Source organism: Pecten maximus, chromosome 8 (assembly GCF_902652985.1).
Source record: "Pecten maximus chromosome 8, xPecMax1.1, whole genome shotgun sequence".
NCBI classification, from domain to species: domain Eukaryota; kingdom Metazoa; phylum Mollusca; class Bivalvia; order Pectinida; family Pectinidae; genus Pecten; species Pecten maximus.
In genome coordinates, this window is record NC_047022.1 from 27,174,630 (window position 1) to 27,423,868 (window position 249,239).

A 249,239-nucleotide genomic window follows, 5' to 3' on the forward strand; every position below is an offset into this window, starting at 1 on the left:
ACAGAGAGAGAGACAGAGAGAGAGACAGAGATTATTACTTTCGAGGATGAAATTATGAACACCACGTTTGTATGATATGTATAACGAGAAATGTAAAAGTATGGTAATGAAATATGAATGAGAAGTTGGACTGTATACATATAATATTAAGATATATCTATGAGCCTATATCTGAGCATAAAGAAAAAGAAAAAAAAAGAAAATATATTTTAAGGACTAGCTTGAGTATAGTTTATGCTATGGATAAGCCAGTTTACTCAAAATGAAGCTGTTTATGATGAGAGGACACTTGGTGTGTTATGATATCCTTATAATTTAGTCCACTGTAAAATATATCAATGTCAATCCTTATAATTCAGTCCACTGTAAAATATATTAAAGTTTATTTTTATAATTTATTCTACTGTAAGATATATATCAAAGTCAATCCTTATAAATTAGTCTACTGTAAGATATATATCAAAGTCAATCCTTATAATTAAGTCTACTGTAAGATATATTCAAGTTAATCTTTACAATTTAGTCTACTGTGAAATATGTTCAAGTTAATCCTTATAATTTAGTCTGCTGTAAAATGTATTAAATTAAATCCTTATAATTGAGTCTGCTGTAAAATATATTAAATTAAATCCTTATAATTAAGTCTGCCTTAAGGTATGTTTAAGTTAATCCTTATAATTTAGTCTACTGTAAATACATTCAAGTTTATCCTTACAATTAATTCTACTGCAAAACATCTTCAAGTTAATCCTTACAATTAGGTCTACTGTAAAATATATTCAAGTCTATCCTTATAAATTTAGTCTACTGTAAAGTATGTTAAAGCTTATCCTTATAATTTAGTCTACTATAAAATATGTTCAAATTAATCCTCATAATTTAGTCTACTATAAAATATGTTCAAATTAATCCTTTTAATTTAATCTACTGTAAACAATCCCAGTGCAAATTCGCTTTAACAGATGGGCTCTTTCCGCTGAGAAATTATTACGCCAATTTATTTGTCAATAAAAATCGATATTATAAACTGTTGCATCATTTTTCACGTTATGTGCCGATTCCATTTAAACAATAAAAATACACCTTTTGAAAATAAGTCTCCGGTGAGAAAGCGAGAATAGATGTTATATTTACAATTAAACCGACTACCTACTTTGTACAGTATCAGATAATCACTACTGGGAGGAATCATTTTAAGGCACGATTTCCGTAATCTGTTCAGGGAAAGTATGTTATCTCAGGATTTCGAACGATGAAGATGATGATTATGAGAACGTTTTATTTTCGACTTCATCATCTCATCGATAATAATTCTATTTCCTTGTGCAATATAATTTAGACATGTGTGCGGCCCATTGATACACCTGGTGGTTCTGTTGCGAGGTTTACATGATGGATGTCGCTGATTTAGGATTACGATTATATCAACTTTATTAACACGTCATTTGTAAGAAGATTTGTATTAGTAAGCATTGGGGGTGTATAGGACCGGTAAGTGCTCACTCGAAAGCAGCATGTTACACCCGTCGATTTCAGCAACACAATTGAAGGATAATCGTGGGCACATGTTTATATAGTTGTATTTGTAAATACAGGTTTTATAGCTTTATTGTAATTATCATGTTCGAATCCAAGGTAATGTATGTCGACAATTTCATCAATGCCTGGCAGACATACAATAATGTAAACCCTTTACTTTCTGTTCGTGTAAACACATCTCTATAGGGCATGTAGCCCTTAAGCAATGAATCGGTGGATTAGTAGAGTCGGGAAGTCGAGGGTTTCTAACGACTAAATTCAAGGAGCGTCTCTCTATGACGGTATGACCCAAGATCTTCCTATTTTAGACTGTTAATCTGTTGAACTAAACGTGTTATTGTCAATCTTACCTGTCACTGTTATATTACATCATTGTATACCTTACGTCACATTGATATCCAGCAGCACTGTTCACGGGGATATAATAATATATATTGATTTAGAAGTCTGTCGCTAAGACAATGTATCACCAGTGATTAATTTGGTCAGTTTTAAACATATCTAAATCATGCGATTTACCTTAGATGGGGTTAAAACTGTGACCTCCATAGGTCTTATTGTGTCAAGTGTTCCATAGGATATAATTGAATTTATCATCAATGGTTTTATTGTTACGATAATAACATGTTATGATATCTAACAACACGTTATGATAACAACATGGTATGATAATAACAACATGTTATGATATCTAACAACATGTTATGATATCTAACAACATGTTATGATAATAACAACACGTTATGATATCTAACAACGTGTTATGATATCTAACAACATGTTATGATAATAACAACATGTTATGATAATACTAACATGTTATGATATCTAACATGTTATGATATCTAACAACATGTTATAATATCAAACATCATGTTATAATATCTAACAACATATTATGATATCTAACAACAAGTAAGGATATATCAAAACATGTTTTGATACTAACAACATGTTTTGATTATATGACAGAATTTATATGACACAACTAGTATATTTCAGAGTGTGACGTTTCGATACCTACACTGTCACCTTCATCAGACAAATGACCATTAGTCTGATGAAGGTGACAGTGCATTCATGTAAAGTCATAGTCTAAAATATCATATGTGTTGTGGCATATAACTTCTATCATATCTACGTTACCAATTTGAAGAAACATGTTTTGATACTAACAACATGTTATAATATTAACAACATGTTACTATATTAAGAACAAATATACCTTGTAACGTTTTGGCTTATCGCCTAAATAAAAGCAACATATACTATAATTTTATTGTTTAACAGGTCATCAATAAGTCATTTAGGACCAATCTTTTAACAAAAAGAGTGTATATTGTTGACAGCATTTCAACTGACAGCTTTATTCATTGGAGCAGATACATGTACGACACGTGCGCCCAGTCCAGCGCTTAAACAATATAGAGCATATCACAAAAGCCATTAATTCAGATACAATGCTTTAATTGTAATAAGTGTCGCCAGTCGTGTCATACAAATAACCCTCCGTTCTAAGGTGAGCCTCTTGTCGGATTGTTTCAAGTGTTTCTAATCTTTATCATTCCCCATCAATATTCTGTACCCGTTTAATCAATTTAGAGTTTCCTCTTCATGTCGGTATAACCTGTGTATTCAGTTAGTCTATGGTCAAGACACTAGATAGGTAAATTCAAATTATATAAACCACAGACATATTCCTTTAGGATTTCTCGTAATACCACATGTCAAAAAGACAATGCAAATATCAACAAAGAACACATTGCGAGAGCCAATTACTGTAGATACTGAGCGACATTCTACCTCAATCTTGTTTTTTAAATAAAGTAAAACTTACCGGATTTTATTACAAAGAAACCATCTTACTACTTACCTGTATGGCCAGTGTGATGACTTTTTATATTGTTACCAACATAATACCAGTAAAAACAAACACATCGTCGGCGTTGAACGAAATCATGATTTCCCTTTTCTTGATAGTAACAGCCTTGCCGACTATGACTGTTGTCGACTGCAACAGAAAAATGACAACAGAAAGGTTTTGAGAGACACATGTTGATGGAGACAAAGGGAGATTGAATGCATCATCATCTCGTTGGCAAATATTTGTATTCCCTTGTGCGATATTGACATTGGCATGTGTGGTGTTCGTTAATCAATATACCAGATGATTTGTAGATGAGATATATACGGTTAATGAAACGTACGTATACGCATTGTTTGTTTGTATGGGGTTCAACGTCACCGCAACAACTAGGTTGTGGACGGTTGTCAAGGAAATACAGAAAGAAAGGACAAACAAGACAAGAGAAAAATCTAAAAGTGTTGTAATGATAGTGTGAGGACTTTTTATTTCTCGTATGCCCTCTGAGCGAGCAGAAGACGCTACGGGAAACCCCCACTTTACGTCGCCTCAACAATGTCGGTCCTTTTCGTCCTGTAGTGAAATGTTTCCTGTCGTAGGTATTCACATAAACATGTGCTTGGGTTTGTTTCTTATCGTAGAATATAAATTGGTGTAAGTAAATAGTAAAGAATATCCAAGACTCCAATACATTTTTGATGCTTGTGGTTTATGTTTTCCGCTATCGTTTATACCATCTACATGTAATAACTTCAAACCACGGAGGGAACTACTCACAGACTGTTCGTGTGTTACCTAACCTGATCTAATATCTAAATAATGCGCAAACACTAATATATATAAAGGCTAAGGAGTATTACATCTTCACAGTTGATAAATACTTCAATGTTATAATCTTGAATCGTCACAGTTGATAAATACTTCAATGTTATAATCTTCAAACGTCACAGTTGATAAAGACTTCAATGTTATAATCTTAAATCTTCACAGTTGATAAAGACTTCAATGTTATAATCTGAAATCGTCCCAGTTGCTAAAGACTTCAATAAAGTATCTTAAATCGTCACAGTTGATAAAGACATCATTATATTACTACATCTTAAATCGTCACAGTTGATAAAGACTGCAAAATACAAATAAAGTATCTTAAATCGTCACAGTTGATAAAGACTTCAAAATACAAATAAAGTATCTTAAATCGTCACAGTTGATAAAGACTTCAAAATACAAATAAAGTATCTTAAATCGTCATAGTTGATAAGGACTTCAATATTATATCTTAAATCGTCATAGTTGATAAAGACTTCAATATTATATCTTAAATCGTCCCAGTTGCTAAAGACTTCAATATTTATCTCAAATCGTCACAGTTGATAAAGACTTCAAAATACAAATAAAGTATCTTAAATTGTCACAGTTGATAAAGACATCATTACATTACTACATCTTAAATTGTCACAGTTGATTATCTTTAATCGTCCCAGTTGCTAAAGACTTCAAAATACAAATAAAGTATCTTAACGTGTCACAGTTGATAAAGACATCATTATATTACTACATCTTAAATTGTCACAGTTGATCACCACGTTCTACCGTACATTTTATGATATATCCATATATACGGAGATAGATCTGTATTTAGTGTTGATGGAAGAGACAGACATGTATGATTCATGTCTGACAACCTCAGGTGACACATTCGTATTGTAAAGTGTGAATAGGGGGCGGGGGTGGTATATCATCACTCTGTCTGCTGCTGTCTAGCGGACCACTCCCACGCTCCCTATCTACGCTTTACATAACTTTACTGCACGGAAATGAAACGCAATAAGAAATTGTTCGGTTAAAGGGAAATAAAAAGATGTTATAATACCTGGTATGTAATAATGGTGTAATTGAAAGATAGTTAACCATTCTGTCGTCTGTGAAAAAATCATCTATTTACGTTTAGAACGGTATATCGATAAGTAGGGTCGATACCCTGATCAATTCAATGCACCAATGAGTCCGTGCAACCACTGCAGTTTATTTGAAATTTGTTGAAACTATATTGTAGTTGATGACGAGGATACTAAACATACATGGATGAAATGTTTATAGACGACGACAGAGTGGTTCTTTATCTTTCAATTAAACTATTATTACATTCTATTTATTTCCCGTAACATGGTAATTTATAATTGCGCTTCATTTTTCTTTCCGTATATCTTGCCTACATTTTACATCACTATACACACTTGCCACGGGTTTTATAATAATGAACTGCTCCTCATTTGTTTAATTTTTTCTTTGAGTCGGTTCACAAAGGTCCCCAAATATGATATACATTTACCAAAACAACTCGTTTAAACGTCATTCCGTCTTTGGCGTTAAACAAATATTTTACATAGATCTATGTGTCTTTTTCAACACAATTTGTATGACATTAGAAAATTCAAAAGTCGGGTGGAAATCTGTCGAATGCATCGCAGTATCGATTGGATGATATAAGATACAGGATCAAGTCACGTGACGAGTGACAATACGCCAAGCGAAGAGCGATAATATGTCATGCTATGAGCGACAATGACCTCAAACAAAACGGAGACAGCAAAACACAATATTTGAATTCCTTATGCGATATAAAGACGTGTTTGATATCTGTTGATACGTATAATGGTTTGTATGGTTGTCACCGCCCAAATTAATTGTTAAGATGTGACTTCACCCGTTTCTGTGCCGGATGCCGTCGATCAAGCAGAAAACGAAATGGGGTATGAGATTTAATGCGAAGAAATGCTATATCATGTCAATCAACCAGAAAACATCACGGTACTATGAATTAAACCAACATATACTACAAGAAGTCCGGGACAACCCATATTTAGGCTTACAATTTTCAAACGATCTGAAATGGAACATCCATATAAACAAGACCTACAGTAAAGCCAATACCACCCTAGGCTTCGTAAGGAGAAACCTAAGAAACGTACCCGAAAATTGTCGTAAAACAGCATACATATCCCTAGTAAGATCAATCATGGAGTATGGAGCTACAATCTGGAACCCATACTTACAAGGGGATATCGACAAACTGGAGCGGATACAGAACAGAGCAGTCCGCTTCATCAAAAAAGACTACAAAAATAGAGAACCAGGATTCATTGCATCAATGAAACAACAACTAGAACTGGAAAACCTAGAAGACAGAAGACTAAGCTTGAGATTAATATTAATGTACAAGGTGGTTGAGGGGTTGGTGCCGTCGTTGCCACCAGCCGAATACACAAAACAGACAAGACCCACTCGCCAGATAAAACCGAGGCAGTTCAAAGACCATATCACAAAAAACGTTGTAGAAAAAAGAGTCTGTAACAACTCAAGAGGACTGGTCATTCCACCGAGTAAGACACCACAGTACCAGTTCTCCTTCTTCGTAGACACTACAATACACTGGAACCACCTACCAGACAAAGTCGTGCATGCGAAATCCGTGGAGGAATTCAAAACCGCCCTCCGGAACCAGCACCAATAAAACCCAAGGCGCTCTCTCTCTACCGTTGTATAAAAACCTATATAGGGCACTACAACGTATTCATAAACGCTTACTTTTCCGGAGTACTTGGTTTCATTCTCTTTACATAAAGCAGTGTCTCTGTGTACTTTTCTCCATGAGTCACCATGCAAGTTTATATGTTTGTTTACAGTTTTCCCTCTTGTAATCGATTTTGAGTTTGAATTAATGTGTGGCTATTATGTCGGTAGTCTTCCTTGTTTTTACAGGAATTCACCCTCCATGCGTGAACTACATGATCCGATAAGCACTCCATTTTAAAGCGATTCTTTTGTTGAATGTATTCTGGAAGATTTTTACCTGGCCACTTTCGTTTATGGCTTGTTGTCAATGGGACAGACATAATTTCGTGGTTGACATGGTCCACTTTGTTTATGATTTTGTAGGTTTTTATCGTGTCTGTATTTCAGAGTTTGGAGACCCACAGTTTTTTTTCCTTGTTAAGGTGGGTTCTAAAGGTTTACGAGTTTCTTAGTTCCTCAGCTCTGTACATTTCCTATAATCTTGATCTTTATCCTCCAACGTTACCGTCGAGCAGTACATAGACAATACATTACTCCTAGGGTATGGTTGCCCTTGGCTTTCACTTTACTAATGTGCTAATTGGCAGATTGAGACCTATGTCCGTGTGTTTTCATGTTCCTTGTTTCATTAACCAGTTGTATGTCCTGTTTTTGATGTTGCCAATGCTTGATAGATGGCGTTGTTATTGTAGAGTATAGTTTTGTATCATCTGCAAATATTTCGCTACGCAAATCAGTCACTTCTGGAGTATCGTTGATATAAAATATATCATATACATTAACATTATTATCTACATATACCGGTAGGTAATATATATGCTCAACGCCAAATTAAAACCCTAGATTTAAGGGAAATCGCTAAATTTTAACCCGCCAAAATTTAACTTTCACTTTTCATGACCAAATCGCCAAATTTTTGACCGCTAAAATGTCCCGCTATACGGGATGCTTATGAGCAGTCATAATAGTCGTTCTTAGCAGTAATATCATGCTCTCGATATTCAGAAATTGTAACCGATGATTTTCATGTGAAATGGAAATCCATTCCATTGATGTATTTAAAACAAACTCAAATTTCCTATCTACCATATCTGCAAGTGAGTTGCTTATTGTTCTACTTTACCAGTCCGCCGTTCAATTAGAAAATCAAAGGCATTAACATTCAGAAGTTCAATAGAATCCCTTATCACAGATCAGCATGCAAAGACTAGATCTTATCTTAGTATCAAATAAAGCGGAGACATCTCAATCAAAACGGAGACATAAAAAAAACAAGAACCTATCAGGAACCACATATTGTACATGTCTTGGTGTTCTCTCGAAAACTACGAGAACCTCTTTAGTCACCACATGTGGCACCCGTAACGTTGTTCTTTCTAAAACTACAGGAACCTTTTAAAACACCACATGTGGCGATATTTTCTCGAAAACTACAAGAACCTTTTTAATCACCAAATGCGACACACGTCACGATGTTCCTCCTCAACCATCTTAGCCACTACACGTGGCATTTTATTATCGTGTCTTCCTTCAGATCGGAAATGGTGAGAATTTTAAAGCAATATCAGTGTGTATTGCTGTCTCTTAGGAATATTATTGACAAATGTAGCAATAGCGACAGGTTTAAAGTACGAATAAAAGATGTTAAAAGTTCCCTCGACAAATCTCTCTCACTTTGCGTTCAGATTCGAACATTAATACAGTATATCGTATCGGAGGCCAAGCTGTAGACCCTATCATTCCGTTATAATCTCTGATGACCTAAATCGCAGACATGTGGTCTGTTTAGTACAGATGACAGGATCGTCCGAATTAACAGTCTACCTGCTTACGTCAGTGGCAAGTTCCACTCGTGGCTGACACTACCAGCAATCAAGGACAATCAAGAAGCCTTCATACGTTTAACTGGGACAGTTTGAAAACCATAAAACCAATTGAACAGTGTCTATAAAATGTAGTTAGAGTGAGTTAGTTCCGTAACTGTCACAGTGAGTAATGGCCTCCCGTTTTATTACCAATTAATAATGGAGAAAGCGAACAGAAATAAACTGATAATAACTCCACAATTTCAGAACGATGGATGCTGTAAGAGATCTCTTTAGCATGTGACATTTCCCGCGCTAAACGCCAGCGCAGTAACAGCGCGTCTTCTGACGATGGTTCTACATAAGTCGGAGACAAACCCTATTGTAGTATTCATGCGACCATAGTCTGTACAATGTTCACTTTCTGCCGTCAGTAAAAGTGATTGATTTCGACTTCAAAGAATGCGTTTTATACATAGATACACAACTGGAATTCTTGCACAGACCGCCATAAAGTCAGCATTTTAGCAAGCAGTTATATAGCAATTTCATCAAAAATACCATTTCGTTGTTGTATATTTTTTCATGAAAGTGTGCGGATCCGGAGAAATAGTCAGCATGCATAGATGGTGCTGGATTTGGGAGATACTTCGAATAAGAACTACGAAATCATGTGAAACGTAATATTGAGAGTGTTCGTTACAAAGAATCAAAACTGGTCTATCTATAGTTTGACAATGTCGGAAGGCCAATGAATGTGACGATGAGTTCTCCCGTAGCCAACCCCGTGAACTCCATATGAAGGACAGATAATGGATTGGTCAGTGTCCTCGCTATTTGTGTGTGGATCGATTCTACTCCTCTCCAATCAGGGTAGGTAGTAAGTTTAAAAGTATGGAAAAGTTGAGTTTTTCTTCAATTAAATATTGCAGGAAACAAATTAAAGCTTTAAGAATATTTCTGTGCATGGAATTTGCCGCCGTTACACTAACCATGAATGCTCGCTTCCGACAATAGTATCGAGATTCTACCCATATTCACTTTTAGAATTCCGAACTTTTTAGACCTCGGGTTGTTGACCTTAATTCGCGTGACACGAAAGGAGTATCATTCAGTAGTCACAATCTCGGTCATTTAACACCACAGAAACACAAGGTGAATATGTCATACAACCTGGTACTCAGTTTGGTAGTATCGTTATGTCATCAGGCTATGGCGTTTCACTGATGGTTTGAGTCGAGTATATTCTAGATTATCCAACACGGTCCAACATGAGAATACCTTTTATTTCATATTTTAAGATATTCGACGTAGAGTCTTTATAATGATAAAACGAGACCATTTATGTAAGGTCGTTATGCTTAGATACCGTAAAACACGTATTTGAATAACACGAAATATTTATTTAAAACGTGGTTGTATGTGTAACATAATGTTACAAATAATGTATTTATTAACTTTATACCCAACTATTTCCTTGACATTATGGAAATTGTAAATGCAGCAATTTTCTTAAGTTTATCGATTGAACAAACCTGCCATTATGGAGTGTTAAACAAGTCTCTGGTCTGCAATTATTTACAGCCACAAGCACTCATAAACATGGCAGACACGTTCTGCGGGTCTGACTTTGTAAAGGCAATCGAATACAGGATACACACTGCGCGTGACGTTAATGCTTTATCTTTAAATGTAAAATATTGGGTGTTAGCTGTAATTACAAGGAATGTGTGATATAACGACCGGCCTAGTTTATTGACTGAGATAAATTTTGATACTAGTAACTTTGTCTAACGTAACACACTGCCTGTCGCTCTATCTCCAAAATGTAATTGTTTCTCGCTCCGAGACAAATTGATTTCCTTTTCAATTTCCGGTAACACTTGGAATCAACCTGTCGAGTAAATTTTATTTTATTAAAACACCAATAAATACCAAACGTCCAAAGCGCAGAAGAATATCGAACGGTGGAGCGACACGGAATTACTCGGCTTTCATTGATGAATTTATGGTTATAACTTATTGTTTCGTCTATATTATAGCTCAGCTTTGTGTAATATAGACATAAGACTGTCGGAAAGCATCACAAAATGTCACAAGAAACAACTTCCCTTGTCCGCAGCAGACATAATAAACTGGTATTGCTTAATATTGGAATAGTATCAAGGTCTGAAAATATTTTATTTTTTGCGATACAACTATCACTATCGATAGTTTGCGAGAGAAGAAATGAAGAACCCAAACTTCCAATCATGCAAAGAGGATAGCAGGTGCAATTTATACACCCTACCTGTAGGGACTGGTAGACAATTCCTACACCATACCTGTAGGGACTGGTAGGCAATTCCTACACCCTACCTGTAGGGAACGGTAAACAATTCCTACACCCTACCTGTAGGGACTGGTAGACAATTCCTACACCCTACCTGTAGGGACTGGTAGACAATTCCTACACCCTACCTGTAGGGACTGGTAGACAATTCCTACACCCTACCTGTAGGGAATGGTAGACAATTCCTACACCCTACCTGTAGGGAATGGTAAACAATTCCTATACCCTACCTGTAGGGACTGGTAGACAATTCATACACCCTACCTGTAGGGACTGGTAGACAATTCCTACACCCTACCTGTAGGGACTGGTAGACAATTCCTACACCTTACCTGTAGGGACTGGTAGAAAATTCCTACACCCTACCTGTAGGGAACGGTAAACAATTCCTACACCCTACCTGTAGGGACTGGTAGACAATTCCTACACCCTACCTGTAGGGACTGGTAGACAATTCCTACACCCTACCTGTAGGGACTGGTAGACAATTCCTACACCCTACCTGTAGGGAATGGTAGACAATTCCTACACCCTACCTGTAGGGAATGGTAAACAATTCCTATACCCTACCTGTAGGGACTGGTAGACAATTCATACACCCTACCTGTAGGGAATGGTAGACAATTCCTACACCCTACCTGTAGGAATGGTAACAATCCTACCCTACCTGTAGGGAATGGTAAACAATTCCTATACCCTACCTGTAGGGACTGGTAGACAATTCATACACCCTACCTGTAGGGAATGGTAGACAATTCCTACACCCTACCTGTAGGGAATGGTAAACAATTCCTATACCCTACCTGTAGGGACTGGTAGAGACTCATTCAAACGTTTATAGGTTTGAATGCTCGATTGTCCTAAAGGAAATTAGTCCGCGGCATAAAACGTTGTTAAAATTGGTGCGTTTTAACTTTTAATCACGATGTCCGAATTATAGTACAGCAGATAAGAGAAAAATACTGCATTTTGTAGTAAAAGCATGAAACTTGGTGTGAACAAAGTTAATAACCAAACAAAACATTTCAGATATGGATCCATCGCCAAAAAGCCCTTCTTCCGGTAAAATCCAAAATGGCCGCCGCGGTATCACAAAAACAAGATTTTAGGCAAAAACAATCGTTGGATATGTTGAATATGTAATAAAATACTGTTTATCAACAATCTATTAAGTGTGCAAACGAATCAACTTATACTTCATTATGTTTTGTTTTTTCTTTCAAAACCAGAACTTCCGGTTTCTTTTAAAATTGTCGCAATTTTCTCTTTTATTGGAACAAAAATATAATCAATTTAAAAAGGACATTGTTTGTACTAATAATGGAATGTATTGCTATGAAACAATATCAAATCTTATAAAAAAAAGCCACATTTTGTGAAACTAAATGCATTTCTACTTCCGGGTTTCCAGGGCGGATACATTTGCAGGTTAAAAAAAAATTGCACTTTGCTTACATACTATTATAACATGATTTGTACCATACATCAATAGTTGCTTATCAATTTTTTTACTGTTGTTTTTGTGGCAAGACGATGCACATGACTTGTTTTCATTTGGATTTCCTGTTCCAATAAGCTAATATGGAAAATTGTCATTCAACTTCCGTTTTTTTTTTTTAGTTAAAACCCAGGATCAAACTTCGACGCTATCAATTTGACTTACAAATGTATTTACTTTCGTCCTGTTTCACATTAGTTACATTGACCATTAAAGGTACAAAGAGCTGTGCACGGAAGTGAGGATTTTGCACATTTACATGCTCGTCTGCAACCTTTCTTGCAGCCACAGTGTATCAGTTCTTTAGAAAACGATGATTATTCCGGCAATGAAATCCAGAATGGCTATCACATGTATTCTGTATCCATCCAAGGATTTCCGGCTTAGGAACTAACTGTCTAGGATGTAGGGAATTCGCATCTATGTTTAATTCAAAATTACCTTCTCTGATCGCTTTAACAAAAAGCAAGATGGTAATTTCAAGTTGAAACGTTGATAGCCAGTACTTAAATTGTTGTCTTTCGTTTGCCATTCTTTGACACCATTCATCTGAACAGATTGGTTGTTCTTCGAAAGATTCTGCATAGTTGGCTTAGGCTGGGGTCATTAGTTTATACAAAGCAATTACAGTTAGCTGGTGTGCAGAAAGGAATCTGTTGTACCAAAAGAGGCTATGTTCGCCTGTGCTAATGCGAATGTCCATCCCGATCCTTCCAACCAGTCACCTACTTATTTAAATAGGCCCATCTCAATATGGAGGCCGCCAAACATTACAACGAACTGGTTGACGCCATATGAATCGGGCCAAATCCACTGTATCTGTTTCGCAAGCACATAGAGTGGTCGATAAATAGAGGTTACACAACAAGTGGTTGTTGGATATGGAATTTATTTCACACGAGTAAGTTATTTTTTAAAAGTTACAAAAGACACGAGCTTTAGCGAGTGTTTTTTGCAACTTTTAAAAAATAACTTACGAGTATGAAATAAATACCATATCCAACAATTTCGAGTCGTGTGACCTGTTTCTACCACAATAATATCGGCTTGAATCAAAGGGAAACGTGGCCAAGTATAATTTTGCGTATGCAAATAAAGTGTACCGGTGACGTCCGGGACCGGGTGATGTGACGTCATTAAATTATTGATGACGTCAACAACAATTGCAGCTTGGGTCAAAGTTCACCGTGTTAGCCAATCAAAATGCGTACAGAGTTTATACCACGTGTGGTATAAACATATTGTTAATCAACAGCTGTAATGATTAACTGATGGTCTGAGAGTTGAATAACACAGGGTATTGTGGTAGAAATAGAGGTTACACAACGAGTAATTGTTGGATATGGAATTTATTCCACACGAGCAAGTTATTTTTTAAAAGTTACAAAAGACACGAGCTTTAGCGAGTGTTTTTTGCAACTTTTAAAAAATAACTTACGAGTGTGAAATAAATTCCATATCCAACAATTTCGAGTCGTGTGACCTGTTTCTACCACAATAATATCGGCTTGAATCAAAGGGAAACGTGGCCAAGTATCATTTCGCGTATGCAAATAAAGTGTACCGGTGACGTCCGGGACCTGGTGATGTGACGTCATTAGATTATTGGTGACGTCATTAACAATTGCAGCTTGGGTCAAAGTTCACCGTGTTAGCCAATCGAAATGCGTACAGAGTTTATACCACGTGTGGTATAAACAGATTGTTAATCAACAGCTGTAATGATTAACTGATGGTCTGAGAGTTGAATAACACAGGGTATTGTGGTAGAAAGTGCGATAACCGCAGTTTGTTCTGGATTAAAGGACTGCACACATTTCCGGATAACAGAAAAAGCACTGACACATCAGGTTTACTATTGGATGAAGTTTCATGTGTTGCATGGAAAGCTCTTCATGACACAGCTGATGATTCTCCCTAATATTCAGTTCTTTCTCGTACTTTCTAAAGCCACCTGCATTCGTCTTGCAATGGAGTAGAGATATCGGCGATACCCGTCCTGAGGTCGTTTCTAAGAATAGCAGGTGGACCATTTGAATAAGACTGAGGAAGATCTGACGTGTTGCGAACAGATATGCAAGCATCGGGAACAGGGGATCTGCCGTGCCCTGGTCTGGCCTCAGATGTATGCTGGCAAAGTGATATCCCTGTCCCAAGAAAAGAATCATCAGCTGTTGTTGCACTCGGATTGTGGTGGATGTTTTCAACCGCAGCTGTGGTAAAAACGTCAGTTTTCAAACTAGGAGGACAAACCAAGTAATCCTCCTGATTTTTCTGGCATAGGAAGTTTGTTATCTTTTTTGGCATATATAGAACTCTGTCGTATGAAATGCATATTCCAAAATGAAGCAAGCTGTCAATAAATGAACGACTACTAGTTTGGCAATGCATAAGAATACCAACATATGCAGGTAGAGGTGTAGTTCTGAAATGTCGCTTTAGTTTAAAAAAGACAAATATTTTTATACTTATCCCAAGTAATGTTGTACCACATTAATCTACTAGCACGATACGAGAACCGTACTTAAGATAAGTATTATATCATTGGGTTACTTTTCGATCACTTAAAAAGTTTTTAGGTGCATTGAGTGCAGGGAGAAATGATAAAGAATGGATAACTTAATATGAAACAAGAGGCCCATGGGTCTTAACGGTCACCAGAGTTTTTGAATAGTTTCTGTCAATTCAGCCCATCAGCCCATGGGGCGGTAAATGCCATCAAACTGTCATACAAACCTGCTAATTTGAACCAAATTAGAATGAATTCCAATAGAAATTCAGCAAATGATAGTCAAAAATGTGATTCCCCGATATATACTAAAGTTTACCCCCTCCCCAGTGGCATACGAGAGACCATACGGCCATTAAATTCACAATTTCGGTAAAGGACCATTAGACCTTTCTATCAAAGAAGAGTATTTGATTTTACCATATCTGGGAGTTGAGAAGAAGATTTTTGAAGTTTTAGTCAATTTGACCCTTTTTGGCCCCGCCCCTCAGGCCCCTCGGGGTGGGGATCATATAATTCATAATTTTGGTTGAGCTTTCCGCAAAATTAAATTTAATTTGGTTCAGCGGTGTACGACACACGACGATGGACAAAAAGGCGGCAGGCTAGAATAGGTCACTCGAGACTTAGCCGCAGGTGAACTAAAAATTTCTGAAACTTTGACAGATAGCTCACCACCACAAACATAACATTTGAGATTGTTGATAATGGGGTTCCAGTTACGCGCGGGTATTTAGACTTTGTCATTTTATAACTAGCAAAGAGCGAGGATGTAATTCTTTTCGGGCAAAAAAAGTGTCAAGGCTTAAAGTTAAAACCCTGTTTGTTCTACAAAATAGGAATATGATCGAAGATATATACCCAATCTAATTAGTGAATTGGTTGTGTTGGAAATTAAAAATATACAAAAGTGCATTGATGAATAAACTCCATTAGATTAAACAATATCATTGGGAGTACTCGTAGGATCGTCCATAGCTATTGAGGTACTAGGTTCCGGGGGTATGCTGACTACTGGATAACGGGTGCATCTACCATACTTGTTTGGGAGTCTGTGTAGTACGTTTCTATTTCACACTGGAGTACACGCCATATATATATATTTCCGAGTGTTGGCGACGTGTCTCTGTAATGTCAGTATAGCGGAGTTATGTCAAATACCGGAGGTCTTAATACATAAAAATCGACTCGGTAGAGATGTTGGATTAAATCCTCTTTGTAAATCCTCAATGGGGAGGATGTCAATTGAGGATTCCTTAATTTTCAGTTTCACTACTGCTCCCTAGGATAGACAACACGAGGTGTGTAATATATATATATGTAGCTTGTGGGCAGTGTCTGGTCTTCATTGCTCTCATGACAAAATCAGGATCGCCATCAATTTTATTGGACACCCGATACCTAGTGATAAAATGTCATTGAAAATGTTTCTGGTTTACATTAACGTGCGCTCTGCGGCATGACCTTCTCTCTGATAATTGTGTATACAACGTTACTATAATAAGTAACTGTTCATTTCTTTGACGTGATCGGAATGGTTCTTATATTTCTACATTATGGCTGTGCTCTCCAACAAGCTTTGCGGTTTTTCTTCACATCTTGTTTCCTCATGGCCATTTTTATAGCTCCATCATATTGATTTCCGGAATAAAACTGCAGGAAAATGCACGTTATCCGCAACAACAATCGTGCTAATTGAATCTTTTGTTATGTTCAGATGTCCTAAATTGTTGTGGTATCTAGCTGATTGTACAGTACGTATGGATAACGCAATAGTTAGCATTCAGTAACCTTCCGACATTATAGACAAACGGAAGTAAAGGGTCCTCCGAATAGTCTTAAAAAACGGACGTAATTTCTTTCCAGCAACATACATTTACCACTGCGAGTTCCAGCGTTACATAGATGACATGCATTTTCTGCCGTCTCCGATAGCATGTCACCACCAATTATACAGTTTACATTGCGTTGACGTCAGCGTTTGTGTGAATCGGATATACTGCAAATTGTAGTTATTTTATATCACTAATTCAAAAAAAGTAGTCCCGGTCTGATGATGCATGCAAATCTGTTACATTATTATCGATTATTTAAAACGAAGCTCAGGTTTAATCCAAAGTAACAAAACGATTTACCAGCATTGTATTTAATCATCCAGTATCTTAATGTATATCCTCGTAATAAGTGAAACTCGAAGCTCTTAAAATTAACACCCGACTCGTTTACATCCATTAAAGTCTCGCGATAATTTACGGGAGCGTATTGTCGGTGTTGGGTGTTGACAGAAGCTCGACACTCCGCACTTTAGGTTGAACGTCCCAAAACACATAACGAGGCAATGACATTGTGTCTGATGGCATGAAGCATTTAATGCACAGATAATGGCCACCGGAATGGCTCCCGTTTCCTAGCCAAACAGCACTTGCGATTATATGCAATGACCGACGCGTAATCTCGATGTGATTAAATATCTGTATATAAGATACCTATTGACGCACCAGAATGTTCATATTAATGTTTTGATTGATGGGAGGGAATCTAAGTCCGAATACGATTCCGTCCCATAATGTAAATTACTCTTTCTTCTTTGCGGTGTTCACCGCCATCAGCTGTGATGATTATGGTGGATGTGAAGAGATATATTTGTTTTGCATCGTCTTTTGTACAGGTTATACCTCTGTTTACATGTTTCCCCACTATTTATACATTACAGGAAGGACTTGTGATAGCGAGGCTACGTTTGTAACAGCCCTGTACGATATCGGGCGCGGTAACTGGACGGGTTGGGCCCGAGGTTTCGAGACATATCTTCACCACTTTTCAGTCCTGTTAAAATCAAACATTACCTTGTATATTTTCTGTGATGTTAAGGTAGCAGATTTTGTCAGAAGTTTCCGGACTCGTGCCCAACAAACATTCGTCCATGTACTTCCTTTTGATGACTTGGAGTTCCAGGTTTACAGACAACATATCAAGCAAGTTATGCGGACAGACGAGTTCCGGAAAGACAATGACATGTTGCATCATCCGGAATGTTTCTCCTCTGACTATATCATTTTAATGAACAATAAAATATCGTTTTTGAACATAGCGAGGGCCTGGAATCCATTCCGGACTTCCCATTTTTACTGGATAGATGCCGGATATGGCCACGGCTCGACCGTGTTTCCAGGAAACGAAGCCTCGCCATGGAAACCGCAAAAACTACTAAGAATGGTCCGAACAATAACATATATACAACTGGCCAATCTGACGTCGTATCACAACAAAACTGACCTACATAAGGTCAGACAAGGTCCCGCTCTGAGTGGCGGATTCTTCGGCGGAGACTGGTCCGCCATCAGGGAGTACTACCACCTATACCGGAAGGTATTTCAAGCATGTCTAGTAGAGAACATTGTGGATGACGACCAAAGTATGGCGTTGTACACGTATTTTGAATATCCCACACTGTTTAAATTTGAACACGGGCAATGGTTTGATGCTGTCGAGTTATTTTCCTGATTTCAATGAACATTTATGTTTAAAACGTTCTTTTTATGACACACCTTTTATGATTGTTTATATTGTACTGCTTTAATAATATTGTAATGATCTCGAATACAAATATGATTAAAAAAACTTACCGGAATTGTCGCAGGTGACTTAATTTATTACATTGAAACTTGTGAGCATAATTAAAACGAACCCATCGAGCCTTTTGTTAATTGATTTGAAGATGTGTTTGTATTTAAACAGAAACCTGGCGCGTAAATTGCGCAATCGATAGCAGCACGACACACCGATCGTATTGCGCAAATTGACCCTGATTACAATTTAATTTTAATGTCAAATGTTCCTGTTTACGGAATATTCTGCGAGGATTTTACAGCTCCCAGTCCTCACGTTTAACCCGCTCTAGTACGACATTGATGTTGCGACTGTCCATTAGGAACGCATTTCCAGAAGGTCCAGCATTGTAGCGATGAAATGGATGCCAGTGAGACGTAACATGTGCGACAACTTGATAGTGTCGCTAATGTCAAAACCAGAGACAGCATATGCGTTCAAACATACATCCGTAATTACATAATTGTGTGTTTATTGTTAAAAACAAGTAATATTTCAAACTTATAAAAAGTATGAATTAAAGCGAATAAGATTGATAATAGAAACTCTATCGCGATGTGTTCGATGTTAATTATTTTTTGCCTAAATTAACTAGCTATAGACTAGTGATTCATGACCTTTTGGCTCACATTGATCAAACAAAACCGACACAAAATGTTGATGGAAATGACCTTGCAATACTGATGTAAGCTAATTTGCAGCGTCAGCGCAGCAACTAGGCTCATCTCTTTGGAGGAACTGTACACGAACCCAGTACTAAGTTGGTGATTGATGACTCCCAACTCCTAACGTTTTTACTACAGACTATAATTAACTATCAGATCGGTACACAGCCTTCCCTGCTATAATTTCAGCATCTCACGGAAGGATCTTCTGAAGATTGTGTCGACGGTATCTCAATGCCCCTCTCCCGAGAGTAGTGTCTTCGTGACAGACGTATGCATGTCGATATAGTAGTTTTGTTTACAGAGTACAATAGCACAACCAAACTTATATATGTCTACCATTATAAAGGTAATATTCGCCCTTAGAATAGCAATGTGATGTGATATCATAACATACACGTGCGTGCATAACATTATTTCTTTCAAAAATAAACAAGTAAATTCTTCATGTATTCTGCAGCGATTGCGAAACAATTTAACCGATCTTATATTTAGCGCGCGATGGGTCTTACTGTGAGGAAACCGTAAAAAAAAAGCACGTGGTCGCGCAGGTGATCCAAAAATTAACAATAAGGGTGCAGGTATTCACCGACACAAGTTGGTATTTCCCCAGAAAAGTCAGGGATTAGGTATTCGTAAATTTGGTCAAGCATTGACATCATATACGAAATCGTCGGATGAAATTGCGAAACACGGTATTTCGTTAGTGTTTACCAAAAACTAAGAGCAGTCCGTTTTTAAAATACCCATATGGTAGTAACGACTATGTGATATTCTGTTCGATATCAATCCTGTTCTTAATAACGGGTAAAGCCTCTAAAACACAAAGCCATCAGTAACGATTGGTCAGTCAACATCACATGATCCTAGCTCAAGTTCTGGTCAATATCTCTCGCGATAAATAAAACTAAAGTATGGTTTATTCTCCTGGGTTTATCGCCCATGAACAGCCATGGTCATTTGAAGCAGTCTCTTTGTAGTAGCTTGTGGCTACCTAACTTACATACGGTATGGAAGCATGTTATCCAGAGCAATGCAAATCTAATAATGCTGAGTGTTCATCACTGATTTTGCTATAGTACCGTAGAATTAGCTAGCTATTGGTATGCTGACTCTTTTGAAGGAAAATAGAATGAATATCTCAATATAATCAGAAAAATATTTTGCTATTTAAAATAAGCTATCCTTTTTGCCTCTTAGTCACATTTTTAGAATTTGCCTTCCATCGTATTGTGATAATTACGTATATATAAATCATTAGAAGATAGCTACCTTTATGAGTTCAATATTCAAATGGAATCATTCATCCTTAATGTAAAAAACAAGACAGAAATATGTGTCCATTGCTTTTTTATTGTTTATAAAGCGACTAGGTTTCATATTCATTAACAAATATAGTTAAACCTCAACAACTCATTAACATTGCATAATCCCAACATGAATAAATATGTGTACATCAACACTACATGTACATCAAATATACAAAACATATACATCAAATATACACAACATGTACATCAAATATACACAACATGTACATCAAATATACAAAACATGTACATCAAATATACACAACATGTACATCAAATATACAAAACATGTACATCAAATATACACATGTACATCAAATATACACAACATGTACATCAAATATACACATGTACATCAAATATACAAAACATGTACATCAAATATACAACATGTACATCAAATATACAAAACATGTACATCAAATATACAAAACATGAACATCAAATATACAACATGTACATCAAATATACACAACATGTACATCAAATATACACAACATGTACATCAAATATACACATGTACATCAAATATACACAACATGTACATCAAATATACACAACATGTACATTGTACATCAAATATACACATGTACATCAAACATACACAACATGTACATCAAACATACACAACATGTACATCAAATATACAAAACATGTACATCAAATATACACAACATGTACATCAAATATACACAACATATACATCAAATATACACTACATGTACATCAAATATACACAACATGTACATTGTACATCAAATATACACATGTACATCAAATATACACAACATGTACATCAAATATACACAACATGTACATCAAATATACACATGTACATCAAATATACACATGTACATCAATATACACAACATGTACAATCAACATGTACATCAAATATAACAACATATACATCATGTACATCAAATATACACATGTACATCAAATATACACAATGTAACATCAAATATACACAACATGTCAATCCAACAGACTCAATACACATGTACATCAAATATACACAAACATGTACATCAACAAATTACAACTACATGTATCAATAACAAACATTACATCAAATAACACATGTACATCAAATATACAAAACATGTACATCAAATATACACAACATGTACATCAAATATACACAACATGTACATCAAATATACACATGTACATCAAATATACACAACATGTACATCAAATATACACAACATGTACATCAAACATACACAACATGTACATCAAATATACACATGTACATCATATATACACATGTACATCAAATATACACAACATGTACATCAAATATACACAACATATACATCAAATATACACTACATGTACATCAAATATACAAAACATGTACATCAAATATACAAAACATGTACATCAAATATACACATGTACATCAAATATACACAACATGTACATCAAATATACACTACATGTACATCAAATATACAAAACATGTACATCAAATATACAAAACATGTACATCAAATATACACATGTACATCAAATATACACAACATGTACATCAAATATACACAACATGTACATCAATATACACATGTACATCAAATATACACAACATGTACATCAAATATACAAAACATGTACACCAAATATACAAAACATACATCAAATATACACTACATGTACATCAAATATACACATGTACATCAAATATACACAACATACATCAAATATACACAACAATGTATCAAATACACAATGTACATCAAAACAACATGTACATCAAATATACACATGTACATCAAAATACATTACATCACAACATATACATACAAAACGTACAAAACATGTACATCAAATATACAACATGTACATCAAATATACACATGTACATCAAATATACACAACATGTACATCAAATACAAAACATGTACATCAAATATACACATGTACATCAAATATACACAACATGTACATCAAATATACACAACATGTACATCAAATATACAAAACATGTACATCAAATATACAAAACATGTACATCAAATATACACAACATGTACATCAAATATACACAACATGTACATCAAATGTACAAAACATGTACATCAAATATACACATGTACATCAAATATACACAACATATACATCAAATGTACAAAACATGTACATCAAATATACACAACATGTACATCAAATATACACAACATGTACATCAAAATATACAAAACATGTACATCAATATACACATGTACATCAAATATACACAACATATACATCAATAGTACAAACATGTACATCAAATACTACACATGTACATCAAATATACAAAACATGTACATCAAAAGTACAAACATGTACATCAAATATACACAATAGTACATCAAATATACACACATGTACATCAAATATACACAACATGTACATCAAATATACAAAACATGTACACCAAATATACAAAACATACATCAAATATACACTACATGTACATCAAATATACACATGTACATCAAATATACACAACATATACATCAAATATACAAAACATGTACATCAAATATACACAACATGTACATCAAATATACAACATGTACATCAAATATACACATGTACATCAAACATACAAAACATGTACATCAAATATACACAACATGTACATCAAATATACACATGTACATCAAATATACAAAACATGTACATCAAATATACACACATGTACATCAAATATACAAAACATGTACATCAAATATACACATGTACATCAAATATACACAACATGTACATCAAATATACACATGTACATCAAATATACAACATGTACATCAAACATACAAAACATGTACATCAAATATACACAACATGTACATCAAATATACAAAACATGTACATCAAATATACACATGTACATCAAATATACAAAACATGTACATCAAATATACACAACATGTACATCAAATATACAAAACATGTACATCAAATATACACATGTACATCAAATATACAAAACATGTACATCAAACATACACAACATGTACATCAAACATACACAACATGTACATCAAACATACACAACATGTACATTGTACATCAAATATACACAACATGTACATCAAATATACACAACATGTACATCAAATATACACAACATGTACATCATATATACACATGTACACCAAATATACACATGTACATCAAATATACAAAACATGTACATCAAATATACAACATGTACATTAAATATACACAACACAACATGTACATCAAATATACAAAACATATACATTGTACATCAAATATACACAACATATACATCAAATATACAAAACATGTACATCAAATATACACATGTCCGTCATATACACAACATGTACATCAAAAAAACAATGTATTGATTAACAATAAATATAATATCTAATAATTTATTTTTTCTATCATAACATTAATAAATATACTAAATCATCACATGAACTATACAGAAAATTATAACATAATCAATTAATTATACAATGCATGAGAAACATGATCCACAATCATTAATGGTGTATTACACTACAAAACATATTCAAATAAAGACTTATACATTGCATTATAATGCAGATCATTATAACAATCAAATAATTAGTAATACAATGTATTACACTGCAGAGCATTATAACAATCAAATAATTAGTAATACAATGTATTACACTGCAGAGCATTATAACAATCAAATAATTAGTAATACAATGTATTACACTGCAGAGCATTATAACAATCAAATAATTAGTAATACAATGTATTACACTGCAGAGCATTATAACAATCAAATGATTTGTAATACAATGTATTACACTTCAGAGCATTATAACAATCAAATGATTAGTAATACAATGCATTACACTGCAGAGCATTATAACAATCAAATGATTTGTAATACAATGTATTATAATGCAGATCATTATAACAATCAAATGATTAGTAATAAAGTGTATTAACACTGCAGAGCATTATAACAATCAAATAATTAGTAATACAATGCATTACACTGAAGAGCATTATAACAATCAAATGATTTGTAATACAATGTATTATAATGCAGATTATTATAACAATCAAATAATTAGTAATAAAGTGTATTAACACTGCAGAGCATTAAAACATATCAACAAGTAGTTATACAATTGTAATAAAGAATAACTATCAAATGGACTCGAAAACATGTCAAATAAATTTGTCATGCCATCAACAGGTAAAGAATACTAATTAAATGAAGAGAAGTCAAAGGGCCTAAGATATCATATGAAAAACATGGGTGTAGTTTTCAGGGAAATAAATCTCCAGATGAATAAATAAAAAATACCTTGTTTTCTTCTCTTTTATAATCTTACTTGATTAAAGAGATATTGACAATGTTTTTGCCAACTTATTATCATCACACCGATAACAATTACCTACTGATGTTCAACATACCTAAATTACATTTTTCATGTAATATTCACAGTGAAAGAAACTTTCATAGGTTTTTTGTTACAAATTATATAGTTAAATCAAATAATCAAAGTTTTTGTGAGGATATTTCTTAGAAGCATATGATCAAAGATATGGTTTTATTTACTAGGCACTGGGAGTTGGAAATTAATCTTTAAGTGGAATTCATACTTGTTCGGTTTTCATTCTAAGTCAGAACTTGGAAATCATCACTCCACTGAATGTGCAACATAAATCTATACTTTTTTTAATTCAAGTTTTTCAGATAATTACATATCATTTAAGGCAAAGATACAGTCTATCCTTTTATTCAACATACATCTGTGGGGCTTTGAAGCTAACAACCAAACTTTAAAGAAACCTGTAGAATATAATGATTATCATATAAAACCAATTCAATATTGACTAATTATAAAACTAAATTTTGAGTCAGTATAAAGAGAGTACAGCAGAAAAATAGCACATATCACATTTGACACTATATATACAAATCTGTATCACAGTTGGAGGACATATTATATGGGACATTCACAAGGCTATACCCTAATTGGTATATATAATGTACTAATTTAAGGTTTGTTTGTAGTTATGACACCTAATGTTTGTAACATATTTCAATATTTCTTATATTTTCTTTCTTTCAGAAATAGAAATACAGTACCTGGAATTTACCATATACCAATTAAATGTGCAAGCTGGAATTTTATTTTATTTTAGTTTTAAACTATCAACAAGAGGCCCATGGGCCTTAACAGTCACCTGAGTTTTGATATATTTTAGCATATTTGACCCCTGTGACCTTGAATGTAGGTCAAGGTCATTCATTTGAACAGTCTTTATAACCTTTTACACGATAATGCTACAAACCCAATATCAGGTCTCTGGACCTCTTGGTTGTCAAGAACTTTTTAAAAAAGATTTAATCATATTTGCCACTGTGACCTTGAATATAGGTTAAGGTCATCCATTTCAACAAACTTTGTAGTCCTTCATCCCAGTATGCTACAGACCCAATATCAAGTCCCTAGGCCTCTTGGTTATTGAGAAGTTGTTTAAAAGATGTTAGGCTATCTGACCTCTATGACCTTGAGTGTAGGTCAAGGTCATTATTTGAACAAATTTACCTTGTAGTAGCCTTCAACCTAGCATGCTACAGACCAAATATCAAGCCCCTGTGCCTATTCATGATCCAGAAGAAGTTGTTTCAAGATTTTAGCCTATTTGACCCCTGTGACCTTGAATGTACAAATGTAGATCAAGGTAATTCATTTAAAGAAACTTGGTAGTCCTTCACTCTAGCATGCTACAGACTCAATATCAAGTCCCTGGACCTCTGGGTTATTGAAAAGAAGTCATTCAAAGATTTAGCCTTTTGGACCTCTGTGACCTTGAATGGAGGTCAAGGTCATTTTTTAATAAACTTGGTAGCACTTCATCCTAGCATGCTACAGACCTAATATTAGTGTATCGTTTATATCTCTCATATGTGTCACATTTTTTTCTCTATCTCTCAAACCTCAGTAGTGTCATCTAATGAAATATATCCAAATTTGATATCAAATATAAACATATTTCACGGGTTTCTGAGATTTGTTTAGGTATCTGTGGCAGTATGGTGATAAATTACCAGACACCGCTAATGATTGTAACTCTGAAATGACAGGATGTGGTGACAGCCCATCACAGAAAATTATCATAATTAATATCCATATATTTAATATCCATATAGTTGGTTTGAAAAAAAATATCATAATTTATCATTTACATACCTTAGGTGGTTATTAACAAAACAGAATTAACAGTAATATTGTAAAGCCATATCAGAACCGTACGTTTTTCAACAGAACACATCTTTATGAAAAATATATAGACATTAAAATAAATTCCATTCCCCTAAACACATGTGTCTAAGTTACGTTATGAACACCACAAAAAAGGTAAAAACAGTTACAAAATACAGTCAATAGATAGAGATAAGAAAACAATACATTTTCTAACATTCACTCATTATGTTATAAATTGTTTCAAAATTTAGTTTATTTGTGGTCTTAAATCTTTGATCCGTCAATATAACATACTCCATGTCTGGTCAACCCACTGGGGTATACTGTGGTTTCAGTTAAAATGCTATCAAATACAGCATTTTATTATATCAGTGTTCTACAATAAATCCATCCTCTATTTAGAGTCACAGTGTACATGTTGGCACCAAGGGCTTGTTACTGACAAATAGACCACATCAAATCAGTTGTGAAAACTATCACATATAAAAAGAATATATAGTATACTGGGCAACAAATGAATACAAAATTCTATTTAAGGTGATTGTTTCCTTTAAAACCACAACATACAAACAATAAAAAGTAGGAAGAGTCAGAAGTTAGCACCGACAAAATTTTAATCTGATTCCTCACCAGTACCATACAGTTGAATACATTGCTGACTCCTTCCTGCTATTTCTGCATCACTGACAACAAGCTGGATTGTTAACTAAAAGAATGTATGTCTTCATGTAGCAATGTGCTATCACTGTTTTGGTGTTTTTCCAAATATAGTTTTCTTCACAGGCTTATCTTTTCCAGACTGAAAAAGAGTAGTTTGTCATTAAATCATGAGAAATATTCAACAATAATCCATAATCTGAAATAGTCTATTACCAGGGTACACTCTTTACAACTTCGTAAGATATTTAAGTATTTTAATAGGCGATACCCCGGTCTGGTCATGCATTTTCCCACTCCTCTTACAACAGACGTAAAAAATAAAACATTAATGCATCAATTTTTAACAGCCTTTACTCTTAACAGGATTTAGCTTGAATTTGGTCAATTTACTTACAAGAAGCTTAGCACCAAGAAGCATTTTCATCTTATCCTCCTCTTGCTGTACGTCTGTAAGTGGAGTTTCCTCCCCTACCCGAGCTCTCATGTGAAGTTTCTGTTTGATTGCCTGAATTGGAGAGGATGAAAGAATGTCATTACAGCGCTGCGCGCTGAAGTGTGTACGGTCAAAGTGTAACACAAGTACGACAGGTATTGGTACTACATTACTGTGTATCGACAGTACTCTAACAAAGTCGATCGCGCTGAGTAAGCGTTGATTTGATTGGTCGAACTGAATGCACACACCTTTCTCAGCACTCGTGTGCACATGAGTAAACTTGCGAGAATGGCGGGTTATGAAAATGTTCTTCGAGTGAAATATTCAGTGACAAGTTTATAAATGAAGGTCCATATATGAATTTATCCTGCAACTGCCACCGCATTGTCGGAATACACCCACCGTATATATATTTTTGCTGTATATACGGCAGTGACGGAAAACAGCTGTATTTTGGAATCTTAGCACGTGCGTCAGTTTGACTGACCTACTTCAAAGTGAAACTACGTTTAAAAGACGAACATATTTCTGTGATATTTGACACCGTTTCACATAAAAATGATTATTTTTGATGATTATTTTCATGACTGTTGGAGGATAAATAGAATTCATAGTCAGTGTTTTAAAATATAAGCTGTATTTCTGGCTCGGGACAGAAAGACAAAAGTGGCGATTTCTTTACCCTCGCCAAAATACAGCTTATATTTTAAGACACTGACCATGTATTCTTTATGTATATACATAAATGTACTATACATACATATATGGAACGTCATCACCATCGTGCCAAGCCCCTGTGCTCCGGAACCCAGTTTTGTCTGATGTTTGACCCTTCCAAATTACATGTAAACTGAATCGCTATCGTGACCCAGATAGTTTAGCTTGTACACGAGGTGTGAAAGGAAGTGCAAATGCTATCTACCCTATACAATGGACTTTCCCACTCTCAAATCAGTGTATTGGGAAAATATATCCCCGAACTGAAGGGTCGACCTGGTCAGCTGGTGACAAAGTTCGAAGGGCTGGTTAGCTTGACGATCATCAATCAATACGTGCGTAATTTTCAAAATACACTGACTGTGTTGTCCATATTGAAAGAACATCTGCATAATAAACATTTAAATGTATAAATATTAGATATATTGTAAATTTAGCTGGTTAAACCTTGCAAGTTGCAGTTATACACATGTAGTTGTGAGCTTATACATGTAATGCAAATCACCTTGGTTACTTACATGTCTGACAAAAAAACAGGGAAACTATAGGTCTAGACGGTGTACACGACGGTACGCATATAACGTATTACTTCAAACATGTAAAATTCCAAGGGCCGTGTTTACACCAGAGGGAAAAGTGAAGATAAAAAAACGAGAAAAAACTGTTTATAATCTACATTCAGAAGGACTCTCATATTCAGCCATCAGTGATAAGACCGGTTTGTCTAATCAGGATGTCGCAAAATTATGAAGATTTTTTATGCGACTAAGTCTTTAGCGCCCATCGTCAAACGGAAACCACTGAAAAGTAAAAAGGTGACTCAAGATGTTATGGAATTCATCGAATTCAAAAAGAAATGTAAGCCAAGTATTTAAGATGCTCTGGATTTCCCTGCTTCGTTCATGTCTGGATTTTTGCGACAGTGTGGATATGTATAATCACGGAAGGTATCATATAAGTTGTTCATAACAACATGGCATATATATGTGTGTAACAACCCATGTGTTCAACGAGTACCAGATCTTTATTAAATGCTTAAAACTTAACGTAAAAGTTGTCGTTGTTTTGCATAGTCATGTAATTATATATAATCGCACACGTGTGTATACACAGCCACGGTCCTGGTACAGTACATACTCCGTGTTCGCCCCGCCCCTTTCGGCACAGAACCAATCAGGAAGGTCGATACATTGTTTCAAGCTTATCGGTTGGCGATTCAATACAATCAACAGTTGCTGTACTACTATTGAAAAAGTACCGTACACACTTCAGCGCGCAGCGCTGTAAATAACTGCAAATTGTAAATGAAGGGTTGCAAATTACAAAATTAGGGAGAGAATTTTAGATACTTGGCTATAAACATATCAGTATTTAGTGTACATATTGACATATATACATTATGATGTATAACCAATATAGAAGAAATCCTTGTTCAGAAATTTATGTGAATACAGACTGTTTCTTTATTGAGACTGCATTTAAGACTTAATATTATGATTGTGTGTTGAAACCAAATTCCCATTATCTCTAAATGCCTATTGGAAGAAATCATAATTTTCATTATCATATTAATGGTATTTTGTGGTTTGTTCAACAAACCGCTTGAATTATGATGTGTAGTTGTACAAACAAAATTATGTAATGTTATGCAACTTCTATACTTTGAAAGTTGATTCCAGTTTGTTCAGGTTGATCAGCTTGGTATCAAACACTTTGGTCATATGGAAAGAGTGCAAAGAGACACGAACAGAATCAAAGCACAGAAAGAAACAGCAGGCAAGAAAGAAAGGAAAAACATGACAGAAAGGTAGGATGAACACCCGAAATGTTGCCACGGGGGAGTAGGCCAATATAAGTCTCTTCATAGTCCACGAAAGTAGGAAGCACAGAAGGAAATCAATAAGAGAGACCAGCCCTGATCACACATGGTGGCCCTACAATTATATAGACGTCTCTTAAAACATTCAGTCAGATATAGCAGTCTTACACTTTCCCTGATCCTTCAATGGTTAGTTCCCACAGAAACATTATTAAATTCAAGACATTAAATAAATTTGTACCTGAGATAGCACCACCTTCTTGCTGTCACCTTGCATCTGCATCAGAAGATCATACCATGTCCATATTTGGTTGTGGTATTCCAGAGTGGGCAGTACCAGGTTAAAATCATGGATGTCCTTCAGGTTCTTTTCCTTCATACCCTGTGTATGGTAAAACTCAATTTAAGCACAATACACCAGATAATCAAACAATGTACGAAATGTAATTGTTACAGACGTGTGCTATACATGAAGAACAAAAACACGGAAGAACAAAAACACGGGAGAAGAAATTTGTGAACAATGGAAAATATGATAGAGTAGTTACTGAAATTTAGTAATGTATTGGTAGACAATATGACTTACCTTGTAGCTGACTCGTAAAGACTTACCTTGTAGCTGACTCGTAAAGACTTACCTTGTAGCTGACTATGTATCGGTAGACAATGACTTACCTTGTAGCTGACTCGTAATGACTTACCTTGTAGCTGACTATGTATCGGTAGGCAATGACTTACCTTGTAGCTGACTCGTAATGACTTACCTTGTAGCTGACTATGTATCGGTAGACAATGACTTACCTTGTAGCTGACTCTGTATCGGTAGACAATGACTTACCTTGTAGCTGACTATGTATCGGTAGACAATGACTTACCTTGTAGCTGACTCGTAATGACTTACCTTGTAGCTGACTCTGTATCGGTAGACAATGACTTACCTTGTAGCTGACTCTGTATCGGTAGACAATGACTTACCTTGTAGCTGACTATGTATCGGTAGACAATGACTTACCTTGTAGCTGACTCGTAATGACTTACCTTGTAGCTGACTCTGTATCGGTAGACAATGACTTACCTTGTAGCTGACTCTGTATCGGTAGACAATGACTTACCTTGTAGCTGACTCGTAAAGACTTACCTTGTAGCTGACTATGTATCGGTAGGCAATGACTTACCTTGTAGCTGACTATGTATCGGTAGACAATGACTTACCTTGTAGCTGACTATGTATCGGTAGACAATGACTTACCTTGTAGCTGACTATGTATCGGTAGACAATGACTTACCTTGTAGCTGACTATGTATCGGTAGACAATGACTTACCTTGTAGCTGACTCGTAATGACTTACCTTGTAGCTGACTATGCATCGGTAGACAATGACTTACCTTGTAGCTGACTCGTAATGACTTACCTTGTAGCTGACTCGTAAAGACACTTCTGGTATCTTGATATATAAAAATGTATTGTTCTTCGCTGCTCGCTCCTATTAAAAAAACAAGAAATTTAAACAATTACTCTAATATTAAAAAAAATAAACATACTTTCAATATGAAATTAAATACTTCAGCAATCTGAAGTTTTTTTTCTCAAAGATATTAACTCATAGGGAAAGATAATAAAGTGTAGTTTTGTTAACTCTGTAATGAAAACCTAGGAGTCATTCTTTTAGAACTTTTTTTCTACTTTCATTTTTACTTTTCTTTGATTTTATCAAGCTCTGGTCGCCTAGGTGAAAGGCGAGTGTTACCATTACACCACATGACCACACTGAAAAGCTGATAATAAACCAATGATTAGGTAACTTAACATACCTTCATTTTGTCAATATCATTCTCCGAGCTAAATGAAGCAGACTTTTTGAGCGAATCCTTTTCCTTCCTCCCTGAAGGTTTACGGTCTAGCTTCTTCTTCTGAGATGAAGTTGCTCCTCCGTCAGATACATCATCTACCGATACAAAGTCAATCTTACCATCACAATCAGATCTGATTACTTATTTCTGGTCGTTAATGAATCATAATTATATCAGGCAGCTATCTAGCAAAGTGGATTCAAACTTTTACAATATTGAAGTTTGGAATATCCCATCTTTAAATACCTGGGCCTTTTTTTACCATTTATCAGGGTCAAAACAGTTGGACAAGAGTTGTTTGCGAGTAAAATAACAACGAACAAAGTGATTTTATGTTGCTTTCAAACAATTAAGCCTTGACAAACACTTCCAATGCCTGTATCAACATATGCAGGTCCATTAATATTTATGCCTAAAATGTTCAGTTGAAAACCACTTTGTACACAAACAAATAGGCCCCATAACTAGAAAGATATAGATAATTCAAATATCAATTTCATAAATATGTGGATATTCCTTCATTAACAGAGTATTTTATGATTTGTTTATGTCAGACATGTTAGGCTACATTAATTTTCAGTTACAGCTCTGTTATTGGTCTCACACCATGCTTGAATCAATCTCAATCTGAATGGGTAAAATCACCAGTTGCTATAGCAACAGTTACATCCTGTCTCTACAACTGACCATGGACATCCTCCTCAATGTCTTTATCAGGGAAGAAAAATGCCATCATTGTTTTGAAGAAGTGGTGGGTGAGTTGGATCTGCATTGGTACAACATTGACCTCGAAGTGTTCCTTCACTGCTATTCCTCCCACTGTAACAGTCAACATACACAGTTTAGGGCTGAAAACATGGGTCAATATATATGACTATAGTTCTTTGCTGATTCCATCTCATATACTGTAAGTCAACATACACAATTTAGGACTGAAAACATGGATCAACATGACTATAATTCTTCGCTGATTCCATTTCATATACTGTAACAGTCAACATACACAGTTTAGGACTGAAAACATCTAGTCAACATGACTATAATTCTTCACTGATTCCATTTCACATAACTCAGTACTAGCAAATAATTTTGTCCCCAACGAAATAACACCAATTAACAAGCATTATATAGGAGCTGCTCACCTCATTCGTAGCTTGTTAATAGACAACATTACTGGAAGATTTCCTTTATTCCACTTTCAAAGATGACTCAGATATAGTTCTCAATTTAATTCCCTTTCCTTTTTCATATTACACATCAAATATTATGACTGAATGATTCTTGGTTATTCAGAAGAAATTATTTGAAAATTACAGCATGTTTGACACTTGGGACCTATAAGGTCATAAGCATTCAATAGAACAAGTTGGATGCCCTTCATATCAATATTGCACTGAATCGGACACAACATTTTGACCTTGGGCTGCTTGGTTATTGAGATGTTGTTTAAAAAAGATTTTAACAAATCTGATCCCATGATCTTAAAATCGGTCAGTATATATACCTGGTGGTCTTTCACTGCACAAGATCCTGATGGCCATTTGACGGTTGTCACCTTCATTTCCAATCGGGATGTAAGGGCACAATCACGTCCTGCAGAAAATCAACCAGAAACAACTAACTCAAAATTCTACATCATAAGCTTAATAAAACCAATCTTTGACAATAACTAACCAATCAAATCACTTTATCGTAGCCAATCAAATCATTATCCTATAGCCGAACAGCCAATTCTCTATATCAAATCATCATCCTATAATCTACCAATCAAATCACAATATCAGAGCCAATCCAGTCATTCTCTTATTACCTACCAATCAAATCACAATCTCACAGCCAATCAAATCATTTCCCTACAATTACTGGCCTGTATGATCTCTGCATACATGATTCTTAAACAATGGCTAACTGACATACCTTGTATATAGCATTGGGGAGGAGGTTGGTCATCTTTATCCAGCCTAACTCCAGCTGATGAGTCCATGTGTCATTGTCTCTGTTCACTTTAGTGTACCTGTTATAACATGGGAATGTTCATGTAAATCATTCATCTAAATAACTTTTGACTAAACATAAAAAAATATTCTAAATCATGATACATAATAATTATTTAAATCCTATGAAAAGCACCAAATTAAATTATTAAACAATAAGTATGCTGAACTTATCAGTGTTTCCTATTTCATTATTTTTCTACTACATGCACTGAACCCCTGAGAGTTTGAACATCTTATAAACAAACACATACAAATCATAACTAAGGTAGGGGAGAATACTCTTGTTGGAAAGTAAAGATTTAAACTTCACAATGTTGTGAAATTGACAAACTGAAACTTTAGCAGATTGTAATTTGAATAAAATATAAAATTCCAGTAAAAGCAAAGTGTCACTGAATACTTGGAATAGATCTGACTACCTACACAAAATTTCGGAGAGCAAGGTCTGTGACCCCTAACTGACCATCAGCCTCGGTCAGTCTCCAGTGGGCGAACTTAAAACACACTTCATGTCTCTTGTCTACTCTTGCCTGGTGGGCTGTGTAACAAGGATTCATAATCAATTAAGCAAAATACTTCATCTGATGTATATGTTTTAAAGATTTTTCTTGTGAAGATGATAATGAGTAACACAATGGGTATTTGTTTACACTTAGCAGGAAACACACTGGGTGAAATAAATGTAGCTGTAGCTATAAGTGCAGCTATTACAGTCATTCAAATATTATATATTTCTACATTACAAATTCCCTCGATTTTCTAAGTAAATTGCCGAGTATAAATAGACACTTTTATGTAATATGTTACCATGGAGTGGGAAATTTCAATAGGATTTGTCATATGTAAATCATGGCATTAAAGAAGTTTTATTATAATGATATTATTGTATCTTACTTTTAGTTTTATTATAATGATATTATTGTATCTTACTTTTAGTTGTTTTCATCTGTGATTTCACCTGGAGCTGACTCTCCTTCAAACAACTGAGAATATTTAAGAAAACAAAGAATTAGTCTACAATACTGTACAGAGTGAACCTTCATCAATCTGGACTCTCCACAAACAAATGTATGTAATCCCACTCTTACGTGAAAATAGAACTTGGCTGAAAAATTAATGAAAACTGACTCCACATTTCTAAGCAAAATATAAATGTTCTCTCACTATAAATGTGTAAATGACAAAATTTGGCTATTACAAAATTTATAGCCAAATTTTGAGGACAGATGGTTAAAGAGCAACACTATTTAAGCATTGATGTCATTTGTTCTCTCACTATAAATGTGTAAATGACAAAATTTGGCTATTACAAAATTTATAGCCAAATTTTGAGGACAGATGGTTAAAGAGCAACACTATTTAAGCATTGATGTCATTTGTTTTTAGTTTCATTGGGGTATAATCGCGTAGCGGATTCTTACAGAAGTTTGCAAACAAAATTTGTTTCATACCCCGATGAAGCTAAAAAATAATTGACATCAACGCTTATTATTAATTTTTGAAAATGATTTTCTTATTTAAAACATGTTTTATGTACAATTTTACTGGTTTTAAATGGGATTCTTTTTTCTGAAATCAATACACAACGTCAATTGTCGTATTGTGACGTCACATTTTTCGCGCCATTCTCGGAATTTCTTTCAAAGAAGAATGAAAAGAATTTTTTGACCAATCACATTTGAGTATTTACCATGAAAACAAAGAAAAATTAATTATATGCCTTTGACCATATAACTAATGTCAAACTCGACCAACCTAATCCTGAGGGAAAGTTCTTCGTTTGAGGAGTTGATCTTTTCCTTACAATCATACAGCATCATCTCCAGCTTCTCTGATTGCTCCATCAGACTACAACATAATAATTAGTTCCAATACTATAATAATTGATTAATGATTGATAATGATTGATCTACACTTCTCGCTAGAGCAAGGTGTTAACTTAGCTCATATTTATGGATTTACAGTAGAAGACAGAAACATCCTATGATAAGCCTAGGGGACCAACACAGTAACATTTGACTGAAGTAAAGAGTAGGCTTAGTGCAAGACAATGAATGCATTTGTTAGCATTTTTACTGAACAGTGGATGTAAAACCAGCAACATAAGAACCATAGATGGTTAGATATACCGTTACTCTCATCAAGGACTTCATTATTATTGGTATCAAGCTATTGAGAAGATATTTACCTGGAATCATCACTATCCTCCAGCTCCTTCTCTATCAAGTACAGTTCTCTTTCTAGTCTCCGCAATGTTAGTACATTCTCTCTGGAAAATATTACAAGGGTTAAATATATCAATTTCTAGACACCATTTTCTGGCTGTTCCAAATGCATTTAAATGTGAAGTACATAATATCCAGCCTTTAACAAAGTTAATATTCAGAATAAATACACATACAAAAGAAAGCGGGGGCCTCGGATAAATATACCTCCTAATCCTGCATGAGGAAGGAGGGGACATAAAAACTGTAAAGTCTCCATGGGAATTGTGACTTCTTGCATACCTGACATACTCCTGTAGCTGCTGTATGGGAGTTTTCTGGTCCTCCTCCCTTGACAGCTGTAGCTGGAACCTCATACTCTGCAGTTTCTCGGTCGTCTCCTGTATACACAAAATTAGCTTATTATGATAAACACCTACCTTTTGCACTTAATTTGTTTGTAAATTAACCAATAACACCATGTCACAATCTTCAAGATAAATGTGAAACAGGCAATTTAAAGTTATTGTTTGTATGCTAGTAATCGTGATTTTTATTTAGACAATATTTAATCAAAATATTGTATCTTCACAAAAATGATAAAATACCAGCAATACATACATACAAATTCCAGAATGTGTTATATATATATATAGGTGAATACAATGTTATCCATTTTGAGTTGTTGTTATAAACAGGTACTTGCCTTTTTTGTTTTCTCCACATGTAGAAGGAGATTGTTCACTATATCAAGAATCATGGCATACTGCAGCTGAAATAAAAGCCAGGGGAGATAATCCAATGTCTATATTGAATGTTCTTCAATTGATCTTGATAAGGCTCTAATGCTATTTTCAATCAGCAATAGCCTTGATTTTATTCTACTGAAAAACAGGTTCTGCAACGCCTTTACATTGACTGATCACAGTTACAACTGATCATGACTTGAAAATTAATAATCAATAAACTGTTAATGCTTGTGTCATTAAAGAATTACATTTTATTTGATATAGCAGAAAAGAAAATACATTATTTTTACATTTGATGTGAGTGGAATATCATTGACCTTTAGATTATACTTACAGAGTTTGTACTCGACCTTCAGATTATACTTACAGAGTTTGTACTCGACCTTTAGATTATACTTACAGAGTTTGTACTCGACCTTCATATTATACTTACAGAGTTTGTACTCGACCTTCATATTATACTTACAGAGTTTGTACTCGACCTTCATATTATACTTACAGAGTTTGTACTCGACCTTCATATTATACTTACAGAGTTTGTACTCGACCTTCAGATTATATACTTACAGAGTTTGTACTCGACCTTCATATTATACTTATAGAGTTTGTACTCGACCTTCAGATTATACTTACAGAGTTTGTACTCGACCTTCAGATTATACTTACAGAGTTTGTACTTGACCTTCATATTATACTTACAGAGTTTGTACTCGACCTTCAGATTATATACTTACAGAGTTTGTACTCGACCTTCATATTATACTTAAGAGTTTGTACTCGACCTTCAGATTATACTTACAGACTTTGTACTCGACCTTCAGATTATACTTACAGACTTTGTACTCGACCTTCATATTATACTTACAGAGTTTGTACTCGACCTTCAGATTATATACTTACAGAGTTTGTACTCGACCTTCAGATTATACTTACAGAGTTTGTACTCGACCTTCATATTATACTTACAGAGTTTGTACTCAACCTTCATATTATACTTACAGAGTTTGTACTCGACCTTCATATTATACTTACAGAGTTTGTACTCGACCTTCATATTATACTTACAGAGTTTGTACTCGACCTTCAGATTATACTTACAGAGTTTGTACTCGACCTTCATATTATACTTACAGAGTTTGTACTCGACCTTCATATTATACTTACAGAGTTTGTACTCGACCTTCATATTATACTTACAGAGTTAGTACTGGACCTTCATATTATACCTACAGAGTTTGTACTCGACCTTCATATTATACTTACAGAGTTTGTACTCGACCTTCATATTATACTTACAGAGTTTGTACTCGACCTTCAGATTATACTTACAGAGTTTGTACTCGACCTTCATATTATACTTACAGAGTTTGTACTCGACCTTCAGATTATACTTACAGAGTTTGTACTCGACCTTCATATTATACTTACAGAGTTTGTACTCGACCTTCAGATTATACCTATAGAGTTTGTACTCGACCTTCAGATTATATACTTACAGAGTTTGTACTCGACCTTCAGATTATATTTAGAGTTTGTACTCGACCTTCAGATTATATACTTACAGAGTTTGTACTCGACCTTCATATTATACTTACAGAGTTTGTACTCGACCTTCAGATTATACTTACAGAGTTTGTACTCGACCTTCAGATTATACTTACAGAGTTTGTACTCGACCTTCAGATTATACTTACAGAGTTTGTACTCGACCTTCATATTATATACTTACAGAGTTTGTACTCGACCTTCAGACTATACCTATAGAGTTTGTACTCGACCTTCATATTACACTTACAGAGATTGTACTTGACCTTCATATTATACTTACAACAGAGTTTGTACTCGACTTTCATATTATATACTTACAGAGTTTGTACTCAGCCTTTAGATTATACTTACAGAGTTTGTACTCAACCTTCATATTATACTTACAGAGTTTGTACTCAACCTTCATATTATACTTACAGAGTTTGTACTCGACCTTCACATTATACTTACAGAGTTTGTACTCGACCTTCATATTATACTTACAGAGTTTGTACTCGACCTTCAGATTATATACTTACAGAGTTTGTACTCGACCTTCATATTATATACTTAGAGTTTGTACCTGACCTTCAGACTATACTTACAGATTTTGTACTCGACCTTCATATTATACTTACAGACTTTGTACTCGACCTTCATATTATATACTTACAGAGTTTGTACTCTACCTTCATATTATATACTTAGAGTTTGTACTCGACCTTCATATTATACTTACAGAGTTTGTACTCTACCTTCATATTATATACTTACAGAGTTTGTACTCAACCTTCAGATTATATACTTACAGAGTTTGTACTCGACCTTCATATTATATACTTACAGAGTTTGTACCTGACCTTCAGACTATACTTACAGATTTTGTACTCGACCTTCATATTATACTTACAGACTTTGTACTCGACCTTCATATTATATACTTACAGAGTTTGTACTCGACTTTCATATTATATACTTACAGAGTTTGTACTCGACCTTCATATTATACTTACAGAGTTTGTACTCTACCTTCATATTATATACTTACAGAGTTTGTACTCAACCTTCAGATTATATACTTACAGAGTTTGTACTCGACCTTCATATTATATACTTACAGAGTTTGTACCTGACCTTCAGACTATACTTACAGATTTTGTACTCGACCTTCATATTATACTTACAGACTTTGTACTCGACCTTCATATTATATACTTACAGAGTTTGTACTCGACCTTCATATTATATACTTACAGAGTTTGTACTCGACTTTCAGATTATACTTACAGAGTTTGTACTCGACCTTCATATTATACTTACAGAGTTTGTACTTGACCTTCATATTATACTTACAGAGTTTGTACACACGTTAAGGTCATGGTGAAGCAGTGTGAAGCTGTCCACTCCTTCTTCCCTGGACATCATGTCTGAGGAATCCTCTGATGGCTAGATGTGAAAATAACAGGGTTTGAAATAATGTGAGTTAATTCAAATCTGTACTGTCATTAATTTTTTTTTTTTTTTTGGAAATTTTCAATAAAATAATTCTTACCTTAGGACTATTGTGTCATAAATGTGTGTATGTCTATCCTATTGTATCTTCTGGTATTAATCTAATTATCATAGAGATATCAGAATGACACCAACAAGCATTGTATCTCCTTGTGTAATAGACACGAAGAGCAGACTTGTTATGTAATCACTATCAGGATTTTAAAATGGGATTTTTACTTTCAATAAATTCTCAGTAACTGTAACTTTTAAAAGAAATTCCTGGATTGTTTATCATTTTCAAAAGATTCTTCTTTTTAATGTTTTGACCTAGGAGCTTGATAAAGCCTCTTTCAAATGAAAATTTGAAACTAATTTGAAAATAATGCGAGTAAATGAAAGGATCAAGAGAAAGTGCTTCCCTCTCATAGTTTACCTCCATAATCTGGACAGTGGATCAAAGTCATTTCCTCGAACATAATTATCAGTAAATAAAAAGGTTCTGTTTTAACTAAAGTGCAGGCTAACTGTATTTGATTAGTGTCGATATGTCACAATGATATACTCACTGGAGGAGGTATTTCTGGCAGAGTTTCGTCGTCCACCTCACCGTAGCTGGCAAAGAACACCTGACATTTACACCTGGAGATGATTCTCTGTAGCTGCACTGATGTCTTTGGGAACTTCGGTGACTGCCAGACATTGAGGAACCCCGGGATAGATAAATGTGGATTATATTTAATGGATATATATCAGAATTCTATTTAATTATTTCTTTTAAATATATATGCTATTCAATCATTTGTTTTAAATTACCATAGATATTATAATGAAATCACGCCCCTTATTACATAGACAAGCTTATATCCCTTGGCTTTTAACCTCCATCAAATTCTGGGCACACCATATTATTTTGTCAAATCAAAAGTGCTGTGGACACTCTTGCTGTGGACACTCTTAAGTTTGATCCCTCAATGTGCTGTAGACCTACCTACGTCTGTAATCCTGCCTGATGTGCTGTAGACACCGACCTGTTCGCTTTAGTCCCACCCACTATACTGTAGTGATACCCACCTGTTTAGCACTGCCCACTGTACTGTAGACGACACCTCCAACACTGCTGCCGCTCCCTACCATCTCTGACACTCCGGACAGTTCTGGCTCAGAGCGATCTTCCACATTCTCTGGTTGCAGCCAGGGCCATGGTGTCATCATCAAGGTTGTTGTCAGGGTCAACCGTAGCATAGTACTGTAAAAGTTATATCAGTTATCTATATATAATTGTGGAATTCAAAATGATCAACTTATCTCAATATAAATAGTACAAGAGGGCCTGTATCACTCATCTGCTTTTACAGCAACTTTGAAGTTGGTCTAGGTAATTTATGTAGATACTAAGCTGATTACCACTTTATTCAAATATCAGAGGTTTATTCACGTTAATAAATTTTGTAGTCCTACATTCCAGCATACTACTCGCCCAATATCAGGTCTCGGAGTCTCTTGGCTATTGAGAAGTCATTGTTTCATGATTATAGCCTATTTTTGTCTTGTGACCTTGAATGTAGGTCAATTAAGGTCATCCTTATAATATTGTTTGCAATTGTTTTTATATTTGACCAATACAGGATTTATAGAACTGATAACCTACATCTTTTAAGTTTACACAATATTTTCATATATGAAGCCTTTTTCTCCAAACACAAAAACTAGATATAAAGACTTAGTTTAGAACAGAATAGTGACACACTGACTTGCATACACTCGACAGAGGTGACCCAGGAGGTTTTACTACGGAGCTGGTTGTCCTGCCAGACTGGATGGTGTGTACAGGACACAATCTGGGCCTTAGCGGCACTCACGATCACATACCCAGACGTCTCGCACCCCTTCACCATCATCTGGCTGTTGTGCAGCTCAACTGTTACAGTAAGAATTCAAATTAGATATACCTCCATCCACTCAGTAAACATATGTGATTATATATACTTACTTCAAATTATCTTTTAAAATGGACAAAGTGTGACCTTTGACCCTTTAACCCAAAATCTAAACACAAGTAGATATTGATGATTTTACTATGGTGTGAATTTGAACTAAATTTGGTGAGTAATTTAGGAGATATAGTGTACAAATTAGCTCTTTATTTCTAGAGTGGCCAAATGCTACATTTGATCCCTTTAGATTTTGGTACCTGAGCTAAGCTATAGAGAGTTTTTTATCAAATATTGGGAAGCATCTTCATAACCAAAATCGGTAGAAGAAATTTGCTTTGATTTTGAGCAATATCCATAAATTGTTATCAAATTCAAATACTTTTCCAGGACTTTGCGTCATTAAATTCAAAGATTATTCAGGGACAATGACCAATTAATGATTAGTGAATTTCTGATACATAGTCAAGCTTAGTCTGATTTCCAATAGTACAATAAATATTGCATCAGCTGCATATAATGTTTTCAACAAATCAAATTAATAAAGCTACCAATTTTGTCACAACACTGACTGAAGATTTTTAATTGATAATTTTCAGGAAAACACAAATATATATTAGGCGAAAGGAGTGATATTCAAGGACTTTTCACATCTGTATGAATTATCAGAGACTTGCTCATGTATCATGCAATATATCATACAAAGAAATACATTCATTTGCATAATTTTCTACAATTAAGAAAATTGAAACATTAAATTCAATAATAAACGTTATAATTCCTGATATAGGGTTTCATTTTCTTCAAGTCAAACTAAAGGTGTACACCATATGGAACAGGGAAACACCACATGCATATTATCAATGATAGCCCTGTTCCAGGGGAGATAACTCACTGAGCCAGTTTTTGCAGTAGACATCATCTGTCTGACAGGCAGCCACACCATGTAACTGGTCCATATTCATATTTGATGGCTGAAATTACAATTAACATTGCTAAATAGTTCCAGGATCAAGTACTTTGAAATATTTTCAAACAATGAAATTTTCAGCTCTATCATTTGAACATCCCAGAAATCACACAGCTATTTACAAAATTCCTCATGACCAGCTGTTTTTTTCTTAAAACAAGTGATTAGTTCAATTGACTTCATGCATTAAATGTACAATGTAATCCCATTATCAAAGAGTGTAGGAAACATTGTTTAAAGTAAAGCTGATGGTAGTGGCTTGACTTGTTGATGTCTCTAAATGGCAGATTATCACTACAATTGCTATTTACGCTGAAAGGATAATTTTCTGGCTTAAAAAAGCATGTACAGAAATTTGGATGGTTCAATACAATATCAAATTAGAATAATAAAATATTTTATAACAAATTATGATATAGTTAATACATGTCTTTAATAATGTCTGAAAGGAGGTATATTTTTTACTTACCAATTTGAAAGATTTTAGTATATCATAGCTGACATAATATGATTTTACAATTCAGGCTTCTCAAAGAAGGAAATTAAAAAAAAAAACAGTTAAGAATACATGTTTTAGGAAGCTCAAATTAAGTTATCTGAGAAAGTTACAGAAATCAGGACTAGATTTCAGCGTACTTACCTCCTCTGTGAATGCGACAGATTTCAGCGTACTTACCTCCTCTGTGAATGCGACAGATTTCAGCGTACTTACCTCCTCTGTGAATGCGACAGATTTCAGCGTACTTACCTCCTCTGTGAATGCGACAGATTTCAGCGTACTTACCTCCTCTGTGAATGCGATAGATTTCAGCATACTTACCTCCTCTGTGAATAAGATAGATTTCAGCATACTTACCTCCTCTGTGAATGCGACAGATTTCAGCATACTTACCTCCTCTGTGAGTGCGATAGATTTCAGCGTACATACCTCCTCTTTGAATGCGATAGATTTCAGCATACTTAACTCCTCTGTGAATGCGATAGATTTCAGCGTACTTACCTCCTCTGTGAATGCGATAGATTTCAGCATACTTACCTCCTCTGTGAATGCGATAGATTTCAGCGTGCATACCTCCTCTGTGAATGTGATAAATTTCAGCGTACTTACCTCCTCTGTGAATGTGATAGATTTCAGCATACTTACCTCCTCTGTGAATGCGACAGATTTCAGCATACTTACCTCCTCTGTGAGTGCGATAGATTTCAGCGTACATACCTCCTCTTTGAATGCGATAGATTTCAGCATACTTAACTCCTCTGTGAATGCGATAGATTTCAGCGTACTTACCTCCTCTGTGAATGCGATAGATTTCAGCATACTTACCTCCTCTGTGAATGCGATAGATTTCAGCGTGCATACCTCCTCTGTGAATGTGATAAATTTCAGCGTACTTACCTCCTCTGTGAATGTGACAGATTTCAGCACACTTACCTCCTCTGTGAATGCGATAGATTTCAGTGTACATACCTCCTCTGTGAATGTGATAAATTTCAGCGTACTTACCTCCTCTGTGAATGCGACAGACTTGCTATCTGACTCTGACACCAGCTTCATTAGAAGCGAGTGGGTGTGGACACTGCTGAGTTTAGTCCCAGGGCTGGGGTTAGGAGTGGTAGGGGAGCCAGGGGCACCTGTTGTTAGGGACATAGACCTTGTCTTCTGTAAATACAAAACTCATAACTGGGAGTAAATCACAAATTAATTGTTATTCTATAACCAACTAAAACTGCCATCCTCAGGATAACTAATACCCCTGTCAGATGCTGTTTATATAGCAACTATATAAGTTTCAGTTCCAGTGAATTCAATATTAATATGCGACCAAGGCTGAATAAATTTGGTCAAATGACTGAAGAGTTATGGCCCCTTATCGGAAAACATGTTTATAGCAACCAGTTATCATGGAACCACAACTTTGAAGAAAAAGTCACATGCATACCTGCATACAATTCTTTTTTTTGTGTGTACCGGTAGTTTCATTGAAATTGGTTCACAAGTTTCAAGTTTAGGAGGAGTTTTCTGAACAATGTTTGTAGATGACATAGACAGAGTGATTCCAGTATACCCCCAACTTTGTTGTGGGGGGTATAATAAGGGCAAAAAATCACTTGATGTTAAGCAGACAGTAATCATTTGAAATTATCAGAAGTATGACTTTAACACTGTAAACTGCCAACTAGTACTGATTTCTTAATTCTAAAGTAAATTGCCAATTTGACTCAGTAGAACAACATTGTGATTCTGGGTAATTTGATTTCCTTCATGAACTTTTGAAAGTGTATCAAATGAAATTGAAGATCACTACAAAAAAAGCCTTTTTTTTTTCAATTAAGGAAAGCCATACATTTGGACCTTGACCTCCATCAACCTTGAACTTTTTGAGTGCATCGGCAGATAGGTTTCGCTTGAGTGACTGTGCCTTGGTGTAGCTGTCAAGCACGCCCAGTAACACTGTACGATTGTGTTTGGTCCACGCTCCCTTTAGATCTTGGACTTGTACATTGTGGGTTGCCTGTAAATATTTCAATTTGAGAGAAAAACTTGTTACTGAATATTCAATTGATGGTGAATTTATAACAGCAATAAAGGGATAATTTTTCATCTTTGGTGGATTTCAATGTTCTCTTTATAAAACTCAGTTTATAAGATAAAGATTTAACTTTTAATTCATCGGATATTATCAGATATCTTTTGCCTGCATTTGCCTGCTGAGCTGCCCCAATATCTCAAACTAAATTTGGATTGTCATCGAGCAATGTAATAAAGGATCATTATAAATACAAAATTTTAATGTACTATTCTATAGTTTAAACCTAACTTCAGACTCTGTGGTGGCAGAAGTACCTAAAGAAAGGCAGACATAGCAGCTACAAACCTTATCAAACCGTTTGTCAGCTTCCTCATCATCCTCCTCATCCTCCTCGTATGATGTACTGGTGTTGTCTCCTCTCTGATAAGACACTCTACAGACAGTAACATTAATCAGTGATCCTTTGCAGAATAAAATGTACCTTTAACCAGGTCAAGAAATGTCTACGAGATACAGGAGTGATGTCATGAATCTACCTATACAGTGGACCCTCGATAATCCGAACACCTTCGTTCCCAGCCCAAACCGTCCGGATTACGAGTTTTCCGGACTGCCGAATTTCGTCTACCAGGTCAAAAAAAAATTGTTGTGTAAGAGTTATCTCCCTTGACTATATACAATGTCAATTGTATTGACTTTCTACCCAATATCTTGATAGGCTCTTCTCATTGATTCACCTTCAGCCTCCTTTACTCTGTGAAGCAACCATCATATTTATCTGCCAATAAGCCCATGCCTAGTAACAGGTCCAACCATGACTGTTGCAGATCAGAGAAAATGGTAACAATGACTATTTCATTGTCAACTTTAATATAAATCCTGCCTGTTTCCTTTTTGTGAAAGATTGTGTTGGCCCCATAGACTTATCAACATAATAAATATGACACTGTATGTCATAATCCCTCTTACTATGTCTCTAGATAATTCATCACAAATTCAGGGCTTATTATATACTTTGATAGATATACAGTTGTAATCTCAATAATGATCTGTAAATAGAAGCATGCCTGTTATCATTACCAAGAAACCATTATTCTAAGTGTCAGGAGTGTCTATTTGATTGTAATCAGAGAAAGGTGATAAAATGATGATTCTTTCAAGTCACAACTCTAAAGTTCTATATGTCTTACCTGCCGACACTCAGGAAGAAGTTCTTATCAACAGGGTTACGGAGAGACACATTCAACTGAAGAAAACAAGATACATGTATATGAAAATCAATACTTATAATTAAAACAGTCTCATAAATCTAGGAAATGGGTAAAATATTAATTCTACTGGTCCTAGGGTAACCTTTAGCAAATATTATTACAAACTTTTAATCAGTTCTATTCGAGATATTACTACTGTTTGATTTGAAGACTGTCTGGACCAGTCAACCATTGAAGGTTGTCACGATAATCGTAAACTCCAGTCAACCATTGACCATAAACTCCAGAAAACCCAGAAAGGCTATCACGATTACGGTATAATCCATTTAACTATTGAAGGCTGTGGTGATTACTGTAAACTCCAGTCAACCATTGATCGAAGTCTGTCATGATTATCGTAAAGTCCAGTTAACCATTTAATTACTGTTAAGTGTTATTATGTCAATGATAACTGTGATGACAAGGAAACTGTGATCAAGTATGTCTAAAATTACCAAAAAAAGCTAAACTTCAAGCAGCAGAGTCCTCAACCCATTCAAAGGTTCTGACATAGGCTTTACAGACAGGCTTTTAATTATAATATCAAACCAAACTTGAGGTTTGGTTTGTTTTTGTTTAACATCCTATTAACAGCCCGGGTCATTTAAGGACGTGCTTGGTTTTGGAAGTGGAGGAAAGCCCGAGTGCCTGGAGAAAAACCACCGGCCTACAGTCAGTACCTGGCAACTGCCCCACGTAGGTTTCGAACTCGCAACCCAGAGGTGGAGGGCTAGTGATAAAGTGTCGGGACACCTTAACCACTCGGCCACCACGGCCCCCCAAACTTAAGGTCAAGAAAGCATATCAACATAAAAATATATAACTTGATATCTAAAACTAACATTTTCTAACCCTTAATCCTGAAATACAAAGTGATCTAGCAGAGGACCAGGTTGAGGTCAATATTACCCAAGGGGTAAAATTGATGTAAAACAGATTATAGAATTTCCTTTTGCCATGAAACCGACTCATGCAAACAGATATTAACAGGTTTTGTAAAGATTTTGTATGAAACAGTGATAAATCTCATAAAACTTTCTTCAATCCATAAAAGCATAAAGTGAAGCAATGCTCTAGACTAGCCAACAGTTATAGCTCTGTAAGGTAAACACAATAGATATTAACCATTTTCAATCTTAGACTAATTTCTTTGCATTGTTGTCTAGTTAACGTCACTTAAGTTGCTGAAAGACGATTTGAACCTAGCATTTAGCCCAAAGACAAGACATTTCTCTAATGACAATTTGATGTGTCATTACAGGTACAATTGTATTTACCCATAAAGTATTACCAGGTACTGTCACATGATGCCAATATTATCTACATACAAGAAACACAATATTTGTGATTTTTTGATAAAATGAGCTCTGTTCCACTATGACCTGCAGTTTTGATGGAGTATTTTAAGTCGTAGCTGTATCACTATACTGTAACTACAGAGTTCTCTCTAAACATTGGGCAATATATTAAAGGCCCAAGAGAACAGCCAATGATGTAGTAAATGAGAAATTTTATTCTCTCATCCTTGTCGGAACAAGAATGAACAAGAGGTTCATGGGTCTTAACGACCACCTGTGTTCTGATATATTTTAGCATATTTGACCCCTGTGACATTGAATGAAGGTCAAAGTCCATCATGTGAACAATCTTTATGGCCCTTCGCCCAAGCTTGCTATAGGCCCAATAGCAGGTCTCTGGGCCTCTTGCATAATGAGAAGAAGTTGTTTTGAGATTTCAGCATATATGACCCCTGTAATTTTGAATGAAGCTGAATGGCATTAAAGGGCATGACAAAAGACCAAGAGAACTCAGCATTTGAAATTTGAGAAAGATCCATCCAGTACTAATGTACTAATCAAGAATTAGTGATAACAAGAACTGTTTAAGGACCGAGGTAGACAGACAAAGGACCATGGAAGCAGGGCAACAGGAATTTTTTTGTGAGTGTTGTCTGGAATGTTAATATACAAATTGGAGTAGGCATTAAGAATTGTAATACATATAATCACTTAAAGAGATATTTAGCCAACTAACAAATTTGAAATTGGTCAAGTATTGAAACAAGAGGCCAAGAGGGCCTGTATCGCTCACCTGGAGTGGATATGTCAGTGCATATGGGAAAATAGTAAACATTCCTGCGGGACCAGGACCCATTGTTGACTGTATAAAAAATTGGTTCCATTCACCCGAGGATGCTTCAGACTAAATATGGACTGAACCCTTTCATTCATACAGAAGAAGGATTTTAACCAATTTGGTGCATATTTTCTGTTTGGCCAAACCCCTCAGCCCACTGTTTTTACAAAATTGGTTCACCTTCACCCAAGAAGGCTACGGACCAAATATTGACCAAATCCTTTCATTTCTACAGAAGAAGTATTTCAAAGTAATTGCTATATTTCTCCTATTGAGCTCTGCCTTGGGGGCCAGACTTATTATTTATACATTTGTCCCCATTTACCCAAGGACTCTTCAGACCAAGTGTGGACCGAATCATTCCAATCATACAGAAGAAGGATTTTAACTAATTTCCTACATATTTTCCTTGTTTGGACCTGCCTGTCAGGTCCCCAGAGGGCCAGGCACACCATTCATACAAAATTGTTTTTCCTCACCAAATTGGGTTGAAATCTGCTCAGTGGCTCATGACTAGTAGTGAAAATTGACAGACGGCGGACACCTCACCATAACATAGGCTCACAGGTCCTTTGGACCAGGTGAGATAAATATACCACTCTTAATGAAAGTTTACATTAGCTTAGAAAAAACATCTATCATTTATTTGATTCAATTCAACAGACCCAAGGGTCCAATTACAGAATTGATAACATAAGTATAAAAAGCAAATTATGATGTTTTGATTTTGTGCAATCCAAACAAGAAAGACCAAGATGACTAATGCCCGATTCCCACATAGCTTTGGCTGCAACATACACATACACGACCATAAAGAAAAAATGTTGGTTGTATACTTAGTGTGCCCTGCAATTAATGATTAAAAACACATGAAACCAATGATTTCTGTCAATATATCTACATCAATATAGTTCATATATAGGAGCATCAATGATCAAACTACAATTTCATGAAAGATTTTGACACCACATAAAACAAACTTGGCTTTATTGTCGCATTTGATTTACAGAATCGTGTACAAAAGAATTCAGATCCAAAATTCATTGGAAGAGGCAAACTTAATGACAATGTGTTTAAATACAGAATGGGGCATTATAAGGAGGATTCTATTTATAGAGGGAGGTCTTGTAAAGAATCTAATTGACAAAATCGCTCAGATGTGAAAGACTTTATTAAATAATTTTGCAAGTTGTCATGAATTAATTGAAATTTTATATGCATGTAGTTATATATCCTACTTTGACTAGATACTACTTGCATGATTGTTTGTATTACGTCAATAGTCCTGGAGGATAGTTGTGCAAAATATAAAACAATATCACTCCTACAGAAATCACCATGGTTATGATCAATTTTTCATATCAAATTATGTATACAAAATACATTGATTCTTTCTGCAAGGGATCAATGATCTTTGTAGAATCAGAACATGTTTATATGGTTTTGGAAGCACCACCTGTACTGATAACATCGGACATGATACAAAATACACTTAGTCTTTGTAGGCCTATTGATTAACAACCTCAATATTCTAGCTAATAGTACAATAGAGATGTTGAAAGCATTGTCTTTGTTGAATCACTACGTTCACACTTAAGAGAAATGAAGCTACAGTAACTATACCGCAGACAACTCACAACTTTGCGCTGGAACACATAGATTTTTTCCTGAAATTTTTTTAAAAAAGATAGCAAAATCTTGGGGACAATATCAACACAACTCATGAAAGAAGAAATCTTGAATGTGAACAGGTACAAATGATACTAGAATACAATTACAACTGAAATCATCTGTGTTCATTTTTAGGGTATCAAGCAAATTTTTTTAATATCTATAATTGATTTCCGACATTAATATGATACAGTGGAAATCTTACTTGGATGGATTGTTCAGCATTTGTCATACAAACAATTTAATGAAACAGAAAACCATACAATCTATGATGAATAAAGTTTGTGCTCAGGTTTCACTGAATGATGACAACAAGATATCTTTTTCGTATAGGAACATCTATATATATACAGTTCAAATACAAGGCATGAACACAGATACATGTGCATTTTAAAATTAATAGCAAGAAAACATGCTGTTTATAGTTCCATCAGAATTGTATCTTATACAGGTGTTCAGACAGGTTCTACATTTAGATTTATACAAACAGAGTGTTCTATTTCATTGACCTTAAGACACAGAACTACAGATATCACTGAAGCCTTGACAATGTCTTCCTTACTGACACTGGACGACACTCAGCTAGTATCTTCAACACCCACCAGAACAATGGCCAGTTCAAACAGGTATCTAAACTTACCTGGTCCTCTGTTTGTCTCCGGGCGCTGCATAGCCATGTCTTAGCTCCAGTCAGCTGGCAATGAAGGTAACGAACACTCCACGAGGCAAGAGGTCGATGGAACAGTCCGTCCTCCACCGGGGTTAGAGTTAGGTCATTACAGAGTGACAACACAAAAGAGTCGGCTAGGAGCTCCGAACCTAGTTGTTTATTGAACGACATCCAGTAACAGATGTTGAACCGATGAAGGTTCACAGATGTCTTGATTGTTCTGTAATGTGGAGAAAACATAATATTATGCAGTAACACATTAAAAGATATTATCTAATTTTGCTTAATATTTGTAATTTCCGATAGTGAATTTAAATTGTAAAATTTCAAGGAATAAGTATTAATTCCTTGAAATTTTACAATTTTTTTGTTTAAGTGAAATAAAATTTTTGCACTAATTTTCCCCTTTTAATATTCATTACTGTTAAAAAATATTGCATCAACTTAAAACTGAAAATTGAGCTAAATATTTACAATGTATTAGTCTTACTTGTAGTGCACTAAAATTACAATGTAATTATTAATCTCACTTGTAGTGACCTAAATTTACAATGCATGAAGTGTACTAAAATTACGGTGTAAAAGCCTTACTTGTAGTGCCGGGTCAGCTGTGGTTTACGAGGCCTTATCACATTGAAGTAGGATCCTCGACGGATGGGGCGAGTGACACTCGCAAAACACATCTTGATTTTGTCGAGAAATCTGAGGGTACTGGCGTAGAACAGACAACTGGGAACATTCAGTGTGTTCTCTCTCAAGGGTTTTGTGTCCAAAGAAATTGTCAGATTTAGATTCTTTGATCGGAATGCTCGGAATGAGTCATGCTCCTGTGAAGAAGTAATTTAAAACAGAATCTCATTAAACATTTCTTCAGGGTAGTATATTTCGATAGATTGTAGTGAAGTTAGAACCTGTCTTGAGGTGGTCAGGTTGCCTAACGGATATTACTTTCGCCTTATGATACCCAGCTGTATGCCTCCATCTGTGCTATCAAGAGTGATTACTGGTAATATAAGTTAATAATTCATTTCATTAATGTTGTTAAATACATGAAGTTTAACTTTAGAAACAGTCAAAACTTTATATGTGATGTTTTGACTGATAAGTCCTTTTGACTACCATATCACTTTCATCAGAAAAATGAGCAGCAAAGTGCATGTGTATGGATAAAATTGTGTACAAGTGTACAGGATAACAATCAACTCAACAGGAAGACTCAGCTTCACTGCAAATATTACAAAAAGACAAAATATTCATTGTAAAAAGCAAACAGTCTTGTCATATTTTATAGATTATTTTGTAATTGTAAACATCTAAGAGTGTAAATGCTGTAGTGTAACTGAATTTGTACTATTCTCATTGTGATAAGTCACCTTCTTTGAAAAATGGACAGATATATCTTATTTTGTCTGAGATTAGACTGGGTCATTACAATTTACTTTGTGTGAGAAGTCAGAGATATTGCCCAAAGTAAGGCTGACTCATTGTAACTTACTTCATGGGAGAAGTCCGGCACTTTGTCAGGGGCACATGGCATCACAGCATGGTGGTCATTGGGATCGCCGTGACATAACCATTCCAGCTTGTAACTATCCAACACAGACAATCACACAGTTAAACATTATAAACCAGTAAAATTACGTATTCATATCATACACACTGACACTACTTAACATAGATATATATGTATGCTGTTTCACCTTATATATTTATAATCGGGCATTTGAATCCATTGACTACACTTTAATACATAACACTCCATCTCTGTATCATTATTAATGAGTAGATCTGGAGAACTGTTGATATTAATATCTATTTATCTAGAATTCAGCTCATGACTAATATAAGCCCACACATATATACTGCTGTTCATTAGAATACCAACAAATGTAATTTCATTCTCCTGTTATGCCTACGAAGGAGTTAAAAGCTATACGGTGGCCCCTTGGGCTTACTGCATGACAATTGGGTATACATGTACAAATACCTAGCATATTTTTTATTTACACTTGTCCATATAACTAAAATTTATAAAATCAACCCAATAAAATAACAAAACTTTTGACTAAACTAACTGAAACTTCAATTTTATCAACTGCAAAAAAACTCATATTTCAGATGAAAATTTTTGAAAATTCATTTGGAATTACATAACAATAATAAATCATTGATATCGGACAAACTGGTCCAGATGAGTTATGAGTACACATGGTACAATGGAGTAGCAGTAAGGTTGACTTACACAAGTTTGAGGTTAGGAAGATGTAGTAATTTACAGTCATCATACTTGGATGTAGTTCTTGCAGAAATGTCAAAGTCTCCCAGTAGGACAAAATTAGCTGAAATTGTTATATTTCCAACAAAATAAATAATATCTAAGATTCTAAAACATGCTACATCTTAGACAAAGAATAATTATGATAATTAACTTGAAATCAAGGATAGGCAGTTGTATAATCCTGAGGAATTTTTACCATACTCTGCCTCTACATTTGATAATATTATGTAAAGTTTCTTCTTATAAGTGATCATGTTTATTTATTAAATAATTAAATATATTTCTATACCTTGGGAGACATTTTTGTGACAAGCAAACTTCATATAGTGCACTGTTGACACTATAGCATCTTTAAGGTAAGTTATATGACTCCTCAGCTGAGGTAGATTAGATATTATTAAGAATATAAGGGAATAACCCAAATGTGTTTTGAAATCCAAATCAAAAGTTTTCTTCCAGGGCAATCATATGCAAATTTGTGGATGGTATATGGTGATTACATTGGTTATTTCTAATTGACCTATCAAATGCGGTGTTACATCTCAAATGAATTAAGAGTGTTTGTTGTTCCATCCTATAGCTCATAGTTGTTTCTTGTGTAAAAGTGGAGAGTATAAGGTACATATATCACCTTACTAGCTCAGACAAGTAGGCATTTCCCTTTAGCCTATAGTGTTAGGATGTCCGCAGAGAGAGCAAAGGTCGCTAGTTTTAGCCCAAGCATGGACAGGTATTTTTCATTACTTCATTTTATTACAGATTTGGGGCCATTTACTATTCCAAGTGTAAGCTATAGGAGATTGAGAGGTTTCCTAGGGGCTTAAAAAAAATGTGGGTTGTAGTTGTCTTTGGCAGTGGAGGGTTTGTAAATTTTGAGATTATAGGTCACCTTTCTAAGTGAGGTTAGCAGGAATTTCCATTCAGCCTAGAGGTAGGATGTCTGCTCGGAGGGGGGAGAGGTCACTAGTTCGAGGCGCAACGTGAACTGGATATTACTCTCCCTATTACACTTGTCTTACAGCCATGAACTATCAGAGGTGGTTACAGAAATATTACGTTATGACATATTTTTAGTAATCATATTCAATAATAAGTATTCATAATTACCATTGGTCCAGTCAAGGCAGACTTTAGACCAGGACCAGTCCATGAACTCGGTGGTATTGTAGGGATCAAAGGAGGCATGGTACAGCCAGCTCATTTGTTCTACTGACATGAAAAATCGCCCATGCATCAGGAGACGGATTTTGTCCCAGATTGGCAGAGGTCGGCTGGGGTCAATCGAGGGTTTGTTGATGAGATCAAGGCTTATGTTGTACTGAGCTACAGCAGGTTCCCAGCATGCCCCATAGGCCATCACCCAGCTCTTCACATCTGGACAGCACAGAAATATATACCTAACTGGTACTCTGGACAATTTAGCTGGAGTAGGGGCAGTACATTGAGATATACCCTGGACAATCTGACAAACTAATGGACAAACCATACTGTCCTCTCTGGTAATATCAGTAAGAGACTCTAAGGCATTTTAACACAGCATTATTGTGTATATACATTATACATACAGCCAAATACATTCAATGTGAAATGCCAGAACTTTTAGAAATATTCAGAAAGTATTGTGATACCTACCACAGCTGAAGTCATGGTAGAACTTGAGGGTGGGTAAATTCCTCTCCACTTCCATGTTACCCCAGGGGTCCTCTACTTCTACTACACACTTCCTCTTGGCTGAAATAACATATGTAGCAGACATATTTTGATATGTTTGATAGTTTAATTTTATAGGATTTCCCCATCCGTCCAACGTAATATGTAAAGCGTCCGTAACTTTGTTGGTCCGATATAGTATCGTCCGCATTATTGTAGTTATGTATACGTTTTGTGTGCATTCGTTTCGTGTGTTTTACCCCGTAATTGTAGTGTCCTGTTTTACCCCTTAATTGTAGTGTCCGAGTGGTCAGTCTGTGTGATGTTACATCATGTAGAGTCTTGTTATTTCATTGGCAGGATATATTCTTTATAAGGGGCCGACATACAATTTCCTCTGACTGGACAGGACTTTCACCAACTTGTCTGTGACCCGACCTATTCGCTTTGCAAGTCTTTCACTATATTACTATTCTAATATTCTCTTATTATCTTATACATATGTGGAATAAGTATCATGCAGATTTGGTATGTTAGTATAGAATTAATTATTACATGAATTATGTAAGACAAAATATAAATAAGGTCTCGTTATAATAACTTTTAAGAACTATCTATATAGATACAGTTACTTTATATTCGAAGTAATTATCATAAGTATTGTTACAGGTTTATTAGTTTATTTCATAAACTAATATTTTGTGAAATGTATATTTTTGGTATAAGTCATATATAGTTTTATGTGTGTAATTTGTGTGATAGTATAGAAGGGCTTTGTTTGTGTTTTTAGTGTTACGTAATACCTGTAGAGATACTTGTAATGCACAGGTGCTCTCTGTACATGGAAGTTTGGAGCTTTCTGTACCTGGACGTTTGGAGTTTTGAGCCATACTCAGGTATTATTATTACTCTAGACTTGTAGAATCTATTTATTTGAAATGTAAGGATGAATATATTCTTTACTTGTATTTTAGTAGCATAACATATTGTTTCAGTCATTTTGTCATTGTAAGAGTTATTTCCCTTTGTGTATGCGAGTTGTGAATGTATGGTTAGCTTGATAGTGTATTTATTAATTGTTTCATTATTTGTTACAGAGCTTTATTTTTAAGATGACATCTTGCAGGAATAAACCCTCGAACACAACCCATGGACTTGTTGTATTTTGGTAATAAAATCACCACAATTACACATATATCTCTAGGTATAACAAAATAATCGTCTGTTTTGTTGTCAGGATAGATATAACCAAAGGTGTGTCAGGGAAAATATTACTGTAAAGTAACATACTTTATTTGGTGCACTCAAATTTAAGGACATTTCTGAATCTTAACAGATTAGCGCATTGATGAATTGGCACACCAAAATCAATTCATATAGAAAAAGTTTTAAGAATGTGCAATTAGCAAAATCATAATTTAACGTAATGCTTCTAGCGCCAAAAAACGCTAAAATAAGATTACCGCTAAAATAAGATTACCGTTTAATATGTAAGTTTATCGTAATTTCATTACTATATCAATAATATAGAAATGTATTTAGCAAAAAAGGTGTGAAAACTCTTTCCAGGTAAAGGGAAGGTCCTATAATATTGGAAACTTCTAGTTTTTGTTTGTACATTAGAGAACCTAGTACATTGAGAGAATACAAACATCTGGGGGCTGTTTGTTTATGTGGACAAACTGGTTTGTCTGTTTTTAAATGTAATAATTCAAACATATATCTTGATGGACCTGCAGATGTTAATGCAGGCCTTGAAAGCAACCAATTGTCAAGGCTCGTCTGAAAACAACAAAGAAATCAACAGGCCCATCCTTATTTCACAAAGGAACAACTCTGGTCCAACACGACCCGCGATAAACAAAAATGGCCCAGTTACCTCTCTTACTGCCATCCTGTTCCGCCCCAATCAATCGACCCCACAGCCCCATGTCCTTGACCTCAAGCATCGGGTGAGGATAATCACGCATCACCACCTTCCACAGACTCAGGTTGAAGTTTACATAACGACACCAAAGTGTCAAAAACTCTAGGCCCTCTTCAGGATAGGGACTGTGAAAAGTGTGATGAGGTTAAAATTTGAGTTTAAAATAGAATTTAAAGCTTAAGAGTACTTGCACATCTCAACACATTGCCATGCTGCATTTTATCTGGTATTCAAAAAATTAACGTTATAGCATACATGGTATATATATATGTATGTGTAAAAGCATTGTACATCATGCAAGTTTATAACAGCCCTTGATGGCATTTTAGCAATATGCTAATACATGTACATGACTTTGTATGGTTATATTTCAAAAACTTATTTCATCTTTAAAAATACATTGGAATGAAATAATTGATGAAGTAAATGATATATAAAGAAAACAATGACAGAAATGACATATTCAGTAACTTATCTTTGTTCTCACAACCTTCATTATACATATATGATGTGTTGTTATTATTATAGTGAACACTTACTATTATATAGTGACATAAATACATACCATGCGATTATATCATATAGAGATTTGTATCATCCAAGTCAAAATTTATGTGTTATACAGAGAAACCAATTTCTCATGAATTTGAACCATCTGATCAAAAGAGTCTTACACACATATTAATATAATGCTGAATTAAGGAAACTTTTTTAATATGATACAAAGCACATGTCAAAGGCACATCACATAAACATGGATGAAAGTGTCAGAATCTCAAAATACTGAAATACATGTACCTGTTTTCACACATTTATAAATTCTATATTACAATGACATGAGATACTTTCTACATGCCTATAACATTATACTCTACCTCTGATTGTCAATGTCTCTCATTTGTTTGACGATATTCTCCTTCCCATGGAATGACTTGTCGGCGTAGGAGAGGATCTCAACGTCTTCCATCAACCAGGTGAACAGCTTGGTTCTCATAGGTGTTGTTTTATACAGCAGGCGAGATCGCTGGAGGTAGATGTCACTACTTTTCTTATCCAAAGAATCAAACAATTCCTGTACACGGTCCGCTGTAATGTAATGTCATTAATAGATAACATAATAGCAATAGTTCTTCATCACATAGAGTTTTTAATCCTTGATTAGTATCACATATTCTAAGAGAAAAGAAAGAAAACAAAAATTAACAGTTTAAATATCATGAAGAAATTTCAATATTTCTATACCCAAAATCGAATAAATGCCGACATGTAACTCTTTCAAAAGGAGAAATAGAACTAAAAACAATCAAATCCTTGACCAACTCTTACAATAATCCATTTGTAAGAATTTTGCAGTATTTCCCAATGAGAAATCAATACCTGGAATGAAGCCATGGTTACGTCTCAGGTTATGGACCTTCTGTTCCATAACAGCCTTTCTCTTGAAGTATTCGTAACACTCATCTTTCATCAGCTCAAAGTTGTCACCAAGCTTCACCTCAAACGGGTCATCACTAAGCTGTACCTGGAACTTCTGAGGACAGAGTAAGATCAGGCTGTTCAGTAAACAGTTCTTAATGAGACAGTTTAACCCCGAACAATCACAATTAACCCCCCAGTAATTGTTTTAGGTCAGTTAAAGAAAGCTATATAAACATTTACTACTACTTTGTAATAATAAAAATCTTCAGAATTACCGATATATAGTGAAGCGCTATACTAGTTGTTGTTGACTAAATGTTCATATTTTGTAATCTGTATTATAATAATCAAATATTTTTTTGAAGATGGTCACATAGAAAATGAGTTACAAAACAACCTACGAAAGACCTGAAGTATAAAATTGAAAACATTTTACTCCTATCCTATAACTAATAACAATCTTAATGTTTATAAAAAGGACCTGTTCACTTAAAAACTGTTCTTTAGTTTCTGTCACCATGGTTACTGGTACTCACCTTGACTTTGATCTGAAGATCAGGAGGTAACAAACTGTCCTCTGTGAATGGCTTCTTCTTCACTTTGTGTACCAACTTCCACCACTTCCATAAATTCACAAACTTTTCAAAACAAAATGGAGATGCAAACATTACAGAGACTACCTTGTATCTATATTCAATTTCTGACATGTTAGTCACTTTGAGGTGTAACCGTGTTTAGTCTACTTTCTTGACATATGTGTGTAAAATCATAAAACATCAAAATATTGAAAATCAGCAGGACATTTAGTATCAAATATTGAGAAACAAAAGATTTCTTATTACATATGTACTTATATTGTATTCTAGTAGGAAACATTGACTCTGAAATAACTCACCTCCTCAAAGCATTTTGCAAAGTTGTATTTGTAGGGGAAAACAATTTCAAAGCTGTTGAACAAAATATGCCTGAAAAAACAAATTCCAAAATTTCAGATCTCTATTTATTAAACCTCATTGATACATGATTCACCAACTTGATTCTATTTGTGTTACTTTCCTGCTTTCTATCATATTTGTGTTACTTTCCTGCTTTCTATAATATTTGTGTTACTTTCCTGCTTTCCCAATATAAATAAAACAAAATTTGTTTTGAAGACAACATGTCACTTGGTTAACTATGAAGTAATAAGCAATGACATGGTAAAAATTAGGCTAACTTCATTTGCACTATGAATGCAATTGATGGCTGACAATTAACAATGGCAGTCTGCCTCATACAACAATAAACATACTTTAATCAATCACTGAAATTGAGTCAGATTGTTGGTTTGATCTCATCATTAACACTTTGTCAACCTCCAAATGACCATAGCTTTATACATGGATTTAATTTTGATAGAATACAATTTGGGTTCATTTCCTGATAATACAACCTGAGGAAGGATCCCAGGAAATTAAAGCTTTAAACACAACATTATTCATACAAATGTCCTAATTCTACTAACATTTGATAAATCTTGAGCCCTTTGTTTGATATCACCACAGATTTACCGTTACTTACCATGCCCTATTAGTGGGACATTTGAGGTTTCCCACACTCTGCCTGCCCTCTCGAAGGTGGTACTTGGACAGTGTTCCCATCATTGTTCCCTACAGCGAAAACAAGAGCCTGATTGGTATTCAATGTTTCTCATAAACATGTTTCATATCGGTGACCTTGAAAGTGGATTAGTCAAATGAACTTACATTTGATAGCTAGAATGTAAACTCCAAGCATTTGGTGACAACAAGCAATTACCAAAACATTGTTGTTAAGTTATTTTGGTAAATCAGTAAATTTTCTCAAGCATTTAAACAATACTGTCAAGCCTTATACAAATAACTACCACTTATTATGTTCTTCCAATACTCAAAGTTTTAAGGGAACATAGCAGCTTTTCTCCAAAATTTAACTACAATGTTAATTTTAACTAACTCGCCAACCTCAGCCATTTTTAAGAGAGCACACTAAAAGGTGGTTTTGTTTGTGTCACAGTAAAGTTGTAGTGATCATTGAATCCTCATACCTCTAGCACAAAGATTTGATGCTCGTCACAGTTGACTGTGAATCTCTCGATTTCCATCAATGTCTCCTCCTCAGACTGAGTCATGATGAAGCCCAGCAGTACAAAGGTCACACTGTCAACCACAGGGGTAACAATCAGGTTTTCATAGAAGATAAAAACAGGATCTGCTTTAGGATGATAAGGTCTCAATGACATCAATAAAGTAAAATATTGCAGGGCCATCCATAATTCCCTTGCAACTGAAATTCAAATTGCACAATGACAGAAATTTCTTCTAAGTTTCTTCAATGACTATAGATAATTACCTGTGCTCCTTAGACAGAGGGGAAATGGTGTAGCTGATTACTTACTTATTTAGACAATTGTTAGTTACTTACCTGTGTTCCTTAGACAGACAGAGGGGGAATGAGGTGGCTGATTATTTACTTATTTAGACAATAGGTATTTACTTACCTGCAGTCCTTAGACAGAGGGTATATATTCAGACATTAAGTAGTTACCTATCAGTGCTTCTTAGAAATAAGGTAAATGACGTGACTGCTCAATATTTACTTACTTAGACAATAGGTAGTTACTTACCTGTGCTCCTTAGATAGACAGAGGGTAAATGATGTGGTTGCCTTCACTATGAGATTGACCTTGAGTCTTTGTTCAGGGGAGTAATTGTCCTTCTGTCTATCCACCACATCAGGATGGTAGGCTGGAATTACATAGTAGAACAAGGTATAAACAATGCCTGATTAAAGACTGGTAACAATGGTTACGTCACTTACGTGTACTGTTTGTGTTAAGATAAACCTTCTATATATACTGGTAACAATGTATTTCAAATAATCAATGTGGATGATAAGACTTTTTTTTTTTTTTTTTTTTTTTTACACACAAACATTTAATAATATGACTTAATTGAATACAAGGACAGGATTTGGTTGGGTAAGTCATGAGTTTGACATTGCAGACTGTGTACCATGTAATTAGGGTATAACAAGAACTAGCATTGTCAACAATATAAATCTGTACAGAGCGATAAGGTGCAATATTACTGGGAGTGTAGAAAGGTGAATTGAATAGGTTACTAGGTGAACCCTTCCTTCTCAGTCTGAACACTACCAATGGGAGGATATATATATAACTGAGCCCAGAGCATTACATGTCTATCTGACAGCTTGTGATGTCACTTGTAAGGGGATGATTATCCACCTAAGTTTACCTTGGTAACGAGCTTTGATCTCCTTGACATCTTCCAGTCCCTGTATCAGACACATGTGGTGACAGGTCTTCCACTCACAGGACAGAATCTTCAGAATGCGCACATGCATTTCCTGTCAAAACAAGATATAAGCAAAGGTTATACATCCCGTAAGAACTAAAATGTCAATATTAACAAGAATTTAGTTTCAATTGCCTAATATTTCATCTGTGACAAATATTGTGTTCAAATTCTACTAATATTTTCTGGGCCTAATCAAATTCTAATACAGGACAAAAAGTTAAGATATAAATGTTAGTTAAAATTAAAATTGGACATTTCAAACATCATAACCTAGATCATACACTGAAATCATCCTCGGACCTTTATCTTATTTGACCTTGATCTCATATATCACTTACTCAGTGACCCTTTCATGTATTGGTCCTGACCTCAATTGTTTGATCATTCTCTGAACTTTATTTTGGATCACCTTGACCAATGACCCTATCATGTGGACCTGACCCCATTTGTTGACTTATTCTCTGTCCCCTAATTAGATGTGACTTTAACCCAACCTCTTACTTACATTCTGATCCCGACTGTGTGTAACCCTTACTTCCTGGACATGGATAGCTGGATTGTGTAGTTGGTTGGCAGATACTAGCACCATGGACTGGAACACAAACCATTTCAACTGTTACCTTAGAGGTACACAATTCCACCATCACAGCTACACAAAACATTAAACTTTTACCAGTAATACCTACGAGAAACCTCCATCATCGCAGCTCTGGTAGTTTTGACCTTTCCTGTGTAGATAGTCAGGTTTCTACTTTCTAAGGGAGTAATGCTGGTTTCTCCTTCGTTATTTCTAAGCGAGTAATGCTGGTTTCTCCTTCGTTATCTCTAAGGGAGAAATGCTGGTTTCTCCTTCGTTATTTCTAAGGGAGTAATGCTGGTTTCTCCTTCGTTATCTCTAAGGGAGAAATACTGGTTTCTCCGTTATTTTTAGGGAGCAATGCTATTTCATGAATCAACAAGAACTTACCAAATTGCAATTCAGTAATTCATAAATTATTTAAATACATTTGAATAAGAACCAGTTCAAAATAAATACATCTTCGCTAGCCAAGGTTTCTGATTACGTTACACTCCACAATCCCTTGGCAGATATAGTCGTTTTAAAACCGTCGCGCCCTCGAATACCAGGGCACCCAATTTAATCGCGTTTCACATTCAGGCTTGGTTTTGCATTAAGCAAAAGTTTTGTGTTAATAAACATCACCGATGAAGTACATCGGTAAGCACATTTTGATTGGTCAAAAATTTCCTGTGTAAATGGTGGTAATTTCGAATCTCTGCTAGAGGGCCAGAACTGAAGACTATATCTGCTAAGGCTTTGTGGAGTGTTGGCTAGCAAAGATGAGATAAATATTTCTGACTAAAGCCTAAATATATGAACATATGATACAAATGTAAATTTATTATTTCAGATAAAACTGTAGTGATGCCATGCCCACTGACCTTGTCTACTTGAGAGATATACATAACTTTACAGCCTTCTACAGTTACACAGTTGGTTTGTCTGTTGAGATCAATGTCCACTGCATCGATTCTTGACATAAGACACACTGCAATAAAATCATTGACTATAAAACACTGCACGAACAAAAATACTAAAAACCATCTAATCAAACACACTATATAATATTAAATATCAAACGACCAATTACACAGTGTAACATAATATCAAACAACCAATCACACACACTGTTACATAAATATCAAACAACCAATTACACAGTGTAACATAATATCAAACAACCAATCACACACACAGTTACATAAATATGAAAACAACCAATTACACAGTGTAACATAATAATCCTAACAAAATATACAATTAAATGAGTATTGATGACACACATGCCATCTAAATGTCCAAATAAGGAGATATAATTATGACTTACCTTTGTGGTTATTACATAAAAACAAGTTCACGTTGGACACACACATTTTCATGGATATATTGCTCCCAGCTGGCTGAAGATTGGATGGTGGTATATTTAAAGTTCTGTCCATTTCAGTAGGTATGGTAACAGAAGTAGCACCAGACTGTTGTTTCCATAACAACGCCCCCAGAAAGTATAGGGCAGTGTTAACAGTCAGAGTAGACCATTCTATATGAGTATTGCACAAATCAACATCCAACTCCAGGTCTCCACACCGTTTCTCACCCTAAAGATTGTTTCATTAAAAATAAACAAAAGAAACAATCAGTAAATGTGCATAAAATTTTGAAAGCCATCATTTATTATTACAACAGGCCCAATGGGCCTGCACCACTCACCTGGTCTTCATATTTTAAATGATTCTCTGCCTTTCATTTAATCAAAAGAATTTCATTCCAGGCCTTCCAGGTAATCAGGAGGGGTTCTTCTTATTCATATGCTTGAACGATTAAACCTCTGTGGCGTTGAATATGGTTCGAAGTCATTTCTTTTAACAAACTTTGTTGTGTTCCATCATAGGAACCTACCAATAAAATATCATGACTCTAGGAGTCTTGGTTGGTCAGAAAAGTCATTCAAAGGTTTAATCTATTTGACTCCTGTGACATTCATTTTCAGTCAAGGTAATTTCTTTTCGCAAACTTTGTCAGACCTCACCCAAGTTAGCTATCAGCCAAATATCATAACTCTGGGAGTCTTGGTTAATGAGAAGAATTCATTTAAATGGAAAAGTTGATGGTGAACGGATGATGGACACCACAGCACAGGTGAGTTTAAAATGTCAATATGGAAACACAGCATACATCACTACCTGCCCCGTTATAAGCAAAACACTCATTTGATAGATTCCGTTATGAACACACATGTAATAACAGTCTGACAAAATTCTGTACACGATGACAACAATACAAATTCAATGTAATCTTTCTATTATTGTTGTTTATTGTAAATGTTGAGAATTGATATATAATAAATTGTTTAATGATTTTATTATCTTAATCAGCAGGTAGACCAAAACACATACCTTAAGATAGAAAGTACCGATGTATAAAGCATGGTCCCAGAAGTGAATGTTGTCACACAGACGATCCATCGTTACACGAGCGACCATGTGCTGACAGCTGACAGTTTGAACCTCAACTTTACACGATACATTGTCCAGCCAGGGCAGGTCAGAGGATTCAGCTGTAACAAATACCTTTACTATGTTACAGGGTACATCTCAGAGGACTCAACTGTAACAAATACCTTCACTATGTTAGAGTAGATCACAGGGGACTCAACTGTAACAAATATCTTCAATGTGTCACAGGGTACATCTCAGAGGGTTCAGCTGTAACAAATACCTTCACTATGTTACAGGGTACATCTCAGAGGACTCAACTGTAACAAATACCTTCACTATGTTACAGGGTACATCTCAGAGGACTCAGTTGTAACAAATACCTTCACTATGTTACAGGGTACATCTCAGAGGACCCAGCTGTAACAAATACCTTCACTATGTTACAGGGTACATCTCAGAGGACTCAACTGTAACAAATACCTTCACCATGTTACAGGGTACATCTCAGAGGACTCAACTGTAACAAATACCTTCACCATGTTACAGGGTACATCTCAGAGGACTCAACTGTAACAAATACCTTCACTATGTTACAGGGTACATCTCAGAGGGTTCAGCTGTAACAAATACCTTCACTATGTTACAGGTAAGGTCTGAAGACTCAGCTGTAACACATACCGGCATACATGTCAACCTTTGAAACCTCCAATGAGGGAGATCTCCCTCATTCCACATCCAAAATGAGGGGAAAAGTGCGTGAAAAAAATCGCGACATTTTTTGTTGCATTTAGGGGATGTTCCACATGAGCTTGCGCAGGTGTAAATTACTTCAGGCTATTTATAAGTACATTTTGATGTTAAAATTTGACAACAATGGTTAATTTTAATGAATAATAATAAAAAAAAAATTTTTAAATGATTGATTCTTTAAAAAATGTATAAGAAATTCATAGACAGGAACTGCATTTAGTGAATTATTAATGATATAGTCACTTGGAATCTCCAGCCAATATACAAAGTAACTACTTATCTATATTTTGTCCTGAAATATTTCTAAATGTATTTATCAAATTATCTCCCTTTCTTTCTCAAATAAAAAAAACCCTGGTACCAGGGCGCTCAGTTTGAGAGCAGGTTATTTGCAGAGATGTCCCAACTCCTTGGTACGAGAAAAACTCGTACTTCACCGTATCATCCCCAGAGTTAGGGCCAGTAATTTATTAATTTATCTTTGTATAACTACTAGTTCTGTTGTTATATAAAACAAATTTCTTAATAGTTTGTTTTTTCTGACCCAAATTGAAATCCGGATTTTTGTGACAGTTTACGACTGTTTATTAGTATCGTCCAATTAAAGATGGCGGCAGTACAAACACTAGTACTGACAGCTACGATTAAGAAAGGCATTATTGGCTTTCATGTGAGTAAATCTTGTTGGCAGACATGACCAGTGTTTGCTCTTGAAGTGATGTATCCTAATTGTAATCACAAAATTAACTGACTGTGTCAAATGAAGCCACCTAGCTATGCACAGTTGTAATGTATATCTGGGCACTTCCCGAGTAATCTGGGATGGTTGACACCTATGCATACCGGCAATATGTTACACTATCTAATTGTCAGTGTTCTAATTCTACTCTTCTTCAGTATCACATGTATAAAATTTTACACAATTTTAACATGGACTATATTATTATTCACACAGTTTATACAAGGTATAATGTTAAGCCAAATGTCCTTAAAGATCATTAAAGGTCACATGGCATGACAGTCGAAAGGAATCTCATTTTGACAGCCCTGGGTACAAACTTAATGAACCCCTGGCACAACTCCGAGTACAGCCACATGTGCAGCCAAGTCTTACCTGTTATAGAGGGACTGACAGAGGATATCACCTTGGCTGACTGGACCACCAAATGTAGCCCTGAATAGGCTGCCGAGGATAGAGAGGTTGACATTTCAGTGAGTGCTACTGACAGGCACACATGGCGTCTCCGACAGTAGTCAATCACGAGCGATCTACAATCAAGAAAAGCAAACTTCAAATGGAGTCAGACAGGTACTTTTCAGATAAATATCACATCAAACAGGTAGGTAAAGGTCAGAGTCAGATATGCATTATTGTACCCTTAGATATATCAATAACCAATTATCATATATAATCGTTAATGTAATAATACTTGAGCATGGTAAATTTTCTTGAAAATAAATGAAATGATTTCTAACTACTCCAGCACTTACTTGAGAGGTGAGGATGATGACATTCTACTTGACTGGATTTGGGTGTTAGTACCAGTGTGAGTGTCGGACACTCGTGTGACTACAGATGACCAGTACTGGATCTCTTCGTGATGGTAGTTGAAGAATGCCCCCTGGACAGCCACATCTGACACAACCTTGTTCTTATCAAGCTAGAAAAAGGGCACAAATACAGAATATTTCTTACACCAGATTATTTTTTCACAAAATACAATGTATTTGGCCAAAATTATCGAAGTACGTCGTGTATTAACTAAAGTAGCAAACAAACTGGAAGTATGTAAAATTTAAAAATTGGAAAATGTTCAAAAATTGAATTAACAAGAATTACATAATAATAAGTATGTTTCGCCATCCCATTTTTTCAGGATAGTAAGATAGCAAACTACAATTCTTGTATTTTTTCCAAAAAATCCCAAAGAAACTGTCACATCAATATAGTGGTAGTATTCAATACTCCTATATGCATAACAGACATGTGTAAATATTGATGAATCGCAAATTAAATAAATTGCAAATTTAAAAAAAAATTACCAATTCTCACAAGGCACCAAAGTATGACATACACACCCTCCCTTCTCAAAAACAAAAACAACCAAACAAATCCTTTTCGCACTAGTGAAAAAATATTTCGGGATTAATTTTAAATCTCCATATTTGACTATCAATTAATTTTAAAGTCAATTCGAGAAGCAATAAAGATTTTATATCAATTTTCAAAATCCGAGGTTTTTAATTCCTAATCACATGAAAAAAATAACATTCACATGTACTCTACAGTATGTGGTCAGTACTTTTAAAATCAAGTTTCCCAGCAATCCTAGTTTCCAGAGTCACTGAACTATAAAATCTTTGATATTTCACAAATGATGGGTATGCTGAGATTGTCTACTATGTGATCTAACTATATACCAAGATTAGTTTAAGTTGGACTTATTCTTCATGAGCAACAGATCTTAACACAAAACTTTAAGAGGAATGTTGACGAAAACACAGTTGCCCCCCAGAATTGACGAAAACAGTTGCCCCCCCAGAATAAGTAAACCCAGTCTTGCTTTGTGACTTTTTGTTGCAGGCGAGGACAGATCATCATTTCTCTGCACTTACTTGCTAATCATATTTCTGACATATAGAATCTCCTCACTGATGTGTTAAAATATCAAGCAGTTTCCGATGAACAAATGAACTTTTACAGGGAACTGTTATTTATAATTGTGTAGCAAAGTTATGCAAATACATGATGTAAATAAATAATAATTGAATATATGGAAGTAAGTTTTGAAAACAATCTGACATACAAACCATCAGCACATCCTTACAAATCAGCTGTTCCACTTACCTCCACCTTAACGTTAGCCTTCAGTAAGGCAGCAAACTTAGCTTGTGGGGACTCTGTATGGAAATCTGTCAAATAAAAATCATTGTAATTATTGTAACAAAAAACAAACTTCCCAGTTCAAAGTGGCATTTGTCTGACATCATGGCTAAATATTTATTACTTGTTTTTCAATTGTTGTTACTTGTATAAATAGATAAAGTTTAAAGCTATGTAAACAAATAATGAATGAAAACAGCTGAAACTGATCCTTTGATACAATTACTGTTACAGTAGGAATCTCTTCATGACATGAAATAAATTATCATGATACCCTAGCTGAATAATTTTGATTAATTGACAGCAACTCACCCTCCACCAATAGACCACAAATGCTTTGTTCCTCCTCTGAAGTGTTGGTGTTGTTCTGAAACTCCATATGGAAGTTTCTCAATCCAACTGACAATGTCCTGGAACAAAAAAGTGCATGCAGTTTTCAGTTCAACTGTCAGTGTTTGTTCTGGAACAAATGAAAGGTTCACCCATACCTGTCAAGGAGCAAATGTTGACAAACTGGAGATCTCGAGTTTGAGGACTTTCCTCAAACTGGAGATAGCGTGCGGCGACATTTTTACTAAATATATTACATTCATCAACAAAACACAACACAAATTAATTGATTAATAGTATTCAATCTAATAACAAGTGAATGCAGCTGAGTTATTATAACTTGTACTGAATGAAACTACTGATTCTGACAGTTAATGAAAGTAGGATCAAAATCTCAGGAGTCGGTCACTCAAAGCCGCGGTGGCCGAGTGGTTAAGGTGTCCCGACACTTTATCATTAGCCCTCCACCTCTGGGTTGCGAGTTCGAAACCTACGTGGGGCTGTTGCCAGGTACTGACCGTAGGCCGATGGTTTTTCTCCAGGTACTCCGGCTTTCCTCCACCTTCAAAACCTGGCACGTCCTTAAATGACCCTGGCTGTTAATAGGACGTTAAGCAAAAATAAACCAAACAAACCTACCTCTCAGCTGTAAACCTTGAGAGTCAAAAAAAAAAAACCTGAGTCAAAATATAAAATGCACACAAACTTGACTGTCAATGATGAATTGTTTTCAAATGTATACTGATATATATTAGTTCAATTGAATTTACCTTCCAATGTTTCCATATATTGAATCAATAATGACAATTTTTTATTTTACTTTTATCTGAAAAAAAAAAATATCTTTCTTTTTTTTTAATTATGTTATTTCCCAGAAAACATTTGGAGAGAGAAAAAAATATCCTGAAAAATTGTCCATTTCCGGATACCGGATCCATTTATAGAATATTCATCACAACAATCATGGCCGCCACCAACAGCACGGTGCCGATTTTTTTGAGAGTCTGACTGCAGTTCTTTGCCAACATTCTTAAATCAATAAAAAGTATACTGATTTGTTAGCAATTGTGGCTAGTTTGGGGTTTGTATAACTTCTTTGGGAAAATCTACCTTGCAAATAGCTTATTTCATTACAGGTATGTTGATTATTGGAAACTTCACCCGGTACCCAATTTGGTGACTTTCGGGGTTTGTCACAGTTGACTGACTATTTGTCACTGACCATAGTTAATATGCCCTTTGTTGAGTCTGTATATTGGCCAATGTTTAAGACTTACAGTGGAACTTCGTTAACTCGAAGTCGACGGGACCACGAAAAAACTTGGGAGTTATCCGAGTGTTCGAATTAAGCGAGTTATCGTTTTTGGTGAAAAGTTTGGTCAATATTTGTCAACATTATATAATCATTATAACTTCGCTCTGTCGCTCATCAGTTTAGTGTGAAGACTGGTCAATACATGTAAATATATATGTAATGTTTCGTTATGTCACTTGTTATTTGGTGTAGTTTTGCCGATATACAGTCACGATAAAGTTTCTTTCACTTAGTCATTTCAATAACGATCTGATGTGCAAGTCATGTTTGCAAAAGGTAAACGATAAAACGGAATTCGACAAAATAACAAGTTATTAATGTCAAAACAAATAACCGTTTAAGTTTAACACAGATTGCATACAAAACGTAACAGAAACATTACCTTTTATTGGACATATATAAAATACTGTTTGATCGGCCTACTTACTTTTTATTGATAACCACGCCATTTCCATGTGTATTAGCACCGGAAGTTGGGCTGCGCATGTGCGTATAAAATGTTACTGTAACTGAGTTGGCGTTTTATCCGATTTAATAGACAGCACTGACTGTTACAGTTGTACTCTGAACACCTCGGCAGTAATTACACTATTGTTTCAGCAGTTTAAAGATTTAATAGGCGCCGGTGACTGTGTCATTTCTACACCTGTAAAAACATCAGCCGGGTAGATCTACCGGTGTGTCAGAGATTAGTTCCGCTTGAGCGAACGGGTAGATGAGTTGTTGACTATCGTGTGTACTGATATCGGCGACCGCCTTGGGAAATTACCTGATGTAAGTAAAGCAGTACTTTTTATCACCAAGACTTGTTGTTATAAGATTCAACCAACAATTTCTTTTATGAATTTATGAAACACTTATAATAGCATGTAGGTTAGTAGTGCCGATATGTTCAGTATTACAAACGGAATTTAGCTCTTAAAAAATGTCGGCGTTTGCCACCGATCAACGAAAATTATACTTCGAGTTATTCGAACATTTCAAGTAGGATTTTTATTGTTGGGACCAAATTTTTACTTCGTATTATCCGAGTTTTTCGAGTTATCCGAATTCAAATTATCCGATTTTTTTTTACTAAGATAAAGAGAGAATTCGGCCGGGACCGGCGAGGTACTTCGAGTTAAGCGGGGTATTCTAGTTATCCGAGTTCGAGTTAACGAAGTTCCACTGTATATTAAGTGCAATAGCGTTAGTCAGAATTTGAAGCATCAAATTGATGCACGTCATGCAAAAATCGCGAGTCAAATTAAATTTTGCTGCGTCAATGACCCAAGGTCTTGGGGTTAATGGATGCCATTTTGGCCAAGCTGGAGAAAACTGAAGAATTTGATAAAATTCGGGACCCGCGCGGGTCATTAATTTCAAACTGGAGAATTTGATTTCTGTATTGATTATTTGGAAGTCTCCAGTCCAATGCGGGAAACTTGACAGGTATGGGTTCACCTCTCTCTCCAAATGAGATAAGACCCGTCGGCCACATATTACTCTGAATGTTTTGTGTGGTAATGTTTATCATCTTACCTTCTTGTATTGTGCTATTTATCATCATACCTTTGAATATTTTGTCTCACAATCTTCACATCCAAATCTGTGACATCTAGACCGATCTCCTGTAAACAAGCACAACTCTGAGTTATTGTCCCTTACTAAACAAGCACAATTCAAGAGTTATCGTCCCTTACTAAACAAGCACAACTCGGAGTTATTGTCCCTTACTAAAAAGCACAATTCAGAGGTATCCTCCCTTACTAAACAAGCACAACTCTGGAGTTATTGTCCCTTACTAAACAAGCACAACTCAGAGTTATCCTCCCTTACTAAACAAGCACAATTCAAGAGTTATCCTCCCTTACTAAACAAGCACAACTCTGGAGTTATCGTCCCTTTCTAACCAATCACAACTCTGGAGGTATCCTCCCTTACTAAACAAGCACAACTCAGACTTATCCTCCCTTACTAAACAAGCACAAATCAAGAGTTATCCTCCCTTACTAAACAAGCACAGCTCTGGAGTTACCGTCCCTTTCTAACCAAGCACAGCTCTGGAGTTATCCTCCCTTACTAAACAAGCACAATTCAAGTGTTATCGTCCCTTACTAAACAAGCACAACTCTGAGTTATTGTCCCTTACTAAACAAGCACAACTCAGAGCTATCCCCCCTTACTAAACAAGCACAACTAGAGTTATCCTCCCTTACTAAACAAGCACAACTCAGAGTTACCGTCCCTTTCTAAACAATCATAACTCTGGAGTTATCCTCCCTTACTAAACAAGCACAACTCAAATCGTCCCTTACTAAACAAGCACAACTCAGAGTTATCACCCCTTACTAAACAAGCACAACTCAAGAGTTATCGTCCCATTCTAAACAAGCACAAATCAAGAGTTATCCTCCCTTACTAAACAAGCACAACTCTGAGTTATGGTCCCTTACTAAACAAGCACAACTTAGAGTTATCCTCCCTTACTAAACAAGCACAACTCAGAGTTATCCTCCCTTACTAAACAAACACAACTCAGAGTTATCGCCCCTTATTTAACAAGCATAACTCTGAGTTATCGTCCCTTACTAAACAAGCACATTCAAGATCTGTGTTGATGACGAACACAAGATTAAAATATTATTTCTGATATGAAATACTGATTATCAGTTGGGACATCCTTAGCTGAAAAAAAAAACCTTTAAAATGATAATGTGATGTAATTTAACAATATCAAAAAACAAATAGACAGCATATCCTCAATCAGTACCATTTTCCTCAAATTGACTAAAACTGTACCTCATGTAATAACATTAGAATTAAACATATTATTAGTAATCATAAAGGAACATTACAATGTTTCTACAAGATAAATCTCCTCATATTCTCTTCAGCACAGCCAAGCCCTACCCCTCCCTTCCCATTTAGCTGCGTAATCACACATGATGCAGATATGAGGCATACGATCTACAAGTCTATTTAAGAACGCTATATTGATCCTTACTTACCTGTGGGATTAAATTTAAGTTTAGAGTTGACCTAGTATTTGTGATGTTATCTGAAAGTAAATTTAACAATTCACTATATATACTAATTAAAACTTGTTTTAATGTAATTTATGCAGGCAAACTAATAGTATTATAAATCAAGTTGATCATATTGATATGGAAGGAGGCATGTTTGAGGGATGTGTGAAGAGGTCAAGCTTCATCAGTGTCGCGCATTAATTTGTCGCTATTTTTAGACTGCTATATATATAAACCGATGACGCAGTTGTTTACACACAGAAGCTGAAGAAAACATGGCGGAACAAGGTGCGTACGGTCAAGGCCAACCTATTTTATTGTACTTTTGCACCAAGTATTTTAACTACTTTGACTAAGTTCTATTTTGCCCACCACCTTCCCCTTACTGCCTCCTTTCCGAAGTTGTCAATACCATATTATGATTTTAATAGGTATTTAACGAACATCAATTATCATTTTAAACCTATGTTAGTATGTGTCGTATGATTGTAAATTGTGAATTCTGCAGAGATAATCTCTGTAGAATCTCTTGTATATCTGTATGATAACTATAAAATTGTATGTATACATGTACTTGATGAAGCGGGTTTTGACCCATTTTAGACTTTTTAACTCATATGTCTATATCCATATGAGAACTTAATCTTTAAGTATACTTGTACTTGATGGGGTTTTGACCCCCATCTAAGACTTTTAAGGAAAGAATTGTTATCTATGATGTTATATTCTTAACATCCGTCGTTTAATATAATAAACGGCCATTTTCAATTCAACATTAATTGTCTTTGTTCTTATTTAATTTGCTTGTAAAAGTCTTACAAGCTTGCCTTGATGGTTGCCCTGTATAAATATGACATTAGAACATCAATGTTAATTATACTGCTTTCAATGTTTTAATTCCAAGCATACAGCATTTCCACTTTTGATCGTATTAATGATATATCTCGGTACCATATAACAGCTTATTTTCACAGGTTTAAATGTTTTAATTTTAATTTGAATTGAAACATATAAATCCAGGGCTTTTACTCACTGGTTTGGGATTGGGCCTTTTTGTGTCATTTTAGGAAGAAAATTGATGAATTGGGTAAGATTTTTTCAGGAGTAAACGACAAACTTTGGGAATTCGGCTTAAATATGAAATAATTTTAATTGGGAATGGGGCCCATTTACAGCCCCAAAAAGCCCCCAGAAAAAGCCCTGTAAACTTACTTTTTTTTAACATTCTGGAAGATGTAGAGTAAGCAAATATATATGGTTAACATGGGGATATCATTTTTTCAAATAACCAGGATATAGCTTTGGATGGCCAAATATTTCTTATTCTTTTTCTTATTCTCATGTATAACATTTACATATTGATAAATCAAAGAAACCAATAAACTAATACTAGCATTAATGTTGTGTTCATTATGAATTATCAATCATTTATTACAAATCATTAGCCTGGTTAACATTATCAGTTTTTTCACGGCCCAATGACTCTAAAATGTTAAGGCCTGATTTTACCTGTGCTGTCATGATTGTTTTCCATCTGGGCGGCTGACGCTGTCCTCATGGCCTGAATACTGGAGAATAAAGCTGAAATCGGAAAAATCACAGTTAAATGACCAAGTATTCATGGTAACATTTACAGTCTATTCATGGTAACATTTACAGTCTAACAAATTGTAATGGCAATAGATGCTGATATACAAGTCAACCAAGTTTCCATGAGATCATCACAAAGCTGAACAAGTGTTGTTAGAAACATAGACTGTGCTCGCATTCCTTGAAACCTTACTCATGCTAAAATCAAAATAGTTTTAGTGATAAATCTGATGTCAGAACTGATATTTTTTTCAACGATTTGAAGGAATCTCGCAAAGACTTCTAGGAAGATATTATTTTCATGTTTAGGTTTTTCTTTTAAACTGCCATTTCATTATACAGTGAACTTGTATATAGTTAGAGATTACACAAATTGATATCAAAATAATTAGCATGGTGGATTTTCTTGACCAAAAGGACTCTGCATAATTAGCATAAATATACCCCTCACGTAAATTTCCACCTTTACAGTATAAGCTGCAAGCAAGTTTAAAGGAAGTTGTGTTGAGCATGGATTTCATCCTTGTGCCTTACAAACGACCCACAACTTGTAAAGAATGCATCAGAGAATTTGTCAGGAGCTGTCTGTAACGTAATTGTAAACCATAATAGATATCTATCAGAGCATTATCCCTACCTTCTGTCATCTTGGCTTGAGGCTTACTCATCAGAAGTCGTATCATCTGCAATATTAGAAACAGTGTTAAGTGATAAGTAACCTATACAGTACACTGGCTGAATCTTCACTAAGTATTTGTATTAAATGTCAGCCCAGTGGTTCACAGACAGTGGAATCACCAAGGGAACAATGACTCAAAGCTGATTTTCGTTATGTTTTAATACAACATTGGGTTTAATTCAGCACTGGATATTAATGAAGTGTAATAATTTGGCTGAAATGAAAACATAAGAATTATTTTCTTTGGGTTGATAGGTGTGTTTGATTTTACATAGAACAACAACCAGTCCACAGATTATATGTGATGTTTCCATGGTCACCAGTATCAGACTGAGTTACAGTACAATATGGTATTACTGACTAATAGTGATTGTGAACAAACTTGTATGTCTCCACTTTTCCTTTACCAGGCATTGAATATATTTGCTCTAAACATCACATTGCCTGTGGGTGATGCATATACAAATGATGTTTTAAGTTTCATCAAAGATATCTTTGAGTGTTTAGAAGTTATGGCTCAGACAAAATTTAACTAAGTTGGGGTCAAGGTCATAGTGATCTTATGACAGAGCACTGTAATCTGTCAGTGTGTGATAAAAGTACAGTTTAAGTTTCATACAGATATCTTTAAAAGTTATCACCTAAATAAGGATAATTGGAAAAATTTGCACACATCTGACGTTTGACTTTGAGGTCAATGTCACATAAACGCAGTGCAGTGTACATCGGCTTTAGGTGATGCAAGTAATTTTCATTTAAAGGGGAGACATAATAACCAAAGTTCACGTAAACCAAATTTACATTATTTGGGTTGGACAATACTATCTTGCCCTGGGTAGTGACCATGATTCTGATTTCTAAAAGTACAATGACCTTGGCCACCAGTAACACTAACCTTGAATTGTTTGATGTTGTCCTTGTGAGCCTGTAGATGTACAAATGTACTACATGACATCTCGGCAAGGCATGGTTCTATCTGCTGCTGCTCCTGTTACCAAGGACACAAAGAGTATTATGATTATTACTAAAATCATCTTTCAAAAACCTGAAGTACAATACATTTTGATTGAAATAGAGAAGTCAGTGATGTGAGTATACTACAAAAGATCCCAGAGGGATCTTGGAATCCACCATTGAATTATCTCTATTGGTTCTATGTCAGACTGATCCTTTCTTTACTTTTCCCTTTTTCTTTTCCTTTTATGACATTCTTATAGCAAGTGGAACCTATAGGTGAAGTTTTAGAAACATCCTTTGATTCTTTCCAAGATCAAAAATCTAATTTTATTTGGCACAACTATGGACTAAGTGGAACCAACACATCAAGTTTGAGAAATATTTGTCTTAAAAGTTCAAATTGGCAGACACTTCTTTTTACAAAAATTAATAGAAATAAGTTTTTAACGTTAGGAAATAGATATATTGAATATAATATCAAAAATGTACTTCATAACAAATTTTGGATTGATGTTTTTAATGCGTGGAATATATTAAGAGGGAAAATTGAAATATTTATGCCAGAACAAATATTATCTCTACCAATTTGGTATAATGATTTAATAAAAATAGGTAATAATACTGTATATTATAAGCAATGGTTTGATAAAGGTGTGATTTTTATAAATGATTTACTTAAAGAAGATGGCAGCTATCTTCAACAGAATGAATTTAATGAAGCTTTTAATTTAAATACTAACTTCCTTGATTATAATGGTATTATATTGGCAGTCAAACGATTAGGATGGAATTTTGAAAAAAAACTTACATTACCATTGATACCACTGTATATTGATATTGTTATTAAAAGTAAAAAAGGTACAAGAGATATGTATAATGTATTGAATAAAAATAATGTATTGCCTACAGGCCAAGCAAAGTGGGACACCATATTTGGAAATATACCTATTGAAGAATGGAAAAAAATATACAGATTGCCTTTTGACACAAATAAAAATTCAAAACTACAATGGATGCAATTTAGAATTAATCATCATGTCTTAGCTACAAACACTTATTTGAAAAAGATTCATTTTGTTCAGTCTGATTTGTGTAATTTCTGCTTCATAGAAAAAGAAACAATACAGCATGTACTTTGGGAATGTAATAAAGTCCAAAATTTAATTATGGCTTTCCAAATTTGGTTGCAAGCTACTTGTAATGAGACATTTAATGTATGTAAAAAAGATTTCATTTTTGGTAAAATAGCACAAAACCCACACCAAAATAACAGAGCAGAAAATATTATAATACTAAATATGAAGCACTATATTTATTGTCAAAAGTGTTTAGGTAATGCTCTGTACTTACCCACTCTAATTAGTAACCTTAAAACTTCATATAACATCGAGAGATACTTAGCAAAAAAATGTGACAAGGAAGCTACTTTTATTGAGGATTTCAGTGCTTACCATTCAGCTTTTAGAAAATAAATATAACCATTACATTAAGGTAGTGTCTTTCATTATGAAATAGATTTCAATTTACCAACGTAATTAATTTTTATATTTTTTCAATTTGCTTGTGTTTTTGTTGGACTAGTTTCTTTTCCATTAAATGTTTTTATTAGCAATAGTCAGTTATTTTTTTGTCACCCTTTCAGAAATTGCCTTTGCTTTCGTCGGAAATCTCGTTCCCTCTTCTCTTCTTCCTTTTATGTTTCCTTTCTCTCTTATCTTTGTATTTCCTTTTCAAAATCAGCTTCTACTTTTTATCCAAACTATCCCCCAATCCCATTTTTCAATTAGCTCCAGGCAATATATTCATTGGTTGATTGTTTTCAATTCTACATACACTATACTGCCCAATAATTAAGAATGTAATAGTAGATTATAATAGATTTAAAATACACCAAAAATGTAGGAGTATTCATAAAAATTGATTACATGTACATAATTAAGAGAGTATTGATGTATATGTTTGTCTGGAACTAATAAAAAAAAAAAAAAAAAAAAAAATTAAAAAAAAAAAAAAAAAAAAGTTTGAGAAATATCCCTTAAGAACTTTTCAAGAAAAAGCGATAACAAGAATTGTTTATGGACGTACGACAGACAACGGATGACGGACCAGGGACATAGGGCGATTTGAATAGCCCACCATCTGATAAAGGTGGACTTATAAACATTGAAATTAACACGAGAGGAAAATTTCGGCTGTGAAAATATCTTCCATTATATTGTTTTTGTAATGTATGTGTTATTAATGGAACATAAGCAAAAGAATACTTCGGTACATTGATCATGGAAATAACCTGCATACATTTAGTTTACCTATCAAAATCGTGAAAACCCATTGGAAATAATATTCAAAGCAGATCTTTAATACATTTACACAGCTTTTACCTTCATCACCTACTACATATTGTAAATATACAAATTCATAGGTCAAAATTTCCCAAACATACCTCTGAAACACTTCTGAGTGCACGACAGCTGATTCCGACAACATCCATGGTCAACTCGTAACTGAAAAACAAAACCTAAATATCTGTATGTTCCTTCTTTTCCATGGATGGGTTTTTTTTTTTTTTGCCTCTGGCCAAAAACCCAACGAAGGGACAATTACTATAGATTCCCCCACTTCTTAATCAGTGAAAGTTACAAAAGTTCTATAACAACACAAATGTGACAGCAACTTGTGTTTAAATGTAGCTGAAGTTCGATAAGGCATCATGATATTATCAAGTAGCAATCATAAATACTTAAATTTATATGTTAATTTCAGATAAACTCATCCCTATATCAGGAATGCATGAAGCCTTTTACACTACCTACCAATTGTCGACCATGGATATATCTAGGGAGAGACTCTGTCCTTCGGCGTGGACTAGGCAGTCAGGGATCATGGTGTTCAGTAACATCAGAGTCAGATTGTTCATTCTCAGGCCCATGTACTGTAAATTGGTACAGTAATACATTTCACAGCTTACTGCTCTTAGGTGTAATTAACAGAAAATTTGTAATGAAATAATCATGCTTACATTAAATCATATGGTATTTTAGGTATTATATAAGTGAAATATCATATACTAGGCACTATTTAAATCTTTAAAAAGAATTCATCAAATCAAAGTTAGACTGGAAAACATTAACACTTTTTCACAAAAACCCATTGTCCAAAAATCACATGGTAAAATGCCACGCTGAAGTTTACTTTTCATGGTCACATTCACCATCACACTTGCATAATGCAGTGCACTTGAGGTTGTTCCTTGCACATTTACAATGTCCTCTGCAGCCCCTGTCTGGGTTACATGCACATCGAATTAACTGGTGACAGGACTTCGATGCTTCAGGAAGTGTGGTCCATACAGGTTCCCATTCATGATCACGGTTTCTTGTCCATCCCCACTCACTAGGGCAGGGTAGGTCAGGCGAAGGTTTTAATGCTTGTCCCCAAACATATCCTGCTTGGTACACAGCTCTCTTTGTATGCTCCATCAGAGCTGCAGATGTTGGAGGCAAAACTTCCATTGTCCTGGCTTTCTTCGTAAATAAATCCTTGCGTGCTTCATTGATACACTGGCAGTTACTTGTGCGGTCATACATGAGGATAACAAACCGTTCGAGTACCTGTATGTTATCAGCTATTGCATGCTCTGCTGGTGTGTCGCTTAATGCTAAAAATGTTGATGTTGCCTCGTCAAACGCATTCCATATGTCCCATGCAGTTTTCTTTCCACAACCCAGCAGGAATGATGTTTGGTCACAACCTGTGAATGCATGGAAAACTGGTAATGCTGCTGATTTCTCCGGGCCCAATGATGAAGCTATCTGGTGTACTGGAATGTATCTGTAGTGTTTTCCTACCCCAAATGCTATCCAAAATTGCGTCAATTGTGGCATCTTTTGACACAAAGCAATGGCTATTGCTACTATATCAGTGTCAACAGTCCTCAAGAGCAGTCGTGTGTATCCTGCATGAACACAATCCGCTGCATGAAGCATCAAGCGGGTATCAGCTTCCTCTTGTGTGCAGGGAGAGAGCATTGTATTGTCATACTCAGTTGAGGACAACACATCTTCGTCACATGAAGTGATGATTATTTTATCACCATAGGATTTTTCAACTGACCGGTGAACGAGGTATCGAAATAGCTCAGTTTTGTTGTCATCAATTCGAAGAAATGCCTCCCAATTGTTTGGTACCTTCGCTGAAGCTTCAACACGCCGTCTCACTCCTTTCCCTCTTTTACTCCTAGTACTCGATTTCAGACTGTCATTGAGATACTTGTCCCACACGATGTCAATCCTATCTACACCGTCAAGTTGCTCTTGCATGTACTTCAAAAACACATCTCATGAATATTCTTGAAATGTTGTTGCTACCCCAGGTTTTAGGATATTCACAATTGCAGCTCCATCGAACAACTTGGCATCAACATTTGGAAAGGTGACATTTGATTTTCCATGCTTTTCAAGGCAATCAGTATTATCACTTCAACTTTGTGTGTACTTTATTCTCTAATGTATCCAGTGATGATACCATTCTGTTCTTATATAATTTCATTTACCTTTTTACTGTGATCAACAGACAAATGGTTCGTGTAATTTTCTCAAAAATCAATTTTCATGCAAAATCTATCACAATTTGAAAAAAATATAAATTGTTTTTGTTGATGAAAGAAATTCAATTTAACATACGAAAGGCCAATGTATCAATGTTTGACAAATACATTGTATCTATGAATCTATGAAATACATGTAGTAGTATGATTAAAATTTGTAACAAAATGAAATTTCTAGAGTGACATTGATAATTTTCTATATATAGTACAAGTGAACTTGACCTTGAATCCTGAAAAACGAACACATTAATGATACCGTATTTGACCTAATAAGGGCGCCCCTACCTTTTTTCAAGGAAATAAATCTTTGACTGATCATGAGTGTCAAAATGGTGTTCAAAAGTAATAATTCATGTGAAATGTTTTGCTACTATATGTGTTCAATTTTCTTCAGCAAATTAAGTAACTTGAACACAAGTTTTTGCCACATTTTGTCTATTCCTACAGATGACGTGTCAGTGCAAAGAGCACCCGAAACTAAACACAAACAAATAATAACTTACCATCTTTATTTGAAGATAAAGTAAAAGACTTCATTCTTGTGGATAAATAACTTTTGTTTAGAACAGAAAGCTAGTAAAAGACATTGTAAGTCAATAATTAGGTCAAAGAAAACGATGTCTAATATGATCTGGGAAATCACCTGTGTCTATAAATAGAACACAAAAGAGTTTGATTTGAACATAAATGGTGGAACACACATTCTCTGGTCTAAAGATCAGCTGGCATGGTTTACAAGTTTACAGGAATATTCAAGTGATTTTTAAGCTTAATATAATATGATAATGAATAGATATCTTCATCTGGAATACCGTATTTTATGACTGAATATTTTACCGTTTCCACAGCCTTGGGTATTCTGTTATAAGGTATAGCCTGTTTCATAAAACTTCAGAATAACTAATCTTAATAAGGGCGCCCCCACTGTCAATAACCTGCGCCCTGCGACCTTATTATGTCAAATACGGTATGTATTACCAAATATTATGTTGTTTGATCAAAATTGTAAAGGACACAATAATCATAATAAGGGACAGGACGAAGTGTGATGGGACACAGCAATCAGTATTTACCCTCCCCCAATAAAATGTACAAGAAGTAAAAGACCATAAACATTTCCATTTGACATTTAATTTTGACCTGTCTATAAAGGCAACCTGTCTATAGTGACTGTTTTTCTTCATCCCCTTGGGCGGTCTTTATAGACAGGTTTGACTGTACATGATTATGGTTTATTTTTGTTAAGCATCCTATTAACAGCCAGGGTCATTTAAGGATGTGCCTGGTTTTGGAGGTGGAGGAAAGCCAGAGTACCCGGAGAATAACCACCGGCCTACGTTCAGTACCAGGCAACTGCCCCACTAGGTGGAGGGTTAGCGATTAAGTGTCGGGACATGTACCTGTAAGTAGTAGGCTATTTTTGGAAGAGTAACTTTCTTTGTATTTTCTTGCTGATTTGAGTGTTGTTGGTTGGAATCAGTGGAGCCTGGAAAGGCAGCATTGTCTGTAGGAAATTGTCCATCCTTTCGTACATCTGCCTGGATTCTGATATCACTGATACAGATCACAAGGGGCTTTCTGTTGAAATACAGAAATATTCATTTGCAAAACGAACGAGATACATAATCAAGTCCACAATATGTATAACAATAGTTTTATTATCAGCATTTTACATCCTCATTATACTATTAACTGTGTTTTAATTTACAAAGATATAAACTAATACAGATGGTACCCATTGGTATAAAGAACAATAAAAAAATAAGAGCACTGTGAAAGATTCAAGATCTTTATTATACTCCGACACACTTTAAGTGAAATAATGCATTATAAATACTCCCATCTGACCGTATTCAATGACTTATCCAGGTTTTTTTACTCACTGGTTTGGGAAGGGGCCTTTTTGTCTCATTTTGAGAAGAAAATTGACAAATTGGGAAAGATTTTTTCAGGAGTAAACTGCAAATTTTGGGAATTTGGCTTAAATTTCAAATAATTTCAATTGGGAAGGTGGCCCATTAATCACCCCAAAAAGCCCTCAGAAAAATCACTGTTATCGTACATGTATACTTGGTAGCCACTGTCATGTCTACACAATAAACAAGAACTGTTGTACAACAGCATAGCTCATCTTGCAAATATTTGTCAATAAATAATTAAGATATATAAATTGGTATTGTTTTGCATACTTAACCCTTGTGATGTGATATTGCCTTTCAACATTTACACCAAAAACTTAAAAAAAAAATTTCGCATAAAAAGTCCAAAATATGTCCAAAAAATCTTTTATTTTGACTCCAGGAGGGGGACAGTAAAACCATTCTTCAAAGAGAAAAGCTTAAAACCATACACTGATGCTTTAGTTACCAACAGTGATAGTCAACATTTCGATATGTAAACGTCCATTTGTGTAGTTTATGTTTGGTGCACGTTACTATACCCTCATTCTCGGCTCCGTGACAAATCATGCGATAAAAATAAATGCGGCGAGTTATTTTCATACACTGATATCGCAAGGACTCACCCGGTCAAGCGTCCAGTCCAATGGTCAATTTAATGTTAGAAGAACGTGAATGAGCATCTTGGATTGCCATTAATACATGTGTGCAACTAGAATTTTAGGTTATTTGGGAATATGCGGTTTTAATACTATCATTTGATTTAATTGTTTCTTAGCAATATAATGCCAAATACCTCTTTAATAAATATTGCTCCAAAATATTTCAATCATAAAAAAGGAAACTTTTAATAGTTAATAATAATAAAATTAATGTACCCAGGGCTTTTTCTCACTGGTTTGGGATGGGGTCTTTTTGTCTCTTTTTGGGAAGAAAATTGATGAATTGGGAAAGATTTTTTCAGGAGTAAACATAAAATTTTGGGAATTTGGCTTAAAAATCAAATAATTCTAATTGGGAATGGGGCCAATTAACGGCCCCAAAAAGCCCTCAGAAAAAGCCCTGGTACCTGGTACCCAATATTTATCATAAGTGTAAGTCAAATTCAGCATCTGCAAATCTGATTTGTTTGTATCACACATGTTTATCATAATTGGTTGCCATGGTGACCCTTTTTTTTTTTTTACTGGCAATCAGCTTTTGTGCCAAATGGCACCAGCCTGGCAACTGACAAAATTGCCCGAAATTCAGATCATTTTTCCAGTCATCCTAATCCCTTGTAAATCTTTTAGACACACCAATAATCTTCTTCCAAACATCAAGTTGCCTTGGGAGAAACTAACAAAGGAGGATGTTTAGACAGAAAGAGGCCAATACATACATTCCAGCCCTGATGGAAGCATGTTTTCTTGGTTGGTTTCCAATGTTGAGGTGATGACATAAAAATATTGTTTGACACCTTCCTCAGATAAAGACCAAGTTCAAGTTCAAGTGAATTTACAATGAAGTGTACAACATTTAAAATGAAACTCTGAGGAAAGCAAAAGACACAAACAGGAGATAGAATACTAAGTCAAAATAAACGAAAACAAATTTCAATTCCAGCATAAACTAGAACTGTCGTCCAGAGGGCCAACTCATATCCCCCACCCCTCCACCGCCCCTCTGGTGAAGATGTTCAAACAAAAACCTGTTTTTAGTGAACAGGGTTACCACAGCAACCTAAATTTGTGGGGAAAAAACCTGCATGCATATGTACACATTATGAGTCCCTAACATTCCTGTGTATTTCAAATGAATTGGTTGAGAACTATATAGGAGTTGTCGAAGTTGTCTTGACAAAGTTTTCCACAAGAATATGGGTATCGAAACCTGGTAACCATGGAAACCAAAGATTCTGTAGAGAAATATCATGCAACCACATTTACACATGATCCCTATCACTCCTGTGTAGTTTAACTTGAAGCAGTTCACAGGTTTTGAGGAGTTGACTGGACAAAATTCCCCCTCGCCCAAAAAACGAAGTATAATGACCTGGTTACCCAAAATTACAACATGATATAGATTACGCACATCTACAATGTATAAGGGTTATTGCCATAAAGTTTCGTTGAAATTCCCTCAGTAGTTTAGGAAGAGTAGCCGGAACATCGTTGTGTCTAGACTCGTCCAAAAAACGAAGTATAGTGACCTGGTTACCATGGTAACCACAAAATTACAACATGATATAGATCACGCACATCTACAATGTATAAGGGTTATTGCCATAAAGTTTTGTTGAAATTCCCTCCGTAGTTTAGGAGGAGTAGTCAGTACATCATTGTGTCTACAGAGGGACAGACAGATGGACAACCATTTCATGGCTGGGGCATAAAAATTGAATGTATAGTATCACGAATAGACTGTGCCCCCACAACCCCTAACAATAAAACTGTAGGTCATCATTATGGTCATCAGGTACATAAATATTATAAGTGGTACTTTCTAATGTGTATTAGTGACATGTTATACTGGCAATGGCATTTGTGTATGAATTACAATTAACCAATAATACTATTTGGACATACTCATATTACTTGTGAGTGATATGACACTCGGTTGATTGCATCAAGTTACACTTTTCTCTTCATTACTCTAAATATTATCAGAATTTAATCAGACACCATAATATACCATTTCAACACCTCACTATTAGCAAATGACATGCTGGGATTTAGATAATATCACACAGTATCTTTCAAACTAAAGGATAATACATAATTATTCAGAAGTTAAAGGTTAGGTAAACATGCCACAGCAAGGAAAAGAGTGTTGGATTGGTGTCAAAACAAAGTAAAAATAAAAAAATCATAAAATCATAAATCATTCTTCTTTTTAGGGTTACACATAATGCATAGGATTCTGTTGCATTAATTGACATCCCTGTCAACAGTTTTTCTTTAATTCAAATGAAGCGATTAGGGAGACTGGAGTAAAGTGCATGTAATAAATAACCAAAACACCTAAATCTGAACATCAGGAAAAATTAAAGTAGATAATGATTAAAAACTTAAATTTTATGATTTTGTTGTGATTAATTTCTCATTTTTAAGGAATCTGAAAAAGCATGTTTTCAGTAAGTAAGTATGAACTCCAATACTTTTCAGTACTTGTGAGCGAATTCTAGCACTTTTCCAGCACCGACCCCATATTCCAGCACTTTTCCAGCACCGACCCCCAAATTCCAGCACTTTTCCAGCACCGACCCCAAATTCCAGCACTTTTCCAGCACCGACCCCCAAATTCCAGCACTTTTCCAGCACCGACCCCAAATTTAAGCACTTTTCCAGCACCGACCCCAAATTCTAGCACTTTTCCAGCACCGACCCCCAAATTCCAGCACTTTTCCAGCACCGACCCCAAATTTAAGCACTTTTCCAGCACCGACCCCAAATTCCAGCACTTTTCCAACACCGATCCGAATTCCAGCACTTTTTACCTTGTGTATGAACCATGACACATATTGAATCTTTCTTTATTTTACAAACAATACTTAGTCTGATAGGAAACTTAATTAATTCAAACTTACCGCTGTTCTTGGTTTACAAAACAACTTGACAACCATGCCTTTTCTATTTCCTGTTGAAAAAAAAATATACATAAAAGCATGTGGAACAAGTTACCTTACTATCATTATACAATTTTAAAATACCCCGGTACTTAACTTGTGAAAACTTAATATAGTCAATGAAATAGGCCAAAACCAATTAAGCCATTTTGTGCATGTTTGCAGTGGGCTTGTTACTTAATGAAATTCTTTGTTTCTGTAAACTTTGTTGGTCATCATTGCAGGTCCCTACCAGTCAAATATCTTAATTTTAGGCTTTGTGGTTAATGATAATCAGAAGGTGCTTTTTTGAGTGTTTTAACTAATCTGACCTCTGCGAGCCCAAATATGGGTCAAGGTCATTTCTATACAACAAGAGGCCCACTGGCATTAACTATCATCAGACTGTAAACTTAAGACTTACATACGTAATTATAAGGGTGAATGGCAACTTTCATACTTGCACTACTTTCATTAAAATCCCACAAAGAATTTATTCAGTATGGTAGTTTCTGTCAGCAGTAGGAAACTACTTGTCAGTATAGTCATCAAAATCATTTAAAGCCAAATTTGAGCTAATGTCCCCATTTTGGGCCTCTTTCTTAGTCTCTAGGGGTCAAACGAACCTTAATTATTTTCGAAGTGATTGCCCCTCTTCCAAATTCATTCCAAATTTGGTTGAAACAGCTAATTAAGTAATTCCCCTTCGAGACCCCACCTCTCTGTCACAAGTGGTCAAACTAGCTTGATTCATATATTATATGAATGTCCTTCACCACTGATGTTTCAGGCTAAATTTGGCTGTAATCCAATCAGGCATTAAGGAGTAGTGTTTTAAAGAAAATTTCAGCTGAGTTCACCTTTAGGAGTGCTGCTCCTCTGTCCCCTGGGGTTGAACACTCCTCATATAAGTTATAATTGCCCTCTCTTTTTGGGGCCCCATCCCTCTAAAAACATGTCTTCCCTTCTCCCTTAATATGTATTGATTTGTTTTGGACCTATAGGTGAAAGTAACACTGCACTTTGTCGGAAGGGTGATAGAAGTTAACAATTTCATTAGAATATCTCTAATCGTTAAAATGTTAATGTATCCTAAATTAGCAGAAAAATATGCACATTGAGATTAAGGTCAAACTGACTGTACACTAATGCTTTGCCCATCGGCATCAGGTAATGCAAGTATACTGCAAGTTTTGTCTGGATACCCTCAACAGTTAAGAAGTTATGGCCAGGACAAAATTTGAAATTACTTTACCTTTGACCTTGTTGAATTCGCACTTATTTGACCTTTGACATTGACCTTGAGGTCAAAGCCACATTGACCCAGCAGCAGTGCACTGCACACTGGCTTTAGGTGATGCAAGACCCTCCGAGTCGCATCAACATATTTTCAACGGTTCAGTTCAGAAATAATGATTGCCCTCCCTAATAATGTTTCAGGCCAAATTTCAGCGAAGTTCCCCATTTAAGACCCCATTTCTCTGTCCCAATGGGTCAAATCAACCTCATATATATAAATAATGATTGCCCTCCCCAAATGATGTTTCAGACCAAATTTTGTTGTAAGCCATTCAGACATTAAGGAGGATCTACTAGTAGTGTTCTAAATCAAATTTTCAGCTAAGTTCCCTTTCGGGGCCCTATCCCTCTGTCCAAAGGGGTCAAAACTATCAGCCTCATTTATATAATAAATGATTGCCCTCCCCCAAGGATGTTCAGACAATCTGGCTCAATCTGCTTTGGTGTTATAGAAGAATAGTGTTTTGAAAGAAAAAGTTTATGCACAGTGTGATCTTTATATACTGCATTATATCATTCATGTCTGTGAGTTTGTACTGGAAAAGCACGAGATCAACTTTTTTTAATAAATTATTTTAAGCAGAAGTGAACATGTTACACAATTTTTCAGTTTTCATTTATTTCTATAAATTGTAGAGAGGTTTCGTATTTCCCAAAAAAATAGCCTTCAACATCTTCATTTATTTCCTAAATAACTTCAGGATCATCAATGCTGCTAATTATGACCTACCAACTTAAGGCCCTTCTTCACCAATATTTGTACTTTTCTGCAGCTGAATATTCCAGTGCGTCCAATCTTGACAGAAACTCCAGCATATCGCTGAAGCAGCCATTGGATCAGATATGCGAGAGTACTGCAGAAAAAAAAAACAATCATTAAATTAGGCTATTCAACCAAACACAAAAGAACAATTGTTTTTTTTCTTTTTTTGCCTTCTCAACTGCCCTCATATATTACCACTGCCAAAACAAAAAAATAACAAGAGGCCCATGGGGCCTGTATCGCTCACATGGTTGGATTTGACCAAATGTCAAAATAATGTTCATGTTCAATTCATTTGTTTGTCCCCCAACTGCTTTAAAGAAATAATTAAGTCCAGACTCTCCAAGTTTCAATATGCCTTGATAACTTTCCATCAAATCCATTCATAACTTTATGACTAGTAGTGATTTAAAGGAATTATCTCTATTTCCCCTATTGGGCCCCACCCCTTTGGTCCCTTGGGGATCAGAGTCATCATTAATGCAAAATCTATTTTGCTTTCTCCAATGATGTTTCTGACCAAATTGGGTTCAAATTCATTCATAACTTTATGACTAGTAGCGATTTAAAGGAATTGCCTCAATTTCCCCTATTTGGCCCTGCCTCTCCGGCCCCTTGGGGGTCAGAGTCACCATTTATGCAAAATCTGATCCCTTTCCGCCAAGGATGTTTCTGACCAAGTTTGGTCAAAATCCAATAAGAACTTTTTGACGAGTAGCTATTTGAAGCAAATGTTGACGGACGGATGACGGACGCCGCTCCATGACATAAGCTCACCGGACCTTTGGCTACATGCCTCCACACGGAGGTAATGAATATGTTTCAATCAATAAATGATGGTAAGAACAATATTGACTATTTTGTTTCATTTATTCAACAAAATACATTCCATTTGGTATTGTACATTCTGTTCATGTGTCTGCATTATAATGCTTCAGTGACGACTCATTACGGTGATCTGAAATTTCGCTAAGAGGCAACCTTCATGCCATATTGTTTTGATTAGAAACGGAGCTTGGGTAAAGCGTGATGGGCGGGGCTTAACATGATGGATCATGGTTCTTTTGCAGATTAGAACATGGTCCGTATCCAATCAAAACATGCGTTGCAAACGAGTTGCGTTAGAATTACAAGAGGTCCAATTGGCCTGTTTTGCTCACCTGGTTCTACAGCAACTTCTATGTCAGTTATACAGATACTATGCTGATTACTACTTAAATATCAGAGTAAGCTAGGTATATTCAAGTCAATAAATTTTCTAGTCCTTCATTCTAGAATAACATTGGCCTAATATCGGGTCTCAGAGTCCCTTGGCTATTGAGAAATCATTCTTTGAAGATTTAAAGCCACATACTCCCAAAGAAATATACATAAATGTTTACATTTTGACCTCTTTACAGCTTTCAGACTTAATATATATACCTAACAAATTGTCCTGAATCAAAAACTGGAGGAAAATGTATATCTATGAAAGAATCTAGGGAAAATTCCGAAAAATTATAACTGGATCCGATGGACCAAGTTTCTATCTAAATTAGTCCCGCAATGCAAAGGGCGGGTTATCAGTCAACAACAACAATGGCGGAACGCTGAAAGCATGTGCCTGCCAAAACGCGGACAGATTCTGCCAAAAAGAAACATATAAGGTACTGGAATCGGCAAAGCTTCAGGATTTCCTTAGGAGAATTGATTCGTCAGAACTCATCAAGAGAAGAAAAGGGAATAGACTCAAATTCTGATTTTGACGAATGTCTATTTGATTGCTGGTTAGCTTTTCCAGTAGTCCTCGTACATTGTCAACTTTACCAATTTGATTTTATCCATGTTTTGTTGAATTGATATTGCTATATTTTAAATAAGTATTAAGTTGTATATTTGTTTATATTAATCAGTTATTACAAGAATATTTTGCTAATAAGTTCAAATGAAAGCATTTATATAAACAACGGCCATGTGTGTAGTTTATGTGTAGTAGTTGTTGTAGCCTTGTTCTTGGCTCCATGACAAATCCTGTGATAAAAATAAATGCGGCGAGTTATTTTTATACACTGATGTTGCAAGGATTCCCCCAGTAAAGCATCCAGTCGAACGGCCATTTTAATGTTAGGAGACTAAGGAGAGCATGAATGAGCATCTGGGGTTGCCATTAATACATGTCTATAATTAGAATTTTAGGTTATTTGGGAGTATGAGGATTTAAGCATCTTGGTTTTTGAGAAGTTGTTTCAAGAGTTTAGCTTATTTCACCCCTGTTAATTTGAATATAGGCCCAGGTAATTTATTTCTACAACTACATTTGTAGATAGCCCTTCACCCTAGCATACCACAGGTGTAATATAAAGTCCCTAGGCCTCTTGGTTATTTAGAAGTTGTTAAAATATTTTAGTATTTTTTACCTCTATGACCTTGAATGTAGGTCAAGGTCATTCATTTGAACAAACTCCATAGCCCTTCACCTAAGCATGCTACAGGCCTAACATCAACTCCCTGCGCCTCAGGGTTATTGAGAAGAAGTTGTTTAAATATTTTAGTCTATTTGACCCCAATAACCTTGAATGTAAGTCAAGATTATTCAGTTGAACAAACTTGGTAGCCCTTCACCTCAGCATACAACAGGACCAATATCAGGTTGTTTAAAGGCAAAAGTTGACACTGGACGCGGATGGATGACGGACGCTGCACCACGGCATAAGCTCACTTACCCTTTGGGCAGGTGTCAGAGCTAAAAATTAGAATTGTAATTTCTGTTCCTCTATGATGCACTGCAATACAAGATCTAACAATACTCTGTAGGAGGTCATCTCAGCATAACCTTTGAGCTCAGCAAATCAGCGCGTCACCTATGAAATTGTCTGTGTGATTTCATTCTTCTGAAGTGTTAATACTAAGTTATGTAACGTTTCTGAGGTATACCGGAAATGTCTCAACAAATTTATAGCTTGACGAATTTATAGTTAAACAAACGTGTGCTGCCTGTGTGATTTTCCTTTATTGTACAAGAGGTAAACAGTGAAAATAACAGCATCATGAAAAAAATATTTACTTTGAAAAGATTAACATGTACAATGGCTATCTTCCAAATCCAGTTGGCCACTGCTATACAATCCGTCCTGTCAACAAGACATTTTATAATCGTTTTCTGTTCTTCTTTCAATGTAACACCCAGTGGTCACTAGATATAGCAACTTCTTTTTTTACCATGGCCATTAAGACAGTACACCAATAATGTTGGTGAAATGTTGTGCATTTCAAATCGAGCTCTGAATTAAGTTGTAAATACTAAGGAGATGCAACTGAAGGCTTGTATAACACTGTTTGTCATTGGTTGACTAATGATCACATTGTTGACCAGTTTTCATTGGTTTATATAAATTTGAAGTTCAAAAGTTATGCTGAGATGACCTCCAGCGGGATAATTAACAGATCTTGTATTGCAGTGTATCGTGGGGTATCGTAGATGAGTTGAAATTACAAGACTAGTTTTAACTAGATTTTCACAAAGGGTGATTTGAATATAGCCACCATCTGATGATGGTGGGCTAAACATTGAAGGTAGTTGCCTGTGATCGGATGGCTCAGTAGTAAAACACTCGCCTTTCACCTTGGCAGTCGGGTGTCGATTCTCTGATCTGACATGAAAAAGTATGGGGGTCACCTGCCTGACCACAAGGGTTTTCCCCAAGTTACTCTTGTTTACATCCACATTAGACCCCTTGCACATTTCCATCTGGACCAAGGAGTGTAGTTAATATTGTTGATATAATTTGTTTTGCAACTGTTGTAATATGAATAAAGTTTATATCATTGATATTATGGTTGCCTGTATGTCCTTTTGTTTTCCTGATCAGACTCAAAATTGAATGGGCACAACTAGGGATCAAGGGGGTCACATTGAGAAATATCCTTCCAGTACATCTCAAGAATTAGTGATAATAAGGATTATTTGAACACAAATGGCCGACATAGGACAAAGGGCAACTTTGAACTTTGAATAGCCAACCTTCTGATGATGGTGGGTTACCCTAGTTATAAGACATCCACTTATACAGCAAGAGGTTGTTAGTTAGAATCCCAGTGTGGGCATCATATTCTACTACTTCCTGTTAGATTTTGTGGTTCTAACCACCGAGGTCAGTACATATATATATATAAGGCATGTGTATAGGAAATTGAGATAATTTATATGAGTGAGATAGTAAAAAAAAGGGAGTTTTGATTTCTTTGGGGCAGATGACTTTATGAATAAAGAATCAAATTGTGGGTAAATGTGGAAAGTGTAGGCAGGTCACAAAGCTGTAACTGTTGTAGCAGAAAAGAATTACAATTTACAACTGTCATTTTGGACTACTTTTCTGATGTAGCTACTAGCTAAAGGTCACCTTACTATAGCTGGGGCTGGTATTAATTTCTATTTAGCCAATAGTTATAGAACATTCTATTCAAAGAATGAGAAGTAACTAATTGAGTCCAAGTGTAGGCAGGATATCTTCATTAATATACTGTATATATAAACCACAAATAACATTCTGTAATCTGTCTAAAACTATATATAACTAATTGGTCGACTACATAATAATAACCCATCCGTGTTTGCCTTCACAAGACAAGTCTGTGGGAATTAAAATAACAGAATTATTCAAATGACCACAGTAGATATATATGTCACATGAAATTTCATTGTAATTTAATTGGCATGAATTTCAGTTCATATTAATTAGCATAACACAAAGGTTTGGTATGTTGACTATAAAATTAAAATATGTAATTACTTGATTTAGCCAAACCACTTGTTTTGAGTGACTGATTACATAGGCTATAGAATCTATAATTAGCTAACTTAATTGTTAAATGAACAGTCATGACCATGAGCAGACAGCCCGTTTCATTAATACCAACTTGTGATTTTCTATTCTATTTTACTCTTTTTGACTATTTTATAAATAATATTTAGTAAAGCGTTCAATATCATTTACACTCGTGTATGAAAAACAAACTGTCATTTTGAACTTTTGAGACAAATTGGGGAAAAAACAAATTTATAATGCTAGGTTCGGTTGACGTACTCCTGTTCACGTGCATTATCGTGCTTATAAAAACACTTCCTTTGAGTTAATACCTTGTAATCAGCCATATTATGATAATTATATAGAGAATTGTCCATAAGTAGGATGGCATAATCGTTCGATTTCGGTCACTCGTTCACTAAATCGAAATGTCGAACACCAGTTCATCTCTACATTCCCGGCATAAACTGTCTCTCAGCTGTGTACCATAGACGGCAGGACTTCCATGTTACTTGTCTAATGTAGGTCAACTCCCATGTGACCCTATTCAACCAATCAAAACAGCTGGCCTTGCCGCCTTGTTGTTCCCAGCAAGTCGCCATTACGGCTGTCGCCATTTATGCGAAGTACTTGTGAATTCGGAATTTTTTCTCAATATATGGCCGAATTGAGGTTTATGGGTTGAGGTTTTATCTTCAATTTTATTTCAAGAACATGGAGTGACAATGAATCACCCAAATCCATCAGGCAACGGCTGTTCTCTGGAGGATTGTTACGCCAACATATTTGCATTGGTAAGATCACATTTAAATACACATGAACTTATCATCTTCGGCTTTACATCGATTGTTTTCCGATACGATGAGGAGAAATTTGATGATAATTGTTATATAAGCGTAAATATCAGCATATTAAGTAATACGCTGTCTGTTTTATCGTTCACTGATTTGAAACTGTACTGTTAATTTGACGACAGAACACCTGCTTAGTGAAAATAGTTGATTGTTCGCGATCGGTGGTATTGACTTTTTGTATGTAACAGTAATCACAGTGTAATGTGACGACAATCACATTGCTGTCATTCATAAAAGACACTTCCGGTTAATGTTTTCTGCAAAACCAACAGTTATGTAATGGGTTATGCATTTTTTTACATTGTTTACAGACGGATATTTGCGGGATAAAATGGAGGAAATTGACAGCCAAAGCTGATTATAGCCCAAATACGGTTGATCATTTGGAGGACCCCGTGCTCGAGTCCTATTCCAGATGCATTCAGGCCGATATTCTCTGTGTTTGGAGAAGGGTACAAAGGTATTCGGACCAACCACAGAGGGTTATAGATCAGCTGTCCCACCATAAGGAGTTGTGGATATTTTGGTATGGTGATGAACCGTCTGTCCTTGGTAACCTCCTGTCTCCATATTTAGATGGTAAGTATTGTTATGTCGACAGTTCAAGCGATGAAAAACACAATCATTAAAATAGCTTGTTTTATTTTGTACTTTGCTTTGCATCAGACTGATTTTTATGTTTAATGCAAAAAAATAAATTAAATATGTGATTATATTTTTGTCATCATTCTTCATGTCTCTTTATTTTTAAAAACTCTCCCTTGGTAAATTATTGTCTTGGTTATAATTCCTGTGCCCCTAGTATCATGACCAGTTATCTTTTTCCTTATTTATGCTGGATGTGCGTTAATTGCTTTTGGGTGTATTAGAAATGGCTTTCCTCTACCTCCAAAACCTGGCACGTCCTTAAATGATCCTTGCTGTTAATCGGACGTTAAACAAAAAAGAACAAACAAATTTCAAAAATTTCATAATCTGTATTGATGCTTATTATTTTCCAAAAAATTGATGCACAGAACTCTCCTGTTCAATATCTATGCCCTCAATTCATTTGTAAATAAGTGAGTCCATGATATGCGTGCATACATTTCAAATTTACCAATGAAATGGAATAAAAGCCATCGATTTCATCTAGAAATCTTTTTTTTAAATAACCATGTTGGCTGTAACCATCCTCTGATATCAACTTGTTATTCAGATGAAATGAAAATGAGTTGTGGATATGACATGAACAGTCAGATTAAATACTTGCAGAATTAGGCTGTGTTGCCTTATAGAAATACTGAAAAATAATGGATGTATACATTGATTGTTTCTTATGTCGTGCAGATCTGGAATGAAAACAAATTGCTTGATATTTTTGTTTCAGAATCTGAACATGGATCATGGGATAAAGACAAAGATAAAGACAAGGATAACTCTCTCTCTTATGAGTGCCGTACATTACTCTTTAAAGCCCTTCATAACCTCATAGAAAAGTGAGTATTAACTGAGTATGATAGCAAGAATTAATTAGGAGTGATAATTGTGCATTTATATTTTATATGAACATGGTCCTAACACTTCACAACAAATAATAAATCAAGTTTTTTGGCAAATTTATCATTTGGTATTTTCCATTTACCGATTTGACCTAATAAGGGCGCCTGCCACAAGGGCGCCCCTACCTTTTTTCAAGAAAATAAATCTTTGACTGAGTGTCAAAATGGTGTTCAAAAGTAATAATTCATGTGAAATATTTTGCTACTTTATGTGTTCAATTTTCTTCAGCAAATTAAGTAACTGGAACACATGTTTTCGCCACATTCTGTGTATTCCTACAGGCTACAGATGACATGTCGGTGCAAAGAGCACCCAAAACTAAACACACAAACAAATAATAACTTACCATCTTTATTTGAAGATAAAGTAAAGACTTCATTCTTGTTGATAAATAACTTTTGTTCAGAACAGAAAGCTAGTAAAAGACATTGTAAATCAATTATTAGGTCAAAGAAAACGATGTCTGATATGATCTGGGAAATCACCTGTTTCCATAAATAGAACACAAAAGAGTTCCATTTGAACATAAATGGTGGAACACACGTTCTCTGGTCTAAAGATCAGCTGGCATGGTTTACAAGTTTACAGGAGTATTCAAGTGATGTTTAAGCTTAATATATGATAATGAATAGATATCTTCATCTGGAATATTTTATGACTGAATATTTTACCGTTTCCACAGCCTTGGGTATTCTGCTATAAGGTATAGTCTGTTTCATAAAACTTCAGAATAACTAATCTTAACAAGGGCGCCCCCACTGTCAATTACCAGCGCCCTGCGCCCTTATTAGGTCAAATACAGGTAATTATTTTAGTAATAAGATTAAGTCATTTTGTTTAAAAACTGCCATACTCCTATTTTGAACCTGAATTTGTCATTTTAAAGCATTTGATAAGTCTTGAACAAATGTTTTGCAGATGTCTGTTAAGTAAAGGTTTTGCCAGGCTCGGAAGATGGTTTGTGCAACCTTTTGACTCCACTCAAGCCAACACAGAAAGAGGGTAAGTGAAGATGGCTTGAAATTAAATATGTTATAACCTAGTTATGTATCATAGCTTGATCAGAAAAGCATCAGACAATACAACCTCAAATGATAATTTCTGCCCTGGCGGTTTGTGTTTCTAAGGAAGATGGAATCAAAGACTCGTATCATAATGTCATTGGTATAAAGCCCCAATTGTTCTTTCTCGATGGTATGCAATGATTAAACATTTTTGGAAACTGGAGTTGATTGAAAAAATGTGGTCAGTAAGATTATTTCTTTGATCATCAGTCTAAATTACCTTTAAAATTGACTGGAATCTTTCTCTTGCCTTTATTTATGCTAATTTTTTCTAATTTCTTCATTTTCAGAACTCATCTGTCCTTCAGTTTCAACTTTTTCCTGCATGGAGAAAGCTCTGTGTGTGGCAGTATTGATGTTAAACAACACCCACCTGTATGGAATCTAACTCCACAGCACTTGACATTGGCACAAGAAAATCAGGCCAATTTCCAAGGTAAATACTTTAACCAATATTATAAATGATGCCATATGACAAGATGGTGAGGCTGGTGACTTGCTTAATGTTTTCTTAATCTCAGGTCAGCAGTACACAAACTTTGGGATATTATTTTGTGTGTAGATAAAGAGCTGACTCCAATGAACGATGTCAGTTTGGTTTGACTTGTCTATTGGTAATTTCGAACAATGGTGACCACAATGGGCTGTCTACACCTGGTAAGCCCTATATGCAAACATGTTAATGTACTGTTCTGGTGTGATCATAAACTAAACTTACCATTGTCAGCATGTACCAGCTGCCATATGAACAGAATTTTCATTGAAGAAATAGAATTGTTTCTTTCTGGGTATGTTAGGAACGTCTTTTCCATTTGAGATAGTTATCAAAAAAAAAATGATCCTATTCTTTTTTTCATGTTAAAATTTGTGTATCATATTGGTGTGGATTAACTTGACTAGAGGCAATATTTTCTTTGCAGTCATCCTTGCACCCTATGGATTAAATGGAACCCTGACTGGAAATTCCTACAGAGAAACCGACCAATCGGCCCACAAAATTCTGGAGGAATGGGGACGATTTTACCCCCTTAATGCTGATGATCTGAAAGATGATGCAAGTCGCCCACCTCCTCTGGTGGAAGTAATTGTTGGTAAGTTTTGTCATTGGTCCAGTAAGAAAACACATCATAAGTGTTAGTTTTAATTCTGAATTTTGATGGAGTGTATTTGTAGCATCTGTCTGTCTGTGTACTCCCTTTATTTAAAATTCTTCAAAAAAATGATTGCTTCAGTATCATTTGCTTTTAGTAAGATTTTGTGAGCTTTGAAATTTAATACATGTCTCCAAGGCTTTTGTGATTTAATGAGTCAATAGTTTCTTTGCAGTGGTTCAAATTTTTGCAAATCCCATGCATAACTTTAACTGGCATTCTGCTCCGGTGGTGGCAGTTTCTGACTGTGACATTTTGTGTGGTCAATTCATGCTATTCACCAAGACACCTTTGTTGCATTCATGATTTCCATGCATTTGGAAGCAGTATTATTTGAATAATATTTTATTTGTGCAAATACATGCTGGAACCAAAGTAAATGAAATTGTTCTTGAAATGCGATATGAAGATACCTAGTCCCTGTATTGGTGTGATGAACATTCCTTTGAGAGAAACCTTTTTCCAGTGTCGTTTGCCTTTTAATGTTTCTGAAGTTTATGCTTAGTAGCATAGCGTTGAACAAGTGAATTACATTTTTGAAGGGTTCATGTCAACACTTCTGCATATATATAGGCATAAGTAGAAAAATGTGAACAGTTAAACTGTGGTTAATGTTTAAGCAGGAATGTGGCTAAAACAATTTTAAGTGTTTACTTTAGCTATGATAGGATTTCAGTACCCTAAGGGAAGTAACTCCAACTCTAGAACAAGAACTAGCATTATTTAAAAATGGTTCAAAGTAGCTGATAAGGCAGTCTGTGGTTGTACCGTTGAAATTTGTGACCATATTTTAGTTGAGCAAAAATATTAACATTTTAGTGTTGTACCTTCCATTGATTTGACAATATGAAATGTTAAGCTGAGGAAAATAATTTTACACTTAATCATAAAGTTGTATGTTTGTTGCTGGTGTGTCTAAAAACAAATTCACAAATATGTAAGTGGTGAATCTACAATTTCCCATACAATACCTATAATTCTATCAAATTAAAAACACCGGTAAATTGATGATTCTGGTATCTATTATCAATATTCAGTCCACAAACCTGCATGTACATCATTTCTTCTACAATAAATGGTAAAATTCAAAACGAACAAGAGACACAGCAAAAAAAAACTTTCAAATATACCATCTTTGTTACAAATGTAAAGGTGAATTTCCTTATAAGGCAATCAAACTAGATTGGTGCATTTTTCCCAAGATTTCAACAGATCAACAGATCCGGAGTTATATACCTTGGTGTGTAAGGTCAAACGTCCTGAGTAGCTTCATCCATAAATGGTAACAGATAGAAATTTGGATCAGCGTCCTCGCATGAATTATTATGACAGATTTATTGTCATGAGACAAATCAGAGTTGTATAATATTGGAGTGTGTGAATTTAAGATTTTCAGACATGATTGTAGGCTGATCAATTGCATTTGAAACGTTAAATTATACCAAATATAATTGCAAAGGCTACATAACGTCTGCTATTTGTATCATTTTTTAAGTGTTTTGCAACATTACCGTCAGTGGCTCTGACAATGACCATCTGTCAGAAATCAGCCATCATCCAGATGTCTACATAATCATAGCTAGCTTCTGGGTACTTGGGTTTGACTTTGAGTTGTGGAGTTAAACAGTGATATTTCAGACATGGTAAAAATCACTCAAAAATTAACATCATTTTTTTTTCAGCTGGAGTCCGAATGAAGTACCCATCTTGTTATGTGTTCTTATGTGACTCTGAAGAATCTCCAGCTCGTGTGCAGCCCCACTCTGTTACTCCACATCTCGTGGTCAATCAGGTGGTCAAATGACTCCGCCAGTCTCACCAGAAAATCTAGTTGGGGGTGAAACTGGTATCAAAATACTACCTTCCCTCCACTACTCTGGCAATCCAAGTGAACTCAACACAGATATAGTAGCTAATACTGCAAATGCATTCAGTATCCAGATACGCAACAGAGTCAGTCAGGATAACTGTGTCACATCAGGCATAGTCAAAAGGTAAGTAATAGACTTTCAAATTGCAGCCGATTCTTACTTATTTAACATTAACCAATTTCAATATTAGCTTATATGGTTATTCTGCTGCTTATTCTGCCGCTTCTTGGTGCATTTAAGAATGCTATAAGACACCCAAAACAATAGTTCAAATTAAAATTCTTAATAATGACTTCCTGGCCCCACATAGCTTTTAATATATGTTATGATAACAGGAAGTACATTATTTGTTATGAAATTATAATGTTTTCATGAAAGAACTATGTGGAGATAAAAGCAATAGTAAGCTTATAACTGGAGAACAATGAATTATTTACAAGTTTTGTGTAGATTTTGATGAATGAAAGATCTGTCAATGTAACATTACATATCTGTACTCACAGAACATTATACAACCTTGCTTAAATTTCATTTTATTTTCAGATATATTTTCTTGGCATTAAGATTTCATTTTTACATTTTTCTTCAGATCAACTGAAACCTACAATGACAGCAATGTTGCAGGGGTATGGGAATTCAACGATCCCACTGCTAAAACAAACTGCAACTGTCTAAGGTATCTATAACATTTCAAACTTTCAGCTGACTTTGAGGAGTTTTGTATCAACCTCAGATTTTTTTTGTGTGAATATTTGCAGCATATAAATTTTCAATTTAAACCTAGTTAGTTGCCTTTCATGACAGGAAGTAAATAGCAACCAGTATTTTATCGACCTTGCTATGAATGCAATATTGTAAGTAAACATCAGTTTTAAGGATATGTAAAATTTAGACATGCATCATATGAAGTTTATATATTATAATCCTGATTGGTGTATTTATTTCAGACACAGAGCAAACAAAGCAAAGCAGAGTCTGGCGAGTCATGGGAAAGGTCCCAATACCGCTGGTACCAAGCATCAGAAGGGGGAGAACCCAGAGAAACTTGATCGTCAGCAATCACGTGTGAATCGAAGTTTAACTTCTTTCCACAGACGAGCACCCTTGACTGACGATTTGCTTCAGTTTGACATGATGGGGATGATGCCACAAGTTCAACCTCTTCCTCCACCTACTGCCAACTTCAGCTCTACGGCAAGTGCCAATGTGTTGCCCCAGCTTAATGAGGGAGTTGGAGTGGAGTCTCCATCTCCAGCAGCCCCCTCACCATTGGACGAGCCCCACAGTCAGACTGTTGTCAACCCCAGCGTTGACCCCACCATGCCTAAACTTAGCCCCCACCCTCCAGCTGAGGAAACAGCTGAAAAGGAAGTGGGTGCAGCAGTTGGAAAGCCTGCTGCAGAAAGTGTTATCAATGGAGGAGTGGACAATGTTGCCAAACCGACAGAAAATGCCTCCTCAGTCTCCCAAAAGGCTTTGACAGACAGTGTATTTTCACCTAACTCATGGCCAACAAGCCAAGGAGACATTGTTAAGAATTCTAATGTAAATAGCTGGATTTCGTCTCAGCAACGCCAGATTGATTCTATGAACCTGAAAAGGCCTGTTTTACCTTCAAAGGACTGTGAACAAGATGAACTAGTCACAAATGCTTTATACAGCTTTGAACAAGTCAATGTATGGTGAGTACAAGATAATTCTTAGAGTATGCATGTACTGTAGAAAGCCAAATGATTATCTCGGATGGCTATTTTGTTATCTAAATGTTTGTGCTTTCATTTATAAATAACACAGACATTAGGGATTTCAGCTAAAAATTTTACTTCAGTCTTGTTTGTTGTAATGTGAACTTTAAATTTCTTTCAGAAACTGCTTTAAAGAAAGTGTAATTTCAGACTTTTTTTTACTCTTAACTGACCTCAACCCTGCTAATAACTTCGGTTAGATTGGAAATCTATATAGGAATTTGATATCTCTTGTTGTATGAAATATCTTTTATTAATATTGTTAATAATGTTTCAGGAATAACTTTCCTGTGAAAAAGGCCAGAGTTGAGGGTCTGTATCTGGCCAACTTAATGGGATCACAGGTTCCTCATGATCCACGTCAGAATAGTATGCCAAGCCCGGCCCAGAAAAATCACAAGCCCTCAACACCCCAGCCCTCAGCTCCAGACATATATGAGTTCTCTGACGAAGCCTCTATCAACCCATCCCCAATCTCAACACGAAGCTTTCGAAGCAGTCGTGATGATCGTTCTTCATTTAGTAAAATGGTAGGTATCAACTATAAACCTATTGGGTCTAAAAAATAACTTTCACTAACCCTACTGACCCTGCATATTTTTCCTACTCTGAAGGGGCTTTTTTTTTGCCATTTTCAAGGAAGGACTATTACTTGTCTATGTTACCTTAGTAAAAACTATTTAAAAACAAAAACATTTCCTCCACCTACCTATCTGGTATGCTTATCTACAAGTATTATTTTTATAGGCCGTAAATTTGTAAGATTTAGATAGTATTACTTTTAGACTTTAAAATATTTCAAAAATGCAGTCTGAATAAATGCTCCTGAAAAATTGATAAGTGCTCTCAAGTCATAGATTTGTCAACAGGGGGGATATTTCAGACTTTTTTTATTCAGAATACAGAATTTTTGTCCGGAGCAATAATCCAGGAAAAGAGTATTTTATATTCATTGTGTGACCAAATCATATCGTATTAATGATTGCTTGTGATATATATTACCCCTTCACTACCATGTGAATTCTCATTGTAATTGTAGGAAGACGACAAGGACCCCAGTAGACACAATAGTGATTCTTTTATGTTTCCTGATCGTGCATCGCATGGAGGAGGTAAGTCAAGGAATTAAAAGTGCTCCACAGCCCAGGGCAGGTAAAATATAGGTCCAGACTTCTACTTGTTGGCTTGGAAACCTAAATCAATCTCCACTGTACAAGGTTAATTGATTAACCTAATACCACGGTGTACCACACAAAATAAATGTTTTCATAATTAGCATTGTTTAAAACAATGCAGATTTTTTGGATTTTTTTTAATGCAAATTGTCAGTTTTATAAGCTTGCCTCATTATCATAATATTTGACGATGTCACAATTTCTTGACCGTAAGTCATACCTATTAAAAGAGTAGTTGATAGAGACCAAATGGTGGCAAGCTGTATGATTCCGGGTTTTTTTGTATATTAAAAAACTATTTCAAGAAAACAATAAAAGAATCTGTTGGCTGTGAGAATCAAAACACAGTTTTGAAAAGAATGTCTGAAAGGGAGATGTGTGTTAATATGCTTTACTGTACTAAAAGAATTACAAAAAATATTATGATAGAAAGTTAAAAGTAATTAAAAAAAAAAATCTTTACATTAATTTTGTCTATATTTTATATATGTTGTTCTGTATTAACATTTCATAAAGTGAATAAAAAGCTTATGAGGATCACTATATGAGATCTAAGAAACCATTTTTAACTTCCCTTGAGTTGTCTCTTAATACAGATTCTACTGTATTTAGCTGAAAATCATCTAAAAAAAAAAAACGTGCTTTATACATAATTATATGTTCCTTCAGGTTGCTTTAGCTTATTTACATGTTTTCTAACAGCTGGCCATATCTAAAATCTTTTACATAATTATATGCTCTTTTAGACAATCAGCAGGGAAAGCAGTTTTTAAACGATAGATTTTCATGCCATGAAGTGAAAATTAAACGCTAATGAAAAAAAATATGAACTGTACAGCTTTAATAACTGGTCAGCAGTAGGCATTTCACAAATTGAACCCGTCTTTGTTGCAGAATCGTTGGGTTCACCACCTGAGACACCAAATCCTGTCCCGACACCTAGCCTGACACATGAGTATGATCTCCGACCAACTCAGAGTGATCTGGATCACATCTTTGATGACTCGGATAACGAGGATCCTGTAAGTTTGCAGGGACTGGTGTATTGATAAAATGTGTCTTAAAATAGCATATGGTCTAACAAAATGATAAATTGAAAAATTTAAAGTGATATAAGTTTGCAATGATTACCATGTATGCCATATATGTACCACACAACAGAGATAGAATATAACCTGTCTGGATTATTAGTCTCTACCAGTGTAACTGGGGGAACAATAGTTTATCTCCTGTCTGTCTGTCAGTCTATCCACTCAGTTTCTGCACTTTTCTCCGACAAGCTTCAAAGTATGTTTGTGAAAGTTGGTATGTAATTTCAGTATGAGTAACTACAGATCAAATTTGAGTTTCAGGGTTTTTGGGGGTCAAGGTCACCATTATTACTTTTAGTGGGGACAGGTAGGGGACTTTTATTGCTTTAGCAATTCTCTCAGAATGCTGGTTTGATAACATGTTGCATTTAATACTTTCAGTTTACTAGTCCAAGTGTAGTTGCAGAAAAGGCAACAGAGGAAAAGAAGTTTCCAGCATCCCTTGCAAGTGCTGTGATAAGTGATGGATCAATAGGTAAGTGAAATGTCTGACCTAGTCGAAAATATTATCAAATAATTTCATTGGCCATAGCTGAAGAAATTGGACTTGATATAGACTATGTATCTGGTGTACTAGGTAATTAATGGATCTTGTGATGTGGTAGTCTATTTCTGTGTGACTTAATCTGATGAATATATTTTTTGAAAACTTTTACAGCAATATTGAATCTGTCAACTGGTAAGGAATTCAGAATCTATTGGGTGTTCTTTTCTTATTTAAATGTAATCACTATTTCATTTAATATGTACAGCTCTTGTAAGGTTCTTTGCACTTTCACATATTTCATGTAAAGATATGAAATACTATGAAAATATATTCAGATTTGTGAAAGAATTGAAATATTTTCATTAACATAAAAAATAAAATATTTTCTTCAATATTGAAATGGGTAGTGTTTGTTTTTTGGTTGTTTTACTAAAATCCTATTTGAATGTTGCAGCTGCTTCAGAGTTGATGAGGATGTATCCCACTCCACCGTCTAACCCAGAGTCCTGTCATGACACGGCCATGGAGGTGTCCTGTGTTGAAATAAAGCCAGTAATCAAATCAGAGATCTTCCAGTGTGGCAGTAACCCAGTGGAAGACTTTTCTAGGGTAATTATATTGTTATTCTTCTCACTTCATTTAAGCAACAATGGCTTTTACTCCCATCCTACTATATCCAAATTACTGAGTTTATATTTTAATTTTCCTATTACAAATACATATCATAAATAATACATTTCAGGTGATTACACTGGATGATGTTATTCAGTAAATGCCCAGTGTGTAACCATTCAAATAGTTAACAAAACTTTTTAACTCTTTACGTACTCATTCAAATTTCATGGTCGCTACCTGAAGTGAATGCTGGGTATACCTTTGTGTATTGGAACATATCGCTATCACATCAGACGTTGATAAAACGATCTTTTACTGTTGTGTGATGCTTAATATTAAATGAAATTTATCGTATGGAACGAGTGCCGAGTACGAAAACCCCTTTACCCAATTTTTCCTTTGAAATATGGCGAAATCACAGGCAGAATCGCGGGAAATGACATGTTGATCGTCACATGTGCGAAAACCACACAGCCACATCGTTTTTTTTAATTGTGCAAAAATATTTTACAAATTTCTTACTTATATGATAAACATTACTCAATTATATATATTCTATCGTTTTTAATAGCTTTATTGTGTTTAACACCTCCACAATGTATTCGTCGTGGGTACGGAAAGAGTTAAATATGTATGTTATTCATAGAAGTTCATATTGAAAGCAAAATCAGAACTGAACTTCAGCAGAATTGCTCAAAATTAGTTGATCCTAAACCACTAAGCACTTGTTTGAAAAATATTGAGATTGATTTAAAGTGATTTACAATTTTAATAGTTGTTTTCCATGTGTTTCAGGATTGGTCTTATGTGTACAATCAGCCAACTGCGGCTCGGTTTGACATGTCAAGTAAATACTCGCCAGTCGATCTTCCTAGTGCTAATGGTCAGTTGTCTCCTATCCAACAACCACCTGACTACAAAGCATCATGGCAGTTCCAGATGCCCATCATGGAAAAACCGAACCCAACAAGGTAAGTCACACTTTAAGTGTAATATAGGGATAATTATAATTCCAGCTTTCTTGAGAATTGAAGAAAAAAAGATAACCTATTGAAAAATTTCATTCATACTGACATGGATGAAAATTATGTAGCTAAAATATTTTGATATTATTGAATACAAATTTCTTTGTGAAATGCAATTTGGTACTAGATAGAAGATTAAAAGAAGTGATCGATGGTGCCTGTTAATTGTAATGGTGAGAAGGATTCTTCTATAGTCATGGATTTGTGTTCATGATTTAGTATACTGTTGAACTTCCGACCATCAGCCTGTATTTAATATCTTGTGTTGTTTAATTTGTAGTTATATAAATGTGCCGTCCATAGAGAACATCCCCAGTCTCTCTTCACGCATGCCCTCTAGTGCTGTGGCGGCGTCGCCAGCCCCGTTCCAGAACAGTGTTGGCCAGCAGCGCACTCCCATGTCATATGAGCTTCAGTCTCCAGCATCTAATGCATCGTCTTATCTTAACAAGACTCTCAACTCTATAGACAATTCAGGCACAAACAATCAGATGCCAGAGGTACACAGTCTCATCGTTAACATAACATTGTCTGACTCGAGACTCAACTTATTCCGTGATTATAACTTTGATAGCTGCAATATTTGTGTGTGTCAGATGAGCATTAAGGGTGTGGACGTGGGACTTTACATGCCCGACCCAAGTGGTGCTCCTCCCGAGCCACCAGAACGGTGCTCGTGTGGCTTCAGTGCTGTTGTGAATCGTCGAGTTGGACACAATGCTGGCCTGTTTTATGAGGATGAGGTAGAGATTACAGGCATACGCGATGATCGTTACGACCAAAGGAAACCTAGTTTGTTAGCTATGGAATACCAACAAAAAGACAATAATAAGTCCGAAGACTTCAATCAAATGGAAATGGAGTTACTTTTAGGACAGTTTACAATGCCCTACTCTTCATTCGCTGCTACAGATCACATGTTCAAACTATGGCTCTCCAACTCTTCACATTATTCAGGATCAGTCTTTGATCTTCTGCAGCTACAGGGTAAGTGGTAGTTTTGTGTGAAAATGGTCGATGCATTGTCAGGTCGGGTGTAAGCAAACAAAATTATTAGTTTTAATTTGAGATAGGGGATGAAGTAATATTTGTTTGGTTTTCCACTGATTTGCAAAAGATATTTCTGTGTGACTTGGTCCAAGACATGTCTTGTTACCTTAAGTTAGGGTTATCTGTTTCTTTGTCAAAGCACATCTCTTTTTTTCTGTGTGAGTATGTTAGGATGGGAGAATATTGTATACTAAAATTAGATTTCATATTTCATTATAGCATTAGTTTGGAAAACCATTGTTAATGTTTATGCCACATCTAAAGAGAGTATATCCAAGTAATTCCAAGTAGTGCGTAGGTAAATTATAAAGAAATGTACTTTATATACATAATCTCAAAACTAAAAATCAGAGCAAGAAATGGAGGTAGATACAAAAGAACAATTGATAAAAAGAGTTAAACTGTCTCATATGAACAGGTCTTGTTTAATACAGGTGTTTGGAATATGTCAAAAAAGATGCAGTGCACATAAAAACAGTGCAGGGACATGCCCCCAAAACAGATATTTCACGTCCCATTTTGGCCAATGCTTGCCCTTTTCAAATTCTAGCTGGAACACTATATAGCTGGCTCATCTGTCATGTCATCTAAAGTTATTGAAATTTCACATATATATTGACATCCATAATCTGTGTAAACCATTACATACATGTAGTATGCAGGGATCGACACTAACAGTAGCCCGGAAGCCCTGGGCTGCCTCTTCCTCATTTCAAAACCTGGCAGTCTGTCAAGGCAACTAAGTTAGTGTCAACCCCTGGTATAGGTGTCCAGTTCTATACACTTTAGCTAAAATTTGACCAGAGTTGGGAAATAATGTAGATTAGCGATATAAAATACCAATACCAGTACTCATGATCAATACATGGTCATTGTCTCTGAAACTGAATGTTATGCATGCAGAATCTTATAATCTAACAAATGGTAACATGCATGGCTGTTGACATTATTTGTGTTTTGATTGAGTGGAGTAATAACCAATACATTTTGTAATAGATGATTAATCATTAGTGGTGGGCCGATTATCGATTATAATCGAAAATTAATCGAAATTACCAAAAATACAGCGACAATCGATCAAGTGACTTGTTTCAGTTTCAATTTGAATTTCAACGTTTGCCGGTGATATTCTTGCTAAAGTAAACGAAATCAAAAGTTACATACTGACTGGTCTGTTATGTTACAACTTTAAACAATGGCTTTAGTTTTGGATTACGTTGACATGTTTCAAATACTGGATTTCTGTACCAATTATTGAGAGTATTATACAGATTGTGGATGGGAAATATATAATAACAACAACGTCTCGTATGACTTCTTTTATTTCTATTAATCTGGTATGTTCATTGGAAACTTGTTAATATTGTTTTAAACTTTTAATCATGAATTCACAATACATTTTTTCAAATATTCATAATACATTTGATAAATTACTCTGATTTTCATACTATCCGATTATAATCGATAATCGATAGGAAGGGGCTATCCGATTATGCTGATTAATCAATTATGAAATCACATCCGATTCCCAACACTATTAATCATACAAGCAGATACATTTGATATACAATTTTCTCACTGTTATGTCATTAGTTAACTTGTGGTAATTAATGACTGTTAAGATCTAAAAATTAATCTTCTATTGATAATAATGACATGGCTGGCAAATGCAGTATAAATTCTGTGTGAAATATTAAGACATGAAAGCATTTTTGTCATGTGGTCTTGAAAAGGAATAAATTTTACCAGTGAAGATAAAAACAGTGACTCATGCCACTATTGTTGGGAATCACTTTAAAATTCATGAGCAATCATCACAATTTCTTAAACAATCAGTAATTAATGGATTATTGATGGATCATGAGCAGAAAGAGAAATATCTGTAAAAACATTAACCGAAATGGAGGGGGAAATGCTGTTTTTTTAATGCATTTCGAATTAAATTTACCATTGATTTTTGTTCATTTATTAAATTTTGAAGTTTGCTGTAAATCTCAATAACTCTCAAATTTCCATGTTATAGATAACGATTTCCATGATCGATCATAAACAAATCACCGCTTAGTCATAGTCAGAGAGGTTAAAGACTAATCAGTGATTAAACTGATTTAGCATAACAAAACTGCACATAACTAAGGAAATGCCTCTGATATAAATATGTTACTTCATTTGGTCCAGCTGGCTGTTAATACGACGTTAAACAAAATAAACCAAACCAAACCAGCTGGATTATTACCTTGAATGCTGATGGTCAATGCTTCATATTGCGACTGCAGGAATTTGGGATTATACACAACTGTTTGATATCAAACAGATAAGCAGTATTACTTCAAGGTTACACTGTCAGTGTAGCCTTTCCTTGCAATAAGTGATGAAATAAAAAAAAAAAACAGAAAGGGGGAGGGTGTTACTGTTAATGTAGGTGTGGGTTGAAAATAGCAGGTGTGCAAGGACAGCGATAACTTCTTTGAAGAGATATTTTGATAATGTTTTATCCTAATTAAAAAGGCTTGATGCAGTGTTCTTCAGTCAATGGCCACACTACATATGGGTTTCTGCACAGTTAGTCTCTGATAGACCAATATGCCACCAAACTTGTGCAGGAGGGAATCATGTTGCATGTGCTAATCATAAAATCAATGCCATTAAAGCCGGCTCTTGAATGCGTGTAAATCGGGCCAATATGCTAATATTGCTGTGACTTGAATACAAAATGACAGCTATTGACTGATTTTATGGTGTTGGCAGATAAACCTGAGGAAGGAAATGTAGTAAAATATGTTACAGGTACAATTACTTGTATCCCTTTCTGTAGTTTGGGGGAGGAATCTGATGATAATGATAACTAAATTAAGTCTAGGTGCTAAAAGCAGGATATAATTTAAGGTTTGTGACTCGCTATGCCTTGTTGGATGAGTTGTTCAGCTGAAACACGTTCCAAACAAATAATCCTTCACTGGTAAACAAAGAAAGTGTAGAGGAATATTAAATAAGAGGATTTGATAATAAGTCTTTTGAGGAATTTACAGAAGTGAAAATTTGAATAAATGTTCAAAAAAACTCCAGTGTCCATTAAGTTCAACAAGAAACAGCAGAAATTCACAAAAACTGATTCTGTCTTATTATAGAATCAGAAACAACTCAAGTGTTCATAACTTCAACAGGGAACAGCATATACAGTAAAACACGGTTATAACGAATCCGAGGGGACCAACCGAATCAGTTCGTTGTATTGATAGTTCGTGTTACGTGTATTACGAATTTTATTGTTTTTTCCTAAAAATTCGCTGTATGAAAATATCAAAATAAAATTACAAGCAAGTACAAATTAAAAGCGATTCAAAATTACAAGCTAGTACAAATTAAAAGCGATTCAATTTTTTTTAAGTCAGTTATAATTTTCTGCCGAAACTTTTCGTGTGAGGCAAGTGTGTACAAAGTACTAAAAATATCTGACATATCATTTTGGGACTCCAGAAAATGGCTTATCTCGTGTAAATAATCACTCGCCGTAGCACCACTGATTACAGAATGTTCCTCCTCTGTCTCTATTTTCTCCTCGTCTTCACTGTCCAAAACGTTCATAATGTCTTTTACAACACCTGCATCAATACTGACGAAATCGGTCGCGGTGACCTTTACCCCGGAAGTCTCGTTTTCACTAGCTCTCAATCGCTTGATGATAAAGCCATTGTACTGTGTACACACTAATTAGACATCTAAGAATGGATTAACAACTTGACATAAACATCGACAAAACAACTCACTTTATTCAGAGGTCATCGAAAACCTAACTCACCGATTCAATAGCCGTACAAATATATACCCTGAAACATGCCCTCGGGTGCCTATCGATAACACGGTCGTGATCACCAGGGCATGACTCCGACTTCGGAGATGAGTTCGTACTATAGTGTTAAAATAACATGGAATTTCAGCCGACGGGACCGCTAAATTGGTTCGTTATAGACAATATTTTGCTATGTGAAATTCGCAATATAATTACAGAATTACATAGAAGTAAGAGGGAGAATAGCTGGGGAATCGGGATCAGTTCGCAATATCCATAAAATCGCTATAAGCGTGTTCGTACTAAACGTGTTTAACTGTAAATCCACACGTTAATCGTCATTGTACAGCCTTCTGAAACGAGTAACGAGTGCTTGCTTTTCTTTGAACGCTTGAAAGACAGGCGATACTAAGCCAGAACAGGATGTGGAACCAAATTTCCGGATTTCTTTTTTTTCTGGACGCATATAGACAATTTTATTTAATCATTTTTTGCGATAAAATCGGTTGTGCGGCTAGTTTTTTTGGATGCAGGCGGGCCTGAGAAACAATTACTTATTTTTTGATGGCCTTACTGGTATTGTGCACTATTGAAATAAGGATATAGCCACGTGCACACTTGTGAAATATAATATATATAGAAACACTTGTGAATTATGACTTTAGCTGTTAATAGGACGTAAAACAAAATAAACCAAATAAACCAAGAATTATGGATTTGTTTTTATCAAATACTCTGCTTATTTGTGTATGATAACATTATGTAGTATCGTGTATAGAGGGAAGTGTCTAAATGTTGATTAGTGGAAGCATTAATTTTAATTAGTAGTTTTGTGTTATAGATGGAAATGAGGTGTCATATCAGGCACTGGACCAGGGACGTCAGGCCATGGAACACTGCCCACCATGTAAACTAGATGATCCACATATGAAGAAGAGCTGCCTTCACAAGTGGCAGTTTCTACAAGGTGCTGGAAGGATTCCACAGAACTCTCAAGACAGCGTTCGTCTTCTGAAGACCCTCCAGCCCTTACTGCAGGATGCCATACAGAACAGTCGAGTAACAAGGTTGTGGGAACACACTTACAAACTGTCAGGTCCTCTCACCTGGAAAGAGTTTCACCAGCTGGCTGGCAGAGGTATTTACATGATAGTTTGTTACCTTATTATGGATATTCTTTGGAAGGATATGGGAAATCTATTTGCAAACCGTGAAAAATATGTAGGAAGTTATTGTTAGTTTCATGGATCTAGATTACATGGCTTTTGTGTTGCCTACGGTGAATGTCAGGAAGACGGCACATAGGTGTTGCTTTTCCAATGGCGGCAATATCCACAATGTTAAGGTTTTTGCGTTAAGTTCTATTTCTGACAAGCTAGACTAACAAAACCTCAAACACAGGTGTAGCATGGGTAGAAGAGCCTACTACACTAAAAATATTTCATGGATTTCTGCATCTTTGAACCATCCTGTGCCATCTATGATGTGCCCTTGGGGAAAAACACTTTACCCTAATGCTCTGAACAGCATATAACTACCCTAATGCTCTAAACAGCATATAACGAGCCTCCCTAGTCATTGTGTGAGGTAGCCACCAACTACTACAAGGAGGATTCATCCTAATATGACCCTGGCTGTTCACAGGGTAGTAAAACCATCACACACACTTTAAATATAAATATCTTTTATTGCTTTCTAATCATGAATGTTTATTATTTGTATTAAAGGTGCAGATGAGAATTCAGCTCCTCAGCCGATCCCTTCATTCCTTGTTGGTTACGACCGAGACTGGCTCTCTGTCTCACCACATGCTTTGCATTTTTGGGTAAGTGCAGAATTAATGTTTCATGCTTTTTTAGCATATTGCCACTTCAGTAAAAATGTGAAAATAATTTTTCAACATACACAGTGTAATAAATGCAACTTTTTTGGGGGAGTAATAATGAAATTTTCTCATGATATCCTAATAATTTTTAACAATCTTATTAGCCATTACAAAAGACATCAATGAATCATGATCTACCAATAAACTGTCAAAATATATCTGGACCTACTTTAAAAACACTAAAATCCAGATATCCATAAAGACATTGAATTATCTTTCCAAATTATACAGTCCAAATTCATTTTAATCTTGATTAATCTTACTATAGAAATTATAATTGTAATTTCAGGATAAGCAGTTCCTGGAACCCTATGGTAAACCTCGTGATATTGCCTATGTGGTGTTATCTCCGGAAAATGATTATATTGTCAATGCTGTGAAGCTGTTCTTCAAAGAGCTCAGCACTGTGTATGGTATGTCTAAGATGGGAAGGCACTGTCCAGCTTCCAAGGTTCTCCGTGATGGCATTATGAGGGTCGGCAGGAAGGCTGCAGAGACTGTAGTGAATGAGTCTGTGGATGAATGGTTCACACAAATTGGTAAGAACAATTAGTTCAAGTAAAGCAGACTTATTCTGAGCTAAAAATAAAGACTTTATCTATCTTTTAGATTATATTCAAACCACATAGTGGCAGTGTTATGGTATTTAAAACAATTAAATCATGCTTATATTTTCAATTTTGATGCATGAAAAATCTTCTTTTTTCTTTCAGGTTTGCTAATTAGAACCTCTAAAACTTACAAAATCAAATGTTTAAAATCAAATGAAAGATTATTTCATTGTTTAATGATTTATCAAATTGGAGATATTTATACCTTTTTAATCACCATTTATGATGAAATCACTGTTAATGGCAAAAGATCTTAATTTAACTTTTCTTTGTTCAGGAGATTCACCTGTAGCTGAAAAACTGAGACTCTACGCAAAAGTTTGCTTGCATCGTTTATGTAAGTAGTAATGATTTATACATTTAGTATTAATTTAAATAGAAAAAAAAGACTGTTCATATTTTTAGATCAAGTATTAGCTTTACAGTTGAGACTGTTCGTTTCCAAAAATGTTTTTTTTTTATATATATTAAACTAAAAATTTGCATTAGTAGTTTAATTTTGATACCTAAAATACAACTGTGCCCAAATTTTTAGTTGGACAAAGAGATATTCTAGGTATTAATGCTTTCGCTGATATTGTACCATATAGCACCAGTAGTGAAAAACTATATATGCCCAAACTTACTGAATCTTAAACAATACTGGCATAACTACAAAACTATAATTATTGATGAAACGAGAACAAAATATGAGCAAAAATAATAATTTGCATGGAGACCTTTCTTTGAAAAAGTACGAGAATAAGAACAGGTTCTCTGGGAGAGTGTCTTCAGCTTCATCAACAACCTAAAAAATAAGTAACAAATTTTCAATTTCCCTTTTGGAGTCAAATACCGTTTGCTATTCTTAATTTGAATACTATAAGTATATACCCAAACTTGCCTATCTTGAAATTAATATATGTACTTATATAATTTTCAGCACCATATCTGTCACAAAATATGGACATGAAGTCTTTGTTTGAACCAACGACAACACACAGACCTGGCTACAAGACACCAGACTCTTCAGCACCCATCCCTACGCCTGCCTCTTCTGTTCCCAACTTGCAATCAGATCACTCCACATTCAATGTACCTACATCACAGGCAAACTCCTCCGAGGACAAAGGTATATAATGTTATAAACTTGACTGCCATTTACAAATACCAGGAAGATTGGACTAGGTTTGACCTCCCTAGGTCAGCAATAGTTCTGTCAGAGTGTGGGCCTAAGTGGTTTGACACTCCCTACACATGATGGTTTGTTTGGGAAGCTGAGAAACAAACCAGTCTGCTGACATGGTTGTGACCTTTAGCAAGATGCTACCTTAATTGTTTTGGATAGCATGGGAGGGGCCTCCAGTATGTTGGTCAATTGGTTTGTCACCAGCTACTACAAGCATTTCTAAATAACTGCGGCTGTTCACAGGGCGATAGACCCCACAATATATAACACCTCCATGGGTCCTAAAGGGCACCTTCGGTATTGTCAAAGGGACCCCTACACCCATCATTAGAAATCTTGCATTGGGCTTCTGTGTCGTGAAATTGATAACAATCCATCAGCTCTGACTATCCCACTATCCCTATCTACATGTATTTAACATACTGGTGCAACTAATGCTTATGTGATATTGTAAAAATGAAGGGTGTGACACACTTTCCCTCTCTCCCCTTAAGTGTATAGATAAATGGGTATGACTGCATGGGGCATGGTCCATTAAAAATGTTCAGCAAAATTTTGCCTATTCCCAAATACAGTCTTTGAACATAATCAAATAAAAATACTTGGCAGTATATAAATTTGTATTTTGGATTCTTTTTTTCTTCAGAAAATTCCACTCAGGAGAATGGGGAACCACAGAAGGACATGAGTTTTGGTAGACAAGACGATGAAGACGAAAACACAAACTGTCCAGCATTGGTCATTTACATTGTCAATCCCTTCACCTATGGCCATGAGTGGGATAGCAGTCTTGACAGGCTTGTCCACACAGGGCTTCTCAAATGTTATCAGGCCCTTGTCAAAACACTACCTCCTCAACTACAACAGAATATTAATCTACAGGTAGGTGGAGTCTATCAGAAATAATGCCATTTCATTTGGCATTATACTTCATCGAGTTCATGTATCATAATAAATCCACGGCAATGACATAAGAGATATCTATCCTGTGGCTTTTTAGGTCACCTATTCTAATCGCCTTTTATCTGTCGTCTGTCGTCCATCTGTAAACAATTTACATGTTCAACTTCTTCTCCAAAACCGCTGAACCAAATTCAATGGAATTTGGGAGGACGCTTCTAGGGCTAAAGGTCAACCAAAATTGTGAATTATATGGTCCCCAACCCCCAGGGACCTGAGGGGCGGGGCCAAAAAGGGTCAAATTGACTAAAACTTATCTTCTTCTCTACTCTCAGATATGGTGGAATCAAACACTCTTTCATACATGGAAGGGTCTTAAGGTGCTTTACCAAAATTGTGAATTTCATGACCCTGGGGTCTCAGGTTTGCCTCTGGAGAGGGGGTAAACTTTACTATAGTTTGTATAGGGAAATCACATTTTTGACTATGATTTGTTGGATTTCCATTGGAATTCATTCTAATTTGGTTAACATTATCAGCTTGTGATGGCAGTTTGATGGTATGCACATGTTGGCCCTGACTGACCCCCAGGGGCTGATGGGCAGGGCTAAAAAGGGTCAAATTGACTAAAAATTTTAAAATCTTCTCTACTCTCAGATATGGTGGAATCAAACACTCTTCATAGATGGAAGGGTCTTAAGGTGCTTTACCAAAATTGTGAATTTCATGACCCTGGAGTATCACATTTTTGACTGATTTGTTGGATTTCTATTGGAATTCATTCTAATTTTGTTAACATTATCAGCTTGGGATGGCAGTCTGATGGTATGCACATGTTGGCCCTGACTGACCCCCAGGGGCTGATTGGCAGGGCCAAAAAAGGGTCAAATTGACTGAAATTTCGAAATCTTCTTCTCATGACCTAAATAAGGTAGAATCAAACACTTTTCATAGCTGGAAGGATCTTAAGGTGCTTTACTCAAATTGTGAATTTCATGACTCTTGGGTCACATGTTTGCCCCTGGGGAGGGGGTAAACTTTACTATAGTTTATATAGGGAAATCACATTTTTGGCTATGATTTGTTGGATTTCTATTGGAATTCATTTTAACTTTGTTAACATTATCACTATGGAATGACATCTTGATGGTATGCACATGTTGGCCCTGCCCGACATCTTGGACTGATGGGTGGGGCCAAAAAGTATTTCAAATATCAGGTGACCGTTAAGGCCCATCGGCCTCTTGTCTGAAAAGTACTTTGTCTGCAGAGCCTACTGTAAGAAAATATTGCATGTAAACATTTACCACATTGTAATAGCTATTTGAATAGTATATTTATTTTTCCTCGCAGATGGTTCCCCTTAAGACAATCCTGGAGAATACTGAAAAAGGTAGTAACACACAGCTGTTGAAGTCCATGTCATTTTCTGTGTTCAATATGTGTGGCTGGAACCTAGTACACACGGTTATGGGCAGGTCCCTTACCGGGTTTGGTCCTGCTGCTGCAGCCGACCGCCTTCTCAAGAAAAAAGAGGTATGTGTAGTTAGCTTATAATGTCATTGTCATTGGCAAAGTGATCAGAACTATGGAAAAAAATATTAATGTGACTAGTTATTTATTAGCATCGTATCTAATATTGAAATAAGCTTGTAATGCCTTGGCTCTTTTCATTCATCAGAGTTGTTTTTTGAGGAAATATACACAACTCATGTGATCTTATTTTGCCTTCTGGTGAGCCTCGGCTATTAAGGCTTTCTAGGTCTATTGATATTCTGTAGGTTTGTCAAGATTTCCATTTTTAGCTTACCGGTTACGAGTAACCGAGAGCTAATGCTATCGCCCTGGCGTCAGCGTCGGTGTCCCACCCCAAAACTTTAAAGTTTTTGGGATCAGTTTTTGGAAAGCTTCTAAGTCCAAAAGTATACAACTCACACCCTTCTAATTTGGTTTATACATTCATTAGAGGTCTAGGAGTAATGTTATGGCAAAATCATGCGGGGAAAAAATTTGTGATTTTTTTCGCATTTTACCATTTTGTGAACTTAACTTTTTTAGCACCAAAATCCACTTTTAAAGTTTTTGGGGTAATTCCAAAATTATGCTCTCACACCCTTCTAATTTGGTTTATGCATTCATTAGATGTCCAGGAGTGATGTTATATCAAAACCATGCAAAAAAAAATTATTTTTTTTTTGGCATTTTACCATTTAGTGGACTTATTTTTTGACACAAAAAGCCTCTTTAATGATTTTTGGGTTAAGTTTTGGAAAGCTTGTAAGTCCACACCCTTCTTATTTAGTTTATACATCCATTAGAGGTCTAGGAGCGAGATTATGTGACGTACAATTTCAAAATGACATGCTTATACATACATAAAAAATGAATGCATAGTGTGATTGCTGCCGTCGGTTAGCTTTCGCAATCATTGATTGCACTTGTTTAGATATCGGGACACATATAAACTTAGTGGATTATCTCCCTTTACCCCTGGTTCTACAGTGTTTACTTGTATGCTCGGAAGGACAAGAAGTACATGCATGATTACAGAAACCAAAATATGTAATGCTATGTACATTGTAATCAGTTGTGATAAAATAAAGTAAAGTTTTATTTTGTAAATCATGACAGAGTAACTAAGCATTTTGTAGTCAAAGTAGTCCATACTTAAAAAACAATATAAAATGTGTATGTTTTTTATATATAGTGGACAATGGGTAAAAACGTTTTATACAAAGGATAATAGCCCATTTAAAGTAAAGAAAATAACTAAAAAATATGTAAATTATGAAAATTTTTAGAGTTGGTTGATAACATGTTTGTTATCATTTTCAGGTTGAAAAGAACCGTTTGTACAGTCCTCCATTTATTCTGGCCCCCACCAAGGACAAGCAGGCCATACTAGCTGAGTCAACATGTGGGGAGAAGATTGAGAAGAGTAATGTCCTGTTCTGTGTGTACTGTCTGTCGGAGGACCAGCGCTGGCTGCTGGGCGTCTGTACTGACGAATGTGGTGAACTCATGGAGACTTGTACAATTAACATCGAAATTCCTAATAGGTATGTCTTATACTGGTCATCCATTGTCAATGTGAGCAAAGCTTAGCATTAAATAAATACCAAATGTGTGTGACCACATTTTCTTAATCGTCTTGGTAGCATATCAAAATATGAAACAGGTGTGCATTTTGGCAGTCAGTCAACTCCTATATCGTATTGATGTAGCATGATATTTGACTCTTTAAATAGCTGCAGATGCAGATACTTCTTCTACATCAACAAATTATCTGTAATATTGAACTAGAAAGTCAATGACAACTCTATAATACTATGCAAGTATTTGACCACATGCTGAAAGTGTAATGCAGTATAGCAGCTTTTGTGGTCTTACCCATTGTAACATCACAAGGAACCATGTGATGATGCAAAGCAAAAATAGTGTTCTCACAGTTAAAAGTACTTCTGGTTGAATGCCTACAGAATGTTAGTTGTCTAATTTTGTGACTTGTAGAAAAAAAGCTCCCTTTGTAATTCATGTGATACCAACAGTAACGAGTAATGACAATATAAGATTTTCTGTCTTTATTATTCTTCCCTTCCTCAGAAATATTCCCCTGAACACTTGTGACATGTTTTATATTTAAAGAGATTTATCGGCTACATCTTTTGATATATATGTGGTGTGTTTTATTTACAGAAATAGACGTCGGAAAGCATCTGCAAGGAAGATAGGTCTGAAGAAATACTGGGACTTCATACTTGGAGTTGTATCAGTTGTGGCTAGCCCTTGTCGTCTGGTTATAAGTCGATTTGGGCGGATTGGTCATGGAGAAATGAAAGGTATGTGTATCCAATGTATAGCTTTCTGCCAAAAAACTGTTAGGAGTCTTATCTACTTCAATAGAAAGGGTATACATGTATAAGGGTTCAAAATGAAAAACAGTAAAGAGTGTTTCATGTTTAGTAATTAAAATTAATTATGCTCAACAGGGGATTTACTTTTTAAATTAACAAATTCAATATAAAGGTTTTTAACTAAGACTTTATTGACTAATCAGAATAGGCATGTGTAATTTTTGGTCTTTTATGTAGAAGTCCTAATGTTCACTGTACTTGTTTATTGAAACATTAATTGTCTGTACTTAGGTTGGTCTGGCCTCCTGAGCAAGAAAAACATTATGAGGGTAAGCAAGCAGGTGAAGGAATCTTGTGTGCAGTGTTCCCTTCTCAGTAGTACAGACGTACCTGGAGTAGTTAGCGCCTGTCTTGTCTCCCTTGAAGCTCAACCCTCCTTCCATATCATGGCTGACGCTGTTAAACTGGAGGAAAAGATGTCTTCTAAGTGTCCTCTACAGACTCCACGCGACACCTCTGTCACTCACATACTCGTCTTCCCAACCTCGGCTAAAGCTCAGGTACTAAGACTAATGCCAAGTTCAAATTTGAATGAAATCCATGCGTAATAAACGTTTAAAGCATGCTGTGCACTGATTGCTTGACATTTTCTGCACAACCCTTAATTAGATATAGCAAGATACCTTTGAAACAATAAATTTTTATAGCATACAAAATGCCTAGTTCAATTTTCAGTGTAACAATACGCTTTATTTTGTCATTAGTCTTTTAAAGGAAACAATAAAATCTTAATAGGTTGTTTTTAATGATAAAAAGGACAAAAGATGAAGAAAACAGGGTGTGCACATATGCCTGTAAGAAAACCTTTCCTGTCTAATGAGTTGATTATTTTGCAGGCTAATTCCAGTGCGAGTGAGCCTTCAGGAGGAATGGACATTGTCAATCATAATTTAATGGAGGATAACATCCTTGAGTGTTTAGAAACAGATTTCAATGCTGACACAGACGAGGACTTGTCCTTCCTCAACTTGTTTGAATCACTGAAAAGTGACCCCCTCCCTAACATCCCTGGATCTCCAACTGGAATGGACACTGGTCATCACCCTTCAATTGGCATGAACGACCACTCATCTGTAAGTTGTACAAAATAAGTATGAACATGCTTTTTCTTTTCATTGGCTAAGTTAGTACAGCATCGGACAATACTATGCTCAGATGACGTTTGAGGTTTAATCTTTACACAGGACATTTTGTTTCTCAGGAAGCTGAGATGAAGAACCATCCTGTTTTGTCATGATTGTATCCTTGGGCAAACATTTTACCTGAATTGGTCTGAATAGCATGTAACACATCTTCCTAATGTTGTTAAGTGAGGAAGCCACCAACTATTACAAGGGAACCTGCAAATTAACTTGGAGATAAACCAAGCAACCAACCTTTAGCTCATCCTCCAGTGTTAGAAGAATTTTATCAGTGGTAGGGGCTCAACTTGCAAAGTTGAGATTTTTGACGGTGGTAGTGAAAATAATAGTATCTACCAGGAAAATACAGGATATTTGAAATTTATCAGGCTCACACTTGCAACTGTGGAGAAGGATATTCTGTTTGTTAGTCTTGCTTGTTTTCTGGACTTATATACCTCTGTAAACAGCCAGGGTCATTTTGAGGTGAGCTTTCATTGTAGTAGTTGGTGACTACTACACTGAACAACATACAGGAGGCCCGGCCCATCACATCACATCCAGAGCAAGTAGGCTTAAGTGTCTTGCCCAAGGACACAAAGACAACAGCACAGAACAACCTGTTTTTCAGCTTAAAGAGAAACACAAACCAAGCTTGATAGTTGAGTCTTTTTGTTATTGTAGATGGATGTATTAAATAGATTGTACATCCCATCTTTAAGAAAACAATTTGAAAATTTCCATGAGGAGAATTTCAATGTCATGTTATAGTTTAAGAAATATCAATTTGATTTGAACAGATTGGACAGAATATGTCTGGATCGGATCCCCAGGATGAGCCTACAAACCTCCTACAGCAGCCCTTGGCTATGGGGTACTACTTATCCACAGCACGTCATGGTCCACTCCCACGCTGGTTCTGGTCATCTGCTCCTGAGAATGAAAACCACACCCTCTCCTGCTTCAAGGCAAGTCAATCAAACTTTAAATATATCTTTAGGTTTGGTTCATTATTACTGTTGCACTTAAATGCTATGTAAGTTAAAAACAAAACTTGTTTACTTTGAGGCTATTGTCAAACATCTTCTGTCTACTTAATCGCTCTTGTTGATCTGGGTGAGGGTGGTCTTTATGGGAGGAAGGTGAAAGGCTAGAGCTACTCCCTTTAATGCCCTACAATGGATAATTAAAATTAACCTTAAATTATACAGTGGCCTATGGAAGTAAGCCTTAATTGTTTATCTGAATAATAAGATATTGGGGATTACGTCTTTACTGGTTTGATTCCTTGATGAGTCTGAAAGCTCTGCATCTTATTTATTAAATCAAAAAAAAGGGGGGGGGGGGGGGGGGAGTAGAGCCAACGCCGGTCATCAAGGTAAGTAAGATCCAATAGTAGTGGGTTCGCTGAGAAACTCTCATTCCTGATGTCTTTGTTATTTATTAAATGTTGCAATATTTTTACAGGCTGCACTCCATGTACATAATTCACAAAAACATGACGACTTCATGCAGTCAACACAGAATAGGAATTCTCATCCATTGGACTCTGGCCTTACTTGTGATGTGCTGAGGTGAGTTTGCGGTGATGTGTAAATCAACACCAACCTCATACTGTGTGTTGGCAAATTAAGACCTGTCAAGTAGTCACATGGTGATAACGATTCAAGTTTGCTATGAACCCATATTGGAACCAGGAAATCAAATTGTCCCCGTGTTACTATAAAAAGGCAGAGCCAGAAAATGGTGAAATATTTGTACTTTTATAATGGTGAAATATTTTGTTATGATTATTGTGATAGGCTTATTAATGCAATACTGTTCTGTTTTAGGTATGTTTTGGAGAACTTCAACTCGTTGTCATGGTTAACGTATGATGTGGTGGAGAATGATCGTCAGTCCTGTCTGCCCATACACTTTGTAGTGTTGCTACAGATGTACCATGCATTGAATGCATTTGTGTGATAGAAATTCTGAAAACTAAACGGACAGATGAGGCAGAGTGGAAAAGATAACACATGAACAAGTTATGTGTGGTGCTATAGGTGAGAGCAACAGCTCCGATGCCTGTTAGGTTTGTGAGCTACAAAGAATTCAAAAGAATGCATCTGTCTCAAAAAATCAGATAATGGACTGATCAACAGATAAGAATAAAAGATGTGATACTGTTGAAAGTTGTGTGAGTTCACAAAGGACAGACAGGAGCGACAGAAGTGGTGCTATATGCATTTGTCTTGAGATGGAACTAGTAGAATACAGGACGATTAGACCTATGTTCTTACCGGTACGAGTGGTGCTACTGACAGAAATCATTCATGGACTACAGGGAGGGATAATAAAGATGTCCACAAAGCATTGTTAACAGTAGTGGTGCAGTTAACGGCTGGTGTCCTGGAGAGAAAAAAAGGTTGTGGTGCTACTTCGAGATGAGTAGTACAGGACAGACATTTAAATTATACATAGATGTGCTATAAAGTATGTACTATGTCAACAAGCGCAAAATACAAAAGGAGGTAAATATTGGATAGGGTCTAACCATAGTATAAGAATCTCTGTACAGGATCAGATGGACTATTGATCTCGTTTCTTTTTACACTGTACAAGCATTGTGTTTGAGAGAAATCTATAGGTGATATGCATGTTAATGTCAGATTATGTGTCAAGTCATGAATGTATCCCACTAAAATCTGTCTGTTGGCAAAATATTCTAAATGAAATGAATGGAAAACCTCAGGGAGGAAATTATTAGTTTAAATTTATTGAGTATTTGTTAATATTATGAACAGAAAACTGGCAATATAAAGCCAGAAACAAAATGGATTAATTTATTTGTTAGAGCTTGCTTGTTTTCTTTGACCTAGATGTGTGACATTTTGTATTCACAAATTATAATGAAACAACACCCAACCCCTCTATTTATTTTTGATGAAGATCAAAGTGGATTTCAATATGTGATAGAAAACTGACTTGCTGTGTTATTTAAGTTAAATATTATTGCTACAGTCAAACTACAAAACATGAAAAGGGTATTTAAGAAATCTTTTTCTGTCTGATTTTTTTTTTAGATGGTAGGATATACTGGATCATAGAAAGAATACTCCATGTTATATCCCATTATGTCCCTGCATCTCGGCCCCATTTCCCATGCCTTATATTATCCTGCATGTAGAAGTGTCAAGTCATCTGGACTCAATGGTGAAATGTCTATTTATCCTTACTTAACTATGGTACATTCTTGTTGAAATGCAAAAGAAAATGATATGGATAAAAACAATGATATTTATAAGTCGCAATAACACAAAGGCTGCTAATCCAATCTCATTCGAACATGATACAAGTTTGTGTTGCACCAAATAAACAACAGTTATTTGATACAAATGTTGGAATATGTTGTCAAGAGGCAGAAAATTCAATAAGAGGCAGCTGCAGGTGATTTGTTACCTGTTCGAATTGTAGCTACTACATATACTTGCTTGGTTAATAGTATATCCAAACAGCTGCTTCAAGTATATCAAACACTACTTGTTGACATTTAGTGAATTGAAATCTCGTTAAGAATCAGCCTTTGAAATCATGGTTAACTTTGTCAAAATTTTGACAAGTTCATGGGTCAAAATTCTAATTTGTGATATATGTGTTTCCATCACTATTTCTTATTTAAGTAAAGCATCATGCAATTGTCAGGTATATATATATGTACCATAAGACAAAACTGAAAAAAAGTGGGGGGGGGGGGGGGAGCAAATTTCTAAACTCTCTTGAAGCAAATTACTAAACTCTCTTGAAGTAATGTTGTATGTTTACATACATGGATTTAGACACATGTACATAAAAAAGATGGATCTGTTATAATGATGAGGACCGTAGTATTCCGATGGCACGTGAGGGATTTTGTGTAGTTTCCGATGCCACAGCACAATTAAATCAGCTAAAACAGTTTGATTGCATCTTTGCTTTTAATGCATTAAGTACCATGCATATTCTTATTCAGTTGATGAACAAGTTATCAGCATGCTTTTTCCCAAGGGATATTGATTAGGACCATCTCAAATCTCTAAGATCTAAATGCTCAAAAAGTAGCCAACCATAATATTATTTTGTGCAATCTCATAATACAGTCACCCTGGCACAATACTCTGGCAATTTGTATTAAAAGTTTTGAAGAATTTAGTGTTTTGTTTGCCAGTGCTATTAAACCTGACAGTGTAAATTATTTTATATCAATGAAATGATTGTGTAATGAAAATTTGTTAACTGTTGATACGTTTATATACATAAATTTTTATACATGAATGTAAAGTGCTGAAAGCTAAGCTTTAGGATGATAATACCGCTGATGCAATATGGCATCTAAAAACCAGTTTCTGGTTTCCAGAACGTCATATGTCGATGAATAAGCATGTTAAAATCATTCCTGTGGTTCAAGATAACAAAGAGGCACAGAAAGGGTGACTTATGACCTTGAGTTTTTGTTTTTCATGATAACCTGAAATTGCTGTCTCAATTCATAGCAATATCGATATCGATCCTTTGCTTCAGATTCCTGTTGAAATGCTATTGCTGAATTGCCATTGATGAAAGTCAGTTGTTTGTTATCTATTGTTTGAAGATATTTAGTATAAATTATTCAACATTCCATTAGATTTTACAGCTATACCAAACAAAACCACATAGATTATATATCAGACAGTTAGAAAATCTACATAATAGATATACTTAGCTGCTAGCTGATGCTTATGTAACACTTGTAACATAGTACTCAAAGTACAGAGATTAACCATACCAAGGACAGGTAATCCCTTACATAAGAGTGAAGTATGTTAGAACTATAAAGGAAAATAGAATCTAGTCACAATTTCTACGGACAGATATTAGATTGGCAAGTGTTTGCGGAATTAGACATTTAACTACAGTATTTTTTTGTAGTACATTGTAGTACCGAGGACCCCTTCACAATGTTACTAGTCGGATGTTGGCTGAAGGTAATATCCTCAGTACTATATATTTAATGGCTATACATAGGTGGCATCAAAACTTTATAATGCAATGAAATTCAGAAAATATTATTTTGACAATCATGATCAGCACTGAATATTTATCTACAGGCATAACAAAAATCTCCGTGATTCATATTCACAAGCAGTGATAGAGTAAGGCCATTCAAAAGCAGGGTCCAAAGATAGCAATTAATTTGGTTGCACATTAGGGTGAGAAGAAAACTAAATTGATTTATGTCTCTGAACATTTTCCTCTTATTTTGATACAAAAACATGGTTAACACAGTCATTGACTAGGACTGGTCTATGTTGATGTCAAACCATAGTTAACAATTAACATCAATATAGATGTGCTTACTTGAGAAAGAAAACTGACATAATCATCTGGATGAGATACAAATGATCATCTCTACTAGTCTGTACTATATATAGATACAGTAAATATATACAGATCAACATTTTGATAGTATATTTACTACAACAAATTTATAATCAGTAATTTTTTTCATATACAGTGCAACTTCCGAAAACCGAACCTTCTAAAAACGAATACCGAACGAATTGTCATCGTACGGAATTGGTCCTTCTTTATTATAGTATTAAAAAACTTTCAAATACTGATCCCTCTGAATTCCGAACACCAGACTGATTTTGTGTCCGGTTCCTGTTAAAATATACCAAAAATTACTTCTGAAAACCAGCCTTACCTGAGCGATTATGACATGAGGTCAGGCCAGTCAACCGTGAAACAACAACTGTGACGGGTATTGTGTGAAGCCTTATTGTCTCGGGACCTATGTATACATGTAGGTTATTTGTACAGGTATCCAATATATACCCCAAGGAGGCATTATGACGTTAGGCCTAGTGTATAATCAACATGACAATTATGAAACAATGCCACACTTCATTGAAACATTCATGGCGGTTCTTTTATTTTCTCAATGCAAGTAGAGCTAGAAGCCCGAGTTTCGCATCTAATTTAAATGAGGCCCAAAGGGGGTTGTTTTCGTGAATGAAGCCCATAATGTTTTTTTTTGGACAATAGCAATGTCGATGTCGGAAATACAACCAGTATCAACTGATCAATTGTAATTGATTGTGAAACAAAACATCTTCACACCCTTTAATATTATTCGATGTGTAAAATATTCCGCATCGGCCCCATCCACTTGACAAAGCTTCACTGGATGTAACAAAATGTAAGTCGATCGTAAAGTGCAGTTGTACATGTGAAATACTGTTTAAAACTACAGTTATAGCCATTTGCCTTATATAATCTGCAATATATACATTGATTAACTTTAACTTAACTTTGATTTATGTACATACGTGCCGGTTTGTAATCGGGTACATTCTAACAAAACATCGTCCGACCAATTATATCCGGAATTCGACCAGTCATTTTTCTATCAACTTCTCCAAACCGAACCCTCTGTAAACCAAACAAATAGTCATGTCCCATGCATGTTCGGTTTATAGAGGTTACACTGTATGTACAAAAATGCACAATAGCTTTTAATCTTCGATGAGATGTATGACAATTTGTACTGTAAGCAAATCCCATCTTGGATTGAAGTGAGGTATGAGTAATTTTCACACTTATAACTGTCTAATCCTACATTATATCCTGTAAGATATTTCAACCCTAAGGGTGGGTATTAAAAACATTTAATGAAGTGAGCTAAGACTGATATTTAAGCAATATACTTATCTGAAAAACGATGAGTTACTTTGTGATGTAGAACTCACATCATGCTTTGAATTAAGTTATCTTTTTCCCATTCAGATGTTAAACATTTCAAGGCATATAAGACATCTTTTCTTCTCTCTTGTGGGTGCAATATTATTTATGAGCATTTCTTTGGACCTTGTTAAAGCTTTGCTATTTAAAGCTTTTCACATACAGCTAAGCATTTTGATTTTACGAATTAGTTTAAACTGGATAATTTATCTGTTTGAAAAGCCACAATAGCAGGTTGAGCATGAAGATATTATAATTATGATTAATGAGATATTGTTATGTAAATTATAGGTTGTAAATAAAGGTCAATTCACCATTACAATCTGTTTAATGGTGGCAGTGTCAAAGGTCCCCGTGACCGTGAACATTACCTACTCACTATAAATGTTGGCAGCTAAGATGTATACAAATTCTATAGGGTCATACTGTAGGTGACTGTTAAATGCATATCCTTTGACAATATTAAACACTAATTAATACATCTCACTTTAATATTACGCTTTCCTGTTCTAGCAATACCAAATGTGGTTACACCAAGGGTCAATAAGCATTATGTAGATGGGCTTACACCAAGGGTCAATAAGCATTATGTAGATGGGCTTACACCAAGGGTCAATATGTGATTACACCAAGGGTCAATAAGCATTGTGTAGATGTTATTACACCAAGGGCCAATAACCATTGTGTGGGTACACTAGAGGTACAGAAAGTAAATAATTGTCAGACAGAGATACATAAAGATAGATTTAGGATTTTTAGCCCACCATCGTCAGACACTTAAGTGTTAAAAGCATCAGTTAATATCTTATATGATAAAAAGATAATAAAAGTGTTAAAAGCATCAGTTAATATCTTGTATGATAAAAAGATAATAATTCTTGTGGATCTTTGTCAAATAAGGGATAGATTCCCCTCAAAATTAAGGGTTACATTCTTCTCAAATTTAGTGGGTTGGCTCCTGTCAAATGATGGGAAGATTCAGTGAAATGTGATGGGTAGATTCCTGTTCTTTAGTTGTTAAAACAAGCAAAAAAGGTTGGTAGCCATGGAACTATCGTTTGAATACAAGATAAATATGACAATGAAAATCATTGATGGTGGGCAACAGGATAATTTAGGCCTTAACAACATCTGTATGGTTCTAAATGAGGTTTATGATTTATTTGTAGCTTACCTAACAAAATTGTTAGTAAGATGTGCTATTATATAATTATCTTCAGCTTACATTTTGTCTTGCTAGAAGTGGAGAGTATCAAACCAGCTCAGATCTACAGAATTATTAGATTGACATTTACTACAAGTCTTACAAGGTCACCAGGAAATAGAAAGTTGTAGGTTGCATATTATTTATTGAACAAAATAATTTGTTGTGTTGAAGTTTTGCTATGAGGAAACATTCAAACTCAAATTAATTTTTATATATGTCAAAATTATATGGAGTCACAAGGTGTATATATTTATATGTTATTGAATAATGTTGTCATGGTAACTTGCCAAAGATTTGTAATCTTATTGGAGCATGTATGACAGTAGCTTTGAGGATGTGATCGTGTATATATATTGGATCCTACTATCAGATCCATGTCAATGACAGGCATGTGAGGTGCAAATGGATGGGAAATCATCATCCAAAATTTACAAATATATATATATTGTTTTGTGTAATTTTTGTATAGCAAAATATTTGTATATGCATACATGAATGTACTATTTTATGTTTGGGGCCTCAGTGAGGGGGATGGTCAACATGACATTTTATTGAGGATGTTAACAGTATTAATGCTATGACAAAATTACAGTGTCCTCCCCACTGGAGCCCTAACTTCGCTAAGTTGTCTCCCTTATTTGTATTGACAAAAAAGACAGCCTTAGCCACCATCATGTTGCTGTGGCAACGAACAAAACGAGCCATTTAGCATCTCCATTGGATACCATGACAAGGTCATGGATTTTCATGAATTACATTGGTCGTTATGTTTTATTACATAATACAGCAATGAACAGTGTTTGTGTACAACTCATTGTGTACATACGATTAGTGTAGATGAACTGTGATGTCATTTTTATTATTAATAATATAATTCATCAAATCATGATTACATGAATTGTGTCATTTCTTTATTCATTACTTGTCAATTTGATATATTATGATCATGACTGAAATATGTGTTATTGAAAACAAGTACATTCAGCGATTATTTTTTCATCGCTAGAAAATCAAGAATGGTACTAGCTCATGAAAAAATAAAATTCAGACTCATGTTATTTCTCTGTTTGTTGTACTTTTGGATCATACACTCCATTATAAAAAGGTTTTTGTCCATTGACACCACTTCAATATGTATTGTACTGAAGGCAGTAGGCTATATGCCAAATAATTAATGTAGATCTGGAGTGGTCAATGAAGCTTGGGAGTCAAAAGTGAGTAAATCTAGAAGGGAAGTTAGGACAGACATCACAGATTGTAGAAGTGCACATGTCGGTAAAGTCGGTCTTAATCAAGCCATCAATTTAGGATATCTAGGAAATTGAGCTCTAAATTCATAAATTATTGAAACCACCCACTACAGGCGCTGATCTTTATTTCAAGGTTGAAGGTTGATTGCATGCTCTACCCACAGGCCCAAGTACTGAGTACTACAATCGGGCTGCAACATTTAATGTCAAAGGTCAATACTAAGTCCCCGTACATTAAATGCGGTGTTGATATGTAACCGCGGAATGTAATAAAAGACTGTTGGGTGACCGGCAGGTGATTGAGGGAGGGGACAACAAAGCGATGTAGACCGTTCACAAGGATATTGTTTGTTTTCTCCTGTAAAAGATATCGGGCATTTCATGCAATAGCATGTTTAGTATGACTTAGATGTGCGACACTTCGAAATTCAAGAGCCCCACCAGGGTACAATTTTAGGAAGGGTTTCGGAGATATATTTAAAACTAAAATAAAAACTGATCAAATGTAAAGGCTAAATGGTAAGGCCATACGGAAAACTTCTGAAAGGAGTATATAGACATAGGTTTGGACACGTCAATACGTTAAGACTCCAAGAGTATTATCTAGACAAGTTTGCACACAATTCCATATGCAAAAAGCTTCCGGTTGCGTCCGGATGCAATGTAGCTAGATAATGTCAGGAACTGCTTAGGGTTTCAAGTGGCAGCGGGGGTATTTGTCTTTAAACATTTTCTAGTTTTTCTGGGGTTTTTTATTTTTGGTGGGGTTTTTTCAACATCGCACAAATTTTAAATCCTGTTAAGAATTCCTCATTCAAAACTGACCTCATTTTAACAACCAAATTAATATTTTCTATGACGCACACTAACTAGATTATAGCTAGTTTCCATTGAGATATGACTTGCGCTCAGCTCTTTGTTCATTTGTTTAACTTTACTCTCGTCCCCAACGAAATTATTAGTAATATATTGGAACCGTGTTGGGCGTCCGTTTAGTTTGGACGGATGGAAAGTTTTACTCGGCTCTAGCGTATACGAGTAAGTCGTCCAATGTTTTCTTCGGAGTTACGCCCCTTCTGTTATCCTGGTTTAAAAAAAAAACTGGCATCTCAAGCGATACGATACCCTCGCTATTAAACATTGACCAACGCGAAACAAAAGATAGAAAGAATTGTCTAATCACAATGTTGCTCCGGAATAGAGTATGGTATTCAGACTGATACAAATTTGGGAGCGATTATGAATACCGAATTGTTCTCATTCTTTGGATTGTTAATATTATGAGAATTTTCCGTTACTCAGAAAATGTTTGTGCGACACAGTCGAATTATTCCAATAGGTAAAATGTTTTCTCTGGGTAATGTAAATTTCTCATACAAAGAGTTTGAAATAACAGAACTATTCTATATCCAATAACTGACGAAGTTGGTAGAGCGAGAACCATGAGTAAAAATCTATTTATAGTAATAGTGAACTCATTTGATCCCAGGGCCCAATTGTTCAAAAGTGATTAGCTTAATCACTTGTTAGTGAAATTTTCATATCCTCTTTACATTAAGACCTTTGTGTATGTATTCCGTAAAATAGGCAGACAGGAAGAGTCTGATTAGTATTGTTGTTTCATAAAACTTGTCAAGCCAGTTTTATCACAAATTATCTTATTGGGATTTTGAAATTGTTGAATCACCTTTTGAAGTACTGGACCCTGGAGATTGAAATTCAACATTCAACAGATCATATTTATGAGTAAGTGTATGAAGGATAACCACATATAAATAATGAAGTTGGTATAGTGAGGACGTTGAACATCTAATTTATCCCTACGTCATAAGTATTCCACAAACTGTGTATACAATATAACCAAAGTAGAACTATTGGACTATCAGTTAACCGATAAATGTATACAGTCGTAACGTCTACCTTTCTCAGTAGGACATACCCCAGTTTTTTATGACCAACTTCGATAATATACTCTGAGTATACATTATGTTTTTTGGACCTTTTTAAGTGTATATACAATTTTGTGATTATTAAGTGTGTGTGCAACCGGAACGAAGTCGTGAAGGACAATCATTAGTTTTGGGAAAACGTCAAGATACATCAAAGAAGTCAAATAAGACTTATATCGATGTCTTCCAGTGATTCCAGTGAGTCCAGTGATACCAGCAGAGTTCCAGGACTATGAGGAAATGTATCAAGTTGGTAGAGCAAGGATATGGGATATATTATATTTAAATGGGATTTATATATCAATTTGACCCCAGGTTGTTGAAATGCAATTTCGTACAAGAGATGATAGTTGTAACTAGTAAGTGCATGAAGTTTCAGAAAAAATGGATCATAAATGAAATTGGTAGAACGAGGACCTAAAAATCTATTTTTAGTAACGGCGACCTCGCTTTTGACCTCCAGTGGTTGATACGCGAACTTTTTCAATAGATGATGGTTGTAAGTAAATGAAGTTTCATGACAATTTGACCATTACTGAGGTCGCTAAAACAAGGACACGGAGATTCTATTTATAGTAACAGTGACCTCATTTTGACCCCAGGTGATTGAAAACCAAACTCGTACAAGGGATGATGGCTTTGAGTAACTGCATGAAGTTTCAGGAAAATCGGAGCCAGGACGTCGAAAACATATTCATTTTATAGTGACCTCATTTTTAACCCGACGTGGTTAAAACGTGAATTCTTGCAAGAGATGATAGATCTGAGCACGTGATAATTAGATCATTAATAAAGTCAGTAGAGCGAGAAGGTCGAAAGTATATTTATAGCTACATTTTTGAGCCCATGTGGTTGAAACGTGAACTTGTACAAGAGATGATGGTTGTGAGAAAGTGCATGAAGTTTTCGGACAACTGGACCAATGAAGTTGGTAGCTCAAGGACGTCTCGTGCTGGACGAGTGTATTCGAAGACAGGCCACTACTTAATTTCTGAAATCCAAGAGTCCAGCGGCATTCACGGAATACGTCATCCTAGTTGCATGTAATATCCGTATACATGTGGTCTTTCAGTTTTCAATTTCAGTATTATCATCTAAAACCCCGTTCAAGATAACTCCACCGAACTTTCTACAGTAACACACATCAATACGGTGGCTTCTGCTACTGAAAAGTTTCCAGGTTTTATATTTCTTATCAAAGTTATTGATATCAGGTATTTCCATAGCTTATCTCAATTAACCTTTCAAATAAATCAATGAATCAATCGAGCGGTCTCGTAATGATATCTGGTACGGAGGAGTTTTCAGTTTTGATTTGTCTTTGGTTATCATGGAATGGAGTGGTCACTGTTTTCAGAGTTTTGGAACCGTTAATTTAAACTTAATCAACACACTATCTGAGAGGACTGTGCACTAGGGCTCCAATGTGTTTATCATACTTCGATCATCTGTTCTTCTGTTCCATCCTTCGTATTGACTATTGCCTCTAAATATCCTTAATTAAATCACCCTAGCAAGCTATATAAAGCCATTGACCGAGCCCCTTGGTGGTGGTGGGAAAGGGGGGGGGGGGGGGGGGGGGGGGGGGGGGGGGGGGGTCTGAACGATCAGTTGATACGTTTTTGAAGAGAAATGTATTGAGAGTGGAACACGAAAGTGCCAACTTACATTCTTGGTCGTAACATAGGACTAACACCATTTGATACGGATATATCTTCATAATTAAGTGATGCTACCAAAGCTTTTGGAATAAAGGTAGTTAAAGATTCAGTCCTCCTAATAAACAAACCTTTATTTGCTGACAAAGTTTTTATCTCTTATGAAAATGATTAACTATTTATGTAAAGAAATTGAATTGAAATATCAACTGGAATTATATTTATATAATATTAGCGACGCAAATCTAAGACGACTATATACTAAGTTCAGACTGTTTAGTTCAAAATCTATATCGATAGATCTCAATTGAAATTAAATATGTCAAAAGATAAAAAAAAAAAAAAAAAAAAAAATCCATTTCCATTTTTCCAGTTAATAGAACCGAGGAGAGTTGAGTCCAGTACAATTTAAAACTCTTCTTATATTGTTAAATCGTATTGTATGGTTGTACGCATAACCATCAAATTACTTACGTAGTTAGAATTGTTAAATAAATATTTAAATTTGAATAAGACTCATTTTCGACGGCTACTTATCTTCGAATTTAGAGATATGTCCCCTTTTCTGATTTTTGGAAACATAAATACATTCTGGACTGGTGACCGCAATGCGTAGTTTTGTTACCTAGAGTTTTATGCGTTGTGGAATGTCCGTGGCTCCAGCTGACCTTCCCATCTCGATACTTGATATCAAATATATACCGTGGGGACCGCCATTACCAAGTCGGACATAACGTACTGTATCTATCAATCAAGAAAAAAACTACCGAAAATGTTTTATTTCGTTACGTTGACAAATGCAGGCAATGTATACTGTACTTCGATACATCGGTAGTGTCCGCCACAGTGAAACTACAATCCAGAACAGTAAATAATTTACCACTGTTTAAATTTATACTTGTATTACAGCTTCCAGTATGGTCTACTGTCTAACGTGATGATTTATCATAACATATTAAGGCTGGACTTCCTGTTACCGTTGTCGTAGTTTAACCTAGCAACATAATACAGCATATCCTCAGTGAAAATTAATGTTTGATGTGGGATCAATTCATGCATGTCCCAGTTCACCTTTACGACGGAAGTCACTCTACATTATACACAGACCCTACACGGCTGATATCGTTCGCAAGGTCGCCTTCCATAAATATTCTCAGCTGCATAGGTAAACGGAAACGCCTTCCCTCCAGGTAGGCTATCGGGCAACAGAACAGGTAAGTTGTACGAGAGTTTGTTTGTTACGAACTTTTACAGGTGACAACATTGCAGGTGTTGTTTACCAGCATCATTTGACAAATTGTCGACTCAGTTTCACTAGGGGATGATCAGCTCCATGTCTTGTTTTAGATAAGGATGAGAGTCTATGTTGTATACCGCTGTATTTGTTGTAACTTCCTATCGATAGAGGGCTGTGATCTAGGTATAGTAACGGCGAATACGGCCAACAGACGTGAAAGATGTAAATAATCTTGAACCAGAACTGGTTTCTTAGGCCTGTGGTATGTATGTGGACGGTTACACGTAAAATCAATGTGCACACGTAATTGAGTGAGTAGATAAACAGAGATCTATGCAGGATGGTGCACATTAATATGTAGATATAGCATAGACTAACATGAACAGTCAACACCTAATTATGTCCCTGTGAATGTCGCTGGAAATCTAACGACACTCGGATCTCCTATTATTTCAACTAATTGAATCAACTCGCATTTTAATCTTGATATGATACATATAAACAAATTGTATGGAAAATGCTTTCTTCAGCTTTTAAAGGTAGCAATTATCTAAAAAAAATCATCGATATCTTTAAGTGTAGCGTAGCGTGTAGTGCAGTCAACCGTGGGTACCGCCGATGACCTACCACACGCCGGACACACTCCGGACATAGGTGATGATTCATATACCAGACCTATAAACATGTAGTATACATTGGGTTGTCGATGCACAGGTGCCTGACTCGTTTGATAAAATAATAACATATAAGAGTACATATCATAATTCTCATTTATATGTACTCTTATATGTTATTATTTTATAAAACGAGTCAGGCACCTGTGGTCGATGTTACTTCTAAAGGCGACCATATCTCCCCCCCCCCCCCCCCCCCCCCCCCCCCCCTGCCAATTAGCTTCATCCGTTTCCGTTCCAACCTTTGGTTCGCATTCAGCGTTTTAAATTATAACAGGGTACAGAGAGACTAATTGATGGTTCAAACGAAGTCAATACTGTCATTGTGTGTTTGTGTATCGGGGTTTTAAAAAAGATTTATTGATTGATTGATTGATCGGTCGATTGATCGGTCGATTGATTGATTGATTGATTGATTGATTGATTGATTGATTGATTGATTGATTGATTGATTGATTGATTGATTGATTCGATCAGTGTTTTATTGACATGATGGTTTGACTCAAGTTAAAACTGTTGTATTGATTTGATTCTATATGATCCTAATACAGACTGTACAGACGAAGTAGTAAATTACCGATAACCTTATCTGCACAAAGGTCTGCCTCTTTGACAATTCTCTTTTGGTTAGTTGACATTTATATGAACTTTCTCTCAAGCTGAGGTAGAAGTCACGTCCTCTCCCCTAACGCGTGCCTTGATTATTTAACACTATCTACACGCAAATGTTTTACTTAAAAGGGTTACGGTTTGATAGGGATCGAATTTAATTCAATTGGTTAGTTAAATTGAAGATTCTGAGACCGCTAGCTTATAACTTTGAACTTTGTGTTTAAACGCCATCAGTATATTTGGATGGTTGGATGGCCGACGCTAGTTCGAATATTTGGGTGGTTGAGTGGCCGACGCTTTTCCGTATATTTGGATGTTTAATTGGCCGACGCTAGTCCGTGTATTTGGATGGTTAAGTGGCCGACGCTTTTCCGTGTATTTGGATGGTTAAGTTGTCGACGCTAGGGATGGTTAAGTTGTCGACGCCAGTCCGTGTATTTGGATGGGTAAGTGGCCAACGTCATTTGTGTATCTTGACGGTTTGTTGGCGGTTGAAAGGCCAGACATCACCATTGTATTTTGGCGGTTGAGCGGGCATCTGCAGTCTATATATTTTGGTGGTTAATAAGTCAGACACTGCAATCGTGTTTGCGCGATTGTGTGGCCGTCTGCAGTCTGTGTATTTGGGCGGCTGTGTGGCCGTCTGCAGTCTGTGTATTTGGGCGACTGTGTGGCCGTCTGCAGTCTGTGATTTGGGCGGCTGTGTGGCCGTCTGCAGTCTGTGATTCGGGCGGCTGTGTCGCCGTCTGCAGTCTGTGTATTTGGGCGGCTGTGTGGCCGCCGTCTGCAGTCTGCGTATTTCGACGGTTGATAAGTCAGACACCACAATTGTCTTTGGGCAGGTGGATGACCGACGCCATTCCATGTGTTTGGGTGGTTAGTCGCCGATGTTAGCCTAGCCAGGAGCATGGGCACTGCCAATAAAACAAGGGGTTATCTCAAAAGCACTTTACGTACCTGCACGTGCTCACCTCCATGCTAAAATCACAGGTACTTGGTTAGATTTCCAAACCAACCAACGTTCCATGTACATATGCATTGCATGTACAGATTGTATATCATATAGTGCATGTATGGGCTGTGGGCATTTATGTCAAGTCATTGTGGCTAAAACATAACAATAAGAAGCTTTCTCTGATTTATTTTTTTCTGACATGTACGGTGGCTGATTTGTGCCATTTCGTCTTTTCGCCCCGAAAAAACGAAAATTAACAAAACTTTAATTTCGTCTTTTCTCCTCGAAAAGACGAAAAGATGAAACATCATACGCGAAAAGACGAAATAAATGCACGCAAATTAGCGACTTTAATTCTCGTCTTTTCGGGTTCATTATTTTCGTCTTTCGGCGTTTTGCGGATAATTAATTGTGAACCTCTTTGAGACAGCTATGTTGTGATACAGCGGTATATAAAACTCCAAACTATTATTGAATTATTACTACTTTATATAATACCGCGTGTCCGGATGACCCCTTTTAGTGGACGTTGTAGGTCTCTGTCTCCGTGCTCTGCACCAGGTCTACATCGAAATGAGAAATGTCTATACCAGAGAAAGCCACAGACCCTTTAAACATACACACATATCGGATAGATTGCGGCTGATATTTGTGTATGTTGAGAGTTCACGAAACGGACCTGAGCGACAAGTAACAGTGACTATATCTGTGGACTGTACCAGTAAGTTAGTTCTGAGTAACTAGGCTATAAACCGGACACGTGGTGGGGTAAGTAATTAAAGTGACTGGATTACTACATGTAAGTTACTCGACTACCTGTATATACCGGACACGTGGTGGGGTAGGTAATTAAAGTGACTGGTTTACTACAAAAATGTACATGTAAGTTACTCGACTACCTGTATATACCGGACACGTGGTAGGGTAAGTAATTAAAGAGACTGGTTTACTACATGTAAGTTACTCGACTACCTGTATATACCGGACACGTGATAGGGTAAGTAATTAAAGAGATTGGTTTACTACATGTAAGTTACTCGACTACCTGTATATACCGGACACGTGATGGGGTCAGTAATTAAAGAGACTGGTTTACTACATGTAAGTTACTCGACTACCTGTATATACCGGGCACGTGATGGGGTCAGTAATTAAAGAGACTGGTTTACTACATGTAAGTTACTCGACTACCTGTATATACCGGACACGTGATGGGGTAAGTAATTAAAGAGACTGGTTTACTACATGTAAGTTACTCGACTACCTGTATATACCGGACACGTGGTGGGGTAAGTAATTAAAGAGACTGGTTTACTACATGTAAGTTACTCGACTACCTGTATATACCGGACACGTGGTGGGGTAAGTAATTAAAGAGACTGGTTTACTACATGTAAGTTACTCGACTACCTGTATATACCGGACACGTGATGGGGTAAGTAATTAAAGAGACTGGTTTACTACATGTAAGTTACTCGACTACCTGTATATACCGGACACGTGGTGGGGTAAGTAATTAAAGAGACTGGTTTACTACATGTAAGTTACTCGACTACCTGTATATACCGGACACGTGGTGGGGTCAGTAATTAAAGAGACTGGTTTACTACATGTAAGTAACTCGACTACCTGTATATACCGGACACGTGATGGGGTCAGTAATTAAAGAGACTGGTTTACTACATGTAAGTTACTCGACTACCTGTATATACCGGACACGTGGTGGGGTAGGTAATTAAAGTGACTGGTTTACTACATGTAAGTTACTCGACTACCTGTATATACCGGACACGTGGTGGGGTAAGTAATTAAAGAGACTGGTTTACTACATGTAAGTTACTCGACTACCTGTATAAACCGGACACGTGATGGGGTAAGTAATTAAAGAGACTGGTTTACTACATGTAAGTTACTCGACTACCTGTATATACCGGACACGTGATGGGGTAAGTAATTAAAGAGACTGGTTTACTACATTTAAGTTACTCGACTACCTGTATATACCGGACACGTGGTGGGGTAAGTAATTAAAGAGACTGGTTTACTACATTTAAGTTACTCGACTACCTGTATATACCGGACACGTGATGGGGTAAGTAATTAAAGAGACTGGTTTACTACATGTAAGTTACTCGACTACCTGTATATACCGGACACGTGATGGGGTCAGTAATTAAAGAGACTGGTTTACTACATGTAAGTTACTCGACTACCTGTATATACCGGACACGTGGTGGGGTAGGTAATTAAAGTGACTGGTTTACTACATGTAAGTTACTCGACTACCTGTATATACCGGACACGTGGTGGGGTAAGTAATTAAAGAGACTGGTTTACTACATGTAAGTTACTCGACTACCTGTATATACCGGACACGTGATGGGGTAAGTAATTAAAGAGACTGGTTTACTACATGTAAGTTACTCGACTACCTGTATATACCGGACACGTGATGGGGTAAGTAATTAAAGAGACTGGTTTACTACATTTAAGTTACTCGACTACCTGTATATACCGGACACGTGATGGGGTAAGTAATTAAAGAGACTGGTTTACTACATGTAAGTTACTCGACTACCTGTATATACCGGACACGTGATGGGGTAAGTAATTAAAGATACTGGTTTACTACATGTAAGTTACTCGACTACCTGTATATACCGGACACGTGATGGGGTCAGTAATTAAAGAGACTGGTTTACTACATGTAAGTTACTCGACTACCTGTATATACCAGACACGTGGTGGGGTAAGTAATTAAAGATACTGGTTTACAATGTACCCCGAATACCTGTATATACCGGACAGGTAGTGAGGTAAATAACTACAGGGACTGGTTTACAATGTAGCTCGGCTACCAGTTTATAAGTACATAACGTCGATGTTTGACCGTAAATGCCTGTGTAGGCACCACTTTCCCTCCAAAAGGCTTTCTGCTGATATTGGACTGATGAAATAGAGTGGAAATTTCCGGGATAACTTTGTTGTCATTATAGTTAGACTGGGTGACAGTCTATTAGTTTGGCTGGGTGACAGTTTATTAGTTTGGCTGGGTGACAGTCTATTAGTTTGGCTGGGAGAGAGTCTATTAGTTTGGCTGGGTGACAGTCTATTAGTTTGGCTGGGTGACAGTCTACTAGTTAGACTGGGTGACAGTCTATTAGTTTGGCTGGGTGTCAGTCTATTAGTTTGGCTGGGTGACAGTCTATTAGTTTGGCTGGGAGACCGTCTACTAGTTAGACTGGGTGACAGTCTATTAGTTTGGCTGGGTGACAGTCTATTAGTTTGGCTGGGTGACAGTCTATTAGTTTGGCTGGGAGAGAGTCTATTAGTTTGGCTGGGTGACAGTCTACTAGTTAGACTGGGTGACAGTCTATTAGTTTGGCTGGGTGTCAGTCTATTAGTTTGGCTGGGTGACAGTCTATTAGTTTGGCTGGGAGACCGTCTACTAGTTAGACTGGGTGACAGTCTATTAGATTGGCTGGGTGTCAGTCTATTAGTTTGGCTGGGTGACAGTCTATTAGTTTGGCTGGGTGACAGTCTACTAGTTAGACTGGGTGACAGTCTATTAGTTTGGCTGGGTGACAGTCTACTAGTTAGACTGGGTGACAGTCTATTAGTTTGACTGGGTGACAGTCTATTAGTTTGGCTGGGTGACAGTTTATTAGTTTGGCTGGGTGACAGTCTATTAGTTTGGCTGGGTGACAGTCTATTAGTTTGGCTGGGTGACAGTCTATTAGTTTGGCTGGATGACAGTCTATTAGTTTGGCTGGGAGAGAGTCTATTAGTTTGGCTGGGTGACAGTCTATTAGTTTGGCTGGGTGACAGTCTATTAGTTAGACTGGGTGACATTCTGTTAGTTTGGCTGGGAGAGAGTCTATTAGTTTGGCTGGGTGACAGTCTATTAGTTTGGCTGGGTGACAGTCTGTTAGTTTGGCTGGGTGATAGTCTATTAGTTTGGCTGGGAGAGAGTCTATTAGTTTGGCTGGGTGACAGTTTATTAGGTAGACTGGGTGACAGTTTATTAGTTTGGCTGGGTGTCAGTCTATTAGTTTAGCTGGGTGACAGTCTATTAGTTTGGCTGGGAGAGAGTCTATTAGTTTGGCTGGGAGAGAGTCTATTAGCATCCTAGATGTATTGATCTGAACCCCCATTCTAACCCATCCTATCGCCACCCCATCCTCCTCCATCCTCCTATAACATCCTAGATGTATTGATCTGACCCCCAGGCCCTCCATCCTCCTATAACATCCTAGATGTATTGATCTGAACCCCCATTCTAACCCACCCTATCCCCCTCCATCCTCCTATAACATCCTAGATGTATTGATCTGAACCCCCATTCTAACCCACCCCATCCCCCTCCATCCTCCTATAACATCCTAGATGTATTGATCTGAACCCCCATTCTAACCCACCCTATCCCCCTCCATCCTCCTATAACATCCTAGATGTATTGATCTGAACCCCCATTCTAACCCACCCTATCCCCTCTCCATCCTCCTATAACATCCTAGATGTATTGATCTGAACCCCCATTCTAACCCACCCTATCCCCCTCCATCCTCCTATAACATCCTAGATGTATTGATCTGAACCCCCATTCTAACCCACCCTATCCCCCTCCATCCTCCTATAACATCCTAGATGTATTGATCTGAACCCCCATTCTAACCCACCCCATCCCCCTCCATCCTCCTATAACATCCTAGATGTATTGATCTGAACCCCCATTCTAACCCACCCCATCCCCCTCCATCCTCCTATAACATCCTAGATGTATTGATCTGAACCCCCATTCTAACCCACCCCATCCCCCTCCATCCTCCTATAACATCCTAGATGTATTGATCTGAACCCCCATTCTAACCCACCCCATCCTCCTCCATCCTCCTATAACATCCTAGATGTATTGATCTGAACCCCCATTCTAACCCACCCTATCCCCCTCCATCCTCCTATAACATCCTAGATGTATTGATCTGAACCCCCATTCTAACCCACCCTATCCCCTCTCCATCCTCCTATACCATTCTAGATTTACCTAATATTGATCTGAACTGTAAACAAACTATCAGGCCCCTGTGTTATCTACTGTAAACAAACTATCAGGCCCCTGTGTTATCTACTGTAAACAAACTATCAGGCCCCTGTGTTATCTACTGTAAACAAACTATCAGGCCCCTGTGTTATCTACCGTTCACTCCTCAGATGATAAAGTCAGACTTATGTTAACCCCAAGTGAAACAACACCACATAGTAGGAATGTTATCAGATAAGGTACTCGTATGTACACCGCCATTTCTTTAAATTATGTTTATTTTTTTTCAGATGTTTTGAAAAATCGATATTATTAAATCGCCCTGTGATATATACTTGCAGTAAATACTGTATAAAATGGCTTTCATTACCAGACTGTCTAGTTAATTATTTAGGTTGTATCACCTGAGAAGGCCTACCTACGGAAGCCCGTATAAGCCACCAAGTCTCAAAGTCTGGGTTTCATTACTTACCTCAGATCACAGGGGTTTGTAATGAAAGTTTATGAAAAAAATCGCATTACACAGCGGCGATGGATTCTGTGATCATATTGACAACTCAGCTCTGAGGAAAATGCAATTTTTTCTATTAAACAATGAGCACAAACTCATGAAAACTCTGGTATCTGTGGTTTTGAATAAGAATAGTTTCTAAGGCGCTCACAATCTCTTAGAGATAAGATACAGTGCTATGTTTAGGCATGCTTCCTATTAAGTAATCAGTCCGAACGTGTATTGCACGTCCTCAGCACCAGAGACTGTTAGTGTAAAGTAAGCGTCCCGGTCTGTCTAATCGTTCGTCCGTCCGTCCGTACTCACTACGATATACGTTTGGGATGAATTAACGATTCATTCCATGCAAATATCTTCGTCGCCTATAGGAGATGAAATTTAATGTGATTTTCATCATCAAATCTCACTGTGCATGTGCTTTTTAGCGACGGAATGAACGGAAATTAAATGTGATGTCCATAGCTAATTAAAACTTGTACGTTGCACTCACAAGTTCACAAACAAAAGACGGCGTTGTGTACGGGTCGCAACATTTACCGTTGAGTATAAAGGTCGTTAGAACGTGTCCCGACGCTCAAATGTTAGCTACGTTGTCTGTTTTAACATCCTATTAACAGCCAGGGTCATTTAAGGACGTGCCAGGTTTTGGAGGTGGAGGAAAGCCAGAGTACCCGGAGAAATACCTGGCTACTGCCCACATAGGTTTCGAACTCGCAACCGAGAGGTGGAGGGCTAGTGATAAAGTGTCGGGACAACTTAACCACTCGGTCACCGCGGCCCCTACAATATCAGACTGACTGAATGTTAATTATCATCGTGTTATGGTTTGTCTCGTAACACACAAACACCAACAAAGGTCAAGGGCACAACGAGTGAAATGACAACTTACAGTATTTTTATCGGCTAATTAATGTCCAGACTCTATCAATTATTTGGCTATGAGCCTTTTAGTGGAATTTCCCAAATGCATTTAATACCCAAATACCAGATGTGGTGTCCTTCTGTCCTCGTTGTAAGAGGCGACTAAATTTGGGATCTTATCATTCCATTCTTTCTACACAACGTTGTTCTTCCAAAGATATCTCCCTTGACACTGCCTCACTTTTCGTCTAGTTGCGCGCACTATTGGACGTTTGGTAACTGGTTCTTCTGTTGCTAGTATAATATGACCGGATGTGTTCAGTCGTATACTTCAGTGAGGTAGCACTATAAAGTCAGTTCTGCGATTACAGCAGCCCACCTCCCCCCTCCCCAACCCAGCCCAACCCAAGTAGGTCGTCCTTAAATGACCATATAGCCTATACCATGCAAAACTAAACCAAACACTGGAATCATAAACCGATTACAGTTGTGACGTTGAAATACATTAGTGACATACATTAGCTCTATAATTACCTTTCAGTTCCTGTTTATCTGCTGACCAATTGAGATACATTATTCTAAGTTCTCACTGTTCTTGGAAAGGGTTTTGAAAAACACTGGGTATAACCAGTCCGACTGTCTGTCGTTAGAAGTTTCTCGGAGTAATGTTGTTCACTAATTCTCTCTTTAATGTCGACCCTTGTCTATCAGTACCAGTCTTATTAAAAGATCATATATGTGTGGTTTTATAACCATGTAGCCTACTGTTATACAAAAAGAAGAAATCTTTTGATAAACCTTTTGGTGGAATTCGTAAACAAGAAACCCTTTATTAGTACATGTAGTCCCTTTTGTGAATGGTTACATTTATCGACCGTGAAGAACAGCTGTTTAGCATGCGGCATGTGTGAAGACTGTCGTACATAGCAGTTCTCGTCCCGCAGAACGCTTTTCATGATCGTAATCTGTCTGTGATCGCCGTGATGTGCTGCTGTACATGTTAAAGAAATGCCCGCGAAACGGTCACGTGTTTTAAACACTGATGCATCTGACAGGCTGTAAAATACATGCCGATAACTAAACATTATTCTGGGTCATCATGTTGTTTACGACTGTTTGGTTCTGATCGCATGCCAGTATCATTTCTTGTCAATAGCATTTCGTTTTTTGTAACATTGCCTCAAGGAAACCAAATTGTCTGTATTTTATCAACATTGCCTCAAGGAAACCAAATCGTCTGTATTTTATCAATGAAAAGTGTGTTTAGTTACATTTTCACCAAAATATACTATAAACTCTTCAGTAATTTTAAATTCAAATTTCAACCATGTTTTTTAAGTAAAATAAAAAAAATATTTATATTTGTATCCAGATAAAAAAAACGTACATGAAATCTGTACGGCAGCCTCTGGTTGTCTATCTCCAAAAATCCATGCCCTGCAGCGACCGTGACATATATGTGACCAATAAAGTGTGTGGCCGTGGGAAGGCGGCCGTATAATGACTGTTAACCGTAGGTATGTTAGACCGCACGGCCACCGCGGCAAATGTGTAACACACGTGTTGCGACACTGTTTTGGTTGACTTTTTCATGTCACCTGAAAAGTCGGCATCTGTCTTTTGTCGGCTTCATATTTGGGTGTCTTCGTAGTACACATCTTGCACACAGGGGGTCATATGTTGGTAGGACGTTAAACAACATTAAAACCAAACCAAACCGTCGTTTGAACATAGATTTGCGTGCGATAACTTGAGACCCCTGGGCTACTTCACACGTTTGACGATACATTGAGCACCATTGGTTCATGAAACTGAAATGTCATAAAGAACGTTTTAGAAGGTCAAACGCTAACATCACAGTAGTTTTTAAACAATTTTCGTGTGTTGACTTGACCTCCATTGGGTCAGTCAAACGTCATTGATAAATTGAGCTTCCTCTGCAATTTACATACGTAGCATGGTCGCCATTTGGTCTAAAGCACTGTCTGTTGTCACGAAAAAGCATAATGAGCGACTCGTTAATAAGCTGCCGCAGAAGGCGTCATTCAAAGAAAAATGACGTTTTAAGAAAACAAGCACTTGATGATGATTACCGGCCACCATACATTTGACTTTAGTTTTAAATCATTAAAACTGCTTGGTGCTGTAAATAGTTATTTTTAAACACTCAGTGTTGTTAATTCCGCATCCGGGCCCCGCGTCGTTTAGCGCGCGCACCCCTACCTCGATCGCCATGCGATTTAATTATAAAATCAGAGTCACATCGTTATGTAGTGGCCAAAATCAAATTTTGTCTGTAGGAAATTTCCTACAATTATGTCATCAGATACAACCATGTTGTTGCCATGGTAATTCACACATCCATAGCAATTATGTGTTGCAGAAGTTGCAGATGGCCTAAAAATAATTCACGAATCCCAGGAAGACACCGTGAATGTGAGTAATTAGTTTGGTAGAACGAGACAGAGCAAGTCACGACGCTTTCAAAGGGAAACACGAAGCCAGTTTTATGAAACTACTTCAAGATAATTGCTATTTACTTGTTAGCCATATTGTCTATACGAGTGTTTGCGTCCTGTTGGATCGATGTAGTAGATTCAGCTTTAAATTTGTCTGGTGTTTTGCTCATTAGTATGAATGTCTTTGGCCTTTTGATGTTGGCTATCTGATAACCTAGAGATGTAAGGAAGCAGTATGATTTGTGTATAGATACTCGAGAAAAAAAGGATAATCGGTGTATGGGCTAGAAGTGACAAAATCAATTTACGGAATAGCGATATCGAGCGGGATATGTTTAATGCGGTATCTAGGGTGGTTGTACGCGTTCGGTCGTGATGTCATAGCCGAGATTGATCATGGTCGTAAAGGTATGACGACCGTGATTCGACTGTATGATGGCCGATATTGGTGATGGTCGTAAATACTAAGTATGCGACGACCGTGACTCGACTGTATGATGGCCGATATTGGTGATGGTCGTAAATGTATCCCGACCGTGACTCGACTGTATGATGGCCAATATTGGTGATGGTCGTAAATGTATCCCGACCGTTGCTCGACTGTATGATGGCCGATATTGGTGATGGTCGTAAATGAAGGACGACCGTGACTCGACTGTATGATGGCCGAAATTGGTGATCGTCGTAAATGTATGGCGACCGTGACTAACTGTATGATGACCGTGATGCGACTGTGTGATAACCGAAATTGGTGATGGTCGTAAATGTATCTCGATCGTCACTCAGCTGTATGATGGCCGATATTGTTGATGGTCGTAAAAGTATATCGACCGTGACTCGACTGTATGATGGCCTATATTGGTGACTCGACTGTATGATGGCCGATATTGGTGAGGGTCGTAAATGAAGGACGACCGTGACTCGACTGTATGATAGCCGAAATTGGTGATCGTCGTAAATGAAGGACGACCGTGACTCGACTGTATGATGGCCGAAATTGGTGATCGTCGTAAATGTATGGCGACCGTGACTAACTGTATGATGACCGTGATGCGACTGTGTGATAACCGAAATTGGTGATGGTCGTAAATGTATCTCGATCGTCACTCAGCTGTATGATGGCCGATATTGTTGATGGTCGTAAAAGTATATCGACCGTGACTCGACTGTATGATGGCCTATATTGGTGACTCGACTGTATGATGGCCTATTTTGGTGATGGTCGTAAAAGTATATCGACCGTGACTCGACTGTATGATGGCCTATATTGGTGACTCGACTGTATGATGGCCTATTTTGGTGATGGTCGTAAAAGTATATCGACCGTGACTCGACTGTATGATGGCCTATATTGGTGACTCGACTGTATGATGGCCTATTTTGGTGATGGTCGTAAAAGTATATCGACCGTGACTCGACTGTATGATGGCCTATATTGGTGACTCGACTATATGATGGCCTGTATTGGTGACTCGACTGTATGATGGCCTATATTGGTGATGGTCGTAAAAGTATATCGACCGTGACTCGACTGTATGATGGCCTATATTGGTGACTCGACTGTATGATAGCCTATATTGGTGATGGTCGTAAATGTATAATAACCGTGACTCGACTTTATAATAACCGAGGTTGATGATGGTCGTAAAGGCATGATGCGACAATAAAGTGGTCGAGACTGTATGATGACCGAGATTGCTAATTGTCCCCACTGGGTGATGACCGAGATTGCTAATTGTCTCCACTGAGTGATGACCGAGATTGCTAATTGTCCCCACTGGGTGATGACCGAGATTGCTAATTGTCCCCACTGGGTGATGACTGAGATTGCTAATTGTCCCCACTGGGTGATGACTGAGATTGCTAATTGTCCCCACTGGGTGATGACCGAGATTGCTAATTGTCCCCACTGGGTGATGACTGAGATTGCTAATTGTCCCCACTGGGTGATGACTGAGATTGCTAATTGTCCCCACTGGGTGATGACTGAGATTGCTAATTGTCCCCACTGGGTGATGACTGAGATTGCTAATTGTCCCCACTGGGTGATGACCGAGATTGCTAATTGTCTCCACTGAGTGATGACCGAGATTGCTAATTGTCCCCATTGGGTGATGACCGAGATTGCTAATTGTCTCCACTGAGTGATGACCGAGATTGCTAATTGTCCCCACTGGGTGATGACTGAGATTGCTAATTGTCCCCACTGGGTGATGACCGGAAGTGTACAGTTATACCCACTAATCATTTTAAATGTCCTCATTTTGCGGACATTGGTTTACCAACAGACTATGAAGTACCCCACATTACCGCCAAGGCTGCTGCTGCCGTACACTCCCTAACAACATTAGTAACGATTTAACCAGGATAGTTGGTCCATCGCCTCAGTAACATAGCCGTTCAGGGTAATTAAACACCGACTTAATTGTATAGAACAAGTAACATGAGATAGACTGACCGCTTGTTTTACCAATATCACGAACCCGGCTGACCTTTCCTGGTAGAATGGATTAGATCAATGGTTCTCGGTTGTTTTGAGATAATATGTCCACTGTTGATAAAATGGACCTTCTGAACATGTCTGGGCGATATATCAGTAGATGCTGACGTCCCAGGATACAAAGGTTTATTCAAGATTGTACAGATGACCAAGGCGTTCCTAGTTGCATACCACAAACATACGTATGCGAAAATGGCTATGTTGCGACATCGGAGTCTAATGATGGAATGTCGAAAGAGCATTTCTGGAATATTTACAAATGTTTCAATTGTTTATTTGTAATGATGAAAAGCGTATTCTGGTGCGGAAAATGAATATAGCAAATTTGCAATTCCCTATTGAGGTTTATACCCCCATACACCTCAACAGTAACTTTATTCAATCCTTATATTTATATTTTTTTGATATTTTGTACAATATTTTGTCTTTGACAAATAGAGACTTGTGCAAGTCTACCACAGAACTTACCGAAATGTACGTCATCACTCTTCGTCTACATATGGTTAATACTTTCAGGATTTCTTTCGTGAACAAACTTAATATCGAATTAAAACAAATATTAGTTTTAAAGGAATTTATTTCATATAAATATGATCACTTTTGAAAAGGAATTAAAAAAATATAGTCCAAGCTCGACAAATGTATTCCTACGCCGGACTTGATATAGTTCATTGAAAAATGACGAGTTAACTGTGGTAGGTTCATTGAGTCTGAATTGAGTGGAAATATAAATATTTGTCTGTGTGTCTTGGACAATGCATGACGTCAGGATCACATGTGCCTCATTAGCAGAAGACATTGGTATCGATAAAATGCGTCCCTCTATTACCAGTATTTTGTGATAGTGACCTCATTTTGGCCTCAGAATCATGCATGTCCTTCAACTTTCGTGCCCGATGACACTTATAACAGGTGACCCAATTCTGCCGTGCGCTCAGCAAGTCACCAACATTGTTCCATGTCGGACAGATACTGGTCCATTTCAGTTTATTGCTGTTGCGCATTCTTTGTGGTTTTGTTTGGAACATGAATTAGCCTCGACACGCCATCCAATGTGTTTGTGACCCCCGGCTAATATAAATAAAAACTAACATGCTATCATTGGGCTTCGGCGTGTTACAATCTTTTGCTGTAAATCATCATTATCAACTGATGTGGTTTGGTATTTTACGATACTGCCTATCCGATATCACTCTCAAAACTTAGCATACACTGTGGCAGGACATGGTATCCTGAGGTTCTCAGGACAAAACGTTTGTGGCATCTGTTTGCTCTAGTTTACATATCGCTCTTTTATTTTGTTCTAAATTTTACGTTATCGCAGAAAAAGTTCAGCAGTAGGGAAGGAATGGTGGCGACAGATCAATTTTGGTCTCTCCTAAACACACACAACAAACTTAGTCCCTGGTCTCCAGGAGCGGAGGGGGTTCAGTTAGTGGCCTGATTCTGGTGCATTAAGATACATGTAGAGGCGACATGCTACCGACTACTCTACGCGTACTTGTTTATGTGTAATTAAGACCCGTGTATTACGTTAGATTTACCATCACAGAAGATGAGGCGGAACCGTTATATATAGCTAGAACCTTCGGAGATCTCGGAAACGAGCAGATAAATTGATGAATGACGGTCCGAACAGCCTCGGTAATTCTGTAGAAGATTTCTTATGGATTCACATTACAGACAGAGGCAGTGATTGATGTGTAAGGACTGATGACGTAAGAGTCGTGTCTACAAGTTATAGGGTTAGCCGACTGTGTTGATTGGGTACGGGAAAGGGGAACCGTGTACATAGTCAGGAAGGAGAGGAGAGTGAGTTTGTGTGTGGGATGGGGAGTAGGGGTGGGGGTGGGGGTGGGGGATCGGGGTTGGGGTTAGGAGGTTGTGACGTCAAGGGGATTATATAAGGATCAAATGCTATTATATGATAAATGGGTACGAACTTAAGGAACCATGCAGTTTAGTCAGCAATATCATTCTGATAAAAGTATTTTAACTTTACGGTTCTTAATACATTATCTTCCGTACTTTTACTTGATTGTGTCACACTTTGTTTCAGGTAAGGCTATTCAATGAGTTCACCCTAAATCTCCATTAACCGGGCCTCCTTATGTGTTGGAAAAAGCGTCCGAGGCGGTCAGTGTTAGCAGTAATCACGTGCGCCGTAACGTACGTGGGTGTGGTCAATCTTTTGGCATTTTATTCCATGGTCCGGTCCTACGACAGTCCAGTGTCCTGGGTACAACGTTACGGCCACATGTACATCGGGAAGACAGAGACCAACAACTGGATATGTAAAGGTCTTCGTTATTCTACTATCCCACTCCCTCCCACTGCGCTGGTCAGCTTCCCCGGGTCGGGCAATACCTGGCTACGTCACGTTATACAGCAGGCAACAGGTAAGACTGTAATACCCATGTAAATAATATTTCTTTAATGTATACGCACTGCTGTGTGGTCGGTGGCACAGTGGTAACACACTTGCCTTTCACCTAGGCGGCCGGTGTTCGATTCCCCGATCAGTCTTGAAAAGGTATGGGGTCACCTGCCCGAACACGTGGGTTTTTCCCGGGTACTCCGGTTTCCCCCCACAGTAAGACCCCTCGCGCGCTTCCATCCGGGCCAACAAGCGTGATTAATATAAGTTAATATAACTTGTTTCGCAAATGTTGTAAAGAATAAAGATTATATTTTATAGGCACTGCTGTGCGATCCCGTTGAATTTCATCTCTGATATCATAAACCAAGAAAATCCGGAGACTGAATAAAACAGTAATAATTTTAGAGGGAGCTGTGCGTATTGTACGGGAGACAATCGAATAACTAGAACTATTAGATGTTAATTTAGTAACAGATGTTGTACTTGTCGAATGTTGAAAATAAAATTGTACCATGCATACTTAGAACTTCACTTCATCATATGAATCATTGATATAACGTATACAGTACTTCCACAAGCTTTGTGATTTACAATTTTATTTTACAGGTGTGGCAACCGGGAGCGCTTATACTGACGTAAGTCTGAAAAGGGACGGCTTCCCTGGAGAGGGTCAGACCAACGGATCAGTAATAGTTGTAAAGACACACTTCCGGGGCCAGGAGGAGCGAGCTCGGTACGTCCGGGCTATCCTCCTTATAAGGGATCCATTCAACGCCCTCCTGTCCGAGTTCAACCGTCGACACGGAGGACACAGGGGCCATGCACCCAACGTAAACTTTGAGAAAAGTAAGGGTATAAGGTATACACGTTGTGAAATGTAATGTCATAGGAGGGAACACGTTGTGAAATGTAAGGTCATGGGAGGGAACACGTTGTGAAATGTAAGGCCATGGGAGGAACACGTTGTGAAATGTAAGGTCATGGGAGGGTACACGTCGTGAAATGTAAGGTCATGGAAGGTACACGTCGTGAAAAGTAAGATCATGGGAGGGTACACGTCGTGAAAAGTAAGATCACGGGAGGGTACACGTCGTGAAATGTAAGGTCATAGGAGGGTACACGTCGTGAACAATAAGGTCATGGGAGGGAACACGTTGTGAAATGTAAGGTCATGGGAGGGTACACGTCGTGAAATGTAAGATCATGGGAGGGTACACGTTGTGAAATGTAAGGTCATGGGAGGGAACACGTCGTGAAATGTAAGGTCATGGAAGGGTACACGTCGTGAAATGTAAGGTCATAGGAGGGTACACGTCGTGAAATGTAAGGTCATAGGAGGGTACACGTCGTGAACAATAAGGTCATGGGAGGGTACACGTCGTGAACAATAAGGTCATGGGAGGGTACACGTCGTGAAATGTAAGATCATGGGAGGGTACACGTTGTGAAATGTAAGGTCATGGGAGGCTACACGTCGTGAAATGTAAGGTCATGGAAGGGTACACGTCGTGAAATGTAAGGTCATAGGAGGGTACACGTCGTGAAATGTAAGGTCATAGGAGGGTACACGTCGTGAACAATAAGGTCATGGGAGGGTACACGTCGTGAACAATAAGGTCATGGGAGGGTACACGTCGTGAAATGTAAGATCATGGGAGGGTACACGTTGTGAAATGTAAGGTCATGGGAGGATACACGTCGTGAAATGTAAGGTCATGGGAGGGTACACGTCGTGAAATGTAAAGTCATAGGAGGGTACACGTCGTGAAATGTAAGGTCATGGGAGGGTACACGTTGTGAAATGTAAGGTCATGGGAGGGTACACGTCGTGAAATGTAAAGTCACAGTAGAATTCACGTCGTGATCAGACAGGTCATTGAGGAGTAACCGTCGCGTTCATTGCGAACTGTGCTGGTCCGTTGGATGAGAGGGATCTACAGTCCTCGGCGTTTGACATTTCTAGTTCAGAGACATCAGTTTCGTAGCTCGTCCTATTTATTAGGTTTAATAGTATCATTGTACAGTGACAGTACGTCCTATGTAGATGTGAATGAAGGATACAAATAATTGGACCAATCCTGCTGTAGTTATGGCCCTTGTTAACAGATAGATTAGCTTTAGTGTATAGTAATGGAAGTTGAAATAAATATGAACAAGGCACGTTCAGCTTGCCTATTGTAAAAAACAACATAACAATAGCCTGGTTAGGACATGTCTAGTTGACGTTCAGTATATTCGTTTTATTGGAGACTATTCTGTACCAATTTCAAGATTTACATTTTGATATTGCAGATTGGTACGACTACATTCTTGGAACAGCCGGAGAATGGTACGATCTTTACCATGATTGGTTGACATTTGATGGTCCAATTCACGTGATCATGTATGGGGATCTGAGATCCAACCCGTTGGCGGAACTAGACCGATTGATGAAATTTCTCGGGGTAACCCTTACTCACAAGGAGAAATTCTGCGTAATGAGCAACTATGAGGGTAATTTCAAAAGAAAGGAAAGGCGTGTTTCTGTGTCCGATATATATACAGAGTATATGACTTACATGATAAACAATTACAAACGAAAACTCGCCACAGAGCTCGGCCATTTTCTCAACAAGTCAACAATTCGAATCAGCTGACATCGTTTAATAAAATTGTATGTATGCGTGTAGTCCAGTGGAGTGGTACGTGAAGTGCGTGTTAACTGAGCAGTTTTCGTTTTTAACACAGACAACAGTTTGTTAAATGTCCGGAGAAGATATTTTCATGTAATTCATGTTTCTTGTAGAACTTTGCATCCAGAATTCGCGAACAGTTTCCGGTACCTAACTGGAAAATGTTAAAACAACTAACATTAACACTTCCGTGATTCGTCCCAGTACCGAAATAAAACTAGTCATATCAAGTAGAGTTACCTCCCATTGATAGACATTTTTAAGAGTTCGAAAGAATTGCAAGATATGCAATTGGCATTTTTTACGTTTGATTTCCTGTGTATAGACAAGACACTTTAGGACTTCAAATTTCTCGCACACTTATTTTGCGACAAAGCCTTTATATGCTTTGGAGACTTTTAAATAATGATAATATAAAGTCGTCCTTTTGAGTTCGCGTATTAGAGAAATGTTGTACGTATTTAAAAATAATTCAATTCTGGTTAATATGAGCTCAACATTGTTTATAAATGTAGTTGACATTGTATATCTATTTCTTGTATCAGTATACAACCAAATGCACATTTTTCGTTATCTCGGGCGTGTTATCAGAAGTTTGAGCATATCTGTTTAAATGGATGTTACAACATTATTTTTTAAGTGGAGAAACATGGAGAAATGATTCTCTTCCTTCCTATTTTTATAATGTGTTTTGAAGTTGGAGCAAAAATTATGTTTTGTCCGAGGACATTGAGGTCAATGACAAATTTATATAACTACAACAATGTGTTGTCAGTGTCTCATAGTATTCAGCCATCGACGTTTATAACAACGATCTATAATATGTTATTATCTTAGCTGTATATGTCGATTTTGTTAGGAAATCTAAAAGTACCATTTCTAGAGTAAAAAGCCTTTATATATGTGTAAGTCGCACTAAGTAAACAGTTGTATGGAAGCAGTACAATTTCTCCTGTGCGCAACTAGTTAGTTCGTTCGACATTTTAACTCATTAATACGACTTTCACCTGAAATAACACGTTGAGCTGTCGTAATCTACAACAAACAATGCTGTGCATTAACAAAACATTAAAAGTGCATTTTTATGTATATTCCATGTGTTTGTTAAAGGTCGTAACTAACAGATTACGGATACCAGATATGAATGTCCGGAATGTGTACCAGACAAACCCAACTCCAGTAATATAGAAATATATGAATACGAATTTACAATTGTAGCAGGGTTCTTATATTTGGCTTGTGGGTTGCTGTGAGGGTTAACTATTACTTACTGGACAACGAATGAATATGTTTCCGAAAAAAAATGTTTTTCAAAGACATTTTCTTTTTATGTTAAATGCGATGTAAATGTTTTGGTGCAAGTGTTGAAAGGCATTAGTAGACTCCTTTATAAGTGTACTAGGGTTCTAAGGTTTGGTTTCAGTGTGGCCAAGGGCATTGGGTCAAAAGTCAAGGTAACATTTTTTGTATCTTTTTTGCTGATTAACAGTTTGTTATGACACGATAAAGAAAGTTGTTGAGGATTAAACAAGGCGTCAGCTGACCAACAGTCACGGTCACTGGGTCAAATGTCAAGGTCATATTTTGTACCCTCTAGCTAATAAACATTTTGTCCTGACAAGATGAAGCAAAAATCAGAATTCTAATAAGACGTCTAATGACCAAATGTCAAATGAGTAGATCACTGGGCTAAAGGTCAATGTTCAAATTTCACTAATGAACATTCTGCGAAACATTATGAAGCAAATTTGGTCGGAATTAAACAAGGAATCAACTGTCCGAAGATCAAGGTCCCTTGCTCAAATGTAAAGGATGTTTGGTTCATAAGGCCAAGGAGAAAATGGATCTCTGAGTATGACCTTGGTTCTCAGTTGGAAATTATTTAGGATTAAAACGAAACAAACCCAATCTAACAGAAGAGTTTTATACAGGTATTTCTGTTAGCCATTTGATATGGAGGCCGATACGTGTGATATATAGTTTGTTAACTTATCACAATACTTACTAGACTGTAAAAACTATGTCTTTCTTACTTTTTATAATTTAATATTTTTGTTACAATATCAGTATAGTGGTATACAGATTCCAGTTAGCGAACTCGCTACTTTATGCTTGTGTGAGATTTAGTGATAGATGACGGTTCTCTTACTTGCAGGAGTTATGACCCTTGACACATAGATCCTCGCGATTACCTGGTTTCCGGACTTTATTTGCTATGTAAGTGGCTTTATCATATTAGATAACAGATTGAGTTTGAATCTCATGTCAAAATGCCCTTTTTTGCTAAAGTTTGCGGACAGGTAGTTATCACAATGAACTTGGATGGTCGGGTGGCACAGTGTTAACACACTTGCCTTTCACCTGGGCGGCCGGGGTTTGATTCCCCGATCGGACGTGAAAAGGTATGGGGTCACCTGCCCGACCACGTGGGGTTTTCCTGGTATTCCGGATTCCTCCCAAAGTGAGACCCCTCGCGCGCTTCCATCCGGGTCAACAAGAGTGATTGATATCAGTTGATATTACTTGTTTCGCAATTGTTGTAAAATAAATAAAGTTTACATTTACCCAATGAACAGTATTTTCAGCTTTTTTTTTGCTACTTCGTATGTGGCTTATTCATAATGAATGATATATCAAGTTTGGACCCTTCATTACTATTCCTTATTTTGCTTGAGTTGTATGCCTTTTGCAAATAGGAAATTAAGTGCTTTCTGTATTTTGTTATCGAACAGCTTGTCATACCAATTTCTAACTTTGTAAGTAACTTACCACTAAAGTAATAATGGATTAACAGAATTGATATCCTGTGTCAGTATTGTTTTTATTCCGGAGTTATAGTCCTTTGTAAATATGGAATTATTATTATCAACTATATTTTGCTATAGTACTTTGTAAATATAGATTTTTTTTATCAATTATAAGTTTAATCCTGGTGTCAAATTCCATCTATTGCTGAAGTTATGACACCCACAATATTATCACGATAACATCAACATATGACCTCCGACGTTAGACTCAATCAAACAACGAAGAAGCAACAGAAAGCATGGTGATATTCATGAAACCAAACATTTTTAAAATGGCACCCTTTTAGTTAAGTGGACAAAGGAGACACATTACTTTTGTGTCAGAAGCCTGTAGTATATCCAGTACTGGATTTAATGCGTGACGTGACGGCGCCCTTGTCACCTGCAGCAGGCCCTAAACTCCACATACCATCCAACTTCAAGAAAATGCTTCGTGATACCATTCATTGTCTGAAAAATGCGTACCACAGATAACAATCAATGATTGGCGTATACACATCATATATCGTAAATCCTCCATAAAACTACCATTATGGAAGGTCTTTATCTTCAAAGTGTAATGCTCATCAAGTCAGAGTAATGGTGTTATCGGCATGTTTGTACAGCATGGCTAAAGATGAACGACAGGCACTACATGATTCTGTCAAAATCATATCACATACTACAGCAAAACACTCGCACACCTTCTCACACATCCTTTCACACACCACTCAAACCCTCTCACACACCACGCAAACCCTCTAACACACAACACAAACCCTCTAACACACAACACAAACCCTCTCACACACCATGCAACCTCCCACACACACCACATTCTCTCACACCCTCTCACACACAACACACCCTCTTACACCACTCGAATCCTCTCACACACCACAAAAACCAACTCACACACCACACCCTCTCACAACCTCACATCATCTCATACACCCTCTCACACACCGCACATCTTCTCACACAACCTCTCACACACCATACATGCTTTCACACATCCTCTTACACAATCACACACACTCTTACACACCACACACTCTCACACACCCTCTCACACACCACACACCCTCTCACTCACCACATACCCTCTAAAACACCCACATATCCTCGCACACCACACCCTCTCACAACCTCACATCTTCTAACACAACCTCTCACACACCATATACCCTCTCACACACCATACATGCTTTCACACATTCTCTTACACAATCGCACACACTCTTACACACCACACGCTCTCTCCCACACCCTCTCACTCACCACATACCTTCTAAAACACCCACATATCCTCGCACACCACACACTCTCCTACACACTCACACTCCCTCTCATACCCTCTCGTGCACCACACACCCTCTCACACGCTCACACACCCTCTCATACCCTCTCGTACACCACACACCCTCTCACACACCCAGCCACATACATGCTTTGACCAAAGCTGTTGATAGGACGATAAACAGTACAATACAAATCCAGTGGCGGAGAAAATCATCATATCGGATAGAAGAATAAAGAAACCTTACATGTTTGTTATAGGAGAGTGTTGGCTTGGTTTAAAATGTGCATTAGCAACAGGAAAACTGGACAATCTGCCAACTTTGATTTTAAACAATATTGTACCATTGGCGTACACAACAGAGAAGATAATTTCAGAAAATTACAGTAGAAAATAACGGAAGCAACAATTTTATTTCGGCATTTTGAACACTTCAAGTGGATGAAAGAATGACATCATATACGGATGTAGTACAGTGATTAAAACTCTAAGGATACAGTAATGACAACAAAGTTATTTGATGTGAAAAAATGGGAAGGTGGAAACAGACACATTCTTGTAACTCGGACTCATAAAAAACCTATCCTCGATACTCCACTTTCACTTAATGTAGAAATTCTATGATCTTTATCTTCAGTTTTACCAGGTAGAAATTCTATGATCTTTATCTTCAGTTTTACCAGGTAGAAATTCTATGATCTTTATCTTCAGTTTTACCAGGTAGAAATTCTATGATCTTTATCTTCAGTTTTACCCTGTAGAAATTCTATGATCTTTATCGTCAGTTTTACCCTGTAGAAATTCTATGATCTTTATCTTCAGTTTTACCCTGTAGAAATTCTATGATCTTTATCTTCAGTTTTACCCCCTAGAAATTCCATGATCTTTATCTTCAGTTTTACCCCGTAGAAATTCTATGATCTTTATCTTCAGTTTTATCCTGTAGAAATTCGATGATCTTTATCTTCAGTTTTACCCTGTGGAAATTCCTAGCTGGTGATGGCAATATTTTTATTGTAAATCGTATAAAGAAACCTTATTAACTCACCTGCCCGAATAACCAAGATGCCCAGGGACTTGATATTAGGCCTATAGCAGGCTGGGATGAAGGGCTACCAAGCTTGTTTAAATGAATGACCTTGACCTTCATGCAAGGTCACACGATTCAAATAGTCTAAAATCTTCAAACGACTTCTTCTCAAATACCAAGAGGCCTATGGACTTGAAATTTGGCGTGTATCATACTGGGGTAAAGGGCTACCAACTTTATTCGAATGATTGACCTTGACCTTCATTCAAGGTCACATGGGTCAAATAAGATAAAATCTTCGAACAATTTCTTCTCAATAACCAAAAAGCATAGGGACTTGATATTGGGCCTGTAGCATGCTGGGATGAAGGGCTACCAAGTCTGTCCAAAAGAATATCATTGGTCAAATAGGCTTAAATCTTATAACATTGATTTCTTAATAACCAAGAGACTCCGAGACCTGATATTAGGCCAATAGTATGCTGGAATGAAGGACTAGAAAAATTATTGACATAAACAATCTTGCTTTCTCTTATATTTGAATATAGTGGTAAGCAACATAGTATCTACAAAAATGACCGAGATACACTTCGAAGTTGCTGTAGAGCCAGGTGAGCGAAACAGGCCCTAGCGTCACTAACGAGAATTAAATGTCGGAAACCGTTGTTTGACGTAGCACTATATGATAAGTATTTGTTATAGCTGCCGTACAATCTCTCTCCTTGTATCGCGCACTTCCTTGAATTATTTTAAACAGAGTGTGATGATTCATGAAAATAATTGGAAGTCATTTGCTTAGATTTTTTTGTATCTTTATGTAAAATTTAGGGGTTTTATTTCCTCAGTTAAATATGCTGTTTGCCAAAGCTTACTGTAAATTTAGAGCAGTTAATACAACAATACCTATCGAAAGTGGTAGATTGTCTAATATATCACGTGGAAATAGAGTATGCACTTTATGTAATTCAAGAGAAAAAGGGCGACCAATTTCATTATTCATTTAACTGTGATCAACAACTTATACTCAATAGCAGACGTAAATATATGTCTAGACATTATAATGATAGATCAAATACATTTGAATTTCAAACATTACTCAATTACGTAACTCGAAATGAGCTTATTTCATTGGCTCAATTCATTATTGATATAAATGAGATAACTAATTCACAATACTTATGTCCATCTTGTTTTACCATGTATCATTGTTATCCATTTGTTGATGTTCATATCCTCTGCACTGTACTGTTGATGATAATAAACAATTGCATTTGTCATTGCGTTGCCTTACAACAGGTTGATTGTTAGGGCCTTAGTAATAGTATTTGTTTTTATTAAAAAAAATGTCTAATTGTATGTCCATAAGCCTGGGGGTCCCAAGGGATGTTACATCGTAGCTTGTCCATTGGTTTGTGAACTGGTGTTCATTACTACGATCCAATCAGTACCTTACTCGAAGATTAGTCTCGGGCTAGGTCGAGTGAGCGCATTGTTTTGACATTCAGAAAAAAAATCTCACCTGTAAAGTCTTTTTGCAATTGCCTTGCTGGAGCAAAAGTTGTAAACGGCAAACATGAGTAATGTCCTGAATGACAGGAAGACGGGATGACCTGCAGAGACAATAAGCAGAATGTCAGCAGGAACACGCGGTATCAGCGGGTTCAGGTATGCCATGTGACATTGATTTAGCGAAACTAAGAAAAATGGACCAGTTGGTCAGCAGATCCAACAAATATATGTTTTGTGATACCCTGGCGTCCGGCAGTGACACGGACTCCGATTCGGTGTCTATCACCTCATCAGTGTATAATAACCATTCGAGACCTACATATAGTGAAAACAAAAAACTTCGATCGGTTTAAAATGTAAGACCGGAGATATAGTGAATTACCATCAAAAGCAAAAATCCACAATTTAAGGATCTCACTTTTAAATTATTTGTGGGTGGAGAGCTTGATATTATTTCCAAAACGTACTTGGCATCGGAGAAAGAGGGAAGGACAGTCTTCCTTCAAAAGATTTCTATTACAGTAATATATATGAATGGAAAGCTTTGCTCGCATGGTATGCGGTCTGGCTCCGAAAAATAGAATTAGGTGAGAGATCCTGGGCAGAAGACCCCCTCAAGTATTGAAGTACTAATATTGGCTCAGCATGATGATGCCTAAAATGAAAAACCAAGAAGTAATGTTGTACAGAATCAGTCTGAATCTGGGAGATTATGGTTTTGTATAATGTATCAATAGAACCGATGCAGTGAGAGAGGTGACCATGATGGCGACATACGGGGTCCAGAAGACATTTGCTACATATCTTTGCCACTTGTTAGAAAAAAGATGGGCTTAAATGACAACACCCAGAATCAGCAGAGACATATCCAAATGCCTTATTACTAACCGTACCCTCCATTGGTTTAGTGGCAGGTCCAAATAGTGTCTCAGGGTAGGACAGGATTAACCCAGTTTTAATTACAAAACCCAAACGACTCTTGTTAAGTCAAACTTTAACATCAAATATATGAAGGACAGGTTAGAGAGATCAGGAGGTTGTCAATTTTTTAGAGTTTCGTTTCCCTATAGGGTTGGACTATTACATTTTTTCCTATGCCAGGAACCAGACCCAGAGGTAAGCCCTTTGGTAAAGTTAAAAAAAATCACAAAGGAACTGCAGATTTCCCTCGGGAAATAGGCGAGTACATAAAGGGTGAGCTGACTAGCAAGTCAGTTTTAAGTCAATTTGATAAAAACCCATTTTCCTTACCCATGCTCATTTCCCCTTTGACCTCTGTTCCAAAAAGGGGCTCAGAAGAAAGGGGTATCATTTTAGATATGTGTTTTCCAGACTCAAAGTCGGTCAACGGCTGTATATCGAAAGTTTACTATCTGGGGGGGGAACCTGTATCCCTGTCTTATACGAGAGAGGATGACCTGGTAGAGATAATCAAGAAAAAGGGAGAGGCTGTCTTCTGTTTAAAAGAGACTTAAGGAAGGTTTACATTACAGACAAATCCTCATGGACCCTGAAGATATTCGTTTTCTAGGTTTCACTTGAAATGGTCATATATATTTTGCGGGAGCCGAGTGCCCTCACCTAGCAGATGTTGCATTCTTGAGGCTTGGGTTGCTTCTCTCAGAGTACGGTTTCATCGAATCTGAAAAGAAAGCTGAACCTCCATACACACGTATAGTGTTCTCATGTGTCTTGTTTGACACTAATAGGTATGGTACTAGAGCTCCCTGAGTTAAGATTACAAGAGATAGGTCTATTAACCCATTGAGTGGTTAGGTAAAAAGCATGCTACTTTGAAGGAAATGCAATCCCTGCATTTCATAACAGCCTGTGTTTGACCAGGTAGGGTTTTTCGTCAGTCGCATCTTAAATTGGCTCCGGTCCATCGATCAGGTTACCCGCCCTTGTCGTCGTTCCTGAAGAGTATCAGCTGAGGTCAGAAAGGATATTTTGTGGTGGCATGGCACTCTGAATCAATACAACGGTGCGTCAATTATATTTTTGGAGTAATGATCAAATCCTGATGCCGAGTTTGCCTCTGATGCAGGTCTTACTGGTTTAGGAGGATCGGTTTATGAGAGCTATCAAAACAATATTACTGCAATTTTTGACGAGTGTTCGGGAACTAGAAAATGAACAAACAATTCCGATTTTTCCTTAATAAATTGACTGAATTTGGATACCAGTTTTTGAGTCGTTGTTTACATCTAAGTTACAAATTCCAAAGGAAGAATCTTGAATGTATGTGTATAGTTAACATTTCGGCAATTTATACCGGCTGATAAGCCATATTCTTTTACCCACTGCAGTTTGTGGAACATTATTGACAAATAATTATCTAATTAATGAAACGGATGACTGATGCGTAGTAATTGTGTCGTAAACAGATCATGTGATCACATCTCATTTAGTCGATTGGCTGAACCTCGCAATGCATTATGGACAACAGGCCGATGACGCAAATCTATGTTTATGTCCTTACATAGCGATCGACTCGACCTGATACATGTGTGTACACAATTACATGAACACGAATCCCCGTTCGGTGCCTCTGGAATAAACCTGTGTTTGGTCGATTTGAATTGTCGAAACAATAAATCATTATTGAATCTATTAATCATGATACATGTAACAACTGTTTGCCACGCATGTTGTTAAATCAAAATCCAAAGAAATAAGTATACGTGATATCTACCGTGTCGTCACTTACAACCAACTCTGTTCCCGCAAGAGGGCGCAACATGGTGCACTATATTTGACGTGTGCTTTGCCAAACTTAAACGGACCATAATGGACATTGGCTACTTAGCAGATAATTATTGACCGCAAATCTTGTTGTCTGGATATATGTTTTGTCGATTCTGCAAGAATTATAAAAAGCATGCTTGACTAAAATGTCCCTTAAATAGAGACATTCCAGGTGAGGTTGATCATTGCACCCCTATTATATTTATAATGTTCTTCTATCGATGTTGTGTAATCGAATGAATTATTACGGGCATGTATTTTGTCATGTTGTCTATCTTTGACCAGGCAGATTAAAATTTTGATATTATATTGGTTTTCGCTGTGTATCACGATAAAAGGTAAAAATACCATTAAATCCACTTGATTGTAGTCTTGGTGAGATGTTAGATAGTGTCTTATACATTGTGATTTTCCTAGCTCAGTTTCTAATAAACTGATCGGGTTTGACAAAGTATTATACCAATAATTCTATCTATAACCTCTATTTCTTTTAGTAAGATTGCTGAGACTGTACCGAAATAGGCGACACCTAGCGGTCGTTTTCTAGAAGGTCTTGGCTATTGCTGCAAAATAACATACGATGAAAAATAATAAATAAAATAAACCAGAAAATGTATTTTTCTATCAATTTTATTAGAACATATGTGTCATAATACAAAATAAGTAATGTAAATTGGTTATTACAAAAACAACTAAACGAGTTGACAATTATCAAGCAATATAGCCTTATGTTTTACGATATAAAAAAACGTAAGTGAAAAAAAACATCAATACGACATCACCAGAAAATATGGATAGGATATATTGCTGAATGTCCGACACTGAAAATATTATGCATATCTATATCATCATACAGACAAGTTGCCCGACACATATAATATCAACTTTCAAATATGTAAAATCGAGTGGAGTGACTATGACATCGTATCTGCAAAATAGTCTGTGTTGCTCCGAGGGTTATAACTCTGGTATAATGTACGAGGCCTTCCGGAAGATAACTACTCGGAACCGTTCGTGCAACAATGAAGTAACTATAGTTCAATGTTTGTATGATGTTCACATTATCCTGCTGGACTTATTTCCCGCCAGTCAGCCTCCTACACGCCGATGTACAATACTGTTCAGCTGGACAGTGGCCTCTTCTACACTGTACCGCACAGTACTGGTCGGCGTACTGATATATTGCTCGGTATCGAGGGGTAGCTTTACAAGGTTCTGGATGACTTCCTCCGGAAAACAAGGTACCGGATATGACGTGATATGTGTTCTGTGGTACATACCCGGCTGGCTTATGGCTGTGAATGGATTGTCCTTGTTGTGCTGGAAGCAAAAAGTGAATCCCAGATGACTGAGGACGACTATGAGGTATGAAATTGATCGGACGGTAGACAGACGAAGAGATCTGTCCTGATGACTGAGGGTGACCCTGAGGTATGAAATTGATCGGACGGTAGACAGACGAAGATATCTGTCCTGATGACTGAGGGTGACCCTGAGGTATTACATTGATCGGACGGTAGACAGACGAAGTGATCTGTCCTGATGACTGAGGGTGACCCTGAGGTATTACATTGATCGGACGGTAGACAGACGAAGGAAGATGTACTCCTGAAGGTTGTGTTTGTCCCTGAGGCATAACGTTGACCGGATGATGGACAGACGAGGGCATCTGTCCGGATGAATATGACGAACTGCCAGCAGATCCTACACTGACGTCAGCGCAGCCGTAAAACTGTTCTTGTTCTCCACATCCGATACAGCAATGGCTTCCGTCACAGCCATACGAGTTTCCTGTTAGGAGAGACGAGTCAGAATAAAATGTCTTTATTCTATGGATAGAGTGTTCTCATATCATCACAATGTAATGGTATATGATGCAATAACACATAATAAAGTTACCAGGAATTACGATTTAATTATTCTAAATAACAACCCGAAAATATGCAATGTATTGTCTGTAAACATGTTTGCTATCCAAGCAGCGGAAGTTATAGCTACATATTTTTTTCCAGTCTTCTGCAATCTTTTACAAGGTAGAACCTTATGATTAACAGTATATTTAGGTGGAATTGGTATGACAAATACTCACATTAAAGCGTAAAAGAAACTGACCTGCATTATATTTCCACTGGAGAAGACATTGTGAGCACGTGACACCTGCCGGAAGTTTGAGGTGGATCGTGTAGTTGGTGGGATGACCAGCCTCGTTCACTCGAGTGCTGCCGTCAGTCTGTTGTAGGACGTGTTGGTCTAGACACGCCTGGGACACACGGGTACTGGGGTTGTTGTGAGGACACAGACGGAACTCAAAGTAGCCCTTGTGTGACGCCGTTATCTGAACATTGACACTGATTGTCTGTCCCTCACTGTAATGGCGGACAATCGTTCCAGTAGCGTATTTCCCGCCAGCTTCATGAACACGAGCTCCGTCCCAGGGATCACCACAAACTCCACATTTCCCTCCATTGATTTTCCACTGACGCTGTAAGATAAACGTTATAGTGCTACAACAATTAAGGAATATCTCAACAGACGTAATGTTACTTGAGTTTTGTGTGGATATTCCATGTGTTTAAGTGGTTTAATACTGAATAATTACGTACGTTAAATCCTCCACAGAAAAGTTGATTGTCGTCGTAGTTTGGGGGAGAGTTGTAGCCAAACCTCCACATACTGGCCCTACCCGGGGGTTCCAATAGTCGGCCATGACCTCTAACCTCTAATATCCACACACACATGGCCAGGCAAATTGAGAACATCACCATGGTTAAAGTGTTTATGCTAGAAATATATATATAGATACAAATCAATATATTTTACATGTCTAAAAGTGCCATTTATCATTGTATAAAACTATAACACTGATCTTTTAATATATGAACCCCCCACCCCCCACCCAAATAAAATAAAATAAAATGCAGGAACCAGTGACAGATGGCATACATTAATGCCGATACACGGATACAGTAAGTCAAGACTAAAGTTTCAGTTATAGCTAATAGCCCACAAAACAAACTTGTCTAAAATACATGACTGGTTTCCTCCGTGAACACATACCTGTTAGTCGTCCACGGTCCTCTACACGTATTCTGTAGCAGTTGTTACTGTGTGTGGCCGTAAGATTTGTTGGTATACAAAGATCCATGTGTTCCTCGTATTTATAGTAAAATTATCGGAAGTATATCACACAAACAAGTGTATTTATTACGTTACAATATTTGTCCTGTAAAGATAACATTTCTCTGGGACATGGATACGGCGACACTCCAGACCATACTTATCCATTCCTAGTGAGTGTCCCTTAGGTCAAAATGTCAACGGACCTGGCGATAATCCTTTAACACACGATAATGGTGTGATGACGCCAGGACTTTTGTGTAGGCTTTAAACATTGATAGATTCAAAATTATCGATACAAGAAACAACAGTGTTTGTAAAAATAACTGACGCACATATAATCTGATATTGAACACTTTATTTAGAGAAAATGATAAAAGTAGTTGCAATGCAAAAGACTTTATATGAACAAACATTTCCCTCTGACGTAGGCCTAAAGACAGAAAACAATGTAAATAAGAGGACTGAATCAACCATTTCAAGAAATAATGGATATATCATGCATCATTTTCTACCCAAGCAACAAATGAAGTGGAAATATCTGGTATATTAATACTGGAGTAATATAATAACGTTTTACTAAGCATATCTACCTTGATGGACTTAAACATATTATACAGTTAAGCAACATGGGAGGTAGAATATCAATACTCTGTACTGTATCATTTAAGGGACATTAAATATGTTATGCGCAAAAATATTCTTGTAATATACCAAATTATGATTGTTTGGACATGTAGTTTCACCAATAATCACCAATAATTTGCTGTAGATGCTGTCAGTTTCTTCTATAGAGTTATTTTGTGGTTAGATGTAGCATGGAATAATTCCAAGTCACACAAATAATCGAACCTGACAAATAGCCATGCTGTTATCTCACGAGTGACTATAGAACATGATAGGAGCATTTGTTTGACCAGATTTTACTTCATATATGTATTAACACGTATTTTGTTTTGAGCTTCAAATGCAAATGGCGGCTATGAACAATATTATAGTAATATTAAGGGAGACGTTTCAATCAATAAAACTGTTCATACATTATACTTTTAAGACATCTGATAGAATTGTTAAACTAGTGTGTTTGGGGCCATTTTCAGAAATATGCATCTTTTACCCCAAACTCAGCGATTGAATAGTTCTCCCTTAAAACAGTCCCATTGCCATGTCTAGAGTTCTTTATACTGTCTAATAAGAGCTTTTTATGTTTGAAAAGCCTCCTTATATGCCATATTTGTGCGATATTATTCAAAACCAAAATCTGCATTTCAAGGTCAAAATAGAACCAGTGTTTATAGATATTATTGAGTCATATTGGTTAAACCAATGCTCCTATTGTGTGCAAAATATGTGACACAAATGAGCTAATGGTGATCCCCTGAGACATGCATATTTCGCTTGTTTTGTTGAAATTTACAAACAAATTGCATGTGAATAGCAAGGCACAAGGTTTGCCATGATGCATACTAAAGGTTGATCAAGTTACTTCTGTTAAATTGCATCATGGTAGGAATTTATTGGCTTGTAAAATATCACTGTTTTCACTGGATTTGCATTTTCAAATGATTCATTCCTCAAACCGGAACAACAACCTCACAGAGCTAGATAGGCCAAAACACCTTTGTTGATGTAAATGTTAAATATGATTGGTTTGTTTGCTAGGTAATTTTTGCGTACTATTCACCCAATGAGGACATTAAAAAAAAACCAGTTCATATTTGTTACTGGTTGATTGACTAAACAGGCGTTTAATATACCTCAAAATTTAGATATAAGTTCAGAAGATTTTTTTTTTAATAACCATGGATAGGAAATACACGATAACTGTTTTTTTGTTTGTTTTTGTTTTGCTATAAAATGATGATTGGTTTCTATTTTTAATGTAATAATTCTTTAATTATGAAGTGAATATGTTTGACTCCTGTTTACTCCAGGCCTGTGTATTGTTCATTCCTTTGTGATTCACTACCCTATTTATACATACCTGCCTTTCTAACAATGATACGACCCAGTATCTAAGAATACAGTAAGGCTTTCTTCCTACCTGGATACGTTTGACTCATTATTTGATGAGAAACCACTGTGATGTCTTTGCTTTTATGTCTAACCGAGTTTGTACACTTAGGTGGGCCCCCTTCTGTTGTCTAGATTTCGTGTCACAGAGTTATTCTGGTATCCCCCAAGTATTCCATTTTTTAATTGTGTAGTAATATGTAACAGAACAACAAGAACATCTTTACGAGAACGTCCAGAAGAAACTTGTCTATTAGACATGAGTACCTGGGACTTCCCTCTAGGTGTCTACATAAACGCTCCTCAGTCGATGACGAAACGATTGAATCTCTAGTTAATGACTATGGAGTAACATATAAAGTCCTTTCCACAATCCTCTTACTGCCATAACATAAAATCCCGGCAGTCAATTATTTCCGATACACACAACATTTCGTTACGCCATGTTTATAGCATATCATATAAACGCATTGTGTACAGAAAACTCGTGACAAATCATTGTATTTACAATCTGATCGAGACAAGGCGAATTAAAAAAATATTGACGCATACCTTAATGTTACTACACTAAAAAGAAGCTTCGCATTATTGCCATTTTTGGTCAGTTGTTAGGATTCTTAAAGTCGAAGAAACAATTGTTAGTATTAATCCATTAATCCAAGACTTCATGTAGGGACTGACTAATGAATTAAACAAAATCGACAAAACACATAACATGGACATATTTCCTACTATCTGATTTATTTTACACTTTTGGCTAACAACAAGGAACACTAACAGAACTGAACAACCAGCTTTTATATTAAGTTATCGAAATACAATGCATTTATTAATAAATTCATATTTAAGGATTTTTTTCGCTTGCGTCACTTTTGCTATGTTTGGTATATTGCATTCGTCAGAATAATGATATACCATTGCGACCTCTCCAAAACAGAGTTAGGAATGATAATGATGTTTGATCACAATACAGATACCATAAGGCAAAGTACCATTACGATAGTAAGTCCTGTTCTTTTTCCACTTATTATGACGTGTAAATATCATAGCTGATAATGTTGAGACACAGTTGAGCCATATTTACTATCTTACATGAACGAAGGTAAAATACCTTAACAACGCAAATACATAAGGCAAATGATCTTTACGATAGTAAGCTTTGTTCAAATTCTACTTAATATGATGAATATGTAGCTTATATGTTGAATTAGATGCTGAACATATCAACTACCTCTCATCTGTTTCATTCTTTGCCTAACATTAAACACCGTTGATTGTAAAATGACGCAAGTCCTAACACAAATGGCGTGTTGCATTCATTCAAGTGTATACCCTTTGATAAATCCTTCTGTCAGTTTAACCCCTAACACGTTCATTGATAAGTCAATTTGTAGGGGTACCACGTCACATCTGTATTTACCCGGATTTCATTGACTGACAGCGTCATTCCTAAATGTCTGTGTATCTTATCGTTATTGTACAAACATTGTACCGTTATGACCTCTGTTGTTTGTGTACTACACTTCCGATATTTTACTATAAATACGAGGATCACATGGGTCTCTGTATACCAACAAACCAAGAGGAAGGCAACTGTACGGGCGCCACAGAGAGAACAACTCCGAAGTTCTGAATACTAAGAAACACAAGAGGAACAAACTTTGCAGAAGGAGAAACTCCGAAGACCTGCAGCATACAGAAATTACATTTACCAAATCTCAAAACAAGTATGTAAATTCTTTTTATTAACATACTTGCATTACTCAAGTGTCAAGTGAATACATTTCTTTTTCTCATTTATTAGTTTCTTTAATTTTATCATGAAATGTATTATCCTTCTTTAATAATGCCCATTTATATGCCAAAATGTCCATTCTGTGGATTTTAAGAAGAAAGAAGCAATATCCCTTATACTAGTAATATTCTACAACGGGCTGTTTGAGGTATACTTCCACCAGGATTTAATGCTCTAAGGGATATCTATACACATGTTCCGAGTATAAATTAACTTAATTATAGCATCATTACAACTGACCATACATATGTCGATCTGATGTTGTAACTATTCTGATGGTCTCGGACACAGCATTAATTGAGCATTTCAATACATTTGCCTTGAAACGGACTGAAATCGACAAAAGGAAGATTAAAATTTGCATCGAACTGCAATGTTTTTAAGAATAAACGAAACATATTTAAGTTATCATTAAAAATAACTTACCTAATTATCATATTTCTTTTTTACCAGATACTCAACACATCAACATGAATATTGAGACTATAATAACGCTTGTCATATATGTGGCGTGCGTAGGGATATCTGAGGTTAGGGGTCATGGCCGACTATTGGAACCCCCGGGTAGGGCCAGCATGTGGAGGTTTGGCTACAACTCTCCCCCAAACTACGACGACAATCAACTTTTCTGTGGAGGATTTAACGTAAGTATAAACCAAAATTACATCATGTACATTATGAATTTCTGAAATAAAATAAAAAATAATGATAATAATAAACAAAAACAAACAAAACTATTCTAATGAAAAAGACGATCAAACACTATATGCATACACGACATATCTATTATACAGCGTCAGTGGAAAATCAATGGCGGGAAATGTGGAGTTTGTGGTGATCCCTGGGACGGAGCTCGTGTTCATGAAGCTGGCGGGAAATACGCTACTGGAACTATTGTCCGCCATTACAGTGAGGGACAGACAATTAGTGTCAATGTTCAGATAACGGCGTCACACAAGGGCTACTTTGAGTTCCGTCTGTGTCCTCACAACAACCCCAGTACCCGTGTGTCCCAGGCGTGTCTGGACCAACACGTCCTACAACAGACTGACGGCAGCACTCGAGTGTACGAGGCTGGTCATCCCACCAACTACACGATCCACCTCAAACTTCCGGCAGGTGTCACGTGCTCACAATGTCTTCTTCAGTGGAAATATAATGCAGGTCAGTTTCTTTTTACGCTTTATCTATAATCTTTTGTATTACCCCTCTCGTGTCTTACTACTAGTTTTCGATTATGTATCATTGATTTAAATGGGTTTAAGTGACATGAATACGTGAACAATTGCTTGTAATTTCAAATCAGTATTTATTTTTGAAGAAATGCTTATATACCTGACTATTTGATCACAGGGAACTCGTATGGCTGTGACGGAAGCCATTGCTGTGTCGGATGTGGAGAACAAGAACAGTTTTACGGCTGCGCTGACGTCAGTGTAGGATCTACTGGCAGTTCGTCATATTCATCCGGACAGATGCCCTCGTCTGTCCATCATCCGGTCAACGTTATACCTCAAGGACAAACACAACCTTCGGGATTTCATTTCCAGCTTCAGTCCTCTGCCCAACTACAGGGACAATACATACAGAACCATCAGCCCATTAGCTATGTTCCAAAGAACACCTATCACGTCATATCCGGCAACCTGTTTTCCGGTGGAAGCGGAAGTCATCAGGAGCCGTGTAAGGCTACCCCTCGATACCGAGCAATATATCAGTACGCCGACCAGTACTGTGCGGTACAGTGTAGTAGAGGCAACTGTCCAGCTGAACAGTATTGTACATCGGCTTGTAGGAGTATGACTGGTGGAATATAATAGGCACATGTACATTAGTAGTAATAATGTTTAACACTTTGATAACGTTTTGTTTATGTCCAATGTGTTGTTTTTTGTGTTCGTGTTACGTGTGTAAGAAGTTATCGATGTAATACAATATTTTGTCATTTTTGTAGATGAATATGCTTATTTTGCATAATACAATGTCTTTGCCAAATTATGATACACTGTCGTTGTTGTATAACACTATATGTATTGTCGTTCTAGTGGATTCTTCTAGTTATTACACCCATAAGTGTTTTGTGGTGTATCATGAGTTTGCCATGTCATCTTTACAATGAACCATTCCAATTCTGACATGACAGTGTATGTTTTACAGATTATGTGATTTTACACTTTTGTAATAAAATTTAAAACCAAACTACCATTTTGTTTGTTGTTCAATATTTATTCACTTTAAATATATCATATATATGTATAGAGGGGTATATTTCGCATCGCTAATTGGAAATAATCACACGTTATGTGGCGAATTTTGATATCGGATTATTTCAAAAGATCACAACATGCATACCTTTGAACCGTTGACACTATTCATTAGAGTTTGCATGTTGAATTGATTGACAATAACATTGCCGGGAGATATTTGAAATTTTGATTGTCCAGCCATATTTGCAATTGTTTTACTATTGGTTTGCTATTCCATAAGTTATAATATCAATTATCTAATATAACAATTGTTTAGATAACTGGTTAAGGGTGTGAGTGTAAAGCGACGAGGATACGCTGATGTGATCTCAGCTAATCGTGTATCTGTTAGTAATTATGATACAGCTAATCGTGTATCTGTTAGTAATTATGATACAGCTAATCGTGTATCTGTTAGTAATTATGATACAGCTAATCGTGTATCTGTTAGTAATTATGATACAGCTAATCGTGTATCTGTTAGTAATTATGATACAGCTAATCGTGTATCTGTTAGTTATTATGATACAGCTAATCGTGTATCTGTTAGTAATTATGATACAGCTAATCGTGTATCTGTTAGTTATTATGATACAGCTAATCGTGTATCTGTTAGTAATTATGATACAGCTAATCGTGTATCTGTTAGTTATTATGATACAGCTAATCGTGTATCTGTTAGTTATTATGATACAGCTAATCGTGTATCTGTTAGTAATTATGATACAGCTAATCGTGTATCTGTTAGTAATTATGATACAGCTAATCCAAGGATATCCTACGCCAAAAAAGTTGTTATTAATGTTGATTTAAATGAAGAAAAATCAATAAATACTGCGCCTTCCTACATCGGATGTACTAACTGAAGAGTTGACAATCAGCGGCGAGGCAGATTATTTTCGAACACTTTAGTACTGTTGTAAGCTCGTACATAAATGGCGATGCATTACAAGCTTCATAGTAACAACTATCTTTCTTTTCACAAAAGCACTTTCCTTCTGCAGACCTATCTAATAATTACTACTATTTGTCAACCTGTTTGATGATTTAATTTGTATAATGTCTGACTGGCTACCTTGCACGTGATTGTGTTTATTCATTCATCTTATGTTGCCTTATATAGACGCGATATGAATTACAATTACATTCACACAGTTATATTTCCCACAATTTAGGATTGAAGTACTGAATTCGCATGCCTCCATTAACCATATAAACAAACAAATGATATATATTTTGTGGGAATTCTTTAAAGATCCAGCTTTATCGACGTGGCGCGGAAATTTATGACATATTTGTGTGCATTAAAAAAAGCAGAACCGAACGAAACACCGTTCACAGGTGTGTACTATTTACCCAATGATTTATAATGTATAAAATATACGATCCAGAAACGGTAGATGGTCTAATTTTACAATATTTCGCTTGTCCAAACATACCAAAGGAAAGATATTTTGATACAGACACTAGCTTTAAATGTCATTAGGACGTGCTCTGGAAAGTTAAAAAGCTAAACAGACATTTGTAACTTGTGCGGTATATCATTTTGATACCCAAACAACACACAAACAACACATTCTGTCAGTTGTTCTAAGGATTATACAAAAGACCAAGCGTGAATATCACATACAACTATGAATTTGGTCATTATACAGGGTATACTTAAGCATTGAACGGCTTTCAGTTGGCATTCATATTGACTATGAATGTCAACTGAAAGCCGTTCAATGCTTATATTTACCATCTGCGATTTTTTATTTGTCGTGCGATTTTTTTTTGAAATTTTCAAATTCAAATTTCAGTTGGCAGTTCATAAGCTGGTGAACTCGCAACTGAATTGGTAGGGTTATATATAGTGGCAGTGCCATACAATGGTAAATATTGAATAATGAATAATCAAACATCACCTACGACTGAATTTAGTGATTCATACTGTCACTACTGAATGATAAATAATCAAATATCACATACAACTATGAATTTAGTCATTTCATCAAATATCACATTCAACTAAGGATTTAGTCATTTCATCAAATATCACATACAACTAAGGATTTAGTCATATCATCAAATATCACCTACAACTATGAATTTAGTCATTTCATCAAATATCACATACAACTTTGCATTTAGTTATTGATACAGTCTCTTCTGAATGATAAATAATCAAATATTGAACTTTATTGTGTAAAGACAAAACGTTGTTTGGCATGTAATGTATATAATGTATCATACTGGAACTTCTTATCTTTCTGTTGTTCAGGTGTTGATGGAAAACATGGTACCACTGGAAATCATGGCTAAATGTAAATAAACACGTTACGATTGACAAAGGGAGGGATACATAACTTAAGCATTGTGGTAAATATTGATATCAGATTACTTCTAGAGATAATAATATGTGTACAAATGAACCGTTGTCACTATTCATAAGAGTTTGCACGTAACCTGTAGGATAACGACAAGCGTCTGAGGATTTGACGTGATTTTTCTGTTTATCTCATTTTTTGTTTTTAAGATCCGTACAGTAAGCTATTTTGAAAACGAAAAAATAGGGGATTACAATTTCACCAGGGAGCTAACCATGCAGTATTCTGAAAGTTAAAAAACTTTTTCTGCTATATGAAGTTCATGCTCGTAAAAATGTTGCATTATCCAAAATCGGTGTCTAATTTCGATAGCGTGGCTTAATTTAGATTTGACCATGCAGACCCTTCACGAACGTCTTGGTATTGTTATTTTAAATGTCAGCTTATACATCTTTCCATCATACTTTGCCATTTGCTCAGATATCTGATTTGTTTTCGTGTTGTATACTCTTGTTAAGCATATTCTTTTTTGAACAATGTCCTTTAACATTGAAAAAAACTTATCAAATCCCATATACAACAATATGAAATAAATATGTTGATTGATGTACTACTTTATGTTTTAAATCTTTATTCAACGCAACAAAAACATTTTTTAGAGCCTCTTTTATATTGGATTTCTAAACTTCATCAGAATCTTTATAGACAATTTTATATTGCTGAATCGAGTTATTGTTCAAGTGAAGTCTTATCGGAATACTGTTTATCCTAGAGGTGGAATTAATGGTAAATAAATACGGATTTGAAAAAATGCAAAGATCTTTTTATTTATCTTAAACACCAGCTACTAACGAACGTTTCTTCAATCAAATTGTTTTTCTAATCTTTTCATTACCATTTGTTTTATTCCAAATTTAAGGAACGCATTCGTTCTCTTGTAATTAGAGGTTTCATTTCCAAGAAAGTCAAACGGTGTTATAAGTACATAGTTGTGGACTACACGGGAGCATCTTTCGTAAAACATTCGACTAGGGCCGTGAGAATGATAGAATTTCTGTTTTTTTGTCGACTTAATCTTTCAACAGAATACTGGTATATCCACAGGAATAAATTGTGACCCTCTGTCGACAGACATGATTTTGTTTTCATACGAAGTTGACTTTTTGAGGACTTAATCGGAACAAAAAACTTTCCTCTAATTTTACCAATAAGTATACTGACCACGTCGATCCGATAAACCCCGTAGAGCGTGAAATCAAGGACACAACACTGCTTACCTTGATCGTTACTTACAACGCAAGCAACAGGCGTGATTATTTCAATTTCCAAACTGTTAATTTTCCATTCCTAGAAAGCAATATCCCTGCATTCCCTAACAACGGTGATTGCATGTCCTAACTGATTCGATATTCAAGGGTTCTGTTTCCATTACATGACTTCCCCGACATATGTCAACTCCTGAAGAAGAAATTGACTTAACCAGTATTTGACCTACATTTGGGGAGCCTGAAATTGGTTCCGAGTTCCGAGTTCCGTTAAGTAAAACGTTTTACTTAAACGGAACTCGCAACTCGGAACTCGGAACCAACTTCAGGCTCCCCTAGATTTGTACATGGCGGTTGTCGTCGATAATCATTCTCCTCCAGAGCACTTGGTCTTTGTCTCCTATTACTTATATTTAGCCATCTTGTGATCGATTTGGAGTTTAAAACACGGTTTGGTTGTTATGTTGGGATACTTTGTTGTTTCTGTAGTCAAAGCAATTATATGAATAAACATTAATGCTGGTTCAGGATTCGTTCCATTTGACTTCCTTGTAATATGATTTTGTTACCGCATTAGTTTTGTGTTAAGCAATAAGCTATACAAAAACATAGCATTTCATAGTTTTATTATCAAAAAGGTGTGAATATATAAATGTGCATACAAGTAATAAATAACACTTTATAAAAGAAATAGGAATATGAAAATGACGCTACCGTAGCTTTCTTGTAAAGTTTAAATAAAAATATTAGGTCAATGAATGAGATGAACACACATGCAAACTTAACAACCATAACAACATACAGGAGACACCTATCTTACATTCACATTATTACCTCAATGTCACAATATCACTTTAATCAGTTATCTGCCACCTGTCAGCCTCCTACAAGCCGATGTACAATACTGTTCAGCTGGACAGTTGCCTCTACTACACTGTATCGCACAGTACTGGTCGGCGTACTGATAGATTGCTCGGTATCGAGGGGTAGCCTTACACGGCTCCTGATGACTTCCGCTTCCATGGGAAAAAAGATTACCGGGTATGACGTGATAGGTGTTCTGTGGAACATAGCTAATGGGCTGATGGTTTTGTATGTATTGTCCCTGTAGTTGAGCAGATGACTGAAGCTGGAAATGAATTCCCGATGGTTGTGTTTGTCCTTGAGATATAACGTTGACCGGATGATGGACAGACGAGGGCATCTGTCTGGGATGAATATGACGAACTGCCAGTAGATCCTACACTGACGTCAGCGCAGCCGTAAAACTGTTCTTGTTCTCCACATCCGATACAGCAATGGCTTCCGTCACAGCCATACGAGTTTCCTATGAAGAAAAAGTCATAGATAAAATAATAAGGCACATCAGAGATTATATAAAGAAGACTACTGATAGATGAACGCACTCACTACAGACTAGTGTGAAGATACATGGCTTATTAGGTGATAGACTTGCGTTCTATCTGATTTTGTATTAAAGCGTAAGTACAGCGTATCAAGAAACTGACCTGCATTATATTTCCACTGGAGAAGACATTGTGAGCACGTGACACCTGCCGGAGTTTGAGGTGGATCGTGTAGTTGGTGGGATGACCAGCCTCGTACACTCGAGTGCTGCCGTCAGTCTGTTGTAGGACGTGTTGGTCCAGACACGCCTGGGACACACGGGTACTGGGGTTGTTGTGAGGACACAGACGGAACTCAAAGTAGCCCTTGTGTGACGCCGTTATCTGAACATTGACACTGATTGTCTGTCCCTCACTGTAATGGCGGACAATCGTTCCAGTAGCGTATTTCCCGCCAGCTTCATGATCACGAGCTCCGTTCCAGGGATCACCACAAACTCCACATTTCCCTCCATTGATTTTCCACTGACGCTGAACAACAGATATATCATGAATTATCTTCTGTCGTAATATAAAGTGTTTCCTTTACTTTACTTCAGTCAGATTTTTCAGTCATTGTTTATTATATTTTCATTACATTGAAAAAGAATTCGCAATCTTTCTTAACTGAGTACAACAGTTTTATACTTACGTTAAATCCTCCACAGAAAAGTTGATTGTCGTCGTAGTTTGGGGGAGAGTTGTAGCCAAACCTCCACATACTGGCCCTGCCTGGTGGTTCCAATAGTCGGCCATGGCCGCTGACCTCAGATATCGACACGCACGTCACATATATGGCAAGCGTTATTATAGCCTCAAAATTCATGTTGAATTGTTGATGACCTGTGATAAAGAAGAGAAATGGCATAATTAACAATTGTTATACATAATTAAAGCATTGCAGTTCTTTTAGAAAATGAATCTTGATTTTGTCTATTTCCGTGGATGATTAATTGGGATGGTCTCGAGACTTAATTATTGATGTGCGCAATCCATGCTGAATGTGTCCAAGACCAATTCAATCGTCGCAACTTGAGATCGACATAGGTAATGTTCATTTCAGATATTCCTATGAAGATATTTATCGATAGTAAGAACGTGTATATAAAACTTCCATTAAGTACTATGACCTGTGAAAGTCTACATAAACAGAAAGTCCGTAATAGACTTTTACTATTATAAGCGATGTTGTAAAATGAGTTTTTGTTATCATATCCAATGCATACTTTTTGTATCTACACAATATATATATTACTATAAAATCTTTTTTTTCTGATATTGCACATGATGGTAACATTGATTTATATAGTCGGCATTCACTATCATTAAGGTATCATATTTCATGATAAAAAGAAAGTGATAAAGAAGAAGACGCATATACACTTAATTTGTGTACAAAGTATTGCCACAACTATATTCAAATACACAATTTAAATACCTGTTTTGAAACTTTAAATCTTTGTGCTACAGAACTTTGAGTTGTTCTCTCTGTGGCGCCCGTATAGCTGTCTTCCTCTTGGTTCGTTGGTATACAGAATCTTAAAGTTGGTCTCCCTGTGGCGACCGTACAGTTGTCTTCCTCTTGGTTTGTTGGTATACAGAATCTAAAAGTTGGTCTCCCTGTGGCGCCCGTACAGTTGTCTTCCTCTTGGTTTGTTGGTATACAGAATCTAAAAGTTGGTCTCCCTGTGGCGCCCGTACAGTTGTCTTCCTCTTGGTTTGTTGGTATACAGAATCTAAAAGTTGGTCTCCCTGTGGCGCCCGTACAGTTGTCTTCCTCTTGGCTTGTTGGTATACAGAGACCCATGTGATCCTCGTATTTATAGTAAAATATCGGAAGTGTAGTACACAATCAACAGAGGTCATACCGGTACAATGTTTGTAAAATAACGATAAGATACACAGACATTTAGGAATGACGGTGTCAGTCAATGAAATCCGGGTGTGACGTGGTATACCTACACATGGACTTATCAATGAACGTGTTAGGGGTTAAACTGTCCGAAGTGAACTTATCTTAAAGGCGTTTGTAAGTCTATGCAATCCAATCATCCACGTGATAGTCACATAATACATACATTTGTATTAAGACCTCAGTCATTTCTGTGTCATTTCCAAAGCGTTGTCTTCGTGCGGAAAGCCAGCGTGCTTGTATTGTAATTTGATATCATGGAACTTACAAGACAAAAGACATGATAAATTGCGGTGTTTTCCAACGAAAATTCATTGATAGGAATTGTGATCACTGCTGTATAAATTTGCTTTATACTGTAAATTCCCCTGATCAATATATCTGTTGTATGTGAAATATTTTGTAATACATTGTATGCAGTTCCTGCAGTTATGCATTTCGCACCAGGTACCAAATCATGAGTAGACGATATATCACAAAGTGATATGGTAAATTTCAGGCTTGTGAGCTTCAAAAACACGTGTTAGTGTATCTTGATTTGACGGCAAAAAGCACATGCACTGAGACTACGAACAACATAAGAATTCAAATAAAGTAGATGCAAAATTAACATGGGAATACAAATAAATAATAAGATGAACACCCGTCAAAGATCACAACAGGGACTATTAGCTGTCACAAGTTTTGAAACAATGTGTATATACTGCCATCAACGTGTCCCTCGATAAGTTAAGTATGAAATACTTACCAATATTGACTTTGTAATTTCTCTAAAATAAAATAATATTCGACTGATTTTGTAATCATACATTAATTTGAAACTCACTATAAATATCGTGTGTTACCATTGCTAATTAAGTATGAATAAAATTTGATTTAAAAATGAAAATAACTCAGAAACGGAATTAATCAACAATTATTGAAAATGGCAATCGTTGAAACATTTACGTTTGGTTATGGCTTTAGCAAAATATAATACCCGAGAAATTAGTTCAACTTAGACAACCAACCACGAAATATACACCCCGTAAGATCTACTATTCTGGAAATATATAGGGCCGTGTACCTAAGGACTGGTCAAATTTGGTTAGTTTATATCGACGAGGTAGCACTCATAAGTAAAGAAGACAAGCGGCTTTTGCGAAATGGACAAAATCGGTTAGGGTAAGGGTGAAAGAGTCTGTCATTATAATGGCTGCCATACACGATTGTGGCTTTAAATTGATTGAACATCCGCCTTATTCACCTGATCTCGCTCCATCAGGCTTTCATCTATTTCCAAAACTGAAAACAGCTATTTCAGGCACCCTAACCCTAACCCTAACATGCAGTGGATGAATTTCTGAACAGCCATTAAAAGGATGCATATAAAAGTAGCATTGAGGCCCTTAAACACCGCTGGCAAAAGTGTCTAGATAATGGAGGGGATTATGTTGAAAAATAATACATGCCCGGTAAAATTCAAATCCTTCAATACCAGGCTCACAACTTATCAATCAGCCCTCATAATAATTATGCAGTATCCATTTCGTCAAAATCCTGATTCGTAAATTGGTCTTAGGGGTGTCCTGCTGTGGTAGGATACAGCGTGGTCATTGTGCCAGGCAACATATCATTTACCTGACAGAGATACCATATTTGAGTAAACATGTATGACAGTGATTCACAATCGGAAGTTACCGATATATACATTCCATGGTATCCCTAACAGTAACGGTAGTGATAATAACGACATCTTAACATTATCTACTCGAGTGGTAGCGATCCGGGAATACATGTCAATAGAATGCTACTTTTAACCGTTTAATTAATTTTGTATCACAAGTGTTAGTTATAATCTACAAGGTACTCTTAATTTAGCCACTTTTAACCTGTTTAATTAGATTTGTATCCTCAGTATTAGTTATATTCTACAAGGTACTCTTAATTAGCCACTTTTAACCTGTTTAATTAGTTTTTTTTAATCCTCAGTATTAGTTATATTCTACAAGGTACTCTTAATTAGCCACTTTTAACGTGTTTAATTAGTTTTGTATCCTCAGTGTTAGTTATAACTCTACAAGGTACGCTTAATTCGCCACTTTTAACCTGTTTAATTAGTTTTTTTTAATCCTCAGTATTAGTTATACTCTAAAAGGTACTCTTAATTAAAATAATACCCCCAAATTAATTGAACGTAGACGGTTTCTTTGGGTTGTATTATGCAGACATAGTCCTCAACTGCTGCTGGATCGCTAAATGGTTAACTCTAAAGATGTGGTTATTAGTATAAACACTTTGTGAGTAACAAACAGAATAACAATGAATTGTGTTTTATGAGATATCTTGGTTTTACTCGTGCCTCGTACCTACACACCTAATACAGCGATTCATAATAAATAATACTTAGTATAGTTAATGTTAACATATAGCATATTATTTATATAATTTTATTTATTTACTTCATTATTTATTTATTTAAATCATCTATTTATCTATTCAACTGTTATAAATGTATTTGCTTTATTTGATATCATCTTTCAAATATCTATTCTAATTGTTCACCAAACACAATTTTGAAATGTGACCCGTATACGACATAGATTTTTATGGCGGATGTCATCGAGGAAGCAGATAGGCTTACTCTTCTGAAACACCTGGTCGCTTTTTTATATTTAATGGTCTCGATACAAATCTACATTGTGATGGGTTTTGTCCTCGTTTTATTAAACTTAACATTACGGTTTCGTGCGTATGTCGATATTCTCTGTTTGCTTCAGGAACAAACATTTTTGTTCTGCCAACATTCGTTACTTATACTAGTATTTTTCTAAATATCAAATGTAAATCTGCTGAAAAATTCGATACAGTAGTTGGGAATTATCATAGCGTATATATTTTAAACGGTATACTCTCTTAATGCTAGACGTTGGTTAATACTAAACTTGAACAGTGTTATTTCAAAACCTTTGCCACCCATACTTCAAATATAATCACTTGTGATGAAATAGTTAAAGAAATGTATTGTTGATTAACAGTTTATCTAAACATTGAAAGATAGACGTAAATGTCGTGTGTAAGGAGGGGAGATTATATGTCATGATTGACATTATGTATGCTTATCCGTTACAGTGACGTCATTCTCAGTCAATTGTTAGTTCTAAACCATGTCTATCGTATCGCCAGTAAGAATCATATCCGAAAAGTCCCGAAAGGACATATGATGTCTTTAAATACAAGTCTAAGTTGCTGTTCAAAAGAGACGATTATCATCAATGCATTGAAACTCTGGAAACTTTGAGAGCTGGCATGAATGGTATCAGAGTTATTCAGTACAATACGTTGTTTCGCACCTCCTTACAACATTTACGTCTTTTAATTTACAGATACACTGCTTATCAATAAATATATTTCATTATGTAATATATATATACGCTATACGTAATTTTTATAAGGTTTTTCAGAAGTCTGCATTTGAATTTTTTTTCCAAAGTGTCGAAATAAAAATCAAAAGTGTACTAATAAAAGTGATGTCTGTTGGTCACTGCATCCGTGTCCTACAGAAATGTTATTAATGTTGAATAATGGAGTTGTTTGTGTGATATACTTTCGAAAAATGTACTGTAAATTTATTATACCAGTTGTCTAAGACTTGCTAATATATAAAATGAAATTTCGATACAAAATAAGGGTGGGCTTGGAAAAAATCTACGACCGTTTTCAATTTCGGTATTTAACAAGAGGAATCCAACGGCTACATCAAATACCACAGGCTGCTTGTAAAGGACAAACTATGTTAGATCTAAAAAGATATAATAACATTCTCTATCAACCATTCTAGATGTAGCTTTTATGTTGTGTTATGTAAATGATTGAAAATGGTGAACTACAATGTACTGGTTGTAGCATGGATGCTATATTTATATATACTGTACAAGAGTATCTTATCTCCGTCAGACACAAATAACCTCAACATACATATCTTATGAATAAAGCCTCCGGAGAGTAGCCTTTTAAAGAGAATACATCTGAGGTGCTGCTTTCGATTTTTTCACGTAAAATACTCAAAGATGACTTACAATCGCTACCTGTCTGTCAGAGCGCTTCATAAAAGTGGCGATAATTGTGTAATTCTGAACCTACAGATACGGTGCTAGTAAGTTTTTACATAACCAAACAAAGTCTTAGAATTACAAACAAAAGTAGAATTATCGGACACATATTCTCTCTTTTATACATGACGCCTTTTTATTTTTCGACTATGAATTGGAACGCGTTAGAAAAAAATGGAAGTCACACTTTTAATTAATTCCGTTTTACAACATCAATAAAACAGTTGATTGGATATAATAAAACATGACTACAAAACCTTATGTCGACAACATACAACATGCTGACTGATACGTTAATGACCCCTTGTCAGAGACGCCGTACCGTCGTGCATCGAGCGCGTTATTAGGCGAAAAAAGGATGATGCATGCGGGTTACTAGATAATAGTGGTGCCCGTTTCTCACATTGATGGAATTGTAGCAAAAGCTAGCTTAGTTGTTTGAAACTGTCAGTAAAGCAGAAAAAAAATTTGGAAAAAAATGAGAATACCTACCCAATATCCCACACCTCAGCATATCGATTAGAAATATTCACCCTTTCATTAACATAAATAATCAGACATATAGTATTGACTATTGATCCATCAGCTAATTAAACGCAAAACAAAGTATTAAAACGTTTTCAGTGTATCAGCAGCCCAAACGTTGCTTCTACCCACCCAAACTGAACGCGACAAATATATGGAGATTTTTTTATATACAAACAATATATAACATATATCAACCTATATTAGCTATTTTAGTTACATTGCGTGTAAACTATTTTAGTTATATTAGTATAAAGCTTTTTTTAGTGATATTGTGTATAAAACTATTTTAGTTATATTAGTATATAGCTATTTTTTGGGATTTTGTGTATAAAACTATTTTAGTTATATTAGTATATAGCTTTTTTTTAGTGATATTGTGTATAAAACTATTTTAGTTATATTGTGTATCAAGCTATTTCAGTTATATTGTGTATCAAGCTATTTCAGTTATATTGTGTATCAAGCTATTTTAGTTATATTGTGTATCAAGCTATTTAAGTTATATTGTGTATCAAGCTATTTTATTCATATTGTGTATCAAGCCATTTTAATTACATTGTGTGCAAAATGTGGAAAAAAATCAGAATGATTTAACGGATTACAAACCTTGTCTACATGGTTGGAAGCATTTTCTTCCTGCCGGTAAAAAGAGAGTAATGTATGTGTGACGTCTTAACGTATTTATCAGTCACCAAAACGTCAAATAAAAACATCATGTTCTGACACAAAGACATTTCACGATACATGTATACCAAGTTACAAAAATAAAAACAGACTTATAACTCAGTTATTTTTATTTCACAAAACTCATTGCACTTGAATGAAAATACATTGTGTATAGAAAAAACGGATTAATGTTTGAAATCAAATGGACAGTGATTTATCGTACATATTTACAAAGCTTTGTCCTCCACTGCCAAAACCACACGTGGTTTGGTCAAGGTCAATTCTGGGTTTGGATGGTAACCGTATGGTCTGTTACACGTTCTGTGACCTTGTCCATAAATGTCACGTAACATGATTTACTAAACTAAAACGCTTCCTTTGTATAAAGCAAAACAATGAACGAAATTACATACCCGAGCATAGTATTTACACGTATTGCACTGGGCATTTAATTCCAACAATGCTAGTATAGCATTGTAATATTGAACAACAAACTAAACATCTAGTCATATCGACTCGAAAGTTTAATTCCGAATTTGATTTGATTATTAGACTTTACATATTTCCTAGTCAATTACCCAAGGTAATCAATGTTCGACACGATTTTATGTGCAGTATCTCATACGTTATTTGTATAGTGTTGATAGGGACACCCAACCGTGAATCCAGGTAGATAAATAATTATATATACATTATGAGACAACACAAACATATTGGCTATTCATTGTGCGACAACACAAATGTTTTATATAACAATCATGAAGTAACTTTTGACATAGCAAAAATATTTGGCTATGTATTTTGGGACGTATCATGCATGTATTGGTATGAAATGTTGGTCTTAATAAACTTGGTGGCTATGTATCGTATAGTGGTGTTTCAAAAACGCATTTGCTACAAGGGGGACAATCACAAATATTGGATAGGCTGGATTGAATTATATAGATGTTGTATCGATGTAACGTAATCCAGTGACTTTAAGTGTTGTGAGGGAGGTGTATCTATAATTACAATGTAACGCAATCCAGTGGGTTAAGTGTTGTGAGGGAGGTGTATCCATTACTACGATGCAACGTAATCCAGTGACTTTAAGTGTTGTGAGGGAGGTGTATCTATAATTACAATGTAACGCAATCCAGTGGGTTAAGTGTTGTGAAGGAGGTGTATCCATTACTACGATGCAACGTAATCCAGTGACTTTAAGTGTTGTGAGGGAGGTGTATCCATTACTACGATGTAACATAATCCGGTGACTTTAAGTGTTGTGAGGGAGGTGTATCTATAATTACAATGTAACGCAATCCAGTGGGTTAAGTGTTGTGAAGGAGGTGTATCCATTACTACGATGCAACGTAATCCAGTGACTTTAAGTGTTGTGAGGGAGGTGTATCCATTACTACGATGTAACATAATCCAGTGACTTTAAGTGTTGTGAGGGAGGTGTATCCATTACTACGATGCAACGTAATCCAGTGACTTTAAGTGTTGTGAGGGAGGTGTATCCATTAATACGATGTAACATAATCCAGTGACTTTAAGTGTTGTGAGGGAGGTGTATCCATTAATACGATGTAACATAATCCAGTGCGTTAAGTGTTGTGAGGGAGGTGTATCCATTACTACGATGCAACGTAATCCAGTGACTTTAAGTGTTGTGAGGGAGGTGTATCCATTAATACGATGTAACATAATCCAGTGACTTTAAGTGTTGTGAGGGAGGTGTATCCATTATTACGACGTGCCGTAATCCAGTGACTAAGTGTTGTGAGGGAGGTGTATCCATTATTACGACGTGCCGTTGGACCGTTAGATAATATGTAGAGATAATGCTTTGTAGCAGATTCTTCCTTCTGAATGTTGTTAGTAAAACATCCTAGGACATCTTCAGTTATATATGTTTGGCACGGTTCTGTTAAGGTAGGTTGGCAGATGAAATTGTACATGTATGCGCCATGCTCTATGTTTTGATAAAGGTATTTCTCTCTCTCAGTGACGTACGTTCATAACTCTAAAGGAAAAAACACACCTTCTCTCGTTGTTTGAGAGATGTTACGCTTGTCGTGTCATGTTGTATCTTTAGTTTGACTCTAGTGTCAGATCAATCTAATTAAAATTAGACTTGTAATTTCCGTTCCTCTACGATACACTGCAATACAAGATCTAACGATGCCCCGTAGGAGTTCATCTCAGCATGACCTTTGAGCTCAGCCAATCAGCGCGTCGCCTACGAAATTTTCGGTGTGATTTCATTCTTCGGAAGTATAAATACTTACGTAATGTTCCCGATGGTCGATAGCAACGGTAAACAACATGGCTTCACCCACTCCACCTCACCGAGAACACTTCAACAGATTTATATTTTTACAAACGGGTGCTGCCTGTGAGATTTTTCATTAATCATACGAAACAGAGAGAGACACAGTGAAGACAGCAGCGTCGTGTAAAACTAGTTTCGTAGGGAATAACGTGTACGGTAACGGTTTTCGAAATCCAGTTGGCAACACAGTCCGTCCTGTCAACTAAGACAATATATAAGCCTTATCGTTTTCTGTTCTTCTTTCAATGTAACGCCCAGAGAATTAGCAACTTTTTTTTTATTATCGTAGCCATTTGAGTAGTCTACCAAAGTTTGTGAAATTTTGCGTATTTCAAATCAAGCGCTAATTTGAGTCTTCAATACTAAGGAGACGCAACCGAAGGTTCGTATAAGGCTGTCTGTCATTGGTTGACTGATGACGTCATTGAACAATTATCATTGGCTTATATTTAAAGCTCAAAGGTCATGCTGAGATGACCTCCTACGGGGTGTTGTTATATCTTGTATTGCAGTGTATCGTAGAGGAACGGAATTACAAGTCTAATTTTAATTAGATTGGTGTCAGATTGATATAAATAATTGCCACAAGGCCGTGGTTCCGTTCGTACGGTTTTGGTATCTTTAGTTTGACTCTAGAGTCAGATTGACATTAATAATTGTCACAAGGCCGTGGTTCCGTTCGTACGGTTTTGGTATCTTTAGTTTGACTCTAGAGTCAGATTGACATTAATAATTGTCACCAGGCCGTGGTTCCGTTCGTACGGTTTTGGTATCTTTAGTTTGACTCTAGAGTCAGATTGACATTAATAATTGTCACAAGGCCGTGGTTCCGTTCGTACGGTTTTGGTATCTTTAGTTGGCCTCCAGAGTCAGATTGACATTAATAATTGTCACCAGGCCGTGGTTCCGTTCGTATGGTTTTGGTATCTTTAGTTTGACTCTAGAGTCAGATTGACATTAATAATTGTCACAAGGCCGTGGTTCCGTTCGTACGGTTTTGGTATCTTTAGTTTGACTCTAGAGTCAGATTGACATTAATAATTGTCACCAGGCCGTGGTTCCGTTCGTACGGTTTTGGTATCTTTAGTTGGCCTCCAGAGTCAGCGTGTATATCTCGATGCGGCCGTGGTTCCACGCATACAGCTTCTCGTCCAATGGGTTGTAGTCCAGCATGTAGTTCTGGGCATAGTTAGTACTGATGGAATTTTTAAATGGAAGTACGCCCTCCGCCAAAACACGCTTGCCACCATTGTTTGTGTTATATATATACTTGATGAACGTGGGAACTTTCTTGTACGAATCCACACAATACAGGACACCACAGATCATGAATGCGTTGCCTACGTCCACCTTGGTAATATCCGTTGTCCAGGACTGGGTGATGACGAAATTTAGGTCATCAAGTTTACTAATAACAATATGACCTCCAGATGTCTCTGTCGCGTAGATTACCCATAATCCCAGTTCATCAACGGCGAAATCGACATCCGTGAATATGCCCGACTCGTATGGGTACGTGTTATGGGACCCAGCTCCACCGGGGAGAGGTAGCTCGCCAACCCAGCGTCCCTCCATTAAATTAAACTTGACGATTTTATTCGTCATTACCTTGTGACAGTACAGGCAGTTTTTGAAAACCACGTGACCAGTACCTTCGCAGAAGAACGGAAGCGTGTGCTTCTTCGTTGCTGTGTCGAAAGTGAAAGACTGATGAGAGTCAAACTCAGCTATTTCATTGAGGTCACTATATCCGTAGGTAACCCATATCTGTCCACCGGGGATAGGATCTTTCATAAACGTTCCCTGAGCGATACCGACGGGCAACTCCTCACCTCCAGGAATAATGGCCGCAAGGTGTCTTGGACAAAAATCTGCAACATAATAAACGAAATGATGAAGTTTCTTTGGACATTAACATAACCTTAGAAGTTTTACTAAGCTGCAATGATGAAGTGCCGAAGCTAGGGTACATTATACCAGTAGGTGTCTCTAGGCGGTCGATGATGTACGTCAAATGTCAAAAGTCATTTACCCAGTACATCGCAAACTTGTCACTCGCAGTACTCCTTTCGTATTGATTTACACGTTATGCCTATCAAAAGTAATGAATATTTTGACACTAGATATAGGAGGAAAATTGTGTTTGTGTCAGTGCTTCTATAAAATTTAGGTCCGTATATTCCGACCGGAATTTGTTTTAAGAAAGGTTACAGTGAGGTGTTGGTGCTCAGAATAAGTTTCCTTAGACCTGGGTATTATAAACTGAATTGTTTAATCCGCGCCCAGAATGTACGTTTCTTTTCAACATTTTCATACCATCAGACGAACAGAAACACGTATACCTGCTGGATGTATCGTGATGAAGGCTTTGATATTTTGACACTAAATCATTAAGTTACAGTACTTGGTGATTACCCTACTATCAACATGTGCAAAATAGAAAAGATGGAGAGGATGAAATAAACTTAAATTGCTCTATATTATTCTCATGAATAGGGAAAAGATGCAAATCTAGATATTTAAAACCGTATCGAAAAAAGTTATGATAACATTAAAGAAACGGAATGGAAGGAATTTTTCCATGAAAATGATTCAAGTAGTGCATGAAGCGTACTGTTTCTCTAACTATCTGAATGCAAAAGCAAATATTCACGTACCATCTTAGAAATACCCCATAAATGAAGAAAATTCGTAAGGAAAACAAAACAACTTGTAACGACAAGACGGGTTTATAATAAAAAAACACAGAAGTCTAACAGTAAAATCGAGGAGTCAGAGACAAAGTAACAAAGCTAAACAGAAACACGACGAGAAAGTTGAACACGATCTAGTACAATATTATAGAATAAGTCTTTTACTCAAGGATTGTACCCGAGGATTGGAAGAAAGCCGATAATTATATAAGTTACGAAAATAAGTACAAGGGTCAAGTTGGGGGTTACAAGCCCGCCAGTCTAGCATCAATTGTATACAAAATATTTAGGTCATTTATTAGAAATTCAACCATGAAAAAATGTGTTCCACATCGCTGCAGCGTCTGAAATGATAGATAATTGGACTGAAATCATAGACAACGGTGCAGCAGTAGATTGAGTGTATATGTCCTGCCAGAAAGCCTTCGACACAGTTTCCCACACGCGTATTCTAAATAAACTGAGGGCCTACCAGATCAATGATGAAATTATATCATGGACTTTTTGTCTCTTAGAAAAAGATAGATCACTATGTGTTGTGATAGGTGGAGAGGTAGCAGAGTGGAGTCTTGTTTTATCTTGTGTGACCCATGGATCGGTTTTAGAATCTATACTCTTTGTAATTTGTATTGATGATTACACAGACAATATCCGATCATATTCAATGCCTTTTGCTAATGATACTTAAAATATTTTTAACCCGACGAACAAGTGGAATTTCAAAGCGACCTAGACCAACTGATTGTATGGAGTGACACTTGGCTACTGAGGTTTTATCTAAATAATTATAGGCATTGCCATACAGGAAAACAAACATGAATAGGGGAAGAATTAATTATATAGTTTGAACGGTAAGACAAATTATATCGGAGTTATTACGTACGAAGACCTTTCATCCGAAAAATCATATATATAAAAAAAAAAAAAAATAGGAAAGGAAATTAAGTGTGCAAATTTTGCCTCCGACACGACCAGAGGCTCTTTCCTTGGACAAGAAGTCTTTGTTTGCGTCTCGTTCGTGTACATGTGGGCTACGACTGTTGAGTCTGGAGTCCTATAACCAGACTTCTTAAGAAAATGGAGGGTAGTACAGAAAACAATTAAACAGTTCCCGGTTTCGCTGATCTCAACTATCAGGAAGACTACAACATCTGAGGTGTCGTCATTCTCCTATATAAGATTAGAAGAGACATGAATGATTTGGCCAAAGAGATGAACACAATCCTTTGTATTTCATACTGTACGCTCGTAACAATGGGATGATATGGCATCGCGACATAGCGGTAGGGGACACTCGAAGATGTTTATCCCAACAACCGAGAACTTCACTGAGAAAATAACACTTTTCCGAAAGAGCAGAAAGTACATGGAGGAGACACAAAAGACGAAATGAGGAACAGTCCCAAGTAAGACGTTCGGAAATATGATTTGAATTAGGAAATGGAGAATGAAAATAGAAATTCAAAATGATTTATGTCACTGTATTGTCACCCACCTTAGGCACAAAAGGAAATCCCCAATTCCGTTAGGGGTTTACCATTAGTCCCCTCTGGCACACATACCGATATGGGTATATCTCTAATGTTCTTACGTGTATAATCTTATGGGTATATGACAACAGTGACAACTGTGTACATGTATGAATCCATATTTACATGCATGTATGTTTGTGAGTATAAGTAAGTGTATATGTATCAAAATACGTGTGCTCGTGCGATTACGCAAACATTTTATGTGTAAATACGGATGTAGGTATAAACAGACAAAAAGTATAACAAATAATCACTATCAGTGTTTAATCAAATCATTTCCTTAGTAATCACCACATGTAATGAACTTCATGTCATGTGCGAGTTGAAATATTTTATACAGAGAATATGACGATCGGCCTTTACCTTGTCGACATAGGTAACTCAATGTATGAGTACACTGATGCATGCCGGTATATGATAACGTATGTTTGTTGGAAGTTGGAGTTAATTTAAGATAAGATTAATGATTTCAGACAATTTGATACACGTACAAACTTGATATCAAAAATGTAATCTACATTAGTCACATCAGACAGGTAGTCGCTATACAGAGGGTCGCTATATAGTAAAATTTCACGGGGAATCTTAAATCGTTATAGACAAGCGGTCGTTATATACAGGCGGTCGTTATATACAGGCGGTCGTTAGAGCAGGTTTGACTGTAGTTTATTTTTTCAACAATTTTAACAAGTATCTCAATTATAATCGCCTTAAGACGCAGTGTGTATACGTACTATATGAACTATTTATCGTCACAGCAAGCATTGCACAACATAAAATCCAAAGTACCCGGATGTCAAAACACAAACTTAACTAATGGTGTTTTTATGACCTGTAAATATACGTCAATACCACGAGTGGCCTACTACGACTGTACAGGAATTGCGACATGTCTTGAGTAATCATTATACACATTGATAAACAAGATAAGTGTAGCCACATTGCTTGTACTTGAGCGAATTGAAAAAGTTAATTCGGTATGGAAAAAGTTCTGGCAAAAATCCAATATCATTTTCTGTTTTGACAAATGAATTATGTAACAGTGTGTGGTACAGTATCTGTTAAGCTGCTGCCGGGAAATGAGCACAAACTGCGCAATACAAGTGTACATTCTCTTCCGTCTTTCGTGTAAGTGCATAATATTGACATTACCAAATATTATGTAGATAATCATCGTTCTTATATTGTTTTTTTTCATGAGGACGGCAGTGGTGTTAGGTTTTCACACATTTCCTATCGCGGTGAAGAGTTTAAGTCTAAAAGCACTTTAGGCTCCGGTAGTGTTCAGAAAGATTGCATTGCTTCCGCGAACAAACATGGAACTTGGCCAACATGTTAATATATCGTTTTATTTATATATTCAACATTCTGAAGCTGAAAGCTAAGTTCTTTAATTTATTTGTAAACATGAAATAACAAGAGTCTCGGGATCGAGTGATGAATAAATGGATCTATTTCATTCTTTTGACGTCATTATTCACGAAAGAAAATATTTTGAATCTTTTTCCAGAACTGATAGGATTTCAGGGGATAGATTAAATGCGATAGAAATCTGCTAAAGTGCACCACTTGAACTTAGACAACAGTTTTTTTTATATCTGGAAATATATCCGTGTTTAGAGATAGAAAAGCGATGACTCGATCCCCCGTCCCTTAGGACACACGGCGTTCTATAGGTCATCCTTTATCTTCTACGAACTGATTTGTTATTTCAGCGTAGCTAACTGTTTTGTTTTAATTAAAAATACTACATTTTTGTATATCTTAATACAATTTTATAATATAACTCTGTTTCTAGTAATAAACAAAAATATCCTGCTTTTTGAAAATATAAATGAAATAGAGTCGAAATGAATTACTTTATATAAAGAGCTATGGTCACTGAATAGGGAACGGAAACAACGTTTATCACGTACTGAGTGAAATGGCGATAGAGATATAAGTAAGGATAGATATTTCGAGCGGAATGTGATGTTTACTATCCTGAATGCTGTTGTGTTATTCTAACCGCTCCCTGATCTGTGGCCGCTTACTCTCACTAATCTGATTAGTGTCCGTTTGTTTTACAACACAATCCATCAGGAGATTTAAGGAAGTTCATGTTTCGTCCTGAGGTGTGCAGACGTGGAGAGTGAAAATCGATTCTTTAAACGTCATCAAGAATATAAACATCACTTCTATGTCAAAATATTCCTCGAGAATTCCCTGGGTTAAGATTAACAAGGCGATATCATACTGCTTTTCTCGCCCATCAGTTAGTCCTACCCACAGGGAATACTCACAAGTGATGGAAGGCTTTCGTGCGGTTTTTCTTAAGTTGCAATTGTATCGAATTTGCAGCTTATTCTGACAGTAATGCAATTTGACGATGATGTATTGGATTTTGCAGTCTTGATGATAGGAAATTTCCTTCACGATTTTAACATTACATAACCCTCATAAGACTTAAACAGTTTGAAAATGGATTTAACAAAATATCCATACAACATGATATAAGACTGGCTGAGCGTATTGGTACTATTCCTCTTGTTATATATGCTCTGTATATGTTGTAAATATGAACTATTATTATATTACGTAATATGAAACACAGTAGACTTATTTTGTTAGTTTTGTGTTAAGTTACACTAGTTGTGTATCATATCACACTCTCTGTGTATTATGTAACACTGTGTATGGTGTCACACTGTATTGTGTCACACTGTGTTTTCTGTCACATTGTGTATTGTGTCACACTGTGTATTATGTCACACTGTGTATTATGTCACACTGTGTATTATGTCACACTGTGTATTGTGTAACTGTGTATTATGTCACACTGTGTATTATGTCACACTGTGTATTGTGTCACACTGTATATTGTGTCACACCGTGTAATGTGTCACACCGTGTATTGTGTCACACTGTGTATTGTGTCACACTGTGTATTGTGTCACACTGTGTATTGTGTCACACTGTGTATTGTGTCACACTGTGTTTTTTGTCACGCTGTGTATTGTGTCACACTGTGTATTGTGTCACACTGTATTGTGTCACACCGTGTATTGTGTCACACTGTGTTTTGTGTCACACTGTGTATTGTGTCACACTGTGTAATGTCACACTGTGTATTGTGTCACACTGTGTATTGTTTCACATTGTGTATTGTGTCACACTGTGTATTGTGTCACACTGTGTATTGTGTCACACTGTGTATTGTGTCACATTGTGTATTGTGTCACACTGTGTATTGTGTCACACTGTGTATTATGTCACACTGTGTATTGTGTCACACTGTGTATTGTGTCACAATGTGTATTGTGTCACACTGTATTGTGTCACACGGTGTATTACGTCACACTGTATTGTGTAACACTGTTTATTGTCACACTGTATATTGTGTCACACTGTGTATTGTGTCACACCGTGTATTGTGTCACACCGTGTATTGTGTCACACTGTGTATTGTGTCACATTGTGTACTGTGTCACACTGAGTATTTTGTCACACTGTGTATTGTGTCATACTGTCATGTGTCACACTGTGTTTTGTGTCACACACTGTATTGTGTCACACCGTGTATTGTGTCACACTGTGTATTATGTCACACTGTGTATTGTGTCACACTGTGTATTATGTCACACTGTGTATTATGTCACACTGTGTATTGTGTCACACTGTGTTTTGTGTCACACTGTGTATTGTGTCACACTTTATTGTGTAACACTGTGTATTGTGTCACACTGTGTATTGTGTCACACCGTGTATTGTGTGTAACTGTGTATTGTGTCACACCGTGTATTGTGTCACACTGTGTTTTGTGTCACACTGTGTATTGTGTCACACTGTGTATTGTGTCACACTGTGTTGTGTCACACTGTGTATTGTATCACACTGTGTATTGTATCACACTGTGTATTGTGTCACACTGTGTATGGTGTCACACTGTGTATTGTGTCACACTGTATTGTGTCACACTGTATAGTGTCACACTGTGTATTGTGTCGCACTGTGTATTGTGTCACACTGTGTATTGTGTCACATTGTATTGTGTCACACTGTGTATTGTGTCACACCGTGTATTGTGTCACACTGTGTATTATGTCACACTGTGTATTGTGTCACACTGTGTATTGTGTCACACTGTGTATTGTGTCACACTGTGTATTGTGCCACACTGTGTATTGTGTCACACTGTGTATTATGTCACACTGTGTATTATGTCACACTGTGTATTATGTCACACTGTGTATTGTGTAACTGTGTATTATGTCACACTGTGTATTATGTCACACTGTGTATTGTGTCACACTGTATATTGTGTCACACCGTGTATTGTGTCACACCGTGTATTGTGTAACTGTGTATTATGTCACACTGTGTATTATGTCACACTGTGTATTGTGTCACACTGTATATTGTGTCACACCGTGTATTGTGTCACATCATGTATTGTGTAACTGTGTATTATGTCACACTGTGTATTATGTCACACTGTGTATTATGTCACACTGTGTATTATGTCACACTGTGTATTATGTAATATTGTGTATTGTGTCACACTGTGTATTGTGTCACACTGTATTGAGTCACACTGTATTGTGTCACACTGTGTATTGTGTCACACTGTGTATTGTGTCACACTGTGTATTGAGTCACACTGTGTATTGTGTCACACCGTGTATTGTGTGTAACTGTGTATTGTGTCACACCGTGTATTGTGTCACACTGTGTTTTGTGTCACACTGTGTATTGTGTCACACTGTGTATTGTGTCACACTGTGTTGTGTCACACTGTGTATTGTATAACACTGTGTATTGTGTCACACTGTGTATGGTGTCACACTGTGTATTGTGTCACACTGTATTGTGTCACACTGTATAGTGTCACACTGTGTATTGTGTCGCACTGTGTATTGTGTCACACTGTGTATTGTGTCACATTGTAGTGTGTCACACTGTGTATTGTGTCACACCGTGTATTGTGTCACACTGTGTATTATGTCACACTGTGTATTGTGTCACACTGTGTATTGTGTCACACTGTGTATTGTGTCACACTGTGTATTGTGCCACACTGTGTATTGTGTCACACTGTATATTGTGCACACTGTGTATTGTGTCACACGGTGTATTGTGTCACACTGTGTATTATGTCACACTGTGTATTATGTCACACTGTGTATTATGTCACACTGTGTATTGTGTAACTGTGTATTATGTCACACTGTGTATTATGTCACACTGTGTATTGTGTCACACTGTATATTATGTCACACCGTGTATTGTGTCACACCGTGTATTGTGTCACACCGTGTATTATGTCACACTGTGTATTATGTCACACTGTGTATTGTGTCACACTGTATATTGTGTCACACCGTGTATTGTGTCACATCATGTATTGTGTAACTGTGTATTATGTCACACTGTGTATTATGTCACACTGTGTATTATGTCACACTGTGTATTATGTCACACTGTGTATTATGTAATATTGTGTATTGAGTCACACTGTGTATTGTGTCACACTGTGTATGATGTCACACTGTGTATTTTGTCACAGTGTGTTTTGTGTCACATTGTGTATTGTGTCACATTGTATTGTGTCACACTGTGTATTATGTAACACTGTGTATTGTGTCAGTATATTTGTGTGTTATTTCACCCTTCAATATTTTCGACTGTTATATCATGGAAAGTAAATGCAGATGTCTACTAATAAAATTCTTACATTATGCTTCAAGGTTGAAAAAAGTTTTCATGAGGTGTTTTCCTTAAAAAATATATTTTATGTCCATCAGCAATACAATATACTCACAGGGACTTACAAATAAGTTGAATGATCTCCCATTTCTAGATAGTATTATCCGAGCTTCCCCACACTGCAGTGTTTATTTGTCTTTCTTTATTAGAAATCCGTGGACTTTAATCAATATCATCTCTGTGACAGATGTCAACTGCTAAGAGAATGAACGTACAACAAAGTAAGCGTCGAGAGTTGTGGGTTCATGAAGACAGCGAGGAAGGTTTAGGGTCGATAACATTGACAATTTGTTTTTTACGTTATGCGGTATGACGTTCTACTCGTTGATAACATTGACAATTTGTTTTTTACGTTATGCGGTATGACGTTCTACTCGTTGATAACATTGACAATTTGTTTTTTACGTTATGCGGTATGACGTTCTACTCGTTGATAACATTGACAATTAGTTTTTTACGTTATGCGGTATGACGTTCTACTCGTTGATAACATTGACAATTTGTTTTTTACGTTATGCGGTATGACGTTCTACTCGTTGATAACATTGACAATTTGTTTTTTTATTTTATGCGGTATGACGTTCTACTCGTTGATAACATTGACAATTAGTTTTTTACGTTATGCGGTATGACGTTCTACTCGTTGATAACATTGACAATTTGTTTTTTTATTTTATGCGGTATGACGTTCTACTCGTTGATAACATTGACAATTTGTTTTTTACGTTATGCGGTATGACGTTCTACTCGTTGATAACATTGACAATTTGTTTTTTACGTTATGCGGTATGACGTTCTACTCGTTGATAATATTGACAATTTGTTTTTTTACGTTATGCGGTATGACGTTCTACTCGTTGATAACATTGACAATTTGTTTTTTACGTTATGCGGTATGACGTTCTACTCGTTGATAACATTGACAATGTGTTTTTTACGTTATGCGGTATGACGTTCTACTCGTTGATAACATTGACAATTTGTTTTTTTATTTTATGCGGTATGACGTTCTACTCGTTGATAACATTGACAATTAGTTTTTTACGTTATGCGGTATGACGTTCTACTCGTTGATAACATTGACAATTTGTTTTTTTATTTTATGCGGTATGACGTTCTACTCGTTGATAACATTGACAATTTGTTTTTTACGTTATGCGGTATGACGTTCTACTCGTTGATAACATTGACAATTTGTTTTTTACGTTATGCGGTATGACGTTCTACTCGTTGATAATATTGACAATTTGTTTTTTTACGTTATGTGGTATGACGTTCTACTCGTTGATAACATTGACAATTTGTTTTTTTATTTTATGCGGTATGACGTTCTACTCGTTGATAACATTGACAATTTGTTTTTTACGTTATGCGGTATGACGTTCTACTCGTTGATAACATTGACAATTTGTTTTTTACGTTATGCGGTATGACGTTCTACTCGTTGATAATATTGACAATTTGTTTTTTTTACGTTATGCGGTATGACGTTCTACTCGTTGATAACATTGACAATTTGTTTTTTACGTTATGCGGTATGACGTTCTACTCGTTGATAACATTGACAATTTGTTTTTTACGTTATGCGGTATGACGTTCTACTCGTTGATAACATTGACAATTTGTTTTTTACGTTATGCGGTATGACGTTCTACTCGTTGATAATATTGACAATTTGTTTTTTTACGTTATGCGGTATGACGTTCTACTCGTTGATAACATTGACAATTTGTTTTTTACGTTATGCGGTATGACGTTCTACTCGTTGATAACATTGACAATTTGTTTTTTACGTTATGCGGTATGACGTTCTACTCGTTGATAACATTGACAATTTGTTTTTTACGTTATGCGGTATGACGTTCTACTCGTTGATAACATTGACAATTTGTTTTTTACGTATGCGGTATGACGTTCTACTCGTTGATAACATTGACAATTTGTTTTTTACGTTATGCGGTATGACGTTCTACTCGTTGATAACATTGACAATTTGTTTTTTACGTTATGCGGTATGACGTTCTACTCGTTGATAACATTGACAATTTGTTTTTTACGTAATGCGGTATGACGTTCTACTCGTTGATAACATTGACAATTTGTTTTTTACGTTATGCGGTATGACGTTCTACTCGTTGATAACATTGACAATTTGTTTTTTACGTTATGCGGTATGACGTTCTACTCGTTGATAACATTGACAATTTGTTTTTTACGTTATGCGGTATGACGTTCTACTCGTTGATAACATTGACAATTTGTTTTTTACGTTATGCGGTATGACGTTCTACTCGTTGATAACATTGACAATTTGTTTTTTACGTAATGCGGTATGACGTTCTACTCGTTGATAACATTGACAATTTGTTTTTTACGTTATGCGGTATGACGTTCTACTCGTTGATAACATTGACAATTTGTTTTTTACGTTATGCGGTATGACGTTCTACTCGTTGATAACATTGACAATTTGTTTTTTACGTTATGCGGTATGACGTTCTACTCGTTGATAACATTGACAATTTGTTTTTTACGTTATGCGGTATGACGTTCTACTCGTTGATAACATTGACAATTTGTTTTTTACGTTATGCGGTATGACGTTCTACTCGTTGATAACATTGACAATTTGTTTTTTACGTTATGCGGTATGACGTTCTACTCGTTGATAACATTGACAATTTGTTTTTTACGTTATGCGGTATGACGTTCTACTCGTTGATAACATTGACAATTTGTTTTTTACGTAATGCGGTATGACGTTCTACTCGTTGATAACATTGACAATTTGTTTTTTACGTAATGCGGTATGACGTTCTACTCGTTGATAACATTGACAATTTGTTTTTTACGTTATGCGGTATGACGTTCTACTCGTTGATAACATTGACAATTTATTTTTTACGTTATGCGGTATGACGTTCTACTCGTTGATAACATTGACAATTTGTTTTTTTATTTTATGCGGTATGACGTTCTACTCGTTGATAACATTGACCATTTGTTTTTTACATTATGCGGTATGACGTTCTACTCGTTGATTGACAATTTGTTTTTTACGTTATGCGGTATGACGTTCTACTCGTTCGATGTTTTCTGCTAGTTACTGTGACACCATTCTAGCGTGTTCTTATTCCTGGACGTTTACCTGACGTGTGTTGTCGGTGAAGACGATTACTCTCCCGGAACACCTCATCTTATCTACTGTAACGTACATATTTTAGTGGGAATCTGTTCGTTTTCGTGGTGGAAACATTGCGCTAGATGATGATTGCACTAATAACATATTATAAATACTATATAATAAAGTACTATTTATTCAATGCTTTCATTAGTGAAAATATATAAAGCAATTGTATTCGTATATATGATATTCAATATCTGTCTATATCCATACTTTTTATCAAGCTTCTTAATAGTGACAACATAAAACTTCATTCCTGCACTGGCACCTCAATGTCGGAATACACCCATGATATATATTTTTGCTGAATTCGGCGGTGACGGAAAAAAACTGTAGCTGTATTTTTTCACGTGCATGAATTCAACGGAACTACTTTTAACGTTGTTAGATATGATCACCTGTATGTTTGGAATCAAGACATTTGTTATCGATGAATTTCCTCAAAATGTATAGCTCTCCTTTTATAGAATGGAACAATGAAAATCATGGTGGGTGTTTGGAGGAAGATTTTCTTTGTTTCTGTCCGTATATATACATTTGTATTTTCCACATATTTGTAAATTGCTAATACATGTTGTTGTCTAGCACAAACAATGAAAACTGAATCATTCATTGATAATAGATTTAATCGATAAATTCTAAATTCTTTGACTCGTTAAACATGTTTTGATACGTGCCAGCCCAGTATGGTGCCTCAAGCTATTATATATTGCTTTGTGGTTTCAGTAACCATACAGAACAAATTTATTAAAGGCCAAAAATATGTATCAGGTGACTGTGTCTCTATCATTGATTTTACCTGTGATGAAATTATAATTCTACTTCATGAAATGACAGAAAATATTTTAATTGCGAATGAAATTATCGGAGATACTTTCATGGCTTACCTTTTCTTTTGTCCGGTTTGGAGATGTTGGCCCTCTGAAGGGCCGTGTTTAAGAGAACAATTTCCTCCTGTAGTTGATCATTGACAGCCAGGCTGCCTCGAACAGACTTTTGTGTCGCCACGATCATTGAGTTCATTGTTGTAATCAACGCCTTCATTTCGGCGTTCTGAGCCAACATGGCCATGCTAAGAAATCTGTACTGGTTTGTCAAAGTGGCAGCAACGTTTTCTAGAGCAAGAGCGTTACCAGCCTGTAGATCTCGCAATCTAGAAAGGTCGTTTTGTACTTCGACGTCGCCATTTTTCAAATCTGTTGTAATATTATTTAAGACTCTCTGTCTGAATCCAAGTTTCTTCTTCATTCGTTTAAGAATTGTTGTCGAATCTTTAAGTTTAGAAGATGCTCGATTATTTACTCCAAAGCTTGATGATGTTTTGTTGGGTCGAAATAGCCCTCCGCCAGTTCGAGCGCCATTTTGAAACCACAGATTGTCGGATTTTCGGCCTGTCATTGAAATAACACCATTTTTGTCGTGTATTCGAACGGTAACGTTCCGGCCACATGAGACATTAATCAGGTTGTTTTTCACATTTAGTTCGTAGGTACAATCCTCATTGCTCATTTTAAAGCTTGGAAAGCTTCCGTCAGAAGCCTGATTCGGAGATGTAAGTAAGCTCAATGTGAACACAGTGATTAAAACCTGGTTCTCCATTGTAAGAAAATAGTCGTGGATACAAAAATTTCCAACACAATATTGAACTTACAGAACTACACCCCATCTACATCTACAAAAGGACGGGACTGACTTCCACGAACGAATCCATTGAGAATGGTTATGAGAGGCGTGAAGACGCAGAGAGCAATTATTGCTACAGCGTTTATAACCCTCTTAAGATATAAAGCAGGAATTAGAACGTCCATATCGCAGCTACTTGAGACAAGAGCTCGGCAATCGCTTGCTGCTTTACTCACACTACCTATCTCCTAGTGGTAACCGGTAGGGACGTTTAATTAGAGGGGTTCTGAAAGGATCCAAAACAATTTCCATCTCAGAGCTTGAATCCAAATGAAGCCAACGAAACTATACTGTGTTTTCTATGTAAATATTTCCCGGCGCCTTTTCACGTAACTTTCCATTTCTAACAGAGATCGCTGTGTGTTTGGTTGTAACATAATCCCATAGGACCGTCTGATACTGGCTTCCATCGTTCATTGTTTCAGTAAATTTCCCTGAGGCCTCAAGTTTTCTTGATTTGTAATTTAATCACATTCATCAAAACTTTATGTAATTTATTGATTACAGTGCCTGCACGCGATTTCACATCATATATTATTGACATATTTGCACGACGTTTGGCGGAACCCCACAAAATCGACCTACAGAGGACCGACTCTTATATTAGATTGGACCCTTTGTATCAGTCTAGTCATCATACAGAGAACATCGTGTACAAAGTGTGGTATTACTTATATACAAATTAACAAATATTTCAAAGCACTACTTTTAAAATAGTAAATTTTAATCAAACAAAATTATGAATGAATATACTGTTATTAATAATAGATACAAAACGTAAATGAAAAGACAGAGAGAATGAGAAGAAGCTTTTTATACAGTGACCCGCATCATCGGATACTTTAGTATGTGATTATGATACAGTGCCGTTGATGTGTACACAATTTGGAGACGAATCATGAAATAGAGATAAAACGTTTTAGTTACGGCATCAGTTATTGAGAATACGACTGCCTTAGCCACTGAAAGGTTAAACTTATATACGACAATCTAATGTGACATCCACTCTATATAATTTAAACACATAACACTTTTTATCTATTTGTTGTTTTCGTATTTAAAATTCCAATCTCCTATACTTCACTTTCATTCAACGAATTTCCATATCTTAACAGGCACTAAGTTACAACCCACGAATAACCAATTACACAAACACATTAAATACCACACAATAACAGACGAAGTTCCTTTGATATTTATTCTATGCTTGTTGTCTCCCTGAACAAGACTCAGACAAGAAAATAAGGGTTGTTTGCTGGATTGATCGCCCCAGGAACAGCCATTTCGAGGTGGGGTATCCTTGTAGTAGTTGATGACTACTTCAAGGAATAATATACATGATGTCTGTCGCATGCCATTCAGAGCAATAAGGGCTTAGTGTCTAATACTTAGTTCTATATTGGTTGATACTTCTAGGACCAGAAGGCTGACCTAGGAGGCGACTGAGGAAACTGGAAATAGGTGGAAATAATTGTCAAAATAAAGTACAGCTGTGGAATAGACGTGTTTCAACATTCGTGTGTGGAATGGAATATTTCATCAGTTGTATGTGTAATGGACGTGTTTCATCAGTGTTTGTGTATTGGACGTGTTTCAATAGTCGTGTGTGGAATGGAATGTTTCATCAGTTGTATGTGGGATGGACGTGTTTCATCAGTGTATGTGTATTGGACGTGTTTCAATAGTCGTGTGTGGAATGGAATGTTTCATCAGTCGTATGTGAAATGGACGTGTTTAATTAGTCGTATGTGTATTGGACGTGTTTCATCAGTCGTATGTGTATTGGACGTGTTTCATCAGTCGTATGTATATTGGACGTGTTTCAACAGTTTTATGTGTATTAGACGTGTTTCACCAGTCGTATGTGTATTGGACGTGTTTCAACAGTTTTATGTGTAATGGACGTGTTTCATCAGTTTTATGTGTATTGGACGTGTTTCATCAGTTGTATGAGGGATGGACGTGTTTCATCAGTTGTATGTGGGATGGACGTGTTTCATCAGTTGTATGTGTATTGGACGTGTTTCATCAGTCGTATGTGTAATGGACGTGTTCCAACAGTTTTATGTGTAATGGACGTGTTCCAACAGTCGTATGTGTATTGGACGTGTTTCATTAGTCGTATGTGTAATGGACGTGTTTCATCAGTTGTATGTGTATTGGACGTGTTTCAACAGTCGTATGTGTAATGGACGTGTTCCAACAGTCGTATGTGTATTGGACGTGTTTCATTAGTCGTATGTGTAATGGACGTGTTTCATCAGTTTTATGTGTAATGGACGTGTTTCAACAGTTTTATGTGTAATGGACGTGTTCCAACAGTCGTATGTGTATTGGACGTGTTTCATCAGTCGTATGTGTAATGGACGTGTTTCAACAGTTTTATGTGTATTTGACGTGTTTCATCAGTTTTATGTGTATTGGACGTGTTTCATCAGTCGTATGTGTATTGGACGTGTTTCAACAGTTTTATGTGTAATGGACGTGTTTCATCAGTTTTATGTGTATTGGACGTGTTTCATCAGTCGTATGTGTAATGGACGTGTTCCAACAGTTTTATGTGTAATGGACGTGTTTCATCAGTTTTATGTGTATTGGACGTGTTTCATCAGTCGGTATGTGTAATGGACGTGTTTCAACAGTTTTATGTGTAATGGACGTGTTTCATCAGTTTTATGTGGGATGGACGTGTTTCATCAGTTGTATGTGTATTGGACGTGTTTCATCAGTTTTATGTGTATTGGACGTGTTTCATCAGTCGTATGTGGAGCGAATGTGTTTCAACAGTTGTATGAGGGATGGACGTATTTCATCTGTTTAATGTGGGATGGACGTGTTTCATCAGTTGTATGTGGGATGGACGTATTTCATCTGTTTAATGTGGGATGGACGTTTTTCATCTGTTTAATGTGTGTTGGACGTATTTCATCAGTCGTATGTGTATTGGACGTGTTTCATCAGTTGTATGAGGGATGGACGTGTTTCATCAGTTGTATGTGGAATAAATGTGTTTCAACAGTCGTATGTGGTATGGACGTATTTCATCTGTTTAATGTGGGATGAACGTTTTTCATCTGTTTAATGTGTGTTGGACGTATTTCATCAGTTGTGTGTGGAATGAATGTGTTTCATCATTCGTAAGTGGAATGGACGTGTTTTTAATAGTTGTATGTTGAACAGTCACTCTTTTGACATGCATTGTGATAGAGAGGATAGTGTAACACTGGGGTTATACACGTGATGGTTATTTTACCGGTGATGTTACCGCTGTTAATAGGACGTAAACAAAATAAACCAAACCAAACCAAACTGTGCCAATCGTTTCACATCTGCTAAGCAATGCTGTTACAATGCCAAATCAGTAGGACGGATATACATATCTTTATGTATGTTTAAAGTGCTATCGAGATAGCCAGTCGATTTTATTTACATCTAGAATTAGCAATCTTTTAAAAGTGACTGTTATCCGGAATGTGTTTTGTTTATTAAACAGATGAGAGGGAAATTTGGTTTTCGTTGTGCATCAGCTATTGTTTGGATAATAAGTGCTTAAACAAAGGAATTTGTTCGATATAAAATATTTACTAGATATTGTAATTGGCATCGAACCCAAATTGATCCATAGCTGATTTGCCGGCTGGTCATATAAAATATAATTCAAAGTAGATCAATATTATTATTAAATAATTTCAAAACATCAATTTTAGAGAATAATTTCGCTTTGTTTAAACCAAAACATTGTTTGTCAATTTCAATGAAGGAAATTGCAGTAACTCAGATAATTAACATAATCCCCGAAATGATTATTACAACATTCTGTAAAGTAAAATGGGAAAATCTCAGACTTGGAATTTGACAGTGATGTTTTAACTGAAGAGTTTACCAAAGACTGTGCGTACCTACTAAAGAAATCAGCTGAAATTTACTTCCGCGCCTAAGTGATGTGAAATAAGATATGTTACTCAGAATGAGTCAAATGGAGCAGATCAGATGTGATTCTTAATCACGATGTGCAGTTAACGTTATAATTCAATGTAATTATGTCCATTTCAATTTAACTTCTTTTGCTTTTCTTCCTTTTGTACTCTCAAATTTTGAGGAATAAAGAATGATGATGATAAACACAAGGCCTCAAAGCGTAGACCATTTTCTTATCGATTTTGAATGCAGAGAGAGAACATGTATAGGAGAACATTAGATTGATGATATATAACATAATCGAAATCAAACAAAGGCTGGTATACGGCAGACATAACCAATGATGGCAGCTTAGTTTATTTTGATAATGATGTATTGTTGTATACGAAGTCAAACGTTTGAACAGATATTTGAGATAATTGTTTTTCATAAACCATACGTAAAATGATATATCATGAAACCTAAGGATCATTACATGTCAAGATTGATTTAAACACAGGCAGTCTTGAGAAATCCCATCTGACCGCGTTACATGTCGTATTCCATTGACTAAGTGCTAGCTCTGACAGTTTCATCACGGTGGTATTGAAACTTGTTAAGGACCTATGCCGTCTCAATCCTCCATCTATTTTGTATTAATGAGACGCCATCTCCCTAGTGTTACCATCTTACACATTATTCTATTGACCGGTTATACTGATGGGTGATACTACTCTAACTTATCGTCCTCTCCGATATATCTCCAGTGTTATACGGTGTTATGATAGGGGTCCGACTGTGTTGTCAATGTGATTTACCTCGTTAGAGGTTTCTTGTGTAAATAGTACGGGTTATCTTACTTCATAGTTACCAGAATTTCATCGATGACAACGCTAACAACCAATGATTGTACCGGTTAAGGGTCATCTATATAGCAGAATAGTGTGGAATTTCAAACACGAATAAATACCTTAAGATTTGCACAAAAAATGTCATGTTATATATCAAAATGTTTGTTTGGACATGTAGCTTCTTACAATCACCAATAATATGCTATAAATGCTACCAGTTTCTTCTGTAGAGTAACTTTGTGGTAAGATTTGGCATGGAATAATTCGTAGTCACGCAAATGATCAAACCTGAAAAATAGCCATGCTGTTATGTTCACAAGTGTCTATAGCACAGGATAGGAGCATTTGCTTGACCGGATTTTACTGTATGTACGTATAAACACTTATTTTGTTTTGACCTGGAAATGCAAATGGCAGCTGAGAATAATATTACACAAATATGGCTTAGAGGAGGCATTTCATTTAATAACAAAACTCCTATATCGTACTTTTAAGACATCTCATCATAGTAACATGAACATTTGAATGTCAATTTGTTAAAATGGTGAGTTTGCAGCCTTTTTAAGAAATAGGCATATTTTACCCCAAACTCAACGGTTGAACATTTTATCATAAAAGCAGTCTTCTTGCCACATCAAGAATACTTTACATTGTCTAATAAGAGCATTTCTAATGTTTTAAATACCTCCTTATATGCCATATTTGTGTGATATCATTCACGACCGCCATTTTGCAATTCAAGGTCAAAATAAAAACAGCGTTTATACATATAATAACGTCAAAGCTGGTCAAACCATTGCTCCTATTTTGTGCTTTAGACACTTGTGACCAACACGACATGGCAAGTTTGTGTAATATATGGGATACAAATGAGTTAATTATGTCCCCCTGAAACATACATTTTTCTTACGTTTTGTTGAAATTTACAAACAGCTTAACAAATTACATGTCAACAGCAAGACCCAGGGTTTGCCATGATACATACTAAAAGTCCATCATGTTACTTCTGTGACATTGCACCATAATAGGGATTTATAGGCCTGTAAAATATCAATGTTTTGACTGGATTTGCTGTTTAGATGCCCCTTAACTTACCATTACAATTACCAAGGGACGCGACAGCGAAAAATAATATCATTTGTATAGATAAGTATTTCACAAAACACACTGGATATTGTTAATTAGTCTCCCAATCTAACAAGCACTATAAAATTATTCTGACTTTGTTTGCTTATGTCGTTGTTTTTGTTATTGCCTTTGTGGGTTTTTTTGTATTTTGTTACAATAACATAAAGAAGTTTGTTACAGTAACATGTAGAAGTTCAATCAAAACTGTGTAGAATTATAACTGATCTTCAAACTACCCCACTATTGACAGTTCTCGGAGTAATCCTAGATAATTTAATAACACAAGTTACACTATCGCGTGGCGGGATTTTAACTTCCTGAGAGACCAAATTTATCCTGAACCGTGTCAATATTTCTCTCTCCACACACGGCTACACCAGTATTCATTTCAAATGTATCGGACACTGGGGATGTCATTATGATCGACAGATGGAGGTCATGGAATAAGGCATTTATAATCAATACAATAACCGATATAATTATACATAAAACTTCATAGCGACGATGCTGATGTTGAGGGAAACGCCTGTGTAATACTTGGTACCCACACACGTCCAACTGTTTTATTTCGTTTAACTACCCAGGGTTGATACATGTAAGCCGTTCCACGCCTGGCTTTGAGATAGGATCTGTCTGCAGTGCCGGTGTATTATTAGCCACTAAATCATGTTGTGCACCTGGTGGTGATGTTCATCTGTCTGCAGAGTACATCTACATGATTAATTTGAGCTGAAATAAATCCCTTTCCTCCAAGGATATTTTGTTGGTCGCGTCCATGTTTCCGTCGCTGGAACTAACGAACATTTCCCCGGTATATTGATCAACTTGTTGTCGCTTATTGTTATGAATCTATTAAACACACTCAGGATTGAGATCAGAGTAGAAATGCACGTGTATTCGTCTTCAAAACTCTAACACATTACATTGTTTACAAGCGCGGCGTAACCCCCAATGGCAATACAGCGGCTGAGTAGTTGATCGGGAGCGGGCAGAAGTAGGCAAGGCGCCTTTCATTGTCAAATACCTGGCGTCTTTAGCGAGAAGTTTTTCATGTTATAAAGAAGAGGAAACGTTATCAAAAGCGGACCACAAAAACTTGAGCAAACTTAAGGAAGGCCTATGTAAGCTGTCTGAGCCAGTATACAACTTGGAAAAAATACATTGGAACAATTATAGTGAAAAATAATCAGGGCGAAAGTGAGCCAAAGAATTGCAAGACAGAGGGGTCATATAGAAGTCAAGAATTCACAGTAATGGCGAAACACATCACTGCACAGAACAGCGGTCAACGAACGGTCGTGGTGGCCATAGACGAAAGCGAACATGCCGAGTATGCATTCGACTGTAAGTTGTGCCGTGTTACATGTAGTTGTAGGTCAGACTATGTCGGGCTGATGCATGCTCTATAAGTTAATGATAGCACACAGAATGGCTGTCTTCAAATACTAGCTCGTCAATTCCTGCGGGATGCTTGTTTTGCTCATCACGACTAGATTGTAATGGTAATGGTGAAGGTGTTGGTGTGAACTATGTCAGACAAAGGCGACTGGAAATGAAATAAAACACGATAAACCCGGGATCGGTACGTACAGGAAAACATAACAATAATTACACACCACTTCTGAAAAGATGTTTTCTTAATCGGTGTCTTTCATCTTCTCATTTCTGTAAGCGATTCCAGCTAAGATTGATAAATAACTGTATCTCTCGGCGTCCATGCCATCAGTCAGGTCATAACGTTGTTTACCAAAATACAAAACTATGCTTTATACTCTATCATAGCTATTCTTATCTACTGATATATTAGGACAGTACCAACTAGCTCACTTATTTCATTTTTAGCCCACCATCATCAGATGTAGCCCACCATCATCAGATGGTGGGCTATTCAAATCGCCCTGCGTCCGTGGTCCATGGTCCGGCCGTCCGGCCGTCCGTCCGTCCGTAAACAATTCTTGTTATCACTAATTCTCAGAAAGTACTGAAGGGATCTTTCTCAAATTTCATATGTAGGTTTCCCTTGGTGTCTAGTTATGCATATTGCATTTTGAGACCAATCGGAAAACAACATGGCCGACAGGAAGCCATTTTGGATTTTGACAATTGAAGTTTGTTATCGCTATTTCTGAGAAAGTACTGAAGAGATCTTTCTCAAATTTCATATGTAGGTTCCCGTTAGTGCTTAGTTATGCATATTGCATTTTGGGACCGATCGGAAAACAACATGGCCGACAGGCAGCCATCTTGGATTTTGACAATTGAAGTTTGTTATCGCTATTTCTTAGAAAGTACTGAAGGGATCTTTCTCAAATTTCATATGTAGGTTCCCCTTGGTCCGTAGTTATGCATATTGCATTTTGAGATCAACCGGAAAACAACATGGCCGACAGGCGGCCTTCTTGGATTTTGACAATTGAATTTGTTATCGCTATTTCTCAGAAAGTACTGAAGGGATCTTTCTCAAAGTGCATATGTAGGTTTCCCTTGGTGCCTAGTTATGCATATTGCATTTTGAGACCAATCGGAAAACAACATGGCCGACAGGAAGCCATCTTGTATTTTGACAATTGAAGTTTGTTATCGCAATTTCTCAGAAAGTGCTGAAGGGATCTTTCTCAAATTTCATATGTAGGTTCCCCTTGGTGCCTAGTTATGCATATTGCATTTTGGGACCGATCGAAAGACAACATGGCCGACAGGCAGCCATCTTTGATTTTGACATTTGAAGTTTGTTATCGCTATTTCTCAGAAAGTACTGAATGGATCTTTCTCAAATTTCATATGTAGGTTCCCCTTAGTGCCTTATTATGCATATTGCATTTTGAGACCAATCTGAAAACAACATGGCCGACAGGCAGCCATCTTGGATTTTGAATTTTTGAATTTGGATTTCATATATAGGTTCCCCTTGTTTGAAAAGTAACAGAGGGATGTTTCTCAATTTACACAGATTAGTAAGAGGAAGTGAAAAATACAGAAAAGATCAATCTGACATTGAACCTATAAAGATCGTTCAATGGTGGGCGCAAAGATCCCTCTGGGATCTCTTGTTCTGTATATAAAAGGGATATGTTGTGACACAAACAGCGTTCTGTATATAAAAGGGATATGTTGTGACACAACAGCGTTCTGTATATAAAAGGGATATTTTGAACACAACAGCGTTCTGTATACACATATATATGTTTAACAAAACAGCGTTCTGTATACATAGGGATATGTTGTAACACAACAGCTTTCTGTATACATAGGGGTATGTTGTGACACAAACAGCGTTCTGTATATAAAAGGGATATGTTGTGACACAAACAGCGTTCTGTATATAAAAGGGATAGTTTGAACACAACAGCGTTCTGTATACATAGGGATATGTTTTAACACAACAGCTTTCTGTATACATAGGGATATGTTGTAACACAACAGCTTTCTGTATACATAGGTGTGTGTTGTAACACAACAGCTTTCTGTATACATAGGGGTGTGTAACACAACGTAATATAGCCCTTATATCGGCATATAGTTATATCTACATCACAATCACGATAAATTACAAATCCAAGGACGACCAAGGAAAGATCTTTAACGATATTGACACCGCCTTTGTTATACATTTCATTTGAAGACACATTTATTGATTTTTTGAGTCTTCCGAAAGTAAGGTTTTACAGAGTGGATGGCGCTTATTTCAATATGTCTGTTAAAAAGAACACTTTGTCTGCCTGTGATATGGGTTGAATCATACCTCCTGTGGTTTAATGCTTGTGGTTTCTAATACCACTACGAGAACGCTAGACTCAGGTGGTGATACGCTTGTGATTATTAGATTAAAATGCGAGGCGCACATGATTGTGGAATTTTTTGTTTTTACTGGTACGTAAAAGTGAGGATATTTAAACTTTGATGCTAAAGCTGACCAAAAACCATTATGTTGTTCCTACCTATTTCAACGAATACAAAAACTTTACTCAAACATGTTGTCTCTACCTGTTTCAAAGAACAAAAAATCACTATCCTTGAATACAGAAAACGTTATGTTTCGTTTATCAACAATACCTTCACTGTAATATTGATAATGTTTCAGTCTATATAGAGAACGTGAGAAGGGCTCAGGACACTGTTGTACTGGTGACCGTCCCGGAGTACCACAGTATCTTCAATGGCTGTAAGTAAACCTGAAAAATGACACCAATTTATCGTATCAAACTGTAGCAAGATTTTAAAAAGGTATACAATTTTCAACCAAACACCATATACGTGCTGATGTAGTTATGGTATCCGAGGAGCGGGTTACATTTTACCAATGAAGATTTTGTGTGTATTGACATGACCACGCCTTTATAATCATCCTGGCGTTCTGTTATTATATGTGATCTGATAATTGGACCTTATATACTTAGATTAATGTCATTATCAGAAATAGAACTTCCGTACGTATCCAAGTAAACAATGAAATTTCTATACTACAAACCTTACGCTACCTCTCGAGGTATTGGCAATCAATATCCGAGCCTGCATGTTTTAATCACCTGCTTATAAATAATTTTTGGAAAATTAGGTTAATGACTTGTGTGTCCAAACTTTCAGCAACATGGTGTATGCATTCGATCATTATCAAGCTACTCGGCGGGCTCTCAGAGACTCGAACCTAACCGTATTTGTGGTTATGCTTCATGTTGAAAATATATCGGGCTGCATTTATTAAAAACAACAGAAAATACAGACGTAATTCGATAAAGCGAGAGCAAAATATGATCAAAATATAGAATTGCATGGAGACTCTTGAAAAAGTACAAGAAAATAAAACCAGGTGTTCTGTAATAATAAGCTGCTTCAGCTTCATCGACGACACCCGCTATACAAATATAGGTCACGGCGACACCCGCCATACAAATATAGGTCAAATCACAATCTTAAATATATATAATATTCCAAATGATATTAATATTGTCGACCATACACTTTCCCGTTGCTTTAATCAACCTGTCTGTCGAAAGCTTGTGTTGGTAATATCTCCATCGGTAATCGGCATCTGTTACGGAAATCGTGATAATGCAACATGCGTTTGTATATATTACCAAGATATAAAACTAAAAATAAAACATAACTAAACGTCGAACGGTTCATGAAACTGAGTTAGTCGATGCCAATGACTATGAGAGCTTTTCGTTACGCTGATAAATTACCGGCAGTTGTTATGTAATCGATAACTATATTTCTGATGGTGGTAATGATAACTATTTGAAGCTGCCTTGTAAGTGAGCTAGCTCTAAGTTTTATTTGTTAACTGAAATTGATTTTCAATTAAACCAATGGAGTTGGGATATCTGTTTATGGATATTTACGTTTTTTTTTAATACAGACACTTCCAACAAATCTACTACGACACTTATCTTTTCCTTCTCTTCTTTCTCACTTCTGTCCTATCATCGGCTTCTCATTCTTTCTTTTTCTCCTCTTTCCCCCTCCTTATAGCAATACAGCATTATATAAAATGGAGTATTACTTTCTTTATGCAGTAATTAAGATTCTCTCTTTTTTTTATATAATTTATATGGTTTGAGAGATGTGACTATATGAAAGACAATTTGGTGTGAACTATTATTGTCACTGTATTGAAAAAAAACCTGTTGAAAATAAAATAAATATAAAAAGTATTAAAGGAGATACTCAATATTTGTATTTGTGTAATGTTTCTAAAAAGTTCCGTACAAATATATTTAACAGATTTCATCATTAAAAGTTAATTTGGTCGTGGATGACGTCGATTCAGTACAATCCGTGCCAGATGTAGGTAAGCAGGGGGAATTGGAAGACAGGTTATGATAAGCAAAGGATGAAAATGATGTTTACACAGGTGATACTGGGTTCCCGTGAATTGGTTCCCTGCCAGTATCTGTAGTTTCATTAGACGCTCCCTTTATATGAGGTTCTATTTTGAATACATTGACATCGACTCGTAGGTTTGACATTAACTAGCAGGTTTACCATTTTTTGCCTGTTTTTTTTTTTTTTTTGTAATTAGAAACACGTTGTCTGGATATACGTGTAATCTCTATGAATACAAAGTTAATTCCACCATAAAGGCAATATTTCGTTTTCCTCTAGCTGACATATATTTGAAACAGATGGAAAATGCTGTAAGAATCAGTTTTAGTTGTATTAGCGGTGTTCATGTACTAATACCACTACAAAGTGGCATGTGTAGAGAGACGTGTTCATCTTTCCTTCTAAGTTAATTTGCTGTAGTATATATCTCCTTTGACATGATAACGCTTCGCGTTTCTAATCTAATATTTGAGCTAAAATTAGTAATCGCGTTCAGTTCTAAATTCTGATTTTTACATTTTATAATCGATACTATGGCATTTTGATATTATCCTGTCTACGGTACTTTATAATTTGGTTTTTAGCATGTTATACAGCCCTATTTCTACTTTTTTTTTTATATTTCTTTAGGCTGTTTCAGATGCACAAATCTTTTTTCAAACTCACGCATCCCTTATATAATCAGCAAGGAGCCACAGAAAGATGTTCATTCATTGTTCGTTACATTAATAACATAATTCATGTTCATTGTCATTTATGTATGGAACCTCAGACCTGATTGTGTTAATTTCCTTTGAACATTTGTTGTGCCTCTTGTCACCTCTGACCCTTGACCTGTTGTAGCGATATTGTTTACGGACCCCGCTACAGTGGCTGTTTTGGTGAAGGAGGAAGAGAAGCGAATACAGCAAATTCTACAAAAATATACAAGGAAAATGCGGGACGCTAATGTAAGATTGTGTGTTACCAAAATATGTAACTTAACTTAGGATAGTATTTATTTTGAAAATTATTTCAGGGCCTTGATATTAAACTCTTGTATAAAAAAAATCGTGTTAGATGATCACTTCAATTGGTTCATAGGTATAACTATTTACTTTCCTTTGAAAAGTACATGTATAAGTATGTTGTACCGATGTGTTATTTATAAACATGGAAAACGTTTATATAGTTAAGTACGGTTCGGGAGATGTGATATAGGTAGCTCTGTCTTGGCCCCCGGGAAGAACAGCACAATACGTACAATAATCAAATAACACGTGTATTAGGCATCAAGAAAAAAGGTAAAGCAACAGAAAACAAAGCATAAAAAGAAAAGGTAATTGGTCAGTAAAGAAAATCTCATCAAATGTAACGAGAGCAGAATTTTGGCACCTTCGATAGCAAATGATATCCTCACAGATACTGTGATAAATGGTAAGTAATATACACAATATAAATGATACACACTGACTATTACTTCAGAAAATATAGACAAAGAATGCTTTGTTATAGTGCCTTTTGATGCTTCACTAGTCCAATGTAGTTGTGCTATATTTTATCAGATTGGCGGGAAACTCCGTGAAGACGTCGGTAAGGCAGGGGAGACAATTCTGTCTGTTGCACAAGAGGAAAATGCCAGCTTGATCGTGGTGGGTTCCCGGGGGATCGGGAAGATTAGACGGACGATCCTGGGGAGTGTCAGTGACTACTGCCTGCACCATTCCACTGTGCCGGTCCTCATCTGCCGGATGGAAGTCTGACGATTACAATAATTGTATTATTGACAATGTGCATGTTGATCTGTGAACGAGTGGTCACTCCGCAGATAATACTCTGTAGGGGATAATTTACTGTCAACAAAGAACGTGACTGCTTGTGATTGTATGATATCGTGTATTTTATTACCGATGGGACCATGTTTAGCAAGCTGTTATATGTATATGTAAAACATGACGGGTATAGCCTAAACAGTTTTATCAGAAGGTTCCGATGGCACTTCAACTTGCCGAAAAATCCCCACAAGGAATATTTTTTGGATTTGTTTTACCAAAAGCAATTATTTTATATGTAGAACTATTCATTATGTATATAAACAATGAGTTTTGCTTTTGTTTTTTTCACATTATGATGATAGTCCATGACGTTCTCGGAACGCCATACACGAGTGTTGTTTCAGTCAATCAATAAATCAATCAATCAATCAATCAATCAATCAATCAATCAATCAACCAACCAACCAACCAATCAATCAATCAATCAATCAATCCAATCAATCAATCAATCGGTCAATTGAATCGGTCAATTATTCAATCTAGATAATTGTTTCGTGTTTCATTATAGGAGTTTAATAAGTGAGTAGTCACATGGTCTTATATCTCAATTTAAAAGAGAAGTCACGTGATAATATCGGTAACAATGACTTTACTGCTAGGCTATAGGATGTCACTGAGAGCGAACGATCTTATCCACTCCTTGTCTGGAGTCTACCATATATATCCCCTACTTCATGTGCATATCTTATTCTGAAGTATTCACTACTCACCTCGTACTGCTTGTAGTATTAATGTTAATTACTTGCTATATATTCACTGTGTACTGCTGATTACCCACTGCCTAATGCGTAATGCTGTATTTCTTTCCCTCACATACAAAGCAAAACACAATGTAGCGATTCTGATCAAGGAAGTAGGCATTGAGCAGTAAATATGATAGAAAGCAGTGAGCAATCTTCTGTCTGTTTACGTCGTACAACGACGGACGAAGCTCGGTAAGAAAGTGTCACCTAATGAAAGTACCGAAATAATAAAGAAACCGTAAGTCTGACTCAAAACCGATAAAATTTAGAGGGAAATAAACAAAACTCTAGGTATGACATGAAATGTTCGTGAGTACTTCTTTCGTTGTTGGAGCTTTCAAATGATGTAGGTACAGACGTTTGTGGTTAGCCCATACAACAATAGTATAACAATACAATGTACTAATATAACAATAATGCATATAACAATAGTATAACAACACTACATATAACAATGGTATAACAATAACATATATAACAATAGTTTAATAACAATACATATAAATATATTATAACAATAATACGTAGAACAATAGTATAACAATAATACGTAGAACAATAGTATAACAATAATACATATAACAATAGTATAACAATACTACATATAACAATGGTATAACAATACTACATATAACAATGGTATAACAATACTACATATAACAATAGTATAACAATACTACATATAACAATAGTATAACAATAATACGTAGAACAATAATATAACAATAATACATATAACAATAGTATAACAATACTACATATAACAATGGTATAACAATACTACATATAACAATAGTATAACAATAATACATAGAACAATAGTACATGTATAACAATAACATATATAACAATGGTATAACAATAACATATAACAATAGTATAACAATAACATATATATATATGTGTATGTATAACAATAGTTTAATAACAATACATATAACAATGGTATAACAATAATTAACCCACACTAGGCATATCTACAAACACGTCCGACTTCAAATCACACAAGGAAATACAATGTTTCTAAATGAGATAATGTGGCCGGCCATACAACTTTCCCATTATTATCATCAATCTGTATCTAATGAATCCATGTGTTGTTAATATTCCGTCAGTATTCGACATCTGTCACGGAATTCGTGATAATGGGAACAAGTCCTTAAATATCGAATCAACTGTGACATGTTGGTTACGTTGAAAGTAAAGATCGAGATAAGTGATGTTGAAGAGTAGTGTTATTAAACTTGAGTTATACATGTAGATTAGATCGGCATGGTCCATAGAGTTTTCTGTTTCTTGTTTTGCTTTAGTTTTTGTTTTGTTATCTAAACACAACAAATCTTAATTATACTTACAGGAGAAATTAATGACTTTGCAAGGAGATGTCCGCATATAACAAAGAGACAAATTTATTCCCCGTTTCTAAAGTTCCAAAAAACACAAGACCGGTGTTATACAACACGCGTTATTGTATGAAATATTGTGGACTAGGACAACCATACAATATACTATACCAGATACTTGACAATACACACGTGGTGCTTTAAGTATCGGTCAGGTGGAGCAGCAAGTCCCATTCTCAAGCAAAGTGAAATTACGAACATGTAACATTGACCTCGTCCCAACAGCTTGTTCACGGGTGCCGATGTACTCTTTCGTCTAATGATACGATGTACCGATTACACCCGATCACAAGAAACAATACATCACTCGCATACAATTACAACTACATAATTAAGAGAAAAAAACAACCCGAGATAATTGTACATTCGCGTGTCTTTATTACTTTGTGAGCGCCATGAAGGGTCAGTATTATCCTACCAGTGATCCTCCCTCACAGAAAATAGAACAATCAGATCGATCAAGCCGATAAAACCAGACAAAGTACCACTAACAGTACAGTGCTAAGAGAGCATGATTTACAGAGATAGTACGTGTCTCGTTTAGCTCCGGAATTCTAGTAATGTCGTGTTGTAATAGTGAGAACCGGGGTAGCGACAGTGAACCCACACACACATTATGAGGAATCAGACAGATATTAAATAAAATCTCAATCAATATAATTTGTAGTTATATAACTGTCAAAGTAGACAGTGGACTTGTTATATCAACTGTAATACATTTGTCCATGTTTTTAATGTAGATGACTAATTCTATCACACATCATTTATATTATTCTGTTAAACTGCAAAAGAGTTACAAGAAATGATAATTGCCATTACACGGAGTCTCTCATTTCACAAATGTAATGAAACCCAACATAAGTGCACGTAACGTCATCCCGTGCAAATTCGCTCCAGTGCGGGTCCTTGTTGATGGCGAGGAAGGCCTGCGGGTGACCTTGATAGTGATCCGGCTGACGGGGCCCCCAGAAGGTGTGATATATACTATGTCCAGAAATGTCCCAGTTAAAATGTTTATCCAAGTCGTGGTCCGTACCTCGCTTATGCTCTCGTGAACCTTTGAAAACAATATCACACGATTTACAATACCATTATATATGTTGATGTGAAGTTTACCATTGATAAGATATGGGCGCTCAGCATTATTTATTCAAAATTATCACGAGACAATAGTTATGTGGTATGTTACTATAAGTATATTATATAGATTTGTTACAACGAAGATTAATTCGCTCCACTACACCCTCTGGTATCTGTCACAGTAATGCCAACAATCAAACTCTATCAGTACAAATTACCTTATTCTGTATCTGTAACACATAATTTGACAATTTGATGGTTGTTTGGATAAACTTTTAGTGGCAGGTGTAAATGACCCCGAACCAGCAATCACAGTTTATCGATTTGAAACTGACATATTTTCTTATAAGAATCAATAAAACATTGTGATATTATGCATAATATATAATATGATGTTTCTGATACTCGACCCCTGACTTACTAGGGTCGCTTTTAATAAGTCTCAGCAGAAAATCGTGTGTACTCTAACTATGGTAAGCTCCATGGGCTCGCCATAGTGTCTCAAAGGAGTAAATTGAATAGATATATTTAGTGAAAACTTGAAGTAACGAAATGACGAGAACACTCCAAGGACCGACATATGCCTTACCTTGGCATTGTTCCAGCTTGTTTTCGTTGTATACAACTTGAAACATGAGCCGTCATGCGGGTGCTATCCACTATGGCATGCCTGACAGACTATTAAACAGACAAAGGTAGCAAAAGTCATCGATAATTGCATTATATTTTAAACTTGTGAAACTTTTACTAGCGTTGTAGTTGCTTTCGCCCCGTAAAGACGAAACATCATTGGCGAAAAGACGAAATTTAAAGTTCGTTAAATTAGTTTCGGGGCGAAAAGTCGAAAAGACCGGATTAATGAACCCGAAAAGATGAGAATTAAGGTCACTAGTTTGCGTGCATTTTTTTTCGCCTATGGTTTTTCGTCTTTTCACGCCCCTAAAGACGAAACTTAAGGTTTGTTTATTTTCGTCATCTTATACTCTATGAAACAACAATACAGTTTCTTTTTTTTTTCTTCAATATTCATTGAATTAATGTTTGTTCAAACAAAAACAACATTCTTTGGTGGACATATTTGTTCTAAAACCAAATTCATTGTCACTTATTGTTTGAATATTTAATAACAAATTCCATGAGTCGATTATTTAAGGTTGCTGTAAATATTTTGGCAAGACAACTGATTAGGGTAATTTCTCTGAAGCTGTTAGCATCATTTACATACCTTTCTTAAATACAGGTATAATATTACCAATAGCCTATATTGTTGGATATTTTCTAGATTTGAGAATGTTGTTGAATAATGTAACACTACGCGATAGTAGAATTCCTTTACCTTAAATAAAAAAAATCGCTTTCCTACGTATCATATCAGCACGCTTTAGCAGTGGTCAAATTGCTAATAACTCGTTTAACTTTTTCTTCAGAAAAATCCACACTAAACTCATGCAACATATTAATAGTCAGTGTTCCGTTAAATTATATACGTGGAAGTCTATATGTAGTATCCGGAACATTTCATACACACATACATCGATATAAGTGATTGTATGCAAAGGAAACTTACAGTGAAGTACTACGGTTTGCAGTGCTGATGTAAACCAAGACAGCTGCCTCATTTTAGATGTTCTGGTTTGATTATGAGACAATTACGTTTTTTTAAGAATAAAGGTACTTTCTCTTATCTGAATGACCTACAGATAATAGAAATTTCATTGGTCAAGTTCGTAGTTAATGTAAGTACATATGATCCAACGAAGATACATTAAAAGAAAATATGTCAGCTTTAACATGAAAAAATAAACCTTACAATGAACTAGAATACTTCTTATTGTACGTTGTTTGAGTTAAAACTGGATATATAAACGATTCGATGGTTTACTCGATCATGGATTTTTTTTTTTTTTTTCTTAACTCGAACCTTGATCAGTTTCAGATTTCCCGACTCATGGTAGTTCATTGTCAAATTGAATATCCGTTCGTTTTTAAAAGAGAAAAGGTTCATGTAGTTAATAAACGAGAACAATGAGCATTGTTTTCTCCTCAGTACAACTCATCTCTCTCATTCAACGCATATGAAGGGAATTGTGACCATGGCAATTGTAAACAAGTCGTATATTATTTTGAGGTAAATATCAACTAAAAGATCAATCAAACTAATTTTAGAATTTAGGGGCTTGATGCGATGGTCGGGGTGATATGGTGGTTGAGTTATTGCGATATGGTGGTTGAGTTTGCTATATGATGTTGGAATTGTTTTGAAATGATGGTGAAGTGGTGGATTTGTAGCGATGATGGTAGTGATATGATTGTGGAGTCGGGGTGATGGAAATGGCGATATGGTTGAGGAGTGGATGAGACGTTTGTAGTGATATGATGGTCCAGTTATGGTGATATGCGGATGGAGTTAGTTTGATGTTGATATAGTGGTGGGGCTGGGGTGATGGGTGTGGTTCATTTTGTGGTGCGAGATGATATGGTGAGGCGACAGAGCTGGAGAAATGAGTATGAGACATTTGATGAAAACGTGTTTATTCATAATTGTTATGAAATTAAGGAAGGACAAAAACAGAAAATTGTTATCGGACGGTTAGACATACATGTATATATTTTAGTATGAAAGATGGGCTTGTGATTGTATTAGAATAAAAGATGAGTTTTAAGAAATAATAGGTCAGCTGTTAATGAAGATGATTGTGTAGTTCAATCTACTCACGATTTAGTGCACACGGATTCGGTTGAAAAAAAAAGTTATCATGAACCAATGGTTCATTAACTGTATCCGTACAAAATACCACGAGGAAAAGGTTGATGTTAGACTGAAGGCCTGTCAACAAACATTTGTGGAAGCAGTCAGTGAACCTACATTGTAGATGGTATGAAGTTTGCTTTGATGTATTTAGAACAGGAGTATTGTTCATGTTCAAATTTGATATTCATTCAACTTATAATTTTGATGGTATTTATGGGCCTCAAGCAGAGAATTTAAGATTTTGTTGGGTGAAAGTTATTACCAGATTTGGGTTTTAAATGTTTGGCTCATCTACAGCTCCGTTTAATTTTTACGACAATCACTAGGCCATCTGGATTATTTATCTAGCTTGTTATCAGATCAATTAAGGTATATGCATAACAATCTATTTTGCCAATGTGAGATTTGCTCTTCGAAGTGCGTCAGAATTGTACTTGCTGTCATTACTGAATGAGTCCACCACCATATATCAATATTATATACAGCTAGGTTATCCTAATGTAATACCGTACATGTATCAATAGTATATACAGCTATCTATCCTAATGTAATACCGTACATGTATCAATAGTATATACAGCTATCTATCCTAATGTAATACCGTACATGTATCAATAGCATATACTTAAGCATTGAACTGTTACCAAATGGTAGTATACAGTCGATATGAATACAATTTGGGTGACAGATAAATAGAATGTCGCCCGTTAGGGCGACATGAAATATTTATCTGTCACCCAAATTGTATTCATATCGACTGTATACTACCATTTGGTAACAGTTCAATGCTTATATTTACATTCATAATTTTATTTTATTTACTGTAGCTTAAGACGCGTTTAAATTTGCCGCTTCTCCTATCACTGACGTCATCAAGTTCAAATACCGGAACAGCCAAAATTTCCAGAAGGAATAATATAGTCCCTCATGTCGTTATCAATAGCAATCACATGAAATGTTTTTTGCACAATTTGGCTTTATATTATATTTTATAAACGTTTGTAGATATCTTCAAATTGTTCACAATTGTATAATTTCTGATTGTTCAAAAATAAAACCGTTTTTCGGCGCATGATATACGGTTAACATTTAGAAGTGATGCGGCGTTGAATGGGTACTGCACAGGACAGACTCGATTCCTCGGAAACACTTATGTTTCTATCGACTGGATTTACGTTATTTTCAGAGGAATATCATCTCTTAAATTCTAAATGAACGTCGTCTTGACAGTAGATGAAAACGATTCCAAGGATATTTCATTAGAAACATAATCCAGTCTAACCGGTCACATCAGTGTCGCTAACTTAGCAGACGATGTTCAACTTCACAGGGGCTCGATTTTGGAGTAAGGTAGGCCTTTGACATCAGTGAATAACCACATAACTATAATTCAGTAAGCATACACAACCAGAAACCATGTCGATACTGCCGATTTTTCGCAAGATTTTTTTTTAAAAAATGCTGGACTTTAAATGTTGTCGTGTCTAGCATTTCTGACAATTCGACAACGAGCCCCTGTGTGACGACAGTGACAATTTGATTACTTCCTATAGATCAGGAATAGAGCTAATAATAATTTTGTGTCGAGTCGGTCGACTTCATTTTTTCTATTATTAAATTTTACTCTCACAACTTGCGTTGCTTTTTTGTGGTGGTTTATGTAGATAAATGCTAGCATTCGAAATCTCGGCTGGCCGAATGTAACTGGGGACCATTGTTTTGACCAGCAACACCTGGGGCTGTATCCCTACTCTGACCGAATCACTGTAAATTGTAGTAAACAGTCTTATCAATACAATTTGGTTTACTAACGACATATAGGCAAATGCAACACAGAATGTAAATATAGCTATATATCCTAATGTTATACCGTACATGTATCAGTAGTATTATTATATATTTCATTTCTCACATATTTGGTTTGGTTTAGCGTGATTCGGCCTTACTCTCGGGGTTTGTGGTGCCTTAGCCTTTCTCATGGAGTTGGTTTGTTTATTCTATCTCTTTGTTATCAAACCATACATCTGGTGGTGCTATGGTTGTCCTTGTTATAACCCTTCTTGAAAATAAAACGATGGGTGTTTTTGACCAGACAGAAGATGCCTACATTTCTCAGGAATCACACGGCGGGTGTTTCTGATTAGACAGCAGAGGTCTCCTATGAAGGGTGCTGTTGAAGGCGCAGAAGGCATATCTCAATGTGTCCATGGGGGCAGCAGATTCCGTATCGTTCACCAGGAGACTGTATTGGTTGCATGAAATACACTGGTTCGTTTGAAGTAAACATTTTGTGTCGCTAATAGGTAAAACCAGAACACAATGATAAAAAAGGAGGGGGATTGGTGAGGTACCCCGACATTCCTTATGATAGTGATTTAACACCGCATTGTGATAAATATTACTTTCCGATAACACTTTAGTTGTAAGACTACAAGAGAGCTGAGGAGCTATATTTATCCCAAGTTTAAATGGTGAAAAGTAGCGAAAGATTACCATGTCATTGTTCTTACTACATCATATTTCAGTCCCTTTAATAAGGCGGTTAAGTCACCCTAAGAACAATTATTTCAGATACAAGATATAATATTTCATTTTAGACAAAACTGTTTATACCAAATCTACTGTAGGGATGTGGGGCTCTGGTCCATCAGTAATGTTCTTTTAACAACCAAATGGAAAAGAGTAAAATACTTCATTAACGGTATGACGACATTTGAGATAAATAAGAAAGGTGAATTGAAATAACACAGACATCCGAGACGGGCACTAAAAGAACAAAGAGAAGCATGACAGCCAGAACGATCTTAATTCACTTTTATTCAAATAAAACAGCGTTTTACTGAATGTTTGTTTGGCTTCTTGTTGCGTGAGGACGGAGAAGTCTTTCATCCGACGATTGGCCCACTGTGACTGAATATGAAAAAAGAAAAGAAAACAGACGAGTTATCTTGTATTTCCTCGAGTTGTCTGGTAACATAGAATGTGCCTTCGTTATTTTTAGATTATGTTCCTAACTATACTTCCGGTGGGGTGTGATTGATTTCAGGTTTGTTCATGAAATGACAATACACTTCCTAAGAACTACCCTCCAGTAGTAGCACCAGCAGAATCACAACGCCAATCAGCCCAGCCATGAACGTTTATTTTACAGAACGTTTATCAGGGGCGGATCCAGGATTCTATGTTAAGTTGGGCGTGAGACAAATCACTCAGGGGAGGAATCTTAGGGCTGCTAGAAGCTATCCAAGAAATGGTGCAAAATCCTGTATTCTGAGAAAGTGATATATGGTATATATTATCTATATTTTCAGTGTGCTTTTGGTTTTCTATTTTTTTTTTTTTTTTTTTTAATCTGTTTTTTCTCTCTCATGATAAACTGTTTAGGATGAATGTAACAAAGGAAACAAGGCAGGGGTCTGGGGGCCGCCCAGGTCCATAGAAGCTCTCGACAAAGTGGTGTATTATCATAACATTCTGGACCATATTTTCAAGATTTAGTTTTTAGTTTTTTGTTTTATCTTTTGTGCCCCGCCTGAATCTGCCTATGTTTATTGTAATAACATTTTGTAGTTTCCCCTCACAGCTCACATGACATTGTTGCTGAGTGCGCTAAGATTCTATGACATATTGAGAGTGATTTGTTACTGTCAATCCAATTAGTCAATCCGTTATGTTCAAGTTCTACCCCTAAAAATCTTTTACCCAAATTTAGGTGATCATTCATTTTACAAATTTCTAGTCGTAACCCAATACGAAGGTCATACGTCAATACTTGTTTATCAATTAAACAGGCAACATAACTGAGGAAGGGATGCCTGAAGCCAGTTTGGTTAGGTGTTATGTCTAGAGTGATTTGTTAATTATATGTTGTTCAGGCTAACCCATCAAATTACACTGCGTTATCGTCCTCAACCACAATGTGAATAAACATAAATCAGTTGCTTCCAAGACTTTAATTGTAAAATGGCCAGAAAAATACCGACGATGAAAGGCCATTATAGACGGCACCGAAACGAGTATTTTCATAATACATGGAAATAATTTGAAATAGCTTATAAATATACTTCGATTAAAACTATTAAAACTTATCGATATGATAATTGTAAAAAATCGAAAGTTATGAAAAGTAAAAATTCAAGAGATTATTGGAAGCTACTGAAAGAAAGCTGATGGGAAAGAAAACCAAAATCTCTAGATGCTTTCTTCAATTTGTATAAAGCCCTTTATGCCAGTGTTGATGATGGTAATACCAATGTGCCTGTAGATTTAAGTAACACTGTTGATAATTGTTTGATGCAATTTTGATATAACAAAGGATGAGGTCAAAAAAGCTGTTAGGTTACAAAAAAAAACCAAAAAAAAAAACCCTGCTCTGATGACAATATTAGAAATGAAGATTACAAAGATTCTGCTATGAAAATCACCGCCTTGTATATAAAATATTTAATATCATTTTTAATGGTGGCAAATTTCCAACAAAATGGCTTACATGTACATACAGTATTGTTCCAATTTTTCAAATTAAAAGCTCGCCGACGGAACACAAAAATTATACACCGATTACAATCGTCAGTTGTATTTGAAAGTTGTTCACTAGTATACTAAACCAAAGGCTACAGACATATTCTGAGGATGTCGGCCTAATATGTGAAAACCAGTGAGGGTATCGTACAAACTAGTCGACGATTGATGTTATTATTTGTTCTTTACTCTTTGATGAATTTGACACAAATGATGAAAAACAAATTATATTGTATATTCGTTGACTTTAAAGTCTTCGATAGAATTTGGCGAAAAGTTCTTTGGAACCAAATTTAAATGAGTGGAACTAATGGGCAAATGATAATTTATAATATTATCAAGGCATCAAATCTCAAATTAGTACATGGATTAAAAAAATAGTATTCCTAATTATATGGTGTATGGAGATTTTGGTACAACTCTGCTTGATTTTCAGTAAAAACAAGAGTTATAACATATTAGGCAAAGATGATTCATTCTTAATTAAGTAAAATTAATATTATACTGTATAAACTTCTTTGTTACTGTACTGTCGTCATTTTTGATGATTGACCTGTTTCATAAATAAGTTATATTAATTTATATTAAATTAGTTGTGTTAAACGTATTTATATATGACTGTGGGATGAGCTACTCATGTGATGGCCAGTATTCCTCTGAATGGAATCATCTGTGGCTTAAACATGCTATTAAGCTTAGACTGTATGACCAGTACTTAAAGAAATGGGAGAGGGATGTACATAAGTCATCAAATGCTATATGTTATAGAATTTTTAAAGATTACTGCAAGTTTGACATTTATTTATATACTTAAACATATAAAGATAGAGTTACGTTTTGTAAATTAACTAATAATCAATTCATTGTCGAAACTGGCAGATGTACCAGATCAAGTGTAATGAAAAAAATATACATTATAATAGTCAACAAATTGGTGATGAATTCCATTATTTACTTGAATGTACAACATTGTCTGCCCATAGAATCCCATATACAGACAAATGTTATTGGCTAAGACCATATATAATCAAGTTTAATGAACTGATGACAACTTATATTAACACACCAATAAAAATAGTACTTTTATCAGAATATTTAACAACATTATTTGTTCTCCTTGATACAAATGTGAATATAATATTTTGATAAAGTGAGGTGAATCGACTTCGACAATACAATAATTGTATGTATCGAGTACGACACTACAATAATTGTATTATCGACTACGACACTACAATAACTATATGTATCGACTACGACACTACAATAACTGTATTATCGACTACGACACTACAATAATTGTATGTATCGACTACGACACTACAATAACTGTATTATCGACTACGACACTACAATAATTGTATGTATCGACTACGACACTACAATAATTGTATTATCGACTACGACACTACAATAACTGTATTATCGACTACGACACTACAATAACTGTATTATCGACTACGACACTACAATAACTGTATTATCGACAACGACACTACAATAACTGTATATATCGACTACGACACTACAATAACTGTTTTATCGACTACGACACTACAATAACTGTATGTATCGACTACGACACTACAATAACTGTATTATCGACTATGACACTACAATAATTGTATTATCGACTACGACACTACAATAACTGTATATATCGACTACGACACTACAATAGCTGTATTATCGACTACGACACTACAATAACTGTAGTATCGACTACGACACTACAATAACTGTATATATCGACTACGACACTACAATAACTGTATGTATCGACTACGACACTACAATAACTGTATATATCGACTACGACACTACAATAACTGTATTATCGACTACGACACTACAATAACTGTATTATCGACTACGACAGTACAATAATTGTATTATCGACTACGACACTACAATAACTGTATGTATCGACTACGACACTACAATAACTGTATGTATCGACTACGACACTACAATAATTGTATGAATTTTATTGTGAATACAATGCAATTTCATGTGAAAAGAGAAATAAATTAATTTAAATTTGAATTTAAACTGTAACAACATTTTCACATTTTATGGTTAATATGAGTTATTTTAACTGTTTGACCTGGTACATCTTGATAACAATACATTTAAAACGCGTAATCATATCAAACATACCCTTCTGCATTCTTTTCACAAATGTAATAGTTGTAATTGTCCACACTGCACGTGATGTCATCCCAGGCATAATCATCGTTGTTATTTTTATTGGTATACGCCACGCAGTGTTGTCCCTCGTGGCACGTGTGACCTTGTTTACAGTAGTTATCTGGGTTGTCCCCTACCCAGTAGCCGCTGTATCGGCCGGGTAGAGAAGTACCTACGATTTCCCATCTCCAACTTCCGCCCCAATTAGTTGCTCCGACCATGAAAAACTCATCGCTGCCTGAAGCCGAGTGTGTAGAGGCTAGGACGAAAACATGCATTATGTTAAGTACATGGCATATCATAAAAACCATAAGGTAAGCATGAACACACCAAAATATTCAAATACGTTCTACAAACAAGTGTTACAGGCAAGTGTTACACACAAGTGTTACAAACAAGTGTTACACACAAGTGTTACAGGCAAGTGTTACAAATAAGTGTTACAAACAAATACATTTGTGGGTTCCATATCCTAGTATGTTACAAACAAGTGTTACAAAAAAGTATTATAAACAAATGTTACAGACAAGTATTACAAACAAATGTTACAAACAAGTATTACAAACAAGTGTTACAAACAAGTGTTACAGACAAATACATTTGTGGGTTCCATATCGTAGTATATTACAGACAAGTGTTACAAACAAGTGTTACAAACAGGTGTTACAAACAAATGTTACAAGCAAGTGTTACAAACATGTATAATTCTAGGTTCCCTGTCCTTGTACAATGTGTTACAGACAAGAACAATTCTAAGTTCCATGTCGAAGTATGTTACAAGACGTCATCATATTATTACGTGTATGTATCACACAAACAAATATTGTTCAGGTATCAGTATTGAAAAACGTCAAGGATACATTTAAACAAACATGTGTATTTAAAATACCTTATCATTGGCGGTGTTAACTAGCCATGCCTCTCTTTATCACATTTTTTTCACCTAGTTTTATCATTTTGATCGGTACTCGACTACCCTGTTTGGACTCACTGTACTCCTTACTCTACCCTCGATTATCAGGATACTAGATGTCATCCCAACATTGTACGGCATACAGTACAACACTATCATTAAAATATCCACTATTACCTATAACATCATTAAGAACAACCATTAAAAAGATCCCCTATTATCTATAACATCATTAAGAACAATCATTAAAAATATTCCCTATTACCTATAACATCATTAAGGACAATCATTAAAAATATTCCCTATTACCTATAACATCATTAAGGACAGTCATTAAAAATATTCCCTATTACCTATAACATCATTAAGGACTTGACACGACAGCCTGACCGGTTCGTAATGAAGTTTTGCATGAAGTTACACTTGCTATCGTGCTGACAAATCACTTTGGTGGCCGAGTGGTTAAGGTGCCCCGACACTTTATCACTAGCCCTCCACCTCTGGGTTGCGAGTTCGAAACCTACGTGGGGCAGTTGCCAGGTACTGGCCGTAGGCCGGTGTTTTTTCTCCAGGCACTCCGGTTTCCCTCCACCTGCAAAACCTGGCACGTCCTTAAATGACCATGGCTGCTAATAGGACGTTAAGCAAAAACAAACCAAACAAACCAAACTTTGTTTACACGGCTCGCATTTAGTCGCAAATATGAGTGTAAGCTTCTTTCATTTACAAAACTTATAAATGACTGTGCAACTCATATCTGCCCTATATAAATGCCCTTATGATTGAACATATGTAACCGTCGCTTAATGTTCAGATACACATAAATTAGGTGATTTTTAATGAGGCAAATAGAACTGATCAATACGAAAAACGATATGCGCATGCGCATGAAAAAATATATATCTCATCGAAGCAATGAGGTGGTGTTTGATAAAAAAAAACATTCTTGATATTTCATTGCTAAAAGTAACTTCATATAAATAGCTGACTTACATATTAGATTGATGAGGTGGGTGTGCGTACTATGGTCCGGTACTTGTGCTAGGACGGTACCCATATTCTGACATCTTGACTATAAGGATACAAAGGGTATAAAAAACCTTCGTCCGTCATACAGCATATATCTTATCCTCATGTTCCTCACTTCAAATGTCCGTCCGTCATCAAACATATAATTTATCCACGTATTCTTTATTTCAAATTTCCGTCCGTCACCCAACTATACATTATCCACAGATTCCTCATTATTGTCCGTTCGTCATCAAACATATACATTTTCCTCGTGTTCCTCACCTCAAATATCCGTCCGTTAGTCAACATATACATTATCCACATATTCAACACTTCAAATATCTGTCCGTCATCCAACATATACATTATCCACATATTCAACACTTCAAATATCTGTCCGTCATCCAACATATACATTATCCACATATTCAACACTTCAAATATCTGTCCCATCCAACATATACATTATCCACATATTCAACACTTCAAATATCTGTCCGTCATCCAACATATACATTATCCTCGTGTTCCTCACCTCAGATATCTGTCCGTCATCCAACATATACATTATCCACATATTCCTCACCTTAAACAACAGTCCGTCAGTCAACAGTTCCGTAAACGAAAAACAGACCTAGGAACCAGTTCCGAGTTCCTTTTAAGAAAAATAAATAGTAGTTCCGTTTTTTCTTAAACGGTTCCTAGTTCCGTTTACTTAAACGGAAGTCGGAACTCGGAACTCGGAACCAACTTCAGGCTCCCCCGTCGCCCAACATATACATTATCAACATATTCATCATTTCAAAAAACCTTACTTATTTTATAGCAATTTCAAAACAACAAGTCTTCTACCAAAACAACAATATTCCTGATACCACGCTCAAAACTTCATACACATGTCTCTTTATATCTAATAATCAAAAGAACGTAATGATAACTGTCTGCTGAATAATATTCATTATTTTACGGGACTAATGTTTCATATTTTACTTTATATAAAAGTGAATTCAAAGTATTGTCACAATAAAGTTGTAACTGTAATACTTACATGAGCAATATTCCAGCTTATTTCTCTTTCGTGGAAGATCTTGAAGCACGGGCCACCGTGGCGAAAGGAATGCCATCCACCTGTGCATGCGCCGCAAACTGAAGAAACAAGCATATTGTGCCAGAGGACATCCTCTCTTAATTAAGGGGAGGGAATGTTTCAAGTCCAGTTCATACTGCCTACCAACCGTATGGAACCTGACATCCCTTTTCTCAAACCAGTCATTAGGGTTTAGGTAAAAGAGTGCTCAACTCTAATTTAAATATTTTACCCTTCATGGTATTGTACAAACGACAATCAAAGACTTGACACGTCTCAAAAACTAACTGAGAGTAAGTTTCAGCAGAGCCAAAATGAATTCAACTCCATCACACAATTGTGCCGTCCTTCTAGGAATTGTCAGTCGTGATATGGGCCTAAAGTGATGCAAATTCGCTAGCTTATGGTGTGTTCAATACGATATTCTATGGAACACCATTGACTAGCAAAGTTGGAAGTGTTGATGCCTAAGAGGCGACCAAAGTAATCGAAATTGGTCGAAGGAAATGACCCGAGACTACTATATGATCAATTCTTTTGGCCGCGTATGTTTTTCATTGCACGTCTGAAAACAATATTTAATAATAGTAATGTGGTTGGTTTTTGGTTCAACATCATATTCACAAAGACTATAAAGGACCGACTCAAAAATTCTTAATTCAGCATTGACCAATCAAATACAACACTCCTACTGTCGACACTAAGATTAACCGAAATGGGAATCATGTTCGTACAAATATATGTAATTGTCCAAGGCTTAATTCAAAACGTCTTGATAGAAATTCGATGAAAACATAATGAAATACAATTTCATGGTCGGACTGAACTCTTAGGGTAATGCCTTCCTAGGGAAAGTTTAAGTTAAGACATTTCCGTAAATAAATGAACGATAAAACCGAAACCCGATTCCCATATATCCTCTAATTTCAATGCGAGGTGAGAGGGTGGGGGTATGTACCTTTGTAGGATCACGTGTACATCTATTGACCAATCATGCAAATTCTTTAAGATATGATATTTCTAGTTTCATTTTCAGCATATTAATATATGATGGTGAATCGATGAATACATATCGGTGATACCAAACCGATAAGTTAACAAATAATGTTTACCGTTAAGAAGAAGAGGAAAGAGGATAAGCGCAAGTCCATGCATGATTCTAACAGGTAGGCCTACAGTATCTGTGTGTTTGATAGAATAGTATACAGTATGCACGTATCGGCTTATCTTGCACAGGTCACACTGAAGTCAGTGTCAGGACATCTGACGAAAGATAAAGAAAATATTTTTATCTATAGAAATGCCATCTGTTTATTTGTGTCAGACCAAGTTAAGTGAAAAAGTGCAAGCGAACTACGAAAACGACATATGTATCCCCAATTCTAATATTGTAAGGGTCCATTTCATCTCCAAACCACTCGATTTCCTACCCCGCTTGCAATGTATATCCCCCCACTCACTACATTTCTCTACCACGCACAATATATATCCCCACCGATATTATCTTTCTCCAGTCATTTCCCTTGCCTACTATATATTTTGTCCTGCCAACAATACATTCCCCCATCTACGGTATATTTCCCCCATATTTGTATTTCCAACACCCACAAATTGTTTCCCCGCCCACGTTACATTTCAACTACCGCACAATATATTCCCCTACCAACATTATATCCCCTTTAAAGTATTTGCCCTGACAACTAAATATTTTCCACACGAGTAATGTATTTCCCACACTCACTAGATATTTCCCTTGCCAACAATATATTTTCCCCATCCAACATTATTTTCACAAAGACAATGCATTTTCACGAGTAAAGATCACTGGATATTTCACTTGCCAACAATATACATTCACCATCCACAATATTTATCCCACCCTACATACTTATTATTACAGTGTATTATATATATTGCCTATAAAAACAAGCATAACATTGCAGAGCACTGCTAAAGCAATACCTGTCCCTTGTCAGACCCTAAGCTATTACACTGTAATGATTTATAAAGATGTGCATACAATTAGCTTATAACTGCAACGTAATATTACAAGAAAAAGTAATATTTACGTTATGACAGAAGAATTATATAAAGCAAAAGTGGGATCTTCTAAAAATATAACGATGACATTGACTTTAAAACACTGAAAACTCAAACTCGTTCAAGATGTTAAAATAGTCCGTTATCAGTCTGGTAAGTTTGATCACGATCTATACGTAACCGCTAGAGTGCAGATAAACACAGGTGTTGTACGCATAAACAGACGAGAAGGAAACATATTCCACACTGGTTTAACCAATTGGGGACTAATAACACCAGAAATGGTTTTATTAGCATTTTAACTAAGGAATTATAAAGAAAAGATATATCGTGATCTTTACCTAACAACATTAACACATAAGTGCCCAAGTTTGATCACGATCCCGCAAGATATGAAGTAACTAGAGCACTCACAATGATTTTTAAAAATAGTATTGAAGACCTTGACGCATTATGGTTCTTAATTACTGTGTGGAATCTCTCTTGGTTATTGTTCAAAGTTTGATCCAAATCACTCCCGGAACGAAGCTGTTAGACCCCTAAAAAAATTTGATGCTGCATACTAGAGCTGATTGATATGATGTGAGCCATATATTGAAGGATTTGAATTTTGCCGGACATATTGTATTATTTTTCAACAGAATCCCCTTCAGTGTCTATACACTTTTGCCACCGGTGTTTAAGGGTCTGAATGCCACTTTTATAGACCTCCTTTTCTTAGGTGTTTAGAAAGTCATCCACTGCATGTATGACGTCATCATCGGACTGAAAGTGGGTGCCTGAAACCCGATGCCATAACCTTTCCAGCTGATGGAACAGTCTTTGCCTTCTTTGGCGGGGGAGAGCCAGGGTGCTTCCATTGTTTCGATTGTTGCTTGGCCTCTGGGGTAAAATGATGGACCCATGTTTCAATCATAGTGACAAATCTCTGAAGAAAATTGGCAGGATCTAACCAAAAAGGTTAAGATTAGCACGCGATAATGTGCGCCTGGTGTGCTTCTGATCAACTGTCAGAAGTCTTGATACCCGTCAGGCCGAAAGCTTTCTCATTACAAAATCCTCGGTCAGAATGTAATTTACTCTTTCTTGTAAAATGCCAACTCTTCTGGCTATGTATCTTTCTGTGACTCGTCTGTCAGTCCTAACAATATCATGAACTTTATTGACACTTTCTGGGGTTGGAACATTGACAGGCCTCCCAGGACGGGGTCATTCTCAAGGCTCTGTCGGCCGCGCTTACATTCCACCACCCACCTTTTGATTGTAGCATATGAAGAGGCATTTCCCCCTAGTACTGCTACCATATCATTATGGATATCGTTAGGTGTTAAACCTTTTTCATGCAAATATTGGATAACTGCTCTTTCACCGATTTTGTCCATTTTGCAAAAGCTGCTTGTCTTCTTTACTTTAGAGTGCTAACTCGTCGATATAACCTTACCAAATGACACTAGTCTTGGGTACACAGCCTGTTTAGTCAGAGAATAGTAGGACTTAAAAAGAATATCCTTGAGTACCTCCTTCAATACGAGGCTCACAACATATCAACCAATCCTGGTACGTACACACGCACCCACTAAAGTCGCAATGAAGTTTCAGTTAAATGTTTTTAATAACATTTCCATCTCTTATAAAACAACGAAAGAAATAAATACGGGCAGAAGTTAAATAAACTAAAAAAAAACTCTCTAACTTCCTCGACGGAAACTTTCAACACTCTTTTCTCTTGGAACGGAGACTTTGAAATAAAATTCGTGAACAAAAGCTAGAGGGAAATGGATTTAATCATGAATCAAGTCACAAGTGTCATCGTTTGGACTGTTCTTGTCTAAATGTGTTGTAAAACACACTTGAAATAACTGTCGTTATTATAAAAGACATGTTTGTTTATTACGTCATACTGTGGAAACATGTCCACTGAATTCGAAAACTGACTGAAGCGGTCGACATGGAAAAATACACAGCGTTCTGATTTTTGTTGTTGAAGATATTGCTGCTATAAATTGCGTTACATGTACATCAGCACCTGGTCGCATTCACGATATTGTTGGTCGACTACACTGTTTAGAGTAATAAGAATCGTGTCAGCTTGGTGACAATGCCTACGTTATTTCAGATGCTGGGCCTATTGAAACTATACCACAAATTCCGACAATCAGAAGGACCATGGCGGACGTTGAGTCATTAAAAACATTCAAATCAAACAAATTTATTCTATTCTATTCAAAAAGTGATAAGATATGGTAATTTAATCGGAATAAACAAATATGGTTTCTATCACTTCTCGTTCAAACTAGAGCAAAATGCGATTTCGTATTGTTTATTTACATCAACGTTCGTGTTTGTACTCATTCCGGTTCAAAGTTCTAATAATACGTTTATATTGATACTGCTGCACAAATGTAAAGATATACTTTGAAACGCTAAAATCATCACAATTTGTTGTAATCGTATATTAAACATATTAACAAATACAGGATGTAATTGATCTCGCACTAACTTAAACGCTTCTCGTGTTGACGTGAACGAAAACAATTGATGTTCCGTCCATGATTGCTTATGGTATCACGTATTTATGAATACTTTTATCACGATTGTAGTAACCATAATATCAAACAAAAACACAAGGAAACGCGTCAAAGTAAAGGATCTAGTAGTATACAGGTTATTCACAATGCTTATTTATAGGGGCTGTCCTAATTACCTATACACCCTAGGCTTTAATGTTATAACCAGTGTGTTTGGTAGGTAGGGGCTGTCCTAATTACCTATACTCGCTAGGCTTTAATGTTATAACCAGTGTGTTTGGTAGGTAGGGCTGTCCTAATTACCTATACACCCTAGGCTTTAATGTTATAACCAGTGTGTTTGGTAGGTAGGGCTGTCCTAATTACCTACTCGCTAGACTTTGTTATTACCAGTGTGTTTGGTAGGTAGGGGCTGTCCTAATCACCTATACTCGCTAGGCTTTAATGTTATAACCAGTGTGTTTGGTAGGTAGGGGCTGTCCTAATCACCTATACTGGCTAGACTTTAATGTTATAACAGTGTGTTTGGTAGGTAGGGGCTGTCCTAATCACCTACTCGCTAGACTTTAATGTTATAACCAGTGAGTTTGGTAGGTAGGGGCTGTCCTAATCACCTACTCGCTAGGCTTTAATGTTATAACCAGTGTGTTTGGTAGGTAGGGGCCGTCCTAATCACCTATACTAGCTAGACTTTAATGTTATAACCAGTGTGTTTGGTAGGTAGGGGCTGTCCTAATCACCTACTCGCTAGGCTTTAATGTTATAACCAGTGTGTTTGGTAGGTAGGGGCTGTCCTAATCACCTACTCGCTAGACTTTAATGTTATAACAGTGTGTTTGGTAGGTAGGGGCTGTCCTAATCACCTACTCGCTAGGCTTTAATATTATAACCAGTGTGTTTGGTAGGTAGGGGCTGTCCTAATCACCTACTCGCTAGACTTTAATGTTATAACCAGTGAGTTTGGTAGGTAGGGGCTATCCTAATCACCTATACTCGCTAGGCTTTAATGTTATAACCAGTGGGTTGGGTAGGTAGGGGCTGTCCTAATCACCTACTCGCTAGCTAGGGTTTAACGTTATAACCAGTGTGTTTGGTAGGTAGGGGCTATCCTAATCACCTATACTCGCTAGGCTTTAATGTTATAACCAGTGGGTTTGGTAGGTAGGGGCTGTCCTAATCACCTACTCGCTAGACTTTAATGTTATAACCAGTGGGTTTGGTAGGTAGGGGCTGTCCTAATCACCTATACTCGCTAGGCTTTAATGTTATAACCAGTGTGTTTGGTAGGTAGAGGCTGTCCTAATCACCTATACTCGCTAGGTTTTAATGTTATAACCAGTGTGTTTGGTAGGTATAGGGACTGTCCTAATCACCTACTCGCTAGGCTTTAATGTTATAACCAGTGGGTTTGGTAGGTATAGGGACTGTCCTAATCACCTATACTCGCTAGGCTTTAATGTTATAACCAGTGGGTTTGGTAGGTATAGGGACTGTCCTAATCACCTACTCGCTAGACTTTAATGTTAATGTTATAACCAGTGGGTTTGGTAGGTATAGGGACTGTCCTAATCACCTATACTCGCTAGGCTTTAATGTTATAACCAGTGGGTTTGGTAGGTAGGGGCTGTCCTAATCACATATACTCGCTAGGCTTTAATGTTATAACCAGTGGGTTTGGTAGGTATAGGGACTGTCCTAATCACCTATACTCGCTAGACTTTAATGTTATAACCAGTGGGTTGGGTAGTTAGGGCTGTCGTAATCACCTATACTCGCTAGACTTTAATGTTATAACCAGTGGGTTGGGTAGTAAGGGCTGTCGTAATCACCTACCTATTAAATTGATCTACATTCTACTACTGACGGTGATGTTCAACCTCTTGTGAAATGCCATGTAAGCAGCTCTAACGTTATCTTCAAGCTTATATTTTATGATTATGCTGTTTATATACTATCTTAATTTGTATTAAGGTGCATTTTAATAGTGATTTTGTTGCATCCTTCTGCTTTTATTCCTGTATATTTTTTATTATATACATGTACCTTTGTTTGTCGTATTATCAGCCACACCGAGGCAATGTTTACATGCTATTCCACATACGATATCAAACAATCAATAGTGTACACACTACCCTACTCATCAATCCATATCACGATTTGTTTCTTTTTGTTTCCCTTTCGTTTTCCTTTTGTTTTCCTTTTCCAAATACAGGGAAATACGGGTCCTAACAGTGTATACTTCAATATTTCAGTGTCTCGCCCCTATATCAAATTGATAGCGTGATTGCGATAAAACATTCCCGTGAAGGGATACTTTGGAGGATTGTTATAGAAAAAACAACGATATAAATTGTACATACGATAAATTATAGAAACGGCAGAATTAAATTAATCGTGTTTATCGCCTTGGATATACAATGTATGTTGTCACGGTTATATGCAGAAATTGGATTATATACATCCCATTTACAGTTTTACATTTTCCCTAAAATAGTTATTATTACAAATGCATGTATAAAATCAATGTATTCTATTATAATATTAAAAAGGCATTAAAACCATATTTACAAAGTACACATACATTTAAATAATTCTTGATAATGAAAAAGTGAGATGCCTTTCAACATTTATACATATAATTATTTCTGAGAAAACACTAGAAACTACAATCAATCCTCCAATGGTTTTTCAAAGATAATTTTAATTAAAAAAACAATGTCCTTATTAGAGAGCCTATACACCTCATCCTCGTTCACTTCGTTGTTCTTTGTTAAAGCTTATAGAAACAGTCGATGTAGTATCCTCGTCCAACTGTATACTCTGATGTGCTGTGACCAGGCTGGAGGGTCTATATGGTATAAGGCACAGGGAGTGTGACGCTCGCCAGTCTCTCTTTGTATACAGCGTTAAACACTTCACTCTGGGCTACAGTAAACCAGTTTTTCCAGTCTCCAACAATACCTGTAAATATATCATATCATTCATTATCAAACAAATATAGTATTTAACACATAGGCCCTTCACTACGAAGGTAACTAATGATAGACATGCACTAATATGTTATAGGGCGGACACTTACGTACAGCATGTTACACACACTCATCATACGGCTATTTTATACATAAATGGTTAAGCGTTACATAGAAAGCCTCAATTTCTACATATAATGAAATCATTTAGGGAGCACTTTAAATATTGACGTGTAAAGACCGTCTGACCTCTTACAATAACGACAGTATTACGGGGACGTACCTTTCCTATACATGCCCGGTTTGTCGTCTTTCCATTCTGCTGTATCCTCCAAAGGGTCCTTCTCCTTCTTCATCTTCTGGAAGTTGCATTGTTTGGCGATCTCTTTGTACAATGTCTCCGTGCCTTCAGTCTTTAAGAATGATGCAAGTCTGCTTACCTCGTTCACACTGTCCTATGATAGAAAATGAGTTGCCGAGTCATCCCCTGACATAAGTCAGAATGAATCCATGTAAGGTTATACTGTAGACGTACATATTTTAGCGGTTGTAATATTTTAGCGCTTATTGAAGTTTTTTTATAATTGTTTTTCATAGCAATTATCATAAGTGCGCCAATTCACCATAGCGCTAACCTGTTAAAATTCAGTTATCCGCTAAAATTTTTGTACGCCAAAATAATTACATTGCTTATTTATTTTTTTCACATTTTTCGTTCTCGCAACAGCTAAGATAAGGCGTTATGAAAGTGGTCTTTCCCACGGATGATCGGGCCACCGATGAACTGCTTACATTAAAGCTGTATAATAAACGTGACGATTTCATGTTATTACTTTCATTTCTACATATTAACATTCCTGTTTCCCTACCTACGAAATGTTAACATATCATTAGACAATCAAGTATAGTTCCCTTTATCGCGATTACCGTGACGTATGTCGAATACTGACTGCTTAGCAACACAAGGTCTCGAGAGATGCAGTGTGAAGAAGACCATGGGTAATTTTTATTGTTGATATCAACTTTGGAATTTTCTTTTCCATTCCCTTGTACGAAGTCAAGCGTGTCTGGTGCTTGTTGATATGCCTCGTGGCCGCGATGTCCACCCAAGTACTGAATGAAGGTAATAAATTATAGGCACGAAATTATTTAATATTTTAACAGTATTGAAGTCATATGATTAGTACTAGTGGATTAACGAATGCTTATAGTTCATGTTATCTTGTTTGATGATTTATGAACGCAGATGTAGCAATCCCTTTTTTCAGGATTTCATTATGTGCGTCCAGAAAAAAAGTATCCCTCTGTAGTGCAGTCAAAACTTTGAAGAGGGGCGAGGTTTACGATTGTGTGACGATGTTTACGGGGAGGTAACTCCAGCTCAGTGTTAGACATACGTCATATTAACGGCTCAATTTATAAAAGAAACTTCTTTATCTGGGGCACATATTTCTGAAAGTAAGCAAAGGATTTGGTTATGTTGGTTTTAATGGTATTTTGTGTATTTATTACCTTCTGGAGGTCCTCATAAGTGACAACATGTGCTGGATTCTGCTGGTTTCTGTTCATAGACGCCTCCCAGTCCACTACATAGTCAAACCAGGAACCGTAGTCAACTAGGGACAAACAGAGTTACATTATCACAATGTCAACTAGGAACTGTAGTCAACTAGGAACAAACAGGGCTACATTATCACAATGTCAAACCAGGAACCGTAGTCAACTAGGGACAAACAGGGCTACATTATCACAATGTCAAACCAGGAACCGTGGTCAACTACTGAACTAGGGACAAACAAGGCTACATTATCACAATGTCAAACCGGGTACCGTAGTCAACTAGGGACAAACAGAGCTACATTATCACCGTGTCAAACCAGGAACCGTAGTCAACTAGGGACAAACAGAGCTACATTATCACAATGCCAAACCGGGTACCATAGTCAACTACTGAACTAGGGACAAACAAGGCTACATTATCACAATGTCAAACCAGGAACCGTAGTCAACTAGGGACAAACAGAGCTACATTATCACAATGCCAAACCGGGTACCATAGTCAACTACTGAACTAGGGACAAACAAGGCTACATTATCACAATGCCAAACCGGGTACCGTAGTCTACTGGAACGTAGTCAACTAGGGACAAACAGGGCTACATTATCACAATGTCAAACCGGGTAACGTAGTCAACTAGGGACAAACAAGGCTACATTATCACAATGTCAAACCGGATACCTTAGTCAACTAGGGACAAAGAAGGCTACATTATCACAATGTCAAACCGGGTACCGTAGTCAACTAGGGACAAACAGGGCTACATTATCACAATGTCAAACCAGGAACCGTAGTCAACTAGGGACAAACAAGGCTACATTATCACAATGTCAAACCAGGAACCGTAGTCAACTAGGGACAAACAGGGCTACATTATCACAATGTCAAACCAGGAGCCGTTGTCAACCTTGGATAAACATGCCCACATTCATGTCCGAGATATAAATTGTTTTCTCATAATGAAATACTCGTAACAAAAACTTAACCATCAATGTTCTTTGGAATTTAAACATTTTACCCGACGAAGCCTTGGGAATTTATCTAAAATTTTAACGTTGAATTATACCATAATCATCGTTTCCAATGAAAATTCCAGTTAATCACAAACAATATGATATTACATGTCAACAATTAATATTCATTCTACCTCGCCGAAAACACTGGTCACTTCAGTGGTTTGCCAGGTGGCATTTGATTTGGTTAAAGATAATGGAATTACAAAATTGTAGGAAATTAAAACAGATTCGTTATAATTAACGTAATTGATGTGTTGTAATTATCAATTAAGTTTAATATGATAACGGAAATTCATAATGTTGTAAAAACTGTTCTAACTTTAATTATAAATGAGTGAATATGGTTTTGTAGTTAATAAGTGTAATTTCCATAAGAGGGAACAGCTATTATCATTTGATTTTGAGCAATGACGATTGGTAAACTAATTACCTTTGCCCTCAATGAACCGAGGTAGGTATTGCTGCCAATCCCCGCTGTACTCATAGTCCAGCAGACGAGTATGGTGGTTAAAGAAGGAGACAGCCACGTCCCTAGGGTTCCTCAGTATATACACAATTTTACACTGTTTCCGTTTAAAGTCCTCGGGTATCTGTCCGTAGTACATGTGAGTGTTCAGCACTCTTGGTGACGTCATGGAATCAAGTGCTGACCGGGATAAACATTCTAACATGGCCATTTCTTTCATTAGATTGATCCTTTCGGCGTTTCCATTCAATAGCATACACGTTATCTCCCACACCCAGTGGGTCCCTGTTGAAAGTCAAGTCCGATAGGTAAAAAGGCAGGTAAATGCACAGTGGAAAGAAAGTTATCTTTCTTCCAAGGGCTCAGTTGCTCAAAATTTGATTAGCTTAATCACTTGATTAGTGAAAATCCCAACTCTCCTTAACTTAAAAAACTAAGTGGGTGTTTCCTAAAATGGGCAAGATGGAAGAGATTGACAAGTGTTATAGCTTCATGAAATGTTGTCAAGTTAGTTGAACGAGAAATGATTTTATCAGGATCGTAAAATTGTTGTTTAACTGTGATTAGCATCATAACCCATTGAACACTTGTCCCTGAATGTAGGAGTCATGCATGTTCTTTAAACAAGAGGCTCCATGGACCTGGGTCCATCACTTGGTATTCACTTCTTTGATAATGCTCGGCCTTTTAGTTAAACAGAAGTCGTTTTAATCTGCAACACGGTTGACCCTTGCGACTTTGAATATTGGTTAAGGTTATTTTTTTCGCAAACATTTTGGGGCTCCATTCCAGGAACCTTTCCAGCCCAACAGCATTAGGCCTATATATCGTTTAAAGGAAATGGTTGACGCCGGACGGACGACAGACGTCGGACGGAAGGACGGGGGACCTAACACAACGATACTTGTCCCTTGTAGTGTCTTTAGTTCATTCTGTAACCATGGTATATACCAGCTTCTTCCTACCACTCGTATGGTAGTTCTCTTTTAATTCGTGCAGTAGAGCTTTAGTCCTGTGACCCAGGATTCCTGAGTTCGATTCTAAACGAAGTCATTACAAAAATCAGGTGTGTGTAACACCATGGATCTGATGCAAATACAAAGGGATGTGGTCCAAGGATGGACACAGGATAACTCTTGTAGTGACTCTCAACGAGGCAAAACATCACATATAACTTTTTAAAGTACTATGCAATTCCGTAAAATAGAGGACATTTCGCGGTGTTTCTACTCTTAAACAGATGATGAAACAAAGCACTAATCTATTTAAAGTGGCAGGACGTAAACATTGAGCATGAACGAATACGACACACATATATAGATCCTGTATGACAATTGTATAAGGATACAGACAGACAGTTATCTATGGACATTTATCATGGTTATGGTGTAAACAAATCAAATGTTGTCTTCCGTTCACACAGCTATTATTTTCATTTTAAATTGTTTTACATACATGCTCAAATCGCTCACTGTTAACAATGATCTCCCTTTATAATATTTTGATAGTTTACTATAAACACTAATGCCATACAATTTTTCCATAAACCTACCAGACTTTGGGTAAGCACATATAAGTACATCATCTGATCTAGCGGTCCAGTCCGTCCTGTCCCGGAACTCCTTTTCCTGGTCATAGGGTACTCGGATCACAGGCAGGTAAAACCCGTCCACCTCTCGCAAGGTCATTGTTTTCCCGTGGTCATCTTTGACCTTGACCACCGGCATCTTAACGGTAACGTTAGTGACCTAAACACGTTCTATAGCACGCTGGTAATTACCGAGGTCTCAACATCCCCACCTCCTGGGTCTCTGGCGTTCATCTACAAGGTAAGAGTTACCCTAATCAGGATAAGGTTTTCATATGATCTCTCATCTTTTATGATTACCTCCTATAATTAACGAATACTTTGCTAATGAGTGATCTTATGAGTGTGTACTGATTGCGTTATATGCGATATGACATCATCGATACAAAATCTAAGGTTTTTTGGGCGTTTCCATATTCCTCCAGTTCATGACGCTTGTTAAACATGGACGTTTGTTAACCTACAATTCCTGTACTGAAATACTTATCCACAGTGATAACGTATAGCAGTATATCATCATTTGCATTCATTATACAATAAACTACAGAAGCATTCACCATAGCACATCATGCCTTAAATAGATAATATAATTATGTTGCTCTAAATTTGATTAACCTTATGTAAATTCCTAAAATTTAAAACCCCCCTTTTAGAAATAGTGAAATCGTTTGTGATACAATTTTTGTACACGATGGAAACCGAAACATAATTAAATTATGTGTTTATGTGTCAGCTTAGAAATAAATCTAACAACTCGAACTTCCACCTATTGGCCTGACCATTTTAATGATTCTCAAACAGTATTGATGACCTCAACAGTGTGACGACACTTCTTAGTCTGTCCATTTTTCAACAACTGAAGAGTAAAACTCTCTTATCAAACAGAATATTTTTGATGTTGGAACTAAAACAGAATATTTTTGATGTTGAAATTATAATATGTAGACGTCGAGATTGTAACGAAGAACTCATTACATTATTATTAAGAAGAGGCCTTTAGGCCTAAACGCTCACCTGATCGGGCTCTACACGTAAAACAGGATTTGAATTTACTTTTACTGATATTGAGATCTATTTCAATATTTCTATAGCCTAGCAATGTAGATATACTAGTCATTTAACCGTTTCTCTCCTTATTCTGAAAATATTTCCTTGACCTCAATCCTCTAAAAACCGCACAACTTTAGGTCCCCAAAGGTTACATGTCAAATCAACTTTAACTATAACACTGCATGGCTTAATTTCAGTGTCAATATATGTCACTGGAGACCACAGACAATATTGCTACGTAATGTACATCAATTTGCTAAACTATGCATTTGCATATCTTACTGCAAAGAAATTTCAAAGCTCAGCATAAAAGACCCCTAAAGTCACATAAAGTCCCCTTAAGTCCCCTTAAGTTACATAAAGTCCCCTAAAGTCCCCTAAAGCCACATAAAGTTCCCTAAAGTCACATAAAGTCACATAAACTCACAGGTCGAATTGGTCATCAAGTATTATTAACGTGTTGTACACTTCTTATAACACGGTAAAATTCATCATGGTCTATCAGAGTTACTTCCCTTCGTATCGCTCTGTCCGTATAGCGATAGCTAATGAGGACCTATGTCAAGTTTTCCAATGGTCATTATATATGTCATGAAATGTCACGGGTCAAATTGTCCATCAATTCTTATCAATTTCTAATACTTTTCATTTGCACTTTTTATAACACTGTGAAATTATACCAAAGGTCAATAAATAGGTCACCAAAGGTCACCAGTCACAATGAGCATGACAAGCCCTGAGAGTCCCTGTCTTTGGCCCTAGCTGCAATGAGTAACAGTGCTGCGGCATATTTTCAACTACATAATTAATCAAAGTTAGCCAAGAGATGCCCTGTCTGAGGCCCCTAGCAGCTGAATTATGTATAGCATTTAACGTACATGTATATACAAAAATACAATCATAATAACTAACCCTTTTATCGCCTCTTCATCACCATCATAGTAGATGGACCTTATTACAACAAAACTATCTCTAAACAAGAAATATCTTTAAAAAAGATAAACGGCATAGTTTTAAAGCTGGTGGTTATAATGTAAAACTGCTGGTAAATAAATTAACGAACTAATTAATAAATGATCATTTTCAGCACGACAGAGACGTCTCTGAGCACGGATAACAAAATTATATCAGTTGGAATCATTTTTGGTTATAATAAGACTGCATTTCGAATCAGGAATATGATCTGATTAATGTGTCATTTGAATAGATACATCCACTTATTCCACCTATTATCTGAAGTTTGAGGACGACCGATGATGCTAAGTAGCAATCGCTCACATGACGGCAGGAATAATAGAATACATCATTAACACTAAATATTTCATCCAAATATTTCTGACAGTGAGTGGAGACACAATAGATCTATTGTTTGATTGTTTGTTACAATAAATTACATGACTGTTACATACCCGAGTAGTATGGAGAAGGCTCATGAAGAGTTTTCCGGAAGAATGACTCCTTTGACTTTTGTTGGCAATACAATTCGTTAAAATCAATTATAAAAAGCAACATCAGCATTTGTATGGTTCTTGGTATAACAGAATCAATTTTTAAGCATTGATCTGCATTGTTATGACATGAATAGGTCATAATCAATCACAGAACTTTACAGAAAAATATACTGCTAGTCCAAGATGATGTTGACTGATACACAATATAAAGTTTTGTCATTTACTACGACTATACATACCACAATAATACAATTAGATGTTTACCTTTTATTGTCTCATCAAAACTCTAATAGATATACGATTATACGTCATATTTCTACACGATGGTCCGCGGTTACAGTCTTTAAAATGAGAATAAATTGCTACACTTGTATATTGCCACGATTGTCATTTCTTGTAAAAAAGCACGTCATTATCATATCCAATTTAGTATATCAATGTAGCTGGTAATACAGCCGTTAATTATCATATTGTCTATGACGATGGCCCGTTATCAGTAGTAAACGTTTGACATTCGATTGGACCATTCCACACATCGCGTACCAATGAGATGTACTTATTTCCGAACTTGCACTGATCGCAATCCAAAACCAGCATTTTACAACCAGGACATACACATGTACGAATGGTCCTTAATACTCTTCAGACTGCTTGATTTCACGCTTACATGCATATATATATGTGTGTATGTATATATGTATATGTTTTGGTTTTTAGAATTTCTCGACAAAAGTTGCATTTAGTGGGTTTGAGGAGAGTATCATAATGTTCTAAATGGTTAGATACACTGTATATGTCTGGTAGACTTTTCTCAATAGTGAAACTATGATGGAAGGGGGATCGCTCTAATAATACTGACATCACACACATATATATATATAAGATGAGACCGTCTACAACAAACACCACTATTACTGCTGCATGCCACCGAACTGTTCAGCCCGAATGCATATTTGGGTCACGATAAGATCGGCCCATAGTAGTCCCCTCATAAATAAACACGCATGTATGTGTATGAATATATCGTGATTGAGATAAAAATATCACCATCTATTAATATTTTGCATGTGTTGCACAACCAAAACTTACCTAAAGAAATCTGACTGGTCAAAGGTACGTTGTTGTTCGGCAACAACTTTCCAGTCTATCCAGTAACTGTACGCCTGAATGTTTGTAAACACCGTAGTTCACTCACTTCCGGTAGACTTGGTAAGTGTTTATCCCCAGTTAGCACAGTTTAAAGCTCGACTAAGCCGGGTCGTATTAAAATCAATCTGGCGGTACGTTGTGAGGCTGCTGAGCGGCTGCGTGCTCCAGCTAATGACACGTAAAAGGTGTTTAGTGGAATCCGACCTAACTCTGTTATAGCTGTAGCTTCATCCCAAATCGATATTTTTCTATCACCGACAGTTTGATTATCCAGGGAATTCGACTGAGTATGGGGTTCTCGGGGGAATAAGACTCCATGAACAACGATTACTTAGTATAAGTGTATGAAGCTATCTGTTGTCAATTTAAAAAGACATATACTGTAACAATGATAATATTGCTGTTGAAAAAAAGAGATTTTAAAGAGAATGTACGTACAAGATGCATTGACAATGGTTTTCTTTATAATATTAACATGTATAAATGAAATAGTACTGACGTAATTGCCTTGATCAATGTCAAAGAAATGGCAGTGGAAAGTTCTACATTATGTTAGAAAACCTTTGTAGACTACATAATTGTGTATGATTTCCATCTCCAGTACACATGTGCAATGTTTATTTGGTTTGAGTTAGGTTGTTTTTGCGTGTCAATCACCAGTTAAACTGACCCCGGATATATATGGGTTGGTAGTTTACCGTTCCCTGGGACTACACACAGTCTACTGTCTATAGACAGCTTTCGTCAACGTTGCTAGAACAATGATGACAATAGCCTTTTGTTGTAGGGTTATTTATGATTATTCCTATACAGTACATGGAAAAGTATTAGGTATTCGATAATTTAGGTTTTAAAAAGATACTTAATATAGAATACTTCATATAGAGAGGATTGCAATATTACGTAAACTGAAATCTTTTATGAACATAAACGCCAATATAGGTCCTTTATGGGAACAACAGAACCTGTATATTGTTATTGTATACGTAGTTAGAAACAGATAATTGAAAATGCGTTGGGATGGCCAGTAACAATGCCTTATTTGTACTGACAGGCAAATAGATCGATCCGACAGAGTGATTGCTTTACTACCCGGTAAGAAAACGCTGCCGAGAATATATAATGTCCTTACCCGCTAACTAAACACTACCGAGTATAAATCACGTCCTTACCCGCTAACAAAACACTACCGAGTATAAATCACGTCCTTACCCGCTAACAAAACACTACCGAGTATAAATCACGTCCTTACCCGCTAACAAAACACTGCCGAGTATAAATCACGTCCTTACCCGCTAACAAAACACTGCCGAGTATAAATCACGTCCTTACCCGCTAACAAAACACTACCGAGTATCAATCACGTCCTTACCCGCTAACAAAACACTGCCGAGTATAAATCAGGTCCTTACCCGCTAACAAAACACTACCGAGTATAAATCAGGTCCTTACCCGCTAACAAAACACTACCGAGTATAAATCACGTCCTTACCCGCTAACAAAACACTGCCGAGTATAAATCACGTCCTTACCCGCTAACAAAACACTACCGAGTATAAATCAGGTCCTTACCCGCTAACAAAACGCTGCCGAGTATCAATCACGTCCTTATCCGCTAACAAAACACTGCCGAGTATCAATCACGTCCTTACCCGCTAACAAAACACTGCCGAGTATAAATCACGTCCTTACCCGCTAACAAAACACTACCGAGTATAAATCAGGTCCTTACCCGCTAACAAAACACTGCCGAGTATAAATCACGTCCTTATCCGCTAACAAAACACTGCCGAGTATAAATCACGTCCTTACCCGCTAACAAAACACTACCGAGTATAAATCACGTCCTTACCCGCTAACAAAACACTACCGAGTATCAATCACGTCCTTACCCGCTAACAAAACACTACCGAGTATAAATCAGGTCCTTACCCGCTAACAAATCACTACCGAGTATAAATCACGTCCTTACCCGCTAACAAATCACTGCCGAGTATAAATCACGTCCTTACCCGCTAACAAATCACTACCGAGTATAAATCACGTCCTTACCCGCTAACAAATCACTACCGAGTATAAATCACGTCCTTACCCGCTAACAAATCACTGCCGAGTATAAATCACGTCCTTACCCGCTAACACAACACTACCGAGTATAAATCACGTCCTTACCCGCTAACAAAACACTACCGAGTATCAATCACGTCCTTACCCGCTAACAAAACACTACCGAGTATAAATCAGGTCCTTACCCGCTAACAAACCACTACCGAGTATAAATCACGTCCTTACCCGCTAACAAATCACTGCCGAGTATAAATCACGTCCTTACCCGCTAACAAATCACTACCGAGTATAAATCACGTCCTTACCCGCTAACAAAACACTACCGAGTATAAATCACGTCCTTACCCGCTAACAAATCACTGCCGAGTATATATCACGTCCTTACCCGCTAACTAAACACTACCGAGTATAAATCACGTCCTTACCCGCTAACAAAACACTACCGAGTATAAATCACGTCCTTACCCGCTAACAAATCACTACCGAGTATAAATCAGGTCCTTACCCGCTAACAAAACACTGCCGAGTATCAATCACGTCCTTACCCACTAACAAATCACTGCCGAGTATAAATCACGTCCTTACCCGCTAACAAAACACTGCCGAGTATAAATCAGGTCCTTACCCGCTAACAAATCACTACCGAGTATAAATCACGTCCTTACCCGCTAACAAATCACTGCCGAGTATAAATCACGTCCTTACCCGCTAACAAAACACTGCCGAGTATAAATCACGTCCTTACCCGCTAACAAAACACTGCCGAGTATAAATCACGTCCTTACCCGCTAACAAAACACTGCCGAGTATAAATCAGGTCCTTACCCGCTAACAAAACACTACCGAGTATAAATCACGTCCTTACCCGCTAACAAATCACTGCCGAGTATAAATCAGGTCCTTACCCGCTAACAAA

At 36.4% G+C, this 249,239-nt stretch overlaps 11 protein-coding genes across 15 annotated transcripts; 5 read left to right on the forward strand and 6 right to left on the reverse strand.

Moving 5' to 3' along the window:
• The first annotated feature begins 17,808 nt into the window (after nucleotides 1-17,808).
• On the forward strand, nucleotides 17,809-18,694 carry LOC117332238 (protein HtrL-like). Its single transcript, XM_033891122.1, has one exon. It carries the CDS (start codon nucleotides 17,809-17,811, stop codon nucleotides 18,625-18,627), a length of 819 nt encoding a protein of 272 aa, XP_033747013.1. The 3' UTR covers nucleotides 18,628-18,694.
• An 8,773-nt stretch (nucleotides 18,695-27,467) lies between these two features.
• LOC117333034 (protein KIAA0100-like) lies at nucleotides 27,468-94,111 on the reverse strand. The gene is given in 59 exon segments (XM_033892149.1): nucleotides 27,468-27,733; nucleotides 27,989-28,099; nucleotides 30,808-30,948; nucleotides 31,979-32,050; nucleotides 32,379-32,512; nucleotides 33,105-33,236; nucleotides 33,922-33,988; nucleotides 33,990-34,010; nucleotides 34,335-34,431; nucleotides 34,838-34,952; nucleotides 35,345-35,397; nucleotides 36,170-36,262; nucleotides 36,603-36,683; nucleotides 36,922-37,019; nucleotides 37,325-37,390; nucleotides 40,248-40,340; nucleotides 40,955-41,077; nucleotides 41,460-41,585; nucleotides 41,587-41,634; nucleotides 42,140-42,306; nucleotides 43,215-43,293; nucleotides 44,794-44,949; nucleotides 45,635-45,802; nucleotides 46,166-46,253; nucleotides 47,011-47,066; nucleotides 51,518-51,767; nucleotides 52,139-52,374; nucleotides 53,043-53,136; nucleotides 53,790-53,886; nucleotides 54,933-55,199; nucleotides 55,458-55,556; nucleotides 57,355-57,527; nucleotides 58,278-58,488; nucleotides 58,780-58,933; nucleotides 59,358-59,459; nucleotides 59,717-59,786; nucleotides 60,382-60,470; nucleotides 60,887-60,998; nucleotides 61,466-61,586; nucleotides 62,097-62,208; nucleotides 62,665-62,751; nucleotides 63,603-63,709; nucleotides 64,049-64,316; nucleotides 65,115-65,275; nucleotides 67,021-67,175; nucleotides 67,398-67,567; nucleotides 68,755-68,819; nucleotides 69,103-69,200; nucleotides 71,987-72,045; nucleotides 73,426-73,475; nucleotides 74,953-75,024; nucleotides 75,671-75,716; nucleotides 76,608-76,700; nucleotides 79,113-79,173; nucleotides 79,483-79,601; nucleotides 82,676-82,853; nucleotides 86,742-86,791; nucleotides 88,789-88,912; nucleotides 93,938-94,111. Coding segments are annotated over 59 exon segments (6,651 nt in total). The 5' UTR covers nucleotides 93,997-94,111; the 3' UTR covers nucleotides 27,468-27,676.
• An 88-nt stretch (nucleotides 94,112-94,199) lies between these two features.
• On the forward strand, nucleotides 94,200-125,775 carry LOC117333035 (mediator of RNA polymerase II transcription subunit 13-like). The gene is given in 31 exon segments (XM_033892151.1): nucleotides 94,200-94,399; nucleotides 94,771-95,038; nucleotides 95,829-95,937; nucleotides 96,920-97,003; nucleotides 97,356-97,501; nucleotides 97,986-98,156; nucleotides 99,899-99,966; nucleotides 99,969-100,210; nucleotides 100,677-100,763; nucleotides 101,035-101,769; nucleotides 102,110-102,362; nucleotides 102,872-102,944; nucleotides 103,902-104,029; nucleotides 104,480-104,573; nucleotides 105,040-105,194; nucleotides 105,996-106,171; nucleotides 106,506-107,212; nucleotides 111,907-112,203; nucleotides 112,793-112,890; nucleotides 113,240-113,489; nucleotides 113,839-113,898; nucleotides 114,484-114,672; nucleotides 115,376-115,611; nucleotides 116,983-117,165; nucleotides 118,465-118,688; nucleotides 119,326-119,468; nucleotides 119,775-120,043; nucleotides 120,380-120,616; nucleotides 121,465-121,632; nucleotides 122,132-122,238; nucleotides 122,497-125,775. Coding segments are annotated over 31 exon segments (6,159 nt in total). The 5' UTR covers nucleotides 94,200-94,330; the 3' UTR covers nucleotides 122,630-125,775.
• Nucleotides 125,776-134,416: 8,641 nt separating this feature from the next.
• On the forward strand, nucleotides 134,417-154,467 carry LOC117333036 (WSCD family member AAEL009094-like). The gene is made up of 4 exons (XM_033892152.1): nucleotides 134,417-134,683; nucleotides 150,379-150,718; nucleotides 151,306-151,545; nucleotides 152,992-154,467. The coding sequence occupies exons 2-4, from the start codon at nucleotides 150,430-150,432 to the stop codon at nucleotides 153,333-153,335; spliced, it is 873 nt and encodes a 290-aa protein (XP_033748043.1). The 5' UTR covers nucleotides 134,417-134,683; nucleotides 150,379-150,429; the 3' UTR covers nucleotides 153,336-154,467.
• An 8,891-nt stretch (nucleotides 154,468-163,358) lies between these two features.
• On the reverse strand, nucleotides 163,359-165,888 carry LOC117333697. 2 transcript variants are annotated; one of them, XM_033893117.1, is made up of 4 exons: nucleotides 165,802-165,888; nucleotides 165,348-165,525; nucleotides 164,857-165,226; nucleotides 163,359-164,535 (listed from the first exon to the last, which is right to left on the reverse strand). In XM_033893117.1, exons 2-4 carry the CDS (start codon nucleotides 165,507-165,509, stop codon nucleotides 163,820-163,822), a joined length of 1,248 nt encoding a protein of 415 aa, XP_033749008.1. In that variant the 5' UTR covers nucleotides 165,510-165,525; nucleotides 165,802-165,888; the 3' UTR covers nucleotides 163,359-163,819. The 2 variants fall into 2 exon arrangements, with proteins under 2 accessions (XP_033749008.1, XP_033749009.1); XM_033893118.1 differs by lacking the exon at nucleotides 165,802-165,888 and having other exon boundaries at nucleotides 165,348-165,630.
• A 3,542-nt stretch (nucleotides 165,889-169,430) lies between these two features.
• On the forward strand, nucleotides 169,431-171,871 carry LOC117333706. The gene is made up of 4 exons (XM_033893127.1): nucleotides 169,431-169,601; nucleotides 170,123-170,313; nucleotides 170,464-170,833; nucleotides 171,023-171,871. Exons 2-4 carry the CDS (start codon nucleotides 170,140-170,142, stop codon nucleotides 171,484-171,486), a joined length of 1,008 nt encoding a protein of 335 aa, XP_033749018.1. The 5' UTR covers nucleotides 169,431-169,601; nucleotides 170,123-170,139; the 3' UTR covers nucleotides 171,487-171,871.
• A 4,235-nt stretch (nucleotides 171,872-176,106) lies between these two features.
• LOC117333621 lies at nucleotides 176,107-178,770 on the reverse strand. Its single transcript, XM_033893004.1, is given in 5 exon segments — nucleotides 176,107-176,816; nucleotides 176,998-177,096; nucleotides 177,099-177,366; nucleotides 177,527-177,717; nucleotides 178,313-178,770. Coding segments are annotated over 4 exon segments (795 nt in total). The 5' UTR covers nucleotides 177,701-177,717; nucleotides 178,313-178,770; the 3' UTR covers nucleotides 176,107-176,562.
• Nucleotides 178,771-184,181: 5,411 nt separating this feature from the next.
• On the reverse strand, nucleotides 184,182-201,540 carry LOC117333037 (noelin-2-like). The gene is made up of 2 exons (XM_033892153.1): nucleotides 200,430-201,540; nucleotides 184,182-188,259 (listed from the first exon to the last, which is right to left on the reverse strand). Exons 1-2 carry the CDS (start codon nucleotides 201,139-201,141, stop codon nucleotides 187,472-187,474), a joined length of 1,500 nt encoding a protein of 499 aa, XP_033748044.1. The 5' UTR covers nucleotides 201,142-201,540; the 3' UTR covers nucleotides 184,182-187,471.
• Nucleotides 201,541-207,625: 6,085 nt separating this feature from the next.
• LOC117333612 (universal stress protein YxiE-like) lies at nucleotides 207,626-215,014 on the forward strand. The gene is made up of 4 exons (XM_033892993.1): nucleotides 207,626-208,445; nucleotides 211,183-211,263; nucleotides 213,771-213,877; nucleotides 214,472-215,014. The coding sequence occupies exons 1-4, from the start codon at nucleotides 208,355-208,357 to the stop codon at nucleotides 214,667-214,669; spliced, it is 477 nt and encodes a 158-aa protein (XP_033748884.1). The 5' UTR covers nucleotides 207,626-208,354; the 3' UTR covers nucleotides 214,670-215,014.
• An 8,503-nt stretch (nucleotides 215,015-223,517) lies between these two features.
• LOC117333716 lies at nucleotides 223,518-231,974 on the reverse strand. 3 transcript variants are annotated; one of them, XR_004533990.1, is made up of 6 exons: nucleotides 231,554-231,974; nucleotides 230,403-230,500; nucleotides 229,337-229,415; nucleotides 228,697-228,935; nucleotides 227,401-227,689; nucleotides 223,518-223,629 (listed from the first exon to the last, which is right to left on the reverse strand). XR_004533990.1 is itself a non-coding variant. In XM_033893139.1 (5 exons), exons 1-5 carry the CDS (start codon nucleotides 231,594-231,596, stop codon nucleotides 223,605-223,607), a joined length of 534 nt encoding a protein of 177 aa, XP_033749030.1. In that variant the 5' UTR covers nucleotides 231,597-231,967; the 3' UTR covers nucleotides 223,518-223,604. The 3 variants fall into 3 exon arrangements, 1 of the variants encoding a protein (XP_033749030.1); XM_033893139.1 differs by lacking the exon at nucleotides 228,697-228,935 and having other exon boundaries at nucleotides 231,554-231,967; XR_004533989.1 differs by lacking the exons at nucleotides 229,337-229,415; nucleotides 230,403-230,500; nucleotides 231,554-231,974 and having other exon boundaries at nucleotides 228,697-229,290.
• A 5,383-nt stretch (nucleotides 231,975-237,357) lies between these two features.
• On the reverse strand, nucleotides 237,358-246,333 carry LOC117333039 (sulfotransferase family cytosolic 1B member 1-like). Of its 2 annotated transcripts, none has more exons than XM_033892155.1 (6): nucleotides 246,201-246,333; nucleotides 242,571-242,843; nucleotides 240,983-241,303; nucleotides 239,491-239,594; nucleotides 238,262-238,433; nucleotides 237,358-237,970 (listed from the first exon to the last, which is right to left on the reverse strand). In XM_033892155.1, exons 2-6 carry the CDS (start codon nucleotides 242,743-242,745, stop codon nucleotides 237,858-237,860), a joined length of 885 nt encoding a protein of 294 aa, XP_033748046.1. In that variant the 5' UTR covers nucleotides 242,746-242,843; nucleotides 246,201-246,333; the 3' UTR covers nucleotides 237,358-237,857. The 2 variants fall into 2 exon arrangements, with proteins under 2 accessions (XP_033748046.1, XP_033748045.1); XM_033892154.1 differs by having other exon boundaries at nucleotides 242,571-242,840; nucleotides 246,197-246,332.
• Nucleotides 246,334-249,239: the final 2,906 nt, after the last annotated feature.

Bases quoted from the DNA above. Each gene is read 5' to 3' on its own strand.
- LOC117333037 (XM_033892153.1), bottom strand. From the start codon at position 201,141: ATGGAGAACCAGGTTTTAATCACTGTGTTCACATTGAGCTTACTTACA. The intron at 188,260-200,429 runs GTAAGCCATGAA...ATTATGTTGCAG, and splicing joins CAAACCGGACAAAAGAAAAG to ATTTTTGTCCAAGACACCTT.
- LOC117333039 (XM_033892155.1), bottom strand. From the start codon at position 242,745: ATGCCGGTGGTCAAGGTCAAAGATGACCACGGGAAAACAATGACCTTG. The intron at 241,304-242,570 runs GTAGGTTTATGG...GACTTTCAACAG, and splicing joins ATGTGCTTACCCAAAGTCTG to GGACCCACTGGGTGTGGGAG. The intron at 237,971-238,261 runs GTACGTCCCCGT...ATATATTTACAG, and splicing joins ACCGGGCATGTATAGGAAAG to GTATTGTTGGAGACTGGAAA.
- LOC117333716 (XM_033893139.1), bottom strand. From the start codon at position 231,596: ATGCATGGACTTGCGCTTATCCTCTTTCCTCTTCTTCTTAACG. The intron at 230,501-231,553 runs GTAAACATTATT...TTGTTTCTTCAG, and splicing joins CTTTCCTCTTCTTCTTAACG to TTTGCGGCGCATGCACAGGT. The intron at 227,690-229,336 runs GTAAGTCAGCTA...TTTTCGTCCTAG, and splicing joins CCACCTCATCAATCTAATAT to CCTCTACACACTCGGCTTCA.
- LOC117333612 (XM_033892993.1), top strand. From the start codon at position 208,355: ATGGCGAAACACATCACTGCACAGAACAGCGGTCAACGAACGGTCGTG. The intron at 208,446-211,182 runs GTAAGTTGTGCC...ATAATGTTTCAG, and splicing joins TGCCGAGTATGCATTCGACT to TCTATATAGAGAACGTGAGA. The intron at 213,878-214,471 runs GTAAGATTGTGT...ATATTTTATCAG, and splicing joins GGAAAATGCGGGACGCTAAT to ATTGGCGGGAAACTCCGTGA.
- LOC117332238 (XM_033891122.1), top strand. From the start codon at position 17,809: ATGTTTCCCCACTATTTATACATTACAGGAAGGACTTGTGATAGCGAG.
- LOC117333036 (XM_033892152.1), top strand. From the start codon at position 150,430: ATGTGTTGGAAAAAGCGTCCGAGGCGGTCAGTGTTAGCAGTAATCACG. The intron at 150,719-151,305 runs GTAAGACTGTAA...TTTATTTTACAG, and splicing joins CGTTATACAGCAGGCAACAG to GTGTGGCAACCGGGAGCGCT. The intron at 151,546-152,991 runs GTAAGGGTATAA...TTGATATTGCAG, and splicing joins CAACGTAAACTTTGAGAAAA to ATTGGTACGACTACATTCTT.
- LOC117333697 (XM_033893117.1), bottom strand. From the start codon at position 165,509: ATGGTGATGTTCTCAATTTGCCTGGCCATGTGTGTGTGGATATTAGAG. The intron at 165,227-165,347 runs GTACGTAATTAT...TTTATCTTACAG, and splicing joins TTTTCTGTGGAGGATTTAAC to CGTCAGTGGAAAATCAATGG. The intron at 164,536-164,856 runs GTCAGTTTCTTT...CTCTCCTAACAG, and splicing joins CCAGTGGAAATATAATGCAG to GAAACTCGTATGGCTGTGAC.
- LOC117333706 (XM_033893127.1), top strand. From the start codon at position 170,140: ATGAATATTGAGACTATAATAACGCTTGTCATATATGTGGCGTGCGTA. The intron at 170,314-170,463 runs GTAAGTATAAAC...TCTATTATACAG, and splicing joins TTTTCTGTGGAGGATTTAAC to CGTCAGTGGAAAATCAATGG. The intron at 170,834-171,022 runs GTCAGTTTCTTT...ATTTGATCACAG, and splicing joins TCAGTGGAAATATAATGCAG to GGAACTCGTATGGCTGTGAC.